The 243,168-nt window shown below is 41.6% G+C and overlaps 6 protein-coding genes, 1 long non-coding RNA gene and 1 other non-coding gene across 18 annotated transcripts; 6 read left to right on the top strand and 2 right to left on the bottom strand.

The window, feature by feature from the left end:
* The first annotated feature begins 367 nt into the window (after positions 1-367).
* On the top strand, positions 368-7,738 carry PSMG1 (proteasome assembly chaperone 1). The gene is made up of 7 exons (XM_020788823.3): positions 368-614; positions 2,458-2,543; positions 2,769-2,920; positions 3,659-3,721; positions 4,324-4,522; positions 5,818-5,954; positions 7,476-7,738. Exons 1-7 carry the CDS (start codon positions 484-486, stop codon positions 7,545-7,547), a joined length of 840 nt encoding a protein of 279 aa, XP_020644482.3. The 5' UTR covers positions 368-483; the 3' UTR covers positions 7,548-7,738.
* A 4,502-nt stretch (positions 7,739-12,240) lies between these two features.
* LOC110076555 (uncharacterized) lies at positions 12,241-17,592 on the top strand. Its single transcript, XM_020788799.3, has 2 exons — positions 12,241-12,710; positions 16,598-17,592. The coding sequence occupies exons 1-2, from the start codon at positions 12,380-12,382 to the stop codon at positions 17,194-17,196; spliced, it is 930 nt and encodes a 309-aa protein (XP_020644458.3). The 5' UTR covers positions 12,241-12,379; the 3' UTR covers positions 17,197-17,592.
* LOC110076554 (tumor necrosis factor receptor superfamily member 6) lies at positions 16,766-53,125 on the top strand. 3 transcript variants are annotated; one of them, XM_078383851.1, is made up of 9 exons: positions 16,766-16,846; positions 30,374-30,455; positions 33,842-33,973; positions 36,386-36,494; positions 37,960-38,033; positions 46,036-46,161; positions 46,791-46,813; positions 49,691-49,742; positions 51,996-53,125. In XM_078383851.1, the coding sequence occupies exons 1-9, from the start codon at positions 16,826-16,828 to the stop codon at positions 52,292-52,294; spliced, it is 918 nt and encodes a 305-aa protein (XP_078239977.1). In that variant the 5' UTR covers positions 16,766-16,825; the 3' UTR covers positions 52,295-53,125. The 3 variants fall into 3 exon arrangements, with proteins under 3 accessions (XP_078239977.1, XP_072841778.2, XP_072841777.2); XM_072985677.2 differs by lacking the exon at positions 16,766-16,846 and adding an exon at positions 23,922-24,095; XM_072985676.2 differs by lacking the exon at positions 16,766-16,846 and adding an exon at positions 24,133-24,461.
* Positions 53,126-59,602: 6,477 nt separating this feature from the next.
* On the top strand, positions 59,603-108,266 carry CARS1 (cysteinyl-tRNA synthetase 1). 2 transcript variants are annotated; one of them, XM_020788738.3, is made up of 23 exons: positions 59,617-59,739; positions 71,524-71,769; positions 76,708-76,799; positions 76,914-77,002; positions 78,130-78,226; positions 78,530-78,628; positions 79,903-80,052; positions 80,742-80,882; positions 81,454-81,542; positions 82,879-83,000; positions 83,100-83,212; positions 85,773-85,901; positions 87,745-87,874; positions 88,112-88,215; positions 89,428-89,525; positions 94,662-94,851; positions 96,749-96,817; positions 97,533-97,614; positions 98,941-99,021; positions 103,925-103,992; positions 104,784-104,843; positions 105,864-105,947; positions 107,259-108,266. In XM_020788738.3, exons 1-23 carry the CDS (start codon positions 59,727-59,729, stop codon positions 107,391-107,393), a joined length of 2,481 nt encoding a protein of 826 aa, XP_020644397.3. In that variant the 5' UTR covers positions 59,617-59,726; the 3' UTR covers positions 107,394-108,266. The 2 variants fall into 2 exon arrangements, with proteins under 2 accessions (XP_020644398.3, XP_020644397.3); XM_020788739.3 differs by lacking the exon at positions 71,524-71,769 and having other exon boundaries at positions 59,603-59,739.
* Positions 108,267-121,284: 13,018 nt separating this feature from the next.
* Positions 121,285-187,068, top strand: NAP1L4 (nucleosome assembly protein 1 like 4). Of its 8 annotated transcripts, none has more exons than XR_012082410.2 (17): positions 121,285-121,434; positions 126,760-126,793; positions 131,623-131,684; positions 132,331-132,430; positions 134,868-135,009; positions 135,825-135,911; positions 137,787-137,918; positions 141,375-141,446; positions 153,639-153,778; positions 154,329-154,474; positions 157,702-157,724; positions 158,791-158,910; positions 164,611-164,640; positions 170,004-170,060; positions 172,952-172,989; positions 179,791-179,893; positions 185,491-187,068. XR_012082410.2 is itself a non-coding variant. In XM_072985675.2 (16 exons), exons 2-15 carry the CDS (start codon positions 126,780-126,782, stop codon positions 172,955-172,957), a joined length of 1,131 nt encoding a protein of 376 aa, XP_072841776.1. In that variant the 5' UTR covers positions 121,285-121,434; positions 126,760-126,779; the 3' UTR covers positions 172,958-172,989; positions 185,491-187,068. The 8 variants fall into 8 exon arrangements, 6 of the variants coding, with proteins under 6 accessions (XP_072841776.1, XP_020644393.1, XP_020644394.1 ...); XR_013540862.1 differs by lacking the exon at positions 121,285-121,434 and adding an exon at positions 126,420-126,458 and having other exon boundaries at positions 131,623-131,683; positions 132,329-132,430; positions 185,491-185,847; XM_072985675.2 differs by lacking the exon at positions 179,791-179,893.
* LOC140703635 (small nucleolar RNA SNORA54) lies at positions 136,186-136,311 on the top strand. Its single transcript, XR_012082937.2, has one exon. It is a non-coding gene; the product is annotated as a small nucleolar RNA SNORA54 (small nucleolar RNA).
* Positions 187,069-206,948: 19,880 nt separating the features above from the next.
* LOC140703092 (pleckstrin homology-like domain family A member 2) lies at positions 206,949-210,292 on the bottom strand. The gene is made up of 2 exons (XM_078383846.1): positions 209,516-210,292; positions 206,949-207,375 (listed from the first exon to the last, which is right to left on the bottom strand). Exon 1 carries the CDS (start codon positions 210,046-210,048, stop codon positions 209,575-209,577), a length of 474 nt encoding a protein of 157 aa, XP_078239972.1. The 5' UTR covers positions 210,049-210,292; the 3' UTR covers positions 206,949-207,375; positions 209,516-209,574.
* A 12,713-nt stretch (positions 210,293-223,005) lies between these two features.
* LOC144586122 (uncharacterized) lies at positions 223,006-235,687 on the bottom strand. The gene is made up of 2 exons (XR_013540861.1): positions 235,595-235,687; positions 223,006-223,420 (listed from the first exon to the last, which is right to left on the bottom strand). It is a non-coding gene; the product is annotated as an uncharacterized LOC144586122 (long non-coding RNA).
* Between the last annotated feature and the right edge of the window lie 7,481 nt (positions 235,688-243,168).

The raw sequence follows: 243,168 nt of genomic DNA, 5'->3' as shown, positions 1-243,168 counted from the left end.
CAATTCTGGCTCCCCAAAAGCACTCGAACTACAACTCCCATCAGTGGTATCTAGCATAGCCACGGGCGAAGGATGAGGGGACCTGCTGTCTGGGCGGAGCACAAATTCCCGTCTTTCCAACACCTGACAGAAATAAACACCTTCTCCTCCCATCCATTAAATATAAGGTACCCTTCCCCTCAAAACGGTTCTATTCTTATCCTTCGTCTGTTTACTATTTAGCACGAGCGCCGCTTTAAAAGAGGATCCGACCAGGTCACGCATCCTGCACGCGATCCGAGAAGCGCCTTTCACCCACTGAGGGCAAGGCTACCGCAAGCGGCGCGGCTTCAGTGGTTTCCTCTGGGCATGCGCAGATCCTGTGCGAGTCCCTTCGTTCCCCTCTAACCCGGAAGAGCACGGAGGGCATCCCGGGCGAGTGACGGCGGAATCCCGGGCGTCCTAAACAGGGCGGGCGAGAGGGAAGGAAGGAAGGAGGGGGCGATGGCCACCTTCTTTGGAGAGGTGGTGGTTGCCCCGTCCAGGGCCGGGGTGGACGAGGACGAGGAGGCGGCGGCGGAACGCGAGGAGACGCCGGAAGACCGGGAAATTCGCCTGGCCCTGGAAAAGAAGAGGTAGCGGCGGCGGCGGCGGCTTTAGGGGACCCACGTGGCGCGAAGAGGGCGTCATTAAGCCGAACCAAGGTTTTCCCCCATACGGAATCACGGGAGAGCCTCTGGGCATGTACAGAGGGCCTTCCGCCATATTGCTAAATTACAGGTTTTCGGGCCCCCCCCGGCTTGGTACAAACGCGATACAGTACCTGTATCAGACGAAAAGGAACAGTTCTACGGTCGGAAGGTGTGCTTCCAGGCACTATAGGACCAGCTTTATCAGCTGGAGGATTTTCCGGGCTTTCTGTGTGACTAGTCTTCTCCAACCTCGTTCCTCCCTCGTGGCTTCTTGACTACAACCCCCATCCTCCCAACCGTTGGTCATGCTGGCAGGATTAGTGTGGTGTTGTAGTCTCTTAACACCTGGAGGGTACCCCGGTGTTTAAATAATTATTTTTCCCCTTATTGTCTATGTTTATGTTCTCCTTTTTCTTACATCACTTTGCAGAGAAGAAACAGCCTGGTAGGGTTAATTAATGTCTACCAAGTTTTTAGGTACAAATGACAGTGTTTTCCTCCAGTTGTCTGATCCCCTTTGCTCCGCAAAGATAGTTGCTGCTAGTAAAATTTGGGGAGCAGTATTAGTGCCTATATTTAGGTGTAGTTATGCAGGGGAGCAATTGGTGTCTCTGTGTTTGTATTTTTCCCCAAGAAACGTGGTACTCTTGTGTTGGCACAGAAAATTTTGTAGAAATGACGATTCTGTATAGATGTGTCCTTCCAGCCCATGAGAAGTGAAATGTAAAAGTATTTTTGAGGACATGGTGATTTTCAGTAGAAAGATGGCTTTGGGAATCCTTATAACCCTCTCCATCTTCTAATCCCCACTGATACCTAGTGGCTGAATTATGTAGCACCTTTCTCACTGTATAACATAATAGAACTGCATGTAATGTCCCCCCTCCCAATTATCTTTCGCCTCCATCAGAAAAACGGACCAGAGATTCTGTTATAGGTTGCTGTCTGTAAGAATGAATGAAGAAATTAGGCTCTGGTTTCATTGACAAACACTTTGGGATTTGCTCCACAATTATCATGGGTTAATTTAAAGTATTTTTCAATGATCACACCATACAAATGCCAAAGGGAATCTGACTAGCCCTTTCTCCTTCTGATTCAGAGTTTCATACACACGTTGCCATTGGGGCTTCTACTTTTTTTTTTTAAGCCCATTATTCAAAGGGTGTTTTTCCTGTGTAATGGTTTATTTCATTCTGCAAAAGAATGGAGGTCATGACTCTAGATGATTTTTCTGGTAATATAGTAAGTTGGTGTGTGATATTTTGGGACAGCAGGAATACTCATCCCACATCTTTCTCTCTAGTTGTTCCAAAGCATTAAAAAAAATTAAACAAGCTACCAAGTTTAGTGCTAGATGACTTTATCTCTGCACTGATATAGGAGTTTAGTGATAGATCATCTTGGTGGGGGGAGGGTGTTATAAGAAAAAAGAACTTGGGATTGCCAGGTGGGCAGGGTCAAAGGAATGGGCACAAGCCGGGAGTGTGTATCAGATTGCATTAGACTGAGGATAAGAGTGGACAGTAGCACTGAAACAATCTGGGGCCTTTGTGTAATCACCTAAACCAATTGCACCCATAAAAGAGACTGAATCAAGCCACAGTGAATCCAAATTGCTCTGGTTCTGTTTGCCAGTATAGCTGTAGCTCCACTCACTGGTCAGTGGTCTTACTGATTACCCACAAACTACTTTTACTTTTAACTTTCTCTACTGTATTATGTGCGCAAATGACTTTGTTGTGGCACAGAGCTCTCTTAATGTTGTTCTGTCTCTTATATTAAGGGAAGTTCGTGTCAGCTGGAATACATCTGCAAACGATCAGTTTCCTTGCTCAAAATTCATCTTGGGTGTAGGACATAACGCAGTAGGTGAGCAATGCAAACCAGTGATCTGTTTTCTTTGTCTCCCTATTTAAGTGACCATGAGAGTCTTGCTGATTCACTTTGTGTGTATCTTGAGTGAGCAAAATAATTTTTAGATCATGCAATCCTTGTAAACTGAACTGCAGTACTAAATGAAGACCTCTCTATTGATTGAGAGCGGTATAGCGGACACTGCAGTGCTACACAAAAGAAATCTGGTTTTATTCACAGTCTTCATATCTGCCTTTGTATTGAATTCCGGAAGCTGGGAAGAAGTTGGTTCTGTCCAACTATGGAATGAGTGGTGCAGAACATCAAACACGACCAGAGTTCTTCCAACAGACTCATTCTGTTCGTTTTATCGGTTCATTTCAGATCCCACGGTAAGTGATATGAAATATGTGCGCATTTTGTCTTTTCGCCTGCCTTCCACCCCAGCTGATAAAACCATAGTTGATTTAGTTGACTTAATTTAGCAAACTGCTGCTATCTTTGTGTTAATCTGATGTGATTTTATGCCTGAGGTGTCAAACCTAAGCTATACCAGTGCATGTGCTTGAGTTTCACATTGTGCTGCATATTTCAGAGTATTTTTGAATTAGGATGTTGGTCTGTTTTTACTCATGTGCTTTTGTGAAGTCTTGTCTTCTTGTATCTGGCTTCTTGTAACCTGGCTTTCCCGGTGTCATCTAGAGATGTGAAGGCCAGGGTGAGGGGAATCCAGACAATTTCAAGTTGCAAGGATATTTCTGTTAAATGGTGTCCATTTTAGGTTTGATTAAGGGGCAGTGTGGTGCACAGTGAGACCTGGTAAATGATCACTCAAATGTGCGTTCTGCTGTGTTTAGGAGTACATACTCCCTTGGAAGTGCCTAAAGAAGTGGTTCCCAATCTTGGGTCCCTAAATGTTCTTGAACAACAATTCCCTGAAGTCTTCACCACTAGCTGTTCTGGCCACAATTTCTGGGAGTTGTAATCCAAGAACATCAGGATTACCCAAAGCTGGGAACCACTGACCTACAGGATTATAGTCTTCAAGAATAACTCCTTTTGATGAATTATAATTAATATGATGTTAATGAAATTTATGAAGCATTTACTGCTGTTTTCTGTCTTTCAAGGTTTTACTGTGCCAGTGCAATTGTTACGTGGCTGAAGACCAACAGTTTCAGTGGGTTGAAAAGGTAAAAAGTGTGTGTTGGGATGGGGAAGAGGAAGAGAAACCTGAGGGGAAAATGTGTTAACCACCCTGAAAATGTATTTGTGAGTTCATACTAGGCATCAGCCAGATGATGAATCTGTAACTGTGACCTTAAAAACTGGCATTGCCTTTTAAATTGAGCTAACTGGAGATTATGGTATCTGGGCATTTTTTTCCCATCAGTTATAGGAACTGGACATGTGTTAATGTATAAATTACCAGAACCAGATGTGCTGAGGGATTAAATCCAATTCCCAAAGAGGTCCTATGGCAGTGGAATGTCTCTGTGAGATGGCATGCTCTTGCTGATGCCCATGTGAACAGATAGGTAGATGCCTACTCAAAAGTAAGTCCTTAGTTACTAGTTAACTAGCTTACTCCTGGTAAAGTAGGTATAGGATTCCCTAAAGGGTTGGCTCACCAGCAGTAGTACAGGCGCCACTTCCCAGATTAATGTGGTAACACAGTTGGGCAGTTTTGAAGGGAAAGAACTAAACTCATATCAGCTGTTAGTGTCAATCAGTCCCAGCCAGCAACTCTTCTGGGTTTTATTGTACTTACCCGGGAATTGTATCTTCATCCTAGGTTTTTGGATGCCTACTGAAGACTGACTTGCAAGTATTGGTTCTCTCATCATGTTCCATTACCGATTACAAAACAAGAGAATCAACACTAATGCTTCCCTCTCCTTTTCTGAGAGCATTAAAGACAAAAGAGTTTAAAGACCAAGTCTTCTGCCCACTTCTAGAACAGCCAAATATTGTACAGGATCTCCCTGCAGCAGGTATACAATTGATTGTTTCTCTCAGGGTGTTTCCCTTGTGCAGCCTTACTGTTGATTTTTGATAATACACATTTAACTGATAAGAATAATGCCAGTTCCTTTGTAATGGCAGCTTCTGTATAAAGGTGGCTGTTATCTAGGTCAGGGGTCCCCAACCTTTTTCACCCTGTGGACTGCCTGGGGAAGGCGGGGCACCACCTGCACCTGTGTGCTTACGCAAACGAGCACGTGTATGCGCAGATGGTGGCACGGCACTTGTGTGGGCGTGCTCGCTCATGGGCATGCGCAAACAGCAGCACGGCACTCATGCACATGCACAAACAGTGGTGCGGTGCTTGCATGGGTGTGCTGGAGTGCACGTGCATGCGCAAATCAGCTGTGCAGGGGTGAGTGTGTGCAGGGGTGGTGGGAGGTCTGTCTGGCTCAGGCCACAGACCGTCACTGGGCTGCGGACTGGGGTTTGGGGACCTCTGATCTAGGTAACTGCATTAATATAACATGTTATATTATACACAATAGTGATTGCCAAGTTATTCCAGTTTGGCTCAAAATAGGTTATACCAGACCAAAAACCAAAGAAATGAAAGACAACATAGTGTTGCCAAAACTTGTAAACTTTACTTTTTGACTCTAATTTTCCAGAACCTCTCAACCAAGAGGTCAACTTTTTTTGGCATGTTCACAGCACTCCAGGTGTTCCAGGACTCAAGGCGGATATTGGGAATTGTAGTCCAGAGAAGTAACCTTTCTGTCCTGGGAAATTCCCAGCATGCCAGTGTTTCAAATGGCTGAAATTTGGTTCCAGCCCTTCTGATCCAGGAGAACAATGGAACAGTTTATATTAACACTGGTTACTAAAACAGCACATGAAGGCAGATGCCCCCCTAAATGCACTGGCTTTGCATCATGAAACATGGCCCTAGATTAGAGAAAAAGCAGTTGTACACTAGCTATCCAGGCACATGTACTTGAAGAAATAGTCTGAGTCACAGAACTTTGGGTCCTATGAAGAAACCATGGCCACATTGCTGGCCATGCAGTCATTTGCACGTCCTTGCTGCTGGGTGGACCCATGCAGTTTAGGGCTGGAGGATGTCACAGTTTCAGATAGGCTGTGAAGCTCCGTCGTAGAGTCCACGTACTCTCTTCTCAGGAGATTACTCCTGCAGATAATGGAAGTGTTATACATGTGCTTCAGCCCCATTAAACAGAATACTTTGCTGTGTTAGTTCATCTAAGGCAAGGGCAGGTCTCTAATCAATTCTCTCTTTTTCCCCTCCTCTGATGATGTGTAGTTCTCAGTTACTGTCAGGTGTGGCAAATCCCCGCAGTGTTATATCAGTGTTATGCTGATACTTTCAACCTGGATTTAGAAGCAGTTGAAGCTTTCAAGCCTCTCTTGTCTTCCACAACTCTGCGGAGTTTAGTAAAGGTAAGGCTTAATTACTCAGTGTGTGCTGTATAGTCTCATGTCAGGCTGCCAGAGGCTGTAGGCTGCTTATTGCCTTAGCACTTCCTATGGAGGAAAATTGGCGTCATCCTCACTATGGGCAAAGTTCAGCATTTGCTGCAAGCACACCAACAAGAGCCTTCTGCTTGCATCATTTCCATGAGTTTTAATTTACCTTTCAACTTCTGGGCTAACTTCCAGAAAGTAGCAGGTAACAGTCAGACCTTCATGCTTGTGTCCTTACTCAGGAACTACCTGATTTCTCCAGATGGATTAGACATGTTGTTGTTTAGTCGTTAAGTCATATCTGACTCTTCATGACCCCATGGACCTGAGCATGCCAGGCCTTCCTGTCTTCCACTGCCTCCTGGAGTTGGGTCAAAGTCATGTTGGTAGCTTTGACGACACTATCCATCTCGTCCTCTGTCGTCCCCTTCTCCTCCTGCTTTCACACTTTCCCAACATCAGGGTCTTTTCCAGGGAGTCTTCTCTTCTCATGAGGTGGCCAAACTATTGGCGCCTCAGCTTCAGGATCTGTCCTTCCTGTGAGCTCTTGGGGTTGATCTCTTTCAAAATGGATAGGTTTGTTCTCTTTGCAGTCCAGGGGACTCTCAGGAGTCTCCTCCAGCACCACAATTCAAAACCATCAGTTCTTCAGCGGTCAGCCTTCTTTATGGTCCAGCTCTTACTTCCATACATTGCTACTGGAAAAACCATAGCTTTGACTATGCGGACCTTTGTTGGCAAGGATTAGACATACCCTTACATTATTCTTGATACAAAGACTGTGAAAGGAAGTCAAGTGTCAGGTTTGGGTCTGGCTTATTTACAGACAGACAGACAGACAGACAGACAGACAGACAGACAGACAAATGGGTATAGATAAACAGCACTTTCAATCTGCTTCTTAGCCAAAGAGTGTCTTGGAGTGGGTTACATATGACCAGTTCTTAAATATTTTGAATTAAGAGGTAGATAAGAATCTTCAAACAAAAACCTCCAAGAGCACGTCTTCATTTATTGTTCCTTAGGTTAAATAATGAAAGGAAGCATGGCAATTAAAGTCCAGGATGTGGGATTAAAACCATTTAAAAATTTCCATAATCCTATTTTTTACTTTGGAGTAAGTGAAATGTAGTAAGCTATGGCAACAAATCACAGCTAAGTAACAGTGTGCCTGGTTGTAATCCAATTACTTGATCAAGCATCTTTTGCAAAACTTGATCAAGCATCAAGTTTGCTAATGCAATTTATTTATTCTGGAGTAAAATTCTAGTAGAATTCTGGCCAGTGACTCCAGAATATTTACTTAATTTATTTACTTCAGAATAAGTATTGCCATGTTATGATTCACTATTATCCGCAAGCCTTTTCTTTCTTTGTTGTTTTTTTGTAATTACTGTGTGATCAGCAGACTAGTTAAACAATTTGACAGACAGCCAAGAGTAGGAAAATAAGATGACCAACCATTCTTCTTACACAGTCTTTTCTTATTTTACCTAGGAAGTCTCAAAAAACACAGAACTACTGACAAAATTGGCAACTACTAATGACATTCATAACATCTACACATAATGGAGAATTTCTCTCTGATGAGTACTTTCAAGTATGGTGATTGTTTAGTGTTTGTAAATGGGAACTGTTTGCTTAGCAGCATTTGAATATACAGTTTTGAAAAGTTATCTTTTGTATCATATCCAGAGTATTTCGGAGGAGGGGGTGGTCTGCTCAGTAACATTAATTAAAAGGTGATTTTTTTTAATAAATTGAATCTGTATCTTTTTTTTCCCTACTCATACAACAAAGGCAGGGTATTTTTCCTCCAGTAATCAAATCTATGTTATAATGCACCAAGGACTGTTTTGGGGTGGGTGGGTTATGGGAAATGATCTGCTTGGAATTGGCTATGCCAGTCTCCTCTCACAGAAACAGGGTGGACGTAGAGATCTCTGAATGCCATTGGCCGAGTCTCTGGGGCTTTGGAGAGTGACAAGAGAGGTCAATGGATCTAGGAGACACCAGAAGATGCTGGCACCAGAGGACTGAAAGGGCAAAATGCCAAGTGAAGCTTGGTTTAGGAAAAAGGGAGTGGTACAGTTTTTGGAGTGAGAGGACTGAAGTGAGGAGAATGGCAGAATGGTGGGGTAGAGAGAGAAAGAAAGGTAGTGGTACTGATCCACAGGAACAAAACAGTATCTAATCCTTCGTGCAATCAACTGGGAGTAAACGGCATTTAATTCAGTGATGCCTACTTCAGACTGAATAGGTTCAACTTGTACAACACGCTGAGCGCCAAGAAGAAATCCCAGCTGAAAAGCAACCTTTAGGGTTTTTTGTTAGAAATGCATATGCACTTGCAAAGTAGTGCTGACCATTCAAACTGTGGAAATGAAGTTGAAATCTCATCAAAGGATGGGAAACAGGTGTCCAGAATCTGCTTAATCATATTCTTTATAACTGATTTTATGGCCGGTATCCTGTTGCATAGCTCCACCAGCACAATCACAATGGGAGGGAAGTATTAAAAGAATTCCTGCTTCAGCTTCAGGTTGTGTACAACTCACCTGTAGCAGGGTGTCGTCCCCCTTAAGCAACTTATTACAAGACAGACACCAAAGACAAAATGACAGAACACTGCTACTTGTCACTTACAGTCCACAACTGAGACCTCTCACATGCATCCTAAGTGACCTCCAACCCATCCTGGACAAGAACACTTCATTCTCCAAAGACCCATACTTGCCTACAGAAAACCCCCCAGCCTCAAGCAAATGCCAACACAGAATGGACCACAAAACAACAATACAGATGGGGATTACACCCTGCCACATACCCAGATGCCAACTCTGCCCACACATCTCTTCTGGCAACACAATCACGGGATCTAACAATCGGACACAATATCAAAAGCAGCTTCACTTGCTCCTCTACTAATATGTTCTTACAGCATCTTTGCTGATGACACCCAGCTCTGCATCTCCTTTTCTGCAATAACTGGATGCTATTTGGTCTCTTCAGCACTGTCTGGAGGCCGTATTGAAATGGATGCAGGTGAATGGTCTGAGGCTGAACCCAGACGAGATGGAGGTCCTGAGGGTGGGTGGCCCTGATGTCAGTGGTTTGGGGAACTCCTTCTCTTTTGGGGGTGTGTGACTGTCACCACAAATAATTCAGTTCGCAGTCTGGGGGTCCATCTTGACCTGGTGCTTACCATGGAGACCCAGGTACTGTCAGTGGTCCATACCGCCTATTTCCATCTTCAGTGGATTGCCCAGCTGCATTTCTATCTTGATGTGGAGGCCCCTCACCACTGTGGTCCATGCACTTGTAGTCTCAATATTAAACTACTCTAATGTGCTATACATGGGGTTACCTTTGAGATTGATGCAGAAGCTTCAAATTGTGCAGAACGCGGTGGCCAGACTTCTTATTGGGGTGAGAAAACATCAACATATCTCCCCTACTCTGGCTGCCCTGCATTGGCTGCCCATTCATTTCCACATTGATTTCAAAATACTAATGATGACATATAAAGCCCTAAATGGTTTAGGACCTCGATATCTGGTGGAATGCCTCCTCCCACCTAGATCTACCTGAATCACTCGCTTTAGTCAAGATGGGCGGCCTAACGCCGAAAGGCCCGAAGAGAAAGAAAGAACAAGAAAGCGGGCCTTCTCGGCAGTGGCCCCTCACCTCTGAAACAATCCCCAGGAATTTGTCTGGCTCCCTTGCTGGGTGTTTTTAAGAGCCAACTCAAGACCTGGCTCTTTAGGCAGGCCTTCCCTCCTGTCAATACCTAATTTATTTGCTATCTTCAATTGTATTAATGTTGTTTTATTTTATTTTATTATTCTTGAGTGCTAGCAGCCCAGAGTAGACTTTGGTCTAGATGGGTGGGATATAAATTATATATATATATATATATAAAATCTTTTGCTAGCAATGCCATTCTGCACACTATATAGGACAAACAGGACAATGTCTATGGAAATGGATCAACGGCCACAAGTTTGACGTTATTAACCACAATACACAGAAAGCTATCTCCAACCATTTCCATCTACCAGGTTGCTCTGTGGAAGATTTAAAAGTCACCATTTTAGACCAAGATCATTACAAGTCAAGAAGACAGAGGGAAATAGCTGAAATAAAATGTTCACACATGATGAACACCCATAGAAATGGATTGAATATAAGCCTAAGTTCCTTAAGCCATTACCAAATGTAGCACTTCTACATTCTTCCACTGTCATTTTCTTCACTACTACCATGCCCATCTCTCATCACAAGCCTCTAAGGTAAACCTGTCTATATTATTCCCTACATTAATACACAGGATTCCTCTGCTAACATTTTTCATTTTCTTTTCCCTCTTGAGGTTTATTGCATCTTCAAACCACCCCTCCTGTCCCCTCCTCATCTCTTCTCAGACCTGGTGTCTGTTTTCTGTCTTCCTGAAGTGTTTTGACATGATTGTAAAGCAAAAAAATTTACTGCATATAACCAATGTGAAACTGATATTTCATATACATTTCATTCTGTCTCTTAATGTCTGATGAAGTGGACGTGTCTACGAAAGCTTACATTAAAATATAATGGTTAGTTTTGAAGATGCCGCACATTTTTGTCTTTTTGTTTTGTTTCTTTGGATTTTGCTTGATATGCTTGCACAGACTGACAGGACTACCTCTTCCAAAACTGGTATTTCTCAGTTACATTTACTTTTAAATTAGAAACATGTATTTATTAAGATCTGATGAAATGAAACATTTTGTTTTGGATGGAAATCCCACTGTTTTCCGGAAGTTAAATGTTTTGGGCAGCAAGCTGAGGAAAGGAATTTGGAAATAGTTTAGGTATTTCTTTAATATCATTGGGTTCTTTCCTCTTCCTCCCAGTTACTTTTTGGTTTTACGTTTTTGATTTTCAATTCAATTATTTCTTCTACATGCACTCAGTTTACTGTATATGGTTATTAACAGTGGTAGCTGCTGTCTTTCCAACTGGATGATCTGTAGAGGTTTTCTTCAGCAAACTTTGCTGTATCTGTCCTCACACAGGCATATAGTCACCACATCAGGTTCGGTGGCATCAGATCAGGGTTGTCAATAAGTCAGGAACACTAAAGCACCACAAGATTTTGTTTTCTGTGCAGTGGCTCCTGCCAGCCACGCTTTGCCGCAAGGAGTTTCCGAAGGTTGGGAGGGTAGCATCGGCTCCCTCCCAGGGCCTCCTTTGACTTATTAATTATTTATTACTGGTTACTTTTACTGTTCAATTGATTTGTTTTAAAAGCAGAAGTGAAGGGGGAAAACAGCGGCTTGCTTAGTCCCAAAGGGTTTAAAAGAAAAAAGAAAGAAAAGAATAATAATAATTATAAATAATACAAGAGTTTAAACAATGATTCATTTAATTAATATTAAATTTTGGAGAAGGAAGGAAAGGATAGGAAAAAGGATAAGAAGGGGATTCGGTGGTGCTATCTAGCAGGAGTAAGTTTAACTTCGGAGCGGTGCCCGGTTTTGTTTGCCTCCGCGTTTGACGGGCACCCCCCATCCTTTTTCCTATAGAAGTAAATTGTGTGGGAACGTTTCCCCCTCTTCAAATCTTAATGGTCAGAAGGCTTCGGAGGCTAGTGGACCGGAGGGTCGAATAGCCAAGTGCGCAATACGTTTTTAAAAAAAGAAAGATATAAATAGGTATTAAAATAAAAAATACTATAATAAATTAAATAGATAGAGATATAAATAAATTATAATATTTGATAAAAATTTTAAAATTAAATCAATTAATAAATTACTTATTTAATTTATTCAATAAGGTGCATTAATCAGTGGGATATTTTAATAAGCTAATTAATTATTTATAAATATAAATTAGCTGATAATAATTAACGGGTAAATTCATTGATTTTAGTTAATTGAGTAGTTGATTAAGTCTAATATTGATTTGATTAATAGTCTAATTAATCAATTGATAAGTGATAAATAGGCACTGATTATAGGGAGCATTTGATTAAAGGGTACTTTAACCAAGGCTCTTTTTTGAAGGGTGGTTGGTTAGACCCTCTCTGGTCTCAAGCGTAAACACTTTGGTGCAAACTAAAAGTTGTCAGTTAAGGCACATAAGTAATAACACAGCAGTTTTGCCAGGAAATAGTGGTTAATTAGCATCCAGGCTCTGTTACGCTTCCACCTGGATTTTTGAGCTATTCCTTCCTCTTAATTAACATATAGCACAGGGTAGCAATGGCATTGAGAAAGGGACAGGGCAACAGGAAGGGGAAACAACCAGCCAAGAAAAGGCCAGCCCCTCAGGTGTCTCCCCCGCAATCCTCCTCAGATGAGGAATTCTGGCTGGTGTGACAGGAATTGCAGGAGAAAATCTCGGCTTTAGGGGCCCAATAGATGGCAAGGCAGGCTCCCCAACCAAGCGAGGTTCAACCATGCAGATCTGCCAGCGAGACTAAGAGCCAGCGGAAGGCTAAATTAAAAGCAGTGGCACAGGATCTAATGGACAGGTTTGCTGCCCTTGACTCTGAACAGATCCCAGATGTTTCTGCCAAGCGAGATGCTGATGGGACCTCATCGACTCCAAGGTCACGAAGCACAGAAAAGAGGTCATCCGGGGCGTCTGAATCAACGTCAGCTTGCCAGGAAGGACAGGATGAGGTGGAGGAGGTCACTGTGGACAAACCATATATGGTGGAGGAACCTTGCAGGGCTACGACTTCATCTGGTGAGTTAACAATGGCACCAGGAAGCCATACACCTCTCCCCGCCTGGCCTTGGGCCGGTGGTGGTCCATACAGTTATACAGCATACACACCATACAACACACTGAATACAGGGCTAGCCAACGCTGCCTGGCCATGCACCAACCCTCAATTCGGCAGTTGGGGCATACCCATGTTTCCCTTCCCCCACTGGCACAACCAGACAATGTAGCTAATGCAGGGGTATGGCAGTATCCATCGGTGCCCAACACAAGCTACAGTGGGGTCTTAAGAACGGCTTGAGTTAAGAACATTTTGACTTAAGAACCGCTCTCATAGGAAAATATTGACTTGACTTAAGTACTTAGATTTGAGTTAAGAACTGAAAAAAAAAACCCACGTGGAAGGCAGGGAAAGTGCAAAAAGTGAACTTTCAGTTAACTTTTGGCCAGTGAAAAGGGTGCCTGTCTGCTTCCTCACTCCTCCCAGCGTTTAGAGAGTGGACTGGGAGACAGTCTTCGGACTGCCTGGTACTGCCTGGACTGTATTTTCCCTGCCTTCCCTGAACCTTTCTTGACCTAAGAAAAAAAAGCAGCTTCCCATTAGTTTCTATGGACGGAAAAGAGCAGATACGGATTAAATGGTTTTCAATGCATTCCTATGGGAAATGCAGATTTGACTTGAGAACTTTTTGACTTGAGAACCGCCTTCCAATACGGATTAAGTTCTCAAGTCAAGACCCCACTGTATAATAGTCCCAATAGGGGCCTTACCATATGGAGACTACTCCATGCCCCTAGGGGAATCACCTAACCCCGGCTACAAAGGAAAAAATCTAAAAAAGCAAATATGTAGATGTATTCGACCTGCTTAACAAGAACGTTGAGAAGAAAGATCTAGACAAACAAGATAAAAAAGAGAAAGAAAAGCGCAGAAGGAAAAAGCCAGATAAGACATGGGCCAACTGGCTTCCTGGGTTTCTGATATATGTAGGAGTTATAGTTAAAGCCCAGCCTTGGAGGACTCAAGCCCTCTTTCAATAATTAGATATTATGTATAGAGACTTTGCAGGCCAGGCATGGCTTCAATATGACCAAGCGTTCTGCATGCGGAGTGCTATCCATCCAAACATGCGCTGGGATGAGCCCCAACCGGGTTTGTGGCTTCAGCACATGGTCGCCAGGCCAAACACTGGCGACAGATTTGATAGTGGTCATTTGAATAGAAAAATTGCCACTTCAAATTTCCTGCCCTGGTGCGGGGCAGGTGGTTCAACCTTGCATGCCTTGCTTTGAATACAATTCCAGGGGATTTTGCACAAGGAAGCCATGTAGATTTAGGCATGAGTGCATTACCTGTGGAGGGCACCACTCAAATTCATCATGCTTCAAAGCAGGTGCCCAGCATCAGAACAAGGGTACAGGAGGCGGCAAAAAGCCTAACAGTGGCGGGGGTACACCTGGAAAAGGGACCTAGCCAATTAAGGTTAGGGTTTTAGAAGAATGGTTAAGTATTTACCCTTGTAAAGAAGATGCCAGATATTTGTTGGACAGCTTTAGATATGGGTTCAGAATCCCGGCAGAAGGAGAATGCAAAGTGTTTATTACCTGGAACCTCCAATCAATATCTGGCATGGAAAGTATTGTTCAGAATAAGATCGATAAGAAAGTCAAGGAGGGTAGGGTCCTTGGACCATTCCCAACACCACCCATTGAGAACCTGAGGGTTTCTCCTTTAGGCATAGTGCCTAAAAAGGCCCAGCGTAAGTTCTGGTTAAGACCACCACTTGTTCTTTTCAGAGGGGACGTCAGTTTATGACGCCATTACCCCGGAAATTTGCACCGTTAGGTACGCTTCATTCGACGAGGCGGTGAATATGATTAGGAGGTGCGGCGTGGGGGCTGAACTGGTGGAATGTGATATTAAATCAGTGTTTAGAATTTTGCCAATTCATCCCCTTCATTTCAACTTGTTGAGTTTTCAGTTTCAAGGTTCATTTTACATAGACAGGGATTTACCCATGGGCTGCTCAATGTCGTGCACTGCTTTTGAAAAATTTAGTACATCTATAGAATGGAAGATTAGGCATAGGGTTTGCTGTAATGCTACGGCCCATTACCTTGACAACTTCCTTTTCTGTGGGAAAAGGAATTCAGTTAAATGCACATTTTTTTGGATACCTTTCAGATATTGGCAAAAGAGCTGGGGCTGCCCCTTGCCAAATAAAAGACAGAGGGACCAGCCACATCCCTCACCTTTCTAGGTATAGAGCTTGACATGACACAGCAAACTTTGAGGCTACCTCATAATACAGTAAATTGGTGGACCTTAGGTTTAGGATCGAGTCTTTATTATGTAAGAAAAAGGTATCACTTAAGGAGCTACAGGAAATAGTCGGGCACTTGAACTTTGCCTGTAGAGTAGTGGCACCAGGACGTGCATTTCTCCAGCACCTGTGTGGTGCTATGAAAGGTCTTCACTGACCAATGCACAGAACCAGGGTAACATGAGGTATGAGGGAAGATCTAGTATGTAGTCAATTCCTAGAGAAATTCAACAGGATTTCCTTTTGGAGAAATGAAATAGGTTTGAGAGCAGATTTTCAAGTGCACTTGGACGCTGCTGGATCATTAGGATTCAGAATTTATTTCCGAGGTAGATGGTGTTCAGGCATATGGCCAGAAGAATGGCATCAGAAAGGCATCACAAGGGACCTGACCTTTTTGGAATTTTTCCCAGTTGTGGGTGCATTATGGCTCTGGGCAAAGGAATGGTCAAATTCAGTGTGACAACCAAGCGGTCATTTATATCATAAACAACCTTATGTCCACTCAGAACGGGTCATGACATTGGTCAGGGCCTTTATATTATGGGCGCTGCAGTTTAACATATTGGTGCATGCCCAGCATGTTCCAGGATTAGACAATAGGATAGCTGATGCTCTATCACACCAACAGATTGAATGGCTCAGGGAGGTCTGGCAAATTGGTGTGAAGATGCATCCAGAGCAATAGGTTTGGCCCTGGCACCAAGGACAAGAAAGGCTTAGCCGTGAGTATAGAATTTCAGGACTTTAGGAAGATGGTCAACCTGGAGCTGGTTTGGCTGGCACCAATTGAGCATTTACAGCAGCTTATAGTATACCTTAGCAGAAAAGGGCTGGTGTCAGGCACTATCCAAGGTAAGCTGTCGGCCTTGGTATTCCACGCAAAAATAAATGGCTATAGGGATTTTTCAGGGGACTATTGAATAAGGAAAATGTTAGAGGGATGGTTCAAAGAAAGGGGGAGAATGCTGGACACTAGGACACCTATTTACCCTCCCTTACTGGAGCACATATGTAAGAAATGGACGCTCCTTTGTAGGGACAAATATGAAAAAATATTATTTGAAGCAGCTTCCCTTATTGCCTTATTCGGTGCCCTCAGAATCAGTGAACTGGTAGCTGGGGGTAAAAGCAGACAGATCCAGACTAGCCCTACAATAGCAGAATGTTAAAGTCCATGAGGGAAAAGTACAAATTTTGATTAGGCGATCCAAGGCTGATCAAACAGGCAAGGGTAAGCAAATTGTCCTTGGGCAATGCAATATAGAGCCTATATGCCCAGTTAAAGCCACACAAGCATATTTAGAAGTCAGAGGACAAGAGGCAGGATATTTCTTTCAGCATGCTGATAAGTCACCTCTGACTAAATGTCGGTTTTGGAAGTTGACAGACTTAGCTTAGGTGTTATGGGCAGAAGGTTTGGTATCCATTCGTTTAGGATTGGTGCGGCTTCCACTGCAGCAGCCCTGGGTTATAGCTCTGAGGACATTAAGCGATTAGGCCAGTGGTCATCTTCAAGTTATCAAAGATATATAAGAACCCTACCTAATGTGTAAGCAGGGGCCTGATCTTGTGTCTTTATAGGTCCTCTAGGGTCCGGAAGACGAAGGCACATTGTGATCATCGGTCACAGCTACATACATTGGGCAGAGCGTTATGCTGCCACATCCTCATGGGGGAGCGATTTGGGGCTCGGAGCCCATGCGCACATCACCTGGAAAGGGCTGTGTGACATGCAGTGGAACCAGTTGTGCAGGTTGGCGGCATTCGGCCAGTTTCCACCAGACGTGTTGGTAGTGCACCTTGGAGGCGATGATTTGCCCAAACTTACTGGTAAGGCGTTGATCCTGGACATTATTCGCAACCTTAAATGGTTGAATGCCAAGTATCCTACTATGCGGATTGTGTGGTCCACAATCATTCCTCGGTTAGCCTGGGAAGGCGCCAGGAATATTTGCAATGTTAACACGGCCCGGCGGCGCGTTAACAGAGAAGTATGCAGATTTGTCTGCAGTGGCCTAGGATCGGTGATAGGTCACCAAAGGATCCAAATGAATAAGTCCGAATTTTTTAGAAAAGACGGAGTCCACCTTTCTGATTTGGGCTTGGATGTCTTCTTGGAAGACATCAAAGGGGGCCTTCTTGTCGAGCTCAAGCAACTCGGTGACAGTCATGGGACATAGTGTGGCTAGTCCCTATGCTGTGGTGGTTAGTGCGGAAAAAACAGGTATTTTCAGTGTGTCCCACTGTAATTTCAGGTAAGCCAACAGTGCATCCGACCTGCCGGCACTGTGGATCGTGCGATTACAGTGCCTGTGGTGGGAAGATGCACTAGGCCACTTCTGGACCAACAGTCATGGAGTAAAGATGGCCTGAGGTCTGGGGGTGTTTATTAGCAGCCGGCCAGGTTCCTGCTGTCTTTAAGACCGCTGGGACCTGGGGCCAGGGACTCACCCATTGTTGTTAAGGGGTATTTCAATACCCTGTTTCCACACTGCAGCGGGCCCCCTCCTTTTGCCAAAGGATGGCAAATTTGAATTGGAATTTAATTCAATAAAGTGTGGCCCGTATTTAACCCATATCTTTGTCTCGCGTCTTTATTCCGGGGTTCGGAGAGCAAAGTACCAACAGTGCAAACCCTTGAGCATCAGTTTGCTTGAATGGGAAATTAATGCAATGATTCTATAGTTACTACACTCTTTGGCTTTTGTGGCGGTCGCCCCACATCACTCCTGTCAATCACATTCAGGGTCTCGTTTACATGAGCCTATGAGAGGAGTGAAGGGGTGGAGTCACCAGATATAAGGCACTTGGCAAGCGGGTGAAAGAGAGGGAAGTTGATGGTGGTGGAGGGAAATTGCAGAGAAAGAGATATATAGTCAGGGAGATGGTGGTAAGAGCTAATTAATAGTAATAAGCTGGGTAAGATCACTACATATACTAAGTGGTGATTATTTATGCAGAACATTATCTATCTGACACTTGAATGATTTGATTGTAAGCATTAAATAAAAGAACATCTGTGATCCTGAACAACTTAATACACCTTAATAAATAAATAATTTTTATTGGCAGTAATCAGACAAGTGGTTGTCTACAGTTATTGGTATTGTGGATAAAAGAAAATCCACTGGTGGCAGCGAGGAAAAGAAGAAAAGTCTCAAGTGGTCAGAAGGCGTAGCGTGAGCTCCTTCTGTGGTGAAGCAGGCAGGGGCCACGTGGGTAAACGTCACCGCTTTTTTTTTAGATTGAAATATATATTCAACATTTCCAGTCTGCAGGTAATTGATTTGCTTTCCATATTTGTTAAGAGTATTCTTGTTCAGATTTTGATGGATTCAGTCTCTATAGCTCAGATTAGTTCTATTTGTATCCCATTAACCCTTAGTGATTTATTTATTCCAAATACTTTGAGAGTGGCTTTCACTGCACTTTCTAATATTGCATGTTCTTCATGAAATCATTCTTGCAGAAGAATCTGCCATCATTGCATCACTTCTGCACAGTTCTTCAGTATACTTTTTGTGTCTTTTATCATGTTCTGGTCAGATAATACATTTTCCTATTGTTCTTTATTCTACGTTTAAATTCCCCTGTGACTTCTTGGCTTTTATGGAAGAAATGTCTCTCCCCCCCCCCCCCGTTTTAATGTACTCTTCTATTTCTTTGCACTGGTTATTGTAATAGTTCTCTTTGTCAGTACATGATAGTCCTTAAAAGATATATTCAGGATTCTGACCATATTTCTGTCACCTCTTACTCTCTGTCACCTCCTGCTGAAACAGGGGTGACAAATTGGCCTTCCAGATGTTTGGATCACAACTCCCATAATCCTTGCCCAACTGGCCATGTGGGCTGAGTCTTCTGAAAGTTGAAGTGCAAAATGTCTGGAGATCCCCAAAAGGCTTTATTTGTGGTTTGGAGATGCTTGTATTACCTGCCATGAGGATTTTCCCCATCCTTTATTTATTTATTAAAAATTGCCCTGCCTTTCTCTTAAAAGAGTACCCAAGATGGCTAACATCATTAAAAAGGCAAAAGCTAAGAACATTAACAATACAAATGCTTAAAAAGAATTAAACAAATATTCTATTAAAAGTGATAAAATCAATACTAAAACACCTTTAAAAACAAGAGAGCACAAAACACAAGTCATGACAATGCACTTTTGAAAACCCCTCACAAATAGCCAGTCACTCAGGGAAAGCCTGCTAGAAGAGCACAGTCTTTGCTGCTTGCAGAAGGACAGCAGAAATGGGCCAGCCTGGAGTTCCAGAGTCTGAGAGCAGCAACAGGGAAGGCCCTTTCCCATATCCCCATCAAGCACACCTGTAAGGGTGGTGGGACCAAGAGAAAGGACTCCCCTGATGATCTTAACTAGACATGGAAGTTTGTATGCATATCCTGGGTGTACGAACACAAAGCTTGGCACCACAGGTGCCACAGTGGTCCCTTTGCACCCCAGAGAACCAGCCTGGTCCACTCACCAGGTTCCTCACGGCCTGTGTGTCCGACAGCAACAGCACCATGCCAATCTCAGACACAGTCCCACAGCCACTGCCCCACCTCTCCCCTCAGCCAACCACTATGTCACTGCCATCGGATGTGCATGCTGCGAGGAGCCTGGTGAGTGGACAGGGCTGGTTCTGTGGGGTGAGAATGAACCACTGTGGCACCGATGGTGGCAAGCTTTGTGTTCGTACCTCCCAAGAGACTAATCCGAAGCGCCCATGTCTTAATATCGACAGTCTCCCTTCCTGAACTCACTGAACTGGTCTCGGGATTGGAGTGTTTGGAGTCCCCTCTGTTTGCTGTACTGAAAGACCTCAGCATCCATGCCAAGGCAGCTCTGGCAGAAGTGTCTCAGGGCTACCATGACAACCATGGGCCTATCCCACATGGTATCTGCTCCCACCCATGTTGTTGGGCGCCCTTTACACCTGGCTTTCGGAACTGGAATAGATACTGATAATCTGGGTGTGGAGGAAATCTCTGCAGTTCCAGTGTCATGGACAGACCATTATCTGGTGACGTTTAGACTCAGAAGAACTCAGAGGCTTTGCAGGAATGGGGGAGAGACTAAGATGATTCATCCCAGAAGGCTGATGGATCCAACTGGTTTTCTGACAGCTTTTGAGGAGTTTCCTATTACCTTGGCAAGTGATTCTGTTGAAGCCCTGGTTGATCTCTGGAATGGGGAAATGGCAAAAGCCATTGACAGGATTACTCCTAAATGTCTCCTCCCACAAAGGAGAGCCAAACTGGCTGCCTGGTTTACCAGGGAGCTGGTGACAGTGAAAGAAGCAGGACACAGACATGAGCAACAATGGTGGAAAACTTGGAATGAATCTGACCGGACACAGGCTAGGATCCATTGGAACGCCCGTTCCATGACTGCAGCAGTAGCAAAGAAGTCATTCTTTTCTGCCATCATTGCATCTGCACAGAGTCACCCAATGGAGGACCTACTACATGCTGGCCTGCAGGAACAGAATGCAGACCACATTGTAGCTCATGGTGAAGAATTTGCATGACACTTTGCAGACAAAATTGCTTCAATCCACTCTGAATTGGATGCTGCAGTTGATACTGGCCCTATCAATGTAACTACAACCCCTGTTTGCCTTGTGTTCATGGATGAGTTCCAGTTTCTGTAGCATGATGACGACAAAACCCTTGGAAAGGTAAAGGGTGCCACATTTCTGGACCCATGTCTGTCCTAGCTTATAAAAGCTGCCAGAAAGGGACTAGTTGAGTGGGTAGGAGGTGTGGTGAATGCCTCCTTGAAACAGGGTATGAGCACAGCATGCCTAAAAGATGCAATGGTAAGACCACTGTTGAAAAAGCCCCTGCAATACTGAATAATTACCAACCTGTCTCTAGTATTTCGTTCTAAGGCAAGGTGTTAAAGTGGATCATGGCTTCCCAGCTCCAGGGGTTCCTGGATGAGACTGATTATCTAGATACATTTCAGTCTGGATTCAGGCCTGGTTATGGGATGGAGACTGCTCTGGTTGCCTTGGTAAATGACCTATGCCAGGAATTTGAGAAGGGGAGTATGATCCTGTTAGTTCTTCTGGATCTCTCAGGAACTTTCAATACCATTGACCATGGTATCTTTCTGGGATGAGACTTGGAGGCACAGTTTTACAGAGGCTAAGGTCCTTCCTGGGGGAGAGAATTCAGAAGGTGGTGCTGGGAGGTGTCCATGCAACACCCTGGCTGCTGGCCTGTGCTGTTTCTCAGGGTTCGGTTTTGTCTTCTCTTTTATTTAACATCTACATGAAACCACTGGGAGAGATTGTCTGGAGTTTTGGGGTTCCTGGTTGCCAATATGCGGATGACATCCAACTCTATCTTTCCCTGCCATCTGAGGAAGTGGTTTCAGCTCTACATCAGTGTCTGGTTTCTGTAATGAACTGGATGGAGGTAAGTAAATGGAAACTTAATCTAGACAAGACAGAGGTGCTCCTGGTAAATTGAAAAGCAAGTCAGAGAACAGGGATGCAGCTGTGCTAGATGGGGTGACAATCCCCCTGAAACTCCAGGTGCGCAGCCTGGGGATACTCCTGGATTCATCTCAGAGTATGGATGCCCAGGTTTCAGCTGTGGCCAGGAGTGCGTTCGCATAGTGTCCAGCTGTGCCTGTTCCATGGTGACACATACCTTAGTTACATGCCAGCTGGATTACTGTAACACACTCTATGTGGGGCTGCCTTTGGAAAATGACAAGAAGCTTCAGTGGTCCAAAATGCAGCATCCAGATTACTGAGAATGAACACAGGGATCACACAACCCCTCTGTTACAGCACCTCCATAGGCTGCTGATCCATTTCCAGGCACAATTCAAACCGATGGTTCTAACATATAAAGCCCTAAATGGCTTGAGCCCAAACTATCTCAAGAACCACATCCCCCTGCTTGAGTGTTAAGATCTTAAGGAGAGGCCTTCCTCTCAGTCCCGCCACCTTCACAGGTGTGTATAGTGGGGAGGGCCTTCTCTGATCTGCTCCCAAACTCTTGAACTCCCACACGAGGCTAGATTGGCCCCATCTTTACTATCCTTCTGTTAAGCAGGCAAATACGGTACCTTTCACTTCAGGCAAGCTTTCCCTGAGCTAATGGCTATCAAGTTGTTGTTTTTTTAAATGAACTGTTTTCTCTTATTGCATTTAATGTGTTTTGGCGTTGCTTATATTTTTTGGTATTGGATTCATTAAATAGAGTATTTTAATTATTATAAGCTGTGTTGGGGTTTTTTAAGGAGAAAGGCAAGTTAAAAATATATTCAATCAATCAATCAATCCTGGGCAGGCACATAGAGGGAGATCCTGGGACTCAAGCTGTTTAGGGCTTTATAGGTCAAAGCCAGCACTTTGAACTGTGCCTGACATGGACTGGCCCTGATTAACAATCTGGCTGCCACATTTTGCACCCAGTGAAATATCTGGACACTTTCCAAAGGCAGACCCATGTAGAGCGTGTTACAGTAATGCAGCTGGGATGTAACTTGGGCACGTGTCACCTCTGCCAGATCAGACCTCTCCAGGAACGGGCACAACTGGTGTCCTAGTTTTAATTGTGTAAAAGTACTCCTGACCACATTTGAAACCTGGGCAGTGGAACTCAGAGATGCGTCTAGAAACACACCCAAGTTGTGCACCTGTGTTTTCAGAGGGAGGGTATTCCAATGCAGCACAGACTGGATCTCTGTTTCTTGATGTGCCTTTCAACTGAGCGGAAGCATCTCTGTCTTGTCTGGATTAAATTTTGGGTTGACACCAGACATTGATCTAGAGCTGAAACAGCTTCCTTGGATTTAGATGGGAAAGATAATAATTGGGTGTCATCTGCATACTGAAGACATCGAATCCCAAAACTCTAGAGAACCTCTCCCAGTAGTTTCATATAGATGCTAAACACCACAGAAGACAAAACAGAACCCAGTCCAGCAGCCAGGGTGTTCAACAAGAGTTCCCCAGCACCCACTTCTGAGTCCTTCCCTCGCTGGGCCAGAAGGATACCATCGTTTATGGTATTGAAAGCCACTGATAGATCCAGCAGAACCAGGAGAGACACAGTCCCTCTGTCCAGTTCCTGGTGCAGATCATTATCCATCAAGACAACCAAAGCTATCTCTGAAGCCAGATTGAAATAGGTCTAGACCGGCCATTCTCCATCTTGTTTGGGCCTCAGCTCTTTTAGGAGCTCTTCTCAGGTTCCAGGCCCCCCTGTCAAACAAGGATACAACGTGAACAAGTATCTTTCAGAAACTTCTGTTTCAGTCCATGGCCCCTTTCAAATGTGCCAGCCCCCCCAGGGGGGGCATACAGTATGGCCTGCATTGAGAATGGCTGATCAATCTGTCTCATCCAGGAACCCCTGGAACTGAGATCTGCTTCAGCATCCCTAAGGAACCTAGGATTTTCCCCACCATCCAGTTACCTGGGATGACTTGAGATAAGACAAAATCTCTTGCTCCTTCATCTCTGTGTGGGACTGTTGGAGGCCAGAAGGAAGGTGAGGGCAGAAAGGGGCAGCTGTCTTAAAAACAAGGCTTGTAAATTGTTTGCCATGTTGTCTGTGCAGAAAGTACTGATGGTGGTAATTCCCTGCCATTTGTTTAGCAGATATTTTAACCGATGGCCAAGACAGGTCTGTTTCCTCTCAACCACATCCAGCCTCCTGATTTAACCAGGACTGCCATGATATGCTGGGCACGAGGCTCTGCTCACGACCTCAGTTTGATCCCCAGGGCTTCAAGCAGCCCTCTGGAAGAGGACGCAGCCTTCCATCCTTCTGAGGTGGGTCAAGTGAGTGCCCCGCTTGCTCAGGGGGGCGCAGCCTGCAGAGTTAAAACTCCAAAGCGCCCAATGAGAGCGGTCACCGCTATGGGGCGGTAGGTAAGCAGCCCGCTTTGCATTGCTGTTTAGGCTGAAAATCTGCAACCACTTGCTTTTTCTTTCTTTCTTTCTTTTCTTCGCCCGAGGGTGTGCCTCATTCTGCAGAGCTCAGAGCGGCGCCTTTCAAAGACGTATAGGAAGTGTTGAGGGGAGGTATGCGTGAGGCTGACGTCAACAAGGTAGGGATGTGTAGTGGGCCGGGCTTTATAGAAAGTTGAGAAACTTCGCAGAACTCGTAAATCTCAGGAAAGGCACAAGCCCCTTCTCCCGCCCCGCTTCTTGCCGGAGAAATTGCCGCGGCTCCTGATTTCGGCGTGGTGGGTCGAGGGGCCTTTCTTGTTTTCCACTTTTATCGCGAGTTTGGGCTGGAGAGGAAAGAAATCGCGGCTCAGGACTCTTCGGAGCCGGCCAGAAACTCCTGCCTCGCTCCCAGGACGTGAAGTCTCGGCGGTGAAAAAGTGAAGCGGACTGGCGCGATCCTAGAGCGCCGGTTTACGATGGTGCTGGCGCTTTGGCTGGCATTTTGTGCTTGCTGGCTGGCAAAGGTGAGGGAAGAGGAGCGGAGATTGAAGGCTGGGCTGCGGGGGGGGGTTAGGGACGGCGGTAGCTTGAAGCAGACAACCGGGGGGGGGAGGGGGAGGGGGAGGGACGAGGGGAATTCCAGGCCGGCCCGGGAGGAGCGCGCGCGCGGTCCTGAAGCCTTCTTTCGCCCCCCCCCCCCCCAAGTCATTGATTCTTCGGCGCGAGCGGTCTCGCTGCACGGTGGAATGCGCGGTCTCCTCGTCTTAAGGTGCCAGGAGGGCCCGCGTTGTTTGCCAAGCAGAGTTTGCCTCTCGCCTTGCCAGTGCACTTGCTGGGGCGGGCCTTTCTGGAGGGGCAGGAATGCCTTCCCACGGCGAAGGGCCGGGAACGGTTCGCTCCCAAGCGCGCGGGAAACGTCGTGTGATCCTACTACACGTCGAATGGCCGCCATAACCTGTTGTTGTTGTTTTTTATTTCTGAGGGTCGGAGTCGGAAGTCGCTGGGGAGGCAGGCGGAGAAGTGTGCCTAAACTTTCCTGACTTCCGTTCAGAGTTTCTTCTGTACCGATGGATAACTCGGCGTCTGGTTTAGTTTGGTTACTTGGCTGCTGAAAACGGGCAAAGACTTGTAAAACTGAGGTGGCCGGGCTTGGAGAGAGAGGCTGCACCACAGATGCCAGTGCCCAGGGTGGGGAACAGCGGGCCTTCCAGGAGTTGGTGCATGACTGCTTCCATCACGTCTCACTCAGGGCTAGGCTGGCTAAGGGTGAGGGGAACGAGACCAGTAACATCTGGAGAACCTTGAGGCCCACAGTTCTCTGGTCCCGTTGTTGCCTGTGCAAAGCAGGTTTTGCGAGTACTGTACTTGAAACAGTTTGGAGAAGTACCCTTCCCAAGCTGTCTTTAATACTCAAGCACTGGAGATGACTGGAGGCATGCCACTGTCAGGATTTTTTTTCCTTTTTTTTTTCCTGGCCTCTAACCATGAAAGCAAAGCTATTTCTCTGCCTGATTCAGTTTTCCTGTAGGCGTTAAGCCATTTTAAGGCCAAATTTTCAAAAGCAACTCTTATTTATGACTGGTGACATTAGGCAAGGGACTTTGAGGATTAACCAGGTTGCATTTTCAATTAAACTGGGTTTGGGATAGAAGGCTTAAAATTGGTTTAGGAACAGCCATCCATGTCTTAGTTACATCATATCTTGGTTACTGCAATGTGCTGTACATGAGACTACCTTTGAAGAGGGTCTGAGATCTTCAGTTGGCGATGCAACATGCCACAGCTAGGTTCTTGACCATTTCTCAATATTTTGATCATATGGCCTCAATGGAGAAGGAGTTGTAGCCCTATTCAAGATGTTGGTTTTATCCTTTTACTTAAAATACTTTGAATGTGGCTACTTCAGGCCTGGCTGCCTTGTTACGAGCCTGTCTGGACATTAAGATCTTTAAGAGCAGCCCTAAAAGTTTCAGAGACCTGCCTAACAACCACATAGGAGAGAGTCTTCTACTGTGTGGCTGCCAGGCTGTGTAAATCACTCCCTTCTGTGTTGTGATCTGTTTTTACTTGACTTTTAAGAAGGGATAAAAAAAACCTTCTTTTTAGACCAGACTATGATGTCTAACCTGCCCTGCTCTGCTATTTTTAATGGTATCGTTGATTTTAATAGTTGCAATGAATTTACTTGATTGTAATGTTTTTTACAGTAAGATTGGTTTACTTTTTTCTGTGATATTTTAAAGTTAAGTTTGGTTCAACCTGTTTTTATTCTTTTAAGGCCTTTGTAAGCCATCATGAGAGCTATTTGTTAATGGAAAGGTGGGATCAAAATGTAAGAAATAAATAAAGAGAGGAGACTGACTTCCTGCTGAAGCAGCACAGTCTGTTTTGCTAGCTCTTTGTTTGTTTGTTTTTATTTGCACCATGTAGTGGCACTGCCACTATTCTGGGCATTTTCCACCTATAAAATAAACATAACGAGCATAACCACATAACACCCAATCCACAGATATAATAATATAAGAAAATAATACAAAAGAAGAACAACACACCTAAAAACTCAAGCTGGTGGCAATGCACAATATACAAAGTTATAAACTCCAAAATATAATGGCCAAAATAAGCATAAGTGACAGACGGCTATGGGTTTTTTCCTGAAATGCCCCTCTGATTTTCTTTGCTTCCTGAATATTTGAAGGGAACACAGAGAAGGTCTAGCTCCTAGTTGTAGACCTCTTAGCCCCCTTTGGGGTGGCCACCTGCAACATACCTGAAAGGTGCAAGTGGCATGAGAAATTGATATGAAGGAGACGTTTTCTGACAGGTAGTGAGATCCCAACCATTCAGGGCTTTATAGTCAACATTAGTACCTTAAATTTGGTACAGAAACAAACCAGCAGCCAATTCAGGGTGAGCCAGGACCGGTAAATGATTGTATCTCAAAGTTCCTGAGATCAGCTTGACTACTGCATTTTGTACTTCCTGCAGTTTCCATACTTTCTTCAAGGGCTGCCCCATGCAGAGATAATCGCAATAGTCAATTCTCAAGATTGCCAGTGTGTGAACTAGTGTTATCTGGGATTTCCTGTCTGGGTAGGACTGCAGGTGTGCAATCTGCCTATGGTGGAAAAAGGCAGACCTGGCCAAGGCTGAGATTTGTTTCTCTATCAAGAGAGCCAGGTCCAGAAGCACACCCAAATGACAAACCTCTTCTTTCTTGGGGAGGGTAACCCCATCTAGAGTAGGCCAAAGCCCCCCCCCCCAAATGATCAGTATCCTCACCTAACAAGATCTCCCAAGCAAACTACGTATACCAGAGCACAGAGTGCTGTCCTCTGGAGATGCTGGCCACAGAGACTGGCAAAACGTTAGGAAGAACAACCTTCAGAACACGGCCAAAGAGCCCGAAAAACCCACAACAACCACAAGAAGGTCTTTATCTTGTCAGGATTCAACCTCAGCATTTTCACCCTTGTCTAGTCCATAATTGAGGACAGGCAGCACTATAGGGACTGCACTGCCTCTCCTGCCAAGAAGAAGAGAGCTTTGTGTCTTCACTTTGCCTTCTAGCAAACCAATTAATATGTTATGGGGTGAAAGTTTTGATTGCTGGGAGACAATTTAGCCTAAATATCATTCAGTTATGAAATTGGACAGTTTGCTAGAATAGGAATAAAATTCTAATTTCATGTAAAACACGGTAGCTACACATTCTGTCACATAAATGTTTTTTACTCAAATCTTCCATCATTGCTCATGGAAACAAATTATTGGATTTGAGCTGGTATGTGACTGATGAAGGGCTTCAATTCTGTTGCCTGTCATTTTATCTAACATGATTTAGCTAAAGCGTGTAAGGCACATTTGCTAAATCAAGGGTCAGCAGAGAAACAATGAATACAATGGAATATGCTATATTATATACAGTGTAGAATATCTTATATTGTTGGTGGTAGAAAAATAAAAAACATTGGGTTAGGAGAAAATTACAAAAAGCACTGTCAGCTACACAAAACCTGGCCATTTTATAAGAAATCAAAGGGTCTTTATCTGAAAAGAGAAATGGAATATAAAACTCCTCTGTTCATTTCTCTCTTTTTAAAAAAAGGATAAAATAAAACCATTCAAAGACAGAAGGGACAGTGCTATAGAATGTGCCCCCAAGTTTTCTCATTGCCATTTTCACAAGGACATTTGTATTTTTGATAGGACATCTCCCCTCCAGGAGCACAGAAGTTAAAACATTAAATCAGGCTAAAGTACTGCAAATACTTTTCTGATGTCAGGAAGTAGTAAACTTCCTGAGTTTGCCAAGGAGCTAGAAGGGGCAAACAACTTGTTGCCAGAATAATCATATTTGTAAGGTAAAGGTTCCCTTTAACATTTTAGTCAGTCGTGTTTGACTCTAGGGGGCGGTGCTCATCCCCATTTCCAAGCCGTAGAGCCAGCGTTTGTCTGAAGACAGTTTCCGTTGTCACATGGCCAGCGCAGCTATACACGGAACGCTGTTTACCTTCCCATTGAGATGGTACCTATTTATCTACTCGTATTTACATGCTTTCGAACTGCTAGGTTGGTGAGGAGCTGGGACAAAGCGACGGGAGCTCACTCCGTCACGTGGATTCGATCTTACGATTGTTGGTCTTCTGACCCTGCAGCACACAAAGGCTTCTGCGGTTTAGCCTGCAGCGCCACCACGTCCCTAATCATATTTGTAGCATGGCTTAATTCTACATCTCAGGTTCTTTTTTAATGATGGATTGGCTTTTGAATATTTACCAGCTGTAAAATTGCTGGAAGAGTTCCTCAAAGCCAGTAACTGAAATATATCTATTAGTGTCTGTGGTACAAGTCATACAGGAAAGAAAACCAATTTTAGTCAGTAATTTATCATCTCTGTCCAGGCATAGATTTCAGTAGAAAGTAAGCCTGCCTCAGGGTGCAAGGCCACTTTAGGGACAGTGTGTGGAACTAAAAATATAATCCTTGGTTCATACAGTTTTAAATAGTCTAAAATTATCCTGAGTAGACAACTGGGGTCCATAGCATATCTGTGCTTCAGTATTTTACCAACAGATGCATGGATAGTTGGAGTGGTGGAAATACTGCATTCCTTGTTTAGAAAAGGGGGGTAAACCTCTGTCCATGATTGTAGTTTTTTTCACTCTGAGGAAGATTCTACAACCTGAAGAATGTCAGGAGGTGGACTTGATCCACAAAAACTCACATTAAAATATAGCAGTTTTTGCTTTTTTATTGTGTTTGTGTTTGCTTTATGTTTTTACTTTTGTTTCTTATCTGCCCATAATTGCACTTTAGTCTGTGAATTATTTTGAGGAGGTAAAAATACCTCTAAGTTCTAATTAAGTCCTATATACAGTGATGCCTCTCAAGACAAATGCCACACGCAATGAAAAACTCACAAGACGAAAGTGTTTTGCGATTTTTTTTGTGACTCGCAAGATGAATTTTTCTATGGCTGTGCTTCGCAAGATGAATTTTTTGGTTTTTAAAAAATTGCACGACCACCATTACCGTGCTTTGCAAGATGAAATTTTCGCAATATGACATGACTCGTAGAACGAATTAATTTCGTTTTGCGAGGCGTCACTGTATTTATGTTACTTCCCCCCCCCCCAAGTCAGTGTCAGTTTCTTTAAGGGTCACAAAGCGAAGATCCAAAATTTTGTGTATTCTGAAGCTCTGAGACAACAGGACATGCTGATAATTGTTGGGGATAGACATACAGTTAGTGAAATGTCTCTTGTGAACGCTATGGTGAGGCTTCCATAGAGTCCTTACTGATGGCCGTACTTTAGAAGAGATTGTTTCATGTCCCTGTTTATATCAGACTTGCTGTTTTTTTTGTTGTGTTTGTTTGTGTCTTATTTGATAGCTCATTGGTTTGAGCCATCTCTTCCACAAACAACTCTTCCTTTGAGTAGCACCCTCTAATCTGGACTGAGTAGGTCGTAAATCTCCACAAATAATTCACAGGATAGAGTGCAATTGATAAAATGTTCAGGCTTTTTAAAAAGTTGGACTTCCTGGCCAAAATCCTCTGCTTAGCATAGTAATTGCATTACAGTAGGGTCACTGAATTAGTGCGGAGTTGGTGAGTCATCTGTAAATCCCATTGATTCAAATTGGCCTACTCTAGTTGTGGCTTACTTTAGCATAATAAATCACAATTAGAGTAGGTCCATTTGAATCAACAAAACCTATGACTCACCAACTCCCCACTAATTTCATGGGTTTATTCTAGTGCAATTACAACACTAAATAACAGGATTTTGACCACTATATGGGAAAGGTTCCATACAATAATTGTATCTCAGAGCACACTAACTATCAGGATGCAAGTTTTAAAATGGCCATATCACAATAGGGAGCCAGGGGGTACGTTCCATTAAAATCTGGGTCTGTGATTTTTTAGGTTGAATCTCCAGCACTGAAACTTGACTGTGCTAGTGATGAATATCCCACTGCTGGGCGTTGTTGCAGAAAATGCCCTGCAGGTAAGTAATCACACAATTGTTTCATACTTTCATAAAAGAAGTCATATCTGTGAGTGAATACCTGAGCTTGGAGAAGTCATTTTTCTAGGCTACAGCTCTCAGAATCTATGATAAGGACTAAGAAGGCTGGGGATTTGGGAAGGTGAGATAAAACAACAACTTTTTCAGGCAAAATTTAGTCTATTTAGTCAAGACATTTATGGTAACGTAATCTCTGTAAAGATGCTGAAAAAGAACATCTTATAAGAAATTCTTGCAATAACCATTGAGTATAAATCAGTATTAAGATATTATTGAGCACAAATGTATTAGCATGTTTACAAAAGAGAGGCTCACCTCCTCCAGCTGACCTTCCTTATAGTGTCATTGTCAAGATTAAAAGGACAGCCCTGTATGCCAGCTTGAACCTTCAAATGGTAAGCCAGGACATAAATGCAACAACAGTAATATGAAAACCCCTCCCCAGGTTGTATTGTGTGAATAAAAGAGAATCAGGGAACATGCATTTACTAAACATGTACGCATCTGGTTCAGTGTCTTACAGTGTAGGTCAGGCTATATTAGGATATTAATATGCTAGCCCACCCATAGGGTTTTGGTGTATTTTATAACCCATCATGTTGCTAATTGTGTGGTTATTTGTTTCATGGTTGTTCTAAAACCTTAATATTCTCCTGTTCTAGCATCTGATTAACAGATCAACGTGGCTGCTGATGCCAGTTACTAGTATTGGTTTATAGCCTTCCCATTTAAGTTGCTGTATCCAGATTAGAATGTTAAAATAAACAAAACTCTCTGTTTAATACTTCTGGTTTAGTATGTTCCTTTTTTAAAATTAAATGCAGATCATTTGATACAAATTGGTTTGGGAGGGTTGTGTGTGTTCGCCTTTTGTTTTGATGGGGATGTCAGATTCCCTAACTGTGCTGCTGGTTCAGTATACTGGCAGCCATGGCGTATGTGATCTAAAGTTTTAGGTTGCTCGTGCTCAGATTGCAGCTATGCTAGTCTTGCAAACACTCGCACAGATATTACCACTTTGCAGGCTAGAAGCATATTTTGTTGCAAATGAAGCAGTTCTGTTGTAGTTTACAAATACTTTTTCTGCCCTGGTAGCTTGGAGGTAATATCCACTCATCCTGAGCGATCTGACATCTGTCTGTCTATAAGGTGGAAGTACTTGGACTATACTTTTTGGTGTTGAATCTTTCATTCAGGAAGTGCTAATTACTGCAGTCAGAAAGGAGACTGTTTAGATATTTAGCTTCTGTCAGTCAGCAGCACAAGGCTGACAGGCTAGCAGCATTCAGCATGGGCTGCTATCAAATGTAAAGGTCCATGCTTTGCACTCTGCAGTTGTTGCGTGCAGGTTGTGGATATAGCCTCTGCCATGCCTCTGATGACACCTTGTGGTGCCCGTTCGTAAGGCGATCAGGTTCCTCCAGGTTCCTGTTCTGTGATGATGGTGGAGTACTTCCATCACTGGTACATAACATAATTAGAGGTGTATAGTCTGCCGCAGAAGCAAAGCAAGACAGTATTGGGTTCTGCTAACTTTGTTTTAGCACACATAGTTTATATTTGAAAAATTTGAATAGCATACACTCTTTCGCCATAATACTTATTAAAGATCAGTACAGATTGGGACTCCCAGAGTCAAACTTTGTATTATAAAAAGATATGTAATGAGAGAAGGGGGTTCCATAAATGCTGAAAGCCACTGACTGTCACAGCGGGAATCTTTAACTATTCCCATAGTTTGTACCTCATTCTACTTGATTTTATGGTTGGTCTTCTGGGTGTACACGTGGGCTTTGTTTATAATCCTGATTTCTCAGACGTGAAAGTCTGCTTGAATCACATCTCTGGGGGAAAAGACTAATGTGATTTCACATAGAATGATGCAACCGACGGTTTGGCCTTCAGTAGTTAAAGCCAATATCGATACTGACATTCAGTATAGTTCTACACCTAACTGTTAGCAGAACGTCCTCTCTTCTCCACCGCAGCCCTGGATGCTAACTCAAAACTGCCCCCAGAGGGTTTCCCAGTCCTCTGGAGCAGAATTCAGAGAGTTCAGGAAGCTGCAGGAGGATTGCCCCCTTCAGTTCCACCCATGAAAGCAAGTTCACCAGTGTAATCATGCAGGCCTTGGTTAATTGAAAGTATATTTGTCCACGGCTAGATTCAGGCTATAAGTTGTGGTGATGCATTGCAATAATATCTTAAATCACTTGACTTGAGGCAATATACAGTGGTGCCCCATATAGCGAGGTTAATCCGTTCCGGATTAACCCTCGCTATACGGAATCATCGCTAAACGGGTAGGGGAAAGGTATTGGAACGCATTAAACTTCGTTTAATGCGTTCCAATACCTTCGTTACTTACCCGTTCAGCGAGGATTCCAGGTGCCGGCAGCCATTTTCGCGCCTTCGCTAAGCGAGGGCAGGGCGCGAAAACGGCTGCCGGCAGCCATTTCCGGGCTTCCGGCGGCCATTTTGGAACCGCTGATCAGCTGTTCGGCGGCTCCAAAATGGCCGCCGCAATACCCGATCTTCGCAATGCGGGTTTTCCCCATTACGAAGATCGGGTATGTTTCCGTATAGCGATCCCGAAAAAGGGATCGCTATACGGAAACATCGCTATACTGTGCACTCGTTAAGCGAGGCACCACTGTAATAACATTTTTTAGAGTGTAAGTCTCCGCCTTATGTTCTCGCATTTAATGTGGCCTGTCAGCTGTGCAAGATTTAAACACGAGGGTTTTCATCAGTTAGCAGCCTATGTTCTGCAGTAGGTTTGCTCAGAAGTAGGTTTCATTTTTTTCCTGTGGAAATTTGTTTTGAGAAAACATGGATATGATTTCAGCTAATCTAACCAGAGTGGGCAACTTGGGTGGTCCTGGGGCCAAATCTCAAGCACCTCATCTATGTCTCACCTGGGCCTGGAAAGGGCAACTTAAAACATAAATAGGAATCGGGACATATCAAAACAGATACTTCTGATCTGGGCAACAAAGGGCTTGGGTGACCCTCCCAGACTTCCAAAAGCAAAACCCACAAACAAGTAATTTTTGAGAAGTAAATATTTCATGCTCAGAGGCATAAAACCCTACCAGCTCTAGGTGAACTGGTAGGGGTTGCAAAAATACTTCCAGTGTACTTTTGCAATTGACCCCACTCGGCCTATCTGTATATTAGATGTTCTGGAGCCTTCTTCGCAGTGAATAAGCAAAGGATCAGCATATATAAGTTATCTTCTGAAATGTATCCTTAAGAAAATTAGTAAGAGCAGCATGGGTCTTAAAGCCAGATGTGCACATATTACTAGTACCTGAATGAGAATATACATAACTTTAAATGGTTGAATATCCCCCATATAATAGGTACTTACGTCAGAGAACATTGCTTCACTCCGCATACTTCAGGGTATTGTAGGCCATGTGAAGAAGGAGAAGACTACACGGAACATGAAAATGGTCTTGAGCAATGCTTACCTTGTGACAAGTGCAAATCCGGTATAGTATGGATTTGGGATTAAAAGTTTCTGCTTTCTGATTTTAAATGTTATGAAGTGCATGCATTTTCTTCCAATGAATGATGTTACTGTGTGCTTTCTAAATGTTCTACTAAGTCAGTGGTTCCCAGCCTCCCAAAAATTCTGGCCGGCACAGCTAGTGGTGAAGGCTTCTGGAAATTGTAGTCCAAGAACACCTGGGTTACCCAAGCTTGGGAAACACTGTACTAAGGGGACCCACATGTTTACTTACATAAGGACAGGAGAACCTACTCCCTGTCCTAGGCTGCATTCCCTCAGAGTAGTTTGTTGTTGGAGGGAGTGTGCTAGTGCACTGGTTCTTAACCTTGGGTTACTCAGGAGTTTTGGACTGCAACTCCCAGAAGCCTTCACCACCAACTGTCCTGACTGGGGTTTACGGGAGTTGCAGTTCAAAAGCATCTGAATAACAAAGGTTAAGAACCACTGTGCTAGTGGTTGGTGAGGCTGGATCAAAATGTGCGCAGGGACACCCCATTTCCTTGTCTTTCTAACATCCCTTAGTCTCACTTCTTTTTCCCACCTCCTTATTCACTTTGCAGCTGAGGAGAGAGAGAGATTGCTCTTTCTAGAGGTCAGACAGTTTTTAAAATTAGAACAAGAGCAATGGATTGCCCACCCTTGACTAAAATGCTTGACCAGCATTTGGAAAGCATTATCGTTTGGGACTGCGACTCCCAGTCTTCAAGCAAAGGCTTAAATGGAGTTGGGGATTCTTTCTACGTTACATGTATGAATATACTGTTTTTCACAAAACGTTTATATATAGCCCCTCCTTTTTCACTGAGATTCCATCTTCAGTGTAAGTAATTCTTTCTTGAGTGGAACTTGATACCTCTGGCACTTCAAAGGTAAAAGCTTAACAGGCTTGTGTACTAGCTTATAGATAGTTACCTCCCTTAGCTAGCTGGACAACTCAGAGTACCTGCCTTGCAGAACCATGAGTTAGGAATTCAGTTCCCCCACTGTGCCTCCTGGAAGAAGAGCCAGCCAATGTAGCCTTGGGCAAGTTGCAGAGTCTCAGAGCATCGCCAGAAGAAGGGGATGGTAAACCACTTCTGAGTATTCTGTATCTAGAAACCCTTGGAAAGGGTTGGCAGATGTTGGAATTGATTAGATGGCCCATCATTATTTTTAGTTTCATCCCCTTAGTAAAATTGTTTATTGTCTGACACACTTAAATTTAGCTTAATATTTGACCTTTACAGGAAGTTTATATTAACTTTTTATTGCTGAGTGTTAGTACATTATAGCCATTATTTTCCGTATGTCATCTCATTTGGTTTCGATCCCCACAACCATGTACACCGTGCACTTGTTGCCTGAATATTGTTACTCCATAAGTGAAAATTTCTACACCTAGGAAAAAGGAAACAAATGCACAGTTATAGGATGGGAAATACTTGACTCAGTACTATTTAATGTGAGAAGGATTTTGGAATTTGTGTGCATCACAAGCTGAATATGGGCCAACAGTGCAATGCAGCTCCAAAAAAAGACAAATGTTATTTTAGGCTGCATTAACAGAAGTATAGTCTCCAGACCCCTTCAAGTACTAGTTCCCCTCTATCCAGCACTTTTCTGTACACTGCACTTTAAGAAGGGTGCAGATAAACTGGAAGAAGTTCAGAGGAGGGCAACAAGGATGATCAAGGGAGTGGAAACCAAGCCCCATGAGGAAAGAGTGGAAGAACTGAGCATGTTTAGCCTTGAGAAACAAAGAGTGGTGGAGATACAATAGCACTCTTCAAGCACTTGAAAGATTGTCCTACAGAGAAGTGGCAGGTGACGTTCTCAATCATTCTAGAGTGTGGTACACATAATAATGGGAGCAAGTTACAGGAAGCCAGATTTTGGTTGAATATCATACAAAAGTTCCTTACTGTTAGAGCAATATGGCAATGGAGGTGGTGAGTGCTTCAGTGCTAGAAGCATTCAAGAGAAAATTGGACAACCATCTGTCAGATCTGCTTTGACTTGGATTCCTACATGGAGCAGGGGGTTGGATTCGATGACCTTATAAGCCCCTTCCAACTCCATTATTCTGTGATTCATGCATCTGAAGTAGTGGCTTGTAATCTACAAGCTCATGCCAAAATAATTGTTAGTTTAAAAGGTGCTGTAAGCCTTTACTTTCATCTTTTGTTGTACAGCCCCCATAGACTAATTTTTCCGAACTCGTCTAGAACTGAAACGGTAAAAAAAAAATTATTCCTTCTTATTCTGCTGTTCAGTGTTGCAGCCTACTGACAGTCTTATCTCTTGGAAGTTGTTTTTGCTACACTGTATGTCTCCTGCCAAGTTAAAAGAATTAGAACTCTGTATATACTGTATATGCCAATGATTATGAAATTCTGGAACATTTGTTTTTAAGGTTCCGAAACTGTGAGGCCCTGCACTACAAAGAGTAACACCAAGTGTCAGTGTCGTTATGGCTACTACTGTCCTCCAAGCTGTGAAGAATGCCTCAGGTGCAAGACAAAGTAGGTATATGAATGGGCTCAGCATGATCATCTTTGATTATAAAACTTGGGTTGTGCAAATATGCAAGAATACATTGGGATAGGTGGGTTGATTCAAATTAGATCAAGTGATATTTTTGACATAAATCACCAAGAAGGAAAAGGCACTTTAAAAATCCATTGATTAAATGAAATTTTCCTTTGATATTTCTATTTCCTAAGCAACAATGCATGTTAATTAATGAATCTAATGACTGAAATAATGCAACGTAACTACATTAACAGTGTTCTTTCCAGTCTTTGTTGCTTTGTTTCCCTTCTGTTCACTGTTATAGCCTTGTTTATATTAAAAGTTTAACTGTGAAACTAAGCAAGTTGCAGAGCTCCAGATAGTGAAGGATGTGGAACTAATATTATTCAACAACAATCAGCTGGGCACAATAGAAAATCATATATAGGATCCCATCTTCTAGAGTATTTCTCAGTCCCTGCCCCAGCATATGGAGTCCATAATAACTAGATTCATTTCTGTGCCTGGATGCCCAGGTTTCGGTGGTGGCTAGGAGTGTCTTTGTACAATTAAAACTAGTGCATCAGCTGTCCCTATTGTTGGAGAGGTCTGATCTGGCTGTGGCGGCGCATGCCTCAGTTACATTCCAGCTGGATTACTGTAGTACATTCTATTGGGGCTGCCTCTGGATAGTGTCTGGAGACTTCAGCCAGGTTGCTGGCCAGCGCTGGTTACAGGGATCATATAAGTGCCCTGTTACAACAGCTTCACTGCCTGCTGATCTGTTTCCGGGCACAGTTCAAAGTGCTAGTTTTAACCTATAAAGCCCTAAATAGTTTGGGTCCAAGCTGTCTCAAGGACCATCTCTCCCTTTGTGTGCCTGCTCGAGTGTTAATGTCATCACGGGAGGCCTTTCTCTCAGTCCCACCACCTTCACAGGTGTGCTTGGTGGGGACATGGGAGAGGGCTTTTTCAGTTGCTGCTCCCAAACTTTGGAACTCCCTTATAGGAGGCCAGGCTGGCCCCCATCTTTGCTGTCCTCCCACAAGCAAAGACCTTTCTCTTCAGGCAAGCTGTCCCTTATTGTCTGCCTGCCTTTTGTTTACCGTTTCTTTGAGCGGTATTTGTTTCATCCTTTTTAGTATTTGTATACTTACTGTTTTTAGCTTTGAATATTGTCTTTTAATGATGTAAACTGCCTTGAGTCCTGTTTAAGCAGAAAGACAGAGTAAAAAACTTAAATAAATAAATACATGACTCACACCTATCCTAGGACTTATTCTGATATCATGAAACCATTTCTCTTACAACTCAGATGAGATCTTTGGAAGAATTTTCAGAGGGAAATAACTCTTGTTCATGTTGAAGAAGTTTATGTCATTTTTCAGTGACATGTTTGTGCTGCATTATTCAAAAGGCACAATGCCCAGTTCATTAGATAATATGTCACCTTCTTTTTTAAAAATTAATATCTAGGTGTCCTGAAGGACAGGTGATTGTGCAAAGTTGCAATGCCACCACAGATACAAAGTGTGGATCACCAACTAAAGGTACGGTTTGAATGTCTCATTTCTAGATCTGTCTCCTTGTTCAGTTTTAGTAGTATCATGATGACTTCAGCTTCTGGACAGAACTTGCCAGAAAAGCATAAAGCTGACCTGCTACTTGGTCTTCCACCATGCTTTTAGCTTTGAGTCCTTGTTATCCAGTCATATAGTTTCCTTTTAACTTTTTTGCAGGCCTTAATCTTTATTATCATTACACTTCTCCCTTCAACAATGCTGGGATTAAGGACGCTAGACCACCATGTAGTTCAAAATCCATATCTAACTTTTAAGCCTCCCAGAACATAACTACAAAACATAAAGAGTTGGTTCAAACAAATACACACACACACATATGCACACACCTCTCTTGACTCGCATCAGTCTCCTGGCATGCCCCGCCATCCTGCCTACTGCCACATGAAGCTGCCATGACAAGAGAGGGGCCAGCTGGGCCACTGCCAGTGGGCTGGCAGTGGCCATACCAACAGCAACAGGGGCCTCAGAAAGTTTAAGACCCATCTCTCTCAGGCCACTTCCTGGAGATGAATAGCAGCACATTAGTTATTGAATGTTTGTTTGTTGGGGAAAATCCATGTATAATGAAAAATGTGCTGCTAAGACCCAGGCAGTTCAAAGGAGAAGTGTACTTGGTTTTCATTCCCCATCCCAACAGTTCGTCTCAATGCACATATGGCCAATGCTCACTAGGGTATTTCCCACCCACCACCCCATGATTTTATCTGTACACCATGTGGCTTCTCCAAGCCTCATGGTAAAGGTAAAGGTTCCCCTTGACAATTTTTGTCCAGTCATGTTCGACTCTAGGGGGCGGTGCTCATCCCCGTTTCCAAGCCATAGAGCCAGCGTTTTGTCCAAAGACAATCTTCCATGGTCACATGGCCAGTGCGACTTAGACACGGAACGCTGTTACCTTCCCACCGAAGTGGTCCCTATTTCTCTACTTGCATTTGCATGCTTTCGAACCGCTAGGTTGGCGGGAGCTGGGACATGCGACGGGCACTCACTCCATCGCGTGGATTCAATCTTACGACTGCTGGTCTTCTGACCCTGCAGCACAGGCTTCTGTGGTTTAGCCCACAGCGCCACCACGTCCCAGCCTCATGGTACCTCCCTCTTATTAGTGGATGGTGTCATTTTGGCTACATAATCTTCAGCAATCCCACAAGAATACTGGAAATTGAATGATAATAATCATTCTCCAAGCCTAGTTCTGGCCCATGTTTCGTATCTTTATTGAGTTCTAAAGCAACTGAAGTTGTTCAGGAAGACGTTACTGTGTGTTAACATGAGATGTGTATGTGACATGGGAGACTGTTGTAGGAAGAGAAGGAGCCAAGCCAGGCTGATGGAGGAAGTCAGCTGTGTGACAAACCCAGACCTACTGGGATCTGCCACACGTTAACTAAGCTGCCACCAACCATTCCCTATAAGAAGTCACACAGACCAGGGATGGATTTTTAAACAAATAAAAGAACAAGGTTTATTTAAATCACACACAGGGAAAATAAAATGATCAGGTGAATAAGATATAGTAACGTGACTTATTCTCATTCATACATGCATACAGTTTGGTTCACACAGAACCCTTAACTTGAAGCACAGACCCTGAACCCATCAGTTCTGGCTAACCAACAGACACCTGAACCTATCAGGTTGGTACTCTGACACACAGTAGTACCCTGTCTGACACACAGACTCCCACACCAGCTTCTTCTTCCCAGCTGCTGCTTCGTCACATCCCAGCGTCTCCTGAACTTCACCACACACGCTCCACATATATATACAGTACAGCCCCTCCTCCTGATGTCCCGCCTTCCACTCCCCATAGGATGGAACTTTCCCTCCAAACCCATGACAGACAGGTAACATCAGTGCTGTATGTAACACCTCCCCTCTTTATAAGTTGTTTTGTAGGGGGAAAGCTAACGTGCTTTTTCCCAAAAAACAACCTGGATAAAACACACAACAACAGTTATACATACCATATCATACTTACTTATACTTACATTCTAAGTTAACCATATCAATTAGGCATTTAAACATTTACCATATATATTACATCAATTTACCTTTATTCATACAAACCAAGTTCAAAAAACAGGTACATTTAACTTTTTGTCATCAATATATATACATAGTCCATGTTTCTTTCGCCGTCTTCATTCTTCAGGTCTTCTTGACAAGGCGTCAGCAACACAGTTCACTGACCCTCTGACCACCTTCACTTCAAAGTCATAGTCCTGTAGGTTTAAAGCCCACCTCATAAGTTTGCTATTGTGGGTTTTCATTGTCTTTAACCATTGCAGTGGTGAATGGTCAGTGCACAGAACAAAATGTCTTCCCCAGATGTAAGGCTTGGCCTTCTGGATCGCGTAGACTATGGCCAAACACTCCTTCTCCACGGTTGCCAAATGTCTCTCACCTTTTTGAAGTTTCCTACTCAGGTAGGACACTGGATGCTGGTCACCATTCTCATCCTCCTGGCAAAGAACTGCTCCTACCCCGCTGTTAGACGCATCGGTGTAGATGATGAACTCCCGGTCGAAGTCTGGAGCACGCAGCACTGGATAGTTGATTAGCGCCTCCTTCAACCTCTGGAACGCCTCCTCACAGTCGCTGGTCCACGGGATGCGGTCATCAGCCTTCTTCCTCGTCAGATCGGTCAGCGGAGCCGCAATCTCGCTAAACCTCGGGATGAACTTTCTGTAGTAGCCCACCAACCCAAGAAATGATTTGACTTTTTTCTTGGTGTTGGGTCTGGGCCAATCACGAACTGCTTCTATCTTGGCCTCTAGGGGTTTGATCACTCCTCCCCCTACTATGTGACCCAAGTATTTTATTTCTGGGCTACCCAGCTGCAGTTTGTTCTCTTTGCAGGGCCTAGACCAAAGCACTTCCTCCCCTGGGTTAAAGCGCCTCTCCCTGCCTTCCTGGTCATCCCAAGCTTTCTTTCTGACCTTTTGAGCTTGCAGGGTCTCTGCTGCTAGCTCTAGGTTTCTCTTTAGGTCATTCCTTAAAGAGTCTATATATGTCACAACATCTTGTGGGTCATCCTGGGTGATCTGCTCCCAATTTTGTTTGATCAAATCAAGGGGCCCTCTCACCCTTCTCCCAAATAAAAGTTCAAACGGACTGAACCCGGTACTGGCTTGTGGCACTGATCAATAAGCAAACAAAAGGGATTGCAGCTTCTGGTCCCAATTGTTTGGATTCTCTGCCAAGTAAGCCCTAATCATGCGCATTAGAGTCCCATTGAACTTCTCCATTAACCCATTACTTTCAGGGTGATAGTCAGTGGTTTCCTTGTGCTTAATTCCACAGATTTGCCATAAGCGTTTCATGAGCTTCGATGTAAATGATGCTCCCAAATCTGTGATTATTTCTGAGGCAAATCCCATCCTGGACATATACCCCACCAAGGCATCTGCCACTGTGTTAGTTTCAATGTTAGTCAAGGGTATGGCTTCAGGGTACCTCGTGGCATGGTCCACAATGGTGAGAATGAACCTGTTCCCCCTCTTTGTGGCCTTGGGCAAAGGTCCCACAATATCCACCCCTATGCATTTGAACGGAGTGTCAATCACAGGCAAAGGGCACAACTTTGCTTTGGTCCTGTCGCGGCTATTCCCCTGCCTTTGACACACATCACATTGTTTACAGAACTCCCTGATCTGCTTCCCTATGTCAGGCCAGTAAAAATTCTGTGTGATTCTCTGCTGTGTTTTGTTCACCCCTAAGTGTGCAGCAAACATGTCAGAGTGCCCCCTTTGTAAGATCATGGGGCGATACTTTTCAGGTACCACTAGCTGACTCCTGATCCCATCTCCCCCTTTTGAGATATTCCTCAGGGTCTCTCTATACAAAATCCCCTTTTTCTCCAGAAATCTCACTGGGGTTTCAGGTGTTAGCTGGGCGTCAGTCACCTGTTCAAAATACTTTTGGAGAGTGGCGTCTGCCTTTTGCTCCTGTCCAAATCTGCGGTCTGTGGTTAAGGTTTCCACCACAGCTTCTGAACTCCCCCCACCTGCTTCCGTCTCTGGCTCATCATTACCCCCCTGAACTGTCCCCGTGGTGGCTTGTGAACGTGTAATCACTAGCACCCGTTTCACATGTTCAGCCAGGTCATTTCCCATGAGCACGGCTGCTGGCAGAGTCGATGAAATCGCTAGCCGCCAAACTCCCCTCCAGCCTTGAAAGTTCACAGGTACCTCCGCTACTGGCAGAGAGATTACCTGCCCCTCAATCCCTGGCACCTTCATGCTCTCATTTGGGATTACATACTCCCTAGGAATAATATCTGGATGGCACAGGGTCACCTGGGAACAAGTGTCCCGCAGCCCCCGATACTGATGGCCAAGTATTCCTACGTCCACCCCTGCTGTTTCAAACAATTGAGAATCTGTTCTCACGAGCAAGCATCGCTTGACCTCCACAAGAGGACCATTTTCCTCAGCCTGATCAGCAGATGTAGCTGTTCCAGATTGAGTAGCCATGGCAACAGGCTCCCTCAGTGACGATGAGCCTTGCTCTTTCTGGACACAGAACACAGCTTTTGGCTTGGTTCCACTCGAATCCTGAGGCACAATTCCTTTTAGCTGCTTTAATTTCTCACACTCTGAGATTAGATGGCCCTTTCCCTGACAGAAATAACATTTTCTGGTGTATTTTGAGTCTTTCTCATCTTGTTTTGGTTTTCCCTCCAAAATCTGATTTCTGGACTGGCTCTGCCCAGAAGTTTTATCAACAAAATGGCCTCCCATTTTTGGCGGGCTCTGAACTAACCCTTTGGAGTACTTAGGGTCCCATGTTTCCCTCATGTTTTCTTCAGAATAATTCAGGTTTTGTTGTGCCTTAACCTGTGTGCCTTCTTTTGGTTTCTTTTCTAGCTCCTTTTGCTTAGCCTCAAACTCAGCCCTGATCTGTAAAATTTCTTCCTCAGCCCTAGCTTTTATCTCTTTCACTTTTTCTTCAGTCTTATCTCTGATTTCTTTTAATTTAATGTCTTTTTGCTGATTATATTTTTCAAGATCTTGCTCACTTTGTCTGGCCTGAGCCTCATACTTTTCTTTCTTTGACATTTCTTCCACTGATAAATTGTTAATAAACTTATTTAGGAACTTCAATTCTAATTGTACCATTCTAATTTGGAGTTTCAGTTCCATCTGTTTGATCCTCATGTCCATTCCCCTTTTCTTGGCATCTGCCTCTGCCTGACTGATTTCAGCTCTTTCTTTTCTTCTGATTTCCATTTCCCTCACCCTCAGTTCATGCTGTTGGGCCAGGAGCATTTTTCTGAGTTCTGGGTTCTGCTCTCCCGTGCTCTCATCCTGCACTGAGCCAAATTCCTCCTCAGAACCTTGGTCCACCTGTGGGTCTTCCACTTCACCCATTTCTGCCATTTGGCTTCGAGTCAAGGGCATACTCCCCCCCAGAACAGGCTGCTTTCAAAAGTCAAGCCTCAAAATAAAGCGACCACTTTTTTTTTTCTTTTTGCCTCAGAACCAGCTTTCCCTATAGATTGCTGCTGTCCTTCAGCACTACTTGCAACTGTAGCGAGTTAGAGCCTACCCCCCTCTGCTGGGCCTCTCAGCAGGCAGGCTAAATCACTTCTACTTTACAGTTTTGCCTCAGCTTTTTTCCCGCCAAAACAGGCTGCCTCAGAGCACCCTAATCTAGTCCCCAATCTGAGGTTACACGTTCTTCTACTAGTGCACCCCCCCGTGAGGTACACCTAGAAGATTACCTACGTGCTCTCAGATTGTCCCTGACTAGACCCCCCTTGCTCTGGGCACACTTGCCAAGGCTTTGCTGGACTGCTGGACAACTGGACCAGTCGTATCCCACACGCTGGACACCAATCAATGTGACAAACCCAGACCTACTGGGATCTGCCACACGTTAACTAAACTGCCACCAACCATTCCCTATAAGAAGTCACACAGACCAGGGATGGATTTTTAAACAAATAAAAGAACAAGGTTTATTTAAATCACACACAGGGAAAATAAAATGATCAGGTGAATAAGATATAGTAACGTGGCTTATTCTCATTCATACATGCATACAGTTTGGTTCACACAGAACCCTTAACTTGAAGCACAGACCCTGAACCCATCAGTTCTGGCTAACCAACAGACACCTGAACCTATCAGGTTGGTACTCTGACACACAGTAGTACCCTGTCTGACACACAGACTCCCACACCAGCTTCTTCTTCCCAGCTGCTGCTTCGTCACATCCCAGCGTCTCCTGAACTTCACCACACACGCTCCACATATATATACAGTACAGCCCCTCCTCCTGATGTCCCGCCTTCCACTCCCCATAGGATGGAACTTTCCCTCCAAACCCATGACAGACAGGTAACATCAGTGCTGTATGTAACAAGCTGGCCGGGGAAGATGGCGTCGATGTAACTTCTCCCCGTCCTTGCTCTTTATAATCTGTTGTTATTACCTCAAAATGCTAACTCCACCACCTTCTAAGACGGAAAAACCAGGCACGAAAAGATGCCTGTTAACAAGCTCCAGTGAGGAGTTGCTGGCAAGGAAAGGATAGAGGAAGTCTCACTGTCTCAGCCAGATGAAAATTTTAAGGCCAAAATTCACATTAGTAGAGTAGATTCAGTATGAAAAGACAGGTTAATGCATTCCAACCAGCCTCTTGTCACTGGCTTCAGTCCTGTATAATTAACATGAACTGAAATTAATGATATATGTATGTGCTTAACTGCGGGACTGAAGCTACTAAGCCAGCCTTCCCCAATCAGCTGACTTCCAGATTTTGTTAGGTAAGGCATGCCAACTTCATGGCTTATTGTTGGGAGGTGTTCTACTGCTTCTCTACTGTGCTATTGAAATATTACTCAGTAACTTAATTAAACTGGAGCTTATTGGAGTGGATATGGAGGTGTCTTGTCTGTGCCCTTACAGTGGAACACAGTAATCTCCCTGCACACAGGCTGAATTGCACATGGCGCTGCAACAGGTTTCGTTTGGCTGGCTGAGAAAGACTACAGGTCACATTAAGATGCTGTCATCATATTGGTATCTTGTTGCAAGGCCAGCCTGAATGGTTTAGGTATCTGGCTGCGGCTGCCAGAGGTTGAGAGCTCAATTCCCCACTGCACCTTCTTAACAGGGGCTGGGCTTGATGATCCATAGGGTCCTGATCAGCTCTGAAGTTCTAAGATGATGATGATGAGCTGGAAGATAGAGATGAAGATGATGAAACCGAAAGCTGCATGAAATACCTGGGGGAGCAGTTAGAAAATAAGGTGGAGTCTCTCAAAATAAGCTGAGGTCCCAGAACTATTCAGAGCATAGAACAGAGCTAAGGAGATACAAGCCTGCTTGGAGTTGCAGACGTGAAACTAAATTAATAGCCCAGTTCAGCATATTAGAGGAAAGAAATTAGGTAGTGGGGGCCTCAGCTCCTTCTGCTTCTTAGACGGGGCAGGTAGGCCTTTAAAATGTTGCTGGACTGCAGCCATGATCAGCTCTAACCAGCATGGCTAAGCATGGGAAAAGGAAGTTGCAATCCAATGACATTTCAAGGGGCACAAGCTCCCCCCCCACCTGTTAAAACAGCATCCCAATGCATTCCATGGGATCAACAGGGATGTCGCCTTTTATTTCTTCCTCTCTTTTTTTGGCACAGATATCAACCACAAGATGACATTTTTGCCCATGGGCATGCATGCTCTGTTTAGCTCTGGTCTGAAACAGAAGCCCTTGCTAGCAGATCACACAGGAGACAATGGCTGACATCTTGTTGGTTACCTGCCTCACAAAAACAAACAAAAAACACGACTCTCCTCCCATTTTTTAAATATCTTGGGACACTTGGCAAATTTTTGTAAAGCACTTATTTATTATGTTATCCAAAAGCAAAATGTATGCTTTTTTTCATGTGTGTTTCACCTATAGAAGATTCTCATGGTCTGGACCTGCTTTGACTTTCTGTTTTCTTTCTTGCCTTTTAGAAACAACAGATGGCACATCCAATTGGATTCCGATCGTCACTTCAGTTGTTCCTGTTGTTCTTGTTCTTTTGCTTATCCTAGGGATCCTCCTATATAAAAAAAGGAATGCTATCTGTAAAAGTGAAGGTAATTTCCTGGAATATAAATGAACCTTCTTGAAGTAACTAGATACTCAAAATTAAGGGAGCTAAAGTGAAGGTTAATGGGGAGAAACAAATGGGAGGGCCCCATGAATATATGTTCTCCTGCAGGCGGATCCTGGCATCCCCAACTGAAAAGATCAGGTGTTTTGCAAGCCCTCTGAGATCTGCTTTCTGTTCAGGTAGACAGGCTGGGTGGAAAATAGGCAGCATGAGAGGGTGCATCAAGGGGAGCAAGCACCTACAGGACAGGGAGCCCACCACTCTATTGCTGGACACCTGTGGGTACTCAGATCAACAGCATTTTGAATTGAAAGATAAATCTGTTATTAGAATAAGCCTGAGATCCTAAGCATATCATTTAGAAATCCACACTATCATATTCATTATTATAATCTTGACATAAATTCACTTCACAACACAGAACTGGCTTTTCAAGGAAAGAATCCAATATGATTCTTAAAGTATATAAAGAGAGAGCCAGAAAATAACAGTGTCAATTGTACAATTATAGAAAGGAAAAGGACCAGAAGAGTGTCTAGTTCACATTAAATTGTACCCATGTTTGTATTATGACATTGTATACTAATGCATATATTTTTCTCCCTTCCCCAGAAAAAGACTCTAAAATTCATTTGGTAAGTAGCCCCCAAAAACTTCATTCTTTCACCCTTTTTCTGAGAAGACATTTCTGGAATAGTGACCTACACAAACAGAGTGTCATTGGGTAGCTTGCCTCTGAGCTCTCTGACTGATGTAGGATTTTCTGAGGGGATGGGGGGCTAAAATGACACACTGTGTCATCCATTATTTACTAGAAAACTAAGAGTCAATGTCTAAACAATTTATTACGGACTATTTATAGTATCTCTCTGTGAATAAGTGATCCACATGAATATATTGGCAAGGGAATGAACCCGGTGTAACTCTGTCACAGCTTGTAAACTTTTGGCCTCCCTTCCCTTTTGTCCCATGCCAACTAGCACAACTGTTGAAACTGCCCTTTCTGGTGCAGACAATGACATTGGTTTGTGGTCAAGTCGTCCCAGTTCACCTGTCCCTGCTTCAGCACAACTTGGACATCTTAACTTCAGCTTTAGAGGTTAAGATTAGATATGGCGGTATTTGTATACAAATACAAATATTCCCACACAGGTGGCGTTAACGAGGGTCCGGCCCCATGGTGACGGGCTGTCCACTCACTGATCTGATGCAGATGACGCAATTCTACCAATGGCTCCACAGCGCACGGTGCGCTCGCCACTCTTCGACCTTGCAGCGAGGCTTGACCTCCCACCTCCGGCCAGGAGCAGCAAGCGGATTGCCCGCTGTGGAGCCATTGGTAGAATCGCACTGTCTGCATCCGCAGTGGATCGGTGAGTGGACCGTCTGGCCCCATGGGGCTGAACCCTCATTAACGCCACCTGTGCAGGGATATTCATATACGAATACCCCCATCTCTAGTTAAGATCCTTTGGATAGTCTGGAATATAATCTGTTAGAGGAAGGTTGTGATTCGAACCTACGAAATTAGTACAGTGGTGCCTCGCTTAAAGGGCGCCCCGTTTAACGACAAATCCGCATAGCGAAGAAGATTTTGCGATCTCATCACGATGTTCCCTATGGGGAAAAATCACTCTGCGATTTTTCCCCATATGCCCCATTTTCGTTATCCAAGCGCTTTCCCCCCCGATCATCCCAAAGCCCCGCCGATCAGCTGGGCGAAAATGCGGGCTTCGGGATGATGGGGGGGAAGCACTTCTCCCATCATCCTCCCGAAGCCCCGCCAATCAGCTGTGCAAAAACGGGCGTTTGCGATGATCGTGCGGAAGCGATCATAACGAACGCCCCGTTTTTGCACAGCTGAGCGACGGTTCCAAAATGGCCGCCGGGTAAATAAAATGGCCACCCACAGTGTTTTCGCACCCTTTCCTCGCTTACCGGGCAGCGAAAATGGCGGCCGGATGGAGGATTTTAGCTTAAAGGTGAGTTTTTCCCCCATAGGAGTGCATTAAACATGTTTTAATGCGTTCCTGTGGGCTTTTTTGCCCCGCATAGCAACGAATTCGTATAGCGACGGTTTTTTCGGAACGGATTATCATCGCTATGCGGGGCACCACTGTATATGCTTCAGACTCTGGAGGCATCAGCCCAGTCCTATATCTTGCTCTCATCTTCTTTCTCACCAACAATCCCCAAATCTTACTCCAGCTTTCTTATATTCCCTCCTTAGTGGGAACTTCTTGTGGTGAGCTTTTCTCCATTCTCCTTTCTGCCATTCCATTTTTTTCCTGTCTCTTCACTCCATCAGAATATTCAGTCCTGGGTAGTTCCCAGGGAGAAGATCCATGTCCCACTAGCCTTCCAAGGGTCCCTGCCAAAGCTATATGGCAGGGACCCTTGGAAGGCTAGTGGGACATGGAGCTAAACAGTCCTTGAGATTCCCTGCTCACAGTGCCTGTACATCTACTTCACACAGTATACAATTAATTTCTGGAATTCCCTACTATGAAATGTGGTTATAGCTACTCGCTTAAATGAGTTTTTTAAAAATACAAACAGCAATAAACAAGCAAATTCTAGCAGGCTATGTCTTAATACAGTAGGACAGGCAAGACGGGAATCTGATTTTGCAGTTGCTAGTGGGATTATCTTCAATAAAATTTGGGCCAAAATTATTATTTTGTTATTTACAATTAAATGATGCTGAGAAATTGGAAGAAGGCACTTCTGAGGATCCAGGATCAAGAAACAATGCTCTGTTTCTAAATCTTGAGATGAACAGGTTGTTGCCAGGTAGCACAGATGAAGAATCTACCTCTGCAAATATTCCATCAGCTCCAACTCTGCAGCTGCCAGATAAGCCTGCCATTCCAGGTGGACAGTCAAATGTAAGAAATAGTATGGAAGCTGCTGATCTGGAAATGGTGTGTCTCTGTTTATTTCGGAAGTATGAAAAGTGTTTAAACAAATTCAGTATACTGAGCGTCCCAGAAACAATAGGGCAATCAAAGATTTTACATTCAAGTGGAATTGCCCTATTACTTCTGGGGTAGTTAGTATTACAAAATAAGATGGAATAAAAAATGAAATAGCAAGCAGAATATTTGTCACTGGAGGCCAAGACAAAGATCAACCAGACTCTGGTATTTCTGATCACCCTGTACAATTGTGAAAAAGTTGGACAGTTAAGAAAGCTGACAGGAATAAAATTGATTCACTTAAAATGTGTTGCTGGAGGAGAGCTTTGTGGATCCCCAGGACTGCCAGAAAGACAAACGAGTGGATCCTAGATCAAATCAATCCTGCACTATCTCTGGAGGAAAAAAAAATGAAGCGGAAGCTACCATACAAAATTAAATTGTTTCTGCTAAAGTATAATTGAAACGTGCTTCTGCTAAAGACTTCTTTACCAGTTTCAAATGTATTTGTGCTACTTGAGTAAGTAGTCAAGTGCATTATTTATATCTTTACTAAAGTGAGTTATGGCAGGATTTTTTCCCCTTAAATTTCAGGTACGAGATGTTAAAAAACCTATGGTGATAGTTAAAAATTCTTCTTCCAAAGGTAAGTGATTTTGGTAACTTATTTTATTGGTTCATCAGCCAGCAGATAGATAGTATTGAACAGCTTTTTTAATGTTGGGTGTAAAATAGTAATAGACCAACATACAATACAATACATTTGGCCAACAATAATCTCTCATTGGAAGCCACAACAGCTAAACTGAGTCTATTGTATTTTTGTTTGTTTGTTTATTATTTCAACTTGTATCCAGCCCCATCATGCAACATACTTTGTTGATGGTTTACAGTGCATATAAACAAAGAAGGAATGAATAGAAAAAAATTAAACAAATACAAATCATCAGTCAATAAAAAACACTGACTAGCTAACCTGTCTTTAGATAAATAAACATTTGAAAATGACATTGGCCATCATAGGTAAAATAACTAATAAAAAGCAGTTTTAAACAGTTCTGTTTTTAATAACCTCTTGAAGACTGTGCAGGATTTGGGGCATATCATTAGAAAAATCACTGGAAAAGACAATAATGCTAGGAAAAGTGGAAAGCAGTAGGGAAAGAGGAGTGTCTAACATGATACAGATAAAAGACATTATGGTCTTTAGTTTTCAAGATCTAAGCAGGGCTATAAATGATAGGAGATTTTGGAGTTCATTAATTTATAGAGTCACCATAAGTTGAAACATGATGCAAGACAGTACAGTGGACCCTCGACTTACAGACGGCTCGACTTACAGAATTTTCGAGTTACAGACTTCTCTGGCCGCAAAATTTAGATTCGACTTGCAGCCGGAGAATCGACTTACAGACCAGAAAAAAACCAAAATGGAACAAAAATAGAATAAAAACTGCCAGTTATGGGATTAATCAGTTTTCAATGCATTGTAAGTCAATGGAGACTCGACCTACAGACTTTTCGACTTGCAGCCACCATTCTAATACGGATTAATTCTGTAAGTAGAGGGTCCACTGTATACACATCTGCACTGAGGTGAGTGTTATGTTCTTAAAAGTCTAGGAAGTCCTTGCATTTTCTGTTGAAATATAGGTACCTATAGAGCCAAACTATAAATTGGCAGTGTTAGGATGAGCCAAATTCAGCTTAATAAGCAGAAGTACAAAATATGAATGAGCCATGTACTCCAGTACAGATCTGTTTGCTCCTCCCTTCATGGGACTAGACAAATCAGAAAAGCTTTCAGTTTGTGTTGGCTTTTTGTTCTGCCTGAGCAATTACACTGGTTAAGAGTTTTTAAAACAAGCCACTGTCTTCAGCTAGCCTCAGACTATGGCTTCATATCCTGCATTGCTCCTTACATTTCAGCCATAGCATTCTGGTTCAAAAATGTATAATACGAGTGGACTGAAGAATTCCTGGTTTGTTTGAAGGAGCAAAATCGCTTTGTGAAAACAGACTGGCTTATATCTTATATAAGGTATGCTCATCCAAATGCATTTAAAAGTGGGCTAATTGCTGCCACTTTTATTTTGAAAAAAAGGAGGACAGATTGGGCACAAAAGGTGCCCAGTTTGACCTTTGTTCCTCAGAACAAAGAAGCACTCCAGTACAATTAACCCCGGGTTAGGACAAGTACAGTGTCAGAACACAAAGGTGAGCAATTCCTGTCTAGGGTGTGACGGAACAGGAAGGAGTTGCACAATAGCTTTAAGCTCCCGTGTCAGCAAAGCAAAAGAAATAAGCCCTTTGTGCCTGGCTATATAAATGTTACATTACTTGGAACCCTTTTTTAAACATTTTCAAATTGTTCTAATTACAGGGATTTTTAAAGATTAGTTAAATGCACTTGCTGTGGCCTGATTCTAGAGTTCCAGTGAGTGGAGTGGCACTCACAATATATTATTGGGAGAGGCAGGGAAAGGTGATTTTCACTGATTTCTTTCTATAGCTGGCTCCCCACTACTCTCTAAAATGCTATTCAGACAGATTCAGGGAACCTCTAGAACGGGGTGTGTGTGTGTGTGTGTCTGGAAGTGGCACTTGTCAATTTTTATCTCGGGCTCTATTATATTTTGATGTTTTGTTGTTGTGCTAATAAGTGTGATTTTCACTATTCTAAACCATTATAAATGTGAGTTATGCATTACAAAGGAGGGGCAGAAATCCTCATATAAATAGAAAAATAAATCCTTTAAAATTAGATGCTGATCAATAACAAGAAAAATCCAGTGACATCACCATGAAAGTAAAGTAAAGCTGCTGGATTTGTAAATAAAAATAAGCACATTTAAAAGTAATTTTTAAAAATGTGTAATGTATCTTTCTTGTATTTCAGAGCTCAGAGACATCTATTTTAATGTAAAGAACATGGTGCTTCCACATGACTGGAATACGCTTATGCGGAAATGTGGCTTGTCGGATGTAGACATTGATAAAATTACCCGTGATTATCCCCATGATACTAATGAACAATATCATCAGATGTTAAGGACTTTGCAAGATAGATTTGGAATTGAAGGTGCCTTACATAAATTATTAAATGGACTATGGGACATGAATCTCAAGACTTCTTATGAAAATATAACAAATGAATTAGCAGACCATAATATAATAACAATGGAGCCTGAAGAATAATTTTGGGTTTGTTAAAGAATGTGACTGTATTAAGAAAGAATCAGCAAACTACAGACTGCTGGGATCTGGTTTTACACTTGACCTTAATTTAATGCATGCTGCATTTTGCAGAAGATATGTAAACAGAAAACACAGCGGTTAAATATGGGACCAGATCACTTTCTTTTTGAAAATGAAATTATGCATATTTTATATGTGCATTTCCTAATATCTAAACTGGACAGCAGTTGTACTAGAAAGAAATGTTATGCTTGAACTAGTTTAGAAAATGAACTTGGGATAGGAAACTTGAATTTCTTTGTCATCCTTTGTTCAGAAAAGGCTGAAGAATGAATGCACGCAGCAGGAAATGATGAAATTTGGCTGCCTTCCTGATATCGAATAAAGTTGTTAGTCCTAAAATGCAGCAGGAAGGACAGTAATTAAAACAATATTTTAACTAGACACTGTTATGATATCTGGATAAAACATCCTTTGAAAAAAACATTGTGACCAATTTTCAGTGTAACACCAAAAAATTTTTTTTACTTGAATTGCTAAACATTTTTGTTCAGCAGGCTGCAACAAGGCACAATAGTTTTTAGTTTGGAGTTGGAACTCTGAAGTATAGGATGAACCTCTCTACTCATGGGATTCCCCTCCTGGAACTGTCTAGTGATTGCAGTGGATCAAGGAATTTGTTGTTACTTGAAATTGAATCCTATAAATACTGTTTACTTTTATTTTCCTTTTATTTTCTTTCTTTCTTTTTTTAACAATTTCAGTTCTTGTTTTCCTTGATATAGTATTTTCTTTTATTAGTCTTTTCTAATAAAATACTTTAAAAGCTTTTGTTCATATTCTTAGTTTTCTCAGTAAATGGAAAATTATGTCAAACATGTAATCTGAAAGGAAAACTGATGAAATGTTTCTAGTATGCCTACTCCCCTCTAATGTCCAGCAAGCTTCAACATACATTGTCTCATTTACTTACAGCCGTTAAAGGCAGTGGTGAACGTGGTGTGTCACCTGCCAAAAGTGGCAATGTGGCCATTTCCCCCATTGTCTCTGAGATGCTGTTATATCGTCTTTACCTCTCTGTGCTGCTACCCAAAATACAGTCACCCCGAAAACCTGCACTGATTTTGCAGCTGCCATTCAAACTTTTGAGCAGGGATTCCTTCTCTTGAATTATCCTTATCACCACACCAGGCAAACAGCCAGTGTTCTCTTTTAAAGTGCGATTTATTTCTTTTTTTATTTTTGTGAAACATAGCTTTGTTCATTTTGGTAATATTGTATAAACTGTGTGTCATAGCACTGACCAGCTTCTTATATAGTATTAGTGTATTATCTTTGAACTGCTATCTATAAAATAATGAGCAGAGTTATAGACCAAAAAGAATTTTATTTTTTAAAACCACACTCTTAAGAAATAAAAAGTGTTAGTGAACAGTTAAAAATAATTGTAAGAACAATGTTTTAAATTGTGTTAATTTCTACAGTCTTTACTTTTCTTCTTTATAATTCTGAATATATTGTATTCCTTAGATACTTGCTTTGACACAAGTACTAACAGGATTTCACTTTCATTCACAGCTGATTTACACACAGACCACTTTAATTTTACCTCTTAAAAAACAGCACTACTGCATAACTCTGAACAAAACTCTCACATAAACTCTTCTAACCAACCAAATCTCTCCAGCCAAAAACTGCAGACAGACCAGTTTCATACTTTTCAACTGTCCTAACTGTTGACACACATCATGCATAATATATGTCAATCAACCCCAGTTACTTATCATGTAAGTCGATACAAACTGTTAAATAAATTAAATAAACTTATACACAAAAAATATTTACTGATACTCCAGGGGGCATGATTCTCCATTTTAATGATTGGGGGTTGGAGTTTTTTTTTTTTTTTTTTTTTTTTTTTTTTTTTTTTTGGTTCAGTCGTTCAGTCGTGTCCGACTCTTCGTGACCCCATGGACCAGAACACACCAGGCCCTCCTATCTTCCACCGCCTCCCGGAGTTGTGTCAAATTCATCTTGGTTGCTTCGATGACACTGTCCAACCATCTCATCCTCGGTCGTCCCCTTCTCCTCTTGCCTTCACACTTTCCCAACATCAAAGTCTTTTCCAAGGAGTCTTCTCTTCTCATGAGATGGCCAAAGTACTGGAGCCTCAGCTTCAGGATCTGTCCTTCCAATGAGCACTCGGGGTTGATTTCCTTTAGAATTGATAGGTTTGTTTTCTTTGCAGTCCAGGGAACTCTCAAGAGTCTCCTCCAGCACCACAATTCAAAGGCATCAATTCTTCGGCGGTCAGCTTTCTTTATGGTCCAGCTCTCACTTCCATACAACACTACAGGAAAAACCATAGCTTTGACTATTCGAACTTTTGTTGGCAAGGTGATGTCTCTGCTTTTTAAGATGCTGTCAAGGTTTGTCATTGCTTTCCTCCCAAGAAGCAGGCGTCTTTTAATTTCGGGGCTGCTGTCTCCATCTGCAGTGATCATGGAGCCCAGGAAAGTAAAATCTGTCACTGCCTCCATATCTTCCCCTTCTATTTCCCAGGAGGTGATGGGACCAGTGGCCATGATCTTAGTTTTTTTGATGTTGAGTTTCAGACCATTTTTTGCACTCTCGTCTTTCACCCTCATTACAAGGTTCTTTAGTTCCTCCTCACTTTCCGCCATCAGAGTGGTATCATCTGCATATCGGAGGTTGTTGATGTTTCTTCCGGCAATCTTAATTCCAGCTTGGGATTCCTCCAGTCCAGCCTTCCGCATGATGTATTGTGCATATAAGTTAAATAAGCAGGGTGACAATATACAGCCTTGTCGTACTCCTTTCCCAATTTTGAACCAATCCGTTGTTCCATATCCAGTTCTAACTGTTGCTTCCTGTCCCACATATAGGTTTCTCAGGAGATGGATAAGGTGCTCAGGCACGCCCATTTCTTTTAGGACTTGCCATAGTTTGCTGTGGTCCACACAGTCAAAGGCTTTTGCATAGTCAATGAAGCAGAAGTAGATGTTTTTCTGGAACTCTCTGGCTTTCTCCATAATCCAGCGCATGTTGGCAATTTGGTCTCGAGTTTCTCTGCCCCTTCGGAATCCAGCTTGTACTTCTGGGAGTTCTCGGTCCACATACTGCTGAAGCCTACCTTGTATGATTTTGAGCATAACCTTGCTGGCGTGTGAGATGAGTGCAATTGTCCGGTAGTTGGAGCATTCTTTGGCACTGCCCTTCTTTGGTACTGGGATGTAGACTGATCTTTTCCAGTCCTCTGGCCACTGTTGAGTTTTCCAAACTTGTTGGCATATTGAATGTAGCACCTTAACAGCATCATCCTTTAAGATTTTAAATAGTTCAACTGGAATGCCATCACCTCCACTGGCCTTGTTGTTAGCCAGGCTTTCTAAGGCCCACTTGACCTCACTCTCCAGGATGTCTGGCTCTAGGTCAGCAACTATATTGTCTGGGTTGTCCGGGATATCCAAAACGTTCTGATATAATTCCTCTGTGTATTCTTGCCACCTCTTCTTGATGTCTTCTGCTTCTGTGAGGTCCCTTCCATTTTTGTCTTTTATCATGTCCATCTTTGCACAAAATTTTCCTCTAATATCTCCAATTTTCCTGAACAGATCTCTGGTTTTTCCTTTTCTGTTATTTTCCTCTATTTCTTTGCATTGTTCATTTAAGAAGGCCCTCTTGTCTCTCCTTGCTATTCTTTGGAAGTCTGCATTCAATTTTCTGTAACTTTCCCTATCTCCCCTGCATTTTGTTCCCCTTCTCTTTTCTGCTATTTGTAAGGCCTCGTTGGACAGCCACTTTGCTTTCTTGCATTTCCTTTTCTTTGGGATGGTTTTTGTTGCTGCCTCCTGTACAATGTTACGAGCCTCTATCCAAAGTTCTTCAGGCACTCTGTCCACCAAATCTAGTTCCTTAAATCTGTTCTTCACTTCTACTGTGTATTTGTAAGGGATTTGGTTTAGATTATACCTGAGTGGCCCAGTGGTTTTTCCTACTCTCTTCAGTTTAAGCTTGAATTTTGCTATGAGAAGCTGATGATCAGAGCCACAATCAGCTCCAGGTCTTGTTTTTGCTGACTGTATAGAGCTTCTCCATCTTTGGCTGCAGAGAATATAGTCAATCTGATTTCGATGTTGCCCATCTGGTGATTTCCATGTGTAGAGTCGCCTCTTGTGTTGTTGGAAACGAGTGTTTGTGATGACCAGCTTGTTCTCTTGACAAAACTCTATTAGCCTTTGCCCTGCTTCGTTTTGAACTCCAAGGCCAAACTTCCCTGTTGTTCCTTTTATCTCTTGACTCCCTACCTTAGCATTCCAGTCCCCCAGAATGAGAAGAACATCCTTCTTCGGTGTCAGTTCTAGAAGGTGTTGTAAATCTTTAAATTATAAAGAAACTTTCAGGAAAATGGGCAGGTGTAGCCTGCAGGTATCTGGGTGTGAAAATGGGATGGTGACAGCTCTCAGATACTTCACAGTTAGTACCTGAGACCATACCCCTGCTTTAAAAGGAACAGAAGTATCCCAGTATTTCATGTTGTTGGGTTTGGACATTCAAAATTAGTTTGCCTTAAAGCTATTTAGTGATTTTATGGGTCAGGCAAAGTTTAAATGAAAGGCTTTTCCACCAATTTTCATCTATCAGTGCTGATTATTCTGGTTTCTACATTTTGTGCAGAATGGAGGGGGTAACATCGACCTCTGGATATATCCAGTTCAACAAAACGGAGGAGATACATGAGAATATAGTATTGGAGAAGTTTCTGGAATGTCAAATTAATGCTAAGAAGCCCCAACCAATAATATGCTTCCACTTGTTGGTGCTTAGGATCACAATGAAAGCAATGGCTACTACTTCTGTTTATTATTCAGTTTAATAGCCACCTCTACAATGACTGAACTCACCTGAACTGGGTTAATGCTCTCCTTTCATGTCCTCAGATATTCTTAACTTCACTTATGCCTCTAGGATATGTGTTAAGAGTGTGAAGATGCTCCTGTAAGGTTAAGAGTGTGAAGATGCTCCTGTAAGGTCTGCTGGGAAGGTGTGAATACCAATGCCTTTTAGGAAAAAGAGCATCTTAGACTCATTAGCCAAGGAGTTCCAAGTTTTAAGTCCCCAGCTTCTGCTGGACTACTCCGTCCCTGCCCATTAGGCAAGCTGGTTGGGGCTTCTGGGAGCTGAAAGTTGAATAACACTGGGAGAGTAACATCGAGAACAACTACAACACAAGAATAACGGACTATATTGTCACAGCTTGTACACAAAATAAAGATAATAAATGAGAACAGTTTGTGGAGGGGGAGTGGAATTCTTCACTTGTATGCTGTAATACGTATGTTGAGCTGCTTCAGAAAGGGAAGCTTCAAATATTTCAAACTGGTCAGTAGGACTAGCATGAGGATAAATAGCTCTTTGGGTGTGGAGTGCCTTTGTTGACCCTCTTCCCAAGTCATCTTTGCAAGGCCACCCAAAAAGTTTGTGGGGCCTGGGGTTCACTGAGTTCCTTAAGAAAACACATAGGCTGGTCAAAGCCTTTTGCCTTAGGCATTTACTGTACAGTATTTATTTATTTACTTGATTTTTATACTGCCCATTTGGAAAACTCCACTCTGGATTATGCAGTTTGCCCTCTCCTGATTATCAATAATTTTTTGGCAAACTGATTTTTTTCCCCCATTGAAAAAGAGCTTCCTTTTGAAAATCATATTATGGAAGGAGTATTTTAGTTTCCCAGTTTCTGTCATGATCAACTACTAGGAATATAAATTAATTTAGGGCAAGCCCAATAAAAAACTGTGGCATTGTACATATGTATTCTAGGATTCTCAAGAGGAAAACAGTTATTAAATACATAGAGTACTCTTATACCAAGGATCACAGCTGGAGCAAGGACCCTTTTGTTCACTCATAATTACGATAAGGGGTTTTCTGTGCAGGTTGTACATATGTGCCATTTATTATCCAAGACACAGCTCTCCCATAAGACAGCATGTCCGAAAAGTAACCATCACTGGATTTTAAATGACAAAAAGTTTAATATTACAGCATTTATTAACAGAGCCAGAGCTGGAGTCAAAATATTGTAAGAGTACTAGATAGTCCTAGGTCCAAATCCAGACTTGACTGTGAATCTCATTGATATTTTTTTTTAGCCACTCAGAAAAATCAGGTGATAGGGTTATTTTTCCCTTGGGCAGGTAGCTGTGTTACTCTGTTGCAGTAAAAACTGTCCTGGGGCACCTTTGAAAAAAGGAGATTTGTGGCATAAACTTTCATGGCTTCCTTGCATCAGAAAAAGTGGGCTGCAATTAACAAAAGCTTATGTCAAATAAAACTTGCTGGCTTAGAGGAACCTCAGAACTCTTTATTTATATTTCACATGGTTATGGGCATAAAAATGAGGAAGACAATATACACCACATTATGCTCCTAGTAGGAAAGGCATGTCATAAATATATACACACATTAGTAAATATATTACTATGTATTTGCTTCTGATGTACAGCACCCCTATAAATACTGTACAGTATGTAGCCTCCCAAATGTCATGTTATCAACAGTCCTGCTCAGTTCTTGCAAATTCAAAGCTGTGGCTTCCTTTACTGAACCAATCCATCTCTTACAGTATTTGGTCTTATTTTTCTGTTGTTTTCCAATTTTCCTAGCGTTATTTTCTTTTTCAGTGAGTCTTCTCATGTGCCCAAAGTAGGACAACCGATTTTGTCATTTTTGCTTATAGAGTAAGTTCAGGCTTGATTTGATGTGGGATCCACTTGTCTTCCTGGTGGTTCGTTGTTGTTTTTGAGTTGTTTAGTCGTGTCCGACTCTTCACGACCCCATGGACCAGAGCACGCCAGGACCTCCTGTCTTCCACTGCCTCCCGGAGTTGGTATCCCGAAATTCACGACACATCTAGTGACGTTACGAAATAGCATCGTGGCAAAAGCGTTCAAGAACGTTTAGCATCTGGATAGGACGTTCTGGCTGGGACTGTGAGCGATCAAAAGAAACCTACTGCACTGGGGGGTGCGGGTTTAACAATACAGTATTGTAAAAGGCAATCCTGAAATACTAGTGTAGAGGTCCGTGAATCCTCACGTGTGGGGACAGGAAAGAATGCAACCATCGGGAAAGCAAATTAGGAGAGAACAGGCAAGTCCCAGAAAGAAAAAAAGAGCTCAACACCCCACCGAAGACCGTCAGAAACCCACCCACTCCACCAGGGGGCCAGTCACATGACCCCTCTTTGCTCGTGGAAGGGGCGCTTCCGGGCGTGGCTTGGTTACCATGGGTCCGCCGGAAGTGACTTTTAGCAGCGGAGCGGCTTCCGGGCACGGTGCGGGTTGCATCAGCTTATGAGGTAGAGTCGTGCTCAGTAGGACTCTGAGGAGGAAGGGGAAGCGTTGGCATGGCAGCAGCCGGTGAGTTCGGGGTCCGGGTGTCTGTGACCACCTGAAGCTCTATAGGTCTCAGTCGGGCTGAGCAGAAGGAGGGGCGGCCCTGGCATGCGGGGGTTACCTCCTGTAAGGGCGACCCTGGGGTATCATCCGGTGGCGGATCAGAGTGTATGAGCACTTTAGCCCTTATGAGACCCCAGGGTCGCCGTTATCATCATCATCATCATCTGAGAACTGCAAAGCGGAAGGGTTCCCTTGAATCATCGAATCCAACCCCTGTCAAGGAGAGTGACGCTGTGGGGAATCGAACTCCTAACCTCTGGTTTCACAGTCAGAGACCTAAACACCGGGATTCAGCTGTATATCCAGGGGCTGTGAGTTCAAGGCACCTGATCATCTAGTGATACCATATGTTGAAAGACCAGGCAGTCTGGTGCCACACCAGTTTATGGTAGTAGTACATGGCTAGATTGATCCTTCTTTATGTTGTGTTGAAGTACTACTCTCCGAGGTGAGAGACCACAGACTTCCTTGTTTCCTCGGTCTCAATGCCAGGAAAGCCCTGGGCTAAATTGACAGGTGGAATTAAGCTAGAAATTTTCGGTATCTCCCCCCCCCTTTTAAAAAGAGCATAATCGATACATACGGAATGAGGACATTGTAAGAACATCGTCCTCCTGGATTAGAGTGAAACTTTGTGTATTCCAGCTTTATATCTCTCACAGTGGCCAACACGGGTTGCCCCAGGGAAGTCTCCATGGCATCGTTTCTCCTGTTTGGCTCCCCAGTAACTGTTGTTTAGAAATTGCTTTCGAAGGTCCCATTTGGCTGCTGCTATGGCTGATAGCAGTTGTTAACTTTAAGATACAAAGAGCCAGCAAATGATGTCAGAAGCTGTGGTAGTGAATTCCACCCACTGTTTTGTTTTGCAACGATGTGTTGTGTGAATCAGTACTTCATTGCATTCTGATGATAAGTTTAATTGGGGTGCCTTGGTTCTGTCATATTCCATTTTCTTCATAATAGTTACAGACTCTGCTTTGTTAATGAACTTTGGGGGGGTACTAGCCTAAAAGTTTTTTTTTATATATAGAGAACTGTTTTCTCTGACAATTTCACTAGCCTAAAAGTTTTTTTTTTATATATAGAGAACTGTTTTCTCTGACAATTTCACGGGAGTATCTACCTTTTCCAGTCTTATGGTATCCTTTTTGAGATTTGTTATTATGTACAGTATATAGAATTCCAAATACAATTGTCACAGCCAGGTTGCTCTCACATCCATTTTGAAGGATTGCAATAATTAATAATCGTAAAACTGAGGAGAGAAACTTGAAATTCTGTAATAATTTAAAGAGGCTTTTTTTGCAGTAAAACTAGTGGTAGTTTTAAAGCCTCTGAACAGATAGCTTTAAAACTATTTACACTACCATGATTGGTGAGTCTGGCATATTCTGACTTGGTGTTGAGTGAATTGGACCTTGCTGAAATGATTTTGTAATTGCTTCTATACATGCATAGCTGAGGTTACAAGTCAGCATTTACTACACCAGTAAGGATGTTAAAAGTGGATCAAGTGGTAAATTGACTTGTCAAGTGGGCTTCTACTGAAGTTTCACATGATTGCTTCCTTCACATGGATATTCTTGATCCAAATTCAGATATTCAAAAATGATTTTGTGCAGTTGTGGTGGATAGCTATTAGTTTTTTTTACTGTTGAGATTCTGGTTTGAATAGAGCTCATACTACTATTGAGTTGTGACAAAAGCTTGCTCTGAAGATGAAGATACTCTGATCCTAAACTTTCCCAGTGTTATGATGTGGTCATGTTCAGGTCACCAGATAACCGGGATGACAGTCAGGGCTGTCCCTGAAGTCAAATGTTTACTTCCACATTGGGTGCCAGGAAAATTTCTCAATGTTGTTTCTATTTTGGAAGTTGTGGCCTTTCATTGATGCAAAGATAAATGAAATACCTTGATGTCAATATGGGGTAAAGGAGCAAAATTATAGCAACTGGAATAGCTGATCAACAACCACTCCTAAGGGTTACAAAAAATATATTAAAAGCAGCTGAAAAAAAATACTGTAAGGTCATTATTACTTCCTAACTGATTGTACTTGTTTGTGTAGTAAAATCTGCACTATTTCTCCAGTGGGCTCAAGCCTTTTATTTACTAGTTATATTTACACTCTGTACTTCAGTGACTTTAAGATAATACACATGGTTGTCCTCTTTCCAAGAACTATGTGGGGGACACGACACTGACAAAGAGAGAGAGAGAGAGAGAGAGAGAGATTAACTTGTCCCACAATTGTCTAAGGAGTTCCGTGGGACTTGAACCTGATCTCCCAAGTCCCCGTTTAGCAGTACCTACAACCTTTACATTATACAAGCTCTTCTTGCTTTCCTTTAAACCAGGGCTAGGTGTTGTGGGTTTTTTTGTTTTTGTTTGTTTTAAAGCAATTGGCCATAGTTTAAAAATAGAAATGGGCACCAGGCAAACCTGCAGTAAGTCCTCGTATCCGGTTATCCTAACCATATTAATGTATTGCCAGGCATGGCAACCTTGTTTTCTGACGTTGCAGAGAACTGCTACACAGTATAACTATACAGTTAAATTGGGATGTCCATTTGGGACCTTAGTTTCTCAGATGCATTTCTGCTAATAAAGTAGTAGGTCAAATCCTATGCAAAGATGTCGGCAGCTGCCAGTCTTCTTGTGTAGCTGCTACATAGTCATAGCCTTGTAAGTGTATCTCTATCATTTAAGAGCTGGAAACAGCCTTCCTACTCATGGGGATGGAAATGTTTCACCTGTTTAAATAGTAATCAGTACACAAAAAGATTGTCAGGTTTGAACAGAATCTACTCATTTAGAGTTATGCAGTCACTTGGAAGTAAGACTCGTTGATTGAGTGGGACTTGCTTCACAGATGATACACAAGAATGGGGTATAAATGTTTGGTGTTGAGATGTAATGGTCTCAAAATACAAAGCAAGCCATATTTATAATAAACATGCTAGTAAAATATTTAGTTCTATTTTCCCCTTGACTAATATTGGGAGGAAATATATAGTTAAATGCTCTTCAACCTGATGATTGGTATTCCCATTTAAAGATATAATTACATATTTGAGGTAATTGTTTAGAACCATTAATTAAAAAGAAACAAATGACCTGTTTGCATTCCAGAGCATGTATTTAAAGCCTGTTTGCCACTGAACAATGAACTGAGGACTACCAACATGGTATCTTGGCTTCCTTATGTTTCAGTTGCTGTAAGGGAATTAACTGTTGGAAGCAACAGACTTTTTACCATATTTGTATCCACTTGTTCTACCAGAAGTTTGAAGTGCTCATGGAGTCATTTCATTGATAGTCTTACAATAAAGTTGTGAACTAGGTTAGCTTGAGAACAGATGACATGGTTTTTAAACAAAATCTAGACTACTTTCTAGCAAAGGTTACAAAGTGAGCCACAACAAAATACAAAATGAAGCAAACATGAGCTCCGGAATCAGTACCTTGGATCCTAGTTTAACTTTCATGAATGGAACAGGGTTCTGTTCAGAAGAGAATGTAATAAAAAGAAGTTCTTGCTGGTCCTTAAGGTACCAATGGTCTCTTGGTTGGTTTTGTTGTTGCAGACTAACTTGGTTACCTCTTTGGAAAGTAAGAGAAAAATGAGGCTTCGTTCTTCCTTCTGCAGCCCCATCCTCCTCACTCCTGAATGTTGGAAAAATATGTGGAAACGTGTGATATATTGTGGAACATGCTGCAGTTAAAGAAAGGAGTTGGCAGAAATTACACACACAGGATGTAATAATCAAGATTGAGTAATAGCAAAGATTAAAATACCTTCTTCATCAGAACCTAAATTAATGTTAGTTTTGTTTAAATAATAGATTTGCATACTATTTAAAGTTAGGGAGGATGTGAAGTGTGTCCCCCTGAACAGGAAATCCTCACGATTTCAGTGCTGCTGTTAGTTAGAAGGCTTGCCATCTTACTACCACACATCTTTGTAATATGGCAAAGATGCTCACACAAGAAATTCTTGGATAATTTCAAACAAAGCTATCCAGAATTTTGTTAATAGCTCAGTGCTTATTTTTAATTGAGGCGCTTGCCTATGTATGCAAATATTGCACAGCAGTGCTTCTTATTTTTTTAATTATGGTTTCCCACCAAGATTGATTCCAAAAGCAGCTTATAAGCCATTTTCCTCACAAAATTGCACATATATTAAAGAGGAGTACAGTAATAGTTTATTCCTTTGAATGTATGAAACATATAGAGAAAAGAGTTAACAGAGTAGCACATAGACACAGTATTCGTGCCACAAGGCTTCTGTCGTGGAGGCCAAGAGAAAATTGGCTACCAGCTCTTTCTCTCAGCTATGAGAAAAAGGAGCTAAGACAACTTGTTTTATGATGTAGCTATATTCTTTTTGAGGCTCTTTATACATGCTTTCAGCAAGCTGCATTTTTGTTATATCTTTTATTGTATGTTGTCTAACCAATTCTGCGGTTTATCTTTTTGATGTAGTTTCACTTATTGATAAAGGGATTCCTTCCCTCATTTTAATATAGTTGATTATACCGAAATATTTTTAAACAGTTCTCTTATTCCCATTGGTATTGTAGCTCTCTTTCAGTGTAAAGAAATCTTGCAGTGGATGAACCAAAGCCAAACATATAACATTGTCTGACTGGAATCCCATTTCACAGAATGGAACCTAGCAACACTGTTTATTCTTTTTTGTCATGTATTTCTTAAATTTTTATATTGCCCATCTAGGGGCCAGCCACCCCTCTGGGTGATTGACAAAACACAGCATAGAACATAAACACAAGAACCCAACTCCCCACCCAGCCCTACCTGATCTAAAAAGCATCCACAAAACTTTCTTGCAATGGAAAAAGGCAGTTCTGAGATGGGGGGAATGAATAAAAGCTAAACTACCCAGGCCATTGTTTGTCATGTGTAAATGCATTTACTTTATGTGTTGCAGTCAAACAATAGTCTCACCTTGAGATGGGTGTGGGGGCACAACAATTTTTGATCAAACGAGTGGATTGCTTAAACCATCTCACCTAATCTTTGCTGCAAATCCCTTCTCCATTTCCAGTCGCTCTGTTTCATTTGGAAAGAGAAAGCCTTAGGATATCACATGATGAGTCATTCACGTAGCATTTATTGTTTTTAAGCATTATCGGTACAGGTTTCTCAGAAGTGTTTCAGGTTTCAGAGGGAGAAACATTTTAAGGGATAAGATGATCTGAATTTTAAGCTTATCGTTTTAATGCACTCTTTTGTGTACTTTCCTTTATTCATTTGTCTTAAACATTTCTGACCCACTCATCACCCTGATGGATTCTGGAACAACATACTATATTGAAAGTGAAATATGATAAAAATATCACTTCCCTTGTTAGTTGGATGTGTGCAGCAGGAACAAATATTTCAAAATAATGATTTCATGCTGTATCTGAGTAATTTTCTGTTTGTTGCCCTTGAGAGTGATGTGGGGACCGTTTTTGCAAGAATGCTATTCATTTTTCTGGGATTAGATGGTATTTCAGTGTAGTAAGGGAAGTATTTTATATTAAATAACAAAGCTATTATACTACTGACAGCATTAATCTTATAATGGTAAGTGTTGCGATACTGAGATTTAGTTTTTGTCTGATAGCAGAGATCTTAACGTAAAACAGTAATGACAACAGGGCATCCAATAATATACTGTATTATGTTGGGATGGGGAAAATCCGAAATTGGAATAACTTCTGTCAGAGCTGAAAATAAGGCTGATCAGCTCTGCTATTTCCCTAGTCCTTGTAATGTTGTTAGCAAATATGTATCTCACACAATCACATAGCTAGTTGAGAGCTACAGTTTTTTCATGGTGTCCTTTTGATTTGATTCCTTTTGGAGACAGAAGGACAAATATAAATAATCTATATGGAAGGTTATGGAGCCATATAAAGTTAAGGATTCAATCCAAGAACCATATTTCTAAAACTTTAAAAAAAACTTATTGAAAGACATTGTCTTGTAATATATGATTAGAATTTATAATTCTTATTCTGTAATCAAGTCTTTGAACCATGTCACATTTTAAATTATACTATAATTGTGTGGGACTCTTTTAAAAAGTATTTTAAAAATAAAAAATATTTATTTGTTTGTTTGTTTATTTATTTATTTATTAAATAGAGTTTTTTCCAATATTTTCAAAAAGTACTATCTACTGCCCTGGTGGATAGAGAAAAGAAAAACAGCTTGCAAACTTACTTTGTAAATGCTGAAGTGAAGTTAAGATACAGTTGTGCCAATTGTTTGAATGACCCAAAGAGGAAATGTGCATTGTTGTTTGTAGAAGCCTAGTTTGGCAGAAGTGTTCCAGGAATTTAAAGGTCAAACTGCACATTACCTTAAACATGTGTTCTCTGCCCATTTATTTTTTTTCTTAGAAAGTAACACTTATCTCTTAATCCTTATCAGGAAAGCAATATATGGGGAAGAGAGAATTAACTCTTTCCACTTGTTTCCTGTTAGTGAGATCTTTGAAGAATTTTTAAACTAAAGCAGAGTATTATAAGAAAGGCCTAATTCTGTGCCTGTCTGGATGCACTGACCTTGCCATCTATGTTTAAGGAAAACTTTAGTCTCACACAATAGAGGGGCCATTTGCAGGAATTAATCTACTTTTAAAAAATTTCATTAGCAAACCCATTTATCCAATGATGATTTTGTCGAATAACAGTCTGATTTTAGCAGAGTAGTTAAAGCCAAATCTTGCTAGACTGGAAATCGCATCACATTTTGCAAAGAGTGAGATCAGTATAATGATTCTTGAGTGTATGTACATTTGCTTGTGTGCACACATTTGCACTTAAATATTCCACCTTATCCCTGGACAGCATGTTTGGCCATTGGGACCAAAAACAGAGGTTAGTCTTTGACATCTAGGGGTTAGCTTTGGTGATTCTGCTGTTGATTGAGTTCAAAGGCCAGGTTTTCATGTGATGAATGAAACTGTGATTTGATGAATAAAATGAGAAAGCGAAAGTACTAACTGCTGCAAAAAGGTTTGTGCTTCCTTACTTCAGATGTTGTAGAGTGAGATACTCTTTTTTGTTACTTTTAATGTTGTTTCTTATAATGGATTTCTCATTGGTAGATAGAGAGTTTCTTGACTTCCTTGATTTGTAGAACTATAACTTTTTTTGCACATTTTGTTATGTAATAACTGTACCAGAAGTGGGAAACTTCACTAGCTGATGTGCTACTGTTGCTTTTCCAGCATTGTTGGATAAATATAGCTTGTCCCCTGGAAACTGTATTGGTACATTATTATTGTTCAAGCTAGTCTTTGCCTGTAGACACTATTATTTGCCAAAAAGTATCCAGTGTGTTCTTTAGGTAAATATAGTGTGTAAGAAGGTGTTATTTATACTTGCTTCTTAGTGAAGGATTAAACATTGTTCACAATGTTCACAGTGCCTCTTAGCTTGATTCTGTGCAAATTATGATCTCACATGCTTTGCACTGTGAAGTGTGAAATAGGCAAAACACAAGGTATAGCTCTGCCCACTGTTCAGTCACAGACCCAAAAGTCTGTGACATTGTTGTGGCCCACAGTGGAGAGCCTTGGCTTCTGATACCACCAACTGTGACTTTGAGGTCATGTGGGTTATGGTTTTTATGGTCATTATGCAGCTTTAGGGAAGCTTCTTGCTAAATCTCTGGTCTTCAAGCTGAGAATTGAGAGCACCACCCAGTTTATTTTACTTCATTTCTTCTTCCCATTTTTTGAATGTGTGAGGGACAGTAACCAGAGGCATAGAAGGAATTTGTTACTTTCATTTTTTCAAGTTCCCTCCTTGATGTAACCATAATTGGTATAACCCCCTCTTCCTATGTACCTGGTCACCCTAGATATAGAAATAGAAAATATAGGCATATATGGCTAAGAATTAGCTGGGTTACTGCTCACAATGGCTGGTGAGTCCTAAGCCTGAAAACTGTGCTAGAGTCTTCTGATCTGCTCCCCTATCTGCTGGGCCATTCCCTCTCTTCAGCATGTACCATATACGAGGGGATGCTGATAAGTATTAAGCCTTTCCCAGAAAAAAAATTGAGCTAGGAAGCTATAAATTGCAGGGTGTATTGGCCAATTTGTCGATATTCAATGGTGCAAAAATCGACTACCTATGATTTTAACGTATCTTTCATTTTTGGCTCCAAAGTGAACATTGGAGCACCTCCAGAAAAGTTCAGTGTGGAAGAGCATAGGACTATAATCAAGTTCCTGTTTCTCCAAGGGAAAGGTGCAAAGCAGATCCATGATGAAAATGTCATAAACTATGGGTGACAGTGGCCCTTCATATGCAACAGTTAAACGTTGGGTTGTCCTTTTTTAAACTGGCCATTTCAGTGTGGAAAGTGAGAAACCCAATGGAAGGCCTGTTTCTATCTCTGTGCCTGCAAATATGAAAGCCATCCATGACATGATCGTGAAGGATGGCCAAATATCAGCCAAAAGTATTTCTATATATCTGGCAATATCCTGTGAGAGAGTTGGTGCCATTATCCACAACGACTTGGAAATGAGAAAGCTGGCAGCAAAGTAGATCCACAGACTTTTGACAACCGAACAAAAGAGGAAACGTGTGGAGTCATGGGTGGCTGTTTTGGAACATTTTGCAAGAAATGAGTCACATTTCCTGGGCAAACTGGTAACTGGTGATGAGACATGGATCTACTGTTATGATCCTGAGACAAAGGAACAGGCTAAGGAATGGAGGCATAGTGGTTCCCCCAGGCCAAAGAAGTTCTGAGTGCAAAGGTCAGTGCAGAAGCAAATGGAAACAGTTTCTTGGGATAAGAATGGAGTTCTGCTGGTGGACTACCTCCAAAAGGGTTCAACCATCAATGCAAAAGATTACTGTGCTTTATTGACGAAGCTGAGGCAAAACATCAAGGAAAAACGTTGAGGAAAGCTCTCCAAAGGTGTCATCCTGTTGCATGACAACGCCTCATCACACACACTGCAGGTGAAACAAAGACAAAACTGGCCTCCTTAGGTTTTCAAGAGATGCCCCATCCACCCTATTCCACCCTATTTCCCTACCTGGCTCCTTCTGACTATTATCTGTTCCTCAAACTCAAAAAACACCTATAGGGACAATGATTTGCGATTGTTTTGGAGGCAACTAATGCTGCAAATGAGTGGTTACACCAGCAGTTGGAAGAATTTTATTTGCAGGGACTTAAGAAACTGCAGGACAGATATCGCAAGTGCATTGACTTCCTGGGGGGATATGTAGAATGGTGTGGCATTTACAGCTTCCTAGCTCCATTTTTTCTGGGAAAGGCTCAATACTTTATCAGCACCCCCTCGTATCTTGTGAGCATAGTTTTGTTTCCAGGTACTGTATCCAGTTGAAGGTGACTGCATATAATGACAGTAACCTTATACTTGTGTAAAGGAAATTAATAGTTGAGATGTGGATCTCAGATATATATACTGTACTGTATGTGGATAATTACAACATCTTTTAAGCCTTCAAATTAAAATTTTTTAACTGGTTTTCAGGTATGCTATTATAAGATATTTAAGTATCATCAAGAAGAGTTTCCTGCTGACACACATCCTGTACTTTGCCTAGAAACCTACATAATCTCTTTCTGAGGCCTCCCATGTAAGAGTAGTTATAATACAGTTATAATACAGTTTTAATTTTTTTTAAAGACATCCAGTGGAGTCTCCATGCTATAGGGTGATCTCAATTTGAGTGATGGTTGAAAATGCATGATCTCTCTAAACCTTATGCAAACATTTACTAGTACATAAAAGAAGGGGCAAAAACTCACATGGAGGCTGCATCTTTAGCATTACATCTTGACATTACTAAAGCCAGTTTGGCTATGAGTCACATCAAATAGCGAGTGGACAAAGGAAACGTGAATCTTAGTATATGCTCTTGTTTGTTTTTATGAGACTTGGGGATTATCTTACCCTGAATTGTTGGTGGTTTCCTGCATCTTCTATTGCAATTATCATGGTTCATATATAAAAATTGGGGAGCTTGCGGATTAAAGCTTTATTACTGTGGTTCACGTATTTTCAAGACGTATCAAGATGGTGTTACTCATTTCTAATCAGTTTGCGTTTTCCCAGTGCTGTCTCTTTTTTCTTAATACACGAAATCTATTAAGGAGAGAAAGAGCAGTATAATATCACAATCTCATTGCAGGCTTGACAGGGAGATAAAATTGACTTTTGTGAAGTGATGCATTTAAGCTGAGTGTATTTATTTGAGACCAAATGTTTTTGTTGATGAATCTTTAATTTCATTCACTTCTGCTTTCTGTCGCACTTCTGCATTATCATCTGCTTAATCCCTTTTGCTGCTACTGCTTACTTCATTTTGATCATTTTAGCAATTTTTCTCCTCAGTTTTCTTTACCACCAGCCCAGATAGTTTGCACATTTTAAGATGAGAAAATACGATAGCCTGAGTTTGCCTGATACGCCTTCATTACTTTCAGTAGTCAAACACCAGTCCTTACTAGATACTTCATATGCTGTAGATTTTTTGTTAATTTCTTTTTATTTATTTTAAAGTACGATGATCCTTAAGATCATGTCTTAAAATCATTGGACCTTTTCTATTCTCATTGAGATAGTTGGAATCCTACATTGCTAGGTAATCAGATTTTAATATAAGGACTATTCAGTTATCACCATTTTGCAGTAATGACATTTATGCAAAATTATAGCAGTTCCTCAGGAATAGCTTTGAAAAGATAGAAATGATTATTAGGTGAGATGGTTTAGTTTTGTGATGCCACCTAATATGAGCCTCATTGTGGGTCTTTATCTGCAACATAGGTGAGGAACTTGTGGCACTTCAAGTGTTGTTGAACTCTAGCTTCATTTGGCCATGTTCAGTATGGCCAGTGATAAGATATCAATCTCCACTTTTCATTTTCTGTCTTTTAAGTGTTAACAAATTTATTCCAGAGTTAAAGCCACGGTTCCCATTAATTTTGAAACAAGTTTTTATAAACAACTGTAACTTGTTACATATACTGTATTTATAGATTATATCTGCAAAGTTTTCAGTCCACCTCTGCATACATATTTCTGTCCTGGAAAAGGTGGAAGAATATGATTGGTGGTAAATTCTCCTTGGGTTTGCCGGATGTATTTTATACCCCAACGGAGACAAAAATATCAGCTCTTTTTCATACATTGAACTCTTCTAGCTTTTTCCTTTTGTTTGCTATTTTTTTTTTCTTTTCTAGGACAGAATTTTTTTTTTATTCCCATATCCAGACAACTGTGTTTGGTGTAAGATAACCAAGTCCAGCCTATGCCAACTAGGTGCCCTCAGTTGTAGTTTTTCACTAAACTCCTGATATCTCCAGCTTGGCCTTTGGGAGTTATACTCCACTTGGAAGGCACTTGGTTCTCAAGGTTAAAGGGATAAAGGACTCTTATCGTGGACCAAAAAGGATTTTTAAAAGTTCCCCTATTCCCCATTTATTGCATGTTTTATTCACTTCACCCCTCCTGCAAGGAGTCCAAGATATAACAGTTCTCCATCTTTTACCGTTTTTTCTTTAATACGCTGGGTTTCCTATCCTCAGGGACAGCAAACAAACCTGGGGCTTCTGTGCCATAACATGTGCTTATCTGCATTCCTAGACCATACATAGGCTGCTTTGTTTCTGGGCACTTTTAAACAAAGGGATCTGACTGCTTGTCATTTGCCTCTGTCTTTGCAGCTTCTGACTACCATTGTATTCTGAGCATTAGTGAAGAGGAAGCCAGGTTGAAGGCTCTGAATGAGTACCTCAGCACTCGTAGTTATATCCAGGGGTACACATTTTCACATGCAGATGTGGAAGCTTTCAGACAGCTTTCCGGCCCACCTGTGGACCAGTATTTCCATGTGGTTCGTTGGTACAGGCACATAGAAGCAATCTATGATGGCAGCAGTGAAAAACATGACTCCTGTAAACTCCAAACAAGTGAGTAATGACAGGGAGGTAATGGCTTATGTTGGGATTTTGCTTCTAAATTAGATTTTTTTTTAAGTATCCATCAAGTGGTATTTTATGACTTTTATTTTCCTCTCTGCTCCTATATTTGATAGCCATATACTATCCTGGGACATCACAGTGAATATTCAGCCTCAATTTCTTTTTGTATTACAGTTATTTATGAATTACCGTATTTGCTGGCGTACAAGGCGACCGGCTGTATAAGACGACCCCCCAACATTTCCACTCAAAATACTGTATAGAGTGGATGGCTCTGCTGCGGCGCTGGCTGCCCGGGGCTCTGCCCGGGCCGCCCTGGAAGGTCATGGCTGGCGGGGAGGAGGGCGAGGAAGAGGCTGGGCTGGCGGCGGCAGGAGGAGGAGGAGGAGGAAGAAGAAGACGGGAAGCGGGGGGGTGGCGGGCAAGTGCGTGCGCTGGCACAGCAGCAAGAGGGCGAGGAAGAGGCTGAGCAGGCGACAGCAAGAGGAGGAGGAGGAGGAGGAAAAGGGGAAATGGGTGGGTGGCGGGCGAGCGAGCATGCAGCTGGCTCAGCAGTGCGGGGTGGCGGGCAGCCCGGCGGCGGGCTCTGGCCGCTCAGGCATGGCAGCGAGAGGGCAAGGAAGAGGGGAAGAAGCTGAGCAGGCGGCGGCAGGAGGAGGAGGGAGGAAACAGGCGGGTGGTGGGCAAACGAGCACGCCGCTGGCTCAGCGGCGCAGGGCGGCGGGCAGCCCGGCGGCGGGCTCTGGCCGTTCAGGCATGGCAGGCTGTGCTTCCCTCCCTCTATCCAGACCGACTGCCTGCCTGCCCGACTGCCTTCCTCCCCTGCTAGCGCGGCCCCGCATCACTCACTCAACAGCGGCGGCAGCAGCTCCTTCCTGGCCCAAATGAAGTGCACAAGTACAAGACAACCCCCCCCACTTGGAGGCATGTTTTTGGGCCCAAAAAGTCATCTTGTACGCCGGCAAATACGGTACATTTTAAATTCATCCTTCCTTCAAGGAGTCCAGAATATGCTATTATTTTTCCTTCCTCACTTTTTCCTCACATTATAACTGTAAATCAGTTTTCAGTGAGGAAGAGAATTATTGACCCAAGGTCACCCAGTGAGCTGCAGGGGTGAGTGGTAATTTGTGCCTAGATCTTCCCAGTTCTTCTTCTTGTTGTACATCATCAAATCGGAACTGACTTATAGCAAACCTAATAGGGTTATCAAGGTAAGTGAGGTATTGAAGGAGTGGTTTTACTAGTTCAACACTCCACCCTACCCAATGAGTTTCCATGACACAGCAGGAGAATTGAACCCAGGTCTCCTCCATTATTCTATCCACTAGACCACACTGGTATAGTGGGTATAAAAGAAATACAGTTGGTTGGACTGGTTGCTTCCTGTGTTTGCTGTTTCTTTCCCCCATCTCCAAAAGGCCGTGGCTCCAAAAGGTTGGATGGAGTCGGGTCAGGAATACACACACACTTTCTAATGTTTAATAATTCAATAACTCTTAAGTGTTAGAAGGAGAAAAGTGAGCCTACCTGATGACCTTTTGATTAATTTTTACATACAAAACTAAACATTATTATGTGGATTAGCAAAATGTTCAATGGATGTGAATAACAGATTATGAACAGTCAACAGGGGCTGGACAGAATCGAATCTAAAATAGTTGTGTCCTTTTATTTATTTATTTATTTATTTATTTATTTATTTGTTTATTTATTTGTTTATTTATTTATTTATTTATTTATTTATTTATTTATTTATTTATTTATTTATTTATTTATTTATTTATTATTTGTTTCCACTTGAAGGCATATCCCAGAGTTAGATTAGTGGAATTTTATATCTGCACAATCCTGTGAAGATAAGTCCTGTATACTCCGTATAGGCCAGGGGAAAAGATTTTTGGAAGACATAACTATGTTGATAACTGCTTCTACATATGACAGCATTCTAAATTAGTCTGCTTGACCTAGCAATATGTACCAGTGTTTGCGTGAGTGTCTTATCACACTATTTTTAACACCTTCATTTCATGGATTTATTTCAATTATTTTTATTGTTCTCTAGAGCCAGTTTTCACAGGGGGAAAAACACTGTATGGTAGATCTTTCTGAAGCCTGGAACATATGCAGAGGCATTACTGGGGATAAGAAATAAGAGGGGCTACTGGTTTTAGGTGGTGTGTTGATTTTGCATCATCAGTGACTACAGGTTTCTCTGCTAAGAACTTGGCTTAGTAACCTTCTTCCTCTACATTACGGTTGGTAAAATGTAGACTTCAAATATGGTTGAAATGCAACTCCCTGAAGTCTTAGCCACCATAGCTAGTGTACAAGGATGCTTGAAATTATGATCCAACAACCTCTGGAGAGTTGCACTTTGCCCATTCCAGATCTAGGAGCTAAATAATACATGTAATTTTAAACATTTGTTAGTTTGGTTCATAATCCCCCACTCTTTTCTTCAAGTGAGCACATGGTGGAGTGTATGGGCCCCTACCCTGTCATGTTCTCACACCACTGGACATAAGTCAGGCTAAGAAAGAGCAACTAGCCCAAAGTCATGCATTGAGTTTCACAGTTTAGCAAAAACTATAACCTGGATCTCACAGTCCATTCTAACCACTGCACCCCACCAGGTGTCAGTAACATGGTAAAAATGGATTTTACTGCCTCTCCCATTTCTCTTGTAATTCAAATGAACAAGGAGAAGGAGGAGGAAGATGTATAACATTTTGTTGGAGTTCCCTCAGGATTTGAAAGCATAGATTCCCTTAAATACCTACAGTGAATGCTGCCATGCTGTTTAGAATGTTGTAGGTGAACTTGGAAATACCTTCTGATTATAAAATCCTAAGATTACCACCAGTGTCCAAGTGAAGTCCATCCTCATAGGTGTATGCATCCAGATGTATTTCAGAAAGGCAAGTTCCCTCAGTAATACACTTAAAAGGTCAGTGCCAGAGCATGCCTTTGTAAGGGGTGTAACTGAATGTTGGCATTTTTCTTTGAGGACACCAGACAGCAAGCTGGAAGAACAATCAAAAATAGTTTTCAATTTCTGATTCTGCTTTTCAGGAATGTTGTGTGAGAACTGTATTGTAGATTTCAATTTCAGTGAGTATGAAGGCTCTTTATACTTTGATTGTAAACATATTAAGCTCTGATATAAGCAGGCATTCTAGCTTGATTAAGGATTTCTTGTTTTCTTTTCAGAATGCCAGCCTTTAAGATTAGATACAAGATCTTAAGTAAAGAAGCCAGGCAGTTGTTGGCAGCATGTATATTCACTGCACTTATAAAATAAGAACTAGTTCTAAAATACTTGTTCTCGGTGTCTGGGATGTGATCTGAACACATCAGAGGGAAGCTTGGGCTTGTCTTTTTCAAAGAATTTCCTTCTCTCACTCAGCAAACCAGTTGAGAACACTGGTGAACAGTGTAATACCAAGTACTGTATATGTACTGAGAAATATGTATGCCCACTTGAGTTAATGAGACATATCTCTGGGTACATGTGTGTAGTAGTGCAACCTTATAGGGGGAACAGCCCTGGTATGTAAATCCAAATGTACAGTTTTATTATGTGAGCCTTGAGCCATTCCTCATTCGCACACCTGTGAATGGGGCTTCCTATGTTTAACTCAAGATGCTTTTCAGTGTAAAGCAAAGTGTTGACATGTCATACAGAATATGCTGCCAAATCTTTCTGCGTCTATCACAAATTGCCATAATACTTTGTCGATCCCTATAAAAGTACTAATATTTGTTCCAGTCTTAGAATTCATTCATTACTTCTGAATAATTTGTTCTTATAGTATTCTTTAAAGTTGCTGTGACTTAAGAATGTTGTGTATGGTTGTGTATTGAATGTTGAGGGATGTTGTGTATCCCTCATATGCTAACTAATATGTATGTGTACTATAGATGTGTTGATGGCAGGCAGACCTCAGGAGATGCTGAAAATAATGACTTGGTCAAATTTAAGCAAATACGTAGCTGCATTAATGCAGCAGTCACCAGGATGGTGACTAGGGCACAAGTTGTGCTGATCACAGTGAAACTTGTTTCAAAGAAAAAAATGCATAACGGAGATAGATACATATTGATATGGAACATATTTGCATTGTTCCTGCTACATTGTGTGTGTTTTTGTTTGGGTTTTTTCGTTGGTTGGCTTGCTTGCTTGCTGAAGCTCCCGGCAACATAACTGCTCACTACTTTAATTGAAAAGCCCATTTCTTTTCTCAGACTAGCAACCTTCAGTATGAACTTATGTTGGAATCAGTCAGGCCTTTTTGGAATCCCTGAAGGTTTCCAGGGTGAGACTTCCTGTGCAGGAGAGTGCTGTATAGGAAACAGGGCTAGTCTACAGTGTGTTGCTGCTTGAGGCAAAGGAAAAGAGGGTGTCCCTCGTAACTTTTGGGTACAGTCGATAGGGTCAAGGATGACTCTTACTTCAGCACAACATTGATAGGACAGCATCTTGCATGACCTCTGAGGTAACCATGCTGGTGTTTAGGAGATGCAGACATGTGCAGAACTCCATACTTCAACACCTTGCTGCTTTTTCTTGCCACTTCAGCTGGCTTTTTCTTTAATAGCTATTGTTCCAACATTCCTTTTGAAATAACTAATGATATAACTCAGGGGCAAGATTCCCACTAAACTGGGCACATGTGCGTCTCTGCCTCTCTGCGTGCAGCTGTTTTCCTTCTCCACGGAGCAATTGTGTTAGGTTTGTCCATGATGGAACCCAGCATGCAGGGGGGGGGGGAGTTTCAAGGGAGAAGTGGAGCCCTGTCCAGTGGGGCTGAAAATTAGAGTGTGCGTTACTCAGAGATATTCTGAATTTCTTTACTCTGACACTGTCATTTGGTGATTCTTTTGAAATGGAAAACTCATGCAAAGCTTTAAAATTATTTCCAGGTAAAAGCAAGCGTACCCAACCTCCATGGTCTCCACCCCAAGGAACACCATTGCCCAAACTCTGCCTGTACAACAGTCTCACTCGGAGTAAGGTGAGGTTTTGCATTTGTTGATGACCATCTCTTCAAACCATTTTGTTTACTTCAGTTCTTCAAAATGCACTTGTTTAGCTGCTTCTAACTGCATTTTCTGTTTTTTCTCCAAAGGATGTATTTCAGCCCCAAAATGGCAACATAGTGAAGTGGTATTGCTGTGGTCCAACAGTGTATGATGCGTCCCACATGGGACATGCAAGGTATAGGGGGGTCTCAACAGCAGGTGATTTCAGATTTAGAAGAGCAAAGCCTGAAATGAAATTGTTACGTCACATTAATGTCGGTAGATGTACTAAATCTCTTAAGGAAATTGCTACTGAATGTCCTACTTGACCCATGGTTGCAAACCCAGAGATATCCATTTATATTTAGTCTCCCCACCACCAATGCAGTCTTTTCCTAAGCCTTCTTGATTAATCATTATGGATCCAGAGCATGTTTCACTTTCATGTTATCTAGCGTAGTCCTTTCAAATTAGTAGCAGCTCCTCTTATATACTTAATACATTAATAATGTAATGTTCAGTATTTTAATTAAAAATAATTACTTGCAGGTTAAGAAATATGACCTGTCTCACTACATCAGCTGAATTTTCTGCTTATGAGTACAGTGGGGTCTCGACTTACGAACGGCTCGACATACGAACATTTCGACTTACGAACCGCTCTCATAGGAATATATGGACTCGACTTACGAACTTAGATTCGAGTTACGAACTCTTTTTTCCCTTTTTTTAAAAGCTAAGTCATCTTAGGTTAAAAGGAAAAAAGAAAAAATATCCCCATCTAGTGGCAGAAGGCAGAATAGCAGTTTCCCATTAGTTTCTATGGACGAAAAGAGCAGATATGGATTAAATGGTTTTCAGTGCATTCCTATGGGAAATGCAGATTCGACTTAAGAACTTTTCGACCTGAGAAGTGCCTTCCAATACAGATTAAGTTCGTAAGTCGAGACCCCACTGTATCTATGAAACCCTGCATTTCTCATTTTGGATGTTTAAAATCAGGATCCAGGCTTTTCAGGCAGTGACATAACTTTGAAACAAAATCAGCAATAAATTAAGAGGCTCTTTTAATGGTCATTGTATGAGCAACAAGACAATTGTAGGTTGGTTCCAATGGGACTGGTGTCCAACTCACAGGCTAAATCTTGCCTTCCCCTATCACTTGCTGTTTGTGTGTGCAGAGAAAAACTTGTTGATATTAGGGAAACCTTTCAGCATGAGCTTGCCTAGAGTTTAAAAATCTGATGGTTTCTGAGCATAGCTGATGCCACTTATTGCATGTGAGGTTTCTGCTAGAACTGCCTAACTTTTCAATTATTTTAGGTCGTACATCTCATTTGATATACTGAGAAGAGTTCTTAAAGACTATTTCAAGTACAACATCTTCTACTGTATGAATATTACAGACATAGATGACAAGGTAAATCTAAAATTGGAATCTAATGTGATTGACTTGTGGAATGAGACTCACAGATGCCATCAGTGGGATGATTTCATAATTTGCATGGCAACATCAATAAACACGGGAGATTTATTGAGTGACCTAAACAGAGGAGTACATCCCCTGCCAGGCAAGCTTACAATTACATTTTCAAAAGAACATGACAGGAGAGGGGAGAGTTACAGATATGAAGTGACAAGAAAAATATGCACTAGTAGTGCATCAGAGGGGGTTGTGCTTGGAAATGTTTTGCATATATATATATATCACTTTGTGTTATAGATTATAAAAAGAGCAAGACAAAACTATCTCTTTGAACAATATACAGAAAAGAGGCCATCAGCAGCACAGCTGCTTGAAGACGTCCAGACTGCCTGTAAGGTAAAGACGTTCCCTGCTCCGCTGCTTACTTCATTGTCTTTCTTGCCTAAGCCTCCTTTTAAAAAGCCTTGGGGCAGAGGAGGAATTCTTCCCAGCCACCTGCTTGTTTTCCTTCAGTCCTTGCCACCCACATCAGTACTTGAAATAGGTTACACTCAGCCTCTTTAAAGGCATCCCTGACTGGCCTGGACCCAATTAGGTTGTTCCAGTAACTGCTGCTATCAACAGTGCTTTCCCCTCCCTTTTGCGTACCCCAGTGTGCCCTCAGAGCCTGCTCTGAATCTACTAGAGCATATTTTCAGGAACCACAGAGGACTACAGTGGGGAGAGGAAAGGAAGAAGTTCCACTTTGCACTAGGTGGCTGCAAGCACAATGCAGGATTTAGGCTGCTGTCTGTACTTACCAAAGCTGAAATCCTAAATGAATCCTAAAGAAACCTACAGGATACTTAAGACTTGCTTGCACACGGAAATACTGTGCAAAAGGCAGCCAAAGCCTTAGTATGACATTGCTACTACCACCACTATTCAGGTTTCTTCCCCTTGGCCCTGCTAGCCTCTGTTTTTGGCATTCCTTATACCCATGGCATAATCCTCCATTATAGAGGTAGGAACATCTTCATAGTTTCTGTTGTAATGTCATATACTAGTTTGTGGAGTGAACTGCTACTAATGGAAGCAAAGAGCTTTTTCCTGTCATGTTTTTCTCAGTCTATGTATAGCTGCTGCCTTCTCTCTTGAAATCTTCGCGCACTTCCCCTCCCTTTCATTACCTTCATGATCACCAACCAAATTGCAGTTTCTTCCCCAAAATATTATTTTGAAAGAAAAATTGTTCAATAAAGGTGGTGAAATATTTTTAGTTTGAAGAATACTGAGAGCAGAATTTTGTGTTTTTTTTTCCTTTTTTCAGCATTTGTGATTATTGAAAGCATGTTTTTAAGGGGAACATTCTTGCCTGTAATATGAATTAGAAGCAAAATTAGGATATCAAAGGGTAGAATGTAGAGCTTGCTTCTGCTGCTGCTAATATTCTCTTAGTGGAGTTCACTGATATTCCCTTGCTTATTTTAACAGTTTTTAAAAGTCTACAATCTCTAGACACTTGAAACTGCTTTTACCATGAGGGTATAGCCATCTGTACAGAGCTAAGAAGTCCATAAGAAACCCCTGTTAAAAAAGCTTAAGTGTGATTGTGATTATTTGTTACCCTGCAGAAACTTTCAGTTGATGTTGTGTATAGATATATATTGAGTTTTTATTCTTTAAATCAGCCTTTTTCAGCTAAGCTCCAAGAAACCACTGACCCGGATAAGAAACAGATGCTAGAAAGAATTCAAACTGCCGTGAAGACTGCTGTGGAACCTCTAGAAAATGCACTGCAAAAGAAACTTGCTGAAGGAGAAGTCAGTAAACATGCAGAGGTTTGTGTTCGATGGATTTCAGTTTGTAAGTTTGGTGCTCTTTTATGGAATAGGCTTACTAAAAGTAACATGACTGCGAGAACTTACATTTATGCACATAGTGCAAAAAACAATACACTTGCATTCCACTTAAATATTTCAAGGTGAGAATTTATAGGGTTGAATCAGTTGGTGCTTGTCTGTTACTCAAATATATACCGGTGCTATAAGAAATTCTTGTAGCTCTTTGCCACCCATTTGCTCCAGAGTGTTGAACAAACCTCCAAAGCAGGTTTGGAGAAAGATATTGAGGGAAAGTGATAAGGAAAACCCGTTATGGAAGTAGAGGCCAAGTTGCATAACATCACTAGAGCCCATAATAATCTGTGAATATATTAATACTCATGGCCTAGAAACAAATGACTACATATATAATCTGTATGCTCACATGATTAATTCAGCTACGTCTTCCTTACTGTAGCCACTGCTTTCCCATTCACAGTATCTCCTAAAGTCTTTGGACCCATTGAAGTGGCTTTCTGTGAAACACAAGTGGCTGCCACCAGAAGGATGTCAACTTTGTTTTACTTATGTGCTTCTGGCCCAAAGAAATTAATACTGTGCATTTATTCAAACACAGAGTCAGTTTGATTGGGGAGAATCATACATTGTGATAATTAGCTACTCTGTTCATATAATTTATTTTCCAGGTGTTATTGCAAGAAGCAAAAGATATACTTTCTGAGTGGCTGGATGCAAAATTGGGCAGTCAGGTGACTGACAACTCTATATTTTCCAAGCTTCCCAAATTCTGGGAAGAAGAATATCATAAAGATATGGCAGCTCTCAATGTAAGTAGACATGCTGATTCATCTTACTGATTTTTGACTCACAGTGTTTGGAAGGCTTAGAAACAAGAACGAACAGTGTTGGGTGTTGTTCAAAGTGTTATGCCACTGCCTTAGTGACACATCAGTGTCTGTTGATGTGATATACTGGCATTTTTCTCTATGGCAGTCTGAATAGGTCTGTCCAAACTACTGCATTCCAAGACGCTTAAATACAAAACAGTTGACATTCACATCTAGAAAATTGGAATGTTGACAGGACACAAAACAAGAACTGCTGTTCTTTCCTCAGCAGTAGTTTTTCCTGTTTTAACCTTAAAGAGTATTTTTCACATTTAGCTCTTGGAAAAACTTACAATACATTTTTAATTTTGTTAAAAGAAAAATACTGGGTTCTGGGATCAATTTCTGTTTGGCTTTTTATGACCCTTTGTGCAGCCTCCAATTAATTTCTCTCTCTCCTAACTTATTACTACAAATAAAAATACAAAATATTTACCTGTGAAGACTTGAGAACCTTATATAAGGAAGCTATGAGGTAGATCACAAATTGTGTGGGGGTTTTTTTGTGCAGGTATTACCTCCAGATGTCTTAACACGTGTTAGTGAATATGTACCAGAAATTGTTGACTTTGTTCAAAAGATTGTCAATAATGGATATGGGTGAGTATGAATATAAGCAAGCCTTAATTTTTCTTTGATTTGTACAATGTATAGAAAATGAAGTGGGTGGTTAATCGCTTATGGGGAAGCCTGAGTAACTGGAAAGTATTAGGGGACAGCAGGAGGATTAACCTCTTGAGTTGGGTATGGGTTCTAAGTCAGCCACTGTCCAGCTATGCTGTCATTTGGCTCCCCCTCTAAGGAAATAATAAACTGTACCAGTTGGTCAACAGATGGCAGGGCTCAAGAGTGGACTGGAGGAAGAACCTTGTCTGTCTGTTCTCAGATAAACAAAAAGCTTTAGTTATTTTAAATCTGCTCCTGGAGTTGGCCTGGCCTAGCCTTCCCTTACCCAGTGGCCTCCAGGTAAATTGCACCACAAATGCTATCTTCTCATGCCATTATAGTGTTTGGTTTCACAGCTTGGAGAAGGCTACCTTATCCTTTTATTTTATTATTTTTTTCAATTTGTCTTATTTATAAACCGCCTTTCTCCTAATAAGGTGATCCAAGGCAGCTCACAGAATAAAAAAGAATAGAATTTAAAACACAGTAAAGTATACTTTAAAAACAATTAGACTGGTTAACATACAATTGAATAATTAAAAATGGGTAATATGTTAAGAGCTATCTTAACTAAAAATGGTGTTTGGGGGCTCAATTATGATGGTTAAAAGCCTGCCTGAAAAGGTGGGTCTTCAGCTGTTGGCAGAAAGATAACAGGGAGGGAGCCAACCTGACCTCCCAAGGGAGGGCATTCCATAATTCAGGAGCAGGCCCTCTCTTGTGTCCCCATCAATCATGCCCGTGCTGGCAGTGGGACTGAGAGAAGGGCCTCCTTCTGCTGAGAAGACTTATATGAGATATGGTTTTTAGTTAGCCTGGACCCAAGCCATGTAGAGCTTTATAGTGAGACCTGAAACCAGATTAATGTTGGTGTATAGATAGTGTGCCTTGCCCAGAAATTGGATATTTTAGTCTGGCCAATAGTTGTTTAATAAAGTGGGTTCCAGGGAGGGCTTTTTCAGTAATGATCTTATTACTGCCTCATTTAAACATGCTAGATCCTACCCTGCCACAAGGAGACATTCACCACTCATATTTGGACATTACCTCTCTGGCTGCTTCATAAGCCAGGAAGGGCAAAGGTCTAGCACACATGCAGTGGCATTCACCTCCAAGAATCCTATCCAATCATCAGTTTGTAATCTTACTGAAGAAAAGAATGGGAGAAACTCTTCTTCAAGTACAAGACAATTTAAATACAGTGACAATCTTGAGACACTGTTTTGATACTAATGGAACTTCAGGCAATACTATGTTTTCTGTCTTCTAGTTATGTGTCCAATGGATCTGTCTATTTTGACACAATAAAATTTGATGCCTCTGAAAAGCACTCCTATGCTAAGCTGGTTCCTGAAGCTGTGGGGGATGAGAAAGCACTTCAGGAGGGTGAAGGTAATTTGTCTGTCAATCAGCAGCTTTCTAATGATTGAACAAGCTACAATTTTGATAAGGTTTCTGAATATTAAAAGTTTTTCTTCTTGTCTTTCACAGGTGACTTGAGCGTCTCGGCAGATCGTTTAAGTGAGAAGCATTCTCCCAATGACTTTGCTTTGTGGAAATCCTCCAAACCAGGAGAGCCTTCATGGAATTCTCCATGGGGGAAGGTGACAAGCTGCAAATAACATTTTAGCTGAAATGGGATGGGGAGAATTCATTTCCCATTTGATCTGCACTCCCTTGTGCCCATTTAGAAATCAATTTAGAATCTCCCTCCAGTGGGTCCAGTGATTTGGAGGTTAAAGTCTGGAGAGGGAGTGGAATCAAGATCTTTTGATCCAAGCCACTACTGGTTGTGTGTGGGAGAGTATAGATGAACAATAACTTTCCCTCTCTCACCCTAGGAAGTTGTCCACTCCTTATATATCTAGAGGCAACTGGCAGTGTTGCTGTAGTTTAGGTTAATATGTTTGGGTGTTTAGATGCAGACACGTACATATAGATGTATCTTTTCCTTCAAGATATACGGTATATTCACATGCAGCAAGTGTAGAAGAATTCCCAGGCACAGTCTGGTGCTCTTCATTGTTGAAAGGCCATGCAACAAAGGGACAGCCATTGGAGTTTTGTGCAATTCTTTCTCCCCAGTATGATAACTTCTGTTGATAGTGCCACGAAAAAAAAAGTGCTGGCGAGAAAAGAAATTTTGCAGTTTCTCATCTTTACCTGTGAGCATGAGTCATCCTTATCTGTGAGGCTGAGTCAAACAAAAATTTGCATTCCAAGTATACGTACATCTTGCGACTAAAAGTTTGCCAGTTCTGGCAAGTGAAGTGAAACCTGTTCACAGATCATGAGGAGTAGATGGAATACCACAATAACTATTTTGACCTAAAAAGACTGAATCTACAAAAAAAAAAAAGATGAAAACTTGACAACAAATATGGAGAACAAAAGCATTTGTGACATGGGCAATATACATTTCAAACTACAAGAAGGGTGATGGCAAAGGATATAATAGCTACAGGACTGTTGCATTGATTTATCATGCAAGCAGTGTGATGCTCCAGATTGTGCAACAGAATTTTTTTTCCCATCTGTGGAGCAAGAAGTGCCTGATGTTCAACGGGAAAGAAAGAAGCATCAGAGATCATTTTGCAAATATATGACTACTGGAGTATGCCAAAGAATTTGAGAAGAAAATCAGTTTGTGCTTTACTTATTACAATGAAGCTTTTGATTGCATGGATCATTTAAAAAGAAACAGATGTGCCAAAAATTTGATTTTCATAATGTGTAATCTATATTTTGGACAAGAGGCTACTCTTAGGATAAATAGAGAGAAACAGCATGGTTTCCCACAGGTGTATTTTATCTCTCTCTGCGCTCAATCTGTCTACAGAAAATATCATATGGAAAGCTGGACTGAAAGCAGATGGAGGAGTGAAAATTGATGGAAGAAACAGTAATAATTGAAGATGCAGATAACACTGTTATTACCAGAAGGCAACAATGACTTGAAATGACTTGATGAATATAAAAAATGAGAGTGCAAAAGAAGGATTGAAGTTGAATGGTAAGACAAAGGTCATGACTGCAGAAGAATTACAAAACTTTAATGTTGACAATGAAGATGTGAGAAATGTTAAATTTTTTCTTTACCCTGATTCAATCATCAGTCCAGATAAAAGTGGCAGGCAAGAAATCAGAAGACTGACTTGAAAGAGCAACTATGAAGGCACTACAAAATAACCTTAAGAATAAGGATGTGTCACTGGAGACCAACACCAGGTTCATCAGTGCAGTGGCATTCCTGATTGTTATGTATGAATGTGAAAGCTTGACTGAAGAAGATTCACAGGGGAAAAGATTATTAATTCAAAATGCAGTATTGAAAGAGAGATTTATAGATATCAAGGACCACCAGAAAGACAAATAAGTGGGTTCTCTTCAAATCAAGCATGAACTCTGTCCAGAAACAAAAAATGACTAAATGTGGGTATATCTTTATAGGAAAAGACTTGCTGGGAAAAGAGAAAAATCAAGTATGAGATGGAATGACTCAATGAGGCAAGCCACAGCCTTGAGTTTATAATAGCTGAACAGAGATCACTTTACAAATTGATATGGTCATCACAGGTTGGAAGTTACTTGATTACATATAACAATGAAAATACACTTGTGCACAAACACCTACTTGAAAATCAAATAGCATATTTTAGTCATTTTTAGGAAGGCCCTCTCTTTATTAAGGGAATAGAAATGTTGATATGAAAACCTGGGAGAGAATGCAACCAATTATCCTGAAAATATCATGAAAATGTATTTTTAATGAATACCGTCTTCTATAGTGATGACTTTAGAAAAAGTTATCATTGACTTTTTCAAAAAGCTTGAATCAAACAGTCTTTTTTTTTCTTTTCAAAAACTTTTGATGAGTTTTGGTAAACATGCAGATCATTTCATTCCACCCAAGTTGTTACTGTAGTTTTAATAAAATAACTTTTGAGTAGACTGATCCTATCAGGCTAAGGCAAGCAGTACCCAAAGTGAAACACATCGGAAGCATAACAATCAATTTTAAGTCATAAGATGCAAGTTCTACATATAAGAATTTCCTTATAATCTTGAATCTTGTTAGTGAACATAATTACTATAAACATGTAATAATAAACAGTTGAAAAACACAGATTAGCATAGTGAATACTGTGTTTTGATTTTAAATAGGGCCGTCCAGGCTGGCATATTGAATGTTCTGCAATGGCTGGATCCCTTCTAGGAGAGTCAATGGACATTCATGGCGGAGGCTTTGATCTTCGATTCCCTCACCATGACAATGAGTTAGCACAGTCTGAGGTAGGTAATGAAGTATTGCAATTCCTGCCAATGAGCTCTCTATTTACTTATCTGTGCCATTCACTTTTAAAGGAGCAGAGAGTGTTTAAAGAAACCTTCTGATTATGTAGCTACAGCATATTAGCTTTTAACAAGAAAATATCACCCATTGTGCAAAATATGTGAAAATAAGTGTGTTGTTTCTGGGCAATTTGAAGTAATAGGATAGATAATTCTATGTTTTTATAATAATTAACAGAAATGCTTTTCAGGTGAATATATTTCTCCTTTTACATCTCAGATTTAAAATTCTGACACAGTTCATACACAGTCATGATTTCCAATGTCCATAGCTTAGAACCCGCATTTATATGTAGGAGCTTTATATTAGTACAGGGATTTAAGCTGTTAGATGTACAGGCATACCATGGCTTAGAAGCATGTTCTGCTTTTAAGAGCGTTGCTTCTTAGCAACATTCGGAAGTACAGAAATCTGTAGAACCAAGTCATGGCTGAAGCTACAATCTGTCAGTTCAGACATTATGATGAATCCAAACAGAACAAACCATGCCTTGTGAACCTATTTCAGAATTTGGTATCTGATTCTGTTTTGCTGCCTAATTTTAGAGCATGGTGTGTCAATTCAGATATCATGTCAAGTTACAGTTAAACTCCTTTTAGTGTGACTTGATGTGATATCTGAACAGTTTGGAGGTAATGGCCAAATACAGTTTAGTGTTTGGTGTGATCTAGGGTGTATAACCCCTTTATCCCTTCATAAATAGTGATTTTTTCACTAAATTGTTTGTTGCAAGTCTCGTTTCCTTTGCACACTCCTTCCTGCTTATAAGCAAGCATAGTTTGCACTGGTATTCAGTAAATTATGCCTTGTGCTTGCTGGTCTATCCAGGAAATTTGGAAATCACAGGTTGAAAAGGGTTTGTTTGAAGGATAGTTGTAAACCATTGTGTATTTTGTTGATTAGTGTTCATGCATTAAGTGCATATGCTTAAATTAGTCTTGAGAAAGTTTAAGTTCCATTTACATATAGGAATAGGTGGCATTGGAAAGGAGGTTACATTTATAAGTGTCTCTAAGAAGCTGTTCTTTTGATATTTTTATCCTGCCCAGTCTTGCACAGAACAAGAATGGAACAAATTCTGTCTTGTATTTGCATCACTAAATGTAGAAAATGATAACTAAATGCAGGGGTTTTATGTTTCCTGGGATTCAAAACTCTTGATATTTGAATTCAAATCAACCTTTGGCCTTGAAGTAGAATGGCTATTTTGTGCATTGCTTTAGGCTCATAGGAGAAAAGACAGGTTATAAATGGGACAAAAAAAAATTGCAGCTTTTTAATTTAGTAAAATATGTTTCTAATTCTCCAATTTTTATTTTTAAAAAGTGTTCTTGATATCCAGAATCTGGAAGATGCTAATTTAAGGGCCCATAATCACAACATGTGTAATAGTAGACATTTTATCTAACCTCACAAAGAATAAAATCAGTGCTCTCTTGGTGGTTGGAATCTGCGTACCCAGTGGATATGATGACATCACCAGTGGCAGGTTGCCACTGAGTAAAGGTGAACTGGAGGGGCATACAATTTGTACACAATGCAGTGGACTCACAAGCACCCTGCAGTTTCCAAAGGTAATCTTTAACCAGTGGACATTTGCCACTGCTTGATGACATCATCACCATTGCACACACAGAGCTGCACAACAGGATGTTAACCACTGAGCACAGGAATGTGCATGAAAGAGAGAATTGCATTGGAGAGTCCTTTTTCTTTGCATTCTTTATATCTAGAAGGCATTCATATTCCAGCTTATGTGGTCTTTCCCTGTGTATCTTATAGGCATACTTTGAAAATGACCATTGGGTTCGCTACTTCCTGCACACGGGGCACTTAACGATTGCTGGTTGTAAAATGTCCAAATCTTTGAAAAACTTTATTACAATAAAAGATGCCCTGAAAAAGCATACAGGTAAAACCTTCATCTTATTAGGGGAAAATGCTCTCCAGTAATTTTTAAATAATTCATTTTTTAGGAGAACTGATCAGAAGGAAGCTAGTCACTTATCTGATTGAGTTACTGTAGTTTGCTTTCTATAAAAACTGGGGAGTTTGCAATCAAGAGACTTATATATTGTAGTCAGCTGTTTAGTTTGTATAGCAGTTGTATATTTTGTGTACTTCTCTACTTTCAAAAAACTCTCAACAGCTCGACAGTTACGGCTGGCTTTTCTTATGCATTCTTGGAAGGATACATTGGACTATTCAAGCAATACCATGGAGTCTGCTATTCAGTATGAGAAATTCATGAATGTAAGTTAACCCTCTTTGTACATTTTTCTGCTGTATAGATACTGAAACATATTGTTAAAAATTGCCAGGTGTTCTTTTTTGCTGTTTATGCAATAGGCTGTATACATAAATAAAGCTGAGCCATTTTTTGTTTGTCATAAATTTGATTCAATTATTTAAAAAAAACCTTCATTTTATGAATATGGGATATTGTGCATCTATATCCACAATTCAAAATGGCAGTAAATGGCCTGATATTGCTGCAAAGTGTCATGGTCGCCTTGCCAGCGGGAGAAAGGATGCCAAGCTTTAAATAGCAAAGGGCTTACTCTGAATGTTGACAACACTAGTGGCAGCGATCAAGCTGATCTGCTCTGCAAGATCCATTCTTGTGCTCGCTACCATTTACAAAGTGACATTATGCAAGGGAAAATTCCAGAAGCTGACTCCTTTTTTCATATGTTAGCTACTTTTAATCAGTTAACTATTTTTCACCCAAAAATGAGCCTTGTGGTGCGGTGGTTAAACTGCAGTACTGCACTCAAGCCTCCACTCAGACCTGAGTTTGATCCCAATACATTAGGTAGCCACTTAAGTTGACTCAGCCTTCCATCTGAGGTCAGTGAAATGAGTACCCAGCTCACTGAGGGCCAAGTGGTTGTTTGCATAATTATGTTTTAAACTACCCTGAGAGTGCTCTAGCATTATGGGGCAGTATATAAATCAAAACAATAACAAACGAAGGAACAAAAAGCAATTGTCATGGCTGTTTTTCAACACGTAAGAGCGGCAATGTGTACAGGATATCATCAATAATCTAGAAATGATTCACAGCAAACTAATGAATAAGAGAAAAAATTAAATATCTATTTCCTGGAAATATGCATATACAAATTATTCTTTGGATTTTAATACATGATAGGGAAGAATATAGGACATAAAACAGTTACCTATATACATAAATGAAGAATGCTATTTTTGCTGGTAAGTTTTGTTTTCGGTTAAATATAACCTTCAATAGCAGTTTTGTTAATACATCATATCATGTTATGCCAAGGCACAGCTTAAATAAAAAGACTGTTTGACATCAGGTAAGAAGCTAGCCTTTCTTGGCAGATAGTGGGTAGAACCTGTTCTAGACCAGAAGTGAGTCTGATATGAATACTGCAAACAGGATGATATGCTTTTCAACAGAAGAACTTCAGACTGTGGGCTCTTTCTCTCCCCCTTTAGGAGTTCTTTTTAAATGTGAAGGACATCCTTCGGACTCCTGCCGATGTGACAGGCCAGTTTGAAAAATGGGAAAACCAGGAAATAGAGCTGAATAAAAGGTGAGTGAGAAACCAGTTTTGCTATTCTTTTCTGCTTTTTGTTTCTTCACGAATGGCATTGGATCCCATTTTTCAAACTGGCATTTCCCTCTGGTGCAGACAGGGTCCTAATAATATTACATTTCTACAACATTTCCCTCTTGAATCTTATTTCCTTACTAAATCACAAAGCACCATAGTGACTTGTGGTGCATATGCTAAATACTTTTGCATGACTTCTTATCATTGCCACTTTTCTGATCTGTTTATATTTTCCTTATATTGTCATGTTCTCCTACATTATGGTCATTTAATACATCTCTTCTTTTCCTGTCCTGTACTCAAGACAACAAAAGGTAATCAAAATTAATTTAAAAGATACAGATACCTTCCTTATTTATGGACATAACTTCATTAAATAGGGAGGAAAAAATGAAGCAGGAGCTATGTAAACTAAGCAAGATAGCAACTCTCCTCCCAATTGGAATGACAAATTCCAGCTTCTTGTATTTCCCATCCTGTCCTTTTTAATGTTAAAAGCTGAAAGAAACAAAGGAAGAATATTCATACAAATGAAGGACTCAAGAGACCCATGACCATTGTTTATATTGAAGTAGGGCAACCTTCCACACATACCGTATGCTCCCTCTTTCCTGGCACAAACATCAGCAGGAATTGGCTTCCTGCTGTTGGAGGGGCAACAAATGTTTCAAGGAATAACTCTACGGCTATAACTAGCTATATTAGCATTGCAGAAGGAAAGAGAAGGGTGGTCATGTCCCAGAAGTATCCAAACCAAAACATGCATAATACAAGGGGGTGCTGATAAGTATTGAGCCTTTCCCAGGAAAAACTGAGCCAGAAAGCTGTAATTGCCACACTATTCTACATATTCCCCCAGGAAGTCAGTGCACTTGTGACATCTTAAGTCCCTGCAAATAAAATTCTTCCGACTGCTGGTGTAACCACTCATTTGCAGCATTAGTTGCCTCCATAACACTCCCAAATTATTGTCCCTTTAGATGTGTTTTGAGTTTGGGGAACAGATAATAGTCAGAAGGAGCCAGGTTGGGAGAATAGGGTGGATGGGGCATCACTTGAAAGCCTAAGGAGGTCATTTTTGTCACTGTTTCACCTGCAGTGTGTGACAAGGTGTTGTCATGCAACAGGATGACACCTTTGGAGAGCTTTCCTCAACGTTTTTCCTTGATTTTTTTTTCTCACAACTTTGGCAATAAAGCACAGTAATCTTTTGCATTGATGGTTGAACCCTGTTGGAGGTAGTCCACCAGCAGAACTCCCTTCTTATCCCAAAAAACTGTTGCCTTTTTTCAGCACTTGAAAAGAGATTATTGAATTACAGCTCTTAGAATTCTCCAGCCAATATGTCCCTGCTGAAGAGGATGAGTCCAAAATGTGAATTTTACAAATTCTCCTTGATAGGTTGGTAGAAACTTAGATACACAGACTTCAGTCTGTGCTGAAGTGTGACATGTATTTGTATTCACATATTCCAGCGTGTGCTAATATAAATTAAAACTAAATAGCTTTACATAAATAAGCTTATTCTGCACAGTTTCTTGTGCCACTGGCAAAGAGAGCTCTGGAAAGCGCTGAAGCCTTGCCCATGACTGCTGGAACTCCTCCAGCTTCTGATAGTTCACTCTGTGTTAACCAAATATTTCTCAAGTATGGTTTTGCAGGGGTTAAAAGTGTGGCCCCTATTTTTAAAAACAGAAGCTGAACTTCTCAGGATTGGGAATCGTGCAATCTGTCTAACTATGTAACACTGGCTTATGTCTTGCAGCGGAACTTAGATTTTGCAATAGTAATGTATTTGCCTTTTGTTTCTGATCATGGGGCGTTCTTGGCAAAGATACTGGAGTGGCTTGCCATTTCCTACTCCAGGTGGATTGCGTTTAGTCGGAACTCTCCACTATGTCCTGTCCGTCTTGGGTGTCCCTGCACGGCATAGCCCATAGCTTCTCTGAGTTACTCAAGCCCCTTCGCCACGACAAGGCAGCAATCCATGAAGGAGGCAGAGGAGGCAGAGGCAGAGGAACTCGAGACCAAATTGCTAACTTGCGCTGGATTATGGAGAAAGCCAGAGAGTTCCAGAAAAATATCTACTTCTGCTTCATTGACTATGCGAAAGCCTTTGACTGTGTGGACCACAGCAAACTATGGCAAGTTCTTAAAGAAATGGGAGTGCCTGACCACCTTATCCATCTCCTGAGAAACCTATATGTGGGACAGGAAGCAACAGTTAGAACTGGTCATGGAACAACTGAGTGGTTCAAAATTGGGAAAGGAGTACGGCAAGGCTGTATATTGTCCCCCAGCTTATTTAACTTATATGCAGAATACATCATGCGGAAGGCTGGACTGGAAGAAACCCAAGCCGGAATTAAGATTGCCGGAAGAAATATCAACAACCTCCGATATGCAGATGATACCACTCTGATGGCAGAAAGTGAGGAGGAATTAAAGAACCTTGTAATAAGAGTGAAAGAGGAGAGTGCAAAAAACGGTCTGAAACTCAACATCAAAAAAACTAAGATCATGGCCACTGGTCCCATCACCTCCTGGGAAATAGAAGGGGAAGATATGGAGGCAGTGTCAAATTTTATCTTCCTGGGCTCCATGATCACTGCAGATGGAGACAGCAGCCCTGAAATTAAAAGGCGCCTTCTTCTTGGGAGGAAAGCGATGACAAATCTTGACAGCATCTTGAAAAGCAGAGACATCACCTTGCCAACAAAAGTCCGAATAGTCAAAGCTATGGTTTTTCCTGTCGTGATGTATGGAAGTGAGAGCTGGACCATAAAGAAAGCAGACCGCCGAAGAATTGATGCCTTTGAATTGTGGTGCTGGAGGAGGCTCTTGAGAATCCCCTGGACTGCAAGGAGAACAAACCTATCAGTTCTAAAGGAAATCAACCCTGAATGCTCACTTGAAGGACAGATCCTGAAGCTGAGGCTCCAGTACTTTGGCCATCTCATGAGAAGAAAAGAGTCCTTGGAAAAAACCTTGATGTTAGGAAGGTGTGATGGCAAGAGGAGAAGGGGACGACCGAGGATGAGATGGCTAGACAGTGTCTGCGAAGCAACCAACATGAACCTGACACAACTCCGGGAGGCAGTAGAAGACAGGAGGGCCTGGCGTGCTCTGGTCCATGGGGTCACGAAGAGTCGGACACGACTAAACGACTAAACACACACAATGTATTTGCCACTCAAAATGTTGGCTACTCTTGTGTATTCTGATGTTTGGATGTCAAACTGTTTATTATAATGGAAACAAGTTATCCTTCCACTAGGCTCACAGCACTGTCCTTCTTCTAGTGTTGCCAAAACTGAGATTAACCACGCTTTAGCACATTTTCTGAAAGTTCATTGGTTTAACTATACTGAGTGGAAATGGTCTAACTTTGAACCATAATTTTATGAAGTTGGTTTACTTTCATAAATCATAGTCAAGGGTAATTATAGTTTACAGTTCAAGACGATTTGTTTCATCATAGTTCATCTGAAGTGGAACTTTCTAATTTTTTTCTTGCAGCTTTTCCAGAAATTTAGGGAAATGTGTAAGCCCAATATTTGCTGCAGTTTATTTTGCTCATTCTGGAACATAGTTTAGATCTGTCTCTGAACAGCTGTAGGAATTCTTCCAGAATATTTTGTAGTTTAGTTAACCCAGAAGAGTGCGACCTTTATCAGTATTTATTATTTATTTATTTAAAATATTTTTACCCCACCTTTCTCCTCCAAAGATCAGTATAATGAGGTAGTGCTGTTAATTCTCTGTACATTCTCTGTTGTACAATGTGACCTGTAGAATATTTAGAGTATTTTTAGTTTTTTACTGCCATTACCAGTCATCTTTGTGCGTGATTTTACAGACTTGTACTTTTATTTTTTGACAATAGTTTCTTCTGTTGTAATCTCCTCTGCTAACAGTTTCTCCTCATGCTTCATTGCCTACTGTGATTGATATCTCTTTGCCTTTCTTTCACTTGACAAGTTCTTTGATGTCTTTCTTTCCCCTCAGAAGCTACTTTCAAGTTTTTAACCTTTTTTCAAATACAATGTGGTATTGCAAAGAAATTAAACTGCAATCCTTGGTATATTGGAGTGTAATAAGAAATACTGCCACCTGTACTGATAAAATTGACTCAAATCAGAAGTCTCATTAGAAAGCCATGCTGTACCACTGCAGAGAGGAGATAACTTCCTCTGTTCTTCCATTGTGTAAAACCAAAAACCAATTGTTTATGAATAAGTGGATTGGAAACTATTTACTGTGGATTTCCTTTTCCCACTTTAATTATGGCACCTCTTTTTTTATTTTTAACATTTTAAATTCAAAGAATGCTTAATTTAAGATGAATGGTCCATGCAGGAGAAGGGTGCTGTTTCATTCCTTGACTACTCCAGTCTATCCTGTGGTTACCACAGAAACATGCAAATACCTCCTATTTGATTTGTACTTCAGCTGAATACGATGCACATCCTTATCCTTATTTTATTTCTTGGGATGGGTTTTTTGTGGTTTATTTTTTATTTATTTATGGTGGGGTTTTTTTTGCAATGCAAAAAGCCTTTCAAGGAACAAATACAGTTTTTTTGGGGGGTGGGCAGTTCTGGATGTCATGGAATAAAAAGCTTCAGTTGAGTCCCAAAAGCTGCAGCATGTTCAGCCCCAATTGCTGGCTCTGCAACCAGCTACCCATCTCCCTGAGCTATCCAGCCTCTAAAATATTGGTAGCCTTCTTCTCAATCCCTCTTTGATGTCCCTTAACACAGAGTTTACCTTTTTCATTCCAGGCTGTGCTGTGGATCAGCACTTTCATTGAACTGCCATGACCACCTCTCCTAAATCCTCCCTCTTGTTTTGTAATCACTAGCTCAGGCTGCATCATTCTGTATGTGAAGTTAGGAATATTTCAATACTCCTGTGTGCGACACTTTTCAGAGTTTTATGCTGTGTTACTTGCTGTGTTAATGGCATTTCCCCCAATCTAGAGAGATCGTTTTGGAGGATTCCTTGAGTTTTCTTTATAGAATTTTTTTAAAAAACTGCAGCCAGAGTGGATTAGCGTTAAGTGTAAATAACATTTTTGTCTTGGATCTCTCTGCCCCACCCCTTTTTTGCTAGTTTTTATGACAAGAAGGTAGCAGTGCATGAAGCATTATGTGACAACATCGATACACGAACAGTCTTGGAAGAAATGCGGTCATTGGTCAGTCACTGCAATTCCTATATTGCTGCAAAGAAGACCACTAGGCAAATGCCAAACAGATTGCTGCTAGAAACTATAAGCATCTATCTGACACAGATGTTCAAGGTACATGCTTGTGAACATAGCTTTTGAAAACCAGGATGCATTATTTTCTGAATATATAGAGATTAGTCAGTATGTTCATTGCTCTTATAGCAAACTTGTAGAATTAATACAAATTAGAAAAAAGAAAATGTTTTATGCAACAGAATCATGTTGTGAATGTTCTGTTTCTGGAGAAGACCTTTTGGGATCATCTTGCTCTGCTATATGGGATATGATAGAAATGTTGGAGAAGGAGGATTATCATGCAGTTTATATCCTACCTTTCCCCCAGTCAACTCAAGGTGTGATGTGTACAGCGATCGTCCACACACAATCCCCACAAGAAGCCCTTGAGGTAGGTCAGCCTGAATGAGAATAACTGGTCCAATGTCCTTCCTTGGGTTTCGTGTCTCAGTGATACGAACCTGGACCTCCCAAGTCCCAGTCCAGCACTCTTAATCACTGCTGGTACATTGGAGCATAATGTATATTTCTAGAATACACACTTCCTCAATCATCCTTAATTGCATCTCCAAGTGAGGTGAATGCCTATCATAGGCTGGAGGTGCAATCAAAATTATTGGGTAGAATCTGCATTCTAGAAGTACAGAGGGTTCACCAGTGCACCAGTATTGCTTAAGAGTGTTGGAATGGGACTTGGTAGGTCTAGGTTCTAGTTTCCTCTGAGATATGAAACCCAGGGGAGAACATTGAGCTAGTTATTCTCATTTGTTGACTACTGTGTTTCCCCAAAAATAAGACAGGATCTTATATTAATTTTTGCTCAAAAAAACAAATTAGGCCTTATTTTCAGGGGATGTTTTTTGTTTTTGTTTGTCATGTACAACAATCTACATTTATTCAAATACAGTCATGTCATCTGGTTGCCGCACAATGGTGGAGGGCAGGGTTTCATTTAACTGGGGCTTATTTTGGGGGTAGGGCTTATATTACGAGCATCCTGAAAAATCAAACTAGGGCTTATTTTCAGGTTAGGTCTTATTTTCAGAGAAACAGGGTAATATAAGTTTCTCTTGCTTCAAATCCTTAGTAAACTGGTAAACTGGAGCCTGAGCACCATCATTTCAAATTCTGCAGATGGAGACTTGCATGATTTGAATGATTGATGTAATAGTCATAGTCTGCTTAGGTGGCAGGAAGCAGAGTGGTTTGGATTCAAATCTTTAAAAAAATAAGGGTTTTTATTATTTAAATAAAATAATGTTTTTTAAAATATAAATCTTGATTTAAATTTTGATTTAGATCTATTTGATTTTTTAAAAATCATTGATTTTTATCCACCATGGCAGGAAGTCAGTCAGAACCATTTGTACAGTTGTAGATTTGATTCTTGCTTTCCCTGAGAAATGTGGATGAGAATTGTCTTCCTCCAACCTGTAATTCTGAGGAACTGATTATTCTTTTCCATTTTCACTTCAAGAAAAAAAAATCCACTTAGCATTCCAGAAAAGCTGACTGAACGTGTGCTGATTGTATACTTCTTCAGTCTAGGATTTAACTTTTGACCCAAAGCATTCCTTTACAGATGGAAGGGACTGAGATCAAATGAAGGCCCTTGTTGAAGGAAGAAGGGAATGAGATGTGTACACATGAGGTGATTTTTTTCACTGAGTTTCCCTTGTAATCTCCAGTGTCATCTGCATCCTGTTCCAGAAGCCTCCCTGACTCTCTGGAGCAGCTTTGCGGCAGAGATGGGAAGGAAGCTGGAGAGGAAAGGAGAAACTGGTGAACGTCCTCCTCACACACCAGTGCTAACAGTCTTGAGACCATTGTTCTGAATCCAAGTCTTAGTGTAGAATCAACATTTGCCTGGAGCAAGAAAACAAGAGGATTGCTCACGTTTTCTTTTGTGTTGACATGTTAAATAGCTGCTGGTATGTGTTTTTCCTTTACACAGATCTTTGGTGCTATAGAAAGTGAAGAGTCTATTGGCTTCCCAGTTGGAGGAAGTGGTCAAAAAATAAATGTAAGTAGAAAACACGCTGTAACAATTTGAACTCTTTCCATAGCTTCTGGAAAAACTGGATAACCTGTTGAAGAGCCTTATGTGTTCCTTTAAACATACTGTTATGAATCAATTATCATGCAACTGACCAAATTTCTCATTATATTTGGATGCAAGAATACTGCTGGGACTGTTTTGGGAGCTTCCAACTCTATAATAAAGAAACTGGCCTGTAGTGTGATCATAGCGAGGTTGGATTTTAAAAGTGCACTAGCATAGGTAGATGTTTTAGAAGTATCCAGGTGCAGATAGCTGCAGATGTTGAAATAGAACTGAAGTCCCATCCACCCCCAGCAGGAGTGGTATTCAGGTACAGTAAGGAGAAGGATACTGTGACATCTCAAATAGGAATCTAGTTTTCTGCAGTCTCTCTCAGTTCTTTGACAGAGAGTGCCTCACATTAATTGACCGTAGTTGTAAGATTTGAGATGGGGGAATGGTACTTCAGTGGGTGTATGCAGTATCATATGTGGGTGTGGGAATAAGACGAAGAATGATGGTGTTCCCTCTTCCTTGGATTATAGTTCTTAAATGTGGTGGCTCTACTTCACCCTTTCCCATCTATACTTTAGGGATCATTGAATCCTGACAGAGATCCTCTTACTATTCGGTTCTTATCAGAAATTTGTGGGAAATTATTTAAGTCTGTTAGTTGACCATATATTTTGTTTTGCAGCTCGAAACGACTGTAATGCCATATCTACAAATTTTGTCTGAGTTCAGAGAAGGTGTAAGGCAAATTGCCAGAGAAAAGAAAGGTAAAGTTAGGTTTACATTTATTTCTAATAGAATCTAGAGAAATGTGTTGTACTTTTATGAAATGTAAAAAATTATGTGAACTGTAGCGTTTCATTCAGTCAAAATACATATTGTTGATCAAGTTCTTTTGCTTTCTAACCAGAGGGGCTTTAACTGTGGAATATTAAAACACTGCTTTTATCCATTGTACACGATGAGATTGTATTAGAAACCCTGAACAGAACAGTTATCATTAGAGATGGGGGTATTTGTATAGGAATACAAATATCCCCACACAGGTGGCGTTAACAAAGGTCCAGCCCCATGGCCAGACGGTCCACTCACCGGTCCGACATGGACGATGCGATTCTACCAATAGCTGTGCAGCGTACGATCCGCTCAACACTCCTGGCATGAGGCTGCAAGGTTGAAGAGTGGCAAGCGGATCGTGCACTGCAGAACCGTTGGTAGAATCACACTGTCCACATCCGTGGCGGATCGGTGAGTGGACTGTCCGGCCCCATGGGGCTGGACCCTCGTTAATGCCACCTGTGAGGGGATATCCGTATACAAATACACCCATTTCTAGTTATCATTCTTAGTTGGGAGTTGGTATACTTTTTCAATGTTCTGCTGACAGCACACAGTGAAAGAAGAGTACCTGCCATCTGCAACACAATTTGATGGCTGTGGCATTGAAAGGAAATGACCCCCAATAAAAGCTTGTCAGGAAATGTTACTGAGTTTCACCTTCTTCCTTAGAGGCAAAGAATATCAAAACATTTTTTTTTGTTCCTGAACATTTTGTTAATATTCACTCACTTGGCTGAGTGAACTCATATTCACTAAATCATGGCTTGCATGTACAGTTGAAGAAAACAGGGCGCTGTGCTGCAGTAGGTTCTTACGCAGAGTGATTTTCTTCCCTGAACTCATCCTCTTCCAGATCACCCAGAAATGTGTTCTGGAGGGGCTTCCCAATGCTCCAGATTAGGTTTTGAAGGTGTGCAGGAGACTGTACTTCTACTTGGCAGAACAGCCCTAGTGGACAGAACAGCCCTAGTGTAGACAACAAAGAAGTAATGTTTGAGTCAGATGCTTTTTCACTCCTCTGGTAGCTTTTTCCTTCTGAGAAGTAAGAAAGCAGTCCTTTTAGATTAACAAATAATAAAATGTAGAAAGGTCATTAGGGGCCTTCCTTCAAAATGGGGACAGAAAGTTCTGTATCCCACAGAATGCCAAAAAGCTGTTTTTGACTCATAAAATGCCCAGCTGAAAAGAAGAATGACATGTTGTTAAGACTGATGTTAGTTGTTTGTTTTTTCTCCCACTCATGGTTATTGTAGGGTTTGAAGTTCTGCAACTTTGTGATTCTCTTCGAGATGATATCCTTCCTGAGCATGGAGTTCGGTTTGAAGATCATGAAGGTAATTAACCTGTAAATTAATAATATAATTCTGTAGATTGCAACTTCCAGCTTCACTTGGCTAAGCTGGTATCTTTCATTTCTGTTTTCCTTTTGTGAAATGAGATGCTAATCATGAGGCTGAAGGCCTGGCTGTAAAATTAATAGGAAGGCTCAGAAAGCCTTATGTAGAAATTATAAAATAAATTGGGTATTTTGTCCAAAGAAATATGGTTAGAATTGGAGTAGTAACTCTCGTTCCTAGTTTTATCCACCAGCTAAGGCTGAAACAGATCTTTGGTGAACATTCCGTTGAGAGCAAACAGAGCTTAATATTGTTCCCACGGAGCTCCCATGTGATCTCTGGCTTGCTGTACAGCAAATGGAAATTGCCTCCATTCAAAGCAACAGGGTTTCTGCTTATACATCCCCTCTTATGAATCCCCTCTTGCACAAACTTGAAAAGAGTCTCAACTGCTTGTGCCACAGACCTATAAAATTTTTTATTCAGTCCATTATTTATGAGCTAATGGGAGGGCCTTGACTTAATTACTTAGTCTGTAGTAAAACTGCCAAACTTTTTATATATACAGCAAGCAGAAAGGACATGCCTTTTATGGGAATAAAGGAAAGGGCCAGTGTAGTCTCGAAGATTACACAAATGCAAGAGTAGGTGATAGCTTTTATTGGACCATTAAAAATAAAACAAATAGCAAGCTTTCATGAATAAAATTCACTTCCTCAGGCTCTAAGCATGCCCCTTTCATGGATGGTGCAAAGAGAAGTTAAGCTTTATTACATATTGATTTTTAAGAAGGTTGCAACACTTTAGAAAAGAGGTTGATGTAAAGGGAAAAACCATCACAGGATTTCTTAAGTACAACAACAAAAAAAGAAAACTAAGTGTGCAAAAATTCCCAAGTGACCAGCGTAGCAATGAAATCACTATACATCATGTTTCTATCTTAAAAGGTTGTTGTTGTACTCACAGCCATGCAGCTATATGAGATACCTATCATTGCCTTGGCTCTTAGCCCTACCTCCTTCCAGCCTCATGGTCACATGAAAAGAAGATAATTTTTCTGCTAGTAGTTTAAAAATTGCCCAACAATCTTGATAGGCTATCACTTTTAAATTAGCAGCAGTATCCCCACTGTCATCATCATTGACTACCTTTGTCCAGATATTAGCCCTTTTCAAATCTTTTTCTTTTAATATTGTAATCCTTTAACATGAAGATCCAGTACTTTTTGTTTATGTTGCCTCATAGTGATGTGGGTGAATCGATGTACTTGGCAAGCCTATTATGCAGATGGAAGGAATGAAGAAGGTTCTGCCCTTTATCTTCAGCAATGTAATTCTTATTTTAATGATAGGTACAGTCCTGCTAAAGTTAGGCACTTCCATCTCCCACCAGGTTTTATTCCACTGAAATAGAAAAGACATAAGGATGCTTTAACTGGAAATCTAGGCAGTTTCAGTAAAAGTATTGTTCTTCAACGTGGTCTCTATGAATCCACACTAGTGGGTTAAACAGCGCCTGCGCTGGACCTCTCGGAATCTTCCAGAGCTGTAGAGAAAAGTAACAAAGTTTAGGTTGCCCTGTATTGCGCACACTCCACCCGCCAAAAGCCCGAGTTCCATTTTTCCACCCGCGGAGTTGGAACCTCTCGCTCAGAGCTCTTCAAATTCGTTATTTTGCCTGACTCCTTTCGACTTGCATTTGGCTCTTTCATTTACCTGGCCTTCTGTTGCCCTGATCACGGACTGCCTGACTATTCTTTTGCCTCTGGCGATTCAGCGAGTACCTTAACTACCTTAATTGCTTTCTATTGAGGCCTATTTACCGCCTGCTGAGGCGCCACGCACCTCCCGGATGCTTTCAATTTCCACTTATTCTCTTCGTTTTCCCACGCTATTTGGCTTATGTCACCTAAGAGAGGGCCATTTAGCCGCTGTTCGTCATGTTCAAGAAAATTGCCCTTTCAGGACGGACATTCCCTTTGTGTTTTCTGCCTTGGAGAGACTCATTCAACCACTCATTGCAAACATTGTAAACAATTCACCAAGGCTACGCTCAAGGCCCGTCAGCAACGCCTAAAATATTTTCTTTGGAACCAGACTTTGTCCACCTCACAACCTTCTAACATGGAGTCTATCCAATCCGCCTCCACTGTCCGCACGGAAGTTACTCTTGTCTCGTCATCTCCTTCACAAACAACAAAGGAGACTACCAAGAAAACCTCAAAAGGAAAATCTAAGAAACCGGCTGCAGCAAAGAAACCTCCATCTACTTCTTCTGCCCCGTCGACATCGACAGAATCCAAGCAGAAAAAGGCACCTCAGAAGCCTAAGTCAAAGAGTCATGAGCTTACTATTGTTGTTCCACCAGTTTCTGCTTCATTGCCTTCGCCTATTCTGGAAGATTTCTCTCGGGACCGAGACTCCACATCTGATCTAGCCGCCTCCCTTCCACCTCAACAAGAACCACCAATCGACAGGGGAAGGTCGCCTACAGCTAGCCAGATCGCTCAGGTCGTTACTGACTTAGCTACTGCCCCATCTAGCCCAATTCTAACAGGGTGGGCATCTCGCTCCCCTTCAATTGCATCGGGATCGTTACCTTCCAGGTCTCCTCCACCTCCTCGAGGTCGACCTGAGAAGCCTATCGAGGCTCGTTCTCCTCGATGCCCACTATCTGATCAGGACAACTATGAGCCTCCCGCTAAGAAACGTCGACACTGACACAAACACAGACACGGACATCGGCGTCGAGGAAACTCCTCCCCTTCCGACTCTGACTACAGCCGAAGTCGTAGGAGGTCTTGCCATTGACGTCGAAAAAGGGACTTAACTGTTACGGCAATGGAAACAATTACCTCAGGAGGTGGTGAGAAGTCCATTGGAAGCATTCAAGAGAAAATTAGACAACCATCTGTCAGATGTGCTTTGATTTGAATTCCTGCACCAAGCAGGAATTACCTTATAAGCCCTTTCCAACTCCATTATTCTGTGATGCTATGATTAATAAAAATGGCTTTCCTCCGTAAAGCAACACATGTAACTTTGGGACTTGCATAGATGCAATTGGATTCAGCACTGAGGCCCAAGAGCTTTTATATAGTTTGTTTACACTGTTGCTGTCAGCTTAGAGTCTCTTTTCATTAGAGAGGATTTTGTCTGAAATCCCAGCTGATGTTTGCAAGCTACTGCTGCTAAAATCCCCCTTTCTGCACAATCCATAAAGGTGTAGGAGCCTTCCCTGTAGATTCTTGGACAAGAAATGATCATGTCCTTACAAAAAATGTTATCTATAAAGCCCTATGCATCTTGATTCAGTTTGTCTGGTACCATTTTTGTCAGCAGTTTAACATAATGTTGCCATTTTATTCATTTGTTTATGCCCTTCCTTTTGCCATGGATAGCCTCAAGACAACACCAACAGTAAATACAATGCCATTCAAAACGGCCATACAACAGGAAAATCTATTAACTAGCAGCTGAGATCTTTCCACCATATACCACCCCCTTTATGTATATTTTTAAACCTAAATTGTATATATTAAGGGATGGATCTTTGTTAGGCTGTGAGTACTGCTAACTGAGTTGATATTCAGATTAAAGATCTTTTCACTGATCTAGCTGATCTCTTAAATTGGATCAGTGCTCCTTCATCTCTGTCATGTGACTGAAGAATCAGTAGCTCACAGAGATGAGGTCTTAGAACCCTGTCCTTGCCTAGTTCTTTTGGGGCAAACATGCTTGGACCCAATAGGAACTCAGCCTGACAAATCTCTCATGCCTGTTCATGTTCTTTCTGTAACAAGGCACAGGGAACATATAATTCCCTTTCTCCAACAGCTGTGCTGCCTAGCAGTTCATGTTTCTGGGCATAATACAAAGTATTTCTATGATATATAAGGCCCTATACAACTTGAGTCCATGCTATCTGAAAGACTGAATCCTCTCATAGAAACCCCACCTGGGCTTAACAAAGAGGCTGTGCTGAAGAGGCCCTTCTCATGAACCCACCACCTTCAGAGGCTGGTGTGATGGGGAACTTGGGAACTTGGGCTCTAAAACTCCTTGTCAAGAGAGGCTCGGTTTGCCCCCCTCCCTGCTATCCTTTATTTAGACAGGCCTTTGTCAATTAAGAGTCTTCTACTTTAAGATCTCAGCCATTTTTCTCTCTTTCAAAGTAAATTATGATGGTGATGATTAAAGTGATTTTGAAGAGCGTTAATTTTAATTGTATTTTAGTTAAATAATTGGATTTAATTTTGTTTTATGATTTTGCTGTATTTTAATTATCTGTTGTTTTAACTCTTCTGTAAGCTGCCCTGGAAACCCATTCTGGGAGAAAGGCAGCACATAAGTGAAATAAATGACATTCATGTGGAGAACAGTACAATCTTATGCTCAGAAGTAAGCCCTCTAGAGTTAAATGGGAATTATTCCTACTTAACCCCAGACATAAGATCAGATAACAAGGGCATGTAATTACTTGGTGCTTCCATCACCAAGGAATATAAATCAGCTGCACATAATTGGTATATATTTGAATCACAGTGTGTTCCACTGTGAATATGCCACTTTAAGTAATATTCAGGCAGATGGACATTTTTAAAACTGATGTTGGAATACTGATAGTTAAAAGGGTAAAAAAATTATCTTGTTTATATTGAGATAGTATCTTTACAACAATCTTGAATTTTTGCTAATGGATCTTTAGTACCTTCTTGCTATGAAAGCTGTATAGCTCTGGCAGAGAAATTTTTGTTTTTAAGGCAGAGCAGCAGCCAGCCTATCTGTTTAGATTTATGGTAGCAGGATCCCATGCAGTAGCTGGATTATCCATTTAGCATGTATATGTTGGGCTACATACATCTGTAGTGTATAGTCCTTATAATTTTTTCCCCTTCTAGGACTTCCAACTGTGGTCAAACTAGTGGACAGAGACACCTTGCTGAAAGAAAGAGAGGAAAAGAAAAAGGTCTATACTTGTTCAAATCGTTTTTGTCTGTATGCTTAGTTCTGTCTGTTCTATTGGGTTGGTCCAGTATATATGTATGTGCTAGTAAAAAGAAAATTAGCCATGTGCCCCAAGCTGTGCACCCATATTCATCCTTAGGGACCTTGGATTTATCCAGGCTCTAAATGGCTGGTAACGTTCTTCTGCCCCAGCACACAGTTGCATGACCACACAGACTTCTACAACTGCCCAGTTCATTTCCTTTCAAACGACTATGCAGCTTCATATTTGTGGCTAAGAGTTTCTGATTAAGAAAATTATAGTATCCTTTTGGTTTGTTCACCTTGGTTGTCAACCATGGTTGACAACATAGTTATCAGATGCCATGCTCATAGAAAAAGAAAGATTTTTCTCATTTATAATTAAGATTATTGGGGTTTTTTCATCCATAAGTGATAGTAATCTCCACTGTAAATATAAATGTATTTTTGTTCTAGCCATAGTTCAGTAATGTGGGAAGAGTCTTCTGGCATAAATCTCGAGTTTACTGTTGTTTTATTAGCATGTACACACAACTTGTGTTGCATTATTGTCATCATCGGCCCATGTGTATCCAAGGAAGATGTTGAACTGCTAATTATAATTTTCTCATAACTTCAGAGGCCATTTGTTTTGGTTAGAACTGGATGGAAGAGTTTGATCTAGAAAGCTGAGGTATAAAACATAGATATGAATGGCTTATTAATACAATGGTAGTGATTTAAATTTGTATTTTAGATAGTAATTCTGCTCCTCAATTTGATTTTCCATAGATTGAGGAAGAGAAGAAAAGAAAGAAAGAAGAAGCAGCTAGAAAGAAACAAGAACAGGAGGTAAATAATTAAAGCTTTTTTAAAGAAACAGGTTTTAATGTTACTAACAGTGATGGTTATGGTCAAGGAGGGTTATGTTTCAAGCTTTATTCTTAGCCCATAATGATTTAAAGTGGTGATCATTAAGCATTTTATTGTTATGTGAGGTCATAGAATAGTTTGATTTCTATTATCTCACATAACAGTTTATGACTGACGTTTTCCTCTATGAGCAAAGAAATTTAGACTATAGATTAACCACACCACTATTCAAAATATGGGAACACTGATGAACTTTTATATGCCTAAATTTTCAGGGTAAGTAAACCCTAGAACATAATACCATGAGTAATTCACTCCTTATGAAGAATGCATCACAAATAATGTGAAAGAGATTAAATCAAACTTAAGACTTGATAGTGTCAGTGTCTACAAACAGATTTACAGCACAATATATCTATACTATTTACATAGTGGTTGAAATCCTGTTAATGTAACTATACCTTTGAAAGGATGATGATATCCTCACCTGGGAGATTTTCTCTCCTGCAGTTTTTCTAACCTGCAAATAATCCATTCCATTGTGTGGGAGCCCAGGGAGTTATAGGACAGAAGGATGAAATGTTCCAATGATTGCTGCTGCTGAATGGCAAACTTCTCTCTTCTATTCCACGGCGTCAGCGTTATTGAATTAGTAATTAGTAAAGCAAAGGAACTGCAAGTGAGAATGGGGAAGCCTTTAATTACCATGGTTAGTGACATAACCATTCTTCCAGATAAATCTGCAGCAAAATAATTTCTGTACATCTGAGATGATTTTGTATCAGCAACCCAAACCAGCTTGAAGTTTAAAGCCTTTTGTACTTTTGTGATATTCTTGGGAAGACCTTCATCAAACTTTCTGAAAATGTCATCCAAAGTGTATTTTCAGATGTATTTTTGAATTAAGCAGATCAAGCAATATGCAGTCCAACTGAGCAGTTAGAACACATGATGACTGTGATAATATTTCAAAACCGTAATGCTTATTTTGTATTTTAGGCAGCAAAACTGGCAAAGATGAAAATCTCACCAGGAGAAATGTTTAAATCAGAGCATGACAAGTATTCCAGATTTGATGAGAATGTAAGAATTGTTTAGATGTTTGTTGCTCTCAAAATGAATTGCATCTCTTATTTGGAGGTCATGGGGATGACTGTTAATACAGTCCAGTAACAACAATATTTGTTGTTATTTGTATGTCATTTTCTACTGTTCAAAGGGTTTAATGTTACTTGGCTGTAATTGTTACAGCAACTATCCAAGATATGAGTGTGCAAAGTGTGGCCTACAGGACACTTATATTCCATGCTACCCATTTCAGACCTGCTCCAAAATCCCTGATCCCTTGAACCCCTGAAAGGGGGCTCAAAAATGTCTAAATGCACCCCGCCCCAAGAAAGCTTCATATGAATGTAATGTCCCCACCTCTCTCACACAGACACACTGCTTATTTGTTGTCCAAAAAAGTTCTTTTCAGTAAATGGAAATAAGTGAACAGTCCCCACTTTTTATTTAAAAAGGTTTTTCTGGCTTAAAACGGTAGTGGAGAGATGACTTTTAAATGCCCTCCCTTGAGGTGCAGATGTGGTCGTTGTTAGAGGTGTTTGAATAGAGTGCAGCCTGTGGAGGTCCTTACACATTATCGACCCCCTGTTTTAAGGGAAGTTACTGTTTTTATCCCACTTCCACCCCCATTCTGAATAGTAGGGATTACGTTGAGGAAGAGTGACATTCTTGGGGCTCATTTAGTGAGTCCATAGCAGAGGAAAGATTTGAACCACAAATTTCCTAATCTGTGGCCAACTCTCTTAGCTACTGTGTACCAGCTCTACATCTTGCTACACATATTTCTACAGAAATAAACATTACTGAAGGTTGTGGGGCTTATTGCCATACAACCTGTGTAGCAGTAAAACGTTTGAGTCTTTTGCTACAGTTTTAAAGTTTTTATTATGTAGCATTTGTTATATTGTCAATCTTTTAATTTGAAAATTCCCTTTTATAGTATACCATGCTTGCATGGGGAGGGGTGGAAGTGAAAGAGAGGAGCCTATCATTGCTGCCCCCATTGCCTGCCTGCCTGCTGTATTGGAGTAGGTGCCAGCATGTTAAAACCCGGTAGAATGGGAAAGTTTAGCCTCAAACTCTTATCAGTCATTTCCCATCTTAATATAAAGCTTATTGCTTTTTCCCTTTTATTTTCAAGACCTTTTGCAAGTTACATAATACGGTTTCTTGGTCTTGAATAGATAGACACAGAGTTTAGTTTCCCACTTTTCTTGCTAGTATTGTTTATACTGATAACAAGACCTAATACAACTGTATTAGCACAACACAGACAAACACAGCCATTGAGATGATATGGTCCTAAGAGACTGGATTCCTGTTTTTCAGGGGTTTCCAACCCATGACATAGAAGGCAAAGAACTCAGCAAAGGTCAGATGAAGAAACTAAAGAAACTCTATGAAGCACAAGAAAAACTGTACAAGGAGTACCTTCAGATGTTTCAGAATGGAGTTGCAAACTGAGAAGAAAATTTGGACACCTTGCTTCTTAAATAAATGCAACAGTTGAATTGTCTTTCTGGGGATAATGAATTTTTATTGGGCATAGACTTTCCAATGTGCAAAGCTCAAAATAAATGACCTAAATCTGTTGGCTGAAATCCAGTTGAAAACATAGGTCAGTGTAAACCCATCAAGGTAGATTTCAGCTGTGAATTGGCACAAGTTAAGAAGTCAACATAGACATTTGCGATCATGTTCTGAGTCACACAGCAACAAATGTCTATGCTAACTTCTTAACTTGCAGCAGTTCACAGTTGAGAGTTACGTGGATTGACTTAGGCCAGTGGGCATAAAGAGCATTCTGGCCATTATCTGTTTTTATACGTTCAGAAATTTTGTTACTTTGTTCGTATACAAATGTTCTGTGATACAAATGGCAAGCTGCAATAAATTAGCTGCTCTCCCCCTTCTGAACATGTTGCATGGTCAGTAGCTCCTTCATTGTAAAATGTGCAGTGCAATCTCTTATGTGTTTCTTCAGAAGTAAGTCTACAGAGTTCAGTCTTGTAGTAAGTGTTCTTAGAGTTGTAACCATAGCTCTGAGTTTGGAAATTTGGAACATTAGCATAGCTTTCTTTTGCAAATATAGGAGAGTTGTAAATAACACTAAACAGAAGTTAAGAGACTCAAGGAAGGGCAAGTAACTATTTTCTTAAAGTAATAACCTCAAATCTTACTTCAGAAATTATACTTTGATTAAATGCAAAGGAACTACTGCATGTTTTCATCTGATTTTTATGTATAACTTTGGAATTTGTACACTGTACAGTTTTCTTTTTGTTTTGACATGGTGAGTACAGAATAAATTACTGTCACATGTGAGGTAGATAGAAAGTCAAGCTTGTTTTAATCCCATTGAAATTCCAACTCTGCAAAATTGCAGGAAACAGATACTCCAGGTGGAAACCCAGTTTAGCTGTAAAACAGTTTGGCATACTACGTTTTAAAAGCATGTTTTTGCTTCTAAATATTAAATCATTTGCTTGCTATTGGGAGGGGCATTAGTCCTGTATACTGTATCTATATAGTTGCATTCCTTCCCATTAAAAAAGAAACTTATATACAAAAATGGCCAAAATCCTCCCAGCTGAAAAGTAATCGCTTAGGAGAGAATATTATTCATTATACTGTACTGAAAACAGCAACCCAGTGTTACCAGCCCTTACATTATTTTTAAAATAGAATTTACATTAGTAACATTGATGTAAGTAATGCTTATAACATGTTCTTGATTGCCACATGTTATATTCAGAGCAGAGACACTGAAAATCACAGAAAAAGTTGCTCAAGATTAACTGGACTCAACCTTCTGATTCTTATAGATACTTAGTTTTTCCAAAATCTTTCAGGCCAGCATCTATGCGAAATATTTTTGAAGTTTGTTTTATGTTCCTTGGTGTCATTTATTGTGTTGTCTTCTTTTTCAGGATCCCAAAGATACAATGATGTCAAACTAGAGATGGGCATGAACCTTGGTTCAAAGGTTCATGCCATTTCATACACACGACACCACAGATGCCACACGTTACCTTCCCCTGCCTCCCTGCCTGGATCTCCCATTCACCAGCTTGTGCTTACTCCCCTCCTCCTCTTCAGCTGTTCAACTAGTCTCCGGCAGGAGCATGGGCTTCCCTGCCCCACCTCCTTGACTCATCACCAATTCAGACAAGGAGGGAGGACAGGCAAACCTGTGCGCCTGTCAGGGACTGATTGAACAGTTAAAGAAGAAGAGGAGGAGAGGAGCACGTTTTGATTGGTGAGTGGGTCATTGGTGAGGAAGGCAGGGGAAGGTCGTGCCCATCTCTATGTCAAACCAATCTCTAATTCTATGTTGAGTAGGAAGTAATACCTTCAATGACTTAGGTCAGCTTGTTAACATCTCCCTGGAACCTGTGCCAGTCTCTGCTCTTGGTTCTCTCTTCTAGATAAACCAATCTTATTTGTCACAGTAGTTTGCCACTTACTCTGAAAAAACAACAAATGAATAACGCAATGTTATTCAGAAGTCAGCACCAGTACATAGCAATTACATGTTCTTTCCTCCCTTCCTCCTCACCAGTTATGCATTTTGTTCAAATTGTCTTTTGGTAATATTGTCTAATATTTCCAGATATGGTATCCATGGAGCCATCTTGATAGACACTGAACATTGTATAGAGAAGTTACTCTCGGATTACCACTGCAGCAAGCAGTCTGGTATTGCTCCATGGATCAAGAGCTGAATGCATGCCATTAGCTTGCTTAACAAATGCTAGCTGTTGCCCACAAACTAGTAAGCATCTCACTGTGACAGAGTTTTGAAACTTAGTATTCAAATACCGAGATTCTTGACGAAATATACTACATACAGTCACCTCAGCTGCAGCCAGTGTGCCACTTGTGTTTTGCTGTAATTGTTAAGATGATTTAGTAATTCAAAGAGAAACCAAATGCTCTTTGAGATCAATGTTTAGTTGTTTAGTGCCACAAAAAAACTGGTGCAGGCTTTTGCTTCCTTATGCTGCCTGAAGAGCTCAGTATACTAGGCACTTGGCTGAAGAGCCAGAAGTTAAGTGTTTGATGCTGCACTGTGCATCCCAGGAGTCTGTGTAGCCTTGACCAAGCTGCACAATCCCAAAGCACCCCCAGAAGAAAAAAAAAGCGGTATACCACTTCTGAATACTCTACACCTAGAAAATCTTGGAAAGAGTCACCACAAGTTGAAATTTACTTTATGACATGTAATAATTTGTTAATTTATTCTTCACAAAATTTAGGAAACATATGTATTTAATAACAATGTTTTACCTATTACAACTTTTAGAACAGTTTGGTTGTTTTATTGCTTTTCCGTTTTATTGATGTCACAGACTTGTTTAATGAAGATGGCAAAGAAGGGAGGGACGCTTTGTTCTTATGGCTAAAGGGATATAATTTTCTGCAATTCTAAAGACTCCCAAATGCAGCCAAGTTGCCAGTCCTTCGGTTCATATAGTTAAGGGGTGAGAAAACTTTGGCTGTCCATGTGCTTCTAGACTTTGTCCCAAGAGCCCCCTCTAATGGTATCAGCTGTAAGGCACAATAGGTTTTGTACTACAGTAATAACATTTGGAGTGTCAAAGGTTCCCTAACCTTACTGTAGTCTGGTTATAGTCACACTTTAGTTTTAGTGTGAAATGTTATGTTTGTGATACTCTCCAAATGAATCTTTCATTTGTGTGACAAATCCCAAGTACCATATTTTTCTGTGTATAAGATGATACTTTTCTCTAAACTATTTAGATTAAAATTTTAGAGTTGTCTTATACACGGATGTAAGGAGGGGGAGGGGGAAGCAGGAATCATCAAGAGTAGACCTTCGGTCTAGATGGGCGGGGTATAAATCTAATAAAATAAAAATAAATAAATAAATCAAAGCGATTCCTGCTTTTCCTCTCCACTTTCTTGCGAAGAAAGAAATTCTGGGTTAGAAAGGGGAGTATTATACGTGAGGGGCATATTATACATGGAAAAAATATGGTATTTGAGAATACTAAAGTAGAAGTAGCTGGAATAAGCTATTGGAAGGCCTGATCTCTGCTTTTAAAGACTTAGAACTAAAGAAAGTATATTGTATTTAAAACCACTCATTTTGTTTCACATGTTCTGATCTCTGCTTTTAAAGACTTAGAACTAAAGAAAGTATATTGTATTTAAAACCACTCACTTTGTTTCACATGTTCGGGCATGACTGCTTTTACTTATGTAAACAAAATGGCATCGCCCACTCAGAAGAGGTAGCAGAAAGTATGTGTGTATTCAGTTATATTCTGTCAGGAAGGCATAGCTGGCTGGAACAGTAAACAAGGGAGTTCAACACTGCCACATTTTGTTGTCCCACTTGAAAAACATAAAACCGTTAGACAAGTACAGGTTTTACATGAAAATACATTCAGACCCCTCAAATTAAGCCAATAACACTGACCTCGAACAAGTATGGAGAAAATTGCATACGTTATAAGGCTTAGACATATTGGGCAGGTGTGCTTGGCTTTATTGAGTAGGAGCAGTTTTTATGTGTTCTTATCTAAATATTGTATAACTTTGTTCTGTTGACATTTCTGAACTATAAGTCATGGGGATCACCTATTTCTATGTACCTTTCAGTTATCTTGTAGTTTTCCGCCACCCCTGCCCCTGGCAGAACCAGGAGTCTTGATTTCTCCCATCATTAATTCAATTGGTTGCTGGTAGTGGTATTTTTAAATTTAATATTGATTTCTAACAACAGTTCTCGGTCAGTTTGTCACCGCCCTCCCACATCCTAATTGAGCTTCCAACACTAGACCCCTGGAAATAGTTCAATGTTGGCATCAGTTCCCTTCACTGAGGCCACTAAAGTTGTAGTTCAGGGAAGCTGCATGAACAAGTTCACTCTGAGGCCAAGCTTGGAGCCCTTTAAAGATTGGTGGTACATGCAGTGAAAGTGGCTGCTCCCTTGCTGTTTGAGGAGTCTCCTCCTCCTGCTGCTCTCATGCTGGCATTTATGCTGCCAGCATCTCAGCTGGGTGCAGGAGTGTGCCACAGGATCTCTTGGGCACCTTTGGTGCTGAGGAGCTGGTGGAGCAAGAGCATTTGCTGAAGAAGTTGTGATGGCAGTCTCTCTTCCCTGGCTTTGGCACCATGCCTCAGGGAAGGTGCTAGTCAACTTCTGCCAGAGGCCATCTTCCAGGTCCCAGACCACCTCGCCAATCATGCAGAAAAGCGGCTCTGTTTCTGCTACTGAGTCTCAGGGTTCCTTCTCCTCTGTCAACCCTTACAGGGTGTTGTGGGCTCTGAAAACCTCCAAACTCCTCCTCCCTTTTCTCTGTATCCTTTAACCCCACTGACAGGCCGTCCTGTCCTGCCAGGTGCATCTCACACCCCGACTCCTGGTTTCCCTCCTCCTGGCTTTCCTGAGAGCCCAAAAGCACTGCACCCAGGCTTTTGGGGGGTGGGGTGAGGGACAGTGGCAGCCCCTTCACAATTCCATACATCATGCCCTTTCTTTCATGTTGTAGTTCCTTTTGAGAACATGCGTCTGTGGGCATCTTTCATGAGAGCAAACATGTGAAAGAGGACACTTGTGAAAGGTGGACAGATCTGATTTTTTTTTTCTTTACAGTGACCTTCTACTGGACAGTTCCTGGTATCATGTAATGTGAATGCAGTATCAAATTATGTTGACAGCTGCTGATGGCAACAGCTTTTGCCCTTCAAAACATACTGGAAGGAAAATCCTCAAAGCATAAACTCTTAAAATTCACAGACACAAACTTTTTCTATGAACAGAAATTTATTAGGTCCCACCAGTTTTCTTCCATATTAGTGTAGGTGCTTATACATTTTATCAAAAGTATTTTAAAAAATAAGTAAAATGCATGTACCAGCCAATTCATCATGTGCACAGTTTAACTGCAACAACTGTTAAATCCTTTGTTCTAATTCTGCCCCCCCCCCAAAAAAAAATCTACAACAATGGACTGGTTGCATAGGAAACCATAGCAATGAGCAACTTGCACATAGTTGCACCAAAGTTTTATCAGACATTTCTTCTGACAAGGAAGCAATACATCTTTTCCTTGGGCTGGCATAAAAGCCACAGAATAATACATAATGTATAGCATCCTCCCTTTGTGGTGTCCCACAAATGCAAAGATGCTGAGGTATGGGAATGCAGGCATCTTCTGCAGTACACTTCTGCTTAAAATATTTCTCAAAATCAGTCATAAAATGAAAACCATGATAGAAAACTCTGTCTGATTTGTAAAGTGGCACTGTGTACTGAATCCTGTTTGTCTATCTTTTGCACTTCTTTATTGTAACTATAACTGGTCTCTAATTATTTAAAACATGTTATCTTCACTTAGTGATGTTATGTAAAAGACTTTGCATGAGAGAAAAGGGGTTTCAAAAGTTTCCTGGTGGGGAAAAACTTGTATCAATTCAATATATGAGATATTTAGAGGTCAATATACATTATTTTTACAGTCTGATATTTTGAGCAAGCTTAATCTCAGCTGTGAAAGAAGGCTTGTATGACACTGCTGATTAGAAGTGTCTAGAAAAGTAAGTGACTTGATATATGGCAAATGCAGAAATAGTAAATGTTTGCAGTGGAAAAATGGTTGTTGACACATTTTGGCAACACCAAAGCCTCAGATCTGGAAATAGTCTAGATGTGTTAAAAGAAGTTGCCCAGATTTGCCATACTGAATGAAAATGAGATCCTTTATTTGCCCCAATGAGCAAAAGGTGTTAACCAGAGATGATGCGAGGCTATTCACAGGTGCAATTAATTTGAAGATTTATTTAAATAGCAGCAGATAAACAGGGAATAAGATCCCTGAAATGAAAGAGCAATACAAAAGCAATCATAGGAAAATCAATGAATTTCTAGCACAATACAATGCAGTGATGAAATTAAAGTTGTAAAGCAGAACAATCTAGCGTAAGGTATCAGAGAAAGGACAATTAAGTAAAAATAGCCACAGTTAGCCTTTATAAAAACACTATATTTGCCCCTAACTTTCCATCAACACTCTTGTTGAAGTACACTGTGTTCAGTAGTCATCAGCCTAAAGACCGAGGCAGGAAAAAGACAGCTACCTATTTCAAATAACAGGTCCTGAAGACTGATGGACTTGTGCAGAAAACTGGAAAATAGGAAGAGTAAGTGTAGCTTAATGACTGTGAGCAAAGTGATTCAGAATACACAGGTACACCACTCTCAACAGAAGACAGGAAATTGGGATAATCCACATTTTTGTACAGTACAGGAGACTGTGAAGAACTGTTGCCTCACACTGGCAGTTTTGCCTCTTCCCACAAGTCTATTGCAAAGGCTTTTTTAAAAAACTAAAAGAAAATATGTTTAATACTGGAGCCCCCTGGATGCTTCCCTTAAAATCACTTTGGAGAGGGGGGTGCCTCCCAAAGTGTCCTTCGCTGTGGACTTCATAAGACAGTGACACTATTTCCCCCAGGCTTGTAGGTAGGCAACAGTGACTTTGTGACTTCAATAGCTGTAACATCCATCCCTGGATGCATCACAGAGCTATTTGCATGTGCAGGAGTCAACGCATCACAGACACACAAGGAACAGCTCAAGAGCTGCCCTGTTTGACTAGCAAGCACCAAGAATTAGTGTGAACTACACAGGTGAGCAACAGTTTACACAGCTACTCCCTATACATTCTCACTTTGGGTGGCTTTCACAACAAATTGTAAAAATTCAACTCTGCTCTAGAGCTACAGGAGCTACTTGATACTTTGGAGATGGTTTTATGATTTCTGAGATTCATTAATTTAATATTTCTGGGTACAGTACAGATACATCATCTGTGCCCAGTGAGTTCTCTGTAACACTTTACTAGAGTCTTTTTCCAGCGCTCCATGTCAAGTATGCAGATACTGAGAGGCCAATCCTATCATTAGGTAGAGTAAGGCAGCCACCTCAGGCAGAGAGATTTGAATGTCGAGAAAGGTCAGCAAATGTTAGTTATTTTCGTTGTTCTTGTTATATTGTCACTGCCAGATGTGGGAAGAGGTGACTGTAGGATTTCCTGTTCCATGTTCAAAATAATTAGGCTGGCTTTGAGTACTATACACTTTGATTTGTGTGTCTGACTGTGTGGTTTATGAGTGTGCATCTGTTACTCTGCCAGATCAGAATGTCTTCAGCCATTCCTGAGATAATTGTTGCACCTTCTTTTCTGTTTGAGAGCTATTTTCCCCCAAGTTGTTATCTTTTTATATTCAGGTGTTGAATGAAGCAGTATTTTAGTTAATCTCTTTGTTCCTTTTGGAACTAACTTGCCTTTTATACAATTTACTGAACACTATTTTTGTTTGAACTAAACTCTCTTTGTTATTTATTTTACTATATTTTATTTTATATCTACTTTGGAACAAAGAGATTGGTTGTATTGTTTTTGTATTGTGGTTGTATTTTTTTTGTTTGCATTCTGATCAATCTCCTTTTATTTATTATATAAAATAATATATCAACTTGTCATCTGATGACAACTAAAACTCCTTGCGATGGAGACAGAACCACCATTGTTGCAACTTCCTTCAGTGGCCTCCACAGATTTTAAACAGTAAACTTTCTTGGCCTGATTATCATCTTTTCCATTTTTATACAAATTGTTTTTCATACAATTTGATTGAATATGCCCAAACTGGGCCACAGTTATAGCACTGTCTATAAGTCCTCTCTCCACTGAAGAGACCTATTAAACTTTTCCTCAGGGTTCACTCTCTTCAGCAGACTAGTCCTTGGCAACTTAGGTGAGGTACTACATTGGCCTTCTTTCCCTGATGTTTTACTGAGGTAATTTTTATTGAAGGGCTTCTTACTGTTGTCCCAGTTCTGCCTGTAAAATTTTACCTCAGAGAACTTGGGGTTTCGAATCTCACTAATGGAATCTGCTGTTTCACCTACTTCTAATAGATTTTTAGGATTTTTGTCTTTAAGTAATGCAAATCCCCAGGCAAAATAGAATAAAATTGTTCTAATCCAATCACATTTTTCATCTGTTATAGAGAAGTGACATTTTCATGTTCCATCCATTTGTCTAAACATTGAACCAAGTTAGCCCCTAGCAGAGAATAAGATTCTTCAGGCTTTTTGGTGAGGGAACAAATTTTTCTTCTCAGGTGTTCTGCATTTATGCGAAATCTTGAATACACTATTTTTCTATAGGCTTCAAAATCTCTATCTTGCTCTAGAGGCCTCTGAGAATACAGTTCAGCTAAATCCCCACTTATTTGTGATCTCAGAATTATCATCCTCTCATCATCCTTGATATCAAAGACCCAGCATGCTCTCTCAAATGAAATGAGGAAAGATTCAGGGCAATTTCCTTTCCTATATTGGAGACATTTCTTTAGGCCAATTTTTGACAGATGTCCCTCATTAGAGCTGTTGTTATTGTTATTGTCATTCTGAGCAGTTAATTCTAATTGTTTCATTTGTATTTGGAAATCCATTTCTCTTTGTCTTAATTCCATTTGTCTGGCCTTAGCCCTCTCCTTTTCTCTGGCCCTTTCTTTCTCCATCTCAAAATCTATTTCCTTTTGTCTGGCCTTTTCTTTCTCCATAATCTCTAATTTCTTGAGTTGTAGCTCCTTAGCTTTCTCCTGAGCCCTGGCTTTTTCTCTAATTTCTAATTCCTTCACTTTAAATTCTTGTTGTAATTTTCATTTCTCAAAATCTTGGGAGCTTAGATCCTTTTGTCTCTCTCTGAGGCACCCTCATCAATTTCATCCTGTTCTGTTGGAGTTAAAGGGTCTCCATTTCCCTCCATTTCTTGAGGTAAACTCTCTGCCTCAAGACTCCCCTTCTGGCTACATTTGGGCGGCATGTTTATGCCTGAGTGAATTAGTATTGAGTGTATGTACTGATTTTTAAAAGGACCTGTCTTTCTGCTTTAATTCCAGTAACTATTGTTGTTGCTCTTCCCTCAGCAACTCTTTCTGGATGTTCTCCAGCTAACAACCTTTAGTTACTGTGTCTCTCTCTGTCTGAACTAATCCTGCTCTCAGCCACTGAAATAATTTTATTTTTCAAGCCTCTGCTTTGATTTTTCTATCCCCTCAGATCTGCTCTGACCTCTGGCTTCCACTTTTATCCATCAGCGCTCCCTTCTCTTAGAGCCTTGGATCTTAAGTTAGCCCACTGGTCTTCCAAATCCTGAGGTAAATAAACAGGAATTTCCCCTACAGAGTCATTCCCTATCTTTAGTCCCCCCAGATCTGGGATCAGAAGCTCTGCCACTAAGCTTCTCCACAAAAGCTCTAGCAGGTCACCCACTTCTTCACCACAGATCTCTGACTAAAAAGGTACCCACAACTCAAAAAAATTCACTTTCAAACTCTGGTGTTACTGGATTATTTCGTATCCCACCTCTGGATACCAATTGTGGCATTCGCCCTCATGGCCCCTGTTTGTCTCATTAAACACAGAACTCACAAAGGCAAACCACACTGCCACCAGTTGATCTCCTTATCAACTTACTTTACTTAGAAAAGATGAAGGTCCATTCTGTACTGACTTTTTAATCAAACGGGTTTATTGATTACAGTTGGTTTCTGGAACAATTCATAAGCACATTCTTCAAGTTTCATCAAGCTTCAATATTAACCTTCTTTAGTAATTATCACAGTTTACATTCAGACTAATCACTCCTCAGACCCCAAAATATCCTCCTCTCTCTCTCTCTCTCTGATTCCTAACACAGACTCTGACTCAACTTAACTCAGACTTAACTGACTGAATGACTCTCTCCTCTAAGACTCTGCCTTTTAATATCTCTTTTGGCCCCGCCTCTTAACCACATTAACATATAACTGATGATTAATACATAACTTATTGCAGAACAAGTGCGAATGCTACAGGTATGTACCATCAAGATTAAGACAACTTTAAAATATAAACATATTATTTCTGAATTTCAAGTTCAAAACCACTTCTTTACAGATTCTCTGTCTTTCTGGCCACACACACTAGGCTCTCAACATAGACTTTTTTGAACAGACTGACAGATTACTTCTCCTGACTCACTCAGGCTTCTACCTCTCTCTAGGAAATGTTTGCTGCCTAAAAACAGACTCCTCTCTTAACTGATTCCAGTCGTATTAACCAATCAACAGTTGACCCTATACTCAACATTCCAGCTTTCAACTGCCAACCACACTAGTACCCTGTCCATACACAAAAAACACCAGGCATTCAAAGCTATTCAATATACAAAATTGCCACTGTTCTTATTAAATATAGATCTATAGAGAGATTTAGGATGGGTAGAATTGCCACACTAGAACATTGGATAACTTTGGGACCAAAAACTTCTGCCAGGTCTGTAACACAGCCAGACAACTGAAGGGCAGTATATATTGTTGCACTGAGACAGTGTGTGTTTGAAACTAAATAAATTATTCCCAGGAGAATGTAAGGAAATTGGCAAGCACTAGTTTTCCTCTTCCTTCCAGTATCCTGCCCCTTGCAACACACTAGCACGATACAGTAAAATCAGATTGAACAAAAGGCTCTTGCACATTTTCAGGACAGTGCAATTATTGATTGGAGGTTTACATCACTATGGCATCTACCAGAGTTCACCTTCACATCTCTGCTGGTTTTCCTGCTGCTCTCTTTCCTGTTCTGTCTGCTTAGACCAGGAAGGATGCCCTCCAAATGTTGCTAGACTGCAATTCCCAGACTGCAGGGCACGTGGAAATTGTAGTCAAGCAGCATCTGATGGGCTACACATTCCCAGCTTCTGCCCTAAATGGAGAATGTTGGCTCCTTTGAACAATATAAGGAGCAACTTTGGATTTCCCAAAGTTGGTTGATTTCACCTGGGCTGCTATTTCTCATCTCAGCTGTTTTTATATATAGCAACTTCATTAGACCATAGTGCCTAGCATACTGTTTCTTCACTGCCACTGTTAAATACCTTACAAGTTTGTGATGATTCTCCAGCAGGGATGGGAAATGTGAGGCCCTCTAGAAGTTGTTGGACTGTAGTTTTTATCACCGTTCAGCACTGACAAAATTGACTAGGGCTGATATGACTTACAACGTAGCAGCATCTGGAGGGCGATGTATTGCCCAGTCATGTTTGATTTTTGTATATTGTTGCATGACTGGAGAGTAGATAGCCGTGACTGATTTCACCCCAACATAATATATACAGATGTATAAAGTAATATATTTATCCTTTCACAGACACTTTCCCCTGTACTCACAATCCTGAGTGATAAATTGTTCCCCAGATTTTGCTACCCAGCAGTAAATTTACTTATGATTAGGCAAAACAGATAGGTAGAGAACAAATTTTTATTTCCCTTTCTCTTCTATTTCAAAACACTTTAATCATGTTGTGATAAATCTGAATCCTAAAACAGTCCAAATGGAAAGTGCAGCCAAGAAATCAAAAGACTGAATCACAATGAAGGAACAAGGAAAGATAATCAAATGTAAATATGTATCACTGGAGACCAGGACTAAAATAATCTACATTATTGTATTATCAAAGGCTTTCACGACGGGGATCCAATGGTTGTTGTAGGTTTTTCAGGCTGTTTGTGTTCTGGAGGTTTTTCTTCCTAAGATTTCGACAGTCTCTGTGGCCAGCATCTTCAGAGGACAGGAGTTAGAACTCTGTGTTCTCATGTAGTGTGTGGAATAATTGAGTATTTGTAGCTGTCAGATCAGCTTTTTGTCCTTTTCAGGAGACTGGGTGATTATGGTGATCAAGGTGTTTTTTTGTTATGGGTGTATTGTTGTGATAAGGGGGGAGATGATCTGTCACTGTGATTGATGGGTGTTGTTAGCTAGTCTTTTGTGTGCAGTGATCACCGGTCCTTGTGGCTGGGTAGAGTTCGTTGACCTTTTTGCAGGCTGTATTTTTCAGTGCTAGGACCCAGGCTTTGTTGAGTTTTAGACTTTATTCTTTTTTTGTTGAAGCTGTGCAGGTGTTTGTGGATTTCAATTATGTCTCTGTGTAGTCTAACATAATGATTACTGGTGTTGTTCAGTACTTCAGTATTTTGAAATAAGATTTAATGTCCAGCTTGTTTCAGGGCATGTTCAGCTACTGCCGATTTTTCTGGTTGTTTTACTCTGCCGTGTCTTTCATGTTCTTTGATTCTGGTGTGGATGCTGTGCTTTTGTATTCCCAATATATACCTGGCTGCAACTGCAAGGTATCTGGTGTACTCATGCAGTGGTGAAGGGATCCCGTTTGTCCTTTGCTGAGTGTAACATTTGTTGTATTTTTGTGGTGGGCTTGAATACCATTTGTAAGTGGTGTTTTTTCAAAAGTTTCCCCATGCGGTCCATGATCCCTTTGATGTATGGCAGAAACACTTTGTGGGGGGCTGTTTTTCTTCTTTAGTTCAGTGTTGTTTTCTCGGTTTGTGGCTCTTGTGATTTCAGTCCTGGAATAGCCATTTACCTGTAAGGCCCAATTCAGACGGTTGAGTTTGGTGCTGAGAAATTGAGCTTTACAGCTCTGATTCGTATGGTCTACCAGTGTTTTGATTATGCTTCTTTTTTGTTGTGGTTGGTGGTTGGAGTTTTTGTGTAGGTTTTATATATATAATTAAATCGGAACTTTCTCTAGAAGCAAATTTGGGGAAACCGAAACTGTTGTACTTTGGGTACACTGTGAGGAGACAAAATGCTAAAAAAGACAAAGGCAGCAGAAAAAGAGGAAGATCATATATGAGATGAACTGACTCCATAAAGGAAGCCACAGGCTTGAGTTGGCAAGAGTAGATCTGGGCTGTTGAGGCCAGGAGAGCCCTCCTTCATAGGATTGCCATAAGTTCAGAGGCAATATGACTGCACGTAACAATAACAAATAATTTTTAAAATAAAGAGGTAGTTTTTGACCCGTACAGGTCTTCATCAGCCTGGATACGATAAGACAGTGGGTGGTGCATACAACTTTATATTTTTAAAGTTTGAAATCAATCAATCAATAGCATGTCAGCCTCACTTCTTCAAAGGTACAGTATACAGTTTTGGTTCAACACGGGCTACATAATGTGGCGGCTTCTTTCTTCTTCCATTTTCCTAGATATTTGCTACTTTGTATCTAGTTTTTGTTTAAGGAAAGCTTCCGTCCGACCAAAGAGGCTCTTTTTCCCGGGCTCTGCCGAAAACCTTCGCGCATGGAAAGGCCCTGCGCAGGCGTAGTGAATCATTAGCGCCTTACTCTCTTTCTTTCGTCCCTCCCTCCCGCCTTCTTTCCTTTCTGACGCAGGGATTGGCTAATCCCCTTTCTGCCGGAAAGTCAACATGTCCCGCGTGCGGAACAGTGGCCGTAGCTCACATTGGACCAATCGCGGCAGCTCTCGCTCAGAGGGCTGCAGCAGCATTAGCCAATGGGCGGCGGCCTTATTGAAGGCGGCGCAGCCCCGAGTGAGTCTGTGAGCGGATCAGCCTGGGTGCTGCTCTTGCGGTTGTGAGAAGACGCAAAGGCTGGGGCAGGTGAGGTGGGGACAGCGAGGAGCTGGGTCAGGCCGGGGCGCGGCTCCTCGTAGGCTCTTGGCACTCCAACCGCGGCTCGGCTGAAGGGCGGAGGAGAAGCGAGCAGGCCCTGCCGGACCCTCTTGCTTTGCCAAGGCCCAGTTGGTGAAGGAGGCGAGTGGTGGGAGCGGGTGGGGCAGTCCGGTCTGCTCACGGGCACCATTTTAAGGAGCGGCCTCAGTTCGCCAAGCTGCCGCGGAGGGCTATCCCAAGCTGTGGCGCTTCACAGAGAGGACTGGGGTGGGGAGTGGGGGTGAGGGTGGGCCAGGCAGGCAGGCGCCCGTCCGCCTTGTTCAGCGTGACTGTTCTTTCTCGCGTGGTGTCCCATGCGGGTGGGAGGAGAGACGGCTGCCTTTCTCCGGTTGGGGCGGTTCCTTTCCTTTGGCCTTGGCTGTAGTTCTCCGCACGCACGCGTGCCGTGTCTTTCTCGTCCTCCCCCCCCCCCCCCCGGCCATGTGTTTGGCGCTTTCTGTCCCTGTTTAACGGGGTGATGGGCCCCACTGTTAAAAGAGAAAAAAAGGGAGGGTCTGGAAGTGGTGTGTGTTAGGAGGAACAAGGGTGAGGGTTAAAACCTGGGATCAGTGAAGTATTCGTGCTCTGTGTGTGCGTTCGGAAAGCCTTCTTGCAGAGACGCCCGGTTAAAATGTGCTCTGTATTTTACCCAACTTCCCTTTGCAGAGTTTAGTCTGGGGTGTTTCTCTGTCCCCTAGTGATTTCTGCTCACCTCTCCATTCTTCCTCTCTCTTGCTCCACCTCCTCTCCCTCATCGTTCATCTTAAAAATACATACAGTAGTTGCGTTGCAGCTGGCTGGTTTGTGACTGAGCTTTGTAACGGAAGCCGTAATTTTCCTGCGGTTTGGCATCTTTACACGAAGCACTAGCAAGAGCCTGGTATCTTGCTACCTCAGAAAACTAGTTGATTAGTACATGGCTCGATTTTGAAAGAGTCCCATGAATGAAAGAGGCAGGAGTTTCAGATTTAATCATGATACCTCAGTCACATCAGAGTCACTTCCTTAGTTACTCAACTGATACGAAACAAACCTTGGCTTTCAAGCACTGTTGGGAGGCTCTTCCAACTGAGCTTAAGTTCTTGCATAGAACTCTCTGTGGAGGATAATTTTCAGTTCATTGATTGTTTACAGTGACGCTGCAGGAGTTGAAATTTTTCAGTAGAAGGATAGCTAAAGATGGAATACTGTATTAAAAACATGTTGAAGAAACTTATCTTAACATCACTACTGCTTGTGCTTTTAAATACAGATTGGTTTTTTCTGTAGTTGGACATATGTCTGCTCCAACTTGGCTTAGTATGTGTCTATTGTTACATGCCTCTTTTCTCCTGCTTGCATTGCGAGTGGAAATTGAATATGTATCTTGGTTCCAATGCATGGATAAGAATTAAGTCCTCTATTCTATGGCTGTTGAATGACTGGTATCAGTGTACATAACTGTTCTGTCTTCCAGATGTTGTTGGAGTGCAGACTCCTCTGTCAATCCTAGCCATCATAGTCAGTAGTGAGGAATGCTGGAACTGTGGTGCACAAACATCTGGCGATCCCCATATTGCCTCTGCCTGGTATCTGGTCCAACTGTATACTGTGTATACTTAGTTGGAAGTGAGTTCTATTGAACTTAACAGGACATCATGCTGAGCTACAGTATTATGAAAACTATTGGACTGGTAGGAGAAAGAGAGGACACTCACTCTTTTGTGTAATACAAAATAAATTAATATAATTTGCTAAACTTTGCTGTAATTTGTTCTTTGAAATGGAATGTGGGGTTTTTTTTTTTTGTTCCATGTGCCAGTGGAGGCCTTAGTAAATATTTTCTCAGTGGTTCAGCTTTGGTGCCATGTCCAGAAAGAAAAATGTGAAATAAATCAAGATCCACCAATCATTTTAGAAAAATCTTGTTTTGGATTGTTATAGTGATGTTACACAGCTTGGTACTTACAAAAACTGTTTTATCATGTATGGGTTGTAAAAGGTTTGCGACTGGTGTGGGTGGACATTGACTTTATGAACTAATTTCTGAAAAGTCATCTTTGTTGCAAAATTATGCCTACATTTTTTCAATGCTACGAGGGGGTGCTGATAAGTGTTGAGGCTTTCTCAGAAAAAAATTGAGCTAGGAAGTTGTAACTGCCACAATATTCTACATATTCTCCCAGCAAGTCAATGCACTTGGGACATCTGTCCTGCAGCTTCTTAAGTCCCTACAAATAAAATTCTTCTGACTGCTGGTGTAACCACTCATTTGCAGCATTGGTTGCCTCCAGAACACTCCCAAATTACCTTTAGGTGTTTTTTGAGTTTGGGGAACAGATAATAGTCAGAAGGTCGGGAGAATAGGGTGGATGGGACATCACTTGAAAGCTTAATGACGTCAGTTTTGCCATTGTTTCACCTGCAGTGTGTGACGAGGCATTGTCATGCAACAGGATGACACCTTTGGAGAGCTTTCCTCATTTTTCCTTGATGTTTTGCCTCAACTTCAATAAAGCAGAGTAATATTTTGCATTAATGGTTGAACCCTGTTGGAGGTAGTCCACCAGCAGAACTCTTCTTATCCTAAAAAACTGTTGCTATTTGCTTCTGCACCAACCTTTGCACTCGGAACTTCTTTGTCCGGGGAACCACTGTGCCTCCATTCTTTGACTGTTCCTTTGTCTCAGGACCATAACAGTAGATCCATGTCTCGTTACTAGTTACCAGTTTGCCCAGGAAATCTGAACTAGGAAATTGCCCAGGAAATTTCTTGCAAAATGTTCCAAAACAACCACCAATGACTTCACACGTTTCCTCTTTTGTTAGGTTGTCAAAAGTTTGGGGATCCACTTTGCTGCCAGCTTTCTCATTTCCAAGTCGTCGTGGATAATGGCACCAACTCTCTCATGTGATATTCTCAGATATATAGCAATACTTTTGGCTCATATTCGGCGGTCCTCCATGATCATGTCATGGATGGTTTTCACATTTGCAGGCACAGAGACAGAAACAGGCCTTCTACTGGGTTTCCCACTTTCCACACTGAAATGGCCAGTTTTAAAACTGACAACCCAATGCTTAACTGTTGCATATGAAGGGCCACTGTCACCCATAGTTTGTGACATTTCATCATGGATCTGCTATGCACCCTTCCCTTGAAGAATCAAGAACTTGATTACGGTCATATGCTCTTCCACATTGAACTTTTCTGGAGGTGCTGCCATGTTCACTTTGGACCTGAACATGAAAGATAAGTTAAAATCATAGGTAGTTGAGTTTTGCACCATTGAATACAGACAAATTGGCCAATACACCCTGCAATTTATAGCTTCCTAGCTCAATTTTTTCTGGGAAAGGCTTAATACTTATCAGCACCCCCTTGTATGTTGTAAGAAAGCATGTTTGATGGAGCTTGGTTTCATGTCTCAGAAGACTGACATTGAAGCATATGATTGCTTATACTTTATAAATTATTTTCTATAGCACAAGTAGTTGTCAGTAATAAATCTGAATAATGAATAAAAGTAAAAGTATGGTTGCTGGTTCAGTTTTCCAGAAATCTTAATACCTGATGGACATATTTTATTTTGTATTTGAAACTATTAAGATAATTTGTCAAGTCAGTATCAATTTAGCTAATAAGTGGAGTTTGCACAGTCACAAAATTCCCGACTGTAGAGATTATCATACAGACATTTAGATTTTTTTTTCAGAATTCACACTTTGGAAAGTAGATTTTTTCCCCTCATCTTCTAAGCTTTATAGTTTAAATATTTATACATGGTAGGTACCATTTTTGTACCACTGCTTGCTTTATTACAGAGGTCAGATGTTCGTGTTGCACATGAATCAGTACTGCTGCTAAGAATGACAGCTGTGTATCAATTTCTTCCCATATCATGTTGTCATTAAACAGTGTATTTCTCCTCCATGACCCAGCAACCTAAGTCAGTGACACAAAGCAAATTCTTGTTTGATACGATCACTATATATTATATAAATGCTGGAGTAGGGGAGGCACAACTTGTTTTGGCAACAGTCTGTGTTGAGTATGAAGTATAGATTGAGTGCAGTAATGAATATTCATAACTTGATGTCATTCTTCTTATGCTTAGTGGTTTTCTTAATTTTTTCTAATCATGTGGAAGTTCCTCACAACTGACTTTTGACTCATCGCTTTCATATAAGTGATTCCTCCAGATTGGGTTGGATCTTCACTGCTTTTCAAAGTATCTTACAACTGTTGTGTCGTCTAAAATAGTAATCTATTTAGGAGGTTGAATAAAATCAAAAGTCTCAGTTTGCCCAAATGGTACCTAGCTCACAGATGTGCAGTATTTCTAGGATGTTTAATTTTTAAATGGGGTAGCAAAATGTGAGGTGGCCCTATTTTTTATTTTGAAAGGCCTGTTAGAGTAGCAATAATCAAAATTGAAATATTTTACATAACTTCACCAAAGCATAGATCAAATTAAAATATTTATCAGAATTTGTTTATATATCAGTAAAAATGGTAGGTGCTTTAAAGTAGACAGACTGTTGTCAAAGTGTCAAAGCATAGTTCAGACCAAAATAACATGTGTATGATAATATGGCAAAACCAAGGACTTGAAGGGATCAGATATCCTAATACCCATTACATCTCTTAAAGAAATCAGGAATAGATCTTATATTGTATGAAATGATAATATGCAGCCCTCCAGATGTTGGTCTGCAGTTTCAGCAGTGTCAACCACCATAGTTAATGGTGAGAAGAGAATGCAACATCACCTGGAAGGAAGGCCACATGTTTTCCATCTCTGACACAAAATGGATTGCCAAAAGAACTGTCCTGTAGTACTCTTATAGGTTAATTTGACTAGATCCACATTAATTTAATTACAGCATGTTCATTAATGTCAATGGCTAGATTCAATTTTTAAAGTATTTCAATTTTTGCTGCTGTTTTAGAGGCCAGGTGGTTCCAAATGTTCTACTCATTGGAGTCACTGGTAGGTGGATTATTTTTATCCATTCTCCTCACCTACTGAAAAACTGCTCTGGAGGCTTTGGGAAGCCTGTGGAACCATGTGAAAATGGCACTAGAGTCTACAGTTGGGAGGAAGAATTGCTGAAAATTGCCTTCCTCTGGTGGAAATTTCTTCATGCAGAGCTCAGTTTACGGGAACTCTGGATTGCATTTGTAGTTTACAAAGGCGATTTAGTACAAAAAAGAATTTTATTCTTTGTTAATTTATAATTCTGTATTAGCAAACTAACCCTTTAAAACTGTACATGTATATTGTTTTACAGGTGGATAAAAGATCTTACAGATGGCAGATAACAGGTGAGTCCTCTATTACCCATATCTTAAAAACTTGTAAGAATCTGGTTTATTGTAGTCATTGTGAAAAGTATTCAAGAATTGATATGGACTGTTGGAACTCAGAAGCTCTATATTTTATGATAGATGCTTTAGAATCTTGAGTATATAGTTCTTGTCATGGGGGATTATGCTTTCTGTGAAATTACCTTCTCTGTAACAGTGCTTTCATGAGTTGTGCATCTGCTGAAATGCACATGTACTTTTAGTGTACATTAGAATAGCACTGTCTCTTATTTCAGACCTGAGTACAGTTCCCCAGATTTGAGTGTTTTGCAATTTTCAGTGTACTTAGTCCTTTTTATCCTTTAGTACAGTGGTTCCCAGTCTTGGGTAACCCATGTAGCCCTGGCCAGTACAACTAGTGGTGGAAGCTTCTGGGAATTGCAATCCAAGGACACCTGGGCTACTCAAGAGTGAGAACCATTGCTTTTGAAATATGGGCTGTCCTTCAGTTGAAAATAGCAAAAGTCTTTGGAAGCTTATTGTGATACGTGTACTAGTAATTTTGGCTAAAAAAACTGTTGTTCCCCCACCTCCCCACATGGACCTAATAGCATGATTGCAGTGGCTAATAGAGACTAGTCATGTTGCTATTTACGCAACAACCGGACTGGCAACAAGCACATTGTTAATTAGCCTCAATGAGACATTGCAACATCTGCAATTGCACTTCAGTGTGCAGAAATAACCAGTAGGGTTTTGGCTTTTGAGATAAAATTGCTCTTATCTTTTCTAGTATTCATATTATAGTAGAGTCAGTTTTCTAACTGTTTATAGAGTACTATCTTCTCTAAATTTGGTTATTGTAGCCTAGTATTGGAAAGTCATTTGGGGGAGTTCAACCAAACCCAAGTTTGCCTAAGTCTTATCTGCCCATCATGTTTAGCTGTGTCTGGCAGAGAGTAATTGATTGAGTTGGTCTAAGAGATGCTTCTTAGTGGTAATCATGGATATCTCAGAGCAGGTGGTAGTATGTATACTTCTGGAAATGGATTCCTTTGACCTAAGTGACTAGAACAGTTATCACCCAATGTTTGACCAAGGTTGCTTGAGCAAGTGGTGGCACTTCAGTTCCAGGCATTTTTGACAAACTTTCTAGACCCAGTTTAGTGAAGCTTTATGCCAGATTTTGGCACAAAAGCATTTTGTTTCACTGATGAATGCCCTAAACCAGTGGTGTCGAACTGTGGCCCTCCAGATGTTCTTGGCCTTCAACTCCCAGAAATCCTGGCCAGCAGAGGTGGTGGTGAAGGCTTCTGGGAGTTGAAGTCCAAGAACATCTGGAGGGCCACAGTTTGACACCACTGCCCTAAACTTTCATCACTTAAATCAGTGATTCTCTTGGATAGCCCAGGTGTTCTTGGACTGTAACTTCTGTAGCCAGCACAGCTAGTGGTGAAGGGTTTTGGGAATTGCAGTCTAGCAACACCTGGGTTACCCAAGGTTGGGAACCACTGACCTAAATATATTAAATCTCTTCAGAGATACAAGATGGATGCAGTCCTGTTTGCAGAGCTTGTGCTGGATTTTTGCTTTTATTAGCCATTCTGTTTGGCAAATGACATTTTCTTTTCCCCTTATTCTTCACACTTTTAGTTACTGATGATACTATCAGCCATGGCATCCTATCATCAGTTCAGGGAGTTCATGGCAGAGTGTTACAGTAACTGTACAGGGAGCTTCCAGTGGGCTATGCTGTAGGAATTCTGTTTAATTCCTTGGCACTAGAGTCCCATAAGGATTTATATGTAGGTATTATTTTTTTGAGAGGAGAGTTTAACTGCCAGAATTCTCCAAGAACTCCCTAGGCAGAATTTTGAGAGTTCCTTCCAACTCACAGACACATATCTACAGATACCTGTATTTTGGTTATGTAGAGCAGGGCCCGTCTTCCAGGCTACTTGATAACCTTGAGCCTAGTTCCTTTTAAATTACAAAAACGAAACTGCCCTTGTGCTTTGTGGGAGGCCTAGGTTTTCATGGGAGGTATAGTTCTTTGGAAGCGTTCTCTATCTAGCCATTCTCAGCGGGGGCCATATGGCCCTCTGGAGACCTTGGCAGATTTGAAGAGAGCCACAGACTGGAAACAATTCTTCACTCTCCGCCTTAAAGTTTGTTATGTGCCTTACACAATCCTGATTCAGCCTGTATTATTTTCATATTGTGTTTATGATTGGCCAAAAAAAGGATGAGAATGGCTGCTAGTTTATAGAGACGAATAGGCAGTGAGATTACGCCTCCCACAAAAAGACCTAGGCCTTCCAGGAAGTATCAGGGCAGTTTCTTTTTTGTACATAAACAAAATGACATAAGCCCAAGCAGCCAGGACAGTACACCTTGTTCCAGTTGAACAAAATGTCTATACATATGGAAAGTGGGTGGTACAATTTGGAAATCCAAGAATTCTGGGAGCTGGAGATGCAAAAGTACCAAACGGCACACCTTTAGTTCCATCTTCTTCACAGAATCCTGCTGCCCATGCAAACCTGGTAGTCATAGGAAGAGTTCAAGTGATGGGTCATTACTTTGTAGTAACATTCAACTTTGTATCGTGGTTTCATGTGTGCTTGTCAGAGTGCTTAATCAGTGCCTGGATTCAGTAATGGGATGGATGAGCAGCAGTTAACTGAAGCTTAATTCTGATAAAACAAAGATCCGTAGTTAGTGGATAGTTTTGTAGTTTAGTTTAGAGAGATGGATTTCAGTCTCTCCTGAGTTCCCCTGAATAGCCAACATTGCAGCTTCTGTGTGCTCGTCAATCCACCATTATCTCTATCAGATGTGTTTGTTAGGACAAGCAAGAGAGTGTTTTTGTTAGTGGTGCCTCGAGTGCTAAATGGCCTCCACAAGGAATGTGTGCCTGACACCAACTTTGCTGTCTGCTAGATGGTATGGCAATGCAGTTAGACTTGCTAGCTTAACTGTTTTAAGTTTTCCAACCTAAGGGTGATTTCATTGCTGAGTGTCTGTGTTTGCAGTACACTCCTGCATTTTGTGTTGCTTTTGGCAACTCTACTGCAGTTTGGACGTCTGTGCTCTTATATGTAAAATGGACTGAGAAATTGCCAGTGTGCATCATAAGGTGTTCAGTATTTTTACTTTTTTATGTTTTTCTTCACGGGTCTGATTTTCACTTGAAAACTGTAGGAAATGTAAATTGTAAATTGAGTTACCCTTGAACAACCTATGCTTATGGTTAGTTAGAAGCATATACTTTTCTGTTGATATTACTTTTAAAAGTAGAAATTAGTGTTAGTGATGTATGGTGAAATTTTCTTGGCAAGTACAGTGGTGCCCCGCAAGACAATGTTAATTCATTCCGCGAAAAACGCTGTTTTGCGAAAACATTGTCTTGCGAAATGCGGTTCCCCATTGGAATCCATTTGATGCATTCCAGTGGGAAAAAAAGTCATTTTGTGAAAATCAACCATAGGAAAACTGTTTTGCGATGCGCGGATCAGCTGTCAAAATCGCTGTCTTGCAAAAAATGGTCCCAAAAACATCTGTTTTGCAAGTCGTGGACCTAGCTGTCAAAATTGTCATCTTGCGAAAAACGGTCCCAAAAAACCCCATCTTGCGAAGCACGGACCGGAACATCGTCCAGCGAAAATCGCCCATAGGAAACACTGTTTTGCTAAACGCTATAACAATCGCAAAAACTCATCGTCTAGTGAATAAACCGTTTTGCGAGGTAATCGTCTAGCGGGGCATCATTGTAGAGTGAAAACTAGTGTGGCCCTTTGTGTTGACGAAATGCAGTGTAATGTGACTAGCAGCATTTTTAACCTTTATCTGTCCTCTATTGGCATTTGCAACAAAATTGAGCATATTTTTTTTTAAATCCTTTTGTACAAGTTGATTCCACTGCCATATTGGCAAAGGTGTTTCAAATTAATAGCAAAATATAAAACAAACATTTTTGTTTTTAAAATGTCTGTTTAGCATAATTCACAGTTTGAAGTATAATCACATGTTCCTACCTTGACACTGGATCCCTCACTGTGTTGGTCCATCAGTGGACCACTATGGTGGTCTCAAGTGTAGACTATTGTAACAGTCTCTACATGGGACTACCCATAAGGGTGGTATGGACACTCCAGCAGATCCACAACATGGCAGCTAGGATTCTAAGTGGAGCAAAAAAAAAAAAAAAAAAAAAACCAACATATTTCTGCAATTTTGACTGCCTTACAGTCACTGCCTGTTTCCGTCCCAGCTTCAAGGTGATGGTGTTAACCTACAAAGCCCTAAATGGTTTGGGACCTTATTACCTGGCAAAATGCCTATTCCCAAGTGGAACTGTCAGCACTACCTGTTCCTCCAAGGCAGGATGGCTGAGGATGTTGACTCTGAGAGAGGCTCACAAAGAAAAACAAGAAGAAACTTGGCCTTCTTGGCAGTCACTAGTCAGATGTGGAATGAGTTACCACCCACTTTTGCCTAGCCGTTTCTCTTGGGTATCTTCAAGAACAGCTTAAGACCTGGTTATTTTGACAGTCATTTCGAAATATCCCATCTGCAGAGCATATCTAAACTGCTGCTACAACTGAAATGCTGTAAAATCACTGCCAATTTAAATGTTTAGCTGTTATTTATTGTGTTGTAGTATGCATTTTAATAGCTTGTTATTTCTGTTGTATACATTGTAGGTGTATCATTTTATGATTTTTAATTTGATTTTGATTGTTTCTGTTTTTATGTTGTAAACTGTGCGGAGTGGCTTTCAGCTAGATGGGCAGTATAGAAACTGAATAAATAAATAAATGTATCATAAATACATGTTTTTGCAGTAAAGCAGAAGATGCGGCCTCAGATTCTGTGGAAGCTGCTAAAGGGACAGGTGACAAAAAAGGTAACTGACTGAAATGCCACGTTTTAAATGTTTAGACATCAGAATGAATTTATAGCTGTGATTGGCAGGATCTTTTTCATCTCTTTAAAAGCTTTAGCACTGAAAAATGATGCAGCTGCTATGCTTCCTGTCTTGGTTTTAATGTCTGGCTCATTTTGGCATCTATCTCAGTGAGGTAGATTTTCTGCCTACAGTGGGATGGATAAGTGAGGGACGTGGCAGAGGAACAAGGTTGAAGACACAATAGTTGCATGTTCTGTTGTTTCTTTGGATAAGGTCAGTTTTTCCCCTTGAATTGTCTTTAGGAATCTCAGTGTCTTCTGTGTATTGAATAGACACCAAGGGGACATAGCAAAGCATATTTTTGTTCGCTTCCCAGGTTTGTAAAATTTGTTCAAAGATTCTCGAAAGTGCTGACTTTCCAAAATTAAGACTAAGACCTAATGGTATTAGGGATGTATGGTTCTGTAGGAATTGGAGCTGCACCTGTTAGGGTTTAGGGGTTGAAATCCTGTTGGTATAATTGTGTCCTCAGAAGGCTGATGTAGCTGTACCAATAGGATTTCAGCAAATGGTACATGAAACTGCTAAGAAAAATCTATAGTTTGGTGTTAGACTTATTTAAAATTTACCACTTCTTTTACAGAAAAATTAGCAGCTCAAGTAATGCAAAATCCACAAGTGTTGGCAGCTTTGCAGGAACGACTTGATAATGCACCTCACACTCCCTCCAGTTACATTGAAACGTAAGTGTGAGAAACATACTTTATTGCAAGTTGAAAATCCATGAAAAGTCTCAAAAATGCACGAATGCTTTCAGTTTGTTCTTCAACAACTATATTTAGAATATAGAGTTACATGATAGTTACAGTGATAGGCTTTCCATAAAGTCTAATATTATTTAGTCAGACTTTGCATTATACCCTGTAATTACTTGTGTTTTGTCATGCCTCATCACTGGAGCCACGGTTTCTTATGAGTTTGTCATTTTCAAATTAAAACAGTTTGTAATTATTTGATTGAAATTGTTCTGTTCCAATCCAATTTCATTTGCTCCCACTAAGCATTACAGTGACAAATGTTCCATGTCTTGTGGTACAGATTTGAGCTTTCCTTGATTCATACTTCTCACATTGAATGTTCCAGTTATATGCATTTTACTATATCAGATTTTCCTTTTAACTTTGTGTGTATCAGCAACTGGATATCCTTTCAGGTTTATTGCAAGTACTTCATTAGTGTCAGCACTGTTTATATTTAGACATGGGTTATTTGTGTTCATATCCATTCCCTCTGTCCAGAACCAGTTGGTCCACTCACTGTTCGCTGTGCAACACTGGGGTCCTTTGCCATTGTCATCATGCAAGTCTGGGAAGGAGGCTGGCCAGTGATTTCCCCACCTTCCTTTGCAGTTGATCACTCATCAGCTGAGCGGGGAGACTCCCCATCCTGCAGGCTCACTGGAGTGGGGAAGCACTGGTTGGGCTCTTTTCTGGATTGGCATCATGACAACAGTGAAGAACACAGACAGAGTTCGAACTCCTGTCCTCTGAAGATGCCAGCCACAGAGACAGGCGAAAAACCTCCAGAACACAGCCAAACAGCCTGAAAAGTCTAAAACAACCATTATTTATTTATTTATTATTTATTTATTTATTATCTCTTGTTCCTGGAATATAAAATACACAGAAGAGATTTATTAATGTCTTCTGCACAGTACAGTGGGGTCTTGACTTGAGAACTTAATCCGTATTGGAAGGTGGTTCTCAAGTCAAAAAGTTCTCAGGTCAAATCGGCATTTCCCAAAGGAATGCATTGAAAACCATTTGATCCGTATCTGCTCTTTTCCGTCCATAGAAACTAATGGGAAGCTGCTATTCCGCCTTCGACCACTAGAGGGGGAATATTGTGTTTCTTTTTTTCTTAGGTCAAGAAAGGTTCAGGGAAGGCAGGGAAAATACAGTACCAGGCAGTCCGAAGACTGTCTCCCAATTCACTCTCTAAACACTGGGAGGAGTGAGGAAGCAGACAGGCACTCTTTTCACTGGCCAACAGTTAACTGAAAGTTCAAATTTTGCACTTTCCCTGCCTCCCACGTGGTTTTTTCAGTTCTTAACTCAAATCTAAGTACTTAAGTCAATATTTTTCTATGAGAGTGGTTCTTAAGTCAAAATGTTCTTAACTCAAGCCGTTCTTAAGTCAAGACCCCACTGTATTAAAAATTAGATTGAATGCTTAACATTGGCAGTGCAACCTTTTACCACTGCTGTTGTCCAGCAAAACAGTTCTTGTGATGATGTGACAAACATAGAGTGACTTAATCTGGATTTATGATGAATCTGCTATTGGCAACAATGGGCAGGGGTGACACCCACATTCTTAGTTTGATTTATGAAAACAGTTCAATCTGAAGAGGTCCCGCATTATATGCAGGCATTATTTTGTGTTTGTTTTGATTTTCTAATTGCTAAGAAAGGTTACTTTTTAAATGTCAGTGAACATGGGTTAAAAATGCTAAGGTGCTTTTGAAACTTTCAGGATAATAATGTGGAATTCTTCAATGCTTTTCTGTCCAATATATTGTCAGGAATTCTGTTGCACAACTTTATGCCAGGGACTCTTTTTAATACCAGAAAATTGCCGCTGTCATGACTTCCGCCAATCAGACTACCGTGTTTCTCCAAAAATAAGACAGGGTCTTATATTAATTTTTGCTCCAAAAAACGCATTGGGGCTTATTTTCAAGGAATGTTTTATTTTACAGTTATGTCATATTCTGATTGCTGCACAGTGCTGCACAATGGTGGAGGGTGGGGTTTCACTTAACTGGGTCTTACATTATGAGCATCCTGAAAAATCATACTAGGGCTTATTTTCAGGTTAGGTCTTATTTTGGGGAAAACAGGGTAGTATTTTCAGTAAGCATGTACTGAAACTTTCTAGTCTGTTTTGTGTGAGTGAAACTAGGTTAAACCACTGTCTATGAGCAGGGAATGGGAAGGAAAATCATTTTTATTTTTTACTTCTGTTTTGATATATTCTTTTTTCAGTCACAAGATTTAGATGTTTCTGTTAGATGGTGTTTGTAGCATTTTATAACTAAGTTATAAAAATATGAAGAAAGACTGGTGTTGAATTAAGGTAGAAGACACTATAATGCACATTAAATAACTTTGCTTTTAGCTTACCAAAAGCAGTGAAACGAAGAATTGATGCCTTGAAACAGCTTCAGGTGAAATGCGCCCACATAGAAGCTAAATTTTATGAAGAAGTTCATGATTTAGAGAGAAAATACGCAGCTCTCTACCAGCCTCTCTTTGATAAGGTAACGTGAAATAGGCATGTAAATTCATCTGTAACCTTCTGGATTAATAGTAGTGGAAAAGTACCTTATTGTTCTCTCAGTGTAACAGTTCTTATGATTGGGAAGGTTAAAATGGAACAAAGCACTTTTCTTTTATACAATTCAGCATGCAGTTCTGTTTATAAGAGTCCTCATGGAGTTCTCTAGGCTCAGCTACTGATGTCCTGATGTTGTGTACATTGACAAAAGAGTGATAAGAGCAACAGAGATTAGGGCTTCTAAATCAGAATAACATATATTATGTATCTTAATTGAGATAAATTTTCTGCTGCTGATACTGCTTAGCTCTTTATAATGTATTGGGCTATTTCTATTAAATCTTTTGTTTTTTAATTATATAGTCAGTTCATTTTTAAAATGATCAATAAGTAGACAGATACAGTCTATAATTCCTTCATCTTACCTTAATTTTTCAAGACAAATAGTGGATGGAAGTAAGTTTAAGTTTTGTTACATTAAAATATGTGGAAATGGAAATAAAACAAAATATAGCAGAGTTTAAAGGTACATATTCACTACTTTGTACTTAGAATAAAAGTGTTTAAAATCCAGTTCTCAGTAGGATGTTGGTTATTTATTTGATTTAAGATAAAGCAATATGGAAGTGTTAAGAGGTGACAGAGTGAAAAAATGGTCTAGATACTTCTGAATAAATTAATACAGTTGCTGAACTGCTTGAGCAGACACTGATGATTAATGTGTTTTGATTCTTGTGCTGACGTTTAATAACCTTAGTATCATCTAACATATGTCCAATCTTTGTCCATCTTTCACAGAGAAGGGACTTCATCACTGGTGCTGCTGAACCTACAGATGAAGAGGCAGAATGGCACAGTGAAAATGAAGAAGAGGAGAAACTAGCTGTAAGTAGAAATAACTGGATAACCAGAATGTTACAAATCTTAAAATAAAGATATGAAGGTTTATATTTCTTATATGGTCTTCTTATGAAGTAATCAGCACAAAATACATCCAGAGCCGGTGTTGGATGGCAGGAATATTTTGGACTTTTTTCACTCTTTCTGTAGCATCAGAATATAACTGCATGTTCCAAATACGCCATCAAAGAAATGTAATACATTAAAGTGAAACTGACCATTCCTATATGGATTTGTTCCTGTAGTCTTATTCTGTCATTTGCACTGTTCGTAACCTGTTGACAGCCTCTTCTGCTAATGGGTTCCATTCCAGTGCTATATCAAATACCCAAGATGAGAAAAGATTGGCTATTTCTGCCTGTCATCTCTGTCTTGGGGGACATAATGTGTGCTAGGCAGGAAGATGAGTTTTACGTGTATAACATGTGCTTTATGATAAATCTTTGATGCATGAAGTTTACACCAGTCTCCTGAATTATTTGCAATTTGGAGTCAGATTCTGTTAGTTGAGCAAATGCTATCTCTAGAGTGTATGCTGATTTCCCCCCTCAGCATTGCAAGCCAGTTTGTGTGTAACAATGACGTAGACATTTCAGAACTTTGTCTTTTTAGGAACAGAACAAGAGATCTGGTGCATGTTGCCCAAGCGGTCCTCCTTGGCTATATCTGCTGGTTTAAGTGGCTAAACAAACTGATACTAGTTCCAAGCCCAGATTCCACATAAGCAAAATTCTGAAGCCAAGCATAAAATTTGGCTTCAGATTATCCCTTGTGAAAATAACAAGCCAGGAATGCCAGTTTGGATATAATGCTAAGTGGGCCACATATTGAGGCATTACGTTTTGTTTTGCCACTTCTACTGGTACAGGAAGCCAAGTAGCAATTGTCAACCAGCGTACACTAACAATCTTGCTTACTTCCAATAAAATTACATTCTAGCTTAAATGTGAGCCAGGTTTATCATTAGTTTTGCCTCCTCCAAGTCTTTATATTGGGGGTCATGTCAAACAGTTCTTGCAGGTGCGATGAAAAGGTTTGCTTTCCTTGTACTGTATGTGACATTAGTCTATTCTTTTATCCATTTCCTTGAGGTGTTAATTGCAGGCTGCTCTGCTCTTGTATGGTAATATTTTTCTCCAGAAAAAACAAACAGTGCCCCAAACAGTGTGTCATGAGGCAGTATGCCTGAGGAGGTGTGATGAGGGCAAGAATTTGTGGTAGGGCTCTTCTGACTAATTGCTTCAGCTTTAAAAGGCAGATGGGCAGTGGTGGAAAGTAATTAGGCAAGTGCAGTTTGGCAGTCCTTTTGAGTTTGTCTCTAATTTCCGCAGGATAACAACAATAACACCTTTGATGTAATACTTTTTGACATTGTTAATATTTTTTCTCTTCTCCAAACTTCTAGCCTATTCTCCCCATTTACTGTGCTTCATACAAATACTAGTTAGTGGGATATAGTGACCTAAAAAAATGAAAAGGTGGAGTTGTTTTGTGATTAGTTGATGGATTATTCTCAACATATGCAGCATATCATCAGAAGCAGGACTGAAATAGGAGCTTTGTTGCACTGTTTGGGCTTATAAAGAAAGAAAATGGAGTTTAGGAGTTGGGGGGAAGAAAACTGCTAAAATTTCTTGTTTACATTCAGACATATTTAGATGACTCCTGGGGTAGTCAAGAAATTCTAAAATTTAATTTAAAGTGTGATTATTCTAGATAGTGGAGTGATAAGTGTTCAGCGTTAATTGAAATGATGCCTAGCAATTAGTATATATCCTTTTAAGGAATATAGAATGTATTTAAAGGGTTTCCGGTTAAAACATTAGAGTAATGTAAGTGAATCTCTTTTTCTGTTTCTAGGGAGACTTGAAAAGTAAAGTAGTAATAGAAGAAAAAGAACCAGGAGCAGCTGAAGAGACAAGTCCCAAAGGAATCCCTGATTTTTGGTTCACAATATTTAGAAATGTAGATATGCTGAGTGAATTAGTACAGGTAAAACATTATAAATATCTTTACCTGTGGATTTGTGTTATGTCTTCTCAATGTGGTTAAATAAGCCTTGCCTGAAATTATTAATAGGTCCACGCTGTCCGTAAGATGTAGCATTCTTTTTTCAAATCTTGCTGTGACAAATCATTGTTGAATTGTAGAATTCCCACACTTATCATAGCTGCTCTTGTCTCACTTTCTACTGTGTAGGAAAAAAATAAGAGAATATCAGTAGTCATAGAGAGTGCTGGGCTTCACAGCCAAATTTTGGTTTCTCATAGGACTGATCCCTAGCCTAGCACCACCCACTCTCATGAAGAGCATTTAAACAGCAACAAAATATGAACTGTTCTTCCAACATAGGTAGTTTTAAAGAAGTTATACAGATAATTGAAAGGTGAGTCTACATGTCATTAGAGTTAAATTAAGCCAACAGGTTCAGAAGCAGGCTACTGCTGGATAGTAATACTGTGAGCAAACATTAGCAGAAGGCTATTTACTTTCATGGTTATCCATCGAGACTCTTGTGTCTAATGTGATGGTGGTTAGTATTCCTGCTAATTTCTAAGCTGCCCTCACCTAACTGAATCACTAGCAACAGAAATGTTTTGAATGGGATGCTGTGTTCTTTATTAATTTTCAATGTTCTGCCCGGTGGCCCTCTAAGTTAACTTTGTTTTGTCAGCCTCAACACAGGGTCATTATCGCATTTTAAAGAACCATCCCACAACTTAAAAGGAAAAAAAAATCATCCTGAAGTATTAGAAGAGAAACTAGTGGGTGCTAGGGAGGTGTCTGCAGACATATTGGGGCCCACAGGCACCACAAAGGGTGCCCTATAAGGAAGTAACTTTAGGGAGGTTTCTACAGGTAATACTAGTATTGGAAAAGGGAAAAGAAGAAAGCAAGAAATTTAGCTTGCATGTGAATATGCCTACTGGTTCTTGTGCGTAATGCAAAATGCAGTGGGCAAGATCGAACAAAGCAAGGAAACTGAAGACCCTACCAGTGAAAATAATGACAAATGAAAGTAGTCTGAAGAGTTTGAAAGGATATGGCCTAAGGACAAGATTCACTTTTCAGATATACAACATTTGTTCAAACTGGTGGATAGAAAAGTACTTTGACGTTAATAATTCATACATGCCCTATGAGAGTAGGCAATAGGGAGATGTCTCCTTTTATGTAGTTAAGCTAGAACCTGTCAAAATGTTCTGGGTTTAAGAGACCAATCTAATCCATGCTGGACAAACTTCAGAACAATAGATTCAAGGCCTCTGGCTTGACACAATAGAACAGCAAAGAACAAGTCCATATGCCTGATATACTGTGTTCATGGGATCCCATGGGAACTTTTAAGACTTTAGGAGGCTATTTTTTTAATTCGATTTATATTCCGCCCATCTAGACCAAAGGTGTACTCTGGGCGGCATTACAAATTTAAAAACAGTAAAACCATTAAAACCAATAAACATGCAATAAATCCAAGATGTTAAAATGTGAATTTAAGATACAACTATCCAAAGTAGCCCAGGCCTACACTTATTCTAAGCAGTGAACTGCAACAAATCCCACTTGGGACATATACCAAACATGCTGAGAATCACGGATGTTTCTTCCTAAGATCATCTACCCATTCCCAGGCTTCCGTGTTGCAGGTGACCACTCCAAGGGAGGCTCAGATAGCGACCACTAGGAACTTGGGCCTTCTCAGTCATGGTTGTAATGTTTTGGAATGCGTTGTCTGTGGATGTAGGCCAGGTGCTCTCCTGGCAGACATTTAGGAGGCTGGTTAAAACAGCTTTTTAAATAAGCCTTTAAGAACATCCTCCTCCTGTGATAATTTTCTTGAATAATTTTGTTTTAAATTTTTTTTCTGTTTAGCTGTTGCCTTTGGGAGTTTCTTTGTTTGAATTACTGTAGTTTGCTTTTAGTTGAGGGGAGTAGGCATGGAGTTTTTAGGTGTTGTACATCACCCAGAGTAGTGCTTTGCCACTAGGTCGATAGTACAGTGGTGCCTCGCATAGCGATGATAATCCGTGCAGCAAAAATCGCTGCAAAGCGATTTCGTCTCTATGTGATTTTAAAGAGTCCATAGGAATGCACTGAAACCCCTTCAATGCGTTCCTGTGGGATTAAAACTCACCTTAAAGTGAAAATCCTCCATAAGGCGGCCATTTTCACTGCCCGGTAAGCGAGGAATCCGCGCGAAAACACAGCGGGCGGCCATTTTTTTACCCAGCGGCCATTTTGGAACCGCCGATCAGCTGTTGGAAAATCATCGCTATGTGATGATTGGTAAGCGAAACAGCGAACCGATCATCGCAAAGCGATTTTTCCCCATAGGGAACATCGCAATGCGATCGCAAAATCTTCCATCGCTATGCTATTTCGTCGTTAAACGGGGTGCCCATTAAGCGAGGCACCACTGTATATAAATGAAACAAATAAATAAATGTTTCTCAGATCAAGTAGGGAAAGATACCATTTTCCAGCAGATAATGCAAGGACTACAGAAGTCAAACTAATGGCCAACGTCTAAAAGAAAAAAAACATAATTGAGCTGTAAGTGGTCTGAGCAGCTCAGATAATGTTTATTCTTAAAGGGCAAAAGAACTTCTGGAAAGTATCAGGCACTTCCTGAATTTCAAGGGCTTTCATTGTTTGGTTTCAAGAGTCAGCTCTGAAATTTGATTCCTTAAAGCTGGTGGGAATGTATAGGTCATAACTAAAGTGTGCAGTAAACATCTCTTTACACCATCCAAGATGGAATCTGAGACACTTAGGACAATGTGACTACTGTATGCTGTTCAGTGGTGGCTAGTTGCTGCCAATGGCATCAACTGATGTTTTAGTCCAATGACATTATGGTAAAGCCATAAAAACACTGGAGATCTGTGCTGATGTATTCTCTTTCGTGTTTTGTGCCTTATTTACAAACTTACCTTTTTCCATCCCTTACTGTGCTTGTGTGCCTCCTCTAATTAACCTGTGGGGGAAAACTCTTGTCTAACTCTTGAGTGGGTATTTTTTTGATATGCAAGGTAGGAATTCAGGTACATTTTATTGACAGTTCTTGATATAATAATTTATTCTAGGGGTTATAAAAATGAAATATTTGATTTTGTCTAGAAAGTTATTGATTCTAGAGCTGAAGTGGAGAGAGTTACGTATTTTTCGCTCCATAAGACGCACCTTTCCATAAGACGCACCAATTTTTTAGGAGAAGAAAACAGGAAAATATAATCTGTTTTCTTCGCTCCCTAAGACGCACAGACTTTCCACCCCCCTGTTTTGTGGGGGGAAAGTGCGTCTTATGGTGCAAAAAATACGGTAAATTGAAAATAAAAGGGTATGCAGTATTTAAGATTGCAGCAGTTGTGCTAGGTAAGATTATGGTTTATTGAAATGTGAAACATGTGTTTCCTGTTACTTAATAGTTTTCCAATATATTTTTAGGAATATGATGAGCCAATTCTGAAGCACTTGCAAGACATCAAAGTGAAATTTTCTGAGCCCGGACAACCTATGGTTAGTATTATTAAATTTTTACTGTAATGTTGACAGTCAGAGTTGGCATTTATGATATGAGCATAGAAGCATGCAATTTTTACCTTGTATTGAGATACTATATTGATTCCTTAGCCCTGCTTTTGTATTGGAGCAATCTTTGAATAGTAGAATTATCACAATAGCAGCATGTGCAGTTACTAAGAGTTAATGAAATAAAAAATACCTTCAAGAAATTTGATCTTTGCACTTGCATTCCTTTTGAGCATTTCTGAAGTATGTTCATTCAGCGTAACTAAGAATGATGTAGATTTTTCCAGTTTCCACTTAAAGACTAGTAGATTTATTTCAGTATGTGCTTTCCTGAATTGCAATCCACTCTTTCAAACATGTTGAATGAAATGCTTAATTAGAGGTTTATTAATACGTTGATATTTGTGTTAATAATTATTGTCACATCACTGGGTTTCCATTCCTAGAATGTACATTTTTCTATAACCCTTTGACTCAAAAATTTGCTCTGTGTGTTCGAGAAGGTGAATTGTAATCCATTAAAGCTCTCACTGAAATTAAAAAAAGGAAATAAATAAGTCTTTAATGTGCCATAGTACTTCTTCTTTATTACTTTTGTTATATTTGTGTTGCACATCTTGAAACAAACTACTGCTTCTTCCTTTTTGAAAATACAGCTAGAATGAGGTGATTCTGTAGAAATAAGGAGTTAGTACTAATTCATAGTCAGCTGTTCCACTTTAGAGGCCCCTGTATAGAACTTTGAGGGTGTTGTGACTGCTCAAAGTTATGTAGCCCATTATCGACTGCTCAGTAACAGTGCATGGCTTTGCTTTCAGAGGCTAGATACCAGATCATCTTTCTCGGTCACATATATTTGGAATTGTCTCTTGAATATAGCTATGGGAAATCCACAACTACTAGAAACTTGTTAGTAAACCTGAACTTGATGCTTCAGGTTGGCTTTCTCATGGCATACAATGAAGTTCTCCTTGTGGAAAGTATTTTGGTCACTCACTATGTGTGTATCGCTTTTCATATACAGTGGTGCCTTGACTTACGAATGTCCCTGCTTACGACCATTTTGAGTTACAACCAGCTCTGGCCGCAAAATTTTGCTTCTACTTGCGACTTGAGTTTCCACTTATGAACAGAAAAGGGCAGGGAAAAAAGGCGGAAAATTCAAATTTCTAACTATAGGTGGTGACGAGGTTGCTTCTTTGTAGCTCTTTCACCCCAGCAGTTAAGAGAGTGCTTCTGACTGCCTCCTCCTGCTTCTGGTGTGTGTGTGTGTTTGCAGGGAGGCTTCGGGCTGCCTGATAAGATAAGGTGCTGTTTTCTGCTTTTTAAAAACTGTTCTGGGTGTTTTTGCAGTGTGGTTTTGAGCTGGGGGGGGTTGTTTCTGTGTTGTGATGGGTCTTGGTGCATTTGTTTTTTTTTGCTTTCCCCTTCATTTCCAATGGGTCTTGGGTGGTTTGGTTGCTTTTTTAGGGTTTCCCCCCATTTCTTGGGGGGTTGTATTTGTTTTTTGGCTTCCACCCCCCATTTCCGATGGGTCTTGGGGGTTTGGTTGCTTTTTGGTTTTTTTTCTCCATTTCCAATGGGTCCTACATGCTTCCCTTGCTTTTTCCTTTGTTTTCTTTGCATTTCCGACCTGCCCCCCTTTGTTCTCTGTGCATTTCCGATCTGCTCTGTTTGTTCTCTGTGCATTTCCAATGGGTCTTGCACACTTGATTGCTTTTCTCCCCTACCCCTTCGGCCGGAAGGGATTAATTGTGTTTCCAATGAGTCTTGCAGTGATTTTTTTGGTGATTTTTTTTCTTCAACCAGAATGGATTAATTGCATTTCAATGCATTCCTATAGGGAATGGTACTTCAACCTATGACCATTTCAAATTACGTCCATCTTCTGGAAAGATTATGGTCATAAATTGAGGCACCACTATACAGTATTTTATGATCAAGTGGTCCACAACAAAACTAGCATCTCTCTGCCTCTCTGTCTCTCCCCCTCCATATAATGGATAGGTTAGAACAGTTTAATTACAAGCATGTGCAAGAGGCTTAACATCAAATTAATAATTACATTATTGGCAAAACCAAGATGAAACATCCTGCGTCCTTGATAATTAGGAGCACCAAGAAACTGTCTGTATCTAAAAATCTTGAAAGAGAGACAGGACTGATGGTCAGTCCCATATGTTGCAACTGTAAGCAGGAGGTGGTAGAACTCTCTCCTCCGCTGTCAGTTGGGAAAGTTATGTTTCTTTGAGGGAACTCCTGTTTGGCTCGGGGACCGCATAGAACCCTTTCTACTACAATTTTAGTAAAGTCTTTTGGATGCTCAGCGTCGTCAAAAATAATAATGCAGGAGTGTTATTTATTTATTTATTATTCGATTTCTACCCCACCCCTCTAGACAGAGTCTACTTGGGGCAGCTTACAAAGAAGAATAAAACATTATAAAATACAATAAAAATCAAGTATATATAAATCAATCACATAATTAAATCTGCAAATTGATCAAGATGGGAGAAAGCCAAAGAAAAAAAGAAAATCAGGTGTTGACTGGAGGGAAGGCCTGCCTGAAGAGACAGGTCTTTAAATGACTCTTAAAATCCAGCGAGAGTGCCAGGGTGATTTCCGGCGGCAAGGTGTTCCATAGTCGAGAGGCCACTGCCGCGAAGGCCTGGTTTCTTGTTCTTTCTTTCTGGGCCGCTTGGCGTTAGGCCCCTCAGCCGTCTTTCCTGGCTAAAACGAGTGACTCGTAGATCTAGGTGGGAAAAGGTGCTCCGCCATGTATCAAGGTCCTAAACCGTTTAGGGCTTTACAAGTCATCATTAACACTTTGAATTGGATACGGAAACGAATGGGAAGCCAATGCAAGGCAGCCAGGATGGGAGAGATGTGCTGGTATTTTCTCGTCCCAGTGAGAAGTCTGGCTGCCGCATTTTGCACCATTTGAAGTTTCTGCAACAACCTCAAAGGTAGCCCCACGCAGAGTGCATTGCAGTGGTCTAATCTTGAGATTACGAGCGCATGGACCAGAGTGGTGAGTGCCCCAACCAGATAGGAACGCAGCTGGGCAATCTGCCGCATATGGAAATAGGCAGAGCGGACCACTGAAATCACCTGGGTCTCCATGGTGAGTGCCGGGGCCAAATGCACTCACAAGCTGCGAACCTCACTCTTCACGGTGAGAGTCACCCCCCGAAAGAGAGGGAGTTTCCCAAACCACAGATGGAGGGGCCACCCACCCTCTGTCTTGCCCGGGTTCAGCCTCAGCCCATTCTCCTGCATCTACCGCAGTATGGCCTCCAGGCAGCGCTCAAGGGACAGGACGGCATCCACTGAGGAAGGTGAAAAAGAGATGTAGAGCTGGGTGTCATCAGCGTACTGATGGCACGAAGCCCGACATCCCCTGATGACCCCTCCCAGCGGCCTCATATAGATGTTAAACAGCATTGGAGAGATTATCGAACCCTGTGTTAAGTTGAGTACCGTATTTAGTCGTCTCCCACCTATGTAATTTCTTGGGTTTGTATGTTATTTTTAATTATATGCATGAGAACCAGCTTTAAAGAGGCTGGAGAGGCTTTTACATCTCTGTTGTCCATTGATAACTGACTTAAGTGTTATAAACAGAAATCACTGGCTTAGAGCAATAGCTTGTGTAATATCCTGTTACTCTTTTTCAAAACTTTTTTACCTAGTACATCAGAGTTGTTTATTGTTATGGTCCTAAGCAATTTGTGAGTGCATATCAGAATATGTTACCTGGATTGCAAATAGTTTTGCAGTTTGCTTTGTTCTGTGTTTTTGGTATATAAGAACCTTGGACCACGTTGCAGGTATTCAAATTCAGTAAAGTTACCGTAAAGACTCAGTTTTGGGATTCTTTTGCTTTGGAAGCTTCATGGCCTTGTAAATAACTGTTTTTCTTACGTGCTAAAATTACTATTGTTCATTGAATGAGAACCAGAGTAGCAAACTGCACTTGGCTCATGTAAGGAACCTTTCCCTTCCATCCTCCTTTTTAGTCTTGGGGTTGCCTGAGCATCATGGCGCCAGGAAGGTGGAATAAATGGCAGCAGTGCAGTGTAAAGTGAATGACATTCTCGACAGCTAGCTATACTATTCGGTTACAGTGTATAGCTAATAAATTATTTGGGTGCTTAACTCAAGTGTGTCACTTGATTATGTAAACGGGAGAATCTGATAGACTTGCCTTTTTTAATCTGCTGTTTTGCATACTATACACTCATTGCTAATGGATGCATTTGTTTGCATGGTAATACAAATGAGTCTTTTTACATATTGTAAAGGTGGGAAGAATTATACATAGGTAGTGGATAATCTGTTTTAAATGAATTAACAGTTTCTCCTAGGCCCCTTTCTGTGTGTTCACAATGTTTGTAAAATAATGAAGTGGACTTTGTCTCCAAATTTATAACCATTGAGGCAGTAAAAAGTGACTAAAATATTGTCGGTTAGTAAATAGCATAATTGTGATTGGATTTAAAGTGAGTAGAACTGGCAATTGAACTTTGAAGAGAAGATGGTGGGAGCATTCATTGTGCTCTTGAAATATGCCACTGACAATTGGTCATCAGCACATAGAATTTCCTATAGAGTGCTGCCAGCTGATTCCAGTGAGTGGTTTGTAACAGATACATAGTTACTATTTGGAACTAAAGGGTCCTGTGTGCCCTTGGAGCAGGTATATTTCCCATCTAAGTTTAAGGCCCAGTTCATATGTCATAATAGGTCAAGGATCTGGAGGATCTTGGCTTATCAGGATTGAATGGATATTCATGTGCTTACTGCTTGATTGCTTAGTTCACAGAGCACTGGAAACTCTGGATAAATGTTCTTGATACCCTAGGCCAGAAATTCTAGCTTGTTACATATGAACAGGGTTCTCATCAGTGCCAGCTAGTTGCTTCTACTTGGAGATTGCACCCTCTTGCTTTGCTGCATGGTCTGCTCATTGTGTTGTACAAACTCCCTCCTCTAGTTAATTTCTCTGCCAACAGACCACACAAAGAAATCAAGAAAAAATTTGGCTTTTTAGAAGAAAAACACTATAGAGGAGGGTAATTCCCTGTGTTCACATGACACAGTGCACAAATTGTAAAGCAGAGTTCTGTTAGTAGTGTATACCAAAATGGTTACTGTACTTAATAAAATAGAGTGCCTGTGGGTTTCTGATGTGTTGGAATATGTACATTTGCCTGTGGGTTAGTTTATTGTGGTGTCCAAACCAAAGGATTTGCCTTTCCCTAATTAATCTTACAACCTTACAACTGCAGAGCTGGAAGGGATCCTATGGATCATTAAGTCACAGCTGTGGCTAGCTTTTGACTTTGGCTTGTTTGGGGACAGACAAGTCAGTATCATGTTTTGATGTCATGATAAATGAGCCATGCATTGAGTGTATATGGTTTATTTAATTGCTGCAGCTTGCAGGAGAAGCAATGTGCAAGTGATTGGTGTAACATGTATGCTTGGTTGATTCTAATAAGTTGAGGTTGTCTGGAACCCTAAAACATTGTCTCAGTTGGACCTGCATAATTGAAGCTAGAAAATTAATGCAGTTCTTGCTTATGCCCTTTAAAGACCTGGACTGTGTCTAGATACACCCCCACCCATGCTGTTATTGCAGTACCAGTGGTAGAAGTAGAGTAACTTGATATTGAAGAGAACACATTTCCCATGTGTAGTTTTTACATGTACTTATATTTCACCAAAAATATTTAGTCAGTCAATTGGGCTTATATATTTTAAATCAATGAGATAGTATAACGGATATTTATTTCCTTGCATCTTGGTATGACCACAGAATAAAAAATTCCTATTGTTTTCCCACATACATCTTTGTTTCCTTTATTTCTCTCTCTAGATCACACACTTGCTGACCTAAACTAGCTACAGTTTTTCATGAATGTGAGATGGAATGGAAATATGGACTTAGAAATTAAAGAAAATAATTCATTTTAAAAACCATGATGTTATAGTTTTATTTAGATTACTAAAAATATTCATATCTCATCTTTCAGCTCCAGGAATTTTCAGGCTGTAATATCTCAATATGATTGTACTAGTCCTAGAGATACAGAAAAGTCTGAGTTTTGTATACATAGATACCTCTTCCTAATGAATCTTTATTTAGAGTTAGCAAGTTAAATATGTAAGATACTCGGTTTATCCTTCAAAGTTTGAAAAGTCCAAAAACAACAAACAGAACAAAACAGGGTTAGGTACTATGAATAGAAGTTTAGAAAACATCTAAACATCTGTTCATAGTGCATGCAAACTTTCAGAATAAAATTTACATTTTGTCTAAGTTTTCTGTGTCTGTATTATATGCTGGCCAAGTCTGTATTATATGCTGGCCAAAATGCTGTTGCTTAGTTATGCTTGTAGAAGACAAACAGTGTGACTGATAGCAGTGTATTGCTACTAATTAACAAGTCCCCACTTTGAATGTCAGGTGTGTGCCAGTCTGTTAGGTTGGTGCATGCTTGAAAAATCCAAGCTGCTATGAGTTACACCATTTACCTTTCACAGACATAACAACACCTCAGGATTTTGGTACAATAGCATTGTGTCAAATATTCTATGTGGAAGAATATTGGAGCACTTGTTTTTTTTCCTAATACGTTTGACTTATCAGTTAACACACATTGTACATTTATTGTTTCTAGCCATAAGCCTTTACAACGGCTTACTTACATGAAAATGGTTAAAACAAAAAAATGCCCCAGGGGTCAATAAACCCGCTCTGGGAATTGTGGCATAGTGTATAGTATCAAAGTCACTACTGTATATTCAACATTTATGTGTTATTATGAATCTTAACAAATGGAAGCCTCAACTTCTTGGCTGCCAGAGCTATACAGCTGTGTATCAGCGAGTAGCCTTACATTATTTCCATTGAAGTACAGTTGGGATACAGCTGAATAATGGGAAACAAAAATCTTTCTCTGGGGTTTTCATAGAGATGACAGAGTAATAAGTAATCTGATTGCAGCCATAGACACATTTCCTCTCCTCTCGTGGGATTCCTTTATAACTCCCTTCAATATATGCTGTGGTAACTTGGTTTTGTGCGATTCAACTGAAGTTGTGGGTACCAGGTGGAAAAACGGACCCGACAATAACAGCCCTGGCCTGACAGGCATCAAAGTCAAGAATCCACTTTCTAAGGTCGTGGGGGCCTAGACTGAGGAATTTTTCCAGTGGGAGGTTATGGGCTTTTAGTTTTTGGTAGCACTGTTGTGCCCATTCATCAGACTGTAGTTGTTCTAGCCTACAGGACTTTGTGAAGGAGAGGTCCTCTAGGTCAGTGGTTCTTAACCTTTGTTACTCAGATGCTTTTGAACTGTAACTCCCAGAAACCCCAGTCAGCACAGTTGGTGGTGAAGGCTTCTGGAAGTTGCAGTCCAAAACTCCTGAGTAACCCAAGGTTAAGAACCAGTGCTCTAGGTTGTTCTATCTGTGCCAGTATCTAAAATAGGCCAGGTCAGCTTTAGCAGCAATTGAGGAAAGGCCTAACTCAGCTCTGAAATGAGCTGAGGGAATTCCTGGGGAGAGTCCCAGTATCAGCCTCATGAATTTATTCTGCAAAAATTCCAATTTTGGCTTAGCTGCTTCTCCCCATAATTCTGCCTCATAAAGCATTTGTGGTAAGATTTTGATAGTGAATGCCTTGAGTGCAGGATTTATCAGCTGGCCGCCTCTACTATAAAAAGATATTTTTAGTTGCCTTAATGATCTGGAGCTCAATTGTATAGTGGCATTTAGATGTTATTTCCAAGAGAGTTTCTCACAAAAGTGGATGCCCGAATATTTGAAGGACTGTACCTGTTCAATGACATGCACATCCAACCACCAATTATGTTTAGGGGCTCTCTTCCCATAGACCATGATATTTGTCTTAGTATAATTGATTGTTAGCTGTTCTTCTTTACAGAGCTGCCCAAATTTTAAGGCCAATTTTTTTTCAGGAATAGGAAAAACCAGGTAATCAACATAAAGCAGCATTGAGATCTGTCTACAGCCAATGGTTGGGGATAAAAAAAGAGGGGAAAACCATTTGTGGGATCAAGCTGTTTATATAGAAATTGGAAAGAACGGGTGCTAAAATGCACCGTTGTTTCACCCCATGGCTAATACAGATCTGCTGTGATAGAGCTTCTTGTGGACCAGTATGCACCTGCATCATATTTTCTTTGTGTAATTGCTAAGCCACATGAGTCTCCTATTGTTTGTTTTAGTCAATTTACACCATAGTTTATCTCTGTCTATCAGGTCAAAGGCTGATGAAAAATTGATGAAGGGGGCATAAAAATATTTGCAAGGTGGTTTGGTGTATTTACTTATTACATGATGTAGGACAAAGGCTTGATCTATTGTATTCCTACCTTTCCTGAAGCCTGCCTGTTCTTCAGAGATGATTAACTGTTTGCTGTCCCAATCTAGAAGCCTATTCAAGAGATATCTAGTATAAAGCTTGGAGGCCACATTAAGAAGACTGATAGGTCTAAAGTTGCTGGGGCCTGGGGCGGGGTCACCTTTCTTAAAAATTGGCACCACTATACTGTTTTGCCAGCCTGGAGGGAGAGTTCCTGTGTTGTTAATGTTGGTGAATAGACTGGCTAAAATAGGGGACCACCACACAATGTCAGTAGCAAAGACCTTGTGAGGGATCATGTCTTTGCCGGGAGCCTTGCCTTTTGGAAGACTTAGAATCAAGTCTCCAATTTCTACGGGGGAAACAGGTGGCCATTCAAGGAGATTAATGAGTCATGTGTATGGACTTAGTGCAGGTACTACCCCCCAAAGATATGATTAAAGTGGGAGACCCATACTTCTGGTCTTATGGAATTGGCAGTCTCAGAGGGTTTCTGTGGGAAGCCTCTTTCTGTCTGTTTCCAGAACTTGGGCTAATTACCCTCAGTGAGGGCCTGGCCCAGAGATTTCCAGTTATCAACATAAAAGCCTTTTTTGCTCTAAGAAAGGCTTTATACCCCCTCTGAAGATGTTGTAGGAGAGTTGTGGCTTCATCAGTGCCAGTCCATCTTGTCTGTCTTGCTGCTCTGCTCAACTCTTTTTTTCCTGGCCTTACATTCCTTATCAAACCAAGACCATTGAATTTCTGACGCTCTTACTGGGTGTGTGATGGTCACATGTGGTTTGAGTTCAGGAATTAAAGTATATCACAGAAGTGACCACACTCCCTCACATTTCATAAATATTTTAGTATATCTTTTCATGTGACAACACTGAAGAAATGACACTTGGCTACAATGTACAGCAGTGAGTATACAGCTTGTATAAGAGTCTTATATAAGCTGTCCCCACAAAATAACACAACACACAGCCGTTCATGTCTAAACTGCTGGCAACAAAAGTGAGTACATCCCTAAGTAGCAATGTCCAAATTGGCCCAAGTAGCTGTTTTCCCTCCCTGGTGTCATGAGACCCATTAGTGTCACAAGTCTCAGGTGTGAAGGGGGAGCAGGTGTTATTGCTCTCACTCTCTCAGACTGGTCACTGGAAGTTCCACATGGCATCTCAAGATAATGAACTGTCTGAGGATCTGAAAAAACGAATTGTTGCTCTACCTAAAGATGTCCTAGGTTATAAGAAGATTGCCAGAACCCTGAAACTGAGCTGCAGCATGGTGGCCAAGACCATACAGTGGTTTAACAGGACAGGTTCCACTCAGAACAGGCCTCGCCATGGTCGACCAAAGAAGTTGAGTGTCTCTGCTCAGCGTCATATCCAGAGGTTGGCTTTGGGAAAGAGATGTATGAGTGCTGTCAGCATAACTGCAGAGGTTGAAGGGATGGGGGGTCAGCCTGTCAGTGCTCAGACCATACACTGCACACTGCATCAAATTGGTTTCCAGTGCTGTCATCCCATAAAGAAGCCTCTTCTAAAGATGATGCACAAGAAAGCCTGCATACGGTTTGCTGCAGACTAAGGACATGAATTTCTGGAATCATGTCCTGTGGTCCTATGAGACCAAGATAAACTTATTTGGTTCTGATGGTGTCAAGCATGTGTGGCGGTAAACGGGCGAGGAGTACAAAGACAGGTGTGTTGTGCCTACAGTCAAGCATGGTGGTGGGAGTGTCATGGTCTGGGGTTGCATGAGTGCTGCCAGCACTGGGAGGCTACAGTTCATTGAGGGAACCATGAATGCCAACATGTACTGTGACATACTGAAGCAGAGCCTAATCCCCTCCCTCTGGAGACCGGGCCACAGGGCAGTATTCCATGATAACGACTCCAAACACACCTCCGAAAAGACCACTGCCTTGCTAAAGAAGCTGAGAGTAAAAGTGATGGACTGGCCAAGCATGTCTATAGACCTAAACCCTATTGAGCATCAGTGGGACATCCTGAAATGGCAGGTGGAGGTGCACAAGGTCTCTAACATCCACTAGCTCTGGGATGTTATAGAGGAGTGGAAGAGGACTCTAGTGGCAACCTGTGCAGCTCTGCTGAACTCTATGCCCAAGAGGGTTAAGGCAGTGCTGGAAAATATGGTGGCCACACGAAATATTGACACTTTGTGCCTAATTTAGACATTGTCACTTAGGGGTGTACTCACTTTTGTTGCCAGTGGTTTAGACATTAATTGCTATGTCTTGCGTTATTTTCAGGGGACAACACATTTACACTCTTATACAAGCTGTATACTCACTGCTTTACATTGTAGCCAAATGTCATTTTTTTTTCAGTGTTGTCACATGAAAAGATATAGTATGTCCTGATAGACCACTGGTTGCACAATTTAGTGTAGATAATCTTGATGTGTTCATTATCAGACCCATAAGATTTGTCTATATCGGTATTCCCAATAAATATGCCTCTTAGATCGCTACTTGGTGGATTGAAATTGTCGTCAGGCGAGCCCCTTGTTGAGATTGGGATTCTATCTTGGATGTCTGGGTCCACTGACCAATTGCCAATCGAGTAACCAGATAAAATGTCATTAACTGCATCATCATGTTGAAAGTCACTGGCATTTGTATTCAAATCTTCATTGCCCAGTGTAGATGGAATATTTAAAGCAAATTCCCTTGGGGAGGGGCTCTGGCTGTGAGAGTTGGAATAGTTCTGAGGGCTAATGGAAGCTAGAGGCACACAGTAGTCAACTATTGTTCTTTGATGTTTACTACATTGACTGCATTTACTTCTGGAAGCATTGTTAAGTCCAGCACCAGTTTTCTGTCCTCTAGTAATGACCATGTTCTTGGCCTTTACAAACCCTTAATGAGATCTCTTTGTTTCTTTGTTTGGCTTTGGAGTCTTTGCCTTCTATGTTGTCTTCTGCTCAAGTAGCTCCGCTTAATTTCTGAATAGCTATTGGATAACTCAGGGTGCTACAGCATAGTTCTTATTTAGCCTTGAGATGTTTGGGACCTGTGGTTATGTTGCTGATAAACTCCCCGGAGGATATTCCAGCGTTTCTTGCACTCTTTAACTCTTTGGCTCTAGGTAATATCAGAAGGTAGACTCTTTTTAATAGAACAACCAAATTAAGGACAGTATAAAGATTAAAAATGAGCTAAAGATAGTGGAGGCTAATGCAAACACTGCTCCTCCACAGCCCAGAACTGTAATTTTCCAGCACTTAATTTTAATAAAGGAGGCATTACAGTTCCAAATACAGTGGTGCCTCGCTTAACGGGTGCCCCGTTTAACGACAAATCCGCATAGCGACAAAGATTTTGTGATCGCTTTTGCGATCGCATTGCGATGTTTTAGATAGGAAAAAATTGCTTTGTGATGATCGGTATCCTGTTTCGCATACCGATCATCGCATAGCGATGATTTTCCAACAGCTGATCGGCGGTTCCAAAATGGCCGCCGGGTAAAAAAATGGCCACCCGCTGTGTTTTCACCCGGATTCCTTGCTTACCGGGTAGCGGAAATGGCCTCCATATGGAGGATTTTCGCTTAAAGGTGAGTTTTAAGCCCATAGGAACGCATTGAAGGGGTTTCAGTGCATTCCTATGGGCTTTTTAAAACCGTATAGTGACGAAATCGCTTTGCAGCAATTTTTGCTGCACGGATTATCGTCGCTATGCGGGGCACCACTGTACTTTGTGAATAACATTTGATCACTTCTTTGTTTTCTGAAAATGGTAATAACTTTACAACAGTAATGGACTTTTTTTTTAGTCTTTCACATTAGAGTTCCACTTTGAGCCCAATGACTACTTCACCAATTCAGTTCTGACAAAAACCTACAAGATGAAATCGGAACCAGATAAGGCAGATCCTTTTTCATTTGAAGGCCCTGAAATTGTTGACTGTGAGGGGTAAGGAGAGACTATCTTGAACATTTTTAAAGGTTCGAATCTGAATTTTGAAATTAGAGTAATGGATTACAATGCAAAATAAACATAATAAATTACTACTAGTTTTAACTCTGAAGTTTTAATGACTCTGTCAACGTTCTTTAAATTTCTTTGCATTGCTGTAGTGTGTTTGTAACATTCAGTGACAACTGATGATAGAATTTTTTTTTGGTATTCCCTTGTTTCAAGCCAGGCTTCAGGAGCTGTAGAAATTAAATAGACTTAAGTCTTAGGATATATTCATGCAAGTCATAGTCATAGCACCAGTAATATAAATATGGCTAAATATAATCAACCCAGTACCTAAAAATAGGCATTAAGTAAAATGGCAACTAAAGCAGTAAGGCAACACCATTCAGACAGCAATGCTGTCTGCTAGCATTTAATACTAATTTGGTGACATTCATTTTTGCCGTGACAATGATCTTGTCCATATAATGGGTTGCTGACATCATTGAAGAGCATGTCCATTTTGGTTTTGAATGATACTGGCATATATATTTCTTTCTAGATGTACTATTGATTGGAAGAAAGGAAAGAATGTTACAGTTAAAACAATAAAGAAGAAACAGAAGCACAAGGGTCGAGGCACAGTCAGAACAATTACTAAACAAGTACCCAATGACTCCTTTTTTAACTTCTTCAGTCCAATAAAAGGTAAGCATGGTTCAGTTTAATATGCTCTTGTTAAGCATATTCATGTAAACTTTCTTATCATCTGAGATGCTTTGGTGAGGGCACAGTGTATTCCCCTGGGGTTATTTTTGGACAGAAAAGGTGTTTTTATGAAACAGGAAGTTTTAAAAAGCCCTCTCTGGCTCAATTTGCCACTTGTTGGGTAAAAAACTTGGGAGCTAGAGTTGAATCTGCATCTTAGAGGTTATATTTTGCTCCTTCCCAAGCAGTGTGCAACTCCTGGTTTGACTTGTACTATCTGCTTGGCAACCTATTTGTAATTTTTTTTTACTCCTTTCCCCGGGCAGAAGTTAGAAGTGCCTCTGAAAAAAAAAGAGTGAGAAATCCAAGATTTTACCAAAACTTCCATTTGTCTACAATTACACTTATGCCTCAATGAAAGCAAGTGCTCTTTTCACTCATGCTCAGTGTGAGCAGGCTAATCCCTCCTCTAGAGGAGACAATGAGATTAGTTTCTGTACTCTTTTGTCTCTGTGCCCTCAATACTTTGTAGTACTCAAAGTGTGCTCTCTCTTACGTGTTTGTGTTTACTCTCAAATTCGAATTTCCAGCCCTTTCTCCCTGCCTTTTTGCCTTCGGAGCTCTCAAAGGGCTTTCCCCCCCGACATCAGAGGAAGCTGTTTGAGAGCAATGGGAAATGGTATTTTGACTTACAAACTTTTCGGTGTACAAACGTCATTCCAAAACGGATTAAGTTCGTAAGTCGAGGTATCACTTAATAATTGAGGTCCAGGCCATATGTGATTTTAAAGAACCAAATAGAAATTGTTTATTGATACAGGTGTTGACAGAACAAGCAATGTTATTACTGTAACTCTTAAACTGACATTCTCCTTTATCCCTCTCAACCACCACTCTCCTGCCCAAACTCCAAATCTCTCTGTCTCAAAACCCTATCTACTATATCTATTGTATTTTTCCGTGTATAAAACAATACTTTTTCCTTAAATAATTTGAGAAAAAAATGAGGGTTATTTAATACATGGAAGGCAGCTCTTTACCACTGCCTTTTGCAAAGGCATGGGGCTTTAGAAAAAAAGGAAGGGGAGCCGTCTACAGCTCCAGTGCACCCTCGCCTTTTGAGAAAGCATGAAGATTAGCAAAAAGGGAGCAATGGCTCCCCTTCCTTTTTGCTAAACTCTATGCCTTCTCAGAAGGCGAGGAAAAGCAGCAATCACTTTGACAGCCACTTTCCTTGCCTTTTGCCAAGGCATGGGGCTTAGCAAAAAAGGGAGCCCTTTGATCCCTGCTTTTTTAAATTTGTGGTTAGAAAAAGGGGGGTTCATCTTATACACGGGAAAACACAGTATCTCCCCCCTCCTCCTGCTGAGTCTCTTATAACTCATGACTCTGCCCCTCTAGCACTCCAATTAGTCTATGCAAATGGCATATGAATATTCATGACCTGGGCAAACGCCACAGACTCCCCCCACTTTTCTAACCCAAAATTTCTTTCTTCCCAAGAAAGTGGAGGGGAAAAGCACTTTGATGATTCCTGCTTTTCCCCTCCACTTTCTTGTGAGGAAAGTGCTTCCCCCCTCCACTTTCTTGCAGTTTTTTTGTGAGGAAAGTGCTTTCCCCCTCCACTTTCTTGCAGTTTTTTTGTGAGGAAAGTGCTTTCCCCCTCCACTTTCTTGCAAAGCACTTTCCTCACAAGAAAGTGGAGGGGGAAAGCAGGGATCAAAGCACTTTGATCCTTTCCCCTCCTTACTTTCATGTATAAGACAACCCTCAATTTTTAATCTAAATATTTTAGGTAAAAGTATCATCTTATACATGGAAAAATACAGTGACTGTAATTTGCATGTTTGGCTTATATGAGACATGAAAGAATAATTTTAAATGCACTGCTGCATCTCCATAGTGGGTTAGATTTGTATATGAGAGCTGAAATGACTTTTGCAATTTGTTTCTACATTTTTCAGAAGATACTATATCTTAGGGTTTTTGGAATCTATTTTTGTAAAAACTGGAGCGGATTGTTGACAAGCGTTTTTTCTCATACCAAAGAGCTGGCAGGCAAGACTGTTTTTTTAAAAAAAGATAGTGTTATGTATCAGCTTATGGGGTTTGGATTTTTTTCATGCTGACATAAATTGCACTACAATAAATTAGCAAGAGTAAGAAATTGACAAGGAAAAATAAAACAGGCACCACTAATGAAAGTTCTTTTCGTGATAGGCAATGATGGTGATGGTAAAAATGCCTTTTTTGTAGGAAAAGATTTGGTAGAAATTATGTATTATTAATCCATATATCTTGAAGCTAATAGGATGTAAAACCACCTACTTGATGTCGCTTGTAAATTGACAATATTGCATCTAAATAGCTCAAGCTTCAAATTTGTCATAGGTATGTCTCACACAGTTTGAGCTGTATTTGAAATTACTATAAACTTCTGTTTTGTCTGGTGGTAGGGTGGAATTGAATTAATTCACATCTATTTAAATCATGATTTAAATTTTAAAAATTAGATTTTTTATTGTTTGAATTAAAAAAAATTAAAATGTGATTTAAAGCCTTTTTGTTAAAAAGATTTTTATCCATCCTGTCTAATGAAGGAAAAAGGGTTATATATGCACTATTATCTATTTGCTAATTTCAGATTCTACCGCATGAGGGTGGTAGAGTCCCACATATCACTAATCTGTGTAAAACCAAATAGGTTTAATAGCTAGTCTAGTTCAGACTACAGTATTGAAAAAAGGAGCACTCTGTGGCTTGGAAAAAAACAGGTCTAGATTTGTTCTTTATTTGTTAATTTTGTAAGTCACTGTACTATTTAGTAGAAGTATGTGACTATACCAGAAGGAGGGATCCAGAGGTGTATCTTTGTTGATGGAATGGCACTGTCTAGCAAAACTGTTCGGGAGTAGCGGAAACCTTTCCCTATGGCTGTATCCAGTACCTCACATGATCTGCTCTGGAGAGCTGGAATACCAGAAGCAATTTTCAAGTGTAGCAGGGTGATCTAAAATAGGGCTCCCTGCTGCACTTGAACAGAACAAGAAAGTTCTGCTGCCAGTAGACTATTGGTTTTATAATAGTATATCTGCATTTTAACATTATGATGCACTTGACAGCATCAGTTTCCCCAGTCCCTGTTTTGTGAGCCAAATTTGAGGTTAAAGCAAATAGATTTTCTTTCTGATTATATAAGCTTAGACTAATTTTTTATCACTTTATAGTTTCAGGAGATGGAGAATCACTGGTAAGTCTTATTTCGGTGTTGTTATACCTATACCTGTCCCTCACATTAGACAAGTTGAGTAAATTGTCTCACAAAAGAAACTTCAAAGGGAATTGAGTGATCAATTGTATTTTTGCTACTATGGGAATGGAGGAGGTTGTAATTTTCATGTATAATATATTGCATCCAGTATCAAAATGCTGAATCATCTCTGTTTAAACCAGCTGCACTCTGGTTTATTTTCAAACTGCTGCTTCATGTCTGCCTGATGTGGTTTTGTTTATGAGATACTTTTTTTGTTACTAGCAAAACAAGCTTCTTATAATATACAAATCATACTCTTTTTCACACATGTACACATTATCTATTTGCCTTTTCTCCAACATTTGTCACAAATTGTACAGTAAAGTAGTACAGTGGTGCCTCGCTAGACGCTTACCCTGCACGACGTCGAAATTGCTTGACGATGACATTTTTGTCAACGATGGTTCCAATGGGGGAAATCCGGTTTACGTTGATTAGGAGCCTGCTTCGCCTACCATTTTTTCGCAAAACAATGTTTTTTTCCGGCTCCGCAAAATGACTTCCCTCCCTTCTCAAAATGGCTGCCCTCCCTTATCAAAATGGCTGCTTTTCGGACGGAAGCTTTACATTACAGCAATTTAGAACAGCTGATCGGCGGTTCTCTATGGGCAATATTCGCTGGACGATGAGGTATTTCCCCCATTGGAACACATTGACCTGTTTTCAATGCATTCCAATGGGGATTTTTTTCGCTTGACAACGATTTTGCTTAACTGATTTTGCTGGAACACATTATCATCGTCAAGCGATATTCTGTTTTGTATTGGAAAACTGATGTTCATAGCTTAGCTTAGTGTCTTGAAAGTATCTAAAAATTATGTTGACCTTGCTTGATGCAGCATTGAAATGTTCAGGTTTGGAGACCAGGAAAATGTTTTATAGCTCCATGCACAGCTGTGCAGTAGTTTAGAAACTCCTTACCTGATTCTTATTTTAACTTCAAATCACACATTTAAACATTTCTTTTATGGTGATATTCTCATATTTCTTTTTGACTTTCCAGGATGAAGATTCGGAGTGTACTCTAGCTATAGATTTTGAAGTTGGGCACTTCTTTCGTGAAAGAATAGTGCCCCGTGCTGTACTCTATTTTACTGGGGAAGCTATCGAGGATGATGACAATGTATGCAATTTTAAAATTATTTTAATATATCTGTACATAATTTTTAAAAAGTCCTGTTGCTTCTTGTAATAGCCAGGTTTAGTTACAGAGAATTCACTGCTTCTTTTTTTAAAGTACTTACTCAGATTGTCAGATGTTTTGAGGATAGTCACTTGGCTGCCAGTATGTTTGAGTCTTGTTTTTTCTTTATCACTACCTCTGGAGAACCAAATTCATGTGGTATCTGCCAAATTAATGATATTGGAAAGCATTCATGGAGAAAAGAGAACTGTTACTATGTGTAACAATTAAAAGAATTACTAAAGCAGCACCCTTCAAAATTGCTTGGCTGAAATCCTGAATAAGGCCATTCCTGCTAAACATGAAGGTATAGTGCACAAAAATACTTGTTGCAAAAAGTTGTGTTAACCACTGCAGTGGAATTTAAATGGCATTCAAAGCATTCTGTTTTGTGTGATAGTGATTCTTAAAGCAGTACTGTAAAGTAAGCTGTTATTCTTCACATAAGTGTAGATACCAAAAGAATTGCTTGCCTAGAAGTGCAATAAACTCAGCAACATTTTACTTTGGAATTTCCAGTCTTGTTTCCTAGAGGCATTAGTAACTGTAATACTTCTTCGTGGTCTCTGTGAATGCACACTAATGGGTTTAATCTGCGCCAAGATCTCCAGAATACTCTAGAGCTTTATGCTACGTTCGCCAAGGACCGCCCTCCTAGCCTACGAGGTTCGCCCGCCCTCTCAATCACCTTGGTTCCTTTTTGCCGCAGCTGAGGTCTCCTCTGTCAAGCTGCCATCCATCTGTTGCAATGCCTAATAAAGCAGTTATTTAAACTCTATTAATCTTCAAATAATCTCTATCATTCAATCACGATCTTCTTCTACTGCAAGAATTGTAAGAGACTGCCTTTTTATTGACCGCCCCCTTCCCCTTCCCAACATTTATGGCACCCCTTCCCCCCTTCAAAAAGTGCACTTTGTGCTCAAACAAAGCCCCGCTAACAGACAACCATAACATCTGCCTCTTCTGTTTGGGAGAATCACACCAAACATCTTTGTGTCAATTTTGTAAACATTTTACCAAGCAAGCTCTCAAATTAAGACAGCAGCGCTTTAGGTCTTTCCTTTGGGAAAAATCACTTCAACCTTGTCAGGCCATGGATTCACCTCACAATCCACAACCTCCGAGACAATCACCAGTTCCACTTCCCGTCTCTCCGACTGTTAAATTAAGCTCCAAGAACTTCCAAAGATCTAAATCTAAACCGGCAAGTTCTACCAAATGGACTTCCATACCAAAGTCCCCTTTTGATATAATCGAAATTAAAAAACCCGCAAGAAATCATCTGCCGAATCCCATCCGTGCAGAACGGTATCGGACCAACCACCAATTCAGGATCAACCTACTATACGAGTTGACTCTTTGGTAGAGACCCTTCTACCTCCTTCCACCCATCCCAAGTCTCTGATACTAGCCCTGTCTCCAACTTCACTGGTTGATACCGCGGAAGTCACTATGATACTGACGTCTTTATACTTGAGTCCTCTCTCAACAGTTCGCTCCATTTCGATGGGCGACTCCGACTCAGTGTACCAGGCACCCGATGCTTCTCCTCCCTGTAAGAAATTGAGGAAAGAACATCACGTGTCAAAATCATCTCATCATGGTGCCGATTCTGTGAGATCCGCTACACCTACTGGGCCCTTCGCATCCTGAGAACCGTCTAGAAGATACAGGCAGTCTAAATGGGTCACACTCTACGAACCACTGGAGTATTATGACCCTGCCTATAGATGCTCTCATTATCGAGTGCATCGGTACCATCCATCCAATCTCGATTTCTACTGGGATTATTGCCACCAATGCCGATACGATTATGAATCAGACATCTCCAACTCATCTCCTTCTCGGTATTGGCCTCGGTACCACAACATCTACCAGTCCCGTTCCTCCTCAGATGACGATTCGGTACCACCCATACCAGTACCGAGACATAAATCACAGAAAAGGCAACACTCTGATCATTCCCAACCTCAATCCACGGTACCGAAATGATCCCGAGTAACCGCTTCATCTCAACAGCCGCATCAACCATCGGTACAATCAACCACAACTTACACTGGTCCTCAGCCCGTACCTACTGGTACCAAAGAACCACACAAGAAACACTCCAAAGTGCATGCTGCTTTGGTACCGACTCAACGCATGTTAGCAAAAACTCACCATAATCTTCCAGAACCAACTCCTTCACAATATTGTCCAGCTTCTTCCACCTCTTCTTCTCATTCCTTTTTTTCGGATTCCTCCCACTCCACTCTGGATCAGGAATCCCCACCCAACTTGCCAACACCAGACTCTGACATTAACACCAACAACCCACCATCTCCATCTGATGATTTCTCCTCATACTCACAATTAGTTTTACGTATAGCCAAAGCTATGGAACTGGATGTGCAACAGCCTTCCCAGGTTCAATCAGATAAAGTCTTTGAAGACATTAATGACCAGCAAACTCTGCCTCTGAGCATAAGTTTCATTCGTTCTTTGCTTGAACTCACTAAACAAACCTGGACAAAATTGTCTCTTGTACCACAGAGGTCTCGTAAATTTGAAAACCTTTATAAAATGCATGGAGACAATATTGCCTTCTTGTTTGAGCATCCACCTCCCAATTAACATTGTTGATGCTACTCAAAACAGGGCGCGTAATCGCTCTAGCACAACACCTAATAACAAGGCAGAAAACTTGATATTGTAGGACGCAGGATCTACTCCCTTCATTCTCTGCACTGCCAATTACACTGCAGCTATGGGAGCCTACCACCATTATTTGTGGAACAAAGCTCTCCTGTCTCTTCAGTCTGCCTTAGGCGAATATAAGGCCTGTGGGCTAGCCTTTCACCAGGAAGCCATGGCTCTTGCGTGCGAAGAAAGGATCATAGCTAGGCACATAATCGATGCCTCTTCCCGACACATGGCCACTGCAGTGGCCCTCCGTAGATATGCATTGTTAAGGTCTTCACGTATCGCAGATGATGTGAGAATGAGAATCAAAGACTTAGCATTTAACAGCTCTGGCCTGTTTGACGACAAAACAGAGGAAATCCTGGAGAATCTGCAAAAATTTAAAAAGACAGCATGCTCATATAATACCCAGCCATATTACAGACCGAAATGCCCTCAGTGGCGCAGCCCTTATCAGTACCAACAATCAAAACTATTCTACGATAGGAATAAATATTCATCCCAACCAACCATCTCATTTCAACCTAGGCATGCAGTACATCAGCGACCAAAACAATCTGCCACCCCAAAAAGAAACAAAAACAGGACCTTTGACTTTCTCATTCCCCAGATCCATGAAACTTACCTTCCTTCAGCAGCAACCACTCGTCTATCAACCCATCTTCCATCCTGGGCATCCATCACAACCGACTCTTGGATACTCACCATCATTGCTACATGTTATGGCATAGAATTCGCCTATCTACCCCCCCATCAAGGATCGTTCTAATGTCACCATCTGCTGTCCGCCAACAAGAAATTCATTCTCTCCTCTCAAAAGACGCCATATCTCCCAACACTACTACAGATCACCACCCAGGTTTCTACTCCCGTTATTTCACCGTCCCAAAACGAGATGGCGGACTAAGACTTATCCTCGACCTTCGAGAACTCAATTACTATATAAGTCCAAAAAGATTCCGTATGGTCACACTAGGACGAATTCTACCAATTCTTCAAAAGGGCGACTGGTTTGCCGTAATAGATCTAAGCAATGCATACTTTCACATCACAATCCGTCAAGACCATTGCAGATTCCTCAGATTTTGTAGGAAATCAGACCTACAAATTCAAGGCTCTCCCATTCCACCTTTCTACAGCACCAAGAGTATTTACGAAATGCGTGGCACCCGTAGCAGCTCATCTACATACTTTGGCAATTTTGGTTTTTCCATACATAGACTGGCTCGTAGTCTCTCCTCAGCCTCAAGCTCTCAAAGATGTCCAGGTGAACACCTTTTTGAGAGAGGGAGTGGTCCCTACCACCTTGAAAGATGGCCTAAAAATCAAAAAAATCAATCCTCGCTCCCACTCAAACCATCAATTACATAGGTGCTCTTCTCGACTCTACCAGAGCAAGAGTTTTTCTTCCTCAAGAAAGAGCCAACAAACTTCACTCTCTAATCAGTCAGTTTCATCCCCACTCTTACGTCACCGCACATTCTGCTCAGTGCCTCTTAGGCCTTATGGCCTCTACATCCTCTATTATCCTACACGCCAGGCTGAAAATGCGCTCCCTTCAGTCTTGGTACCTCACTCTTTTCAATCCAATGACAAATTGGCATCAAAACTTCAGAGTCACCTCCAAACTCTCAACTTCGTTGGTGGGGTAACCCATCCAACCTTTTCATGGGGCGGCCTTTTACTCCCCTTCAACCAACAGTACAAATTACAACAGACGCAAGCAGGGGCATGTATTGCTACAATCTTCACATTCATGCCAACCTGTCTTGCAGGGAAAGAGCCCTCCATATAAACAACCTAGAGCTTCTAGCCATCTTCAAGGCATTCAGAGCATTCAAACCATTGATCCGCGGCAACATTGTCCAAGTAATAATGGACAACAACACCGCATTATTTTACATCAACAAACAAGGAGGCACGCACTCCCTCCCACTTTTTTATCTCACAGTGGAGTTTTGGGAATCGTGTCTCGAACTCCACATCTTTCCCACGGCAATACACATTGCCACACAGGACAATCTAGTGGCAGGCAGACTGAGTAGACTACATACCGAAATGCACAAATGGTCTCTCGAACAGTCAGTGTTCCTTCACCTTTGCAAACTCTGGGGTCACCCCCAAATTGACATGTTTGCTACTCCTCAAAATGGAGAAGATCTATTCTTTTCAAGGGCTGGCATGGGACGTGGATCACTAGGGGACACACTGCTGGCAGATTGGACTACGCATCTCATATACTTCTTTCCTGCCATCCCTCTACTCCTCAGGACAATATCCAAAATCAGACAAGACCAGGCCAGCGCAATCCTCATAGGTTCCTAGTGGCCAAGGCAGCCATGGTTCACCCTGCTCTGTTCCATCAGCAGTGATCACCTCCCCCTCCCTCTAGTTCCACACTTACTCTCACAGCATCAAGGCTAGGGGGCGGTCCTAGATTAAACCCATTAGTGTGAATTCACAGATGACCACTCGAAGAACCAGAGTTACAGGTAAATAACCTCTGTTCCTTTTTTGGTAACTATTCTTACCTAGTCCTACCAAACAAGGCTAGAGAAGAGGCTAGTTATACAGGTGATCTTTGCCATAATTTATTAATGTGATGAAAAATTGCTAAGCAGTTTTGCATTTAGCTACAATATTGCAAAAGTATCTCAAAGAATTGTTGCTTTTATTTATTTTATTCTATTCCATTCTGTTACTAAGGAGATGTGCATTTATTTTTAAAAGCCTAAATTTTTCAATCTCCTTTCCCTTCTCTGAAAGAAAAATGATGTGAATTCAGAAAGACTGTATTCTGTGTTTTGACAGTGTTTATATAAAACAATATACATTTGAAGTTATGTCAACTAATTATGAGCTACAGAGAAATGAGACAGCCTGGAATGCATACCTTCATGTAAATGTGGTTTTTTTCTGCTGATGTTTAAAGTAAACAACTTTTCTTGCTCTTAGTTTGAAGAAGGAGAGGAAGGAGAAGAGGAGGTGAGCAAAATCTGCTGAACTTTATGATTCATTGAAGAGAGAATGTGCATTCCATTGCAAGAAAAGAGGGGAATATTAACTTTCAGTAATCTGAAGAGGTTTTTGTTTCAGAGGCATTGTATGTGATTTCATGCCCATAATGTTGCCAACTGATTATAAGAACATATTTTCCTTAACAGCTCTTTATGCAAGTAATACCTGGTTTTCTCAACGAGACTGGAAGATGGTAGTTTGGATATGGCGGGGCTGGTTGTGACCCCATTGTCATGGCCAGACCGCTTCCTGGTCAAGTTTAGTCTACTAGCTTCTGCCTTCTGCAAGGGTGGGGGATCTATTAAGATGATCCACCCTCGGAGACTAATGGATCCGGATAGTTTCCTGAATGCTCTGGGGGATTATTCATCTGATATGGTCAGCACTCCAGTCGAAGCTCAGGTCACCCTGTGGATTCGGGAGATGACCCGGGCGGTTGACACAATTGTGCCTAAGCGCCCTCTCCCTGCACGCAGAGCCCAGACAGCTCCTTGGTATACTTCTGAACTGTGTGCGATGAAGATGGCTAGAGCACAGGTGAAAGAAATCCCACTGGGAGTCTGATCAAACACGACTTAGAGCCCATTATCGGGCCTATTTTGTGGCACTACGGCTGGCGAAATGGCAATATTTCTCCAGCCGTATTGCTTCCTCAGAATGTCATCCAGCAGAGTTGTTTCGGGTGGTCCTGGATCTTCTTCAACCTTGAAATCCGGTAGAGGTCCTGGACTGCTCATCAGCTCGCTGTGATGAATTTGCCATTCATTTTGAGGGAAAAATCGCTCTGATTCGCAATGGGCTGGACTCCAGCGTTACTGCAGAATCAGAGGATGAGTCTAGTGTGTCGTGCTTGGGTCAAGTATTAATGGATGAGTTTCAATTGTTGAGACCTGAGGATGTGGACAGGGTGCTTGGTTCTGTCCATTCTACCACCACTCCGCTTGACTCTTGCCCATCTTGGCTAATTGGAAGATCTGCCAGGGGGGTTTGCACCTGGGTCCAGGAGGCCGTGAACGCCTCTTTGAGAGAGGGAGTGGTCCCTACCACCTTGAAAGAGGCGGTAATTTGGCCACTCCTAAAAAAGCCTAACCTGGACCCAAGGCTGATGGTTAACTGATGACATTTCGGTGCTAGGTCAAAACCTTCCTGTTCCAGAAGGCTTTTAATTGAAAAAATATCAACTGTGGGTCCTGATGGCAATTTTTAGAGTATATATTTCAATTGTATTTTTTTAACTGTATTTTAATTGTTATAAGCCGCCCAGAGACCTTTGGGTAGTCTGGGTGGCATATAAGTAAAATAGGTAGGTAGGTAGGTAGGCAGGGGTTAGCCAACCTATATGCTTGGGTAGCCATTATATGAAATTATTACCCGTTTATGCTGTATGAAGTAAGGCTGATAAAAGCATGGTTTCTTTACAGGACAGGAGACTGATACAAAATTAGCATCTTAAAAAAGAATGCCTATTCAGAATGAAATGAAAGACTGGAAAAACTATAAAGCATTTGTTCCAACGTGTGATTTTATGTGTGAATAGATGTGGACAATGGACTTTTCTCATCAGTGTTTTTCTGACATAAAATACTGTAAATAAGCAGTAGTTTATTATTGTAGTGAGTTTAAAGTCTCCTTATTTTCAGATATTTTGAGAGAAATTGGAACTTTTCATAGATAAAATAATCTAGCTTTTAATAACTGTAATTGCCAAATGTCTCCTCAGGTGAAACTAGTGAAGCTTTGAGCTGTCTCACAAGTTTTACTGCTTCATTACAACATATAATTTAATGTAAATTCATGGCAGCATTAAAGGAGAGGTGCTTAAGTTTACTGGTCAGTGGCATATTGCTAGGGACATCCTAGGACAGTGATGGCAAACCTTTGTGAGCCTGAGTGCCCAAACTGCATAGATCAATGCATAGATCCAGCTCCTGTCCAGGAGGCCCGGGATACCTTAACCCCCAAGCTACCCAATCAGCGGGCACCCTCTGGGCTGGTGCGTCCTCCAGAGGGCATCCAGGGGGCATCTTCCCCCCTCCTCAAATATAAGCAGGGCCCTCGCTTGGGCTTCCTGCACTGCACTCCGCCCCAATCGCTCGCTCTCCTGCAATTCCGGAGCCACAGTCAATGGGCAGCTGTGATGCACACTGAGGGGTGAGCAGGTGCGACTCCTCCTCCTCCTGCCACTGCTGCCCAGTTGCCACCTACAGTGCCACTCATGGGCTCCCTTCGGGCGGAGGACATGGTGTCGGAGTGAGCTTGAGCTGAGCCTTGATAGCGAGTGGCGCCGCACCCTGCACCAGGCTGGCATGGGCAGCAGCATTGGCATGGCTTGCATGCCCACAGAGAGGACTCTGCATTCCAGCTGTGGCACACATACCATAGGTTTGCCATTGCTGTCCTAGGACTACTGACTTCCAATTACAAATAATTTAGATCCTGGCATGTTAAAAACCAAGTCAATACATTATAGTCATTCTTCCTGTTGGTGTGAGAAGTCAACTGTGGATTATTTTCTACTGTTTAGAAGGCACAGATCATGCAACTTTAATTCCCTCACATTCCCCATCTGCAGATGCTTGTTACAGATTTTTTTGATGTTCCTATTTGTTCCTCTTTTCACCTGGAGAAGAAACTAGACTTTCATCTGTTTAAATCAGACTGTTCTAATTATCCTCCCACTGTGTGTTCTACTTCATTTCTGTTTTCTGTGTCTTTCCCTCACCTTTTTTTGTTAAAAAAAAAAACCAACCTTCATGCTGCTATTCCTTCACTTAGTCCCCTCTTTATATGTGTCTGATAGTTCCATCAGGAAAATGACCCAGTAAGCCTGATGGTATGAAAAGGAGGCATGCTGCATAAACAGGAAACTTTGCAGCAGCTTTGTTTATCAACAAGAGAAGCTCCTGGGAGTGATCTTGCAAGCTTCCCCTAACAGCTATTTACTCTGACTCTTGCCACAACACAGGATCAGCAGTTCTATTATTCGAAGTACCCTCTTTTGTGATCAAGATTGTCTGTCACCCTCTCTATTTAGGCAGCTTGCTAGAACCCCTTAGATGCTGGAAAAATTTGCACTATGTTTCTAAAGCAATTTTGATAACAATAGTGTTCATGCCCAACAGAAGTGTGAAAGGGTCCCTTTGACATGGTATGAATTTCTCTTGGGCTTAAAGGATTCTCAGTCAAAAATACCAGTTGAGCCTCAGCCTTTATTTTCCAAGACTATGTAGGGCTTTCTCTAGGAGCACGCACAGAACAATTCTATGATCTATATGAAGAACCAGGCACCTTTTCAAGAAGTTCTTTATCAAGGGGGGCTTCTACAACTCAGTAAATCTCACTGAATCATACCTGCCTATTCATGTTGTACTCTTATCACTGCATATGAACTACAGATCACTGTAGGGAATATCACTTTTCACTACAGAGTTGTGGTTTTTCCTTGGCTTTCCCTCAAATATCACAGAACTGGTTGCCCTCATGATGCACTAACTCTCCTGCTTTCATCTGTAACATTTAACTTGGCAGTGTCTTGCTTTGATTCATAAATTTCCCCAGAGTTCATAGGGTTCTGCAATTCACTCTGAATTACCTAGAATAGTGCAAATTCTTGCTTAGCCAACTCAGAAACCAGTTCCAGCTGTCTCATTGCTTCCAGTCTGTAGGCATCCACAGTAAACCCAGGGATTCATCTCTTTTGGAAAATATTCAGCATGCTTTCCAGATCACACAACAATGGTTCTCAAGGGCACTTGCATTTCCGGTGTGAATATCTTGTTTATTGAGATCTTGCTGTGGTTTAGGTAAAGGTAAAGGTTCCCCTTGGCATATAGTCCAGTCGTGTCCAACTCTAGGGTGCGGTGCTCATCCCCGTCTCCAAGCCATAGAGCCAGCGTTTGACTGTAGACAGTTTCTGTGGTTACGTGGCCAGTGCGATTAGACACGGAATGCTGTTACCTTCCCACCATGGTGGTACCTATTTATCTACTCGCATTTACATGCTTTCGAATTGCTAGGTTGGCATGAGCTGGGACAAGTGATGGGAGCTCACTCCATTGCATGAATCCAGTCTTACGACTGCTGGTCTTCTGACCTTGCAGCACAGAGGCTTCTATGGTTTAACCTGCAGCGCTGTGGTTTAACCTTCACTAAATGTAGTTATTGCTTTTTTAAGACTGCAGAACCCACAACTAAGAAGTTATTTCTCCCCCTGCTGCTAGCTGTTTGTAATAATGGCTCAAGCTCCACAGGTGGAAATGAGAAGTGCCTTTCAAGAAGACTCATTATATTGTGTTGGTTACCCAAGCATGGCTACACTTTCAAGTCATTATATAACAATCAAATGATCACCAAAGTACTAATGGACCCACAGGTCCTGGTTCTTTTATTATGAAGCCATAGTATTAACATTGTGAGCTCATTTATTGTAGTCCATCATATCAAGGGGACTCTGAACTTGATGAAAAAACTGGCTCGGTTGTCAAATCTTTCACCCAGGAAGATGGAAACATCTAGATACCTTCTCAGCAACATTCCCTCTAAGCTGCATATGCAGAGCTCCATCAGAGCAATGAGGTTCCCCTCACTCCTCTCATTTCCAGTGTTCCGCTGAAAATTCACTTCCAGGAAAATATAATAAACTGCTCTTTGAGAGACATCTTTTGTCTTTCCTATGGCCGCCATCTTGAGAAAATTACAAAATCTCACCTACCTTGCATATCTCTTACAGTTACATATTTCCTACAGTAACATAAGAGTGGGACTTCTATACTCACTGTGATGTTTTCTTCTTGTTAGGCATGCACCATCATTCACTCATGATAGCTGGCTACCCTTAGCATGTAGCCTTCTCTTCACATTGCCCAGAATTCTAAATTTTCCTTTTGTTTTCATATGTCTGTATTTCATCTGAGTGTCTTTTCTGTTACAAGCAGGGCCATGAAATGGAATTGAGGAAGTGCTTGCATGGGACAGGATAACTGGGGGAAAGTTTAGGGGGCATGGCTTAATAACGCAGCTTATGGCTTACATGCATGATTTCTGGCATCTTTAGGTAGGAACTGGAAAGAACCTGGCTGAAGCCCTGGAGAGATATTGCAAGTCTTAGTGGGTAATACTAGGCTAACTAGACCAGTGGTCTTGCCTAGTATGCTTGAAACAGCTTTCTACGTTCACATGATTCTGTATTCTGAAAAGCAGAAGGTAGTCATCTATAGTTGAATGTCTCTGTGTGTCAAGAAAGGAGCCTTCATGTTAAATATCAATGTTGTTTTATCGTGCTTCTCCTTAAAACCATTCTTATCCTTTTTTTTCTTTCCTTTTAAACACAGGAATTGGAAGGTGAAGAAGAAGGGGAGGAGGATGAAGATGCAGAGAGTGAACCTAAGGTTACCCACATTTTAAAAATTCTTGTGCTAAGTAATAAATTATAGTATATTCACGAAGGCTTTCACGGCCGGGATCTAATGGTTTTTCTGGTTTTTTCGGGCTCTTTGGTCGTGTTCTGAAGGTTGTTCTTCCTGATGTTTCGCCAGTCTCTGTGGCCGGCATCTTCAGAGGACAGCAACCTGTGCTCTGGTGTAGTTGGCTTGGGAGTGCAGTATTTATGGCTGTGAGATAGGCTTTTGTCTTTTTCTGTAGATGGGTGATTAGTGTGTATTGTTGTGGGTGTATTGTTGTGCTAAGGGGAAGAGATTATCTGTTCCTGTGGTTGATGGGTGTCATTAGCTGGTCTTTTGTATGTAGTGATCCCCTGTCCTTGTGGGTGGGTAGAGTTCATTGACCTTTTCCATGTAGTACGTTTGATAGCTGGGAGCCAAGTTCAGATGGTTGAGTTCAGTGCTGAGAAACTGAGCTTCACAGTTCCAATTTGCCCGGTCTACCAGTGTTTTTATTATGCCCTTTTTTTTTGCTGTGGGTGGTGGTTGGAGTTTTTGTGTACGTACCGGTCTGTGTGGGTGGGAAATTGTGAGAAATTGGAAGAAAATTTGAAGAAAAATTGGAAGAATTTCTCAACCATCTCAACAGCATCCACCCAAATATACAATTCACCATGGAAAAAAAATAGAGGGCCAGCTCCCGTTCTTAGATGTCATGGTCCTACACAAAACTGACCTCCGACTGGGACACAAGGTCTACAGAAAACCCACCCACACAGACCGGTACCTACACAAAAACTCCAGCCACCACCCACAACAAAAAAGGGGCGCAATCAAAACACTGGTAGACTGGGCAAATCGGAACTGTGAAGCTCAGTTTCTCAGCACTGAACTCAACCTTCTGAATTAGGCCCTACAGGCAAATGGCTACTCCAAAAATGAAATCACAAGAGCCATCAAGCCTAGAAAACAACACCGAACTGAAGAAGAAAAAAGCCACCCACAAATAAAGTATTTCTGCCATACATCAAAGGGGTCACGGACCGCATGGGGAAACTTTTGAAAAAACACAACCTACAAACAGCATTCAAGCTCACCACAAAAATACAGCAAATGTTACAGTCAGCAAAGGACAGAAGGGACCCCCTCACCACCGCAGGAGTATACCGTTGTGGCCAGGTATATATTGGAACCACAAAACGAAACATCCACACCAGAATCAAAGAACATGAGAGACATTGCAGACTAAAACAACCAGGAAAATCTGCAGTAGCTGAACATGCCCTGAAACAAACTGGACATGAAATTCTATTTCAAAATACTGAAATACTGGACAACACCAGCAATCATTATGTCAGACTGCACAGGGAAGCCATTGAAATCCACAAGCACAAGCACAGTTTCAACAAAAAAGAGGAAAGTATGAAGCTCAACAAAACTTGGCTCCCAGCTATCAAACATACTATGTGGAAAAGGTCAACGAACTCTACCCACCCACAAGGACAGGGGATCACTACACACAAAAGACCAGCTAATGATACCCATCAACCACAGGAACAGATAATCTCGTCCCCTTAGCACAACAATACACACTAATCACCCATCTACAGAAAAAGATAAAAGCCTATCTCACAGCCATAAATACTGCACTCCCAAGCCAACTACACCAGAGCACAGGTTGCTGTCCTCTGAAGATGCCGGCCACAGAGACTGGCGAAACATCAGGAAGAACAACCTTCAGAACACGGCCAAAGAGCCCGAAAAACCCAGAACAACCAATAAATTATAGCATTCTAACTTTATCATAGGCCTCGTTTTATTTTTGTACAACATAGTTTGAATTCAAAGAGTTTCTTCACTTTTTTCTGCTGATCACATTAATCAAAGTGCATCTCATTTTCTTTTAATAGTGCACATTCATGTTCTTTCATTAACATTAAAATATAACTAATGCACGTTGACTGTCTTCACATTAATATATCTGAACCACTTAGATCAAAGCATACGTCTATATTTTACAAGCTTTGGAATCTTGCAGAATAAGTGTCTTGCTTTTGGTCTGTTTATTTATTTACAGTTGTATTTCTTTTGTTTTCCTTTGGTAAGTTCCTGATGTTTTTAACAGTACTAAAGACTGCTTTCTATACTCCACATTTCCTCTGTGTGTAAGGGCAAAAAATCCTCTATGTGCAGATGACATTAGTTTCTAGATGGAGATTTGCAACAAAATGTACTGCAGTCTGATTGTCACATGACATTTGTACATGGTCTTTCCTCTTAAGTAAATATTGAGTCCATGTAGGAAAAATGACAGGAGTGAAATAATCTTACTTTTGTCTATGCCCCCCATCCCATTCCCTAAATAGGCCTGTGTTAAAACTTGTGCATGGCCAGGACTCTCTCTTGAATCTGTTCTCAGACAAGATTTTTAAAAGTGGATAGCTAGACATGTACAATATGTGTTGAGGAGCATAGGATTGTATATTAAACTAAGTAGAGCATGTGATATACCAGAAATATTGACATGTGAAAATTGTATTGGCATTGATGAAGACACATACACTTAGCCTTGCATGACATAACGATCATACTCTGCACTACGTTATGTATATTCCTTATGAAGATGGTGTTTCTTTTGACCCACACATAGTTATTGTATCGGTAGGAGGATACTTGTTGAGTTGACAAGTGAAATGTATCAGTGGCTGTCAGGGGTCTTTTGTGGGGGGATAGAATATTATTTTGATTACTTGAAAATATGACCTTGATTATTTTAGACAGTGGTTGTATGTGAGAAACCATTTCATGTATCTTCTGGAATGCTAGTTGTTGCTATCTATTTTTTGTCCATTTCACTTTTCTTTCATGCTGACAGTTCCTTTCAATTTTTCCCCATTTAGGTGTAATTTAAGTCTGTTTATCATTCATTCATTTATAGGTAAGGTTCAATTCCATTAATACATAACTTCCAGACTTCCCATTGTTGTAGCCCATGTAATGTTCATTTAAGTACCTCTTTTTCTTTTGTTTGGTAAATTGAAAAATGGGGTACCTGATCTAGATACCAGGGATTCAGTTTCTCTTCAGAAAAAGTCAGACATTTAAAACTGCAAAATTATGGAAGATGCTACTATTTATAGAAACTTCCCTTTCTTCGTGGTTCACGTTCTGTTCTTTAGCTATGTGCTTTTAAGATGCGTGTATTTTTGTTGTGATTGTGTTGACTTGTGTGTATTACTTTGTGTAGGTCTTAATGAATAAACTTGGTAGTTAAATTTCTTCATGCCATTTAAGTGTTGTAGCTTCTGTCATAATTATGTGCCATCAAACTGAATTTAATTTAACAGTGACCTTCCCATAGTTTTCTAAGTATAAAGTAGTCTGGAGTGATTTACCAGACCTTTCTTCTGATGGGAGTTTGGGACTGTGCACCTTTCGAAATGCCATACAGAGCACATAACCCTGCTAGCAACACATCCCTCTCTTCTGGGAGGTTTAATAAGGATGCAGACTCCTGACCTCTGGCTCCATAGCCTTGCACTCCAATCCATTGAGTTCTAGTAGATCTATGCTAAAGCAACTATACTTTACTAGAACAACTAGGCTATTGCATATCATATTTTTCCACACCCTGAGTTTCAGCTAGATTAATAATGGTACCTATGCCAAATTAGTCATCCATGTCTTGTAGTTCATCTAGTTTCCTTTAACACACACTCTTCTTAATTTTCCTCATCTCTTTCTTTTTAACTTTGTACTGTATTAGTTTAATGATGTGTAGTATTTTCACTTTCATTCTTTCATGTTAATAAACCTCTCTGCTTTGCACTTCAGATAATATATTAGGATAGATTGCTGATCTCATTAAGATTCAATAGAGATAGCAACAGACTTCTTGAATCATTAAATTGTGTGTCTGACTTGTATCATTTTCATCTAGGATTTTTGCTAATATTACAGTTTCTTTTTGAACAATATGTATGTTGGTTGAGAAGAATAGGCTATAAACTGTTAGGTTCTTCTTTTAATATCTAATTTTCTGCCTCAGAGATTCATGTTGCTATTGCATGGTTTCTTTGTGCCTTGAAAGGTACTACTCTCTCATTTTTCACAGGCTTTAGTGTTTTAACATCTTATTAATGAACATTTAAGGAAGATAACAAAAAATTGAAGAAAAAAAATCCTGGAAAGAATTAATGGAACTGAATGGCTGTTCATGTGATTTAAAAGATTATATTCAGTGCTCAAGTTAGTTAGAAGGACCATTATGAAAGGAAAAATGTTCTAGAAATCCATAAATTACTTTCCATTTAGGTGTTATCAGGTCACTTTCATCTGTAGGAGACTGAGTGTCTACATATGCTGCTTAATTCTACATACATGAAATAAAATCCATGTCTCTGTGGCATATTAGAAATGCTATCAGCCTGATTTCTTTGCATCTCTGGGATAGCAAGGTAATTAAGCACAGGGGTAATAAGTAAGTCACCTGTAGGTTGAGATAATGGGCAGAGTCTAGTTGCATAATTTTGTGCTTGGCTGAACATGGACCAGCAGCAATTTTTTACACTTGAAAGCTCCCCAGCCCCATCCTGAGGCTTCCAAAGGCTTCCCCAGGGCAAAAGGAAGTGCAAGGGAGTCTTGGAACCTAAAACCAGAGGGTTATGAAGTTTATGATTAGTGTAAATTAAATCCCGTCCATGTTGCACTGGATGCAAAGTTACACAACAGAATTTTGCTCATCCTGTCATTGGTGGATACTTTATGCTTTTAGGGGTAGCTAATACGTAGTTGTTCTTCTTTAACCCACAGAATACTGTTTTCTGCTTTCCACACATCCCTGTTTTAATAAAACATAGAGACCACCTCATTCTGTTTAGGTTAAAACCAGGATCTTCTCTATAGCCAGCTAGTCTTGCAGTAATTTCATTCTCCCTATGTATAATTGCTCTATCCATTTTAGGATTGCATAACTCTATTTTCTTCTGGATTGAATAATCATCCTTATTGGATCATTAAAGGATTACAGATATGACGAGTTTTTGAATTATCCAGAAATCGTCTTCTGGTTTTGATGGTGCAAAATAGGGGAAATTGGAGAACAAGCAAAATGTCAAAAAACAAAACAACAACAACAAAAGTGACCAGACACAGTGGGTTTTGTCCTCCTAAGCAGACTGACATGTCGCATGGAAAAAAGATGTCAAAGTACTAGTTAACTATTTGTAGACAAAAGTGTGGAAGCAATACCTATGCATTGCCTTAGACAAGGCTACTGATTGATCCTAAAGCTAACTTTTTTTGTTACTTTTGTGTTCTTGTTGCTTCTGCTTGCATCAGGCAATACTATGTTATCTCTATGTAGAATTCATTTTCTAAGATTCTCCAGTAAATGCTGAGACACAATGTTCAAGTGCTCCGTTGAGGTTTTAATCTAGGTTTCCTCCTGATTTGAGAGGGTATACAGATGAATTTCTTGTGTCCCCCCCCCCCCCCAATAATAGTGGCATTTCAGGTTGCTTGCTTTGGAATGAACAAGCCGTTCCTTGCAGATAAGATGCAAGAACTTGGTTACTTTTAAGTGAATTTGAAAAAATCATCCATTGGGCCTAGTTGTTTCTTTATACTTCCATTCTTGCAGCTTTGTATTGTGTTTCTGTTAGATATTTCCATTGACTGAAGGTAGGACTAGGTATGGAATTAAAATCTCACTCTACTGTGTCCACCAGGGTTTTCTGTGCAATAGGTAAGACCTGGAGGGCAGGAAGGTGGAGTTCCAGTGGTCTATTGTAATTCTGTGTCCCCGGTTTTCTGTGTATCAGTGTATCTGAAAGTGGGAGCCCGGGACATAATACGGATTCTGTTGGTGTATTATTGATTCCATTGCTCAACAGTTGCTCTTCCTGAGCTAGCTATGCTGGTCTTGAGAGTGTGTTGGAGTCTCCTTGGCTAGATAGGACCCTTGTAAAGGTGAAGGCTACTACATATCTTTTGGATCCTTGCTCTTCCTGGCTTATAAACGTTTCTAGAGAAGGACTAGCTGAGAGGATACAAGGAGTGCCTTGCAGCAGGGTAGGATCCCAGCATACTTAAAGAAGGCAGTAGTAAGAACATTGTTGGAAAAAGCTTTTGTTGGATCTCAAGGTCTTAGATAACTGGCCAGTTTCTAATTTTCCATTCTTGGGCTGAAGTGGGTTGCGATTTCTCAGCTCCAGGAGTTCCTGCTCCACTTCTAGATCCATCTCAATCTGGCTTCAGGCCTGGTTATGGAATGGAGACTGCTTTGGTCATCTTGTTGGACAACCTATGCTAGGAACTGGACAGGGGGAGTGCGTCCCTGTTGGTTCTGCTGAACCTCTCAGCAACTTTCAATACCGTACCAGTGGTCCCCAACCTTTTTTCTCCACGGACCAGTTTAGCATGTGGGTGGGGGGCATCAGTGCAGGCGGGAGAAGAGCTGTGGGAGGGGCCATGCATGGGGGGGCTGTAAGCTGTAGGAGGGCTGTGCATGCAAGGGAGGGGTGTGCATATGTCTGTGGGGGCAGCGGAGCAGGAGATTTGTCTCAGCGGCCCAGACCTGGCAGAGCCACGTACCGGGTGTTGGGGACCCATGCCATAGACCATGGTATCTTTCGAGGCTGTCTCTCTGGAATGGCACTTGGAGGCACTATTTTATGGTGGCTCTGGCCCTTCATAGCGGAATTCTGGGAGGCTTCTGTTCTACATCTTGGTGTCCCTCAGGGTTCTGTTTTGTCTCCCATTTAGCATCTGTATGAAACCACAGGGACAGATTGTCCAGAGTTTTAGGGTTCTGTGTCAACAATACGCTGATGATATCTAACTCTTATCTCTCCTTGCCTTCTACGTCAGAGGAAGGTGTTTTGGCTCTAGATTTGTGTCTGGTGTCAGTGGATTGGTTGAAGGTGAATAAATTGAAACTTAATCCAGACAAGACAGGTGCTCCTGGTCAACCAGAAGGCAGATCACAGAATAAGGAGTCAACCTGTGCTGAATGGGGTTACACTCCCTCTGAAAACACAGGTACACAGCTTGGGAATGCTCCTGGATTTGTCTCTGAGCCTGTATCTTCAGGTTTTGGCAGGGACCAAGAGCGCCTTTGCACAGTTAAAACATGTGCTCAACCTGCTCCCGTTCCTTGAGAGATCTGATCTGGCCACAGTGACACTTGCCTTAGTTATATCTCAGCTAGATTACTGTAGTCTGCTCTTTGTGGCCTGCCTTTGGAAAATGTTTGGAAACTCCAGCAGGTCCAAAATGCCACAGCCAGATTGTTAATTGAGGCTGGTTACAGGTAACATACAATTCCCCTGTTATTGCAACTCCGTTGGCTTTCAACCCTTTTCCACACACAGTTGGAGGTGATAATTTTAGCCTATAAAGCCCTAAATGGCTTGGGCCCAAGCTATCTAAAAGACCATATCTTGATCTGTATTAAGATTGGGCGAGACCTTTCTCTTGGTCCCACCACCTTCGTGGCCACCTTTGGTGGGAACACGGGAGAGGGCCTTCTCTATTGTTGTTTCCAGTCTCTGGAACTTCCTCTGACAGGAGGCCAGGCTGGCTCCATCTTTGCTGTTCTTCCACAAACAGATGAAGACGTTTCTTTTCAGTCAGGTTTTCCTTTAAATGGCTGGTTGACCAAGGGGATCTTTTAAAGGGATTATTTTATTCTGTTGTTTTACTTGAGCTTTTAATATTGCTCTTATTTATGAGTTTTAATACAATATATGTTTAATGCTTTTTAAATATTGTAATGACACAAATCTACACTCTTCTTGTATACTACAAACAAGCACTTGCAAATAGTTTCCAGCTTTAGGTGGGCAAATTCATTCCCTCTCCCTTCCCTACGAAGTGAACGTATGTGCGTGAGGAAAGGAGATGGGACCTTATCTTGTGGTCCTTCTCCAGACCTTTATGATGGCTGCCTCTTTCTATTTGTGCCTTTTTTGGCTAAGCTATCTCTCTCCTTACTGTCTACTCCTTTTTAGGAGTTCAACTGTTAGCCAGTTCTCTTTCTACATCTCTTAGGCAGCTGCTTCTTTCCCACCTCCATTCGCTTGTCTTCTTTTGTATCTCCTGAATCCTGTCCATGCTTGTTCTGTCATTACTATCCAGTTTTACCCTGGGTAATATCTGCAGTCCACCTTGCCGAAGAGAGCTAAAATTGCCCATCTTGGTGCCTTGGAAAATACCAGGAATTGTAAAGTTGGAAGGCATGTTTGCTGGCTCAAAAACTGACTTAATTCTGAAAATGACAAAATGTAGCTCCTGAGCCGTACTTTTACAAACCCTGTTCTATAGTATGTTTTTATTCTTGTATTGCAGCCTTCCTTTGCTGGTTTGCAACCCATCCTCAGACCACAGTAGTGGCTTTCAGTTAATCACATGGTGGGATGTGCTCACATTTCATCTGAGCTTGACGTGGTAAAGTGACTTGTGCATGTCTTTGCAAAGGGCCGATGTGTCAGGAAAGCAGCAGAGGTTGAATGCCCTGTGTATTTGTTGGTTGATCACCAGAAACACTAGCAGTGATATCACTGCTACCAATTTTAGAATATTAGCAGTATAAATTAACCATATCAGTACTTTCAAAACAGCTCTTAAAATGTTTTCATTCATCTGAAAATGTGTGTGTGTGTGTGTGTGTGTAATCTGATCTGATGCATTAATTTTTCCAGTAGGCCAGTATGCTGTACAGTGGTGCCTCGCATAACGTTTTTAATTGGTTCCAAAAAAAAAAAACCTTATGCGAAACACCATTTCCCATAGGAATGCATTGGAAACCAGTTAATCCGTTCCAATAGGCACGGATTGGCGTCCTTAAGTGAAAAAACCCATAAGAAACATTGTTAAACGATACAATGTTTCCTCCATTGGAATGTATTGAAGCCGACTCAATACATTTCAATGGCTTTGCGAAGTCAATTTTTGCAAATTTAAGTGTGTCATAAAAGGGTAAAAAATGGTTTTAAACGCTTGGATTAGCTTCTGCACCCTCTAAAACGGATGCAAAAGTTAATTTGGCTTTGATCTGACTTTTCGTTAATTTATGGTGAATTTTTCCCCCCCAACTTTTGACAGCTGTCAAAATCTGACAGCTCCATTGTTTCCTATGGGGGAGAAAAAAATTCACAAAAAATTAACGAAATGTCAGATCAACACCAAATTAAGTATGCACACATTTTAGAAGGTGCACTAACGATTCCAAGCATTTAAAACCGTTTTTCAACATGTTAAGACACTTTTGTAATTGAAAAAATGAACATCGTTAAGTGAAGCAGGGGACCTAAAACAAAAAACGTTAAGCGAAGCATGGTCCCAAAATCGCTATGTGAAAATCGCCCATAGGGAAAAACGTTATACGAAGCACAATCTGACTCTGAAAAAATAAACGTTAAGCGAAAAAAACGTTAAACGAAGCAAACGTTATGCGAGGCACCACTGTATTCTGTTTCTTGGTGCATGCACAGTTAAATTACAAGTTCCTTTCCAGTTTGCAGCAGTTCCAAATCTGCTGCCATACAGAAAAAGACAATTGTTTGAGAATTAGCGATTTCTTTTTACCTGAAAATAATGACAGAAGACCTAGCTCTAATTTTGTTTCTGCAAAAACACTGCACCAGCCATTTTGGGTTTTGAAAAATAGAGTTGGATTGGAGGGCATGTCCATCACATATGAAAGTACGTACTGATATTCTCATATTTCCTCCAACAGGTTGAACTTCCTTTATTGATATAGCTTAAATGAAGTGATGTAAAATACGACCTGTGCAGCAACTTAATAGACTGTTCACTCCTTAAAACTGGAGAAAATTGATGTGAGTGGAGCCTTGTTCCATAGAATGAATTTTTCATCAGATATGGTCATACCCATATACCTTTCCATTTCCATTTTTGGAACCTGGTTTATAGGCATAGTGAGATTCAATTAGCATTGGTTATTTTCTGAGGCTAGTAATAATGTTTCAAATGCAGTAACTGCCTACTGGTCTATGCTTTCACTGCTTGAAGGAATGAAAAATGAACAACCTGAAATGTTTGAAACCAGCAGGGTAAGAACTTGTTCATGGTTTTTTCAATTTGAGATTTCAAGGAGCTGTAGAATGGCCCCCAAGTGATGTAGAGATGACAAACTAGGAGAGAGTCTTCAGTGGGGTTTTCTTTTTCAACCCCCTCCAAGATTGGTAAAGTTTGGATTTGGGATGTCTGAGTTATAGCCCCACAAAGCAGCCCCCCCCCCAGAAAGTGGTCTTTAGCAGCTGGCTTGCGGGAAATTCAATTAGTTGTTCATGTGAGGGAACATGAGACATGGTGTTGCTTGTCATGAGGTGGATTGGGAAGGGACAACATCCTTTCTCCAAACTCCACAGATGATGCTAGCATAGACTGCTCTGCATGGGATGAGCCGCTGGTGGTCTTTTTGAGGTAGAAAGGTTGCTCTGTGATCCACGGGGGGAGGGGGAAGAGATAGACAGGCTGTCCAGCATGGGACATGCCACTTAATGTCTATTTGAAGCAGGTAGAGTGTTCTGAGGTCGGTTGGCAGGAGGTAGACAGGTGGCACAGGATGAGGTGGAAGGTGCCACTGGAGGTCTGAGATAAGGTAGACTGATTGTTCTGAGATAGAAGGGTAGCTTTGAGGTAGAGAGGTTGTTCTGCGGTCAGGGGTGGTGGTGGTAGACAGATGGGATGGGATGGGATGGGACATGCTGCCAGAGGCCTAAGGTGAGGTAGACAGATGACTCTGAAGTAGAAAGGTAGCTATGAGGTAGAGAGGTTACTCTCTGGTTGGTGGGGTGGATGGGTAGGTAAGAAATAGGCAGGCTCCTCTGCATTCCCTGCTTAGGAACATCCAGAGAAGGGAAGCCCAACAAAGAGATGTTGACCTTGATGAAGGACAACTGTTCCACCATGACTGGGTCCAGATGGGAGTGATGTGGCTGGAGGATGTTGCTGAGATGGAAAAAACCTTGCTGACACTGGACACTGATAGGGGGAAAGGAAATGACATCCATGGCCACTGTGGACAGCTCTGCCCATGTGCTGCTTTTATGCGGAAAGGACTGAGGGGATCTGACTTCGGTAGCTGAGTGAGCTCCACCAGGTACCCATGACCATGAGCTCTGCAAAGTCCTCTTCCACAGCCCATGTGGTCTCCTCAGTGCTGGCAATCGCCCAGTTCTTCACTGTGGAATGTCCCTCCTGACATTCACACAGCCCCTATGCTGGGTATCTTTAAAAACCAATTTAAAACATGGTTATTCATTCAGGCCTTCCCTCCAGCCAATTCTTGATTTTCTTTCCTTATTTTTTCTATTTTTACTTTATTGTAGTTGTTGTTCGCACTATTTATGTATTTGTTGTGTTATATTGTTCTATTTTATATTGTAAGCCGCCTAGAGTGGTCTATTCGTCCAGATAGGCGGGATATAAATCAAAATCATCATCATCATCGCTGGCTGGGAGTCTTCTACACAGAAGGACCAGCACATGGCTCCTGAGGACAGTGCTCCCTCTCTTGTCCCTTGTGCCTTGGCGTCACTTGTTCTCCACATCCGTATCTCTTGCCATGTACCCTGCCAGTCTCCATAGAGATCTTGGTCCTTCATTCTTCTAGATACATGTTCTTGCAACGTGGATTGTAGAGGTAGGCCAGTCTCATTGTGAGCTCAGAAGATCTTCAACATCTTCTGAATCCTCAATGAAAAGCAGCCACTCTTCTTCAGCAGGCTGTCTGGCCAGGATGGTAAATTTTGTTGGTTCCGTTTGTTGTGGTTTGTCACATTCCACAAATGGCAATGAAACAAACTGACCTGCTTTGTGGGTTTTTGGTTTGTTTCATGCTCATCTCTTGTTCATAATGTTTGAGAAAGTACTTCTCAGGGAGGTGTAGTTTCCTCCAGGTGCCTTCAATTTGAATTTGCTGAAATGTTGTTTCAGCGAAACTGGATGTGCAGCTATATTACTACTGTTATCCAAGGCACTTGCAGTAATATTAAGATACATCCAAGCAGGATTACATCCTCCTTGAAGACAATTTTGACAATGTGTTTTGAAGGAAAGAAATGTGCTGTGTGTTTAGATCAGAGTGCATTTAATTTAAATTAAGACTTTTTAAAAATCTTACTTTTTGATACTTTAAATAAAAATTGATTTTTAAAATTTAAAACACAATTTTAACCAATTCTTAAAATCATATTGATTTGTTATCTACCCTAATTTGGATTATATATGGATCCCACTGTTAATTTTTCATTGCCAGTAGATCCATTTACAAGGAATAACCTTCCATTTGAATCTCTTAACTCTTCTTCACACTGGAAATGTATCCATGGGGAGAAAGTCATCACTATATTCGCGAAGGCTTTCACGGCCGGGATCTAATGGTGGTTCTGGGTTTTTCGGGCTCTTTGGCCGTGTTCTGAAGGTTGTTCTTTCTAACGTTTCGCCAGTCTCTGTGGCCGGCATCTTCAGAAGACAGCAGAGCACAGGTTGCTGTCCTCTGAAGATGCCAGCCACAGAGACTGGCGAAATGTTAGGAAGAACAACCTTCAGAACATGGCCAAAGAGCCCGAAAAACCCAGAACAACCAAAGTTATCACTGCTCCGTGAAATTAAGAAGAATGTGCAGCTTCATCCACTCTCATGCTGCCTGCATCTCATATAAGATATTTTGTATTAGCATTGAGTAGTACTCTACTTCATGTTCGCACCTTTTCCAGTCAATAGACTAATGAATTACTGTAGAAATTACTGCTCTGTTCTGTTACTGTCCCACTTACGGCCCTAAAGAAGAAAAGGAGATTTGTCACAAACATGTTTTTAAAAATGCTTTTGCAGATATTTGCAGATTTGCTGGGGAAAACAGTTTGCAGGAAGTAGGAGGATGGGTCACCAACCCACACTTTTTTTCAGATGACATAAGAGAAGATCCTAAGGGTATCTTGTCAAGTTAAATGAGCTTGTGTACTGAATTAACCCAAGCTGGTTTGTGATATATCTAATCATAGTGTGCTCTGAAGGAATATGTAAAAATAGGACATCAGAAATTGACCCCTGTGTATACAAAAATTTCTTTTCTGCCTCTATAATCCAATTTGTTATTAACAAAATATAAATCACCAACAGAATTCTTGCCTACATCTCTGAACATTAAGTAATGAATTAATTTTCAGAATTTGTTATCTATGTTGAATATCACAATGAGAAAAAAATTCTTAATGTTGTACTCCCTTCTGGCAAAAACCTTGACTAATAGGTGAGTTAAAATGCTGACCAGAAAAGTGAGGTGAATACAATTTAGAAGAGGGTTGGAGCCATTACACACATTTTTTCCAGCCTTAGATTCCCTGGTGAGCAGGGAATTGGACATACAGTCTACTACTTTTCACAGGCTAAAATCCCTTGTTGCTTAATTACTCATGCAAAAGGCATAACATCCACTTCTATCTGGCAGTTAATAAGGTGCTGCTGCACACTCCAAGGCAGTGGCAAATGTGCCCCTGAAAATGCCAGAAGCAAGTCCTTAATTGCCAGCAAGAAGCGACTGAATGTTATACCACTTGCCTTCCACATGTGTATCTAAGCTGCCAGATTTCATCCACATTGTCGTGTCTTTTGCCAGTCTCACTCTCATTGATCTTAAATTAAAAAATAATGTGGTGTCAAGTCTTTATGCTTTGTTTTAAATTGAGATGATTATGTATGGTAATGACCAAACTCTCTCTCAGGCTCTGTGTACGTAGATGTCAATAAGAAGTGCAAAGAAAAGGTGAACTGCAGGAATGGGGAAAATGTGGTCATCCAGTTGGTGCTGGCCACATGTTCCTCACTCCCATTCTTTAATTCTCCTCTGGCAGGTGTTTTATGATAGTGTGAGAAAGTTGATTTGAGACTAATTTTCTAAGACACGAGAACCACTGTTCTTAAACCTGCTAGATCTTTAGCCTTATCTCTAAATTGATAGTGTTCTAGTCTATTTTGGAATTTTAGAAGAAGTAGCAATGTTAATCTGTGCATACATATAAAGGAAAAACAAAATAAAAATACTGTAAAACAAAGGACAAAAACATTGTGGCACCTTCAAGACTATTCTATTTTAATGAAAGCTTTTATGGAACTTTGGCCATGTCTTCAGATTATGAAGAAGTGGGTGAAGTTCCATGAACGTGTACATTAAAATATAATAGTCTTTGAGGTGGCACAATGTTATGTGTTTTGTTTTTATTATTGTTATTATTATTCTTTTATTTTTGCTTGATAGACTGTTTTGGAAACTGCAAATGAAAGTATCAGGAAGGTGGCCTGCTTGGCGAGCAATCTGAAGGACCTAGCTCAGTGTTACCTCTGAATAAGAGCAAGACTGGATGTGTCTGTTAGTGAAGGGCATGTTATCAAAGGGGCAGGATTATGTATATAGTTCAAACTGCTGAAACGTCAGGGGGATAGATATGTAGATTAAGATTCTGGCTAATTTAGAACTTTAAAAGAGCCAGACGGTGCATTGATGGTGACATGTCTTGACCAATGTGTCTGATATTATGTGATTTTATCCAAATAATGTATTTTTATCTTCGGACACGACTTAACGACTAAACAACAACAACAAAAAGTTATTGAACATAATGAATTATTATTATAGTTTAAGAATAATTGATGAGCAGCTTCTTGCTTATCCTTGTGAGATGTTCTCCAGTGTATTCAGATGTTTAACTTCCACTTTCAGATGTCACATGGTTAAGAAGGTTTTTTTAAAGCTAAGACATTGTCTAGAGCAGGAGTCTCCAAACTAGGACCCACAGGCTACATCTGCCCGCCTTGCCTTTTTATCCAGCCCAAGCATAGGAAGAGAAGGGAAGGGTGACCCAAGCAATCCCCCACCCCCGCTGTCTTTGCAAAGCAGCAGGAGTGGGGGATTGCTTGGGTACCCCTTACCTCCTGCGGCCCTCAAAAATGTGTAAAATATATGATGGTGGCTCTCATACTGAAAAGTTTAGAGACCCCTAATCCAGAGTTTTGAGAAGGGAAACCTTGTACGTGCCATTAGGGTCAGTTGGTTTTGTTCTCCTTTTGATTACTACGCCAGTTGCTGATAGGTGGAGGACTTTTAGTATGCTTCTGTTAGGCCTTTGTGAGAAAGAGGATGCTGTGCCAACTAAGCCTTTCATTTAGTGCAGTAGAGCCTTTGTTGCAATTAAGGAGCTTATAAATAATATAAGCAAAGATGTCTTGGCTTTCATACTAACGATAAATAGCATATTGAAACAGTGAGTAGATCAGAATGTCTTAATATAATTAGGAAAATTTGCTTTTATATATTTGTTTTTGTTTAGGTAAATGGAATTAAACTTGCTATTTCATACATATGTCTGTTATGTAAATTTCCTGTTTTTCCCCCCTTTTCTCTTTCAAACAGAAAGATGCCAGCCAGCCTGCTGAATGCAAACAACAATGAGGAAATACCACTTCAGAGTGATATTTGAACAACCTGTAACAAATATTTGGATACCTGGCCTGCAGTTCAGGATATTCCATTGCTGCAGCACAATCTTATTAACAATGCTTAAACTAAATTGGTTTCAAATGCATGATTTTCACTAACTTTTTTCTTATTTTTGCTTAACTTGTACAGTGGCAACTTAATGCATTTGAGAAATATGAGGTTTAATTAAAGCACACTCTACAGCCTTTGGTACACTGCAGCTGAACTGTCTCAGTAGGCGTTCCAATCAAAATAAATAAATAAATAAATAAATAAATAAATAAATAAATATACTAGTTTCCCTTTCTGAAAGACTTGCCCTCAATATGAAGTCAATTTTATCTAAATATTGTGGAATAATTCACATAAGAATATATTAAATTAACGAAATACTTAAAAAGCAAAAATGAAGCAATATGATTTCTGCTAGCTGTTTTCCCTTTAAAAGGTTTTCTGCAATGTCTGAATCAGATGAATGTTACAGAGCAGCTTGAAGCACCGTCATCTCCAGTAAAAGTAATTTGAGTTTGAAGTAACATTTTCATTATCTCATTGAAAGGTGGTGATGGTTGAGAGATCTTAGTTGTTGACCTTATTTATTCATGTTTGTAAGTACTTTGAACTAGTGCTTTTAATAGTTTTAAATATACTTGAAATATATATATATTTCCTGTTTATAAAAATATGGGTACATGTACATTGAAAATTCATACTTTGCTCACAGAATGATTGCTTATCAAACTTTCAAAACAACAAATTGGGAAAGAGACAGGCCTCTTAGCTGGAAGAAAGTGGGTTGCAGCACTAAAAGGTTAGCCTGTGTCATCAGGCCTTGTTCAGATTATCTTCTAGACCAAGAACTGGCAGTGAGGAGAACCTCAGGTTTGTACACTTTTCTTGTGTGCAGCTTGACTTTTCAACTTTCTGTTTGGCACAAACCATAATTATTTGTCCTCACTGAATTGGCATAGTCTTTGTTGCATTTGATTTCCAAACCAGTTTTGAAAACTGTATTTTGAAGTGGTTTTTTCCCCTGAATTCTGGTTTGAAAGTCAAATGTAAACCATAGCATTTAAGCATGAAAACAATGTGTGGTTCACACTAACCAGAAAAACAAAGTGTAATGTATCATACTCAGGAGGAGTGAAAGATTGAATATTTTGGATACCTTTGAGGATTATCTGAACTGGCCTGTGAAAGTTGTTTAACTGGGAAAATATAAATTATATTCTAAGTGAGTGTAGTTCAGATACTTTATTTGTAATATTGGAATCATACTATTCCACACTTCAATGGTTTGTAAAACTCCAGAATCATCAAAATATCTGTTCAGGATTACATTACACATTAACAGTGCCAGCTTCTGGCAACAGTTGGTTAGTAACTGTATGAATGCTGTTACCAGGCATGTAGAGAGTGCTCCAGCCTTACCTTATACATTTGTAACTTAATACAGTGTTTTCAATTTGTACAGAATAGTTAGAATATTCTATTAAAGTTGTGAAACATGAAGCATGTTGTCCTGACAATTTATCTAATGCAGTACATGATACTGTTACTTCCTAACAGTATTTATTAGGGATGGCATATTTAGAATTAAAGCACTCTCAGTCCCTTAATTCACTGACAACCTCCCAGGCTGAATTTTGGGAGTGAGAGCATCCCAAGGTACAGCAGACCCGTCATCTCCATGCCACTCTTACACCACTTTTTCAAACCACAGAATGGAGAAAGAGGTGGCCAAATTTGTGGGGATTCCCTGCAACTCGCAAAGGTGCACAGGGGAATGGGTTGTGATAGACGCTACCTACACAAACAGTACATGGAAGGTGATGTTGCTTGCCCCAGGTAGAACATCAGCAGGCTGACAGTTCTGCCCTGAAAGATTTCAGATGCAGCCTCAGACTATAAGACTTGCTTGTTTCCAGTATTCTTGGTGCTATTGCTTTGTTGTTGTTGTTGTTGTTGTTGTTGTTGTTTAGTTGTTAAGTCATGCCCAACTCTTCGTGACTCCATGGACCAGAGCATACCAGACCCTCCTGTCTTTCACTGCCTCCCGGAGTTGGGTCAAATTCATGTTGGTAGGTAGCTTCAGTGACACTGTCCAACCATCTCATCCTCTGTTGTCCCCTTCTCCTCTTGCCTTCACACTTTCCCAACATCAGGGTCTTTTCCAGAGAGTCTTCTCTTCTCATGAGATGGCCAAAGTATTGGAGCCTCAGCTTCAGGATCTGTCCTTCCAGTGAGCACTCAGGGTTGATTTCTTTCAAAATGGATAGGTCTGTTCTCTTTGCAGTCCAAGGGGCTCTCAAGAGAGAGCACCACAATTCAAAAACATCAATTCAGTGGAGAATATTTCTAAGCATGTTATCGCTTAGAAATGAACATTTGAGCTCCATAGAACAGCATAGAAGGAATGTTTTTCATATTTTTGCTTTATCTCAAGTTGTCCCTCACCACTTATCTCACCCATCTGCTGTAATTGCTAATAGAACTTTTAGTACAAGCACTGTTGCACCTCCTTTTACTGGTCTCAGTATGGTGTTTGGAAGTGGTATTTATGGTGAGTTTTATACCTGAAAGCTGAGAGAGATGTAAAAAAATCACTGCATATGAAACACATCCAACAACATTTAGAGGAAAAGCAAATTGGATGCCTGTTATAGGCATTCATCTTACTAGAATGCAGGAAATAGGGGATACACACTCATTAAAGTAATTAGAATAAGTAAACAATGTCTACAATAAACATTTGAAAGACTTGCCCATAAGATAATAGGAAGATGGCTAGTGTATCTATGAAAAAAACCTTGAACTAATTGTTGGGCAATCTGCCTGAATTCCACAGAGCTGAGCAGCTAGTTACAGATGCCAAGGATGTTTCAGAAGGAGTTTTTGATTAGAGCCTAATATAGGGATGAGTAGAGGGCAAATCTGGATTTGCTGGTGGATTACTGTGTGATCAACTATTGATTAATAATAGGAACAATAAATGGAACTCCCTTACCCTGTTATACTGCTGAAATTAAGGAAAAGTGAAAGGAACCAGTAATTGATTTTTGTATGGAAGAACTCTAGATCTGTTCAGTTGAAAACACATTTCTGGCTCAGGCTTCTAAGATAATGTCTTTTGGTGATTCTTGGGGTCCTTGGAGAAACCAAAACCAGAAGAGATTCTACAAGCATAAAGGCGACTCCTTCCATGGCCATTTAGTACTATGCATACTTTCTGGGTATGCCTATAAAGGTCGTGTGTCCTGTTCTGTGCATTTAAAAACTGGAGGTGCTCCAGTCATATATGAAGAAAGGAATATGGATCTAGTTCTGCAAGCACAAGAGCAGGATTAATTCAAGACATGCTGTTGCCTGAGGCAAAGGGCATGACAATCCCCCAAATACTATCCACAAACTCTGTACATAAGAAGTCAAAGAAATTGGCAAATAGAAACTGGTAACCAGGATAACATTGTTCACTGCTGTTTAAGAGAAGCAGGAGCTGTGCCTCCCAGTGCCTTGTCACTGCTTTGTACTCAGCATCTGCTACTTGAAGAGCCTGCCTTATTCTGCCCAGTGAAAGCCAGGTCTGTAGCAGAGGGGAATGAAGGAGGAGTGTAGGATCATCCATGAAGTTCCTTCTTTCAGGCTGTTGTTCTCCCTCCCCCCCTCGCCCTCAATACTTTGGAACATGGCAGTGGTTCCTTGTTGCCACATGTGTTTCAAAAAGGACACAATACTTTCCCATCTATCAAAAGGGAAGATGATAGTAGAAGTGGCGCAGTGGTTAAAACGCTGTACTGCAGCTAAAACTATGCTCACGACCTGGGGTTCAAATCCCAGGTAGCCGGCTCAAGGTTGACTCAGCCTTCCATCCTTCCGAGGTCGGTAAAATGAGTACCCAGCTTGCTGGGGGGGCAATGTGTAGCCTGTATAATTAAAATTGTAAACTGCCCGGAGAGTGCTTGTAGCGCTATGGGGCGGTATATAAGTCCAATAAATAAATAAATAAATAAGTGGACAGAATGAAGAAAGAGGTGGCCATATACTCCACTACCATAAAAGACTAGATCTGTAGGGTAGTATGGCTGTAGGGACCCTTCCAAGGAGAGAATTCTGACCATTGCAACAACAGTTGGTTGTAATATAGCAGTAGTACTAATGTGGATTTGTACTTGTGTCCATTTATTATCTGCATATCTAAACACTGATTTGGCTGGATAGCTCAATGGATTAGGTACTTGGCTGCAGAGCTGGAGGTTGGGAGTTCAGTTCCCTACAGCGCCTTGTGGAAAAAGAGCCAGCCTGCGTGGCTTTGGGCAAGTTGCAGAGGTGTGGAGTGCCCTCCAGAGGAAGCGGATGCTAAACCACTTCTGAGTATTCTATACCTTTAAAACCTGGGAAAGCATTTCCTTAAGTCAGAATTAACTTGATGGCACACTATTATTATATGCACACTTCTTCAGTTAACTCCATCTCAAGGGCAAAACACAAAATCCCCCCCCCCCATTTTCCTCCCTGGATGGTGGAAAAGCAACCGATTCTCAGGGGAGAAACCATTTCCAAGAGAAGAGGCTGAACAGACCTCTCACTCAGATCTTCCATATGGAACTATCCTCTAAAACCTGTTTTGAAAAAGAGGCACAGACTTTACATGTGTTTTGGCCTAGAGTGTCCTGGAGTAAGGAAAGTAATGAAATAGAGGAAGTTTAAACTGGGAAAAGCTGCATTTGTCAGGATGAAGTTTTTCTAGTGATTTATTGCTGTTAAGTCTGTGGATCAGTTTTAAGTTTTAGACTTTCTTGTACACAGAGATAGTAAAAGGGAAGGCAGGGAGTAGTCTTAAAATCACCCACCAATGAGTAACAAATGAAGCAAGGACTCAGCAAAGTGTTTTGAATTTTGAATTTTCCTGTCCTGTCGTCAGAGAGAGTTTAGCAGTGATGAACTCTCCCGATTAATAATGCTGGACTGTGGGTGAAATGTGCAAATCCACCCACAATTTGTGTTCAAGCGTAACTGATATGCGTCCCTTCCTGTAATTAAGCCCATGCCTTTTGGGAAATTGCTGCTTTCAGAATCCAGCAGTGAAACGAGCCCGATAACGTAATGCTTCTCTCCACTGCTGCTTTGGGAAACAGCCTCTCCCCTTGAACTGGGCCAAAAAGATTTCATTCATGTATTCTTTCATTCATCAGCAGGGGATGTGTTGTCCTTGGGCTGGTCTTAGGGAAGAGGAAGTTGGGTTGGGTTGTTTCTAATTGTTTTGGTTTACCCTCTGGCAAAATGATACAGGATTCTTTATGCAAACCTCCTAATAAAGCCCCTGAAGGGTCTGCTGGTCCACACAGATTGCTACCCTGTGACAGTGGTACAAAGAAGCTCCATGAGAGGCCTTTGGTTTTTCCTCCAGCCCTTGTCTCTACACAAAGAGCTTCCAGTTTGGATTTTCAGAGAAACCATTGCGGTGCCTTTCTTGGTCAACCTGGCTCTGGAACTCAGTGTTTCACTTTCTTGTGCTTTATGTGATGGCTGCATTTAGCCTTTCTTAATGGTTTCGTTGTAAATTCATGAGTAGAAATGAGAATGCATCAAGTAAGATAAATGCCATAGCAGCAAAGCTCAATTCCTGCAGTACGGGAGAGCCCGGAATGATACATTTTGTTGTGAAAGGCCCAGAGGGATATCCTACGGGGAAGCTGAAAGACGGAGATGGGTGGATGGACATGAAGTGGGCAGAAAAAACAAAATTCTCCATAAGCAACCCAGCCAACAGCAAATGGATTAATGGCCCCTAACTGAAATATTCTTTCCTCCTGAAACAGAACACACAGAATGGGGTGGTGATAGAAGAGCTGGTAAAGACAGGTGCAAAATGGTTTTCAAAAAAGACCGCTGCTCCTTTGTACATGTGCTATGTAGGAAGAACAAAAGGAGAGGACTGTGCCCCAGGGAGCTTACAAACATTAACCCCGGGAAGTGTGCAGACAAATAAGAAAAGGAGGCAGGCCAAATAGAGGATTTGCCTAATCAAATGAAATGGAGGTTATGTTAGAAAAGAGCACAGGAAATAAGAGATGAAGCCAAAGGCTTCACCATAAAATTTGGTTCTGAGGACGGACTTGAAAAAGAGATCTGGGAGGCCATTTCAGACGACGGAAGGCAACAGGGGAGAACAGTTGGAATCATTTCCCCGCTGTGCCTCCTTGACCGGGGCTGTGATCCATAAGAGCCCTTGCCCTTCTGCAGTTCTAAGAAGATAAATAGAGAAGTTGAGAGAAGCAGGATCCTTTTTTTAATTTTTTTTTTTTTTTTTAGTAAAAGTACTATGAGCAAACTTCGGGTTCAGAAACCAACACAACTGACTGATCACAAAACAATTCTCACAGTCTGTCTATCCATTCTGTACCCATGAACCTGGTTCCAGTTTCAAACGTGAAACTAAGTAGATTCCATGCATCTATGAAATGGAGCTGGATTTGCCTTGTTCTCTCTAAGATTTAAAAAGAAAAAAAAAAGATCTTCTTGTTTCCAATATCATTCCTTTTTTGTCCTTTTCTTCATGGGGGAAAAGTTTATCTGGGTACGTAATTAAAAAATAAATAGTAGACTAAGATGCAAAGCAGAGAATGTGCTAAATGTAGATTCTTCAAGCAAATAAATAATGCATCGTTGTCGTTTAGTCGTTTAGTCATGTCCGACTCTTCGTGACCCCATGAACCAGAGCACACCAAGTCCTCCTATCTTCCACTGCCTCCCGTAGTTCTGTCAATTTCATGTTGGTTGCTTCGCAGACACTGTCCAGCCATCTCATCCTCTGTCGTCCCCTTCTCCTCTTGCCGTCGCACTTTCCTAACATCAAGGTCTTTTCCAAGGAGTCTTCTCATTTTATGAGATGGCCAAAGTACTGCAGCCTCAGCTTCAGGATCTGTCCTTCCAGTGAGCACTCAGGGTTGAGTTCCTTTAGCATTGATAGGTTTGTTCTCCTTGCAGTCCAAGGGACTCTCAAGAGCCTCCTCCAGCACCAAAATTCAAAGGCATCAATTCTTTGGCGGTCTGCTTTCTTTATGGTCCAGCTCTCACTTCCATACGTCACAATAGGAAAAACCATAGCTTTGACTATTTGGACTTTTGTTGGCAAGGTGATGTCTCTGCTTTTCAAGATGCTGTCAAGGGTTTCCTCCCAAGAAGCAGGCATTTCGTGGCTGCTGTCTCCATCTGCAGTGATCATCGAGCCCAAGAAAGTAAAATCTGTCACTGCCTCCATATCTTCCCCTTCAGTTTCCTAGGAGGTGATGGGACCAGTGGCCATGATCTTAGTTTTTTGATGTTGAGTTTCAGGCCATTTTTTGCACTCTCCTCTTTCACCTTCATTACAAGGTTCTTTAATTCCTCCTCACTTTCTGCCATCAGAGTGGTATCATCTGCATATCGGAGGTTGTTGATATTTCTTCCGGCAATCTTAATTCCGGTTTGGGATTCCTCCAGTCAAACCTTCCGCATGATGTATTCTGCATATAAGTTAAATAAGCCAGGGGACAATATACAGCCTTGTCGTACTTCTTTCCCAATTTTGAACCAATCAGTTGTTCCATATCCATTTCTAACTGTTGCTTCCTGTCCCACATATAGGTTTCTCAGGAGACAGACAAGGTGGTCAGGCACTCCCATTTCTTTAAGGATTTGCCATAGTTTGCTGTGGTCCACACAGTCAAAGGCTTTTGCATAGTCAATGAAGCAGAAGTAGATATGTTTCTGGAACTCTCTGGCTTTTTCCATAATCCAGCGCATGTTAGCCATTTGGTCTCTAGTTCCTCTGCCCCTTCGGAATCCAGCTTGTACTTCTGGGAGTTCTCGGTCCACATACTGCTGAAGCCTACCTTGTACGATTTTGAGCATAACCTTGCTAGTGTGGGAAATGAGTGCAATTGTACGGTAGTTGGAGCATTCTTTGGCACTGCCTTTCTTTGGGATTGGGATGTAGACTGATCTTTTCCAATCCTCTGGCCACCTTTTGGTTTTCCAAACTTGCTGGCATATTGAATGTAGCATCTTAACAGCATCATCTTTTAAGATTTTAAATAGTTCAACTGAAATGTCATCACCTCCACTGGCCTTGTTGTTAGCCAGGCTTTCTAAGGCCCACTTGACTTCACTCTCCAGGATGTCTGGCTCAAGGTCAGCAACTATATTGTCTGGGTTGTCCGGGATATCAAAGATTTTCTGCTATAATTCCTCTGTGTATTCTTGCCACCTCTTCTTGATGTCTTCTGCTTCTATTAGGTCCCTCCAATTTTTGTCCTTTATCATGTTCATCTTTGCACAAAATGTTCCTCTAATATCTCCAATTTTCCTGACCAGATCTCTGGTTTTTTCTTTTCTGTTATTTTCCTCTATTTCCTTGCATTGTTCATTTTAAGAGAGCCCTCTTGTCTCTCCTTGCTATTCTTTGGAAGTCTGCATTCAATTTTCTGTAGCTTTCCCTATCTCCCGTGCATTTTGTTTCCCTTCTCCTCTCTGCTATTTCTAAGGCCTTGTTGGACAGCCGCTTTGCTTTCTTGCATTTCCTTTTCTTTGGGATGGTTTTTGTTGCTGCCTCCTGTACAATGTTACGAGCCTTTATCCAAAGTTCTTCAGGCACTCTGTCCACCAAATTGAGTTCCTTAAATCTGTTCTTTACTTCCACTGTGTATTCATAAGGGATTTGGTTTAGATTATACCTGAGTAGCCCAGTGGTTTTTCCTACTCTCTTCAATTAAGCTTGAGAAGATGATGATCAGAGCCACAGTCAGCTCCAGGTCTTTTTTTTTTTTCTGACTGTATAGAGCTTCTCCATCTTTGGCTGCAGAGAATATAATCAATCTGATTTTGATATTGCCCATCTGGTGATTTCCATGTATAGAGTCGTCTCTTGTGTAGTTGGAAAAAAGTGTTTGTGATGACCAGCTTATTCTCTTGACAAAACTCTATTAGCCTTTGCCCTGCTTCATTCTGAACTCCAAGGCCAAACTTCCCTGTTGTTCCTTTTATCTCTTGACTCCCTACTTTAGCATTCCAGTCCCCTAGAATGAGAAGAACATCTTTCTTTGGTGCCAGTTCTAGAAGGTGTAAATCTTCATAAACTTGTTCAATTTCATTCTCCTCAGCAATGGTGGTTGGTGCATAAACTTGGATTATTGTGATGTTGAAAGGTATGCTTTGGATTTGTATTGACATCATTCTATCATTTTTGAGATTATATCCCATTACGGCTTTTCCCACTCTTTTGTTGACTATGAAGACTACTCCATTCCTTCTACGGGATTCTTGCCCACAATAGTAGATATGATAATCATCTGAGCTGAATTCGCCCATTCCTGTCCATTTTAGTTCACTGATGCCCAAGATGTCGATGTTTATTCTTGCCATCTCCTGTTTGACCACCTCCAGCTCCCCAAGGTTCATAAATCTTACATTCCAGGTTCCTATGCAGTATTTTTCTTTGCAGCATTGGACTTTCCTTTCATTTCCAGGCATATCCACAGCTAAGTGTCGTTTCGGCTTTGGCACAACCGCTTCATTAGCTCTGGAGCTACTTGTACTTGTCCTCCGCTCTTCCTCAGGAGCATGTTGGACGCCTTTCGACCTGAGGGGCCCATCTTCCAGCGTCATATCTTTTAGCCTTTTGTTTCTGATCATGGGGCATTCTTGGCAAAGATACTGGAGTGGCATTGCCATTTCCTACTCCAGGTGGATTGCGTTTAGTCGGAACTCTCCATTATGTCCTGTCCGTCTCTGGTGTCCCTGCGCGGCATAGCCCATAGCTTCTCTGAGTTACTCAAGCCCCTTCGCCACGACAAGGCAGCAATCCATGAAGGGGAAATAATGCATAACTATTTTTAAAAGTTCTGAGTTATGATTCAAGTGCAAGTCTAAACAGCTCCAGGCCTGCACTTTGCATTGAAGAGACCAAAGAGGAAGAGATGTGCAGTTCACAACCTCTTACCCCATATATGGATTTGTACAACTGCTAAGTCATTGGGGCTAGACTCACTGAAAGCTGAGAGCCTATTAGAGCAAGCAGGTATGATTCAGTTCAGGATGCTGGCCCAACCCAGCAAAATGTAGGTTTCATGAAAGCTCTTTGAAACCTGAACAGCTGAGGTGGGAAATTGGCAAAATGTTCATGACTGCACACTTTTTCAAAGGGATTTGATCATTTAAAAAAGAGTTCCACTTCTCCACCCTCTATAGTACAAAGCCTGGAATGATTCACAGACAATGATGCCACTCAGGGCAAGGTGTGGGTGTTTATTAGTGATTATACCATGTCACATATTTAATAATCTCTTTGGGCTTTCTCTCTTCCCATCTTCTCATAAAAGGATTAAGCCCTGCTCACTGGGACCACAGAGTCTCACTAGTCTGTAAGTCATGTTATACCCGCTTTCTAGTTTTGTTTATTTGTGACATTTACAATCTGCTTTTATTCCAAGGAGCTTGTGCTCAGTGCCCACATCATACTGGCTTATATGTCTTTATTCCTCCTTCCTTTTATTTTTACAACAACCCTGTCTGGTATGCCACAATGAGAGAATGGCTTACTAGTCCAGAATAACCCAGTGATACTTGTGGCTCAGTGCGCACTTGAATTTGTGTGTATATTTGTGTGCATGTGTGTGTGTGAAACACTCTAAGCACTCACTATCTTATGCTCCCCTTAGCATAGCCACAGTGGAATCAGAGAAAAGGGATTGAAAATGACTTTTATTTCCTAGAAAAATGCCACTTCGGCAAGGAAAACTGCATATGCATGCATTTAAAGGCCAAGGTCTGCTAAGAAAACATATGTTTCTGGGGTGTTCTTACATGTTGAAACTTCCTGTTGGGGAAAGTTTTCTTAAGGTATCTTGGCTTAAGGTATCAGGAGAGGGTTTGGCTGAGCAAGACCTGCAGTATATAGTTCTGCTCGAACAAAACAACATCTGGTCTGTCTGGCATTTGCTTTTTTCCCCATTTTTTTGATGGATTTTACAGAACTACATTAGGTTGCTCTTCCTTCCCCTCCTAATCACTTCCTTTCATAGGCATTTAAAAATGTGATGACTCCGTACACTTAATCCCATTGCTCAAGAACAGAAATGAAGGGAGAAGCCCAAGGTGCATAAAAGAGGCCTGACAAAATATAAACTTCTCACCTTGCTCGCTGTCCTGTTTCAACCCTGGATTGCTGTCTGGCTTTTCTTTTAGCAATAATCCAGTCTATAGCCATTGCCTGGCATCTGGTCTGACCGGAAAACTGTTATGTTTCAGTCTGTTGAAATTCTTCCAGCTGAACCCTGGAGATACGAAGTAGAGATGGGCACAAAGTTGACAATGAACCAAGAAATTCATCCAAAAATGGTTAATTTGTTGATTCAGATCAGTTCGAGTTCATCCATACTGGAGAATCCAAACTTTACCAAAGTACTGGATTTTTTTTTTTTTTAGCAAAAAGCCCCCCACCTGAGCTGACAGGCCAGTGAACTTTAAAAAAAATGATATTTTTTTTTAGTTAGCCAGCCTGTCAGCTGACAGTGGGAGAAGGCTCTGTGCATGTCCCCCCATCTCATCTGAGAGGCAGGGACTAGCACAGAGACTGGCCTCTCAAGATGGCAGCAGCTGTGGGGGGGGGGGGAGGGGAGAGGAGGCAACAGTAGCAAAAGGTAGGGAGGCAACAGGGGCAGCAAGAAAGCGATGGGGGGCAGCCAGATATTATTATTTTTAAACAGCCATCCAGAATGAACCAACGACCTGATCTGTGGTTTGTTTGGGGGAAAATTCATAAATTTGTGATTCATGGTTTGTGGACATCCACAAACCAAGACCAACGACCATTTTCGCAGTTCCTGCCCATCTCTAATATCAAGCTTCCTTCCCAGGAAGAAAGGTGAAACTGACAAGACTGCCCCTCTCAGCTTTGTTAGTTTCACTGCAAACCAGAGCCCTGTGTTTCATGGGGCAGATGGATGGATTTGCATATGATTTTAGGAGCAGGATGCTATGAGGATACTATGACCCAGTGTAGGGATGTATGTAGGCATCCTTCAGTCTTGAGAGACTATGGTAACATGCTCTGAATAGAGGTCTTGGAACAGCATTTACTGTTGCTGAGAAGGCCAATTCGAAAGTGACAATCCCTTCCACACTGAAGACAAATCCAATCTGTCCCCTGTCCAGCTCCCTGATTTTGCTGGTTTCAGGCCTGCCTCTTTACCTTGGACTGCTGAACAAGTGTCTCTTCAGATTGGGAGAGGCCATGATGCACCACCTGCCTCTAGGCTGAACGCTCAGACATCAACGTTTCCCATCTGTTGAGGTGCATTCCTAAGGCCCTCAGATCCCGCTTGCAGATATCCTTGTATCGCAGCTGTGGTCTCCCTCTGGGGCAATTTCCCTACACTAATTCTCCATACAGGAGATCTTTTGAAATCCGACCATCAGCCATTCTCACGACATGCCTGTTATTACTCATTCTGCTTCAGTTCAATAAATAAGTTCTGTTTCTATTCACAAGACAGGTGTTCTGACATATGTCATTTTATATTTTGGACTGAAGTAATCCACTGGTGACATCGAAAAGAGAACATGACGTGTGCCTTTGTGAGGGAATAATAAACAGGGGGCACGTGGTTATCGCGATGAATTGGTGTCAATTTGTGGGATACGTAGCATTAGCCCTTGATTTTGTGAAACAAACAGGGGCCATGAGGGAAAACGTCAGAGGTGCATATGCACTAATGAAGGTGACCATTCTTGCTTATGAGTGGCGCTGCAAAGACAATATTCTTTCACTCCACTCAGTAGGTGGAACAATGGATCTCAGCAGAATATTTCTAACCGCAAAGCCAACCCCATGTTATTTATTTTATTATTTATTTTATTTATTTTATTTATATCCCGTCTATCTGGACGGATCAGGACCACTCTAGGTGGCTAATAACATAAAAGTACAATAAAATTGATATATGAAAGAATTGTTAGATAGTAAAACATTACACAAAGTGGGGGAAACAATAAGAGAGGGAAAAAGGGGTGTCAGGAATTATCTGATGGGAAGGCCTGCTGAAACATCCATGTTTTTAATTGATTCTTAAAGATACCCAGCGAGGGAGCCACGCGAATCTCAGGAGGTAGGTTGTTCCAGAGGCGAGGAGCCACCTCCGAGAAGGCCTGATTTCTTGTCTTTTCCATCTGGGCCTCCCTCGGCGTTAGGCTCCTCAGCCTCACCTCCTGACTCGCGCAAGTGACACGGGTAGAACTTGGTGGAAGTAGGCGTTCCGCCAAGTATCGAGGTCCTAAATCGTTTAGGGCTTTGTACGTAAGCATCAACACTTTGAAGTCGATGCGGAATCGGATGGGCAGCCAATGCAATACGGCCAGAGTGGGTGAGATATGTTGGTATTTTTTCACTCCACTAAGTAATCTGGCCGCCGCGTTCTGCACCACCTGTAGTTTCTGCAGCAGCCTCAAAGGTAGCCCCACGTAGAGCGCATTACAGTAGTCTAATCTTGAGATTACGAGCACATGCACCAAGGTGGTGAGCGCCCCCACATCAAGGTAGGACCGCAGCTGGGCTATCCGCCTTAGGTGAAAAAAGGCAGTACGGACCACCGACGCCACCTGGGATTCCATAGTAAGTGCCGGGTCCAGATGGATCCCCAAGCTGCGGACCCCATCCCTGGCGGGCAGAGTTACCCCCCCCAAAAGAGAGGGAGCTTCCCAAATCCCCAACTGTGGGGGCGCCCACCCTCAGTACCTCCGTCTTGTCCGGGTTCAGCCTCAGCCCGTTCTCCTGCATCCATTCCAGTATGGTCCCCAGGCAGCGCTGAAGGGACAGAACAGCATCTCCTGCAGTTGGTGAAAAGGAGATGTAGAGCTGAGTGTCATCTGCATACTGATGACACAAGGCTCCACACACCCTGATGACCCCACCCAGCAGCCTCATGTAGATGTTGAACAGCATTGGGGGGATAATCGACCCCTGTGGAACCCCGCAATTGAGACTCCACGGGGCCGAGATACTCTCCCCAAGCTGCACTCTCTGGGGACGGTCCTCTAAGAAGGAACAGAGCCAGGCCAATGCCAGGCCACCAATTCCCAACTTGGAGAGCCTCCCCAGGAGGATACCGTGGTCAATGGTATCAAAGGCTGCTGAGATATCGAGGAGGACCAGCAGAGACACTTTGCCCCTGTCAGCCTCCCTCAATAGGTCATCACACAGGGCGACCAATGCCGTTTCTGTACTGTGGCGCGGCCTGAAGCCTGACTGAAATGAATCCAGGGCATCTGTTTCATCCAAGAGCGCCTGAAGCTGGTCGGCCACCACCCTCTCAACCACCTTGCTTAAGAAAGAAACATTGGCAACGGGCCTATAGTTGCCAATTTCATCCGCCACCAAGCTAGGTTTCTTCCTAATGGGCCTAATGAGTGTGTCCTTGAGGGCAGATGGAAATCTGCCCTCAAGGAAAGACCCATTTATTATTACAGTGGCCCATTCCATTGTTGAAGGCCTGGCTGCTTTGATTAGCCAGGCCGGGCAAGGGTCAAAGGAGGAGGTGGTGGCACGGCAGCGATCAAGCGCCCTGGCCACAGAGTCAGGCGTGACAGGCTGAAAGGAGTCAAAAATCATCGGGCTGGACATCTCTGCTCGACTCACTGTATTCAAAAAAGGAGAGAGGTCCCGGCGGATGGCCTTCACTTTCGATTTTAAAAATGCTGCAAATTGGTCCAGTGAGAAACTAGGGGGAGGCCCATCACTCAGACCAATTCCGGATAGGTCGCGTACTATACGGAAAAGTTCCGCCTGCTGATTGGACGCTTCGCTTATCCGGCTAGCAAAGTATGCTCGACTAGCAGCCTTTACCTTAGCCAGGTAAAGGTTATAGCAACCTTGACAGCTATCCAGTTATAATCCATCGGGTCCTTTCTCCATTTGCACTCTAGCCATCTCCTGACCCACTTCAACGCCCGGAGAGGGCATTTAGGAGCGATCGTGTCTACAGCCCTAGCCGCGGCAGCGAACCAGCCGTCAACCAGAGCCTTGACAGGAGCGCCAGCCAGGTCAGCCGTAACACCTCTCATGGCATCCAGGAATCCAACCGGATCCAGTAGCCTTCGAGGGCAGACCATGACAATAGGTCCCATGTTCCCTGGTCTCATTCAATAGTTTTCCCTGCCAAAAGAATGAGATTTTTTTTCTTTGACAGAGCCCAAGTCTGGCAATCTTGTATCTTGTAGGGCAATAATGTCTGCCTGCAGCCTACTCAGTTCCATGCTGATGACAGCTGCCTTGCCTGCATTGTCTATTTCCTGCAGGTCATCAGAAAAGCCAGGGGTCATTGTCCGAACATTCCAGATGCCCAACTTTAGGGCAGAAGTTTTCTCATGATTGTTGCATGCTCCAGGGTTATCAATCTGCTTATCGGCTTTCATCCTAAACCCCATGCACCCTGTGAAGTTAACAGACCGTGGTGAGGTAGCACCTTGCTGGCTGGGGACTGCCCAGCTTAAGGCAAGAGGTAGCTACCTAATGAGGTGCAATGACCTCTCCCGCCATCAGAAGTAGCCCCAGGCATCATGCTCTACGCCAATCAAGCAAAGACTTATAACCAGTAACTACTACTTCCCGTGTTATTTCAATGCTGTATGCAAAGCTGGAGTGCCCTCTCCAGAGCACAAAGCCTGGGTAAAATAATATGGAGGATAGACTGTTACCCAAGCAGAAAATACCCCCTCTCCAAGTCACTGAAGTAGTCCAATGGAAAGGCAAGAGCCAATACAACTGGTTCCAGCGATGTTGCAGGAGTTGCCAGAGCATGACTATACATAGTCACAAACTGCCTCAGGGATTCCGACTCTGGATTTTGCCTCGAGGTTAACTCCTGAAGCCTGTTCCATTGGTGGATATAGCCACAAGGCAGTGGAGATTTGAAATTGGAGTTTTTTCTTCTCCTAGATGAGCTGCCTTCCAAGGCTAACGAGCCCCACCTACCCTGATGCATAGATTACCATGCATTTCGGGCAAGGAAGGGAGTATAAAAGGGGTGGAAAAGGAAAGGGGCAGGAAAGGAGTTTAGAAGGGGTGGAGAAAGAAAGGTGGAGGAAAAGAGTTGACCCAGTAGAAGCAGTAGAAGAAGTGGCTTCTCCAACACTAGGTGATACAGATATGGTGGCTACCTTTGAAATGGAAAAAGCATAATTTGTTAGTGGTGGCTTGGGTATAAAATGCAGTAGCAGCAGATTCCTGAGCAAGGACTGAATCACTGTCAGATTCATGTGGGATGTTCAGGAAGGAGGCTGAGTTCCTGAATGCCTCACCCCAGCTTATTACTCACAAATCACCTTTAAACAAAGTATGATCTGCAATAGACTCCCTCAAGCCAGTGAGTAGTGGTTGGACGAGCAGATCCCAAGTTAAGCAAACATGCCTGGTACAAAGCAAAAGGCTTGCAGCATTCAAAGGGCAGCTTGCACGCATACCAAGCAGCAGGGTTGCATTTCTAAAGTCCCGTATCTCTTCCAATACAGAGTTTGGAATATGAGTCCCAAAGGCTTAATTGTTAAGATTTTAGTTACAGGAGCCTAATATGTAACATTTGTAATTAATTAATTGAAACACGAGTTACTAATTAGCTTCAGCAGAGAAAATGGTATGTGTCATTGTGGCCAGCCCTCTTTCCCTAGTGGCATTTTGCTGCTTTGTTCTTTTAACTGGAATGTTTTTGTAGTTTAATTGGATCTCTCTAATGTGGCATCTTCCAGTTCCTTGGACTACAAATCCCACAGTTCATTTGCTGGCTGGATGTGGTAGAATCGGTAGGCTGGAAAGTGTCAAGTTGGAGAACGATGCTCTAAAGAACAGATCTAACCGTGTATTCACCAAGTTTTGCTACTATTTCTCTTTATGCCCTGTCCACAGAAACACTTGGATTGTTCATTCAACTTTCAGATAATATAGAATGGTTGTCCAGAAAGAAAAGATTATATTAGAGGATAGTGATCCTGTGCAATACAGAAGAACCCCTTTGTCTCTTTCTGCTGACTGTGTCCAAGGCTTCCTGTTTCTTCACCCCCATTTTCCAATTATCAACTAAAGCTACCATAGGTATTAAAATTGTGGGAAATGTTAAACGAATTTGGTAAGATCTAATTAAGTCAAGTCTTTTTGTTAATGGTCTTGGGCGCTTATTGGGTTGAAAGTTATTAGACTAACCCGACTAGTTAAAGAAATTTTTATTCTAAATTCTGTTCTAATGTAGGCAAACTGTGTGATGCACTCTGCACATGATTAGTTTTTTTTAAAACCCTCTTGGTCACCTATGGCACTGGAAAGGAGTCAGAGCCCAGGCAGAAGGGGTATGAATTGCCCGCAGAAGACCCCAGTTTCAGTCTCTGCCATCTCCAGGTCTTGAGACCCTGTAGAGCCTCTGACAGGCTGCCTGTCAAAGGAGGAACTTCTGGACTAAAGATAGCAGATCTGATGCAAAGCAATTTCCTATGTTCCATCATACGTCTCCCCATCGGGTTTGTCTCTTGCCTTTCTCAGTCTGGGCTTTATTGTTTTCTGGATTGAAAATTTACTAAATCCATTGTTTTATCATGCTCTATTTTGTTGATTTGTTGTGTGTGTGTGTGTTTTTTTAAAGAATTAAAATCATGAGAAAAAATGTGGTCCTACACATGGAAAAGTGGCCATGCTGGCTGAAGTCCAAAAACTGTAGACCAAGAATGGAACTGTTTTGAACTGTGAAACGATCACTCTTGGACCCCCCCCAACCTTCCTTTGCTCAGAATCCCACTGCTCAGCACTCCCCCTCCCCATCAGTCTGACACAGAGGATGCTGTGAACCAGACTGAAAGGACAGAAAGAGATTATTTTGGGTGGCCGGCCAGTGCACTGAGGTTTGAACACCACTTCCTCACCCCGACCCCTGGGGGCCTCTCTGTAGGCTGGCTTGCATGCCTCCAACTCCAGAACAAAGAAAAGAAGGGGGTGGGGGCGGATTGGTGGAGGGCATCTGGAACTCATCAGGACTCCATCTCCAAGGGGCTTAGCTAATGGAAATTGGAGCAGGCTCAGCTTCCTCCCAATGACCAGTTCCAACCACAAATAAAGGCTGGCCCAGTTCTAGCTCAGTGTGCCTTCATTCCCCAGGATTACTGGTATTTGCTGGGCATTTCATTTGCAACTTACTGGCCATATACCTCAAGAGCAAAGTGAGGTGCCAAGGAAATGAGGGTAATAGAATAACTTTCCTAAACTCATCTAGTTAGGGTTTGTTTTACTACAATGCTCATCATCTCTGTCTAGCGGTTATGTTGCCTGGGGTCACTGGAGTTGTAAAATAACACATCCAGACTTATACCGTGAGGAAGCCTTCTATAGAGTGACAAGTTGCTCAGATGACGCACGTGAGGACATATTTTCTATTTGAGGGGTTGCCTGCAAGCTTTAACCCAAGACAGATGGGTGACCAGTGCAGAGGCACTGCCAGCTGAGGCCTTTAATTTCAGTTCTTAGTTCTTCTATTATTAAGCATTCCAGGAATAAAAGACAACTGTTGAAACTACTCTCACTTCCCATTTCTGATCACAAATGCTGCTGCTGCGGCTGTGCACCAGGCTTGATCTCTTCCACCCCCCACTCCCATTTGTTTACTTCTCCAGCCAAGACTTTCAGGCTCTGCAGAAACAGAACCCTTCGCTGAATCTCCTTCATTCATTGGCACTGGTGTAGTGACTGGTTTTCAAGTGCACACATTCCTCATGACAGCCTCCCATCACCCCATCCAGAGATTCCCAGCCTTGAGTAACCCAGATGTTCTTGGCCTGCAACTCCCAGAAACCCCAGCCAGGTGGTGAAGGTATCTGGGAATTGCAGTCCAATAGCACTTGGGTTACCCAAGCCTGGGAACTACTGGTCTGTCTTGATCCATAGCCATGTTTGTGCATGCACATCCTTCTGCATGCACATCTTCAACACATCTATTGAAGGTCTTTCATACAAGAAACAGATATTAATTACACATTTAAGCACAAGTCATTCTCAGATAGTTTGCATTACAACAAGGATTACCTGTCATGAATACCAATGTGAATTTATTTCCTTACCAGACATGGTACATTGGAAAATGTTTGTAAAAGACACAGCCCTGTTGCTTCGTCTCTTATTGGCTTTGATTCTTATAATCTTCCACCCCAACCCACCTTCTATCTCATGGAAGGCTAGGTCTATCTATCTATATTCCTCCACTGCCATTCAGTGTTTGAGAAATTTATTTTTGTGTTCAGTATGAGAGATCGTGTGTGTGTGTGTGTGTGTGTATGTGTGTGTGTGTGTGTGTGTGTGTGTTTTGCAACTGGTAATAAACATTCTCTGCATTTGTATCTCTTTATTTCATTATTTCTTTTCTTAGGGAAAAAAAAACCACAATGAAATAAATAAGACTATTTATACTGCTGATCAGAAAACCAGTATCCAAAATGATTTATTCTAGAAAGACAGGACTTTCATTTTGATACTGGTACTGGAATGGAGACAAGCAACTGAGCCAGTTCTGTTAATTTAATGTCTACATTTTTGCGTTATTATTGCTGTTGGAATAATTTGAGTTCAGGAAAAACATTCCACACAGATGATTGCAAAGCACATGGGAGACCATTCTGAATTCCACTACCGAAGTACCATCAAAGACAAGTATTTCTGTTAAAGCATTTGGAGCAGGGTCTATGTCTAAGGAAAAGTGAGCGAGCAAGCTAGAAAACCACATGTTCCCCAGCCCTGGGGCAAGTCTGAACTTGTCTTTTTCCTTGCTCTGTACTGAAGATTCTATCCAGGAATTAAGTTTTATGTCATCTTTGTAAGGATATTTACCATCAACAATGAGCAATTCCATTTATGTAGACTGTTGGTCTCCTTCCTGCACCACCTACTAGCTAACAGCTAGTTAACAGTATAACACTCTGGCATGCTGGTATAAAAGTGTGCTTAGATCAGCTTCACACAACCTGGTGCCATTTAGCTGTATTGGTATGATGGGCTTTCTGTTTCTCCCTATCTGGAAGATACCAAGTTGGGGTTGCCTGTTTCTGGGGCCATATCAACTAGGCATCCTCCAAACATGTTGGGATGATGGGGACTTGTGGTCCACCACCTCTGGAGGATGCCTAGAGATAAGACACAGAAATACAAATAGCTGCATGGAACAACTCCATAACATGGACTTACGACAGAGGAAGTGTGGATCAACCTTTGAAGGGCCTAGGTGGCAATTTTATTTTTACCCCAAACACTCTTTGCAGGATGCAATAGGACCAGAAATAGAAAAAAGGAATAAGTGTGCATTTGTAAGAGAGGGGACCAAATTAGAAGTGCCTGGGCATCTAGTTGTTTCGCACACACAGAGAGACCCATGTGAAAACACAGCTCCTGGAAGCCTTCAGAAGCAGAAAATCACTTCTTAGGGTTTAAAAAAAGAAGTACATTTTATAGAGTAATTGTGAATAGAAGAACAAGAGCTGGAACTTTTACTTCCCTGAATATGATTCCTTTGCCTTTCATAAAGCCAAGGATGCCATATTATTTATTTGGCAGTAAGTGCTACTAAGAATTCACTTATGTGATCATAAGTACAATTGAGTAAACCATATACTCCTATTAAGTATTTGTGCCAGTGGAATCAGCATAAATTTCAGTGGCAAATGGCTGCAAGTTAGAAAGTCAGTGTAGGCAGTTTACTGGTGTGCATCCTACTGTGTGACTCCATATGCAACAGAAAATGACTACCCTGACTAAATAATGCTGGCAGGTGCAACTTATTCTGGCCAAAGAAGAGTCAGACTGCGGAACTCACTACCACCAGCTTTAAAAGGGTGCCAGACAAATTAATGGAGGAGAAAGTTTTAAAAGGCTGCTAGTCATGATGGGCATTTACTCCGTTGGACATCAGAGGCAGTAGTATTCTTCTGTATATCTGCTGCTGGAGAGCAAGAGGGCAAAGGCACTGTTCTGCTCATGTTATCCTCCTGCATGTCTCATAGACGGACTTCTGGCTATTGGGGAAACAGTGTGCAGGGCTGGACAGAGGCACCTGCAAATGAAACAAACACACTTGGGGGCCAGATGGACAGCTGTTCCTGCACTCATCTTTTGTACAAAGAGGACAGATATGCTGGTGGAAATCCATTTCTATTTGCCACTTTGGATCAGGTCAGCTTCCTCTGAGAGGCTGCAATGGGAGGAACTTCACTAACAAGAGTTTGCTCCTCACAAACTGGTGTCCCAAATTAGCACCTCTCATGGCTGCATTGGACTGAGAAAAAGCTATTCAGCACCTTACAATTAATTAATTAAAGAGTGATACATATCAGTCAGGAGGTTAAAAAAACACATATTTCAGATAATTTATTTGGAATGGCCACATGAATGCAAAAATGCAATATTAAGACAGACACTTGCTTTAACAGCGTTCATCAAAAATAAATATAAAAAGTAGATAATCATTTAAACTATGTTCTTTTCTCACAAGTGAGAGAAAACAGTCTTTGCCACATTATAAATAGAAAAAAAAGAAACTGTTTTCAAGCTCGGCTCTTTTTCAGTTAGCCAGAGTTTCCAAAGTGTCTTTGGTCCCAAAATGTCTTTCAGTGAAAACTTGGCTGTTCTGCTTAGAAGCTTTGTAAGATCTGAGGAAATCCAGCAAACTCCTGGCGCTTCTCTTCCTGTTCCTTCATTGGTATCCTGCGCCAGTGCAAACGATTCACAGTCCAAGGCACTAGATTTCATTTGCTATCCAGAGTTATGTTCTAGAAAAGAGAGGAGAAAAACAGAGGATGATGTCCAGCAAATGGAAAAGAGCAAATATTTTTTTTCCACACAGAAAGCTACCATGTTGCTCTTTACCTTTCTGAGCCAATACAGCTTCCTATAAAAGAGAAGCCATTGCTAGATATCCGTAGTAGTTTCAAGACAGGTTCTCCATAAGGCCAGCTCCACCATGAAGCCAAGAAGGCAGATGGGGGGGGGGCTGGGGAGGGGGCAGCAGAGGCTCTCCTCCAGCTGTTCCTTCTGAGACCTCCAGGCCATTCCCCTGCTCCTGAAAGGCACAGCTGTGCACACCACATAACCCATCCTACACCCCCTCAACTAGCCTGGTGCTTAAGTCTGCTGGGAAATCCCAATCATTGTCACGGTTGATGTAAGGCTAGTCCAATCATCTCCTGTACTCAGAATGCAGTGGTCCCCAGAGTCCTTTGTCTCCAGGAACATAAATATCTTGGCTCTGTCTTGATTGAAAGCAGCAGTGCTGAAATTACTGCCAATAGTATTAGGTGGAGATCTCTAAGGTGCAGAGACTGTGCTGGTGGGGATGATGCGAGTTGTAAACTCCCCGCCCCATGGAAAGCTGGACTAGTCATTGTTTGAAATCAGAACCAGTTGTGGGCTTCTCCCCACTTCCAAAGTGGCCTGGCAGGGAGCACTAAATGTTTGCAGAAGGACATTTCCCCAGCCTCTCGTCCTGCAGACTTTGCTGGACCCCAAGACCTGTCATCACCTCTGATGGGCTATGGATATGCTGGCTGGGGCTCATGGGAGTTGCTGTCCAACTTCATTTGGAGGGCCACCCTCCAAGGAGGGCATCTCAGCCATAACTTGCAGTGCAACCTTAACCAATGCTTACTCAGAAGTCAATCCCCTGGGACAAAGTCAGCATGTAGAAAATGAATGATTGAGTGAGTGAATCAATGAATGAATAATGAATACATGAGATTTCCTCCTTCCTTGGTTCATATCTTTAGTACTGCATGAAGATCTAAGAGAACAGCCGTGTTCACTTAGATGCCCAGCGTGATCCAGACAATGCGGCTGGAAAAGGGTATTGAAATTTTTTATTCTTTGTGCATAAAGGAGGTTTTGTTCATAAACGTGTCTCTTTTGCAAGAATCACGACCGAGTTACACGAAGAACACTGATTCAGGTCAACTCTCCACTGCTCTCTTTTCGCCAAGGAGACGCAACGACAATTCCCCCCCCCCCCCGGCAAGGGTATCAGCGTATAATTGCTCGGTCCTGCCCTTTGTCTTCGAGGGTCGAAAGGCACCAGCGACAACCACGGCCGTGGGGAGCTCTGTCGCCAGCGCGCTCCCACCGGGGTCGCTCCCGGGCAGCCCGGGACGCTTTGGGATCCGCTCGCCTCCGGCACCAGCACAGAGCTCGCCACCACCACCCCGACACCCGTGCCCGGGCGAGGGCTCCCTCTTGGCCCGCCTTCCCCCAAGCCCGAGAGTCGGATTGCTGTTCCCATCACTTCGGCTGCCCTTTCAGCTGGGGAGGATGGGAGTTGTAGCCCGGCACCCCCGCGCTTCGGGAAGGCTGCTCGGAAAGGCCCAAGATGGGAGAGCCACGAGAGGCCTGTCCACCGGTCGGCTGCAAGCGGCGCCTGCTTTGCTCTCGACCGACGGCTTTGGACGGCCCCGGTTCCCCTTGCTTTCACAGCCCGTTTAGGCGCTGCTTCCCCGTGGACCCCCCCCCCCCCCCGCAGTCCTCGCTGGAGCGCGCCCGGCTCGCCTTCAACGCCCGCCCCCCCAGCCGGCTCGCCTGGAAACCAAAGCCGGCGCGGACGGGGGGGGGGGCAAGCGGGCTTCTTTCGCGCACCTCGTCGGACGCCTCCCCAACGCCGGCCCGGCCCGCGCCTCTTCTCCAAGCCCAGCCGGAAGCGTGCGCACCCCGTCTCACCTTTGGCAGGGGCCTTGAGGGGTTTTCCTTCGAGCAAATATGGACCCCGGGGGAGAAGGGGGACGACCTCCCCAAGGGTTGGCGAATGGCTGCATCGGACCAAAAGGAGAGAAAGAGAGAGGGGGACAGAAGGGAGCTAAAGGGCCTGCGTTCAAAACACTGGAGGGAAAAGCCCCGAGGAGAAGATCAGAAACAGTAAAGCCCCCTCACCTTTGGCAGGGGCCTTGAGGGGTCTCTCGGCCGTCGGGGGGGCGGGCGGCGGGGGCGGCTCAGGGCGCCCGGGCCAGGCGGCGGTCGCGGGTGCCGGCGGCGGCCTGCTCGGCGGCCTCCTGGCGGCTCTTGAAGTCCTGGATGGCGCGCTTGTTCTGGAAGTCGATGAGGGCCAGGGTGATGGAGGCGTTCCAGCAGCTCTCGCCCGGGCACCGAAAGTCGATCTCCTTGCCGTCCGTCGTCACGATGGTGAAGTAGACGTACTTGCCGGTGCGCTCCACGCAGTCCACCTTCTGGATGGAGCCGAAGGGCAGCTCCTTGGCCCGGGCCCCGATCCCGCCGCCCACGCCCCCGCCGCCCCCGCCGCCCGCCTCGGGCGAGAAGAGGCTCAGGCAGTCCTTGCTCAGCACCACCTGCTTCTTCTTCCACAGCTGGAAGAGGCTGTCGCTCCGCTTCTCCAGCTCGCCCCGCCGGATCACCTCCGAGGCCGGCGCCGCCGCCGCCACCCCAGCCGCCGCGCTCGGGCCCTTCATCTTGCCGCCCCTGCCCGCCGCCGCCGGGGGTCCCGCGGGGCGCTCGAGCCGGGCCGCCGGGGAGGAGGAGGAGGAGGAGAGGAAGGGGGACGGCGCCAGCGAGACCCGCGCCGCTCAGCCCTCGCCCACTCCGCGAAAACCACGCCGCCCCGCCGCTGCAGCTGCTCCTCGTGCAGGCAGTCCTCGGCGATCCGGGAGCGGAGGGCACCTTTTATGGCCTTCGGGACGGGCCCCGGCCCCACCTCGCCCCGCCCCGCCCCGCGCCGCTCCTCCACCCACGCACGGCTGACTCCGGGGTTTCCGCCGGCTCCGGATGGCGAGCCTCATCCACCGCCCATTCCTTCTCGCTCGACGTCTCTCTCTCCCCCCCCACTCCCCCGCCTCCACTGGCGCTCCCTGACGTGGTTCAGTTCTTCGCCCTGATCACATTCCCGTCTGGAAATGTATATACAGTATAACGAAGTAAAACAATATAATCTGTCTATCCATCTGCCGGAGGAAATACGCAACTGTGACCTTGACAATGAAGACACTGAAGTGGTTAGAGATTTTTGCAGGCTTTGGTTCAATCATGGATCGAAATACTGTAGAGGCTGCAGCCAAAAAATCAGAAAGACTAAGAAGGGCACCAATGATGGAACTAAAAAGATGTGTCTCTAGAGGCAAAGATCAAGACCATCCGCGTTCTTGTGTTCCCAATCACCATGTACAGGTGTGAAAGCTGGATAGTGAAGAAAACTGATAGGGGAGGAAAAAAAATTTATTTGAAATGTGGTGCTGGATGAAAGCTTTGCAGATACCTTGGACAACCAGAAAAAAATAAATGAGTGCGTCCTAGATCAAATCAAGTCTGAACTATCTCTGGAAGCAGAAATGTTGAAGCTGAGGTTTTCCTACTTTGGACACATCATGAGAAGGCAGAGTTCTCTAGACAAGTCTGGGAAAGGTGGAAAAAGAAGGTGCAGGGAAAGAGGAATACCAAATACAAGATGGGCTGATTCCTCAAAGGAAGCCACAGGCTTGAGTTAGCAAAAGCAGAGCAGGGTTGTTGAACATAGGTCATTGTGGAGATTGCTCATTCATAGGGTCACCATAAGTTAATGGTGACTTGTTGTCACATAGCAACATCTCTCTCCCTCCCTCCCTCCCTCCCCGCCCCCATGTTTGTGTGTTGCCCACTGCATGAAACATTCCCAGGAGACTTGCATCTGTAACAGATAAAATACACTTTGTTGCACCCCTTTGTGTTGCTGCCTTCCCAATGATTTTACAAAGCCAGAGGACGAGGAACTTCTGATCTTTGCCCCCCTTCCTGCCATTGGTTCACACATGCAGGCACATTTGATTCTTCTCCAGTGTAACTCTTGGTGGCTGTCAGCTGAGCTGATCTTGCCAACGGATTCCACTCCAAAGCTTTCTGTTTGAAATGAAATGAAAATTCTGCCTGTGCCAGTTGTCTTTGTGATTTCGGGAGTGTCATAGCTGCAGTTCATCATCTGTGCCATTTCCTGGAGTATAGGAGAGTCCTGCTGCAACAGACCCAAGAGATACCTAGTCCAGCATTCTGCTCTCACAGTAGCCAAACAAATGCCTCCCGGAAGCCCTCATAAGCACATGAAGACCTTCCCTCTTGTCCTGCCTCCCAACAGCTGAAATTTGAAGGAAAGAACATAGCTTATGAGATAGCTTATGAGACTGGAACTTATGGTGGTCATCATGACTAGAAATGCTTGAGGAGTCCTATTCACACCTATTTAGCCCCTGTTGGGGGCTTCTGCTTTCTTGGGGCGAGTAGGATCACTCTGGCTTGTTTTATTTCCAGCACATGCAATAGTTGGAAATGAACCAAAAGCGACCTTTCCTTAGTCAATTTGCCAGTACACTATCTTGAAATGGCTTCCATGGTCTCTCATTGCTCCCTCCTGTTTCCTCCCACTTCTCTGCATATGTGTTGCCTTGGCTCAGCCCTTCCACAGAACCAAGGAAGGGTTCAATTTGCCAATGTCCTGAGGTGGCTCTCTTCTTCAACCACATCGTGATATCGGCAAATTGGCCAAATTGATGGTAGGCTTGTGAAGACGAAACAGGTTTTTTCTTGAAGTCTATATGCCATTTGGATGCGATGGGGACCACAGCTTAATTTTGCAGGACTATTGGTATGGAGTCCATGCATTTATTTGGCAAAATGATTTTGAACAATGATGTAAGGAAATGGCAGTTGAGGAGGGAGGCAAGAGAGAGGGAATTCACAGTGGGTATGGGTTGCCATCTGGGGCAGGTGGAAACAAAACTACAGGTGATTTATGAGCCCCCCCCTTTTTTGGATATACATATGAATTCACTGGCTGATGCAATAATTTTACAGAATAAGTATAAATCCCCTTGATGGATACAATTGTTTGATAGATAGCCAGCAAAGATCCATTTCTTTGTTAACCGTTCACATATAAAAACAATGAACAGTTGAATCACTTATGAAAAGAAACTTTGCTGAATCATCGTACCCTTTCATGGGTGATACAATGGAACAGTTTGTTTTCGTAATATAAACTTTTCCTAGCTCCTCCCTCCCAGCTTTCCCAGAACAAAGTTTGATTTCCCCAGTTGAGCAACTGGCTCAGCACAGACTGATGGGCTGAGAATGTGTATGTATGGAGGTGTCTCTCCATCCTTTCTGGGAGAGATGCCCTTACTTGTTCCATTGGGCTGAGGAGAATTACTTCTCATTCCAGTTAACAGCTTCCAGTGACTTCAAGGGCACTGACACGGAAAGCTGAAAACTACAAGTGCATGTACAAGTGGTTTGGGGGGGGGGGTTGAGTGTCCTAATCTCTCAATGCGATGAGGTACGATTCCATGCATTCCTCTCCCATCCTTCTCCGGTGCTCTGCTTCCTTCTGCTCTCTTCCAATGCCTCTTTGGTTTCTCCCCAGTCTTCGGTGCCCCTCTCCTTTGATTCCCAAGTAGCTTTGCCGGATGACTCGCCTCAGGAATGCAGCTCTCGCCAAGCCCACTATCTCTGAGTCAGTGCCCGCCTTGGAAGGTTCTATTCTGTGGCTGGGCCAGGGAAAAGAGAACAGGCCTCTTTTAATGGAAATGGCAGGGGAAGCCATTTCCTTCCTCCCCCCCCTTTTTTTTTAAAAATAATTTTACAGTATTAAAGAAAGTTAATAATGACAACACTAACATAAAATGTGTGTACCTACAATACAATACACCTATAATTCCCCTCCTGTGCCACCCTCACCCTGGGGACTAGGTAAGTTAAAGGTTCCCCTTGACATGGTCCAGTCATGTCCAACTCTAGAGCGCGGTGCTCATCCTCGTCTCCAAGCCGTAGAGCCAGCATTTGTCTGAAGACAGTTTCCGTTGTCACGTGGCCAGTGCGACTAGACACGGAACACTGTTACCTATTTATCTGCTCGCATTTACCACCGCTAAGTTGGCGAGGAGCTGGGACAAAGCAACAGGAGCTCACTCCATCGCGTGGATTCGATCTTACGACTGCTGGTCTTCTGACCCTGCAACACAGAGGCTTCTGCAATTTAAATCGCAGCGCCACCATGTCCCTACCCTGGAGAATAGGTGACCAGAAATAGCCTTTTAATCCCTTTTCATCTCATTCCACTCCAAAAATACATTGATTCTTCTGCTGGTTTATGACCTTTCCCTCCAATTTCCTTCCTTCAGGAAAAGTCATTAAGAATATAGGCTCAGAACAAAGGCCTACCAGGATCCAACATTTTGTCCCAAACCAATTGTCAACAGTTGCCAACCAACTGCCCCTCCCCCCATACCATGGGGGGGAGGGGCGGCAGGGGAGACCCACCGACTGACCCCAGTCACAGCCACTTGAGCTGGACTGCTCTGTGTTTGAAGAGAGTCTCCATAGTTCAGCCTCTTCTCTCTTGGCTGTTTTGTTCATTTGAAAGGTCCTTGAGCCGAGGAGATTCTGGCAGGGATGGCCACAGGAGACTTTTCAGGAAGCCACTCCCACTCCCTCCTTTTTTCTGTGAGCATGTCCATGGGAAAGCACTGGGTCAACATGGGGGGAAGCACAGGGGCAGGGGGTCATGGTGTAGGCAGCAGCAGTGGCACTTCCCTTTCTGCCTCAGGTGGCAGGGTCATTTGTGCCAGCCCTGAAAGAGAGCCTCTGATATTGGAGGTGATACACTTGCCATCCTAACTGGTGGCTGTTGATGTCCTTGTACTCCATTCATTTATCCAGCCCTCTTTTACACCTTTCCAAGCTGTCTGTCATCACTGCACCTTATGGCTGTGAATCCCACAGTTTAACCATGGGCTGTGTGAAGACGTTCTTTTTATCTGATTTGGATCTCTAGTCATTCAGCTTCAGTGTCTGAAATTCTCTTGGTTAATGTAGTAAATCACAACTAGAGCAGGCCAAATGTATAAGAAGGGATTTGGTGAATCAGCTCCTCCACAAGTTCCATTGATTCAGTGGGTTTACTCTAATTGTTATTTGCTATGCTAAGCAACAGGATTTCAGCCAGTGGGTGACTCCTGATTGCCCTTCTCCAAGTCTGTGTGATTGTATACATTTATGTTATCTCAGTCCTTACTCACCTTTCCCCCTATTAAAATGAGGTTGGTGGTTTCATACGTTTTTTTGTAACTTGCTGTTGCTAATTGCAGCTAAATGCTAAGATGCTGGGGGACATCTTGGTTGCACAACTTGTACATGTGACCAGACATGCAACCAAGAGATGCCATGGCACCTCATTAGTTAGCCATAATCAATCACAGCCAGTTACACAAACCTTCAATGAACACTAATTGGATCCTGGCCATTCTTTACAACTTTAGATACATGTGTACATTTCCTGTGAATGAACTGGAACCATGGACAGTCAGGGTTCCTGCTCACATAAGTAGTTTTCAGATCCAGACACTCTCTAATATAGTGCAAGCCACATTTATTGCCTTCCAGGTAAGTTCCTAAAGCCCGAGCATGGCCCTTGTTCATTTAATTCAGCAGCTGAAATTAGCATGTAAATTCATTCCAAATATTAAGAGGCCATAACAGAGGCATAGCAAAATGTGGGCAGTTTGAACACAGCATGGATAACTGCACTAGGGTGGCGGATTGTGCAAAAATGAATACATATTGTACATCATGGGCCATGCTAGGAAAGGTAGCATTAGTTACAATCAATTCAGACATTTGCTAGTCGGCATAAAAAATCTACATTACTCAGTTGTACACATTTAGGGAAGCACTCATAAGTGTCAGTTTCTTACAAGTGGAACTCTTTTCTGAGCTCCCATGGAATTCCTGTGCCAGTTATTAAAATAATATACAAGCTTCAAGAAGGGGGCAATACGGAGCACTATACTGTACATTGCACACGTTAATTCACAGCAACCTTCCAAGCAGGGCAACACCAACTGTCACAAGGTTGCACTGGGCCTTATTTTTTTAAACCAACAGGTGTCCTTCCTGAATCAGCAGGTGATTCGCTTCCTCTACCTAAGAGATCTGAAAATCAGATTATGGCTTCAAGATCAGCCTAGTATGACACCAGGTTCTCGGAAACCTGCTTGCTCACGTGAGCAATTAAAAGAGCAAAAGGAAAGAAAATCCCAGAACATTACATTTGCTGAATGGGAAGTGAACACACAGGTCAGACCAGAAGAGCATCTGCTTCAAACTCCTGGGAGCCACCGCCTGCCTGACCACCACCACCTTCTGGGTCCCAGCAATGATCACACGAGAGTTGGTGCCAGCAGCAAGGGTGTGGATGTGTGTGTAGCAAAAATGCCGCTGGCACTGTGGTGGCCAGATTAATGCACCGAGTGACAGCAGAGGCTGGAGTTGCACAAGCCCTGGGAGAGCCGGTAGCCCCACCTTTTCCCACAGTTGGTGGAAGAGCCTCCCTTTGCCATTAGGGTGGAGAAAGAGAGAGGAAAGGAGAGAAAGAAGGAGAGTCCTGGGTCCTGCCTCTGTCTGATCCTTCACAGCAGCCTGGCTCAACCAGTAGGTTGCGTTTTTGGAAAGTGACAAAGCCTCCAAGCTGTATCTAAATTGGGTGTCCAGTGCCAAAAGCCAGCTCTGGATTACAGGCAAGGCGAGGCAAGGCAAAGCAAAGCAAAGCAAAGCAAAGCAAGGAAACACCTTTAATTAGCAGGAGCTTTTCTCATCTGTATTCACATGTTACCCCTACCCCACCTTTCCCCGGCTAACTCCAATTCACCTTTAATGAAGAAGCAGCCAAGCACTCTGGGGTTGTGGCTGGTTTTAAATTAAGAGGAAGGAATAGCCACTTGAATACATGGAGCATTTCTTCTTTATTGTCAAGTTCAGGTTTGGACATGGAGATGAGTGACAGATTCTGTGAGTGAGAGACAGTGCGAAACTTAAAAGTTATCTTTGAGTGAGTTAGAGATTTGTGAGAACTCTGAATGGAACAGAGTGTTAGGAGAAGTTTAAAGTTAAAGTAGAACTGATTCAAATACAAGTGATTAGCAACCTGTGATTTGCCTATTGAATATTAAACATATGTCAACTTCCCTGATCTAATAAATCATTTAAGTTTTAAAAACACACCCGTCTCCTTGATTGAATGGTATTGAGGTAGCAATACCTGGTGGCAGTGAAGAAAGAAGAAGGGTGAGAACCTTGTGAAGACCTGAGGGGATAGTGCCTTCGGAGGGGATCCCCACATATGTGTGAGTGACGGGGCAAAAGCTACCACACATTTCCTCTTGGTTCTTAAACAGGGCTAAGTGTGGGATGTTCCAGATGTACTGGACTTCAGCTGTTATTATCCCTGATCATTGGCCATCTGGGCTAAAGTCAATGGGAGCCCAGTGGAGTGACACATGGATGGTGATAGTTTATTCCACCCTTGTTCTGCAAGAGGTGCTTCCCAGTGTGCTCAGTGGCAGTGGGTAGCCTTAAATATAGTACAAAAAGGGAGGAAGCAATTAAAATCCCTGCATCCACTTCCTTTACTTTAGTAAAACAAAACAAAACAACACATAGATTTTTTTAAAAGGGCTTATTTGGATTATTCATATTTGGGAGATGCATTTTCCAAAGAAGAATATTATAAAATGGCATCAATATTGTACAGTATATATGCATAAATTAGTTCTATCTCTCTATGCTGTGGTACATTTCTGAGGTGGCCCTCATTAATGAACAGGTTTTCACATTGTGTGTGCATGCGCGTGTGCGGTGTGTGCATGTATGCATGTGCACACATATGAATCCATACACGTGCACACACTATTCTAGTGGAAGATTTCTTGGAGCTGATTCAATGGCTCCAGCCTGACTGAAGGTTTTATAGGACAAATGTTCTTCAAATCTAGGAAAACAAGGGTCACTCAGGTCACCCTGTAGTTTAAACACACTCTCCTCTGTTAAAGGCTATTCTAGACCCACATCTCAGTGACGGCAATGGTTGCATCACAGGCATTAGGTTGATCATATGTGCACTTGGCTAGATTCAGGATCTGTATTCTGCGGTTGGAAGGACTTACCTCCCAGAAGGTGCCCTCTCCTGATTTTGGGGATCTTCTCCACTCAACTACAGTTCACCCCCATTCAAAGGGGTCTCTTAACCCTCTGAGTAGCATTCTGAGGGGCTTGAAAGACAACCATGGAGTGGAGTAGATGAGACCACCTTCAGATATCTTACCAGGAGAGATCTAAATTTGGATTCAGCTCCTATTTTCTTAAAACCATTTGATGCTGTCGTTGTTATGTGTTGTCAAATCACCTCTGACCTGTGGTGACCCCATGAATGAGCCAAGGCATACAAATTTATCTCTAAAATCTTCTGTCTTCAACAGCTGTGCTCAGCTCTTGCAAATTCAAGACTGTAGTACTTTAGGGAGTTAATACATCGTGTATTTGGTCTTCCTCTTTTCCTGCTGCCCTCAACCTTTTTCAGCATCAATGCCATTTCTAGAGAATCCTGTCTTCTCATGATGTGCCCAAAATAGGACAGTTTCAGTTTCACCAGTTTTGCCTCCAAAGATAGTTCAGGCTTGATTTGATCTAGGATCCACTTGTTCATCTTTCTGACAGTCCAACACATCCATTAAGCTCTCCTCCAGAACCACATTTCAAACAAGACAATTTTTCTCCTCTCAGCTTTCTTAAGTGTCCAGTTGTCACACACATACATGGAAATACAAGAGTGTGGATGATCTTGGTCTTGGTTTCCAGTGACACATTCTTATACTTGATGATCCTTTCTAATTTCTTCATTGCTGCCCTTCCTCATTTCAGTCTTCTGATTTCTTGGCTGCAGTCTCAATTTAAATTGATGAATTGAACCAAAGTGTAAAAAAAATCTAACTTTTCTATTTTTTTTCATTAAACGTTAAAGGTGTGTTCTTCCATAGTCATGCTTTTTTTATTTTCTTTATGTTCAACTCCAGTCCTGCTTTAACACTTTCTTCTTTCACTTTCCTTAACAGTCATTTCAAGCCATTGCTGCTTTCTGCCAGGAAGATGGTACCATCTGCATGTCTTAAATTATTTATATTTCTTCCACCACCAATTTTCACTCCTCCTTCATCTGAATCTAGTTTGACTTTCTGTGTGATATATTCTACATATAGATTGAGCAGATAAGGGAATAAAATGCACCCTCCCTAGTCAATGTTAATGAATGTAATTACCATTAATCAGAGTACTTAACTATCCTGATTTACTTTGTCCAGAGATTGAAATATAAGAGCAGTTACAACTGTGTGAGGGTAATGTTTGTGACGGTATATAGGAATGTGTTTCTTAGCATTTCCTTTTTATGTAAATATCCAGCACTGGCTAAGCAGCTGTCAACATGAGGATTTTAAAAAAGTATATTACATTTGTGAGATGAGGTAACTCTGCCTTGCACTCAAATTATACAATTACATATGTGATCACTTATGGCTTCCAAGGAAGGAAATGAAAGTGTTTCATGTCTCACTCCAGATTTTACTGGGAGCATTTCCTCCACTTAGTGACACAAACAGAGTGGGAAGCCTAGGAAAGCTGGCAGAGAAACTCTCTTAGACCATTGCTCACATCCCGTGTGGTAATTCTGGTTTCTCAAGAAGGGCAGAAGGTAGCCTGGAATCTTCTATTGGCTCTCCTGGTAGATGTTCTGTGTAGACCATGAAACTTTTATGCAAAACAACTGCAAATTCTTATTGATGAATTTGGGGGATTCTAATTAGAAAGTAGATCTGACCACTGTCATGGTCACATCACACTTTGTTCATCACTTCCTCAGAGTGTCAGAAGCAGATAAAGGTCACTGCAGATTATATGCTATGTTTAACAGTGTGACATGTTTAGGAGAAGGCCTAAACATTCCCACTGATCATAGCCGCCCTGAGTAGACATGATCTAGAGGGGCGGGGTATAAATTTAAATAAATAAATAAATAAATAAATAAATAAATAAATAAATAAATAAATAAATAAATAAATAAATAAATAAATAAATAGTCCAGGTAGAATAACTGGGTGTTTAAAGCAACCATCAAAAAAAAGGAAACAACCCTTTGTATTTCAACCTTGTGGTGATTGTTTCCTAATTTTAATTGTATTTCAATTTTAATTGTATTTTAATTGTACTGTATTTTAATCATTTTATTTTTTATTGAATTTTAATTGAATTTTAATTGTTGTAAGCCGCCCAGAGACCTTTGGGTAGAGTAGGCGGCATATAAGTTAAATAAAATAAAATAAAATAAAATAAAATAAAATAATAAATAAATAAATATTTAGCATTATCCTAAACATAGTGGGTTGCATCTGTGTGTGAACGGGGCTGTGCACCTTCGTTCACAGTAGGTGCCCCATTTAATTTGGGGGAGCCCTCTGGCTGTTCTATTTGGAAATGCTTGGTGAAGATGCAAAGGAGGGGGCGGAACAAAGACAGGTGGAATGAGGATGGAGAAGACACTGTCTGTCTTCTGAGGAGATGAAGTGAGAAGCTAGGAAGGAAATCTACTTTGGTAGCTGTATCGCCTGAGAAAATACGTCATGTCTGCATGTTCTCACAAAGGGTAGCAAGATGAGGCAAGGAGTGGACATGGCTCTCGAACCATTAATACTTATATAGAAGAGAGAACAAGAATGCCTGCTGGAATTCCCCACGTTGCAATACACTGAAGGGTCGGGAAACCTGTCCTCCTTTGCACCCGACTGCTCTACTCAGATGAGGCAAAGAATTTTCCCATTGATAATGAAAGCATTCCCAATGGCTGTGGTTGTAGACAGCATGGAATTACATGACTAACCTCCCAGTTCCAGAGACAGTATTGCAACAAGCCATTGTAGAATGATATGATTCATTAAGCAAACTGGGATGTGGTTGGATGTGTTGTTTTGTCATGGCAACTTCACAACATTTCTTCTTTCCACGTGTTCTTATTTTATTCCACCAAAATTTCCACACTTTCCTTGTGATGATGATAAGAATGGAGTATGTGTAAGAATACAACGCTATAGTTACTTTTCTGTGAAGTAAATCCTTAAAAAATTGTTACAGCTTGTTTCGTTTTAATAGTTAATGGTAGTAGGGAGTATTGAAGCATATATATATTTGTAAGTAGTGTACATATATTATGTAATTCTGCATGGGGTTGGAACAGAGAGAAGTTACTTTTGAAACTCTTGCAGAATAATAAGAGAAAATAAGCAAGGAATAATTTTTCTACTAATTTTATGACTATATCACGCCTGCATCAATTATACATCCCCATAATAGAAAAATATGGATATGGAGGGGCATGGGCTCATCCCACCGTTAAACACCCCTCCAAGTTAAATTTCCAAATGAAGATTACAAGATTGCAGGAATTCTTTTACTGAGTTTACATAAGTCTCTCTTGGATACTTTTTAGCTCAGGAAGATAACCATAGTTTAAACCAGGACTGTGCAAGCCAGGATAATAGGGTTCTGTAGTCATGATTTTTGTTTTCTTAATCTTCTACTGCAATCTTGCTCACTTTCTTCTTTCATATAAATTGTTTCAAGTCATTACTGCTTTCTTCCAGCAAGATGGTATCCTCATCTAGTTTGGCTTTCTGCATGATATGTTCTGTGTCTCTGGATTAAGCTAGACAATTCACATTAACAACGCAAAAGGTTTGAGTGAGGATCAGACAGGCAGGAAAGGCTCACATTTGATTGCACTGGAAAAGTTGTTGCTTTGTAGGGAGCAATCTCCCTTAAAAGAACCATTCTGTCCGCTAGGAGTCACTTCAACTCAGCCCCCAAAAGTAGTAGCACTGAACGAGGACTAAGAAGGGTGTAATAGTTTGGGGTCAGACTAGGGAGCAATTCCTTGTACATGTGATTGCACGGGACCACTCCACTAGTGGTGCAAATTGTGATCTATCGCCCTATGTGACTTGCATCCTCCCGCTAAACAAGATGACCAACAGCTATCAGAATACTCACTGCACCACTAAGACCTAAAAAGAAAGCAACTCACTGCACCACTAAGACCTAAAAAGAAAGCAAATGAGTGATGATGAGCCAAATGAGAAAACTTAATAAATAAGATTGGTGACATTCCACAGTCCCTCACTGTAAGTATTGTGACTGGGAAGTACTGTTGGGATTCTGGTCCAAGATGGCAGGTTAGAGCTGCCAATGAGGTAAGTCCAGCTCCACACACACATACCCGCATTACTTCTGCATTGTCCCTATATGGTACAGTTTTTGCAATATTTTACAGAATGGCTTGTTTGTCCTCTAATATCTTAATTGCTGAACCCGCCTGTAGTGACTAGAGCTGATCTGAATATGCTTTGGAGCTACTTTGGACCGACCCTATTCAGTTCAGACTTGAGAGGCATGATCTGGTTAGAGATGTGGTTGAAGCAATTGTGCAACTCTGCCCAACGTAAATGAAAACTTACTGGGCTGGATGCAAACACCATCATGCTTAGAGGAGATGCACTGAAATCAGCAGGATGCAAATTTATTTTATTTAATATTATGTTTCTGTTTATTGATTTCAGTGAGTTTCCTCTAAGCATGATTAAGTTTGAATCCAATCTAGTGTAACATTTCCTGCCTATATTTCTCAGCATTAACATTTGCTGTACAGTAGCAAAAGGCTAGACAAGAACTTTCCATCATTATGCCTGTCTCCACCTAAGCATGATATCACAAGACGCAGTTGATGAGAATTCTAGATTTAGATGCAAGAAACACATTTGCTGTTTTCTGCATAGCTTTGAAAGTCCTTGGATGTTCCTTGACAGATGGCAGCCATCAGCCCAACCCAATTCATAGTTAGGATGGGCAGGAAACTTTTCAGAGCTCCTTGGATGAAAGCCATGCTCACATTTCAACTGTCACCCTGCAAGGTATTGTCTATTTTCTGCAGACTTGAGTTCTGGATTGTGAACTCCTTTTGTCCTCCATATGCCCTTGAAAGGGTCAGTGCCAAAGGGTGTAGGCTACAGGATGAATGCCTTTGTTTGCCCCGCTCCTGAACCAAGAAGAATTGTGTTAGGCAGGGATTATATCCACAGCCTGAATAGACTCCGTGCTTTCTTTTATTTTGCTTCCTTATAGCACTCAGAACTCTTGCCTACACTTCCTCTCATCTTAAAGCTCTTTTAAATCTCTGTTAAACCTGGCTCCACCACAAATACACCCGAGTTATTATACTAACACTAAATGAGCTCAGAAGGAAAAGAATGAGAGGTGGAGGCAGGAGGAGGTAAGCCTCCCCTCCCTCGGCACAAACTGGAAAAATGAACCATGAACCATCATGAACCACCGTTTTTACGGTTTGTGCCCATCTCTAGTTTTAAATAATTTGTGGGACGATAATTAGCTTTCCTCTCAGCTCTCTCTCTATGGCTCATTATACCATATTAAAGTCCTCCCACACTAGTCCATATATGATAATGGTGAGAGCACTGGGTAGAGGAACAAAACACCAGAACAAAGCATTTTAGTGGTATACTTTAAAAAAATTAAATTTTTAATGAAAAGTCTTCTTAATTTAGATGAAAAAACATTACAGCCCAATTCAGGTGACAACCACCAGTGTAATTACCACTGCATTTTATCTATGAAATCATATAAGAATACCTCTTTAGGACAGTTATGAAATATTAGATACTACATCTGTTCCCAAATAAGCCACACCACTGGCTCATATATCCTCTTCCTCTTCGTTACCTGGAAGTTTATCAAGAGCTACTCAGAAGGACAGCTGAAAGACACCATGGATGATATTCCTCTATATAATGTGCCATCAGGGAGGCACAGGGTGTGTGTTTTCCACGATGCACACTCAGGACAAAACAGTCGAAGGTGTTCATATGAGAGAGCAATATGCCCGAATGTATCCATAAGATAGTGGTTCCCAACCTTGGAGAAAAAGACATAACAAGAGTTAACAATTTTCTGCCTTTTCCCAGTACCCCAAAGCTGTCTCACTCTGTCTAATGTTAGGGACAGCCCTGTTCAGGATGTTCTAGCAGACAGTTGTTGCCAAGACAACATACAAATCCACAAAAGGCCATTTGTAGAACTGTATTTGTTTTAGCTCTTTAGGCAATAGGCCCTTGGAATGGGACACAGAACAGGGGCCTGAGATTAAAGTTTAGCTGAGGCAGAGGAAATAATGACTCAGGAGACCGGAGAAGAGATAAGCAGCAGCATTGGCAGTAAATAGGTAACTAAAGGTAAGGCTGGAAGTCCCCTATACATTCCAGGCAAGAGTACTCAGCATGACATCTCCAGCTGCTTTTAAGATACACCCTTTCACCTCCAATTTCAATCCATTAATAGTCCTGGTGACCAAATTGGAGTCAACTGCCGCCCCCTGCAATCTCCAAGCAACGTACAAGTTGATTCATAAAAGGACTTTGAAGTGAATCAACCGATCTGTTGGCGGCTCCATAAAAGGAGCTTGGGTGTTGGCACATGATAGGGCTCGTGATACAGCTGGAGAAAAACCACAGGCAGGAAGGGCAAGGCTGCTGTTCAGTGGAACTTATCTTAACCTTCCAAAGGTCTCTCAAAGTGTACTCAATTGGTGTGTCAATATGTGGCTCCATACAGGCTGTATGTTACCTATACAGGAGATGCCTGGTTTTGACCATTCAGCCCAGTGTGCCATTTCGGTGATTCTTTGAATAGCCTTTGCACAACCAATGCGCCGGATCCTTAAATGATTATCATATGGTGGTGGCTCTATAAGCACTCAGCAGCCTGTCATCTCTGGGCACACAGTGAACCCAGGGCTCCCACTCACTTGCATCCCCTCAGAAATCCAGGGAAACTGCAAGAGGGAGTGATGACAGGTAACCTCTGACTGGCAGCTAGGATGTGTATTGCAGCAAACATGGAGAGTGACCATTGTTTCTTCAGCACAGCATACACTGCTGGGTGTAACTTGGGTGTAGCTTCACCCTTGTCAGTGATTCAGTCAGTCTACATTCACAGTCCTGGGAAAAACTTAAATTGGATGCGCCTCAACGTCAGGTCTACTTTTTGACTGCTTCTCTTTCTTCCTCCACCCCACTCCCCTTTTTCTTTCAGCCACCTCCATGGGGATTCTGGAGAAAGCACCAGCTAACATATTTTTGTGGTTGGTTCAAATAAATGTTTTGTCCAGCTGTGGATTCAGGTAGCTGGACAATGTATTGTCCAGTTGTGGATTTAGGTGCCTGGCCAATGACTCAGTTTGGCTACTTTCCTAGTTAAGCCTACCTTGTGGGTGAAAGCCGCAGGCGACCACCTTGCCATACCGAGAAAAGGTAGATCCATTATGGGATAAACTTTTGAATGGCTACTGTGTGGCTACTCTAGCCTAGATCATGAACAGCTTAAAGATAAAAAGGCAGCTAGCGTCACAGCTGTATATATATATATATATAGTATATAGTATATATAGTACTGTATATATATATCAACACTATCCTAGTCTCTGGTGTTTAGGTGGAGATGGCTGCAGATGTCCCTTGATCTGAGGGAACACTCAGTCGGGTCCCCAAATGTATTTTCAGGACTCTGTACTGAGGCATATAAACCAAGGCCAATGAGTGTCACATTGTGGGAGAACACCTTTTCCTTCACTCTTGGTTATCCACAAAATGTCCCCATATGACTTGAGACCACTGGTGCCAGGGTACAGTATGTAATGTCTTGCCCTGGCATTGGAAGGCATAGCTCTTATTTTATAATTAGTAAAGAGAAAAGAGAGAGGGAGAGAGAGACTATCTATCTATCTATCTATCTATCTATCTATCTATCTATCTATCTATCTATCTATCTATCTATCTATCTATCTATCTATCTATCTATCTATCTATCTATCTATCTATCTAGATAGACAGATAGACAGATAGATAGATAGATAGATAGATAGATAGATAGATAGATAGATAGATAGATAGATAGATAGATAGATAGATAGATAGATAGATAGATAGATATAGATATAGATATAGATATAGATATAGATATAGATATAGATATAGATATAGATAGATGGGGTGGGTGATGTTGCAATGGTTCTTCCTGCCTCTCCTGTTGCTTTGGACCACATATAAGAGATAGAAATCCATCAAGGATAGCATACCAGTGGATGATAGACCCTGGGCCAGCTACTACATGGAAATGTTTTAAAAGTTGCATTTAAAATGAGAATACAGAAGCTCACCTGCAGAAACAGCTTTCTTTCACTGGAGCGCCTACCTATTCTCATCCGTTTCATTAAAACATGGGGCATAAGAGGCTACCTCCTTTATGTAATATATATAATATATAATAATATACAATATAATCACTGATGCACTACATCAGTTAAAAGCTTATTTTAAAAATCTTTTCTTTATCTTCTCTAAAAGGACTGGTCAAGAAACTGCTTGCAGCCAAAGCTACTGCCACAAATATGACTGCTGGTGATTTCAGACCATCTCTTTAAGATGAAGGCATTGGAAAGATTTTAATTTTTTTTAAAAAAACTGATGTCTCTATCAATATTATTTAAAAAAGAATGGTGGCAGCCGAAAAAAAACTGTATCTAGGCAAAAAAATCATGCTTTAAACTCTGTTTCAGAGGAGGAACTGGGCCAGACATGGGTTAGAATGCTACTTCTTAAGTGTGCTCCAGTACGGCTTGGTTTTAAAAAACTGTATGTTTTTAAAAGAATAAGCAGAAATCAAGTAAGTATTGTACCTTTACCCTTTAAAACCATACACATTATTCTTTTGTAACTGGATACTGTGTTTAGAAAAACCAGTTACAGGACTACATTTTATTTTATAGTACGCAGATGGAAAAGTTCTTAACATTTTGAGGAAACATTAACAAAAACCATATCTTGGCAGTGTTCAGACAGCTAAATTTTGCTCCCTCCCCCCGAGCAGGACTCTAGGTGGCTCATAACATGAATTGCAAACAGGTGTTGCTAAATGCATATTAAGTGATAATATTGAGATATAATTATTTGAGTTACATAAAACAATGGCTGAAAGTCTCTTTACACCATACAAGTATGATGATATTACCATTCCATGGTGGTAATATTTAATTAAAATTCATTGAAAGCTTCCTATCCCCACCTTCAAGTTCTGACGCTCCCTAGAGCTCTTTTTTTTTTTTTGCCCCAGGGAAGCCTTTGGGAGTCTTGAGATGGGTTGAGGGAACCTTTACTAGCCAAAAATTGCTGCTGGGTCCTGATGGCGATTATCCAGCAGCTATTTTAAGGTAAGTTCTTCCCCTCATCCCCTTCCTAACATGAGGCTCCCAAAGCCTTCCTCATGATAAAAAAAGAGTCTTAGGAAGCCTTGGAAACTGGGGGAGGGAAGGGGGGGAGGAGAGAAAGCTATCAATTATTTTAAATTAAATGTTACCATCATGGGATGATGTCATCTTACTTGTGTGGCTTAAGTTATGCCAAGAGGATTTTCAACTGATGTAGAAAACAGTTGAAAAGGATAACAAGAGAAAAAAAAAACATCTGTGAAGTCAGGAAAAGCTGGCAGGAAGATAAATTTCAAATAGATGTTTACTCCTTCATAAATGTTCATAGATCATGGCCTGACAAATTTTATTTTGGCAAAATATATTAGAGCCCCCCCTCATAACAGCACAGCTTTAAAAAAAAACTCCTTCAAGGCTAAGCTTTTACAAACATAGTAGCCTTTTAAAACAGCACAACACTCTGTTCTCATTGCAACAAGCTAATGCAATAATAAGAGTTACTTCTTTGGAAATGTTTCCTGAGATAGTTGTTTTTAGGGGAGGAGATGTGCAAATCATCTCAGCTTAATCCTTTACTGGAAGGTAGATCTTGATTTTGTTTCAAATACAAACTTCTAAAAGGTAAATGATCCATGGGAGACTGGAAGTCAGAATTTTTCCATTGTATTAACTGTCAAAATGTGGTGGGTGTGGTGGAGAATTGGTTACTGTGATCTTTATAGCTGTGCAGCATAGTAAAGCTGGGAAGCCTATAAACATATGATTTTGAAGACTATGCTTTCAGTATATTTTCTTCAATGTTTTATTAAAAAATACCTTTGAAATTGGTTTTAGAATTGCTTGTTTATGGTAGATTTAGTCTTCATTTACAATTTTTCGGTACTATTTTGCCTGATTTGGTTTTAAAAGGGGGATAAGTTTACAATTAGCACGTTCAGCTCAGGAAATAAGTTTGCATAAACATCCTTAAGTGCTAATATTTTAATAGCCATTATCCTATTGCTTAAAGGCAACGTGGAAGGTCATTCATTCATTCATTCATTCATTCATTCATTCATTCATTCATTCAACTTCTATACCTACCCATTATTGTTATCACTCTCTGGGCAGTTCACAACCTCCATGTTTCTTCTCTTGCTCTGGCAGGGTTAACAATGTATGAGCATTCTGACATTGGTTGCAGGATTGGTTGTGCATCTAATCACGATGGAAAGGCTGCAAGAGTTTGGGGCACTTACATGATTGCCCTTCCTCTCTTCATTTAGGCAACAGAATATAGATCAACATGTAGCTTCAACCCTCCAAGTTGTATCTCTCTTCCTTCCTCCCTCCCTCTTGTGTCTGTGTTTGGTTCACCCCACGGACCGGCTGAGGAAGGCAGGGCACCCCCACACTTGTGTGCATGTGCAAACGATTGTGCATATGAGGGAACAGCTGCGTGCTGCATGTGCGGATGTATGCACTTGCTCATGCATAAACAGCAGTGTGATGCTCACAGAGGTGCTCAAGCACATGCACAAATGGCGGCACGGCACTCACATGGGCACTCTCTTGTGTGCATGCACAGTGGTGCGGTGCTCGCGCGGGTGTGCTGGAACACGCATGTGTGCAAATCAGCTGTGCAGGGGGCGCGGAAGGTCTGTCATCGCGGCCTGGTCCAGCTCAGGCCACGGACTGGCACTGGTCCGCGGACCGGGGGTTGGGGACTTCTGCCCTATGCAAAACACTGCCTCAAAGCCTGTCATTTCATATCTTGTAACTGTGCCTTAGCTGGAGAAGGGGAAAAGATGTTACTAGCAAGGGTGGATGAAAGAGATGTTCAGAGGCTACCTTTCGCACCAGCAGAGAATAGGCTATGATTCATTCAGCTTAGTGACCAAATATGAGACTATTGGTCATTTGACTTGGATGTGAAGTTTAAAGAATTGTACTCCATTGTAGGAGAGGAGGAAGAGAGGAAAGAGAAGAATTATGTGGGATCTGCCAGATGTTGACTTTAGCCATCTCTTTCATTGGCTATCCTGCCCTCTTGGTCCTTATGGACACTAGCTGTTATCAAACTCAGCTGTGCTCCGATGAATTTCAACCATTAAAAAAATATTTATTTATTTTATTTATTTATTTATTTAATTTATATGCCGCCCACTCTACCCAAAGGTCTCTGGGCGGCTTACAACAATCTTAATCATAGTACTGAAACATTAAACAAACGATACTGTAGGCAAAACTTGTGGCAAAATGTTGATGAGACTCATCAAGTGATCCTTGAGAAAATGCCTAATCTTTGCTTGGGTGATTGCTAACATTTTTCCATCACTAGGGCATTGCACCAGGGTTTTTCAAAGTTTCCAGTTGAAGGAAGCTAAGGTCATGCTGTGGCCCTGAAAGTTTTCTTACAATATTCAGCATGGTGTGAACTGAAAGAGGAGGAAGAGAGTGCAACTTGACAAGACTGCACCACCAGTAGATATTACTTTATTCTTTGCAACTCAGAGGAGACCAGTTCTGCATTACCATATCTGTTTCATAAAGGGAAAGGAAAGGAAGGCATCCACATGCAGCATCTGGAGCTTGGAAGTGGGAGCTGCTTCTAAGGTCTCCCACTCCAAGGAATTGTACTCAGTTCTTTGGTGGAAGGAATAATTAAATACACATGTATGCTTACTAAGGCTTCTTTCCTGCCAGAAGGAATTTATAATTAATGAAACACCATCTGGATCAGGCGATTCCTCTGTTATGGCAATGTATCATTTGTGAAAGGGCGTGCACACTTCTCTTATAACCTTGCATTCTAATGCTGCTGCAATTTACGCTGTTCAGCCATAGGTGATTAGTAGCTACATAATTGCATCCTGGAGAAAGAAGGAGAGGGTTCCCTCCCTGCTTAAGATCTCTTCTCCCTTTTCTTATATTCTACTAGAGGGTTGCAGTCATATGCACCATTACTTGGGTGTATGTCCCATTAGGCTGGGTAGCTCAGTGACCTGGAGCATCCTTGACTGGACGTTCAATTCTCCACCCAGTCTTGTAGAAGAAAAGCCGGACTGTGGAGCTGTGGGCAAGCTTCACAGTCCCAGAGAGTCCTCAGAACCACTGGGGGCTCTGAACCTACAAAGGCCTGGAGAAGGTCACCATTAGTTGGAACTGACTTGACAACATATGATGATGATCAATTAACTTCAGTGGGGCTTTACACTTGAGTAGACATGTATAGTCACAGCAGCTCCTCATTGTGGGCTGCGATGGCTAGGGCTGACGGGAGGTGCAGTCCAAGAAAACTTGGATGGTAGGATCTGCCCATTCCTAAGATAATGTTGATAATGCAGATCTTGGAAATAAGGGACTCAGTAAAGGATATAAAAGACCTGTTGGGATGCTTGGTTGATTTAATGAAGGAAAGGGTTATTCCGCCTACAGGTGATCCTATTGGACACAGTGGAAAACTGAATGCCCCCTTGTGGGCAGAAGCGGATGAAAACTTTAATTTATCATCTAACACCATTCAGAGAATCGCTAGCCTTTCCTATGAAGAGCTACTTTCTTGTGTTACACAGACAATCCAGGGTCGCTCTTTGCCTTCTAGGCTGGATCTAGATAAAGTGAATGAGGCCTTAACACCCCAAAATCATCACCTAAGGGACTATACCAAACATACCCAAAATACGTACTAGAGAGGAACAGGCGAAGTTCAAAGTTAAAAAGAAAGACAAAACCTCAAAAAACAAAAGATCAACTAACTCCATAAGACAACCAAACCGCAAGGTTAATAAAAACAACAAAGGCAAGAAAGGGGAAGCACCTGTATGGAGGAAGAAACAAGCTACCAAACAGACCTCAAAGATGCTATTGTCAGAGACACACTCTCCACTCAACGGAAATTCAGAGATGATTACAGCCAAAGTGGGCAGCAATGAAGTGGGAGGAAACAACAGCAGACAAATCCCAGTGCTGATATGAGACAGATATGCAACAGCTAAGAAAAGAAGGGGAATCTATTAGAGGCCCACATATGTACAGTATATGGAAATACAAATTATTCTGCTAACTACAGATCAACCCTCAAGGCAGATCTGCAACTTGCTGATTCTAATCAGGCTAGGCATAAGGTTCTAAACCACTTTGGGTGGGATTATAGCAGCTACAAGGGTAGACCCACCTGGAACTTTATGAACTGACCAAATAGTCATTGCAACGAGCCAGAGTGCTTAAACACCAGAACCATGAAACCTAGCTGGATGCCCCAGATAACCCACTTACATGGAAATGTTGTCATATACCCAGATGCTAAGATCGAGGTCGAAAAGACAGCCCCAACTCCAAGGACCTGCTTATTGAAAATCCTTTCATGGAACATAGCCAGTTGGGCCTCCAGACAGAGTGACCCAGGAATACGGGATCATTTAAGATTACATGATATAATTACAGTATAGGAAACCTGGAGCATTGATAATATTAGTTTGAATGGCTATCTGGTGCTTAACAGCTATGCAGTTCCTAGCAGTGGAAAGGGTCGCCCAAAAGCAGGGATGGCTCTAATGTTCTCTACTGCTTTGGAGGCTAGGGTTAAATGGCTGCCACCCTGTGACAAAATTGCTGTGGCCACTTTACTTGTTATCAGGTCAAGCACTTATTTGATTATCAATGCCTATATTCCTCTGTTGTCTTCCAAAAATTAAAAATGCAAATGAAATGTTGCACAAAACTCCACAGAAAAGTCACCATTTTGTAGTCCAGTATACATGCCCTTTTTTCATGTTTTACATTAGAGAAATCTGAGATTCCTTTTATGCATGATCTGTGTTACATATGATTGTAAACAATGTGAGCTTTCACAAATTTGTTCTACTCAGCATAGGCTTTACACAGTTGTACTAGCCATGAGTTCAAATGCCACAAGTTCCAGTCCGACCCCAGTGCCTTCTCTCTTTCCTTTCTCTGCTTTCCCTTCTTTCTTTTCCACAGTCTCTCTGTCTCATCTTGCTACACCTCCAGCTTATCTGAGGAGAACAGCTTCAAGAATCCCCCAGCTAGCATGGCTCCTAGTTAATAAGTGTTATTATTGGAGCTCCTACTTCATGAACTCGTGGCTCAATTCACAACATGTAAATTTCTGTATTTGACTGGTGGAAATCTTTAAAATGATGTGTCACACAACTCGATAAGCAAAAATAATTGGGGGACCCTAAAGACCCCCCAGAATGATTTTCCTCTACACCACTCAGCCTATATTTTAAAATCACAGCATTCCAAAGATACCCTCCAAAGCTGGTAAAAACCCACCCACCTCTTTAAGGGAAAATAACTGAGATGTCCCCAATAGCTTCCAAAGTGATTTCCATGTATGGCACATAGCCTATATGTCAAGACAGACCATCCCAAACACACTGTCCAAATGTGGTAAAAAATCCATCCATCTGCTTATGACAAACTAATTAGGGTGGCCCTGAGGGCTCCCCCAAATGATTTTTGTGTATGCAGTGTACGCCTTTTTCAAGAGTCAGACCATCCCAAGCCTACACACCACCTTTGATTAACATCTACTCAGCCATTTTCATGCTATGTAAAAATCCTCAGCCTGACATCCCCAGGAGCCACTGCTGACCACAAGGCAACTTTCTTGTCCTGTGTGACAACTGCAAAAACATCTTAATAGGCTTGTATACTAAACCTGCAGTGCAAGCTAAAGAGACAAATTAATTAGCTTTTTTAAAAATAAAAAGGCCAGCCTTCTTGAGCAATGCAGCTTTTTACAACATGGCAATAATTAAATGCTTGGAACATACAGGCTTTCTTTCCCACCCCCTCCCTTCCTCTCTCTCTCTCTCCTTCTTCTTCTTCTTTTTGACATTTGAACATTGAATGCGTTTCACAGCAGGCGTTTACATCCTGCAGAGATTTTCCCTGCCCTGTTGCAGTACAGCCACTCCTTGCACATAGGAGTATCCTTTAACCGTCCATTGAGAGGCTGAAGCAGATTAACAGCATCCGGCACAATGTGAAAGCTAAGTCAATAATTGCTGCAATGGAATTTCTCTTGCTTCCTCTTTTGTGCCCAAGGACCACCTACATTTTATGCTTAATGCTCCACAGACAAAAGATATGTTTTCTTCTTGAACTCTGGAAAGAAGGGGGGGGGGGAGTGTCTGGTATTGACAGCTAACTCTGCAAGAGTCACTAATACAAAATACTGTTGATCCCCCCTTGATTTGACCGTCCACCCACTCCGTCCAATGCTAGAACACATTCCAAATGACACATCCCCAAATTTCAGTAAACAGTGAGTTACAAGGGAATCCTCTACAAGTGTCCTCAGAAGCAAGCCTAAATGAGTTCTCCTATTCTCACTTATATGGACTACAGTGGGGTCTCTACTTAAGAACTTAATCCGTATTGGAAGGTGGTTCTCAAGTGGAAAAGTTCTTATGTAGAATCTGCATTTCCCATTGGAATGCATTGAAAACCATTTAATCTGTATCTGCTATTTTCCGTCCATAGAAACTAATGGGAAGCTGCTATTCCGCCTTCTACCACTAGAGGGGGATTTTTTCTTTTTTTCCCTTAGGTCAGGGAACAATGTTAAAAGCACTTCTGACGAAGCTAATTTTGAAGCAATGGACTGAAAACCAATTAATCTGTTCTGGCTGTTTTTTTTATGTAGAGGTGCGTTTGTACATTGAAGCATTAGTTCCCATAGGAACTAATGCAAAGCTGGTTAATATGTACTCTACCACTAGGGGGAGAACTTTTTTTAACCTAAGATGACCTAAGGTTAAAAAAAGAGCAGGAAAGTTTTTTTTTCCTGTTCTTATCTGGATTTTTGTTCTCAAGTAGAAGCAAAATTTAGCAAATGGAGCTGTTCTTAAGTGGAATTGTTCTTAAGTAGGGACGTTCTTAAGTAGAGACCCCACTGTATTCTGAAACGGCTGCATGTAGAATTGCAACCTATGACCAACATTGCAAGAGAACATTTATGTGATATAACCTTTATAATCTGCAGCAGAAAAATATTAATAACACCTCTTTCTAAGCTCTGCTCTTGAATCTCTGGCAAGCGAACTTGGTATAATGCTCCAAAATAAATATTAGTTGGCCACCATAGATGTCAAAAGGCTTATAGTGGTTACATATTGGTCAGTTAGCTTGCAACATCCAACTAGTTTCATAACTAATTTTCAAATCCATGCTATTTAAAAAGAATAAATATTATAGATTATTGACACACTTGCTGTGTTTCCATGTACCACAAATGCAGTGTCTAGAGCTAAATGGCTTAGACTTTGAGAAAGTGGCTTTTTTTTTGATTATAGAAACTGCCAGCAAGCAAAACCAGGTGTTATCCCATTGTAGTTTAAAGAAATATTTTTTCCAAATTCCAGTGAAGGACAAATCACAGTGAAGCACCGGTTTTGTCCTGGCTCCACTTGTCTAAGAGAAGGTCTTGTGCTTGCTTTCAGTTTTGGAGAACTCAATATGTTGCTGTTTGAAAACCAGAAATCCTGGTTTTCACAAACAATGGTTAGTCGAACAAGATCGCTTCTGTCCCTGTGGGCCACACTTGCATGGCATGTTTCAGCTGCAGGAAGCAGAGAGTTCTGGGACATCAGTTCAACATTTCGCTGCTGAAAGCCACGCAGCTCCAAGGCATTGGTGAAACTGGAACTAATTACAGCAGAAAATCCCTAAATAATACACCTCTTATGGGTGTCGCCACTTTCCGGGCATTTTGGAGTGTGAGAACATGCTAAACTAAACTCTTTTTTTTGTTACAGACAGAAATGCACATACAGTACTCCCAACATTTAGTATGTGAGCCTTGCCCAGGCCTGCTAGCCTTGGCAGACGTTCCTTCCTCCATCCCTGACTCCATGGATGAGACAGGTTTAGTGTAACTGGGCAGAGAGAAACAAATAGAGGGGGGGGGGAGTTTCCTTTGGGGCAGTTCCCTTCAGTTCCCCCAGGTCTTCTTTAGGATCCAAAAGTCCCCTGGTTACTATCATTGGTTCAGTCTCAGTCTTGACCACCCTTATTGGGTTGGACCTTGCTGTTCAACCTCTTGCTGCCCTGCAACAGGGAGGCTTCATATGCCCACACCAAGAGCACCGTGACAATCCCAGGGCCTGCTGGTAGACTGTCTTCTCTTGGTCAGGTGCTGGCATTCCTGCTGCTGCTGACTCCTCCAGTGCAGCAACTGGATTGCTATAGGTTTGCTGGGCTGGCCTTCACATTGTTGACATTGTCCCTCTCCATCTTCTCATTCTTCCCAGTAGCTAGTTTTAGGAGTATGTTTAGGCTTCTTCTTGGGGCACCCTCACTTGTACGATGACCCTATCTAGGGGTCTTCTTTATACATGGACCCCCAGTTTCCTGGGGGTTCTAGTTCTTCCAAGGGGTCTATTTCTGCTTGATAGACCTCCCGTGGGTCTTCAAAGGCATCCCCCCAGTTCCCCCCACCCCATAATGTTAGGCAGGTTGTCTCCTATCCATATGGCTTGCTATGCCTTTCCTCTCTCCTCCTTTGTTGGAATCCCCCCTTTCTCCTCCAAAGTCTCTTTTACATTCCTCAGCTCTCAGAGGCCTTTTGCAACCCCCCGTTCCTCTAGGGGGTGTTCTCCTTTGCCTGGGTTTTCCAATGGCACCTCCCCCCCCAAGACTTCCATTTGGGTTCCAGACGCCCAGGCCTTGACTTCCCTATCCCCAAGTTCCTCTGGCATTCATTTGGCCCAGATTGTGCTGCCCTCATTTACTGGAAACTGGTTGCAAAAAATCCCCCAGTCTCAGGGAGAAGGAGAGATAGCTCACTCACTGGCATCCTCCTCCTTATACAGTACCTTATCGCTGGCCTGTGCAATAAATACTTCTGTTTCTGTAATGATGGGAAATTGGCAATCTGAGCTTTGTACTTCAGCTTCAATTTCCACACAAGGGCCATTAAATCTGACAGAAGGAGAATGCTGAACTTTCAGTCCTATAACTGCTCCTCTTCCTTGTAACATTAGCACGTTAAGTGGATCAGCTAATCTTTAATCTTTATCTGAAAGTAAAACTGAAACAACTCTCAACTGTTCTTTTTTTGCCTGGAGAACAAAATGAGCAAAAATCTGTGTAAATGATGGAACAATTTGTTACATATCTCTTCCACTCTAGTGTACCACTCTCCCTTATGGAAATACTGAATGAAGTGAAGGCAGTTTAATAATAATAATAATAATAATAATAATAATAATAATAATAATAATAATAATAATAATAATAATAATAATAATAATAATAATAATAATACATTGTACCTTTTACTGTTATTAATAACATGCAAGAGTAGTTAATATAATACAGTTTTATCTGGAAATGAGGAAGAAGATGCAGATCTGGCTCTTTTGATTCACTTGAAAAATTCTTCCCAAACCTAGGGCCCACTAGTGGCTTTGGATGACAACTTCCATTATCCACAGCAATCAAGCCTAGTGATGGGCATGGCTATAATAATTCCAAATACAGTCCAGGCTTATTTCCACACCCAATTTCTGCCACCACCACCCCCGGGTATAGGGAACTGAGAGGGGGGGACATTTCCTGTACTGCTTGGTGGGCGGTCCTGAGGGAGAGCACAGTGCATGGGTTCCAGCAATTTTGCCCTGTGGCCAGCTAATCAGCAGAAGCTTGGTTCAGCCAAGGTGGCATGGCCTCCTGGCAGACCTGAAATTTGGGATTCCCCATCAGATATGCTTGAACAAGGACATGTTCCAGCACCAGGCATTCAGTCAGCCTCAGAGTTTGCAGAAATCCTCTAGAGTTTAACATTCACAATTGGGTTTTAATCTACCATTAACAAAACTATCAGCAAGTAATTAGGTGACATAAACTCAGACCCTGATGTGCATACATTTTCCTTTTCCTCTCTTAGTCCAAGGGGATCTTTCCTTCATTCAAGGATGCAGTAGTGAAGAATATCACTCAGGCTACCGTTTGTATGGAAGATTCCTGCTGGCGTAATTTGAATAACCAATATGCACAATGAAGAAATGGGTGTAGCTTTGGAAAGCAGCACAAGAGTGAGAGCCCAGAATTCCACAGCAAATGTGTGGTCTCTAGGAAAGAAAATACAGATATTTCAAACAGGACATCTGGAGCAGGGTGTGTTCACATATACATTCCAACAACCCTGAACTTTCTTTGGGATGTGAGGTCCGCTCGTTTCCCGTGTGGAGGTGAGTAAACGTAACAGGGGTGTGACTCAATTCTCCAGCCTCTACCATTCCTCCTGCACCATATGGGGGAGGGGAGAATAGGCTTTTCCTCATATTCTATGCTGTTCTTTTGAGGAATACAGAGTGCGGTGGGAGGGAAGGAGAATCAAGGGCAGGGGCGGATGTGACCTTTTGGCAGTCTGTGATGAAAAGGATTTTTTAAAAAGAAGAAACACTTACATTTAGTTAAAGAATTGATACATTTAGATAATTTTACACTATGGACTGCATAGTCTTAATGGCTCCTCTCGGTCATCTATGTTGCTTTGTTTACTTTTAAATGTAGTAAAAAATTGAGTGTGTCTTTCTGGGCCTTCTCTTTCATTCAGTTGAGTGCAACCTTGGTCCCCAATTTCTATCCTGATTAAAGGAATCCCTTAAAATATACAGTGATACTTACACTATGGAAAGCTGTAAAGCTCTGTAGCACAAAATTGCCCCAGCTGGGAATTACCCAATTATGGTATCCCAGGACCTTGCCTCTATGGGTGTACTTCATTATACAATTGGGATGCTCTGTACAGTTTAGATAGATGCAGCCCAGATAGAGGCCCTGAGAAATGCAGTAGTTAATAAAGCATGAAGTACAGATAAAGAAACAGATGTGCCATCATTTGCTAAGGTGTGTGTTAGAAGAGATATGAATTTTACAGCTACCATTGTGGTCAAACGCTGTACTTCAAGGATTTTCTTCTGCTCTTAAGGCTATGCAGCACACCCATAGTGGCGTAGTTTCTCATCTCACTGCAAAAACAATAAAAGCTGTGACATATGCTTCAAATGTTTCTGGAATGGGGCCAGTCTGAGACATTTTGCTTCCAGATGTGGTCGAAGTAGTCTATTCCCCTTCCTCTTCATTCAGGGCAGCCCATGGCCAGGGGGTGGAGCTTCCCCCTGAAATTTTGAAATGAGCTGCCCCTACCTACTACCACATACAAAAGTCAACCAGATGGGCCACTGAATCTTCAGCAGGTGTAACAGGCAGCACCCTCCGTCTAATCTGAGAGCTAGCTTAAGGGGTATAAGGCAGGACAGGCAGAACCTGCAATTGGAGAGATGCAAGAGGAAATATGTCTAATATGCCCTATATCAGCATATTTCAAGGCCAGGCACAAAATAAAAAGTTGCTTGAAAAACAATCTAAAACAAGTTAAACAAGATAAAATCATGTAAGTATTGGCCAGCTAATTAATTAAAATATTTACATTGTTCCTTATTTCTAGAGATCTCAGCATACAGTTATGTGCTGTCAGCTCAGAACTGACTTACAAAAGACCCTAATAGGCTGTTCCAGGTAAGTGAGATATTTAAGGAATGGTTTTCCCAGTTTCACTCCCCCAGTGAGTTTCCATGGCTGAACAGGGATTTGAACCCTGGTCTCCAGAGTCCTAGTCTGTCACGCTAGCCACTGCACCAGACTGGGTACATCCAGACTCATACAACAATGGCCACTTTCCTATGTTAATGGGGATCAGAAGGGTAACCATGGAAGTGTTCTTCCTACACTGGCTGGCTTCCCTTTGTCTGCTCCATCTACTACCGCTTGTGAGACTGGTCTTGTCTGGAGCTGGGGGAGCACTTATGGAATTGTCAGTCCACTTCAGAGAGGATACTGGTCAAAGAGTTTTGTCAATTGATGCTTCATTACCACATCTAGTCCCTAGTATTTGCCTCAGTCTGCCTCATGGTATGGCTGGCCCTGTGCTCAAACATTGGGACACATTTTGATTCAGTCCTTGTGGGAAAGCAAAAATAAATAAATAAATAAATAAATAGATAGATAGATAGATAGATAGATAGATAGATAGATAGATAGATAGATAGATAGATAGATAGATAGATAGATAGATAGATAGATAGATAGATAGATAGATAGATAAATAAATAAATAAATAAGAAAAAAAGAAAAAAAAGGAAAAAAAGAAAAAAGAAAAACAAAAGAGTCCCTTAAAGAGATGGTGTGTTCATCATATACTTTGCTTATATGCGTGTGTGAAAGAAAGAGAGAACAGGAGGCTCCCTTCCCCCACTTTTACACTCCTTGTAGGAAAGGAAATTTATCCACGGGCATTTATGATAAGGAGGAGGCTTCCTTCTTCCCCCACTGCCTGGACCCAGCCCAGCAGCTGAATGAAACCCCGGAGAGAGTTCCAAGGTTGCAGCTGACTCAGAGATAGTGGGCTTGGCAAGAGCTGCATTCCTGAGGTGAGTGTCATCCAGCAAAGCTACTCAGGAGCTAAAGGGAAGGGCAGAGGGAAAGCCAGGGACAAACCAGAGAGAAAGGTGTGTGGGAAGAGAGCAGGCCAAGCAGGCCAAGAGAGGCCCTGGACAAACAGAAAGAAAGAGCCAGAGCCCTGAAAAGTGGGGGAAGAAAAGTGTGAGCTTGGGCTTTAGTCCTATGCTTTTTCAGCTGTCTAAAAGAGGGGTCCCCAACCCCCCGGGTCTGTAGCTCAGTGCCGGTCCGTGGGCTTGCTGGAACTGGACCACAGAGACGGATCTCTGGCCCCCTGCCCACATGTACTATGACATGCCCCTCCACAAGCACGACACGTCCACCCGTGAGCGTATCACACCCCTCTGCAAGTGCAACACACCCACCCACGAGTGTGACACACCCCTCCGCAAATGCAACACACCCACCCGCAAGCATGGGGGTACCCCCGCCCCCCCCACATGGAGCCCACACCCCCCCAACCGGTCCACGGTCCCAAAAGAGTTGGGGACCTCTAGTCTAAAAGATTAACACGGATTCTTATGCACACTTGCCCTGTGTGCAAGACCCACTGATGTCAGTAACACAAATGCAAGAGTAATAAATATCTTTGTTGAACCACTAAAAACTACACATATTGCAAGTTCCGTGATTTTTCAGTGGTTCAATAAATGTATCATCCTGCTCCTGCATTTGTGTAATTGTGACCTACACAGCCTTTCTCTAATTTTCTATGAAGTCAGTAACTTCCTTCTTTAATGAACATGGGCAGGCTTGGGTTATATAGGTGCTAGAAAAAATAATGTAACATCATTCAAAACTACAAGTTCAGCTTCACATGGGAGCAGTGAAAGAGGGGGAGAAGATTATTGATGGATTTTGTGCCACAACAGAGTAGGTGCAAGAAATCATAGAATATAGGAGTTGGAAGGGGCCTATAAGGCCATTAAATCCAATCCTTTGCTCAGTGCAGGAATCCAAATCAAAGTATATCTGCCAGATAGTTGTCTAATGTTCTTTGAATGCCTCTTATGCTGGAGTGCTCACCACCTCCTGAGATAACTGGTTCTGAATTACAGTGGTGCCTTGTAGACGATGATAATCCGTTCCACTGAAGTCGCTGTTTAGCGAATCATTGTCTAGTAAAAAACATCTCCCCATTGGAATGCACTGAAACCTGTTTAATGCGTTCTAATGGGGAAGAATCGTCGTTGTCTAGCGAAGATCGGCCATAGGAAAGCCACTTTGTGAACCGCCGATCAGCTGTTTAAATTGCTGTCTTGCGAAGCTTAGGTCCCGAAAACACCTGTTTTGCAAGTGCGGAGGAAGCTGTCAAAATTGTCCTCTAGCGAAAGTCGGTTTGCGAAACAGGGACCAAACATTGTCCAGCGAAATTCCCCCATAGGAATCACTGTTTTGTCCCCCTCCCGTCATGCGGAGTAACTGTCTAGCGAGGTACCACTGTATAATCTCAGAACTGCAAAGCTGCAAGGAATCCTCTGGATCATCAGTTCCATCCCCTGTCAGGGAGGCACAGTGGGGAATCAAACTCACAACCTTTGGCTGCACAGCCAAATACTTAAACCTCTGAGTTATCCAGCAGTTCCACTGAAATACTGCTTTAACAGTTAGGAATGTTTTCCTGATAGTCAACCCAAATCCGGTTTTATGTACATTGAACTCATTATTATGTTTCCTGTGCTCTGTGATGATCAAGAACATATCCTGCACCACCTCTGTATGACAATCTTTCAAGTATTTGAAAGGTGCTATCATCTCTCCCCCCCCCAGTCTTCTTTTCACAAGACTAAGCATACCCAGTTCTTTCAGTATTTCTTCATAGGGCTTGGTTTCCAGTCCTGATCATCCTTGTTGATCTCTTTTGAACTTGTTTCAGTTTGTTAGTATCCCTCTTAAAGTGCATTATACAGAACTGGACATCATTATCATTTATTATTATTTATTAGATTTATATCCCGCCTGTCTGGACCCACGGACCACTCTAGGCGACATTGTGCTCAAGATGAGGCCTAACCAGTGTGAAATAGAGGAGGATTAATACTGATTTACTGATTAATACTGACTACGCAAAAGCCTTTGATTGTGTGGACCACAACAAACTATGGCAAGTTCTTAAAGACATGGGAGTGCCTGACCACCTTATCTATTCCCTGAGGAATTTATATGTGGGACAGGAAGCAACAGCTAGAACTGGATATGGAATAACTGATTGGTTCAAAATTGGGAAAAGAGTACGACAAGGCTGTATATTGTCTCCCTGCTTGTTTAACTTATATGCAGAATACATCATGTGGAAGGTTGGACTGGAGGAATCCCAAACTGGAATTCAGATTGCCAGAAGAAATATCAGCAACTTCAGATTTGCACATGATACCACTCTGATGGCAGAAAGTGAGGAGGAATTAAAAAACCTTGTAATGAGGGTGAAAGAGGAGAGCACAAAAATGGTCTGAAGCAGTGACAGATTTTACTTTCTTGGGCTCCATGATCACTACAGATGGTGACAAAATTAAAAGACGCCTGCTTCTTGGGAGGAAAGTGATGACAAACCTAGACAGCATCTTAAAAAGCAGAGACATCACCTTGCCAACAAAGGTCCTCATAGTCAAAGCTATGGTTTTTCCAGTAGCAATGTATGAAAGTGAGAGCTGGTCCATAAGGAAAGCTGACTGCCAAAGAATTGGTGCTTTTGAATTATGGTACTGGAGGACACTCTTGAGAGTCCCCTGGACTGCAAGGAGAACAAACCTATCAATTTTGAAGGAAATCAACCCTGAGTGCTCACTGGAAGGACAGATCCTGAAACTGAGGCTCCAATACTTTGGCCATCTCATGAGAAGAGAAGACTCCCTGGAAAAGACCCTGATACTAGGAAAGTGTGAAAGCAGGAGGAGAAGGGGACGGTAGAGGACGAGATGGTTGGACAGGGTCATCGAAGCTACCAACATGAATTTGACCGAACTCCGGGAGGCAGTGGAAAACAGGAGGGCCTGGTGTGCTCCGGTCCATGGGGTCATGAAGAGTTGGACACGGCTTAACAACTAAACAACAAATACTGATTTGGAGACTATACTTCTGTTAATGCATCCTAAAATTGCATTTGTCTTTTTTGCAGGCACACTGCTCTGTTGGCTGAAATTCAGCTTGATCTACAGTTCCAAGATCATTCTTACTCATAGTATTACTAAATCTCCCATCTTGTAACTGTATTTTTGTTTTTACCCAGGTGTAGAACTTTGCACTTATCCCTGTTAAATTTCATGTTGCCCAATGCTTGACCTATGAAGGTCTTTTTGAATTTTGCTTGTCTTCCAGGATATGAGCTATTTCACCCAATTTTGTGTTATCTGCAAATCTGATAAGCACTCCCTAAATTCCCTCATCCAAATCATTAATTAAAATGTTGAAGAGCACTGGGCCCAGGACTGAGCCTTGTAGTACCCCACGTTACCTCCTCCCAGTTTGAGAAGGAGCCATTGATAAGCACTGATGATGTTGTTGCCTGTGAGGGACAAGCCAACTGCACCATAGTAGTCAGCCAGGTTCTATTGCCCTATGAGGCAGAAAATAACAGATTATTTACTACAGTTGTCCCATGTTTCCCAATGCCTGGGCCAGACCTCTGCAATACTGATGTAATTGTTGTGCTCCAAAACCCATTTTTTGTCATGAGATGTCAGAGTTGTATGATCTAAAACATTTCACAAAAGGAAAACTAAGTAAGACTGCCATCTTGAAAGGCAGCTAAGCAATGCATTCAATGTACAGTCCAAGATCCTAATGGGTTTTAGTGCCTACGTAAGGGCACTCAGATGAGGAAAGCTTGCATTTTGCAGGCTATTTCTTATGCCAACCAACTGAACACATACCACTTGCACGGTGGTCCTTATGTGCTCTGTGGTCCTCAAACGATAGTAGTCATATT

Source organism: Pogona vitticeps, chromosome 1 (assembly GCF_051106095.1).
Source record: "Pogona vitticeps strain Pit_001003342236 chromosome 1, PviZW2.1, whole genome shotgun sequence".
Classification (NCBI taxonomy): Eukaryota; Metazoa; Chordata; class Lepidosauria; order Squamata; family Agamidae; genus Pogona; species Pogona vitticeps.
This window is presented reverse-complemented; position numbering and strand designations above follow the sequence as displayed.

Coding starts and splice junctions, on each gene's coding strand:
- PSMG1 (XM_020788823.3), top strand. CDS start 484: ATGGCCACCTTCTTTGGAGAGGTGGTGGTTGCCCCGTCCAGGGCCGGG. Junction 3,722..4,323: donor AGTTTCAGTGGGTTGAAAAG/GTAAAAAGTGTG, acceptor TCTTCATCCTAG/GTTTTTGGATGCCTACTGAA. Junction 4,523..5,817: donor ACAGGATCTCCCTGCAGCAG/GTATACAATTGA, acceptor GATGATGTGTAG/TTCTCAGTTACTGTCAGGTG.
- LOC110076555 (XM_020788799.3), top strand. CDS start 12,380: ATGGCAAGGCAGGCTCCCCAACCAAGCGAGGTTCAACCATGCAGATCT. Junction 12,711..16,597: donor CAGGGCTACGACTTCATCTG/GTGAGTTAACAA, acceptor GTGTCTTTATAG/GTCCTCTAGGGTCCGGAAGA.
- LOC110076554 (XM_072985676.2), top strand. CDS start 24,414: ATGGTGCTGGCGCTTTGGCTGGCATTTTGTGCTTGCTGGCTGGCAAAG. Junction 30,456..33,841: donor TTGCAGAAAATGCCCTGCAG/GTAAGTAATCAC, acceptor CCCATATAATAG/GTACTTACGTCAGAGAACAT. Junction 49,743..51,995: donor TAAAAATTCTTCTTCCAAAG/GTAAGTGATTTT, acceptor CTTGTATTTCAG/AGCTCAGAGACATCTATTTT.
- CARS1 (XM_020788738.3), top strand. Junction 80,883..81,453: donor AAGATATGGCAGCTCTCAAT/GTAAGTAGACAT, acceptor TTTTTTGTGCAG/GTATTACCTCCAGATGTCTT. Junction 83,001..83,099: donor AGCACTTCAGGAGGGTGAAG/GTAATTTGTCTG, acceptor TGTCTTTCACAG/GTGACTTGAGCGTCTCGGCA.
- NAP1L4 (XM_078383848.1), top strand. CDS start 126,435: ATGTTCTACTCATTGGAGTCACTG. Junction 132,431..134,867: donor CCCTCCAGTTACATTGAAAC/GTAAGTGTGAGA, acceptor CTTTGCTTTTAG/CTTACCAAAAGCAGTGAAAC. Junction 158,911..164,610: donor CTATCGAGGATGATGACAAT/GTATGCAATTTT, acceptor TCTTGCTCTTAG/TTTGAAGAAGGAGAGGAAGG.
- LOC140703092 (XM_078383846.1), bottom strand. CDS start 210,048: ATGAAGGGCCCGAGCGCGGCGGCTGGGGTGGCGGCGGCGGCGCCGGCC.